General features: G+C 41.1%; 3 protein-coding genes and 4 long non-coding RNA genes across 8 annotated transcripts; 5 read left to right on the top strand and 2 right to left on the bottom strand.

The window, feature by feature from the left end:
• Positions 1–6,516: 6,516 nt before the first annotated feature.
• Positions 6,517–21,682, bottom strand: fam114a2 (family with sequence similarity 114 member A2). 2 transcript variants are annotated; one of them, XM_031308014.2, is made up of 14 exons: positions 21,415–21,682; positions 19,367–19,605; positions 18,061–18,160; positions 15,772–15,873; positions 14,755–14,861; positions 14,203–14,337; positions 12,357–12,521; positions 11,749–11,872; positions 11,532–11,617; positions 11,300–11,404; positions 10,489–10,616; positions 9,123–9,195; positions 8,362–8,415; positions 6,517–7,018 (listed from the first exon to the last, which is right to left on the bottom strand). In XM_031308014.2, the coding sequence occupies exons 2-14, from the start codon at positions 19,583–19,585 to the stop codon at positions 6,917–6,919; spliced, it is 1,500 nt and encodes a 499-aa protein (XP_031163874.1). In that variant the 5' UTR covers positions 19,586–19,605; positions 21,415–21,682; the 3' UTR covers positions 6,517–6,916. The 2 variants fall into 2 exon arrangements, with proteins under 2 accessions (XP_031163874.1, XP_031163875.1); XM_031308015.2 differs by having other exon boundaries at positions 14,755–14,858.
• A 4,032-nt stretch (positions 21,683–25,714) lies between these two features.
• On the top strand, positions 25,715–28,840 carry LOC116055944 (microfibrillar-associated protein 3-like). Its single transcript, XM_031308017.2, has 3 exons — positions 25,715–25,923; positions 26,675–26,990; positions 27,840–28,840. Exons 2-3 carry the CDS (start codon positions 26,720–26,722, stop codon positions 28,568–28,570), a joined length of 1,002 nt encoding a protein of 333 aa, XP_031163877.1. The 5' UTR covers positions 25,715–25,923; positions 26,675–26,719; the 3' UTR covers positions 28,571–28,840.
• A 218-nt stretch (positions 28,841–29,058) lies between these two features.
• LOC118493017 lies at positions 29,059–30,229 on the top strand. The gene is made up of 2 exons (XR_004894949.1): positions 29,059–29,122; positions 29,286–30,229. It is a non-coding gene; the product is annotated as an uncharacterized LOC118493017 (long non-coding RNA).
• A 61,027-nt stretch (positions 30,230–91,256) lies between these two features.
• LOC118493012 lies at positions 91,257–110,547 on the top strand. Its single transcript, XR_004894942.1, has 3 exons — positions 91,257–91,439; positions 108,370–108,375; positions 110,538–110,547. It is a non-coding gene; the product is annotated as an uncharacterized LOC118493012 (long non-coding RNA).
• Positions 110,548–139,254: 28,707 nt separating this feature from the next.
• Positions 139,255–232,782, top strand: LOC116056096 (polypeptide N-acetylgalactosaminyltransferase 10-like). Its single transcript, XM_031308222.2, has 14 exons — positions 139,255–139,413; positions 166,669–166,771; positions 170,649–170,787; positions 176,745–176,911; positions 206,017–206,202; positions 209,665–209,848; positions 215,544–215,661; positions 220,723–220,830; positions 225,778–225,999; positions 228,837–228,953; positions 229,973–230,122; positions 230,785–231,022; positions 232,140–232,291; positions 232,392–232,782. The coding sequence occupies exons 1-12, from the start codon at positions 139,255–139,257 to the stop codon at positions 230,950–230,952; spliced, it is 1,821 nt and encodes a 606-aa protein (XP_031164082.1). The 3' UTR covers positions 230,953–231,022; positions 232,140–232,291; positions 232,392–232,782.
• Positions 232,783–235,976: 3,194 nt separating this feature from the next.
• On the bottom strand, positions 235,977–255,767 carry LOC116056065. The gene is made up of 3 exons (XR_004106471.1): positions 255,754–255,767; positions 237,675–237,679; positions 235,977–236,072 (listed from the first exon to the last, which is right to left on the bottom strand). It is a non-coding gene; the product is annotated as an uncharacterized LOC116056065 (long non-coding RNA).
• Positions 255,768–256,977: 1,210 nt separating this feature from the next.
• On the top strand, positions 256,978–268,328 carry LOC118496547. Its single transcript, XR_004899123.1, has 3 exons — positions 256,978–257,262; positions 258,149–258,154; positions 268,315–268,328. It is a non-coding gene; the product is annotated as an uncharacterized LOC118496547 (long non-coding RNA).
• Positions 268,329–281,857: the final 13,529 nt, after the last annotated feature.

The raw sequence follows: 281,857 nt of genomic DNA, 5'->3' as shown, positions 1-281,857 counted from the left end.
ACACGCACCATAGCAAAAAGCCACACAACACATGCACGTCCACACTACAACAGCAACAGTGACTTCCAGATCTGATGACAGTCATAATACATAGCAGTTTTCATAGTTTTGTTTTCTTACTTAGACTGACTCAGTGGGAAACCTGACAGTCTTTTTTATCCACAATCCTTTTCAGGTCTTGCTAGAACTAGGTTGTGCCACTCGAAACGACTCTTTCACTCATTTGTCACTAGAGGGGCTTTCAAACAATCTGATTCAGCAGTGAAAGGCTTTTTTTTTTCCTCGGGTTGCAGAATTTGTCCTCAAAACTCTGCTGCATTATTTTTTATTTTAAAATAATTGGCAAATGTATTGGCAAGTGAATTCCATTTTTTTTTTGTACTTATCTGAAATGTTTCAAAAAGTAAAAAATAAATAAATAAATAAATCCACCAATAACACAGCCCCCAGCCACACAGTAAGAGCCTCAAAGCAGCAGGCAAAGAGCCGCATATGGCTCAAGAGCCACAGGTTCGCCACCCCTGGTTTAGTATGTCGAAAGAAAGTGATAAAAGTCATAGTGCTAACCACCGAGCCACCGTGCCTCCAAATAAAGTATATTGAAAAAAGCCATTAAAAAGTCTGTCAAAAACAAGTAAAAGTATAGAATGTTGAAAAAAGTCTTGAAAAGTCATAGTATTGTATGTTTCTAATATTTGTAATTGTAATACGTCTGATTCTCTGACCATCAAGGCTCCCCTCAAGGCTGCGTGCTTTCTCCTCTGCTCTTCTCCCTGTACACCAACAGCTGCACCTCCAGTCACCAGTCCGTCAAGCTCCTGACGACACCACCCTCGTTGGACTCATCTCTGGTGGGGATGACAAGGCCCCAGACCCCAACTGACACTGACTTTTAACCCGCCCCCCTATCCCTAGCCACTACACTTGCACTAACCTTCATCCTGGACTTTACATCTGCCCATTGCATACACTATATATTCGTTGCATATTTTGTACTCAACCCATTCAGCCTTTTTTTATTACTTGTATGTATATATTTGTTTTTCTGTTATTGTTTAATTTATATTAATGTTTAATATGTTTGTTTGTTTATGTATGCACCTTTCACCAAGGCAATGAAACCTTTTCTCATTCTGATTCTGATGTTGAAAAAAGTAATAGTATAGCATGTCAAAAAAGATATATAGTATGTAGAAAAAAAGTAATAAAAAGTCATAGTATAGTATGGTGAAAAAAAGTGATTAAAAAGTCATAGAATAGTACGTCGAAAAAAGTTGTAAAAAAGTCATAGTATAGTATGTCGAAAAAGTTATTAAATAAAGTCTTAGTATATTATATTGAAAAATGTGATAAAAAAGTCATGGTATAGTATGTTGTAAAAAGTAATTTAAAAAAAAGTCATAGTATGTCGAAAAAAAGTGATAAAAAAAAAAGTCATGGTATAGTATGTCGAAAAAGTTATTAAAGAAAGTCATAGTATAGCATGTTGAAAAAAGTGATAGAATAGTACGTCGAAAAAAGTCATAAAGAAGTCATAGTATAGTATGTCGAAAAAAGTCATAGCATATTATATTAAAAAAATGATGAATGAAGCCATAGTATAGTATGGTGAAAAAAGTGATAAAAAGTCATGGTATAGTATGTTGAAAAATGTGATTAAAAAAAAAAGTCATAGTATAGTATATCAAAAAAGTGATAAAAAAGTCTTAGAATAGTACGTCGAAAAAAGTGATAAAAAAAGTCATTGTATAGTATGTTGAAAAAAGTCATAGCATAGTTTGTCGAAAAAGTTATTAAAGAAAGTCATAGTATACTATGTCGAAAAAAGTCATAAAAAAGTCATAGTGTAGTATGTCGAAAAAAGTCATAAAAAAGTTATAGTATATTATATCAAAAAAGTGATGAATGAAGTCATGGTATAGTATGTCGAAAAAAGTGATAAAAAGCCATAGTATAGTATATCAAAAAAGTGATAAAAAAGTCTTAGAATAGTACGTCGAAAAAAGTGATAAAAAAGTCATTGTATAGCATGTTGAAAAAAGTCATAGCATAGTTTGTCGAAAAAAGTGATCAAAAGTCATAGTATAGTCTGTTAAAGAAAGTCTGGAAGAAGGTGCAAACCAGCCCGGTCTGGTAATCAAACCAAGAGTCTGGAGTGCCTACTTGCTGGTGCAAGCTGGAGCACTGCTAACCAGTGAGCCACCATGCCTCCGAATAAAGAATGTTAAAAACAATCATAACATAGTATGTTGAAAAAAGCCATAAAAAGTTATACTAGAGTATGTCGAAAAAAGTGATAAAAATGTCATAGCATAGTATGTTGAAAAAAGCCTTCAAAAAGACATAGTATAGTATTTCAAAAAAGTCATAGTGCAGGACGATGAAAAAAATCATTAAAAAGTCATAGTATGGTTTGTCAAAAAGTGAGAAAAAAGTCATAGTATGGTATGTAACAAAGTCAGTGCAGCCATTTGAAAAAAAAACAATGTATAGTATGTTGAAAAAAGTGATAGAAAAGTCATAGTATTTGGTATGTAAAAAAAAGTCATAATATAGTATGTTGAAAAAAAGTCATAAAGAAAGTCATAGTATAGCATTTCGAAAAAAAAGTGATTAAAAAGTCAAAGTACCGTATATCAAAAAAGTCATAGTGTACTATGTCTAAAAAAAGTCAAAAAAGTCATAGTTTAGCATGTCGAAAAAAGAAATTAAAAAGTTATAGTATGGTATGTCGAAAAAAGAAGTCTGTATGGCAAGATGGAAAAAAAAAATTATAATAAAAGTCATAGTATAGTATTGTAATATTGTATGTCAAAAAACTGGGGGGCCAGGGAATCTAGTATGTTTAAAAAAAGTGATAAAAAAGTCATAGTACGTACTGTACCCAACCAATTACAGCTTCTCATTTCCAACCGCCGCTTTGCCCCTGAGCGTCTCATACTGACTATTTCTCTGATTACAGCTAATACTACTAGTAATTTGGTTATTTCATATTATTGTTTAGTCTCCCAAGTAACCAAGGAAAATAAGTTTTTTCCTAATCATATTTTGTGATTCCATACCTATTTAGAGTTTAAATAAAAACATCCTACAATTTACACATTTCATTTTAATTTTAATTTTACAGCATGTCCACTGTAGTGGACATCAGGATCATTTGAGTACAAAAAGAGACAAAGTTGCTAGATACAAATTTTACCAGATTATAGAGTTTTGATTAACTAAGAATACAGACATTTATGGCTGTAGAGTGATTATTATCCAAGAATACAGACATTTTGATTTAAAAATAGACACATTTATCATTCTTGAATCCTTTTCCTTGCATTTTGCAAGGATATTTTTACTATTAAAGCTTAACACTTTGTTATGTCCGTATCCTTTGATTGGTCCCCTTGAATCCTTTCAGCGTTATTTGAACAATGAACATAGAACTAATGTGTAACAGATTTTTGGGGATTCTTATCCTTCTGTCAAACTAAATCCAATCTAGTTTTTTCCTTCACTCTTCATTTTGTTCTTAGTATTTTTTTTGTTAGTGGTGATAGTCCTGGAAGCAATTTCTCATTTTGGTAATGCAGAGGAACATCATACATTTGGTAGATCTCATGTACGTCTTGCTCTTGCAGCCCTTATTTCTAGGGATGTCCAGATCCGATCACGTGATCGGAAATCAGGCCCGATCACGTGGTTTCAGACTCGATCGGAATCGGACGTTACCTCCCGATCAGGACTCGGATATATATGTATATATATTCTCAATATTTTTTAACACATTTATAGTTATGCGGTGGCACAGAGTTAGACCCTTTTGACTCCACACAGAAACAGAAGCGCGTGTGGCATGACATCACTTTGTTGCAGAGACGCTATTGGTTAAATGCCGACAAAGTAGAACAGCAAGCAGCTTGAAGCGGAAAGCGCGAGTATGTCTGCGGTCTGGAGGTATTATAAAGTTGATGACAACAACATTGCCATAGCAAACTGTGAGATATGTAACAGAAGTGCTCTGTTTGTTAACAGAGTTGTTGAATGTTAAAATAAGGTGAATTAAATAAAAAATAAGGAACATCCTGGATCTGTTTTTTCGCTCTTCTTTATTCTTTTTTTTATATATTAAGTATCGGATCGGGACTCGGTATCGGTAGATACTCAAAATCAAATGACTCAGACTCGAGGGCAAAAAAACCTGATCGGGACATCCCTACTTATTTCTGCATCTTTCTGCATGCTTAGTATCCATCATCTCAGGCATGTGCATGGTTCCTAGTCTGCGCACAGATGGCTCTGGTTGTGGTATATGTTTTTTCATGTATGCACCATCAACCAAGGCAAATTTCTGGTAAGTGCTACTTACCTGGCAATAAATCTATTTCTTATTCCGATTCTGATAAAACAATCCAATCCAATTCGGCACTCCCTCTATTTATTCACTCTCTAGCTCGCTCGACCACCAAGCCGATACTCACTACATATTCCAATTTTTAAGAACATTTTGCAAATGATACTGACATATTAAAGCTAGGGTACAGAGTCAGATGCCAGAAACATTCAAGGCTGTAATTGACACAAGCACACACAGATCACAGATTGGGCATATAGCAAAGCCCGTTTATTTGAAAAACATCTCAAATACCTGATACACAGTACAGTGTATTGCTTTACACGCCCACAACACACAGCTGTTAGCAGTTCAATATCATACAACTGAAAGTCATGGGCTAAAAGACAATCACAATCTTTATGGCAGATAGAAGCTCCAGTCACACTTTACTTGAAGGTATCTACATAAGAGTGACATGACACTGTCATGAACACATGAACCCAAACCCTAACTCTAACCCTAACCTTTACCATAACTTATATATTCTTCTTCTATAGAAGTATGCTGAAGTTTCATGAATAATCAATTTGATGACAATAAAGAATGAGCTTAAAATGGGTGGAATTCACTACTGTATCTGTATGTTTGCATTTTTCCCTAACTGGACATTGGAAATTAAGTATTAAACCGAGAGATAACAGAGCTGTAAGTTGTGTCAGGGATTGTGAGGCAACTCATTCAGGCAGAAATTATTAAAAATAGAAGCTATGTGGCCAAACAAGTCCTGCCTGTTACACTTTTTTTTTGTGTTCTACAATTCCACCAGGGCAAAACGTGAGACTTGAATGTTTGGTTACACTTTACTCGAAGGTATCTACATAAGAGTGACATGACACTGTCATGAACGTGTCATAAACATTATAAACAAGTCATAACCGTTTATGACATAACGCTTCTTTTAGTAGGGGTCATTCGACTTTTGTCATGACGAGTTATGGTTAGGGTTCATGTGTCATGACACTGTCATGTCACTCTTATGTAGGTACCTTCAAGTAAAGTGTTACCCAGAATTATTAAAAATAGAAGCTATGTGGCCAAACAAGTCCTGCTAGATACACATTTTTTTTGTGTTCTACAATTCCACCGAATGTTTTTGCTTTCAATTATCAAGTCAGTAAACAGTTCAGCAGTAAAACAGTTATAGGTTTTATGATTGAAAGTCCAACTCAAGTCCGAGTCTTTAGTCCTTAATTCTGAGTCTAGTTTAAGAGAAACAAATCCAGCCAAGGGAAGTGATTTGAATATGGAGAGCCACGGAAATACACGAGGATGCCTATTATCGGTATGTAACAGGAAATACTAATTTAACGCTGATATTGTGGTTTAAAAGTGAAAAAGTGAATATACACAGTCAGAGGCAAAAGAAAGCTGAGTCAGGCAAACAGGCATCGCTAGATCTACAGTAGTGTAAACTATATATGACAGCCAGTCTGCTCATGATTTGAGGATGATACCAAGGTTGCCCAAAACTGAAAGAACAATAATCTGTGTTGGAGATTGAAAGAATAAATTCAAGGCTTCTTGAGATAGCTAGAACCCTGTTTGCGGATAAAAAGGTGGCCTGCCGGATACAGAGACTACCAAAAGTCCCAACACCGTCTGCTTGTTTAATACTCGTCAGTGTCCCCAAACTGCTCCAGGACCAGTATTTTAGAGTTGGCTCATTGTCTTTTTAAATGAATGTTAAGCACTTTGCAACTTGTTTTAAAAAAAAAAAAATCCCTTTATAAGTAAAAGGTATTATTATAATTACTAGAGAGATATGCATAGAAAACTAACTAACCTATTATTATCTGTGCAGTGAAGAGACAAATACATTATCAATATATCTTTCTATTTATTATGAGACACACTTTGTTTTTTACAAATTAACACTGGTGTTGGCATCCTGTATGTGTTTCTTTGGTTATACTTTACTTGACGGCATCTACATAAGAGTGACATGACACTGTCATGAACGTGTCATAAACATTATAAACAAGTCATAAACGTTTATGACATAACGCTTCTTTAAGTAAGTGTCATTCGGTTTTTGTCATGACAAGTTAGGGTTAGGGTTCATGTGTCATGACACTGTCATGTCACTGTCATGTCACTCTTATGTAGATACCTTCAAGTAAAGTGTAACCGTTTCTTTTAAGTGTTCTCGGAGGCAGAATTGAGATTTTGAAGTTAAGAGGACAAGTGCTGTCGGAAAGAAATAGTGTTCATGTTAGAGTAAAAAGAAAAACAATACGTTTAACAGAAATGCAATTGTTTCCCCCTTAGCTGGTAGAGCCAGACCTGCTCGACACGATGAGTCCATCGACTGACGAACAGTTATAACGAGCAACAAAGGTTAACACTGTTTCACAAAAACACACTTTTCCTCCCAGGTGTGAAGTTGATTTTTGTCCTGAGCTGAAAACTAGACATAGTAAAAGAGCCGCCGCAGACGATTAAACAGAGAAGGAAACAAGTTTTAAAGATGTGTCAGTTCTCTGCTGTGACAGAGTCCCCAGCGTCATGGCAGCGATATAGAGGGGGGGGGGGTCACTGCTCAGTGGATTCAGCTCTCCTCTGGATGTGGGAGATCTCCAGGATGGGCATCAGCAGCTGGAAAGCATCCTGGATGTAAGACGCACTGTTGGATGCCTGTGAGGAAAGAGGATTCATAATATGTCAACACGAGGCAGTATTTTAATATTATTCTGAAATGTTTGTCTTTGTGTAAAGCCCAAAAGAGCTCAACAGTGACCGCCCACTTTTTGAACTGCTCTGGTTCTGTAAGTATGGGTTTTTTCCCCCCATTCAATTGATCCATTGACTTTCCAAAAATTGCTTATATAAAAGAGTTTTAAAGACCCTGAACACCCACACAGGTGGTTATAGTTAATGTGGCTGATTGGACCTTTTCCAGGACTGTGTATGTGTGGATAGACTGAGTGATTGACATCTTCCTGAGTCCACTGTTAGTGTTGTTGCACTTGTTAAGGTGGGACAAATGACACCTTTGTCATCCTTATTGGTAAAAAGAATTTGTGACTAGCAAAACAACAGAAACATGCCTAAAATATGCTGTGTGGTGATATTATCTATCAACAATGTAAATAACCCAGAATTTAAAGGGTAACTACTGTTTTTTTTTTCAACCTGGACCCTATTTTCCTATGTTTTTGTGTCTAAGTGACTGAACAACTATCTTTGAAATTGGTCCAGTATTAAGCGAGATTGTCCAGCTTGTATTTACCTTCACAAAAGTGCTCGTTTTGCCTCTGACAGGCTCCGATTAATATTCTAAGTGTCTGACAACATTATGGAAAGGATTTCTAAGGAGGTCGACCTTTCTGTTAAAGAGTAAGATCCTTTTTTTAAACATAAAAACATCCGCGAAATTGCGTTCGCTAAACCCACCAGACTCCATGAAAATAAACAGTAATTTTAGCATCGTAAAATACACTTCATTCAAAATCGACAGAAACAAAATAAAATTGTGAAACGCCGTGTTGGGTTGTCTTTCCACTTTTCCAACCATCACAACTCTAGTTTTGGTTGAAATAAACACATAGTTTAACGATTTACATGTGAAAATATGTTGGCTCTAAACACGCTAAAAGTATTGCTTTTTTAAATGGAGTCTGGTGGGTTTAGCGCTAGCGACTTCAGAGCCTTTTCTAGTTAAACAGAAAGGTCTCAAAGAGGTTTTAAATGTCTATCTCTGGAGGGATATCAAATGAACTAAAAGTGAAATCACCCAAGAAAGTCCAAAAGGAACAACTACACATGCAATAAATAAAAAAATGACGGTGTGAAAATGACTGTAGTATTGTGTCTTTGCATTTTTCAGTAAATCAAAAGTCATTTTTAGAGACTTACTTACGCATTTCAGGGAGACACTGTTACCTGTTATACAGGCAATAAAATGGATAGAAATAAAACTGCAACAGTGCAATAGTGTGACTTAATTACAAAGTGTGTGATCGTGCTGTGACACAAACCTCTAAAAAGACTCCTGTTATCAGCGGGTTGAGGACATCCCCCTTCTCGTTTGACTGTAAAACAGAAGGTTTAGATCAAATTACACTCAGCTCTCAGGTGAACAAACAGCAGTAGTGATGATGTGTCAAAACGGAGAACAGCAGCGTGGATAATAATGGTACAAAAATGAAATAAAATTCCTTATTTTTCAATTAAAAAAACTTAACATTTAGGAGGACCCCTAAGCCCCTTTGCAAATTACGTGCACCTAAGTCTTCCACAAACCTAGGGAAAACACAGCTGGATCCTACACTTCCCATGATGATAATGATGCTGAAAATACTGAATACAGTATATAAAACTATATAATGATGCAGTGTTTCCTCTATGTTGATTGTGTAGTGGCGGCCCGCCACGGCAAAATTTCTGCCGCCACAGTATCAGAAATAGGGCAGACGCACAGTGTAGTCGCGGTTGCCTTTTAAATTCCCCTGCCGACAGAATGCACGGGGGGTGCATTCTGTAAAAGGCTGGCTGTCGCTCACATTGCAATTTAACAACAAGTAGAACTATTCAGAGGTTATTGGGCCCGTCCAGTTTAATTCCACATACTGATGATGATTTGATCTTCAGTAGATTCAGTAGTGTGGTTGGCAACAGTCTTAAAATAAGCAATGGCCTTCATGTTCATTTCCCATATCCAGTTCTACTTTCACATTAAAACGCAGTGAAATACCAGACTCTTTGATGGCCAGAGCTCCGTTAGAATCCTCACACTTACCCCTGTCGTCGTTAAGCAGGAGGTGAACTTCTTGGACAGGAGTGAGATTTCTTTACACAGGACAACAGTTAACCTGAGGACAAGACGACATGAAAAACGCAGACGTTTCATTCAAATGATCACGTATGTGCAATAATATTACAATAATCATACATCATGTGCAATATTTTCTGTCCCATCCTAAGTACTCATATTATGCTTTTGGGCTTTTTCCCTTTCCTTTATTGTGTTATATATCTTTTTTGTGCACGTTATAGGTTTAAAAAGTGAAAAAGCCCAAAGTCCTCCCCAAAGGGACTTACCATCTCCAACAGAAAACACTGTTCACAAACTGCTCCAAACAGCTCTATTGTAGTCCAGCCTTTACTTCAGAGACAAACGTGGTCACTTTGGAACACACGTTATAATGCTCACCTAGCTGCTAGCATGGCACGACCTCATACTCTGCTTCTGACTGGCTAGTAGTCCTTACCTAGGTACTGTCAGGGCACGCCCTCATACTCTGCTTCTGACTGGCTAGTAGTCCTTACCTAGGTACTGTCAGGGCACGCCCTCATACTCTGCTTCTGACTGGCTAGTAGTCCTTACCTAGGTACTGTCAGGACATGCCCTCAAACTCTGCTTCTGACTGGCTAGTAGTCCTTACCTAGGTACTGTCAGGACACGCCCTCATACTCTGCTTCTGACTGGCTAGTAGTCCTTACCTAGGTACTGTCAGGACACGCCCTCATACTCTGCTTCTGACTGGCTAGTAGTCCTTACCTAGGTACTGTCAGGACATGCCCTCAAACTCTGCTTCTGACTGGCTAGTAGTCCTTACCTAGGTACTGTCAGGACACGCCCTCATACTCTGCTTCTGACTGGCTAGTAGTCCTTACCTAGCTACTGAGCATGTGTGACTCCCAACAAAGATGGAACAGAAGTGAGAGGTCTCACTCTGTAGCTAAAACAGAGAGCTCAACACACAGGGTGAAAAGAGGAGCTGCAGCAATGTGCAGTACAACAAAAATATGGTGTTTTTTGAAAATTAAACCATGTAGACCTATTCTGATATAACCTCTAAATACAATTATGAACCTGAAAATGAGCATAATATGAGCACTTTAATTTCTTTTTTGTTTTTAGCTATTTATTTTAGCAATGTCTTCATTGATTTTTGTTGAAAAAAAACTTCTATTTAACAAGTCTTTTAGCTATTTATCTTGTTTTGATCTGTAATGCACCTTCAGTTGTGGCACTCAAAACTTCATTGTATGGGTCTCTGTGCAATGACAATGACGGTTTATCTGATCTTATCTTATATAAAGTATATAAAGTACAGATCAAACTGTGAATTTGTACAGCGTGGCTCCCACAGGCATCTTACTGGGAGAGGAGGCTGGCCTCTGTGCTGCCGTTGTTGGAGAAGAGGATCATCTCAGCCAGTTTGTGGAAAAGCTCGATGGATCGAGCCGTCAGCTCCGCCAGACTCCTGATGGCTGCGGCATGAACCTCCTGACAAAATTACAGACAGACAGACAGACACAAACAGACAGATGGACAGACAGACACACACACACACACACACACACACACACACACACACACAGACAGACAGACAGACAGACAAAAACACACACACACACACACACACACACACACACACACAGACAGACAAAAACACACACACACACACACACACACACACACACACACACACAGACAGATGGACAGACACAAACAGACAGATGGACAGACAGACACACACACACACACACATACACACACACACACACACAAACACAGACAGACGGACACACACACACACACACACAGACAGACAGACAGACAAAAACACACACACACACACACACACACACACACACACATATAGATGGACAGACAGACAGACACACACACACACACCTTGGACATTTAAAGGGATTCAATCGGTTTCAATGGCCATGTGTTCTGAATATACAAGTGCACGTTGAGTTTTTTTAACATTCTGTAATTGTTTCATGTGTGTACGGTGTATTGCAACTCTATATTACAGTATATATGAATTACTATGTTCAGTCCTTTTTATATGTATTGTCATTTTATATGGCATGTAATCAGGGCGTCATTGGAAATGAGAGCTTGCCCTCAATTGGCCCTCACTGAATAAATAAAGGTGACATTACAGATCAGCATACCTCTACAGAGAGGGTTTTCTTGACATTGTCTGCACTCTCTTCCTCTTCCTCTTCCTCCTGTGGTCGGCTCATGTCAGCGATCTGGCTGCAGGTGCTCCTACAGGCCTGTTGGGAGGTTAGAGACCACTAGGATTAGGCAATGGTTAGGGTTAGGGGTTAGGGTTAGGTGCCTTGAAGTCGACGGTGGGGGCTTAAAACACCATGGAGCATATTGTGCAGTCCTGATTGGTACCTTGCTGAGTTTGTCAGCTGTGGCGGTGACACTGAGACCCTCCAATGCCTCCGTCAACTCCCTCTCAAACTCTGAGCCGTCTTCGTCTGGAATCAGAAATATGCAATCACTCGTCTCTAGTGTTACATTAGTTCTGGTATATGTGTACAAGATGCTGTATTTCCCTTGGAGTGCTGGTATATATTTATTTTTTTTAACAGTTTTACGGAGCTGTTACCTTTCTTCTCATCCACGTCCTCATCATCAAACTCCACCAGGGAGAAAGAGTCCTTAATGAGATCCAGCTCTTCTCTGAGCTGAAGCAGCTCTTCTCCTGATAGAGTGGTCAGCACTGACTTCACCTACAGCACACACACACACACACACACACACACACACACACACACACACACACACCCTATATTGTCACATTATATTTGACATTTTGTGGCCATCAAAACCTCCTTCCTTTTTAACTAAAGTGTGTAAAATTAGTTTATTAAAATAAATAAAACATATATAGCCAAAATGTCAACACAAGACTGACATTCCTTTTTCATCAGCCATGAAAAGTTATTCAAACTATTTAGGTATAATGGTTTTATGGCATTAATGGCGTTCTTCAAGCATGCCTGACTTTGATGGAACATGCTATTTATCTTATTTTGTAAGATAATCTAAATATCATACAAACGTAAAAATGTAACAATTGTTTCAATGGAAGTCAGGCGAGTCTCACGTCCTCAAATTTGCGACTCGAGTCCAGTCGTGCGACTCGAAGCCCCCCACCTCTGATATTTAGCCCTCAGTAGGCATTGTGTTTCGGAATGAAAACTCCCAGCGTACCTTGGACTCACTGTCTCGAGACAGAATCTCCAGCGCTTCGAGGTGCGAAAGGCCCTGAAACTCATCGAACAGCATCCCGTAGTGAGCCTCCGCCTTCTTGTGGGAATCTGAAGACTCTTTTTCGGCGGTCTGCAGCTCTTCGCGCTCCTTAGCCTCCCGCAACACCTACGAGAGGGAGCGAGATGACAAGTCGAAAGAGAAGGTTTGTATTTCTCTATTTGCACAGTGATTTAAAAGGTGCTCTAAGTGATGTCGGGTGACGGCACTTGTTGACGTTCAAAGTATTTTCAAACAAAATGGAGGCTAGCTCGCCTCTCCCTCCTCCTCATCCCCTCTCCCTCCCTTCCGTGCTTCCGCGCACTAACCACCCACAACCCCCCACCCCCAAAATCCTTCTTGTCGGTTATTGGCTGGAACACTGTTTGTGTATGCTTTGTGGTGCAGGTTGGCACAGTTTGTTTTTGTTGGCGTTTGTGGACCCTGGGCTGTCTACAGAGACCGCGTTTTTTTACAGTGTGTTCAGGGGACAGGCAGCTAGCAGATAGTGAGGAGATGTTTTTTACAGTGTGTTCAGGGGACAGGCAGCTAGCGGATAGTGAGGAGATGTTTTTTTACAGTGTGTTCAGGAGACAGGCAGCTAGCAGATAGTGAGGAGATGTTTTTTACAGTGTGTTCAGGGGACAGGCAGCTAGCAGATAGTGAGGAGATGTTTTTTACAGTGTGTTCAGGGGACAGGCAGCTAGCTGATAGTGAGGAGATGTTTTTTACAGTGTGTTCAGGGGACAGGCAGCTAGCAGATAGTGAGGAGATGTTTTTTTTCAGTATGTTCAGGGGACAGGCAGCTAGCAGATAGTGAGGAGATGTTTTTTTACAGTGTGTTCAGGAGACAGGCAGCTAGCAGATAGTGAGGAGATGTTTTTTTACAGTGTGTTCAGGGGACAGGCAGCTAGCAGATAGTGAGGAGATGTTTTTTTTTACAGTGTGTTCAGGAGACAGGCAGCTAGCAGATAGTAAGGGGATGTTTTTTTTACAGTGTGTTCAGGGGACAGGCAGCTAGCTGATAGTGAGGAGATGTTTTTTACAGTGTGTTCAGGGGACAGGCAGCTAGCAGATAGTGAGGAGATGTTTTTTACAGTGTGTTCAGGGGACAGGCAGCTAGCAGATAGTGAGGAGATGTTTTTTTACAGTGTGTTCAGGGGACAGGCAGGTTTGCTGTATGTGACAAAAAAATGTTGTAGCCTAAAAAAACATGTGACATCGCTTAGAGCACCTTTAGCGCAAGAAATTTTAAATGTGCGTTTCTCTGGCTACTTAGGTCTTTGTTCGGTCTTATTTTTTTTGGGCTACAAACAGGTATAAAGAGGTAAACAGTATGTAGTCGCAGCTCATTTACATGTACGTCCATCTTGTCTTTGAGCTCCTCCTTTACATGTTTGCAGTTTTCCTTAGATTGGGGTGGCACCTAAATCATGGTTGCAGTTGCCGCCATGTGGTCCTGCTCTACGCGCTGCTACGCCCTGAACTGCTACAACTATTATTTCTAGTCTTAGTTCCCATTACCTGTATTGTTACTATAACTGCCACTGTTCATCATTCCAACTGCTATAATTATGAATCATATATCTGTATATCTGTATCAGTGTCTCTGTGTCCCAACCGGCAGCGGCAGATGCCTGCCCACCAAGAGCCTGGGTCGCTACTGTTGCACCAAATGCTTGCTCTTGGGGGAATTGTTGGGTCTTTGTAAATCATAGAGTGTGGTCTAGACCTACTCGGTCTGTAAAGTGTATTTGAGATAACTCTTGTTATGATTTAATACTATAAACGTTGACCCCAGTCTGCCTACCTGAGACAGAGTGGAGTTCCTGTTCATCAGTCCTTTGGTCTTCTTAAAGCCGGGATCGCCTTCGGCTATCACATCCATGGTCTTCTTCCCGATGAACTCCAGAGCATCCAGACCGCCTGTGATCATCGTTTTACCCTGAGAAGAGAAGGTCACATGAATTGTCTGAAAGGTTTTGGAAAAGGTTTTACAGACCAAACGAAACGAAAATATTCTCAACCCATTAAAGGAAAACTAAATGACGCGGTTTTCACCTGACAGCACAGAGTCGTGCTCAGATTTACTGTGTTGCAACATTTACACATAAAAGGGGGAATACAAAGTGAATTGTCTTGAAATAATGCAAAAATAGTGGAGAGTAACTGGAACAAATGGCACTGCAATGCTATTTCTCTCAAAGTTTTCAGTATCCATGCTCCACGTAAGGTGCTGTTCTACTCTTTTCAACCCGATCATGAAAAACTGGATGTTTGAGATGCATTTTAAGCATGTGAACTTCTCTTTTTCCTCCTTCCAAGGAAGAGAAAAAGAAACGCAGAGGATATTTCGGCTTACGGTGCTCTGGACGACGCTGGTGAGCGACGACAGCATGCCCATAGCACTTCCCGCTGCCGCCGATCCATCGCCTGGCGCTTTGTCCGTCTCACTGCTGGATTCACCTGCAGGAGGAGAAAAGAAACGCGACACGAGGTTACCACAATATGGAGGGGGAAAAAAAGCGTGATAAATTGACTCATATTCATTTATCTTTGTGTACATGAGGGGTAGATCCACATTAACCCACGCAACGTACTGTAACGCGTAAAGGCCAATCTATGCTTGTTGCGATTGTAATTGTTCTATGTTTGTTGCAAAAACCAATAAAAATATGTTAAAAAAAACAAACAAAAAAGGTTGCCGTGGGTACGTACATAGGTACATCCCTATGTTGGACCTCACGCCATAGCCTGATGTGCACCTGTCAATAAAATGTAACTACATGTCGTGGCGACACTGACCGCGGTCAGAAAGAACAGGGGAGACACTTTGTTTCTCTCACTATGACTCTAGAGTTGCTACTCGCTCCAAAGCTAATGGCCACACTTAACACTATTTAAAATCTGTTTTATGATATGACAATTATATGGGTAAGTCAATAAATCATCTTATGACTGGGCAGAGAAGATTCCGTTCTGTCTAGTTGAGCTTTACTGTGTCTTACCGTTGCACTCTAAAAAAGCAACAATGTGATAGTTGGTGACCTAGTTCCCCCTTTTCTGCAGAAAAATTGGTGGATATATTCATTTTATTCTACATTTACATCCATAGGACCATCCAGTATATACAACAGTGACCCACAGATGTAAGAAAACTACACACACACACACACACACACAAAACTAGGTCTAAGACCACATCTGAAAGCCTTTATCAGGTTTGTGCTGAAAGAAACACACACACACACACACACACACACACACACACACACACACACGCACGCACATGCACACGCACACGCACACGCACACACCGGCCCTGCTTTTCTCTTACGGCTGCGTGGAGCCTCCACGCGACCATAAATCGCGCTTTTACCTTGCTCTTTCTGCTCTTCCTCCACTTGGGCCGAGAGTTCGGTTGGACTGGGGATTCCCAGCGATGTCTCTGCCTTCTCTATCACCTGAGTGAGCCCTTGGCCTGGACGGACAGGAGAGACAGAGTTTCAGACATAATAATCAGAAAGACAGCAAGGTGAGACAGCGGATTAACCCAAATAATACACAATGTAGGGGAGGAGTGAAAAAATAAGACACTTTTTAGAGTTAATTCAAATGATTTCTTCACAGAAATGTATACACAGCTACATTTACCTAAAAAAAAATAAGATTATTTAAAAAAAATAGATATTATATTTGAGGTAGCATCTGGGATCTCACATATTTTCAAGTCTGCATTTGGAACTAAGTTGTGGGGGTGGAGTAAAGTATAAAGTATTTCTGATTTAAATGAACACTTTTAAATGTTACATGGCATGCTGCTCTGCTTCAAATTAGGATGCAGAACCAAGGCAAGACAAAGTTAAGCGTGGGATTAGATGACGAGTGGCTGTAGTTCTCCGAGTAGATAACTGAAAAAACACACCATACACTAGGGCTGCATGATAAGAGGAAAATATGCGACAACAATGTTGAATATTGCAATAACGATATTATTTGCAATAAATAAATACATATTAAAGTGGACTCAGTTCTGCCTTTTTGCTGCTTTCAGTATTTTGCTAAAATACAACAAATTGTGTGTGTGGGTGTGTATGTTTGTGTGTGTGTGTGTGTGTTTTTGTCAGGTGTGTGTCAGGGCTGTTGAAACGAATAACGTAAGTCGAATATAATTCAAATAGTAAAAAAAAAATCAATGCTATTCGAATGCTGAAATTACTATTCGAATGTGTTTTTTTTTCTTTTTTTTTTATAAATATGTTGGCTAATGTTAGCTAATCTCCCCCTTCTCGCCTAGCTAACGTTATGTACCGAGTAACGTTAGTACAACATCACGGAGCTAACGTTACGTACCGAGTAACGTTAGTACAACATCACGGAGCTAATGTTACATACCGAGCAATGTTAGTACAACATCACGGAGCTAACGTTACGTACCGAGTAACGTTAGTACAACATCACGGAGCTAACGTTACATACCGAGTAACGTTAGTACAACATCACGGAGCTAACGTTACATACCGAGTAATGTTAGTACAACATCACAGAGCTAACGTTACATACCGAGTAATGTTAGTACAACATCACAGAGCTAACGTTACATACCGAGTAACGTTAGTACAACATCACAGAGCTAACGTTACATACCGAGCAATGTTAGTACAACATCACGGAGCTAACGTTACGTACCGAGTAACGTTAGTACAACATCACGGAGCTAACGTTACATACCGAGTAACGTTAGTACAACATCACGGAGCTAACGTTACATACCGAGTAATGTTAGTACAACATCACAGAGCTAACGTTACATACCGAGTAACGTTAGTACAACATCACAGTGGGGCTAACGTTACGTACCGAGTAACGTTAGTACAACATCACGGAGCTAACGTTACGTACCGAGTAATGTTAGTACAACATCACAGTGGGGCTAACGTTACGTACCGAGTAACGTTAGTACAACATCACGGAGCTAACGTTACGTACCGAGTAACGATAGCACAGGGGGAAGTGACGGGCTGCGGCTGGAAATCGGAAGGACGGGAAATAGTTTTAACAAAATGAATGACAGTTCAATTGTAAAGTGCAGTTTGCTATAGATACTTTCTTTCAATTAACTCAAAAAATCTCAGTGTCTTTCGCGATATGTCGCAGCCTTTGGCGATAAGTTTATTGCGCCAGTTGATATCGCGATGACGATAAAAAAAAAAAAAACAATAGAATGTGCAGCCCCAGTGGTGTAATCTACGTGATAAGCAGGTATACGCAGTATACCCACTAAAGAAAGCTCCAGTATTTTCATATACCTACTTAAAATGTTCAATGACACGCAACAACATACTTTCCATTATATTTTTGATATATTTTGAATGTCATCGGTGTTCTTTTTCTTCGCATATAGGCTAAATAAAGGTGTATCCAAATGCAGAAAATGAAGTTGTTGACGCTCAAAACTTCCCTGGGGGAGGACACCCAGACCTCCCACTATGATATGCCCCCCCTTCCCCAAAGGCAGATTCTGGCCCATATATATAGGCCTATATATATATATATATATATATATATATATATATATATACACACAAACAAACATTAAACTACACCACTGTGCAGCCCTACCATACCATTGTATAGAACACAGTTACACCCGGTGATCTATACTCACCCACAGTGGCTACAGTAGCTGTTGCTGTGGATAGGATGGATTTGCCCCAGCTGCCCCAGTATCCCCAACCTCCCTGAGACACCGTGGACTCACTGGGGGTCTGAGAGAGAGGACGTGAGGATAGAGAGGATAAGGACGGAAGCAGAAGACAGAGAGAGAACAAGAAACCGACATGTGAACGAGTCAGAGAAATCAATTACTCGTGTACAGAAAAAGACGTGACCTTTGGTGTGTGACCACAGGGGTTTGTGGGGAATTTAACTGACACGAGACGAGGCTTATCGCAGCGTAAAACCTTTGCAACAAAACTACAGCTCACGCTCCCCATTAGAGCCAGATCGATATATCTCAGTTCTGAGAAAAGACTTTTCTTTTTGATGCAGCCTTTTTGAAGTAATTGTTCTTACACTGCACTGTAACTTATAGTCTTGTATTTCATACCGGTCTTATTATATTTTAGCAATTTTTTTGATATTCTCTTTAACACATTTTTTTACTACTCTTTGTACTTGAAGTGCGATGTTTTGGTGGAGAGTGGCCTGTGGCGCCTGCCAGGGGAAGCTGGGATATGTAGTGAGCAGGGTGAGAGACTTCAGATATGATTTTGCGAGCACTTTTGGTTAGTTTTATGTAGTACAATAGTATTTTTTGGCTGTACTTTAGGCCGTGTGACTGTCATGCTGTCTTCAATAAAATGAGATTACTTGCTAGCTTCTTAAAGCTGTTATCAAAAATGGTTGACATTTTCCGAAGCATTTCATCAGCGGAAGTGTACGTTGTTCTGACTAGGGCTGCACATATGAGGGTCTGAGGAACATATGCGATAACATTGTGGAATATGGCGCTAACGATATTACTTGCGATAAATAAACAGATAATAAATTGTACTCAGTTCTGCTGCTTTCAGTATTCTGCTAAAATACAACAACCTGCTTGTTGAATTTCAAACAAATCAAAGGAAATCATTTCCAACGTTCTTTTTTTTGGACAAACTGAACATTGTATTGAACGTATAAAGGCAGCACTGCAAAAAGAATGACAGTTACATTATAAAGTGCCGTTTTCTACTGATATTTTCTTTAAAGGTGCAGTAGGTAAGACTTATAAAACTAACTTTCTGTCATATTTGCTGAAACTGAACCTATGTTCCAGTAGAACTACAAGAAGCTGGTAATTTAAAAAAAATCCGGCTCCTCTGGCACCACCTACAGCTAGTTAAAGGCTTAATGCTCTCAAACAATTGGCAAGGCATGTCCGCAGAAGTTACGCTCCCATTTCTAACCAGTATAAACACTAATCCTCTCACCTGTGCCTTTGCTGGCTTCTCCTCTACTTTGGGTGTCTCCTCAGCTTCGGCTGCAGGCGTGACGTCCGGTCTCCTCCTGGCTTTCCTCGTCGGCGCCACGTCCGTCGAGATGTCCGGCGTGGTCGGCGAGGAGCTGTCGGGCGTCTCTGTAGGAGAGGCATCTTGACTCTCTGGTGCCACCTCTGGACCCTCCGCCGCTGTAGCTTCGCTGTCTGACATCTTGATGTCTTAGTACATGCCTTCAGAGTGAAAATATGACAAATAGGGGTGGGACATTAAAAAAAAAAATCTTTTTTTCCCAATGATTGACCTTAAAGGTGCTGTATTATTTCCAATCCATCAAAACGTTGCTAAAATATTTTGTTCCGATGCTTTCATGGACTCTCTATGGGCTTCTCCCTTGACTGTATGCCTCCACATCCACCCCGATTTCCTGAGAGCTTCTCCTGTACTATACGGTAATTCCTCTACTATGAGACAGTAAGTCCCGTGGTTACGACACAATCGTTAGCCTATTTTTATAAAAACGTCTGCTACGGAGCCATAACGTGAGGTACAAGGTAATGGAGCCTTTTATACATTGTCGTGTTTCTTTAGAAATAAACAATGGACAAATAGAGTCTTTAAACTCTTCAGATGTAAAGTTATTCTCTGTCAAAGTGACGTCAAAATGAATGGCAGTCAATGGGATGCTAACGGTGGCTCGTTAGCATCAAAATGGCGCCATGGGATCTACGGGTTGTTGATAAACGCTTACCCCCTTGGCTTTGTGGAGGCTGGCTTACCCCCTTGCTTGGGTATCATACATTTCCCAGAATGCATTTCAACAACACCCAGGGAACAGCGGTCAAGGCGGATAATTTCCAAGGGGGTAAGCTTCTCGTCAGACCGCGAACCTCCTATGGCGCCATTTTGATGCTAATAAGCCATCACCTCCCGTTAGCATCCCATTGACTGCCATTCATTTTGACGTCACTTTGACAGAGAATAACTTTACATCTGAAGAGTTTAAAGACTCTATTTGTCCATTGTTCAATTCTAAAGAAACAAGACAATGTATAAAAGGCTCCATTACCTTGTACCTCACGTTATGGCTCCGTAGCAGACGTTTTTATAAAAAATAGGCTGACGTTTGTGTCATAACCACGGGACTTACTGTCGCATAGTAGAGGAATTACCGTATAGTACAGGAGAAGCGCGCAGGCAGTTTCGTCTCACATTAGCTGTTTAAGTGTAATTACTAATGTTAACTAGCATTTTAGTGATCAATAATTAGCCTGTGTCTATGTTATCTCCTTACATATACCTACGCTCTCCGTCTCTGCTAGATTGGGAATGATTGAGATTTCTCTTGGCACAGCTACCAGAAGACTTCCAACTTTCAGACACGTTGCTCACGTCACATCTACGTCTTCAAGCTCAGTTGGAGGCTGCTCAGTAACGCTCAGCCATCACCGGGAAAGATCTTCTAAGATCCTTCACTGGTCTCCGTCCAGAGGGATCTGTTGGTCCATTCTTATATACAGTCTATGATAAATTTCGTGTGACCATGCCTTTAAGCTGTTGTTTATCTGTGCAGCTAAAGATAGTGTTAGTCTAAAGTCCTGTCTGGGTTTTCTAAGACTCATACTGCAACAAAAGGGGGGTTCAATTCACAAAAAGAACAGAGTATATTGTATGTATATCCACATAAAGTGCAGTAGCCAAACGTTATCTCTGTGCATGCAAGCATTTCCTCAAGCATACTATGAAAACACGTTACATAAACCTTACATTTGGATCTGTAACGTTAAGTCACATATTCCATTAGCAATTAGTATTCCTATTACTTACTTAACGTTAGTTTAATGGCTATGCATGCCTAACAAACTATGCGATGCTGCTATACGTTAGTTTGATGAGCTACTGCTAATGACTATTTGGCAATATGGCTAGGAGGAGCGTTAGTTGTTATTATCAATATGCTGTTATAATAATTACCAACGTACAACTTAGTCAGAAAAAAACAACAGTAACGTTATACTGTTATACTTTGGGTACAAACTCACCTTTTCTCCTGTCAAAGTCTTGATGCTAGCAGTTAACGTTAACGTCACCCCAGCCTGCTAACAGTTTCCTTCCCAAAATCAACAACACGAAAGGTTTATCTTCTTTATTTCGGTTTGCACGTATGTTTCTTCACGTTAAACGCCTTATCGTTTTCCACTAAACAGTTTAATGAGTCAGTTTTTCCTCCTTCTTTTTGTCCACCAGGATTAGCCACGTCACATTTTGTTTTCACTGAACAAGTGCAACAGCCAAACTGAGAACCATTAAGTTCCGGTTACTATCTTCAAAATAAAAGCATTAGTTTGGAACCTCGAGGTTTCAAACTAAATACTGTATAATGCGTTTAAGTGGGATTCTGTATCGCGATACTTATAATTTCAATTAATCTATAGATTATTTTTTTAAACGATTAGAGACTCCTAAAACGTTTGGTGTTACATTAAAAAGATATCATTTGACTTCTCCAAAGGTGAGAGGTGTTGCGGATACCAGTCTCTCGTCAGCCAACTTGACGCACGGATTAGTAGGTCAAGCAAGAGGGTAAGCGTCTCCTCACAACCCGAACTTCCTATGTCGCCATTTTGATGCTACCAAGCCATCACCTCCCGTTAGCATTCCATTGACTGCCATTCATTTTGGCGCCACTTTGACAGAGAATAACTTTACATCTGAAGCGTTTAAAGACTTTATTTGTCCACTGTTTATTTCTAAAGAAACAGGACAATGTATAAAGGGCTCCATTACCTCGTACCTCACGTTATGGCTCCGTAACAGACGTTTTTGTAAAAATAGGTTGTGTCAACGATTGTGTCATAACCACGGGACTTACTGTCGCATAGTAGAGGAATTACCGTATAGTACAGGAGAAGCTCGCAGGCAGTTTTGACTTAAATTAGCTGTTTAAGTTTAATTACTAATGTTAACTAGCATTTTAGTGATCAATAATTAGCCTGTGTCTATGTTATCTCCTTACATATACCTACGCTCTCCGTCTCTGCTAGATTGGGAATGATTGAGATTTCTCTTGGCACAGCTACCAGAAGACTTCCAACTTTCAGACATGTTGCTCACGGCACATTTACGTCGTCTCTCTCAGTTGGAGGCTGCGCAGTAACGCTCGGCGCTCACCGGAAAAGAGCTCCATATAATATATATATATATATATATTATATTATCATCAAATTTTTCCGCACTGATGAGTAGTGTGTCATACTAACAATGTAATTATCTTGGCAAACTGTTTTATACGTAACTCCTGTAGATCCTGTATAAGAAATATGTTTATGATTATTTATTTCTGTTTTATGATTTCTTGTATTTGAAAAAAATAGCACGTCATATTACACCATTTTTTATTTTTAAATTTTATTTATTGTACAATAGTCTGTAGTACTGCGGCAGAGGATTAGGGCCACACTTGATACTCAGAACTCATACACATTTTTTCACATGTGGCCCTAATCCTCTTCCGCAGTACTACAGAATATTGTACAATAAATAAAATTAAATAAAAAGTTTTAAAAAAAAGGAAACAAAAAAATGTTGGTGGAATATGATAACATGCTAATTTTTTATTTTTATTTTTCAAATACAAGAAATCATAAAAACAAGTCATAATTTGGAGATTAAAGTCAGAATTCAGACTTTTCTTAGAATTCTGACTTTGAACAAAAATTCACATTTGGCCCTAATCTTCTTCCATACTACAGACAATTGAGGCACATTGTGATTGTACAATTGTTGAAAAATGTTGACAGCTTTGCGGTGGATACAAGATATATAACAAAACATAACAAATAAAGAAAATAAAGGGGGTCTTTTTAGTCAAGTAGGGAATAAGTAAGTCCAACAAATAAAAGAGTCTCTTGGCGTTTTCCTTTGTCATGCATTGAAGAGATGTAGCAAAAAGCTTAAGCTCATTTTTCCAACCTTTTGATATGGGGTTTGACCTTTAAATACTTACACCTATGAATAAAATGTTTACAACGTTCAATCAAGTTATGTATCAAGAACTCTAAATCCTTATCCTTTAAACATATTCCAGCTTGAATTGACATTTCATTTAATGGGTGCAGCAGTATACCTTTAGATTGAAGCCAGCATTGAAAAAAAAAGTGCAATATGGAAGCTGATGGTGGAATAGATTCATGCAAATGACAGAAAGTATGCATGTCTGTAGATGTACAGTATGTTTATACTGTTTTGATGCAATGACTGGATGTGTATGACCATGTGTGTTCATGTATACTACTAATGCTGCTATATGTTTCTATTTTTCTATTTTTTTAAATAACATTAGGACTTACATTATATTTTTGAACAATGTCTTTATTGAGTTTTCATTTTAAACAAAGAACTAAATAATAATAATAATAATAATAATAATAACAATAATAAACATATGTATATAAAATATGATAATAAAAAATATATAAAATCTGTATTTATACATATATATGTATATACACCCATGAACAGGTGATGTACTAACATACACACCAACTTACATTATATGTATTAGGACTTACATTATATTTTTATAAGTCAATGAATTGATGCACTGACTGGAGAGCACATTAAATTTGGTTGTACCTGTGACAATGACAATTAAAGACCTATTCTATTGTTTTTTTAAATAAAAAAAAAAAAAAAAAGACAGCCAAAAGTCATTCATCGGTTCACACACTGAAAGAAATATATGTTTACCATCAGGTGGAACTGCACCTGCAGGGGAGAATAAAGAAGAAGCCACGCCCACCCACTCACACACTCACATGGTTCCTTTTTTTTTTTAAAAGAGCTTTATTAAGTTTTTACAAATGACAATTTATACATTTAAACATACAGTAGACTACATGACATAAATATAAACCATACAAGAATCACAAAAATATAACTAATAAAACAAAATGTGCAAACCAAGCTTAAGTGTAAAGTGCATAGAGCCTCTCATAAAGTGCATAGAGATATTTATAAAGTGCATGGAGTCTTTTTTTTTTTTTTATAAAGTGCATATAGAGTCTTGCTGTTCAAAATGTCCCAAGGAAGGAACTGTTTTCTATCCATAGTTCTTCTTCGCCTGATCTCAGCGAGCACTTGTTTACACACATCTTCACTGTTTATGACAGTCTGTTGTATAATCATACAGCATACAATACATATGATTATTTTTAACAGTTCCTTGTGTTTCTCTGATAGAGGTTCGTCAACAATACAGTACATCACAGACTTATATGAAAGATGAATATTTACACCATACACTCCTAATTTATCCCAGACCTCTTTAGCTCTATAGCAGTCCATCAATAGATGCTGCTGTGTCTCATCTTCTTGGCAATTAATCATGGGACATGTTTTTGTTTTTACATAACAACTCCAAGAAACAACAGCTCTAACAGCTAGTCTATTTACAGACATCAGCCATCTCATGTCTCGAATGCTCTCAGAGAGGTTCTTATTTTCCTTCGTTGTGCGTTAAATATTTATAATTTATATACCCACCATATTTATAATCATTAATTTTTTTTAAAATCATTTTACTCGGGAGGCCATTCCAGTCAATTTTAAGATTTTCATATTCATAAATAAAATCACCATAAATCAGGTTGTATTCTGGACCTTGTCTGGCTCTCCCTCTCCGTTTTCTCCACTTGGAGCGCTCACCGACCCAGAGAGCATTCCTCGAGATTGCTGCTGATAACGTTTTTAACAAAAGCTATATATAATTTTAAACTCATATCTACTGCCCCTAACCCCCCATATTCTTTACTTTTATACATGATTTCTCTTTTTGTTACTTCCCTGGTTGTACCCCAAACTAAGTTTACACACTGTTTATTTAATTTCATTATCATTTTGTGAGATGGAGGAAAGATGTTTGCTAAAAACAGGAGTTTGGATAAGATGAAAGTTTTAACAATATTCACTCTTGATTTATAATTGGTGTTTTAATTTTCCCATTTTTTAACTTCTTCTTTAACTTCACATAGTTTATTTTCCCAGTTTTTTTCACTACAGTCTTGATTACAAATGGTCAAACCTAAGATTTTAATTTCATTCATTCATTCATTTCAGAGCACATTAAATTTGGTTGTACCTGTGACAATGACAATTAAAGACCTATTCTATTGTTTTTTTAAATAAAAAAAATAAAACAAAGACAGCCAAAAGTCATTCATCGGTTCACACACTGAAAGAAATAATATGTTTACCATCAGGTGGAACTGCACCTGCAGGGGAGAATAACGAAGAAGCCACGCCCACCCACTCACACACTCACATGGTTCCTTGACCTGACATGAACCAGCAGTATCTGAACCAGGAAGTGACTCCTCGTGCTTGTTTTGCTTAAACTCTTGCGTGTTCGAGACATGGCTGTATGTTAAAGCGAAGTAAAATAGGACTTTAAAAAAAAAGGAATATCTTCACACTTACATCAAGCTACACGATTTGTTTGGACGTTGATGTCGGTCGAGGATCGCTTGTTTTGGTCGCTGTCCGAGCAGCAGGTGGGAACAACAGCTGACTGTTTGGGTTGATGGTCCTTTATGTGTTGGTTTCTTACTTTGTTTTTTTGTTTTTTAAATGTGCTCCATACACCATTATTATACCAGCGGTTCTTCCTAATCCTTGTCAGTGCCTAATAACGGTAACTATAGGTAACTATCGACTACTAATCATTTAAATCAACAATCTCTTACGGCCTATTTTATTATTATACTTTTTTTTAAATCTACAGTAGGCTACCCTATCACTAAATAGCCGCATATATAGGATAGCATATTACCCCCAAACAGTCACCGTTTGTAAATAGAATTGATGGATTACATAATTGTACTCTTATTTCTTCTACAGGGTTTTAGTTTAATGCAATTTAATTCGCATCTGTATGTGCTACCTGGACATGAAGTCTAATTCATTAACTATAATCAAAGTGACTTTATTTTTTAAGGGACATTAAAAACGCTGAGCCGCGATTTTATGAGGCATTGAAAAGTCAATTAAAAAATCAATAGGGGTAAAGAAGACAAAAAAAGGCCTATTTTATACCTGAGTTATGTCTTGTGTACGTACCATTAACTAAAAAAAAATGTTTTGTTTTTATCAGAGGTGTGTGTGTGTGTGTGTGTGTGTGTGATAGGCTAGATAGGCTAAAGCTTTATCAATAATGGACAGGACTATAGATTATGAAGACACTTAAGCGTCTACACTCGTGTGTTGCTGCATGAGATCTAACCGTTGCCTCTTCCTGTTTTGCAGGTTTGTCTCGTCTAAATGTGAGCCGAAGCTGGAACTCCTTTCGACATGTCACCACCTCAGAAATATCACCTCTCACACCTGCTGCTCCTTGCAGTCCTGCTGTCCGCCAGCTGGACAGCCGACGGGGCTAACAACGGGTCAGAGGCTGAAGCGGTGTCAGAGGCTGAAGCGGTGTCCTCCGCGCATCTGGCCGGGACTGTCGTCCCCTCCGGCGGGGTCGTTACGGTGAAGGAGGGATCCAGCGTGCTGATCGAATGTAACGTGACCGCAGGCTACGATGACATCAAGTGGTACAACTCTAAAGGGCCTCTGCTTGGTGAGGACATGGGGTGGGGGGGATGCTGGGCTGAGGAGATGCCCATGAACAACTTTTGAGTTCTGTTTGCTAGGGCTGGGACGGTATGCTTTTGTCCCGATTCGATTATTTCGCGATACATGGGTGCCGATTGGATTTGTATTGCGGTTTTATCATTAGTACAGTACTGCGATTCGATAGTTGCAGAAGCAGTTTGTTGTTTCAGCTTTCACTCAAAAACAATGATGACAATTTTACAATCTGCTCTTAAAGGAACACGCCGACTTATTTGGACTTTATTCACCGTATCCCCCAGAGTTAGATGAGTCCATACATTCCCTTCTCATCTCCGTGCGTGTCGTAACTCTGTCTGACGCCCCCACCGCTAGCCTAGCTTAGTACAGATCCTGGAGGTAACTGGCTCCCAATAAGTGACAAAATAACGTCAACATTTTCCTATTTGTATAGTCACAGTGTGTACAAATAACAAGGTCACATGAGATGCAGCCATCTTCTAACCGTATACAAACTGGGAACTATATTCTCAGAAGGCGAAGCATTACTACTTGGGCGGAGTGATTTGCTCGCAGCACCTGAGAAGCCCCGTGGTGAGGAGCAGAGAGCAACAACGGTGCTTTTCAGGTGTTGCGCTAATCACTCCGCCCAAGTAGCAGTGCAACGACACGCACGGAGATGAGAAGGGTATGTATGGACTTATCTAACTCTGGGGGATACGGGGAATAAGCTACAGTCTCAATAAGTCGGCGTGTTCCTTTAATGTTTTCCCTGTTTTCTTAATTCTCAACTCCCATCTCACAAGTTTTTGCTAAAACTAAAACTGTCCTATTGTCTTATGTGTTGTGACTTTAGGCGGGAAGTGGCAGATTCAGGAAGACGGAGCCCTGAACATCACCGAGGTCTCCTTCAAGGACCGCGGCCGCTACACCTGCGTCGCCTCTGGTGGTGCCGGCGCGACCAAAAACTACACCGTCACGCTCCGCGTGGCCCACAACACCAGCACCGGCCTGGGCCTGTACTATGTCATTGTCTGCCTGGTGACGTTCACCATCATCATGGCCCTCAACGTGACACGCCTCTGCATGGTCAGCAGCCACCTGAAGAAGACCGAGAGGGCCATCAACGAGTTCTTCCGCACAGAGGGCGCCGAGAAGCTGCAGAAGGCGTTCGAGGTCGCCAAGCGCATTCCCATCGTCACGTCGGCCAAGACGCTGGAGCTCGCCAAGCAGACGCAGTACAAGACCATGGAGTTTGCGCGCCACATGGAGGATCTGGCCCGGAGCGTCCCTCTGCCGCCGCTCATCCTGAACTGCCGCACAGCCGGGGAGGAGGGAAACCCGGGGCCGCACCCTGCGGAGCAGGCCGGGCCGTCGGCGTCTAGGAACAGGCAAGCTATAGGCCCTCCCTACGCCGACAGAAACGGAGAGGGAGCGGAGGTGTGTCAGGCGCTGCTGGCAAATGGAGGGAACAGCGATGTCATAGTTTCAGTCCACGCCGTTTCCGTGGAGGCGGACAGCGAGGATAGGATGGGCCTCCGCGTGCCAGGCTCACAAACAAGTGCGTCCTATGAGAGCAACGTATAAACCAGGGGTCAGCAACCTTAGGTGCGCGTTCCACCATTGGCACGTGGTAGCGCAACCAATGGCACACCATCAACAAGTGGGGTTTTGAAAGAGGTCATTTGGCATGCGAATTGTGTGAAATGGAACATTTCCAAAAATGGAAATGTTCCAATTCACACGCCAAATGACCTCTTTCAAAGCCATCAGCAGTTGGGCTGTGTACCAATACCGTGACTTCGATAATGGTTCCTAAACGATACTTTTTTCGATAACAATTTTATAAAACAAAAAGAAATTACAATATTTCAGCACAAATCTTTGTATTTATTTTTCAGCTCCTACTACATTTTTTTTTTTTTTTTTGGGGGGGGGGGGCATTTTTAGGCCTTTATTGACAGGACAGCTGAAGACATGAAAGGGGAGAGAGAGGGGGGAATGACATGCAGCAAAGGGCCACAGGTTGGAGTCGAACCCGGGCCCGCTGCGTCAAGGAGTAAACCTCTATATATGCTCCTACTACATGAGCCCTGTCTCTGTGCCTAACGTAGAGTTTTTCCTGCGTGTCTCTACGACGTGTAACGTTACAGCCAATCAGCAGCATTATTAGATCTTGGTAGAAGCATGCTGCATGCTTATTGGCTCACTGACGTTGATGAGATTAACTCCTTTAGGTTTTGAAATTGGGTATTGAATGACGAGGCATTTTTCCTTACTCGATACTAAGGAGGCAATTCAGTCGGTGCGTAAAAAGTATTGAATTGGGTACCCAGCCCTGGCCACCATTGGCACCCAGTAGCGCAACCAATGGCACACTAGCACTACGTGTGCAAGAGTTTTTTAGAAATGTTCCAATTCGCATGCCAAATGACATCTTTCAGAGCCATTAGCACTAGGGCTGGGTATCGTTCAAAAATATTCAATACCATTACCGTTACCAATACCGTGACTTCGATACCGGGTCCTAAATTATACTTTTTTCTTCCAATTCGAATGCCAAATGACCTCTTTCACAACAGTAGCACAGCTGGATATTTACAGTAGTTTGATTGGCTTCCCCCATTCCCCATCCTCATTTCATGAAGACTCGCCCTACTCTGCCTCTGATTGGCTAATACTCGTCGCCTTCTTCACAGAATGCAGCACGAAGGGGGGGAAAAAGAACACTGCCTGAGCAGGCTTGGTATATGATACGATATTAAAAAGGTTGCCGACCCCTGGTATAGACCATCACGACCTGAATCCCATCCGAAAGAAACGCACCTTCTGAAGTGTAAGGCGTCTAACTGCAAGTGTTAAAAAGAGATAAAAAAAACAAAGAATGTGGGGTTGGTTATTATTTAGAGTTGAGTTTATCTGGTTCTGCTTATCGGTTCTCGTTCTTATTGAATCCTGGCTCCAAATCTTGTCATGCTGTTTGAGTAAGAAAAGAAACCAAAACTTGTTGAAAACAAAAGCCAGCTATCTTGCCATGTACAAGTTTGATTGTAGCTATAATGAATATTTTCAATGTCGATTCATTTGTTGATCATTTCCTCAATCAATGGATTAGTTGTTTGGTAGGGCTGCACGGTATGAGGAAAATATCTAATTGCGACTATTTTGACTGATGTTGCAATTGCGATATAATTCACGATATTGGAGGGAATGATCATTTTTGTATCATTATTCTTATTTTCATTGTTAGTTAAAGTTAAAATGATTATAGTGTGATTTTTGCGAGGATCTGTACCAAAGAAAGATTTTTTTCTTACATCTGATGGATAGGATTTGTAGGCCGGGACGTCTCCGCAGCACCACAATACTTCATTCAGAATGGTTTGACACATATTTTGTCTTCAACTAATATTGCGCCCCCCCTGTGATTTGGAAATTGCACTAGTCCATATTGCGATTTCGATAAGATTGCGATTAATTGTGCAGCCCTATTGTTTGGTCTCTAAAAAATAGTAAAAAAAAAATTGTTGATCCATGTTTCCCAAAGAGGCCTAAGAGGACGTCCTCAAATGTCTTGTTTTGTCCACAACTCAAAGATATTCAGTCTACTGTCACAGAGGAGAGAAGAAATGAAGAAGCTGCAGTCAGATCATTTTGACAGGTTTTTTATTTCAATGAATCGATTCATCTTTGCGGCTCTAGATTAGGGCTGTTTATTTTCCACTTGTTTTTCCTGGAGATGGTTTGCTAGCTTTAGCTGATCTAGCACATTATGACTACATCTGTGGCGATCAGATTACTGCAAAAATACATGCTATTATGGAAAAAAATATAATCACAATTATTTCAGTCAATATTGAAATCATGATAATTTAACACGATTGCTCGTTGACTTCTGGAAAGATGTTGCAATTATTGAACTTAAAAAAACAGTGGAAAAAGTTGATTCAATAAATCAACAGTAAAAAAACACATACAGCTGTGAACTTTGCCTTAATACTTTTCCTATTTAAACTTTATTTTTTTCATTCAGAACACAATGAGCTTAGTAATGAGCTAAATAATTGTTTTTTTTTCTCGATTTATTCTGTTTTTGTGATCATTGGGAGCCAAAGTCATCATCACGATTACATTTTGATTAATTGCACAGCCCTAATACATGCTGAATCACGTTCCTCCTGCATGAAAGTATTTCCATGCACGGATTACATTTGACTAGTCTTTTGTCGAGCTTTTTTAGTCTCACTTCAGGAATCAAAAAGCAGTTTAGGAGCAATTTCTCAATTCTTATATAATTGCAACAAAATGCATCAACAGAGCTCCCAATTCTATTCTTCTATTTTTTGGGCTTTGTATGGCCTTTAATTGATGGGATAGAGGAGAGAGAGGAGGGACGACATGCAGCAAAGGGCCGCGGGTCGGATTCAAACCCGGGGCCGCTGCCAAGGACTCAGCCTACATGGGGCACACACTCTACTGGGTGAGCTAGAGGCCACGCCTATTTTCTCTTGTCTTAAATATATATTTATTTTTCATGTATGTGTGGTGGGTTATAAGAGCTAATTTTCATCCTTCAGAAGAGGAAGATTATGGCCGTTGATGGTTAGCTAGCTTGCCAAAATAAAACGCAAAATGCCAAAATGCATCCACAAAGCTCCGAATTCTATTTTCTCTTGTCTGCAATATATTTAATTTTTCACGTTTGTGTGGCGGGATTTCTGTGCGCCCACAGCTAGTTAGTGATGCAACAGATACTGTATACTTCAGAAGACACTGTTTGCTGCCTTTGCCGCCACTTTGACAGTCAGTCAGTTTCCACAGAACAAAATGTCATGAAATACCCTTGTTCCATTGTTTCCATTTTGTTTTCTTGTCAATCTATCTGACACTCAGGAAGAAATGGAAGACTTTGAAATAATGCCTCAAAACAACAAGTCACTCCACAGATGTGATTGCTGTCTCCATGTCTTTTTATTCGGGTCTTTGTTAGTCAGGAACAGCAGTTAATTACAGGTTAGGTTTTGCTTCCAGGTGACTGAAAGAAGTAAACATTTCAAAACAAAATGACAAAAATAAAATTTGCATAAGCAATGCAGGCGGTTTGAGAGAATCTTTAAAAGTATGTTGGACAGTAAATACCAAGCTCCCAGCTACTTCTTTCTCTCAGAGGCAGCAGAGGAAGTGGAATATATAATCATGATTATTTTTGCATTGGAGCTCTAATGTCCAATGTGATGGAATTGTGCTTAAACTATGCAGGTGTAATTTATCATATTTCGATGTCCATGTCTGAAAAAAGTCAAGGACTTTTTTATGATGAAGGTGATGCAGCGTTTTCTCTCTGTTTTTATTTCTAGTGACGTTTGGCGAGTGTGGTAGTGTGGTAGGTAAGGAGTGACTCATTTCGGGCGAGTTTGTAATTTGTTTTGTGTAGATATGAACACACAGATTGTCCATATCCTGTGTGTCTAATACTAGAAGTGTGTCTAAATGGTATCGCAAGGCTTAAAAACAACTCAATGTGTTTGTTATATTCCAATAAAAATGAAATAAAGATGTTTAAAATGATTGATCTGCGTTGAACCTTTTTTTTCAGAGCCCATTTCAAGCTTTTAAATGAAAAGACAAGACAACTTTTTTCGTATAGCACATCATATAACAAGTGCTTTACATAAAACATTAAAGAGCAGTTATAAACTATTAAAAACATCCGTCAAAGAGGAAATAAAAACAGCTGAAATAGAATGAGACGGGTATGAAATGAACAGTTATTTAAAGAAAGGCAGCATCAAAAAGTAAAGTCTTCGGCCTTGATTTAACCCTTGTGTTGTCCTCCTCCTGTTTTGTCTGTAAAGTATAAATGATCACCCCATTCTGTGTTACATCTTCTTAGCCAACGTCATTCCAACCTATTACCACTGGTGTTACACTCATTTCAATCAGGAGAGACTTCGTCGCAGATATGCAAAGATTTATTGTACATAAGCATAATATGAAATGTACAGAGTCTTTGGGGGAAAATATTTTAAAGGGGTATAGAAGCCAGACACATTCCCCCCGATGGAGCTTAGACACTGGTGATGGTGGAGAGGGAACCCGGAGACCGAACGAAAGACCTGTCTGCCGGAAAGGGACTCAGGTTGCCGTGGTTGACGATGCCCGGAGGTGGAAGGGGAGGAGGAGGGTTGCACGCTTACCTGAAGAGACAGCTGATAGCAAGGAGAGAAGACATTTAAAGCAGGATGTCATGCTGTGATTGGATCATGAATTTGGCCAATTCTGGTTGGTTTACTGAAGAGGGAACGCCTCTTAAAGCGTAACTCTCGCCAAAATGCAACCTAGGGTCTTTTTGTGAATGGACCCGAGTCAAACCTTCGTGTAAAAGCATATTTAAGACGGAATCGTCATTTTTAAGATTTACCGTATTTTCGTTTTTTGGTCAAATAGCCTTTTGAATGGGAGTGCTAGGGGCACTTTTATGCTAGCCTCAAAACAGCTATTTTTAAAACACTAAGAAGGCTTGACACAACATTAAACTTTGCTTGAAGTATCGCCAGGGGCTCTACACCTTAACAAAAGCATTGACAACATTATTTGTGTACCCAGAGTTTACTAAAAAGAAAGATTTTGAGCAACTCACGTTAGCAGTTGTTGTCTACACTATCCGCCATTTTCCCAGTCAAAAATAGGCGATCTCCGAATGCGAATGAACGGACTCCATAGGAGGAAATGTCATTCCTATATGAGGCTCCTTTTTCAACTACAAGGTCAATATTGTGTGTCACTAACAACAAAACAACAAATTATCCGTGCATTTATATGGAACTAAGCTTTTGGAGCTTTCCATCTTTACTCTCCTCCCTCGACTATTTTTGACTGGCTCGATAGACGGCGACCGGAAGAACAACAGCTACAGTGAGTTGCTCAAAATCTTTCTTTTTAGTAAACTCTGGGTACACAAACAATGTTGTCAATGCTTTCGTTAAGGTGTAGAGCCCCTGGTGATACTTGGAGCAAAGTCTCATGTTGTGTCGAGCCTTCTTAGTGTTTTAAAAATGTTGATTTTGAGGCTAGCATAGTAGTGCCCCTAAGCACTCCCATTCAAAAGGCCATTTGACCGAAAATACGGTAAATCTTAAAAGTGGCGATTCCGGTCAGGGTATGGTCCGTGTACTTTTTCGTTCATTCGATTTTCATTTCATAAACAGGTATTAAAAAACAAAAAACGAATGCTTATTTGATTATCGTTTTAAAATACAAAATTTGAAATTGAAATACAAGGCATTTTTTCCTTTTCATGGTCAAAAGGGGATGGGAGAAATTTAAAATATACTTTCATTTTCATTTTCTATTTCATATAACAAAAAATAAAATCACTCGAAAATAGAAACGAAAAAAGCCTTGTTTTTTCATATTCAGAGACCGGATGTTGTCATTTCCACAGCAACAGCGCCAGTGTAGCCTACCAGTGGTGGTGCTTTCAGCCCAGGCTAAAATTACTTTGGAAACCCTAATGCATATGTTTATATGTATTGCCTCATTTATGTATTTCATGAAATGAAAATCGAATGACCAAAACATACACTACCATATTTGCTTTAACTCAGGCTGCAGGGGACATTCTAAAACGCTTAACATGAAAAAAATAAACACTCACCATATTTCTCATGGCCATATCTTGTCATGAACACTAGCCTGTCAAAAAAACTAAACTGAAATTAAACGATTATAGAAGTTCTCTCACATTAACGTTTTCTTCTTCTATGGCGAGGAAGAAGCTTAACGTGGTTTAATGTACCTAAACAACGATCAATGATTACCAAATTTCTATCTCATATTGCTCCTCATAACCACTGAAAACTGTCAAAAAATCTAACCCAAAGTCCAATTATTATGGACGTTATCTGACTGATAACTGATTGATCATTGTTTAGGTAGATTAAACCATGTTAAGCTTTTTCACGTTAAGCGTTTTAGAATGTCCCGGCTGCAGTTGAGGGAAACTGTAGCCTATAACTTCCTGAGCGACTGATCATCCATTTTTTGCCCCCCTTTACATAAATATACATAAATATGGCTATGAAATAGATCATGAAATACATAAATGAGGCAATACATATGAACATACGCATTAGTCATTATAGTTCAATAGCCCAAATACATATGTTTTACTTTTATTTATTTCAGGGGACTTTTATTTATTCCGTCTATTTATATGCACGTTATATTCAAAGGACGTTTTGTTATCTCACAGACTTCGACTAAAAGCAACTAGCAAGCCTGCCTGACATCAGTGCATCATAGCATATCACTATCTGCAAACAAAAGAAAATATGACTAAAACACGAGCGCGGCAGATTCCCAGCTCAGCTAGAGCGGGTAACGCCAGCTCTGCAGATGGATCAGAGTCAATCAGCACCGGGCAGCGAACCACAGGGACCGAGGTCACAGGGCTGGAGGCTAGCTGCTAGCTAGCTGCAGCAGCTAATATTAGAATATTAGACCCAGCACCGGAGGTCTGATCCCCATGATCTGATCCCGAACCCCCGGTGACTCTCTGCCAGATCAGCAAGCAACAGAAAGTTTGCTGGGATTGGTAACGGTGGCGTAACGGTAACGTTATAGCTGTGAACTGAAATTGTATTTCCTCAGCTGGTTCGACTCTCTTGGGGCGAAGTTGTCTGCTGCGGGTAGAGACAGAGAGTCAGAGGGAGGCAGGGAGAGAGGGTAATAAATAAATGTGACATTATGAAATAAAAGTTCCCCCAAGCATTATCAAGAGTATGTTTCCAGAGTAATTTTAGCCTGGGCTGAAAGCAACACTGGTAGGCTACACTGGCGCTGTTGCCTTGGAAATGACAACATTTTTTCCCCATCAAATGACAAGGAAAAAATGCCTTGTATTTCAATTTCAGATTTTGTATTTTAAAACAAAAATCAAATAAGCATTTGTTTTTTGTTTTTTAATACTGTTTATGAAATGAAAATCGAATGAACGAAAAAGTACACGGACCGTGATATCACAGATTGGTATATGTCAACGTTTAGTCAGGAAACTGTTTTGGAAACCATTTCAGTTTCTTTTCAAATGCTATGAAGTTGAATAAAACCCCCACAATTCAATGAGAGTAATGATCCGATCCTTCATTTTACTTGCAAAAAGCGTTGTATGGAACCATCCATGTTATTTTTGAGGCAATTTGGTTTTAAGGAACCTATATTTCTGATACAGAAACTTTGAAAACAGGTCAAATTTGATCCGAGGACAACAGGAGGGTTAAAAGAACTGAGAGTTGCAGCAGATACGGAGGGTTCTTTCTGGGGGTTTGTTCTAGATATGTGGAGCATCAAAACTGAACGCTGCTTCTCCATGTTTAGCTCTGACTCTGGGGACAGAAAGCAGACGTGTCCCAGACGACCTGAGAGGTCTGGATGGTCATAATTAGGGCTTTGAATTCACTTTTTTGATCAGCAACCAACATAGCTAGCAGATTTCTAAAGTTACAAGCCAATCAGATTCTCCACAGGCCATATGGTTTGTTTGTTTGTTTAGTCCTAACTAACTTTACTTTGGCAGGCGCTACAGATCCCTGCGCACAAAAACAACCAGACATAAGAACAGCTTCTTTCCCACTGCTATCTCTACTGAACTGCTGATAAGTGGGCTCATCCCCACTTTGGCCACTCACCCACTTCTCTACACATTACATACTTATCATTCCAATATGCATCTTGCACACTACTTTACACTATTACTTTGCACTATTGACTTTTTGCACCTTACATCCCATTCCATGTGTACTTGTCTTTATATTATGTCTTATTTGTATATTTGTATATTATGTTGATACGTGCCTATATCTATATTGTTGTCTCTATTGTACAGTATGTGTCTATATTACTATTTGTCTACTACTACTACATGTCTATTTGTTGAATGTATAGAGAGTTAACACCTACCGAAGTCAAATTTCTTGTGTATGTAAGTATACTTGGGCAATAAAACTGATTCTGATTTACCGTAGTTCTTCTCCGTTTCAGCGTAGCTCGTAATCGATACCACACACTATAGGCACGTAGCCGACGGTTGTATGACATGTCACCACATGGTGTTCACTGGGAAATGTAGGATTAAAACTACAAGCAGTGTTGCCAGATAAAGATTGTTTCCAAGCCAAACACACACCAAAACCGCTCAAATTTCTTGGCGGAAAACAGACAGATTCGGCAATCTGTCGCATCGTTTTTGCAGCCGGCCGATTCAAACAAACACAGAGTTATTGGCTTCTTTCATCACCGGCCATATTGGTTAGTAACTTAACAGGGTTACCAAAGTAAATTTCACCCGCATTTGGAATTACTGGAATTGTTGGGTCTTTGTATATTATAGAGTGTGGTCTATACCTACTCTATCTGTAAAGTGTCTTGAGATAACTCTTGTTATGATTTGATACTATAAATAAAATTGAATTGAACTGAATTTGACGGGTTGGCGGATGTCAATTTAAAGCCCTGGTCATAATGTAGCAATAGATCAGAAATAAACCATTCAGTGTAAGGACCTCAGAACTGGAGTGATGTGATCCAAGACAAAGGAGTCATTCTCAAAATCACATGGTACTTGTATCTGTGGCTGAGAGGAGCTTTTAAGAACAAGTCATAGGCCAAAACATGATGAGGAACACGGATATACAGCTTCTTTACTCTGTCTCAGGGGCCAAAAGCAACGGTTTACATCCTATCATTGACAATACTTCAATGAATAAAATCAAAAACCTGCAAATGTTTGTCCGGTGGTTATTTCTGCCCTGTCAGGTAATGCTGCTAATGAGCCACTAGGTGGAGCTGTTGGTTCAAACACCACATCTGTATATCAGCTCTGACATTGGTGCATTCACAGCCTAAATTTTTGCACATTGACTGCTGTCGATAAACAATTCATTGTTAAAAAAAAACAAACAGTTGGGAGCGGAACTGTCGCTTTACCCACATTTCTGGGACTTGCTTTATTAACCCTCTAAGGGCATTTTTTCACCTTTTAAAGGTATTTGCATTGCATCCCCATGTATTTTATATCAAAATGTTAAGAACAAACTCAGCTTTCCTTACGGCGATGCTCAATTTTTTTCTAGAACAATGTATAAAGGGCTTTAGAGAAACTTGTATATTGCCAGTCTTTGCTGCATCCCAGAAATATGGATTTCTTTTCAACTACCTAATTTTATTTACCCAAAAATAACACAGATGGATGATTCCTTACAGCGCCCTTCGCAAGTACAACAAGACAATTTTTTAGCATTTGAAAAAGAAATTGAAATGTTTTCGAAACTATCCTCTCTGAACTTTTATATAAATTAGGTTTATTGACCATGAATTCCAAAAATAGTGTAATAGTGTTGTTTATACATGGTAGTCTAGTGAAAAAAAAGCGTTCAATGGCAAAAAGCTCCAAAAACATTGAAAAAAGTGCCAAAAGTGTCAACAACACAAGGGTTAAAACAAGATAATAATATATACACTTAAGTTAGAGTTTTTTTGGGGGGGCTTTTTCGCCTTTAATTTGACAGGGCAGCTAGGTGAGAAATGGGAGAGAGAGGAGGAAGACCTTGGCCTCTGAGTCGAGGCATAAACCCCTCAGTATATGTGCGCCTGCTCTACCCACTGAACCAACCCGGCCGCAGAAATTTACATTTTGAAATCATTTTTAAAACTACAAAAAACATATTTGGACTTTTCCCTCTTACTGGGCCCCCTAATGGCAAATGGGCCCTAGACACGGGCCTAGAATGCCTATGCCTAGATCCAGGCCTGCCTACGCTGTCATTTACTTGCAGTAACACCCAACCAACACACGTTCTTGCATGTTCCACCTTGTGAGTAAATGACGCACCGAGGCCTTGTTAAGCTCACACTGCTTCTGTCCTTTCCCAGACATTAATCTCAGAGAAGACAGAGTTACCGTCCGTACTACCCGAGAAATAGCAGGTTGGAGAGCAGCCCAAATAACAACAACCTTGGGCCTCTGTGTTGAATAACTCAACGAATTCCATCCTTCTTCCTTTTCCATGTCCTCTCTGGAGGCAAGCTCATCTAAATAGAATCGATTGGTCCGGGCGATCATTCATCATGCCGAGCCAAAGCAGACGTTTAAGGAGAGGGGGAAAGAAGACTTTACGGATAGGATATTTCTAGCGGGCCCACTGTGTCATCGAGGTAAACTAAACAAATTGATCAGGCTAAAAAGGACAAATGCTACGTGTGTGTGTGTGTGTGTGAGAGGGACTATAGATATATAGGCAAAGTATACACATATGAGAGATTGATTACTTTAAAGGACACATTTATGTGTGTATGTTCCCTGAAATACACTCCCAGAAGTTGTTTGTACAAGCAGCAATTACGAACTATATTTATGTTTATAGTGACGTGTCCTCTAGTGGCAGTAATAATTATGACGGGAGCAAAGCAGGAAGTAAGGTGACGAATTTAAGAGCGCCAAAATTCTGCGTGGGAGATTAGGAGGCAGGCTGGGGTTGGGTTTGGGTTAAAAGAGGGGCAGGGATACAAGGGGACCACTGGTGTGAATAAAACACTTAAAAACCTCCTTAAAAAAACAAGTTTGGTTATATAAAAGCCGTTTAAAAGAAAGCCAGATATTAAAAGCAGGTTAAGGGATAGTAAAGGCTGATAAAAATGAAAATGGTTGAAATGTAAAAATTAAAACAGTGAGTCGGTCCCCAAGGCACTGGCAGGGTTACGTTTGGGTTTGGGGTTGGGGTTGGGTAAAAAAAACAGAGGACTTTCACCTGGGAGATTGGGGTTAGAGTAGCCTGGAAATCTAGACGCACCCTAGCGGCAGCAAATTTAATTTGCAGCCAGGGGGGAAAAACCAAACTTCCAGGGTTAGGCCAATCACATCGTGTATAGAGTCGGTGGGCGGGCTTATGGCTGCTGCTGCTAGGAACAGCGGTCTTCTGGAAGACTTGGAGTTAAGCTTTTCTTTGAGAAAAGAACAAAGAATGGCACTGAAATCATTCTTAAAAAAGGAAGATGTGTTTGGAGTTTTGCCGACCGGATATGGCAAGAGTTTTATCTAACAACTAGCTCCACTACCTTCTTTGTTGCTCTGGTTGGTTGTAGCGCTATCCTATTGCGTGCAGAGGGAATTTGAAAGACAACTGTTTATCCCGCTCATCGGATTGAGCCCTGCCAATGGTGAGTTCCCAGACCCAACATCTTGATGTGGGTCTGGCTTGTCAGGCTAGGGTTAGAGTCCTGAAACCAAAAATAAACAGTGAGTTTATTTTAACTTAACAGAAGTCATGTCCAGCGTCATGTGCGTAACCTTCAGGAAGTGAAGTAACATCTGGTTTTAACCCAAACCACCATCTTTTTCTAAAGTTAACTAAGTAGTTTTGTTGCCTAAACATAACCAAACTGTGACAATTTTTTTTTTTTTACCTTACGAATGACACATTCAGCATCACGTGCCTAACCGAAAGTTAAGCAATGTCTGATTTTAGCCCAAACCACTATCTTTCTCTAAACTTAACTAAGTAACCAAACTGCGGTCATTTCACAACGTTAAAGACGTGTTTAAAATCACAAACTAAACGTATAAACCACAACCAGCGTGCTCTGGTTTAGATATGAGAACAAATGACCCATATCATCGTATGGTTTAGAGGACTGGTTGTTTACATGTCTGACAAAGCCTTCCACAGACTGGCATGTGTGTGTGTGTGTGTGTGTGTGCGTGTGTGCGTGTGTTAAAGTTTATTTATTTGGCACTTATCACAGACAGACTCACACAGTGCTTCACAGGCCAAAAGAATAAATACATTAAAACAAATCAATAATCATAAAAAACATAATAAACCATAGTAACATGTGGCAAAGTGTGTGTGTGTGTGTGTTTGTGTGTGTGTGTGTTTGTGTCGGTGTGTGTGTCTGATTATGCCTACCTTAATAAATAAAGAAGCCTGTGCATGCAGTAAATTTGAGCCTCATGTATTGAAATTGCTCATAAAACCGTGTTAAAAAAAAACAGTTGCAGATTGCATTTTATTTCCAATCAGCCTGGAGGAACAAGAGGGGGGGGTGGGGTGGGGGGAGAAGCCAAGGACAATAGATAATGAATGAAATGACATGATGAGAGAAGTGCTCGTCATATCTGTTCATTAGACGAGAGGACCCGGTGCAGATGCAGCAATCGTGTTTAGCTCTGCTGTTCTGAGTGTGTGTACGAGTGTGTTCCGGAGGTGTGTGTACGGGTGTTCCGGCGGGGTGTGTACAAGTGTTCCGGTGTACGAGTGTTCCGGAGGTGTGTGTACGAGTGTTCCGGCAGTGCGCGCACGAGTGTTCCGGTGTACGAGTGTTCCGGAGGTGTGTGTAAGAGTGTTCCGGCGGTGTGTGTACGAGTGTTCCGGTGTACGAGTGTTCCGGAGGTGTGTGTAAGAGTGTTCCGGCGGTGTGTGTACGAGATTTTTTTCCAAAATTAGGCCCTATGTTCACCTAACCTCTAACCCACCCTAACCCTAAACCTTGAAGGGAAATGTAGGAACACAAGGCCTAATTTTGAAAATGTCCTAGAAATGTGGGAACATAGGGCCTCATTTTAAGAAAAATCTTAGAAATGTGGGAACATGGGGCTGTGGGAACATAGCGCTGTGGGACCATTGGGGTGTGCGAACATAGGACTGACCCCCGAAGGACAGACAAGCACTCTTTTTATTCTGCAAAGGTTTCAGATTAAGAGCTTTACTTTTATTACAGCCGTTTTGGAGGGGATTTGTGCATCCAAATCGTATTTCTTCCAAACCGGCAAAAGAACAACTTCACACTAACCATATAGACAGACTCACTTAGCCATAGCCAAACCTTAAAAAAAAATCACTTACAGTATATTCCAGGGTCATTGGAGAAAACCAAACTTTGCTAGCTTTATTCACACAGTTCCAACTCCTTTAAATACAATTTAACCTTACAAGGAATTAAAAACAAAAGCATATGTACATATGAAAGTAAAGAGGGAATGGTGTATTGTGTATACACACAAGTCTGGTGTTTAAAAAGAAAGAAAATAATAGTTATTCTCACCAAAAACATCAAAACAATAACTCTCAGATACAGATACTGTATATACAGTAACACTTGATAGCTGTAGCCAAATGTATATGAACACCCAACACAGCTATCTGACATCTTTAGTTACTTAAACAAAATTAAGCTGTCAGATGAATGGAGTGGAATAAAAAGTATAATTGTTTCTCTCTGAAATGTAGCGGAGTAGAAGTACCTCAACAGTTGTACTTCTCTATAGTATCTGCATTTAGTCAAAGCAACCTATTTGCAGTTTCAAGCTTATTTGTCCTTACTCTCAGATAACCTCCAACAAAAGTATGGATGCGCGACCGGTCCATGTGAGGTAGAACAGCACATGTGCCAACAAAGGGACGGGTGGAGGGGCGGGGGGGGGGTGTACACTGTGGCTGACCTGATTCTCTGCAGGGTCTTGCTGCTACAAACCGCCCGCTGTCAAGCACTAATGGGAAATAATGGCTGCATCCCAGCGGCGGGCTGGGCTCGCTGGGGGACTGGGGTGAAGGTATTGGGGTCACATCTTCCGGTGGCTTCTTGTATCCTTGGACAGATACACAGAGAGAAAACATACTGTCTCTAGGGAACGTGGCGGGCGATGATGTCGGCCAAATGAGGTCGTATTGAAAGGTTGTGGGTAGGAGGAGGTCAGTAGGGCTGATTGTGTCTCTGTGACGCTTAGAAGGAAGTTGTAGGTCGGTATCCAAGTGGGGGGGATTTAGACCACTGCACCATTAGATTGTTTTTCTGGGAAACAAAGCGGAAGGTGACGGACATCCGGCCAAAAAATTTGAGACATCCGGCGGAACTTTGGGCGCCACAGAACAATCCTGTAACATCGTCGATATAGACTAAACATCAACTAAGATAAGTAAGATAAAATGTTTTCTATATATGTCAGAACAAGAACCTTAACCCTTGTGTTGTATTCACCGTCAACCATGAACTTGTCATTCCGGGTCAGAATTGAAAAATGCGGTTTATTTGGAACTTTTTTGATGCTTTTTTATGCTTTTGGCTCTTTTTTTTTTTTTTTTTTTACATTTTTGTCCCTCTTTTCAATGCTTCTTTTTATTCATGGTCAATAAACCTAATAAAATGACATTATACATAATTTCTGAGTTTGAAAAAAAAGCAGATATTATGAATTATTTTGACTAATAGAATAGTTAAGATCAGAGGATGTTGAGTGAATCACAGACTGGTTTATGTCAAAGTTTGGTCAGGATGCTGTTTTGAAAGCATTTAAACTTTTTTTTTCAAATGCCGTGAAATTAAATAAAACAACCAAAGTTCAATGGAAGTAATCATTAATCTTACCTGCGAAGAACATGGATTCATGGATGTATATGTTGTATGGGTTCCATACAATGTACATGCATGCATCCAAATCATTTTGGGGCAATTTGGTTGTTAAGAAACCCATATTTCTGATATAAAAAAGTTTGAAAACGGGTCAAATTTGACCCGAGGACAACACAAGGGTTAAAATGAATCCTGAACGTGATAGGAAGCCAATGTAAAGAGGATAAGATGGGAGTGATGGGAGTTGTCCTGCTGTACCTGGTCAACAGCCTTGCAACAGCGTTCTTGACCAACTATTGTTAGGGCTGGGTAACAAATTCAATACTTTTTAGGCACAGACAGAATTGGTATCGAAGTCATGGTGTTAGTATCGGCACAGGTATCGAACATTTTTGAACGATACCCAGCCCTAGTTGTAGACGTTCCAGGGACAACATGCTGAGGCAGGCGAGAAGGGAATTCAGTGGTGTAGTCTACGTGATACGCTGGTATACGCAGTATACCCACTAGGAGAGCTCCAGGATTTCCATATACCCACTTAAAAATGCCCAAAGACACGCAACAACATACCATTTCCATTATATTTTTGATATATTTTGAATTGTCATCTGTTATTTTCTTCTTCGCATAGGCTAAATAAATGTATTTCCACTGTAAATCGGTGCATAAAAGTGTATCTGAATACAGGAAATACAGGAATACAGGAAGTCGTTGATGCTCAAAACTTCCCTGGGGGAGGACACCCAGACCCCCCACTATGATATGGCTCCCCCACCCCCAAAGGCAGATTCTGGCAAATATATACTGTATATACAGTACAGTATACCCACTACAATACATTAGACTACACCACTGAGGGAATTCATTAGGGGAACACAAGTTCATTCCCCACATTTGCTGTGGCTTGTTTTCTCTCTGTTGGACATTTTGTGTCAAAGACAAACTTCACAGCGCAGTAGATATCAGCTATCAAGATCCCGCCCTTGTTGTCATTTCGCTGGCGGTATAGCAGCTCTGCAAGCTTCACTTGGCAGGGCCGTTAAATCAGATGCCTCGGCCTCGCCTGCACTGCAAGGCTCGACTTTGTGGCTGTTGGGTTAAAGATTGTCTAACGGCACAGACTCAGACAGATTTACTGAGTGGCAGACACACTATAAATATGCAGTAATGAAAGTCATGAAATATTTATTGACCAGCTTCGTCCTCCATCTTTTCACAGACAGGTGGGATGCGCTCCTCTGTGAAATAAGACTGGAAGTCCCTGGATGATATTACTGTAAAACGACAGCAAGTTACTATTCAGCTAGAGGATTTTGGATCTGATTATATTTGCATAAATCAGTCTGAGACAAGCTGTCAAAGGCAGTCCCAGGCTACAGAGCATTATTTCAGTACTCCATCCAACATGGGCTCCATATGAGCTGCATGGCAATTACCATTCTGTCATATGTAGGTCATGGCAACTGGCAGGTCAATTATACAGCCTGTGCTCAATCTTCAAATACACAACACACTGCAAACAAGTTGTGTGCATGTGTACGTTGGCATCACAGAAATATACAACTCGTTCTTTGCATTTACACTGTTGTTCCAGGATTTAAGGAGGCTCCAGTGCAGTAAAGTCAGTCAAGTTTTAGGACTGCCATAGATTTTCTTGTTTCGTCTCTGTATTTCAGTGAGTTGGATTTAAAATGAGTATGTAAAGCATATTCTGTGTAGATATTCAGAATAAGGCCTGTCCGAATATAGCATTTTTCTAATTAAGAAGTGTGGGATACGCAGTGGTGTAGTCTACTTGATATGCAGGTATACGCAGTATACCCACTAAGAAAGCTCCTGGATTTCCATATACCCACTTAAAAATGCCCAATGACCCACAACAACATACTTTCCATTATATTTTTGATATATTTTGAATTGTCATCTGTATTTTTCTTCTTCACATAGGCTAAATGAAGGTATTTCCACCGTAAATTGGTGCATAAAAGTGTATCAGAATACACACAGATAAACACACCACTGGCGATACAATGGTATTCAGGTTTAAGAAGCATTCTTTGGACATGTATTCGTGTCATTGGGGCACCTGGGTAGCTCACCTGATAGAGTGTGCACCTATATATAGAGGGTAACTCCTCAACGCAGTGGCCACGGGTTCGACTCTGACTTGCGGCCCTTTGCTGCATGTCGTTCCCCATCTTTCTCCCCTTTCATGTCTTCAGCTGTCCTATAAAACTAAAGTCCTAAAAATGGCCAAAAGAAATCTTAAAAAAAAAAAAATGCCTTGCTGCATGTAAACGGGAATATTCACTTTTATTAGCCATGTAAACAGCTTAGTTGTAATATTGTCTTTTTCAGAATAAGGGCAGAAAATGGAATATTAAATGCATGTAAACGTTGTCATTGACTATAGGTTGAAAGCATTTTGTACCCATTTTTCACAGTGTTCTCCACCATCATCATCAAAATACACGAGGGAATATCTTTTGGAAGAATGGTGTTCATCCATTCAGAGTTCTGACACTTTTTCCATCTACGCCAAGAAGCATTGAAGCGGTTGTTGAGGCTCGTGGTGGCCCAACAACTTACAAGACATAAAAACTGATGGTTTTGCTTTGGAAAATTGTTGGCAGCGACGTGTAGGTGATTTGTAGCTAATGACCTTTAACATGTACTAGCGGGGTCAGCCCTATGTTCCCACAGCCCAATGGTCCCACAGCCCTATGTTCCCACAGCCCAATGGTCCCACAGCCCTATGGTCCCACAGCCCAATGGTCCCACAGCCCTATGGTCCCACATTTCTAAGAATTGTTTTCCACTGAAAATGAGGCCCTATGTTCCCACAGCCCTATGTTCCCACATTTCTAGGACATTTTCAAAATGAGGTCTTGTGTTCCTACATTTCCCTTCAATTTAAGCCCTATCCTCCCACATTTTTTAGGGTTAGGGTAAGGGGGATCAAATCTGATAAAATTTTATGAAAAAGGAAATGTGGGAACATAGGGCCTAATTTTGGAAAAGAATCTTAGAAATGCTGGAACTGTGGGAACATAGGGCCTAATTTTCAGTGAAAAAAATAATTCTTAGAAATGTGGGAACATAGGGCTGTGGGAACATAGGCACACTCCCATTTAAAAGACCTGAGAGTTGCAGCAAACCTGCTGTTTTTCTGGGACCAAATCATATCGAATGGGGGTCTACTCTGTGTCAGTTTAGGGGTCCTTGACATTAAAAAGTTTCGGGAATGCCCGTACTAGCTCTGTGAAACAGAGTAGTCGACCTTTAAGTTCTGTTAAAGTTTGTTCTAAAGAAAATTCTAAAACTTTGAGAGAAGAAAAATAAGAAAAAGAGCTGGCTGCCCTTTCCAACATGGCAGGACTATTGAGGATGACTCATGCAGGGAAGGTGGCCGCAGATGAGAAGGAAATGAAACTTGGGTTTTAAGATTAAAAGGAGAATGTCCTTGTTTTACTCGGAGAGCTGAAAGAAAGTTGCCTTCCTCTCCGCGCACCCGCGAGACGTCCTACAATTTTGATGCTTCATTTCTCCACCATCTACAGCCTTGGGTTCATTTCTCTGATGTTCTCATTAAGCTCCCCTGAGTGGCTGCTCTTGTATGACATCGGCAACGTCTTATTTCATGTCAAACTGTACTGAAAACCTGGGAGGCCTCTCTCTGTTTGTGTCAATTAATTTACGTGGCAATAGCCCGCACTTGAAAGGACCAAAACCATTAGCTTGTGTAGAGAAACATCAGTCCATTCATCTTCCAGATTAGATGTTGGATTTTAAACCGTTGAGACATTATTTGTACTCAAAAGGTTTTCATCGGCCTCTGAGCCTAGGTGACTCCCCGAATGAGGAAAATCACAGCCTCAAAACTCAAAAGGATCTGGGTGAGGATGAGGCGCCCAATCTCGTCTGCCGTAGCGGCTTTGTTTTTTATCGCTTTGGATCCTGCGGCGGCAGATAAACTAATGTCAGTGTGCGTTTGCTCATTTGGCAGCACTTTTAACGCATCCAAGGTTTTCAGAAAAGCTTTTTACACGAGGTGAAACGCCACATGGAAGCAACAGCTTGTGTAAACACAATCTTAAGCGAAACCACCCATCTGTAAGCAGCAGACAGCCTTGCACCCCCATTCACACGATCACACACACACACACACACACACACACACACGCACACACACACACACACACACACACACAAACCCAAAGACATTTCCGTTACCCTCCACCACCTCCGGTGCATTACAAGAACAGCGATTTTCTTCATAAAGACACTCGTATGCCAGGAGTTCTCTGATGTCTTCACACTTCAGGTTTAGGATGTTATTAACGGACTAATGAGCTGCTGAGATAGTAAAATCAATTAGGAGTCTGAACATGCTTTTCTTATGGAGAGACGAGACTATTGCAATATTCTGCGATATATTGCAATTTATTACATTTTTTCCAACTTCAAAGTTTTCCCAATTTCAAATGTTCCCAAAAGGAAACTTTATCAACATCGGTTTTATCTAAAAAGATACATTTCTCTGTTTGTTCATCTCACTTCAATTATATTGCTGCAAAATGGGATTCTCGAGCAGACAAACTGACCAACACATATATTATAAAAGATGGATACTTGGCGTCTGTGTATCAAACTTGTTTTGGTGGAACGTGTATGTTAGGGGTGGGGGGGGGAAAATCGATACAGCATAGTATTGGAATATTTTCCGTGGCAATACTATGCTGTATCAATTTTTCCCTCCCCACCCCTAACATACACGTTCCACCAAAACAAGTTCCTTCCGGAGGCTACTTTCCAGAGGCACCGGGGCTCCGTCCGGCGCTAAGAGCCACCCAAGACGATTGTGATTGGTTTAAAGAAATGCCAATGTTTTTCTCCCATCCCCGAATGCTGTGCGGACAAGCCAGACCCTCCCCTGCAGCGCTGTGGAGGAAGGTCTGGCAATGAGACGGTCTCTCTCTATCACAAAGTAAAGGAAATAAAGTAAACACTGCGATTGCACAGCAGCAGGTTCTTATTCAGAAATGACACAAGGAGACATAAACGTTAATTGGGTGTCGCATCCACTGTCACTGTCGCTCTATATCACAAAGTAAAAGACATAATATACACACAAGTTACTGTGAGGAATGATGCTTAGCGGAATGAATATTCCTGTACTAACCATGGCATCACTACCCCCCTAACTATGTCTACGTCACGATAGGGTGTAATCGCCCAGACACTCTTCACAATTCAACTTTATTATGCACAATGTAATACATGTATTCGTTCACTCTAAATAAAGGTCCCTCATGATGGAAATGTAATTAGCACAACACCACCCGATCACGTGTGATACACGTATCCACTACTGTAACTTCCTGGATTTCTGTAAGCTAAATTTGGAGACAAATTTAAATTGTTGGACCATTAGTTTTAGCCCTCTAACATTACTAAACAAACACCTACTCATACTTGTTTTTGCAGGTATATGTCTTTTATTACTGTTTTGTATTCGTAATATAACAGAAATGTTTGCTGCAAGATTTGAATGAAAGTGCAGAGCCTCCAAATCATAGAAAACTACAGTACATTGAAAGGTTTGTACTGTACTGATAGAAATGTACGTATCAAATCTCGCAGTTTGTTCACCTGCAGTCTGGGAGGCACTGTTGTCTTTGCACTTTGTGTCAGCAGCATGCGCAGTAAAACTTGTTTAGGACAAGCATCTACAAGATCATTCCTGCGTGTTTATTGCACTGTGTTTAAAGTGATCCTGATATGGCAAACATCATCCTCCCCCTCTCACTGACTTACATACTGATGTGCTTTATATTGATTTTCTGACCGCACGGCCTTCCTTCTCTTCCCAGTCCGTGAGCATCCTGAGGAGTCAGTTAATGGTGCGTTACTAACTCCTACCCAGTCATCCTTTACATGCTGCTCTCACAAGGGCCCTTTCACCCTGAATATCCATTACTGCCGGACAGTATAGTAACGGCAGGCTGGGCTCATAACATATTTATGAATGCTGCCTGAGGGAGGCTCGCGCGCTGAATGCTGATGTGATGTTCAGGCTATCACTTTTTCCTCCTCTGCTTTATTAGCCACAGCTGTAGTCTCACATTGCCAGACCTATCTCCACAGCACTGTGGAGGAAGGTCTGGCTACACCATAGGTGCATTCTGGGATAGGAGAAAAAAAAAAAAAAATCTCTGGGTTGTTTGCATTTATTTAAACCAATCAAAATCATCTTGGGCGGTGCTAAGCTCCGGATGCAGCGACAGTGGCTCTTCTAAATAGTCTCGGGAAGGAATTTGTTTTGGTGAAACATTTGCACCCCGCAAATGAGAAACGCCACATACAATATTAAATGAAGTTAACTGTTCACACAATACAGTAACGTGAGCTATTTAAATTAGCTGATACACGGTTAAACCTCATTGGCTCTTACCAGTGTATCTCCGTGTGTACTTCGTCCACAACAATCCCACCAATCAGTCCCAAAATGTCCCAGTTAGAGAGGAAATGCTGTAAACATATTCTTTGTAAATCTTTACAATAATTCCCCGAAAGAACCAACCAAATTTTCTTCAAAAGTTGCCATTTTCGCTAGCTCGAAGATTGTTGTTGTTTCCCGAAGCGAACAGAGTTTCAGAACGGCAACACACAGAGCGGAAGGCGAGGGGCATCCGATGCGTGGCAGGCAATTATCCTGAAAATGTACTTCTGTTAATCCAGACTACCACAGGGGTTACACTGTTGGGTTGAAATATCAGTCGCAACATCCTGAAACTAAACTACTGGGAATTTTTGCAATGACATTTCTTAGCAAGTTGTAAGCTAAACAAGTCTACATGTTGCCTGAAAAAGCTGGCCTCAGGAGCAGAGCACAAGCAAAAATGTGACGAAAGTCTGATCAGGAACATCCCATCGGTAAGATCCAGTCCGTTAAGTTTTTGGTTAAATGGACCTGTCGGTGTTAGGCTGTATTTCAACCCGGTCTCACGGCAGTTCGTGAAATGGTCACGTTCTTTTGATCCATTGATTCGTCAACAGGAACACAATTTTTCCGTTTATTTCGTGGTGGTCACCACAAAATGGGAACGTGACCATTTCACGATGCAACAACGGGGAAATGAAACGCCACACGCGGTAGACAGTGACAACGGCCGCCGGGACATGCGGTCTGTGGGGGACGCAACAACGGGGAAATGAAACGTCACACGCCGGCGACAACTGCCATGGCACTGGGCTGCTCTGGGGGACGCACCAACGGAGAAATGAAACGCCACACGCGGTAGACGGTGACAACAACGACTGCCAGGACACGATCTGCGGTCTCTGGGGGACGCAACAACTGGGAAATGAAACGCCCCACGCCGGCGACAACAACATGCGCTACAACAACATGCGCTACAACAACGTGACGGTTGTGTTTAGGAGAAGAAGAACGCGGAAAGGAACTGCCACACATGGGACGCTATCCCCGGTCTCCGGTGAAAGTCCTGTGTTGTTTGACCCATCCACCACCCCAACCAACCTCCTTACACGGATTTTCGGCTTTTCAATACTACTCGCTATCGTAATCGTGCTGTTATCACGAAAGATGCTTCCCATTGAAATACATTACTTTAAAATTCATGGTCACCACCACGATAAAAATGAGAAAATCGTGTCCCTGTACACAAATCAATAGATTAAATAACGTCACCATTTCACCAACTGCCATGAGACTGGGCTGTGTATTTTGTTGCTTTTTGCTGTTTGCTTGAGTGCAGCTGCAAAGAGACCCTTTACAATCTATTTCAGCAAATACTATTACTCACTGTACAGTAGTTCTCTTTGGTACAGAGGGGTTTGCTTTTGTTTAGAACACGGATCTTCAACAGGGGGACCCCTAGGGAGGGTCCTCAGAGTCAATGCAGGGGGGCATCATTAGCTAATATAAATCCCCACTGATGGTACGCACAGATACAGTATATCCTAAGGATTCACCGTGACACATGTATGTTGATCATTAAAACATGATTTATAAAATCATGCCAACAATTATTGGGCTATTTGAATAGCTTAACATTCTATCCAAAAACGGTATGTATATAGGCTTTAGGCCGCCCTACATTTTATTGTAGGCCCAGTTTAATATGCAACTTAATTTTATACAATATATATAGTAGGGTGTCCCTGCTTTGTCTCTCTTTCAGTTAAGGGGTCCTTGGCTTAAAAAAAACGTTGAAGACCCCTGGTTCAGATCATACGTGAACAGTAGGAGTGACTCTCATTATGCTCAAAGTTAGTCTATATCCACTTCCGGGATTCCTCCGGTAATGCCGGAAATTCTGCCGGATCACGCTCTTTTCACTCAGATTTCCGTCACCTTCCTCTTTCTTTGTGTTGGCATTCTAAACTCCTGTGGATTTATGAGGACTTTGGTTAACTGCTTCTCAGATCTCTGCAGGGTAAATCCAGACAGCTAGTTAGATTATCTGTCCAATCTGAGTTTTCTGTTGCACGACTAAAACTACTTTTGAACAATCACCTGTTCCACCAAAACAAGTTCCTTCCCGAGGCTATTTTCAAGCGGCACCGATGACTCCGTCCGGCACTTAGCGCCGCCCAAGATGATTGTGATTGGTTTAAAGAAATGCCAATAAACCAGAGCACGTTTTTCTCCCATCCTGGAATGCTGTGTGGACTAGCCAGACCCTCCTCCGCAGCGCTGTGGAGGAAGGTCTTGCGATGCGAGACTTGCTCAAAGTGTAACAGAACTGACATTAACTCTTAAAACTTTGTGAGAAATTTTCTAATAGCTCCCAAGTTCACAAATTGTGATGTAATAGTTGCTATTTTTGTTTTCATTTCAAATCAAAAAGGTTTTACTTTTTCCACTGTATTACTTTTGTTCCTTGTATACTTTTTATTAAGAAAATGCAGAAAACACAAAGTTAAGGTTGTTTTTGGACAGGAAACAAGGCAATGTCTGTTTTTTTCATAATCAGTCACCAAGCAACAGTGTTCTCATGCCCTGAAGAACTCCAACACCAAGCACACTGTGCACCTGTCTTCCCATGTCATAAATACAACCTCTTGAATCATAATTAAAGGAATCCATCAATGATAGGACTTTGTTGGTAGATCACGTCCAGTTTTGTGTTGTTTATTATTCTTATTATTCTGTATTATTATTCTTCATGAAAGTGGATTACATCAATGTTATGTTGAAATGAAATGCTTCCTCAATGAGCCCTTAACCTTTTACAGTGTTACACAGCTGTCAACACTTATAAAAACGGCAGTAATGAAGTTCTTTGACTTAAATACATTTTACTTAATTGCAAGATAAGTTAACTGAAGTTCTTCATAAATCAAGGACAAAGTCCCCAACACAGCTTGTGTTTCAAAAGGCTGTCACTAACCCACTGATGCTTATTATTAGGCTCTGACTTAATCAAAGGGTGTGGATTCTCCTTTGATCAGAGCATGTGGCTTTTCTTTGGAGATCCATACCAGATGTGTTCATTTAAACAGCATTCAGGCAGTAATGAACAGAGCCGCACTCTGAACAAGGACAGAACGTTTTGATGTTACAAATTGCCTTTTTTTTTTTAAACCTTTGCACGTGCAAAACTCCCTTTGACGGACCTTCTGACAAGTCTACCTCTTCTTGAACAGGCAAAACACGTTATGTCAAAGTAGCCATTATCCTCCTAGAAATGTTTAATTAGATATGAGCTGCAATGCACCCTGAGCCTTACATTGAATACGTGTGTGCGTGGTTTGGCAACTCCACAGCTCAGCAGAGAAAGCAGCTTGACAAAATTGTACGCACTGCCTCAAGAATCATTAATTGTGAACTCACTTCTATATCAGAAATTTATGTAAACTGCAACCAGCGGAAATGACTGAAAATCCTCCAAGACCCCACACACCGTGTTAACCCCTTACTAGTGACTCTTACCTTTTGAGAAAAGACTAAAATCTATTAAATCCAAAACATCCCACTTTCTAAACAGCACTTACTGCAGAACCATTCAGCTACCCAACAGCATACAATGCACTGACACTTTATAACTCTAGACTGCACTGACTTCTTGAGTGCCCATCAGCACGGTCACTTTACGTTTTGCACGTGTAAAAAATTGTGGCAACTGATTGCTTGTTAATAGAGGGTGCTAGGGCGCCGCCCCCATCAAAATTCCAGAAATATAAATGTGTACAAAAATGATATAAAAATGAAATAAAAATTAAAAATAAAATAAAATAGTTTACTCATACAATGCATTTAATAAAAACTGTCTTTAATCGGTTAACAACTTTCTATGTTTCAATATGTTTCATGCGGTTTCATGGGCAGGGACGCAGGACAAATGGATGTCTTTACACTTTTTACACTTTTGGCCAGCATGTGACCTGAAGCTGGTCTATACTTGGTTTCTTAAAGATTCTCCTCTGGGCGCACCTCGCTGGCGAGTCAGAATTGGATACGTGTTATTTTATCCAATTTGATTGATTTTCAACACCTGTCATTCAACGTTACGCTCTTGTCACTCCGCCAAAACCTTGCTAGCTGGCAATCACACAGTGACACAGGTCACTTTTGTAGAGATAATGGCAGCAGTTAAACCAAATTCTGTCACCGATTTACAAAAAACCCTATCACATATCCAAGGTGAGAATTTCTTTTTCTAGCATTGGTGGATTTGCCAGCTTTTTTTCCAAGTCACCCAAGCGGACATGTTTTCTGGATAAAGTGGTTGCCCATAGACTGCCAAGATCCAGCAACGTCAGATGGAACTTTCATAGCCGTGCCATCAATACTGTTTTTGAGCACAGAGAGGATCTCATTCACTGTTTTGAGAGCATACAAGACTCAGGTGACTTTGACCCCAATACTGTCAGAGAAGCAGGAGCCTCTTCTTTTTGGTAGTGGGTGGGAGGATATAGTGTCTGTGTCTTTATGTGTTTTTAACGGGAATTGACTGTCCTGCTATGAATGCTTTCTGTTTCCTAGCAACTTAAAACAACAAAGTATTGAATCTGAATCTTAACCTTGTACTCACACAAGTGACTTGATGTGTGTGACACTCTGATGACTGAGAAATTATTGGTCTATGTATCAAAATTGTAATTGAGTAACTGTCTAATGCCTGAAAGGCTGACAAGTGGCTAAACAAGTACAACGTTTTGGCATAGTTTGCTCCTTTGTGGAGGACGGCAGCTGCCTGTGACTTGCATTCACAGCAATTACTGTTCCGTGGATTGAATTCATGGTGAGAACATCCAGTTCTCACAATACATCCAAAGAAATCAAAATGGACCTGTGGAAAAGCCATTCGAGGCTGACGCACATAAATGCTTTTATTTTAAAGAGAATCGATCCGAAAAGAAACCAAAGGATAGCATCCAGTAATATGGACACAGGATTATTAGACCTGATCGAAAGCCGTGCATGTAGTACATGTATGTTCCCTGAACCTCACAGTTCACGCACTCTTTCTGCCTCAAAAACACATTGTTCTCCTGTAATGATGCCATGTTATCAGAGTGGAGGTAGGTAGGTCTTCAGGTGATTTTTGAAGAAAGAAAGGTATTCTGCTGACTGAATGGTGTTAGTTAACTCGTTCCACCACTGAGGGAGCACACATAAGATGAGTTTGGATTGAGATTCCCCGCCTAGCAGTGATGGTAGGACTAGTCGTTGTTCTTGGCTGAATCGTAGCGCATGAGCACATATTGGCCCTCATTTACGAAATGAGCGTACGGCAGAAAACAAGCGTAAAACATAGTCATAGTTTTAGCCTGTGGGGTTCTGCACAGCATCGCGCAGGAAATCAGGGTGCCATAAATGTAGTGATGGAGCCAGATGAGCCGATGCCCAGAGAGCAGTGTCCAGCACAGCCCCAACTGGGGTTATACAAAGGAGACAGGATATTATTCCTCGCATTTAAAAAGGTATAGTGTTATGTTTGGCAATGATACTCAATACAGGAAACATGACGATGCACAACATTTTCATTTATTCTTCAGGCATATTTCGGCTTGTTTTTCCAGCCCCTTTGCTGTCAGGATACAGGGTTGGGGTGGTGGTCCAGCATGGGGGGGCGGAGGACACACACTCTCCCTCACAGCTCACAGTTGCCTGGCTCTGAAACATGAAAAAAACACACTGCATAAAAGACACTGCATAAACTCCACTACTGTGTGTTTATTTGTATGCCTACGATATTGCAATATAAGCCTGTATATTATTATTAGGACTATAGCATACGTCAAGGAGGTATAAATTAAATAAACTTCAGCTGGAGTCCGATTTACTACGGCAACACCGTTGACTGCATCAGTGGTCTCTTTCCATTCCCCATTCTTTCTACAGCCTTTAATACCAGTTTTCAGGTTGGCAAATAGTACACACGTTAGTGCAAATGAACCTAAGATATCAGCGTTTCAATCTCCACCTCTGAAAAGTGCTGCTTCTTAGCCGGATTACGTCTCGCCATGCCGTAAATTGTAGGGACGAGGCCTCAAAACCCAGAATATATTTGGGCGTGATATTTAAATTATGATTGTTTCCAGCCACTGCATTTATCAATGTACGACCATTCATATGCTCTGATTGGTGTGATACAAACGTTTCATGAATCACACGTGAATCATAAGATGATTTCTGCTCTCATATCTGCGCTGGTTTACGTTAGGTTGATAAAAGAGAGCCAATGCGAGCAGCGACATGGAGCCAGTGAAAGGGAAGTGAAAAGCAAAATGAAGAGTTGTGATATTGATGCTCAGATTTCTAAACAGAGGGACAGCCTGGAATCACCAGGAGTTTGGAGTAGATGTAGCGTTTCATCATCCGTTTTGAAATATCAGTCAGGCAGGCTGACAACTGTTGCAAGGCAGTAGGATCGCCTGGCAGACAGAGCTGGGTATCATCAGCATAGCGATGGAGGTGTACTTGCCATGCCACTTAAAGCAATCACCCTGTGAGATAGGACTCAAAGCAATGGTGCACTGTACCCAGGGTTCGATTTGTGAAAAAAAATGTTTTGATCATGCATAACAAAACAAAACATGCAATAATTACAACCCCCTTTCAATAACACGGTTAACTCGGCCAGCCATGCCAAAACACTTATTTATGAACTTCAATATTCAATGGAGAATAATTTCAAAATGAAATAGCACAATGTGGTGTCAACATAAAACAAAGTGTTTTCAAGCCGGGGAGCGGAGTTCACTTCGGGGCGAAAACTAAATATTTTCACCCAGGAAACGCTCGTTTGTTCCTCGTGAGTGTTTAAACCATGATTTTTTTCCTAAACTTAAGTAGTCGTTCTGTTGCCTAAACTTAACTGTCATCGCCGCATGACGCTCACTTTTTCTGGCTAAACTCCACTACCATGGCCCCTGAAAGGACTGCATCTGGCGGTGCCTGTAGCCAGCTCGCGGTCACCTATTGGCAGCTAAACAACTGCCGCTGGTAGCCGGCTTTCCGGAGCTCTGTAGTGGCTAAATACAACCAGCAACTGCTGCTTGGATTTTATCATTCTATGGCACAATAGACTGTTCACGTTACAGTGTTTTACTTAGTTTAAAATAATTCTATTTTAGGGATTTATAACATATGGTCTATTATTATTTTATATCTCTCTATTGGTGAAGTAGATCGCATTGATCACTTTTAAAGGGGGATCTGCAGAGGCAGGGATATGTAGACCAGGAAGGGGGAGATCCCATGCATCCCCCCTTGGCAAATCCCACTGGCTTTACCACAGATGCCCAGTTAGGACAGGGTGGATAGAAGCATTTGATTGTCAGGGTAGTGCAGGTTTGGACCCAAAGTGCAGAGAAGGAAACAGGGAGATAATGGAGAGTAGAATGATTTTGATGTACAGAACAACCTTATAATTCAAGTAGCAGGCCACAAATCCATAAATCAGAGGAAACCAGGTACACTAAGGAAACAGCACAAGAAAGATCGACAAAAAGCGAGACAACGAACTGACACCAGACAAAGAAACCACACAGACTAAATACACAGGGCAACGAGGGTTGGAACCAGAGACAGGTGACATGCAGGCAGATGAACAGGTGAAACACATAAGGGACTAATCAGACTCAACAGGAAACAAAACTAGAGAAAGACACATGAAACCGAACACTACAAAATAGTACAGGAAGTAAAGCATGAAAACATACATAAGGATGGAACTTAAAGGAAAAGGAACTTAGGAAAACAAAACTGAACACAGAAAGAACACAGGCAAAACATAACCATGAACACGGAAGGAGAACAATACAGCAAGAGAAGAAAATGGTGAACAAATAACAGTGGAACAGCAAGCAAACATTGACACACAGGGAACGAATTACCAAAATAAAACAGGAAATATCAAAACTGAAAACCATAACCGTGCCATTTTATGTTTTACCATGTCAAAGGCTGCCGACAGGTCAAGTAAGATGAGAACGGATCACTCTTCTGCTTGGTAAAGGTGAGTTCTGGTTCAGGTGCTTGAGGAGAGGCAACACAAATTAAAACTTAAAAAGTACCCCATCCTAGGTGCTTCCACTTTGTCTCCCAGAGTTAAACTTGAAACCAATCAAAGAGAGACAGTTGAGAATACATATCAGCTGAACTAGAATGACATCTGGAGGATTTCAGGCACTGAGCGGCACCTGCAGGAAAGACATATGGCCTGCTGGCTTTTGTTTACTTCAGCGCCATATGTGCTGAGAAGTGCATGCAGCTCTAAGCATTCGTATTCACACACACATATGCATGTGTGTGGATGCACACAGTCACCTTTCCCCAATGCACAAACACAACTAACTACACCCACTCGTAAACACAATCATATGCATCAGATCACACGCTTTATGACATTAAAAAACAAAACCAAAGGAGGACAGTTATGTTTTCATCATCAAAACCCAAATCAACAGGAGGGGAAAACCAAGCCAGATGAACACATGGTGCAAAGAGCAGCGATGGATTGCAAAGAGTGGGGCACGAGATCTAGGCAAAAAGAAACTCCAGGGATCAAGATGACAAGGCTGCAGGTTTTTTTTTTCCTCACTGTTTCCTCCAGATGCTGTATGGTAGACAACCCCTGCCTTCTACAGAGATGCCTTTCGTCATTAATTAAACATTAAGAACCTCAGCTCCCGAACGTCTGACAGGAAGTCTTGAAAGTTTCTTATGACAGATGCCATTGTTTGTGATGTGCCACAGAGCCAGAAGGAAGAGCACCAGGTGCAGCTGCATTCAAAGATAAATCAGATTTCTGTGGAATTTTTCATTTGAAGTTCCAGATATAGAGGCAAAGGATGGAGCAGCTGACTAATCCATTCATTCCCTACATAGCTGAGGAACCGGAAAAAATCCGATAATTATTGGGTCAACAAGTTTGTCAGCTGATTTTTTTTGGTCTAATTTAGCATCCAACCATGAGATTCATCCACGTTCTTTGCATTCATCCACGTTCTTTGTAAAATGAAGTAAAAAGAGCGACAACGGAAGCTAGTAGTTTGAAAGCCCGTAAATCCATGTAAGGAGGCTGGTTGGGTTGGTGGATGGGTCAAACAACACAGGACTTTCAACCAGGAGACCGGGGTTTATGTCCCGTGTGTCACTGAAATGTACATTTTGTAACTCCACCCACGATCTTTTCATGAATCAAACTTGTGCCGCATGTCAGTTAAACGTACATTTTTTAAATGACATCAAATTGGTCTCTACCCAGAGCGTCAAAAAGTGACGCCAAGAGTCCCGACCAAGCGCGAATTGCTTGAAAGCAAATTGCGTGAAAGACATTTATCTACTTTCTTTGCAAAATGAGGATAAGGCTTATCTTTGCTTTTATTCAACTACCGGAATAAACGTTTTAAAAAATGTTGCTAGAAACTTAAGACTACAATGTAAATGCAAATAAAGCATCTTGCAATGCCAATGATCAATCAGAACAGCAGTGTAGGAAACACAAGTCATATCTACCCCATACATTAATGCCTGTAAAAGAGTTCTGTTTTGTCTCTGGGAAGCTTGGATAAAAGCAGAATTAAGACACTGGGCAGAATAGGAGGGAGATGTGCCAAGAGCTGAACAGGTACCTTTTGTACCTTTGCCTTTTTTGCTGTTTTCAAAATGGTGTTTTGCACTGGATTAAATATTTTATGGTCACAATTCATTTTGTAGCTGGTTGGCTTGGTTCAAGGCTTAAAACTCCTTATATAAGGATTTAGTCTTCATCCACGACGTTCTACTTCCAGGATTGCTCCGATGCCGTCGGAAATTCCGCTGGATGTCCTTTTCGACCGGATGTGTTGATTCTTTGTGTTGTAATTTTAAACTCCGGTGGATTTCTGAGAACTATGGTTAACTGCTCCTCAGATCTCTGCAGGATAAATCCAGACAGCTAGCTAGACTATCTGTCCAATCTGAGTTTTCTGTTGCACGACTAAAACAACTTTTGAACGTACACATGTTCCACCAAAACAAGTTCCTTCCCGAGGCTATTTTGCAGCGGCACAGGGGCACCGTTCGGCGCTTAGCGCTGACCAAGACGATTGTGATTGGTTTAAAGAAATGCCAATAAACCAGAGCATGTTTTTCTCCCATCCAGGAATGCTATGTGGACTAGTCAGACCCTCCTCCGCAGCGCTGTAGAGGAGAGTCTGGCAATGCGAGACTAATAAGCATTTAATGAAACGTCAATAGAAATAATGAATGAGAAAAATCACCAGAGCCGTTCAAAATTGGGCGGTCACTGTTGAGCTCTATGGATTAACACTGGCGGTGGTGAAGAGGGTATAATAAGTCGAGTTAGAAACGTAAGAAATGTAAGTAGGGCTACAACTACTGATTTTCATTGATTATTCACTAGTTTGATTGTTTCGTCTATGAAATGCCAAACATACCCATACCCATCCATTAATCTAAACTGCTGGAAGATTGTCAGGCTGTGATTACAGCCAACAAACTGGAGGCCAAGGCCGATGTGTGCTAACAAGTTGATATCAGGAATCTGTTGTGTCAGACCCGAGGCTCCAGTAAGGGGATTCAGTTCAGGTCAGGTCACTTTAGATTCAGATCTCATCAAATGCACATAGAGAGAGAAACTTTGTCCTGCAGAGGTCAAGACTTAGAAAAGTGAGCTTACCCAGTGTGTGAAGTGAAGAGCAAACTGCTCTGACTTCATAATAAAACATGCCAGATTCAATCCGCTCAGCTCCTCCGCAACAGGGGGGCACTTTGTTTTACTTGACTGCCTGTGATTGATCTCCCACCGCGCGCGCACACACACACACACACACACACACACACCCTTTGCGATGCTCACCCATGAATACAGTGAGACACTCATAGACACCTCCCACAACCACCAGCTTCTGCCACTATAGAACAGAAGAAAGGAGTGAGAGTAAATTACAAGCTGCAGTAAAGCTTGTTGTATAAAACTTGGAATCATGACAAGAGAACATCAAACTATAGAGTTGTGAAGTAAAATGTAAAATCCCATTAGAAAAGTTTTCTTTTAATGGAATCCTCAGTGTTCTTCGGCACAGAACCACATGCAGTCTCCTGGATAATTGCTCAATACTATATTGTTATGGCCATCAGTTTTAATTATTTCATATCTTCTTTGTCTGACAAGTTATGTTTTTTCACCAGTTTGGTAGAAGGGCCCAAAACAATACAACACCCATGAGCCTCTGCTGCCGTTGTTATGGAGAAGAAGCCAGTCAGGTGCATATGCATCAGTGCAAATTGCTGAAATTCTGCAAAATTATCCCAGAATGTGTAAGAGATCTGATTTACACTGCTGAATGTTTTATTCGGTTTATACAAATTGTAATCTTTAGCCTTAGCCCGCAGTAAGTATGGTTTGTAACACGGACCCATCAGAGAAGCCATCAATGGAAACTGTTTGGAAAAGGGCAGACACTTTCAAAAGATACCTGGCAGGTGATTGGATGAACCATCTGTCTATCAAACTCCTGCCAAAGCCAGTCGGGAGAAGTGCTAATTCATCTTTTCCATCGATAAAAGCCTTCAGTGCCGTTCTTAATAAAGAAATACTCCCCTGTTGTGATATAACTGATGCTGTTGCAGCATCTACTCCAACCTCTTTAGGAGCCGCCATTGTTGTTTTGAACAAACAGTTGCCTATATGTGTTGTCACACACATCTAAACCACACTTGTAGCTGCCTGTAGCCATAGACTGTATAATATTAATGGACAGAGCATGTGTGACGTCACCCATTGGTTTGTGGAGATCTGCTATGAGTCGTTGAGTTTGGCGTTACGGGCGCAGCCATCCTGGTTGCGGATATGACGAGTTTAGATGAGAGGGAGGAGTGAGGGAGGAGTGAGGGAGGAGCCATAGACTGTTACACACTTTCACTGTCAATCACATCATAGCCACGCCCTAAAACACCCCCTGCTTTATCGCCGATTTTAAAATCAACGAGACCATAATTAAAAAAATGAACATCATTCTGTGTTGCAAAAGACTTAAAACTAGCGATTGAGACCATAAACTCATTATGGAAATGTTTACTGAGGTAATAAATCAAGTGAGAAGTGGATCACTTTCTCATAGACTTCTACAGAAACAGATCTCTTTTTGCAACCGCATGTGTCGCCCCCTGCTGGAATTCAGATAGAATACAGGTTTAAGGCACTTCCGCATTTGCAGCAAAGGCGGCTCAGGTTCTGGTTCAAGCTCTTGTCATCTCAAGTCTAGACTACTGCAACTCCCTCCTTGCTGGCCTGCCTGCAAATGCCATCCGATCTTTGCAGCTCCAACCTGTTTTTACTCCGACCTCGTAAAATACGGACGTTTGGACAGTGGCTGTCAGCATCTGAAGCGACGCAAAAAGCGCCCTACAGCACCAGGGAGAGCAGGAGCTTCACAGGGTTTGAAGATGACGTAGCACTAAAAGCGACTATGGTAGCGAGTAGTATGAAAACCCGAAAATCTGCAGAGGGAGGTTGGTTGGGGTGGTGGATGGGTCACACAACACAGGACTTTCACCCAGGAGACCGGGGATCGTGTCCCGCGTCACGTTTGCTAAACCCAACCGTCGCTTTCTTCTTTTCCTAAACCCAACCATCCCATTCTTCCCACGTGTCATGGAAACGTAAGCCCACCCACAACCTTGACACTAAAGGAGACTTTTCATTGTCAATAACAATGCCAAAGGCACCTGACCAAGCGTCCGTATTTTACCCGATGGGAGTGAGAAAGTGTTGGCAGCTCATTCAGAATGCAGCAGCTTGACTGGTCTTTAACCTCTCCAAGTTATATAACACTACACCGCTCCTGCGCTCCCTTCCCTGGTTACCAGTTGCTGCCCGCATCCACTTCTAGACACTAGTACTAGTGCAGTCACAGTATTGTTATCCGATTCTTCCGTACGATTTTCGGTTGCCTACTACTTTTGCATACTTTCAGCTACAAAAACCATTAAAATATCAAAATGTTCAGCTCTTTTTGACATTCGTGCTTGTATTCAACTTTTATCTACCATTTATACTTTTTAAAATATTAAGCTTTTTTCATTTAACATTAGAAGTCAATGGAGCAATCTTCAAATCCTCTTCAGGCTTCTTCAAATTCTAAATGCTACTCCTCCTACATACTTTCACCTACAGACGCCATTCAAACTTTAAACTATTCACGAAACCTTTAGCTATTAGAAAATCATTCAGGTTTTTGATATCTTTTATCGTGTTTGTAGTACCACTTTTAACATTTAGTGCTTCTTTAGGCTGTTTTTTTTTTTTTGCGTTTTTAAGGGTTGCATAGTGGGGGTGATGTTTTAGCATTTAAAAAGCATTTTCTGCAGGAAATGCATTTTCTAGTTTAAATTGTAGTTAAATTAAATTGCACTTTTGCATTTGTCTCTGCATGTCAGAACTTTCATTGAAATTGTAGCATACCCACAACAGTCTGGTTATTATCACTGAACTTGGACTTTCCTGGCTCTTTCCAGCACACACACACACACACACACACACACACACACACACACACACACACACACATACACATACATACATACACATACACATACATACATACACACACACATACACATACATACATACATACATACATACACACATACACACACACACACACACACACACACACACACACACACACACACACACACACACACACACACACACGCTCTAGTGGTGCGTTGGTGCCGTCTCTAATCCTCCTCTCCCTTGCTGTTGGGGAAAACCATCATGTAGAACATCTGCTTCAGGCTCCGACTGATCAAATTATATCCTCCCTGATCCGACCTGCCTGCTGCTTTGTAGTTTTCCAACCTGAGGTAAACAAATCCCTGGAAAACAACCTCTACACCCGCAGCTCTGACGTGAGTTTCACATTTATGTCCTTTGAAATAATTGCATGATGAAAACACTTATTTTGTGAACAAGAATAATTTTAAAAACCACTGTCAGGAAAGGAAATACCAACCAGCCAAATTTGTGTCTGGTGACTCTTAGTTTGGTCTACCCTACAAGTGACTTTGGCAGGAAAACAGATTTCTGTATCTCCTTTTATGTATCATCAAATGACCCCATCCACATGCTCACAATGTGACTTCTACACTGCAAGCAAGGTATTTAAATATTCAAATTTAAAAGGTGCTACCAGTCAAATATGACACTTCTAGCGGCAGCTGAGGGAAACTACAACATAATTGGCAAATTCCCTAATGTTATACAAGTTCTGTATTGATATTAACTGGAAAAAATCCCAAGCTTACCTGTTCACTAATCAACACAGTACTCTAAAGATCATAAAGGTGCCACATTGCTAGAGCTAGCAACCAAAAGCTAAATTTAGCATGCCTCACATGCCAAGTTTTGTCTTTTTTGAGCTATCTGCGTGTATGTCTACGGGTTGCAGACTGATCTCAATAAGTGGCGTATGTATGACACGCGAATTCATATACCATTTTGGCGTGTTATAAGACGCATAATCGCTTTTTGGACGGTTGGGTTTAGGAAAACAATAACGGGGTTGAGTTTAAGAAAAGAAGAACGGGACGTGCGAACGGGCGTTCCAACAATGATTGCGATTCTGACAAAAGCAGTGACGAATGTGTTGTCACCAAGTCCAACTTACGAGGCACTGTAATTTTGATTAGGCTGCTATTCTGCTTTCGTTATTTTATTTTGAATCAAAAATAAAAATAAAATATGAAAATACAATCAATACAATTGTGTTGCAACATATAAAAGAAAAAAAAAAACTATCTATAGTGTTATAAACAAACAATTTGTGCAATATGTTCAAAAAGGAGCAGGACTAAGCAGAAGCTTGTTATTTTTCCCACCTTATTCAACTCTTTATATATCCTGTGTATATATATATATATATATATATATATATATATATATATATATAAATAAATATATATAAACTTCAATATTGCGCACATTGATAGCTGTGTTGTAATTCTGATTGAACATTAGGCTCTAAATCACACCATCATTATACATTATACATTCATAGCAAGATAAAAAATAGTCATTTTAAACACCTACCAATTGGTTTTTACATTTTGCACCTTGCAACCTGATTCTGATTATTAATGGAAAAAAAGGTTTAACATCTAATCTGTTGAACAAATTATTCACAACTAGCAGTTATAACCAGAGTAAAAAAAGATAGATAGATCACTAGACCTCATAGATAGAAAAACTAGTTTAAAGTTCAGCGATTTAACAGATGTTGTATGAAGAATTGTTTGCCTCCCTCTCCGGCAGCGATGCTGAATACAGTGAGCGGTGAGCCTGCCGATACAACTCATTTAATAGCACACTCTTTGCTTTCATGGTCCCATTTAGGTGATTGATTCTGGGCATCTCAACCAGCTCAGCTTTGCATTAGTGATGAGTGCTGCTGTGATTTAATGATCCCTTGTGGAGGCACTTGGCAATCAGCTAATTTTGTAAACAACACATCACCTGTATTCTGCTGTCAATGTCAGTGTCTTCCATCAAGGGAAAAGAACACTGAATGTCACAATAAACATGATTTCATGGAGTAAATAGGCCGGGGATGTTTAAAATATTGCCTCTACATGAATGCATTTTTGTTGTGGGCATTTATCTGGCCTTGTTGTTGAGATATGCCTCCTACTTACTTTGGTATTTCTCTTACAGCATGAAGCACAGTATATCACCACTTACCGTTATGTTATGCAACATGACATTACATCTGGAATGCCATGTATGTCATGGCTGGCTGTCACATGAAATATCTTTCATAAAGTACCTCTTCATGTGGGGTATTTGTGGGTTAAATGGCTGCATGCTTAAAGAAGATTTATATAATCTCCTTTGATAAAAGTCTGATGCAGGATGAACAACAAAAGCCTGAGGGTACAGTGACATAAATCCTCGGTCACAGTGCACCGTTGTGTGATTTGTAGCTAAACCAATCATGGAAGACATTGTGTTGCACCTACTGTCAACATTATTATTTGTACCAAAGACAAATTCCTACAAGACAAAATAATGTTTTCTCCATTTCCAGCACAGGCAGATAGATGAAACCCAAGAGCAGAAATTCGGATGAAAACTTGAGTGTCTGGCAGTGCTGCTGAGAGCTTAACACAGTGTTTGAAATTAACTTTTTAGCTCAGCTGCCAAGGTCTGGCTGGAAAAATCAAAACATCTCAATTGGTGCTGATTGTACAGAGCATCGGCAGGTGTAATTGAGAGAGAAAGAAAATTATATTTGATAACGCTTCGTTCTCATCTGTACCTGACCAGAGTAACCAGCCAGTAGTGCTTGATAGCTGCAGATTTATTTTAACATACACTCTAAATAATTGTTGTTAATTTACAGCAGGATTTCAACATCCATCCCCATCTTACTTAATGACTTAATAAAAGTCTATCAGTGATGTTTACAGTTTGTTCGCATACTAAATACATATGTGCATGTCATGATAGAAGGATTCAGCAGCTAGCGAGAATTTCGGAGATGATTGCCTAATAGGTCAACACAAGGAGCTCAGTTTAATTTTTATCTAAGTTATTCATGAAGCAGTCTTGACAGTGCAAACCTTTTACAGTCTGTGGAAGTCTGTGTTATTTGTGTTCTGTTTTGGAAAATGTACAATTGTTTGGATGTTCCAGGCTAACTGTGATTAATTTGGCTGGCTGAGGGGTTGGTTCAGGGCTTGGGATATATCTTTTTATATTTTTATGGTCCACATTCATTGTGATAAAGGGAAACATATGCATATTTTGTATTTGAGAAGTTGCAATGTATTTTGAAACTCATATCTCTCTGTCTGACTGGATTGAGAGAACATGGTGTCTTCCGGTGGGCCATCAGTCATCCACTAATTCACCACCTTGCCATCTTCCAATACTTGGACTTCTGTACTTTTTGGCATTTTGAGAGAGAAGGCTCTGTCTCAGGTTATTTTTTAGCAATTGTTTAAAATGCATTTGTTCTACATGTGAAGTTACCAACTTTATATATCAAAATAAAAAGTCAAGTGCAATAAAAAGCTCTCTTTTGATCTCACATTGTATTTATATGATTGAAAAATCAGTAATAGCTCTGTTCTTCACTCACAACATTTAGTAATGGTTTGCATTATGAGCTTGTAGCCTAGCCTGGCTCCGCCCTCCTACGTACTTCCGCTCAATTTTCATTTTCCTTAAGTACTACGTCTGGGTTTGCGGTATATTCTTGGGTTTTCTCCAACCAAATATTTGGCGGTCTAATCAGCGAACAGAGGGAGTGGCTAAGAACGATGACGTTGAGGTAGTGACGTGCACTAGTTTGAGTTATAGCTTCATATTGGTGGCGGAGAAAGATGCGAGCGAAGCCATTCGGTCCGTTGTGGCAATGCTGCCGAATATCCAGAAGTTAAAGCCCGAGCAAGAACAATCTTTGCTGAGTCTTGTTGGTGGCCATGATGTTGTGGCCCTCCTCCCCACGGGGTTCGGGAACAGTTTGATTTTCCAGCTCGCTCCGTTAGTGGTGAAGGAGTTGGCTAAGGCTAACGCTAGCGATGCTAAGCCAATAGTTGTTGTCATCTCCCCTCTTGTTAGCCTGGTCCTACCAGACAGCACGTAGGAGGGCGGAGCCAGGTTACCAGAGTGGCTCTGGGCAGATCCAATAGTTTTAAACGTCAACAGAGTACCCACCTTCAAGGAAGTTAACACTTGTCAATGGAGAGTGGCCAGACTCTCTGTACAAATGAAATGAGTATGGTAGGACCAGGCTACTTGTAGCCAGCTTTGGACAAAGAATTTGGAAAGAGTAAAGTCTTTTATAGGCTTTCTCTTAACAAAAGTTTCTTTAATCATATGTTGTGTGACTAATTCTGTGTATTATCTGCTAAGTCAGTATTAATTTAGGTTAAAATATGTTTACTAGGCAAAAAGATAAAGAGATCAGTCAACTGTAAGATACTGTAAAATAAAAATGAAAAAAGCTGCTATATAATGTTTTAACTTTAGTTAACTGTAGAATACTCTGAAAGTAATCAAAAGAACAGTTCATACTGTTTTTTTTGCATTAACAGTCAAAATTGTAAATGTTAGTGACAGTAAGAGAATGTTAATTTTACAGTAACATAATGGCAACCCTGCTGCCAGTTCTTAACTGTGTTCTTTTTACAGGAAAATTATTTACAGTGTATTCAAGCAATTGACAATCATACATAATCTGCCTGGATTTAACAGGGTTTTGTTTTAATTTTTTAACTGAGATATGTAGGCTAGATATGTCAGATTTTTCCTGTTTAATATAGTGCAGTGCCTTTGTCTATAAGCGCGCTTCAATCAGGCATTGCTTGGCTGCAGCTCATCTAGAGATTCGCCGTGTTTTATTTGTCTAGCCCTCGCACATGCAGATAGCGATGTGGCCCGGACGGGGGAAGCAGAGAGCTCAGCTCAGCCTGCTGGGGAAGAGGCTACAGCGTGCAGAACGGCCAGAGAAATGTGCGCAACCGGCGACAACAAAACAACGTGCTGGAGAACCCAAGAGCCTGGGCGTTCATCTATTAGGGCCCTATCTTGCACCCGGCGCAGTGCAAAGCCCAACTTTTGTGTGTCGTTGCTAGTTTAAGACCGACGCAGTTGTCAATTTCCCGTCCAGCGCCCACGTCGTATAAATAGCAAATGCACCTGCACCCATTTTTGCGCCGATGGGCGTGCTGGTCTTACAGGGAGGTGTGTTCAGGTGCATTCTGGGCGTATTGCTATCCTGAGGCAGCGGGAAGTGATCGTGCGATTGACCAACAAAAAACTTGTCTAAAGTCAATAGCGCAGCATTTCATTGTTATTTTAACAGCAAATTAGTAAAATGCTCCTAGGCTTATGCACACCGCGCGCACACTATGTTTGTTACACACACAGAAACACGCAGCAGCACACACACATGCAAAAGAAATAAAAATATTACGGTGCAAATCCGCCATGGTAATAGCAATGCGCCAAGGTACAAACACACCTGGCTTTTAAAGGGAATGGAAGATAATCTCTGATTGGTTTATTGCATGTTACGCCCAAAACACACCTATGAATTAATGAAGACACTAAGTACAACCCTTTTGAACCATGCGCCTGACGCACGGACCCTTTTTTCCACCGTCAAACTAGCAAAAGTGGATTTGTACACGCCCTAAATACACCTGTGCCATGCACTTCACGCTCTGCGCTTAGATCGTTAAAATAGAGCCATTAGTGTTTGTGTACGATTCATTTTATCATTTGCATGTAGGGTAGACAGCAATCAGTTTTTGGTGGATGATCACTTTTTGGCGCAACGCCGGTAGCCCACTGCGAAGACATGCTTGGGCTCTCCGTCAGTAGCAGAGAAGAACTGGTGAACAGCGATCAATGAGCCGCCGTCTAGGGATGTAGCCCTCGCCACCCCACGCTGCTGTACTGCGCATGCGGGAGACACACATACGCACAGAGGTTCCTCGATTTATAGTTAGATGTTTTTTGGGCCTTTATTTCCATAGGACAGATGAAGACATAAAAGGGGAGAGAGAGGGGGAATGACAAGCAGCAAAGGGCCGCAGGCTAACCTGGCCACAGTTAGATGTAATCTTTGATATCGCTTAAAAATGTATTTGTGCGCACAAGATATTGTATTTAGGACATTTCCTTTGAAGGGTTAAAGTAGATTTCCACTTCTTTTCACCAATATCTTGAATGTCTGCAATGGAAACACAAGTACCCTGTTGACCAAAACTGTACTTTTCTGCCTTATTATAAACTCATGACAAACATTTTTTATTAAACACCTCAGGCCTTCACCTGTTTTGACTTAATAAATCAGGTATTTCCCGACAAAATTACTCTGGCGTTAATGGAATTATTTAAAATATATATTCTGATCCTGTAATGCCTGAGGTGGTACAATATTATTTCCCAAATATCACTGATCCTTGAAGACAAAAGACGTGTTGTGCAAGGTCATTATCAAAGTTATGATGCAAATTTACTGCTGGTAATTAATGCGACTTTTCAAGCGATCTCTGGCAAGAACACACAAGGGCTCAATTTATTATCCCAGGGCATTCTGGGAATATATCAGCATATTAAGTGGTTGACATTACAATTTATTATCAACACTGATTAGCATCTGTATCTCACTATACATTTGGAAGTCATGAGAGATGTCATTAAACTACAATTTGAAGAAGTTAATAGAGAGGCAAGGTATAAAAAGTAGCAGGGAGGACGCAACATTAACATTGACCTCTCCCAACAAATGGCCACTTATTTCCTCTGAAGGCCTCATTTATCACATCGGAACTTCAAGTAAGAGATTGTCTGTACCTCTGTAGAATAAAATATGACCCTTGTGCTGGATTTTGGTTTACTTGGAAATATGTTGTAGGCATACAAAAAAGCAAGGCTGTTGCTAACAAGCTTCCCTTTTCAATAATTTGGTTTGATGCGACCATCAGGGTAACAAATAACTGTTGAGATTAACCTGTGCGCTAACCTGTATGTTCAAAGACAACAGCTGAAAGTGACGGTGCTTTTACCTGTTCTTTGCTCAATAAAGCCACTCGTTCCCACAGCCCTATGTTCCCACATTACTAAGATTTTTTTTTTCACTGAAAATTAGGCCCTATGTTCCCACATTGCTAAGATTTTTCTTAAAATTAGGCCCTATGTTAGGTTTGGGTTAAGGTTAGGGTTACATTCCATTTGTAGTCCATTGCTACTGGATAATAGGTTGGGTGTAATTGGCTACCAAATTGGGAGAAAGGGGAGATACAATTTGATACAAATTTATAAAAAAGGAAATGTGGGAACGTAGGGCCTAATTTTGGAAAAACATCTTAGAAATGTGGAAACTGTGGGAACATAGGGCCTAATTTTGAAAATAATCTTAGAAATGTGGGAACATAGGGCTGTGGGAAAAGGGTGGGGACATGGGCTATTTTCAGTGAAAAAACAATTCTTAGAAATGTGGGAACATAGGGCTGTGGGAACATAGGGTTGTGGGAACATAGGGCCTAATTTTCAGTGAAAAAACAATTCTTAGAAATATGGGAACATAGGGCTGTGGGAACATAGGCACGCTCCCGTTGGAGCGATTCATAATTAGCAGTGCTACAGCTCGAGCTGAAATCTGTCATGTTACTATCCATTAAGGTTACAAGCAGTGTTGTAGTCAAGACCACCAAGTCATCACCAAGACCAGAGTGTATCAATTCAATTCAACTCAATTTTATTTATAGTATCAAGTCATAACAAGAGTTATCTCAAGACACTTTACAGATAGAGTAGGTCTAGACCACAACCCAACAATTCCAGGAATTCCCATTGGGTATCGAGACCGAGACAAGACCGAGACTTTGAGGGGATTGAGACCAAGGGGCCTTTCACACCTACCTTGCTTGGTCTGGATTTTCGGACTTTTCAGTTTGAGCCGAAGCAAAATTACAAATGTGAAACCTCCCTCTGACCACGGTCTGGACCAAACAGCCGAAATTTGGTCCGACCAAAAGAGGTAGTCTCAGTCCAGATCAAACTGAACTATGGTCTAGTTCGTTTCTGGTCCGTGTACATAACTAGGTTGCCAATAAACCATAAACACCAAGTACCAAATGAAATGAACATCATTAAATAGCCTACATCTGTATCAACCTGGATAGTTGTTAGCATATCTAACAGTCAACATAAAACACAATTCTACACGCTCTGCTTTTATTTTGAAATATTTTTACTTCCGCGTCACTTCATCCTCCTCTCGTAATGTCATTCTTAGTTTGTTTTTCTCGTTTTTGAAATCAGAAACCAAAAATGGAAATACGGCTCTGCATTTTCGTTTATTCGTTTTTTTAATTGAAAGATAATCGAAAAAACATGCTATTTCTGTTTGTTCGTTTCATGTGTAAAAGAAAACAACAAAAAACTATCAGAACGTACACGGACCGTTTCTCGGCTCAGGTATTTGAGGATGACAGGAGGTACATATGTCAAGAAGGGCCCTATTTTAATGATCTAAGCGCACGGCGTGAAGCGCATGGCGCAGGTGCATTTAGGGCGTGTCCATATCCACTTTTGCTAGTTTGACGGTGGAAAAAAGCAATAAACCAATCAGAGATCATCTCCCATTCCCTTTAAAAGCCAGGCGCATTTATACCTTGGAGCATTGCTATTATGATGGCGGATTTGCACCGTAATATTTTTATTTGTAATCTTTTGCATGTTTGTGTGCTGCTGCGCTTCCTCGTGTCTGTAACAGGCATAGTGTGCGCGCGCTTTGCACAAGCCTAGGCGCATTTTACTAATTTGCTGTTAAATAACAATGAAATGCTGCGTTATTGACTTTAAACCAGGTTTTTGTTTGAATTCACCTGAACACACCTCCCTGTAAGACCAGCACGCCCATGGCCGCACAGATGGGCGCAGGTGCATTTGCTATTTAAACGACGTAGGCGCTGGACGGGAAATTGACAACTGCGTCGGTCTTAAACTACGCCGGGTGCAAGATAGGGCCCACAGAGTTCTTTAGTACGCTTGCACAACTGCAGTGTGAAACCAAAGCTTATCAGATCAAATGTATTCAATGTAATAAAAATATGAATCTTGGTTCAGACTTTCAGGTGTGAAAAAGGCGCCAAGTCAAGACCAAGACCAAGGCAGGGTGAGACCGAATCAAGACCAAGCCCAGACCAGTGGGAGTCCCACACTGCATGACACGAGAACACTGTGAAACTGCTAACCATAGGCACTCCTCAAATTGATCTAAGAGATCCACATTAAATACAATATCTACACAACTAGCTAATATGCAGTGTTGTAATGTAACAAAGTACAAATACTTCGTTACAGTACTCAAGTAGAATTTTCACGTATCTGTACTTTACTTTGTTATTTATATTTCTGGAAACTTTAACTGTTACTCCACTATATAACCTGTATAAAATGTATACTTTCACTCCAATACATTTCCTCTAAGCATCTTCATTACTCAATACTTGCAAGAAATGATTTGTACGTTCACAAAAAAATTTAAATTATGTTTCTGTTTTTCTCTTTGTTGATGTCAGATGTTGAATTTGATGTTTAAGAGGTTGTGGAAACCCTGAATATTAGCTTCACTATAAGGAAGCAATGATGGTAACACATTAATCAGACAATACACAGGACATTTAACGATACCCCTGCAGTTGTGGTCTTGAAATAACAAGTCCTCTTTATCCGAGGCTGAGACAAGACCGAATACAAATGTGGTCGATTCCGGGACGAGACTACAACACTGGTTACAAGATGCGTATCTGTGCTTTCTGGCATTTCATTGGTTGGTTGGTTGGTTGGTAGGTTGGTAGGTACGTAGGTAGGTAGGTAGGTACTTTATTCATCCTGAGAAAAATTTTAGGCATCCAGCAGCTTAGACAACCATAACAGAACAAACACACATCAACACATATATCTCACGTACATACAAAAAAAAAAAATCTCTCAGGGAAATTTAAAGAGTTAACAATTTGTGAAGTGATTACAAAGGTCTGGTATGGACTGACCATGTGATGCAATGACCATGATAAGGTGCTATGGTAGAGTGTGTGCAATGGTGGTAGTGCATAAGTGAACAGTGCAATAGCTTATTATTAAATATTAACTATGACTATGAAGAGACAAGAATGTAAACATAATTTAATTGCTTGACAAACAAGAAAATAAATAATATACTTTAAGAACAATATATAACAGGGAATAAGTTATAAGATCTAGATGTTATGACCACAGTCCAGATGCCCACATGCATAATCCTTCCTAAAAAGCTCTGATGGGCTCGGCTGTTTATTCAACTGTGTACAGTAATCTGCTGTCAATAAGATCATCACTAGACCAACAGTATACAGTGTTGGGAGTAACGCGTTACAAAAGTAACGCAATTACAGTAATGTATTCCTTTTTGCTGTAACGCAGTAATATAACGCATTACTAATTAAATTTCGGTAATATTATACTCGTTACAGTCTCAGTAACGCGAGTTACAACGCATTTTAACGCAACATTTAGTGGTGCGTTTTTTTTAAGAATTCACCAACACCACGACACATTTCTTCACAGGAAAAAAAAAGCCGTATTATTTTCCTGTCGCTGTATTCGATGGTTGAGATGACTGCAGAGACAGATACATTTGCGAGATGGATATTATTTTCAGGAGTTATTACGCGTTGAAGTGAGCTGTCCTGTTTCTGTTCCCGTGGTCAGAACCAGAACCAGAGACGGTACGGACAGCATGTATGTCCCAACAGGTGACGGTACGGACAGCATGTATGTCCCAACAGGTGACGGTACGGACAGCATGTATGTCCCAACAGGTGACGGTACGTCAGCGGCTGACAGATATAAACATGTCGGGAATTAATGTTGAGGCTTGCTACACGTAAATATCATTGCATTTTATCAGCCGTGGAGAGTAACTATGCCTGTAGTGGAATGGCTTCGAATGACGACCAAAAGCGCTTGTCTTTTACTGTGACCATTTACTGTTCAATATGTTGCAGTTTTACAAAGAAGAAAGTGAACAACTTGAGCCTGACGGACATGTTGCATCCATAGACTGCATCTCAGTAAGCTAGCAAGAGTAGGCTACACAACAGACATCTTCCGTGTAGCTTACTTCAAAATAAAAGCACTTCCTGTGACGGTTCGCAGTAATACTAAATTACTGTTAAATAAGGTTGTGTAGGCTACCTTTTCACAAATCAGCTGTAAATCAAGTACTGTAAATAATGTAGTGAGTTTTAATCACACTATAATTGAACATTTCCTTTAGAGTGTTTTAAACTAAACAACATGAATTTCTTATTCAAGTGCTATAAACAAACATTTTACAACAATGCCGTACTTTTAATTGAGTATTTTAATTTTCTCCTACTTGCCTATTATACGTTTTACTTATCTATTTTTATAGCTTTAGTTACTTTGCATATTTATATTAATTATACAAATCTATGATGTATTAAAGTGGATTCACAAGCTAGCTGCCAAATCAAACTTCCCCTGTTATTTTGGTAAAAGTAACTCAAAAGTAATGCAAAAGTAGTGTAATGCATTACAATTCAGAGACAGTAATATTGTAATATAACTAATTACTCTCAAATGACAGTAACTAGTAATCTATAATGTATTACATTTTGGAAGTAACTTGCCCAACACTGACAGTATATATCACTGCATGTATAGATGTACTGTAGCTGTATGCGTGGTCTCATGTATATTTATATATGGAAATATATGGATGTCCATGAATATATACGTGCATATGTGACCACATGTGTATTGCATAATATGTATACATGGGCAAGCTGCCCAGTTAGCTTGAATCGCTGAAAGACTCTGTGATGAGCTGGAAGCCGGCTGAATTGATACTGCAGCTGGCTGGTGAAGTCCTTTTATCTGCAAATTTTCAACTTTTCAGGAACCAAGAATAACAGCCCATGTTTGTGCATTTTTAGTCCTTATCCAACTTCTTCAGTTATGCTATTTTCTACGTGTAAAAATCTCTACGTTGAAGATTTTAAACCCCTTAAAGGGAAACTACAGTCTGAAGTCTTTAAAGCTTTAGCGCTGTACAGTGATTGAAAAACAGCAGAAAAAAACAGAGATAAAAAATTGGATTAAGAGACTAATGCGCACTAAGACAAATAAATATTGATGAAATATGGATAGTTAAAGCTACAGTATATTGCGCGACTGTTTTTTTATTAATGAACGTCCGTTATATTCAACCCATTGCCAAATGAGTTGATACAAAGCTAACTAAGCCTATCAACTCCACAAAACTCTCTCTGTATTTCTCAGTATGGCCATGTTAACAAAATGGTGTAGTCTGGCGACACAGCAGCTCGAGTGATGCGTTTAACTACACCGCTGAGAAAAGGAGAACAGCAGTGTTCAGCTTTGGAGATGAAGAGGACCGTTGCAACAGGTGAAGGCATGGCTGAAAACACGAAGAAGCACCCATGAAGTGTTAGAGTCAGCGAATGTACTGCTAAGAAAAGACCTTCACGTTCAGCAGAAGGACTAAAATCCCAAACCGACGGCGAAGACAAACACGGATAAAGATTGGTGTGGCTTTTCCTAGTTGGAGAGCACTGAAAAAGAATGGACTGAGGTCAGACACGGATGTGGCCTTGCTGCTCTTTAACACGTTAGTAATGGGTTTTGTAACGTATTAGGAGTAGGAATTATTGCTTTATGACCGAAGGCTTGCGTCATGTGGATGCGCCGACAGTGGTGTCATCACTTCCTCATAGGGCGACCGAAACTACGCACTATAGCTTTAAGGATCTGGACAGTTACATATTTCATGGTTGACTCTAAAACGTGTTTACAGACCGATGGGAATCACTGGATAACCTTTGTATTAAACTTCCTTTTTTTAAGATTAACATTTTTTATTTCGTTTTGAACACAAAACATAAAACTAACGACATGGACACATCACCTCTCCATTTGAACCCCCCACTCACCATCACCCCCTCCCAATACAAAATTTAAGACAAGGTGAAATAATAGCCATAATATTCAATACAATAAAATAACGACAAAACAAACAACAAACTGTGAACCAATTAAACATATGTATATATGCTAACACCGTAAGCACATTCCATACGTCTATACCCAGTACATGACATACTAGGAGCCCTCCAAAGAGTTTACTTTTTTACTTTTTTACAAAGAGGTACTTTCCCCATTTTTTTTACACTTAATCTTGCAAACTGTTTGTATGACATTTTTCCGAATGTTGCTACTTTCGCCATCTCACAAGCCCATTCTTGGATTGAAGGTACCCCTTTGTCAGTGGTGTAGTCTAATGTATTGTAGTGGGTATACTGCACTGTATATGTATGGGCCTGTACTGTATATATGGGCCAGAATGGGCCTTTTGGGGGGCGGCATTTCATAGTGGGGGGTTTGGGTGTCCTTCCCCAGAGAAGTTTTGAGCATCAATGACTTAATTTCCTGCATTCTGACACACTTTTATACACCAATTTCCAGTGGAAATACCTTTATTTGGCCTATGTGAAGACCCAGATGACAATTCAAAATATATCAAAATTACAATGCAAAGTATGTTGTTACGTGCCATTGGGCATTTTTAAGTGGTTATATGGAAATCCTGGAGCTTTCTTAGTGGGTACACTGTGTATACCTGCTATTCACGTAGATTACACCACTGCCCTTTGTTTCTCCAACCTCTCAGAAGAATCCGAAATGTCCGTCTATCATTAAACTGGTTCGGACCCAACTTCTTGTGTGTGTAAAATTGACCCATCTCCCAGAACAAATAATCTTGGGCTGAATGGAACCCGAGTCCCTGCAATACGACATAGGTTATCATGTATCCTTGTCCAATGTGTTTTGTGATGTAAGAGCTGTGTTAAAGATCACGTCCTTTAGATGCTCTGTTGTAAAAGGATACAAGAAGAATGCATAAATCAGAGTCTTGAAGAGCACCGACTAGAGTCCGTGTCAATAACAAGCAGCAGAAGTAAGCACACGATGAGCGAGATCATGGCTAAGGAGATAGTGGAGGGAAGAGGGGGACGCACTGGAAATATCATTATGGCCAAGACAAAGGTTTACTTTAGAGTCGCATCTAGAAAACAAATGGACCTTCCAAGCCTGCACGGCTGAGGAAATTGTGTACACAATTTGTTTACCCGTGGCTAATGTAATAACTTACAGCAAATACGCAGCCTGAATCAACACTATCGTTTTTCACATGTGCAGAATCTGCTGAGATTAAAGCCCTTTTCAGTGACAAATGATCCCTGTTCTGAATTATACAGAATCAATAACCTGCGAGACAGAAGCTAATTTTGTTGCTTTTTGATCTGTATTATCAACAAGTTAGCCATCTGCGTTTCATTAGGGCTCCATAAAGCCTTTGATTGCAATATGTTAAAGATGAAAGAAAGTTAAATCAAAACATGGTCATGTGATTGTGAGACTGTGAGATTTAGAAAGCAGCTGTGTTCTCTGTGCCTTCTTGTTCACGGAGGCGTGGATATTGATTGGATTTGCCTTGCAACGTGTTGTTGAAACAAAGCTGTTAGTTGCCTGGGGACACACTGCGCTTTCCAACATAAATCAGTGACAAACATGCAGATATGCTTTAATCTAGTGAACTGTAGCAATGATTGAAACCAGGCTACAGTTCAGACTGTGTTTCAAAAATAAAACCAATGTAATAGATGTGTGCAGCTGGAAGCTACTGGGAGATGGAGGTCCTTACGTGACCTGCACATATATTAAGTAAAGCTCATGAATCTATTACCAAATTGTCCAGGGGCCCAAAGGATCAGAGGTCCTAAAGCCAAAGCTTTAAAAGGCTCAGTCACAAGTCCTTCTGAATAAACATGTTCAAGATGTCACAACAAAGAGAAACATCACAAAACTTTCAAAGTGTGTCGGTATCATCAGGATGTTTAAGCCTTGTTGAGTTTTGTGGAGTCGTCCCTTGAAAAACAACCACATGAGTTGTTTATTCAAGCAGCAATTACGACTCACATTTACGTTTATATTAGCGGTGCCCCCTAGCAGAGATGGGGACTCAAGTTTGTGACTTGGACTTGAGTCGCACTTAAGTTGCACAAACAGTGACTTCAGACATGACTTGAGACTTGTCCTCAAAAGACTTTAGACTTGACTTGGACTCGAGACGTGGGACTCGTGAACAATCTTTATTTTTAGGAAACATTCGTTGAGCAGAATGTTATTCCCCTCCCTGCGTAACCTCTAACCTACCTACGTAACCTGTAGGGTATCTGCTGCGCGCGGCCACCGGCCACACATGAGAGAGGACAATAAACATGTTGACCGCACCGGCAGCTGCTGTGCCTTCATCAGAAGCTTTAAAAACTTCAGACAACAAGGCCCAAACAAAAGAAACGCTGAACGCAAAATATATCGTATCAAGATAAATGATTGGGGCTCAACCGCATCTGATTCTATCAGGAACCTGAAAACGCACACTGATAGGTTAGCTAACATGTTAGCTTGCTTCTTGCTTTAGAAACGACCTACCGGAGGTTAACTCTGACTGTCGTTCCCTAGATCTTATGAAAAGATGAATGAGTGTTTGTGTTTGCCAAACTTCTGGTAGTAGATTTACGTAGTTATTAACGTACGCTGGCTGCAATGCTTTGAATTCCTTATATATAGCTATGCAGTGTTCTAAGCCAGTGTTTTTCAACCTTTTTTGAGCCACGGCACATTTTTTCCATTAAAAAAATCCTGTGGCACACCACCAACCAAAAATGTTACAAAATGACACATTGTAGCCTAATAAGATCAGAATCTGCATTTTTACTTTTTAAAAATGTATCCATCGCTGTTGCAGGCTTACATCGATGATCTCGGCCCTACTGCTTACATCCTGTCACTGCCACCTTTCGCGCATATGGTGGCAGTAATTCTATTGTCTTAAATCAACAAGGTCATTATTGCGCTATACTGCAACCTACTGACACAGAATAGTATTTAATTTCTCTGCCAGTCATCACATTGCAGGCACAGATGCGCAACAATGGCAAATTATTTGCAGTAACTCAATAAAAAAAATTTGTTGGACCAATTAAGTAAAATCGGACAATTTCCCACGGCACAGTGGTTGAAAATCACTGTTCTAAGCAGCCTGGATGATACGCAGCATGTGATACAACACACTCCTTATAACCACGAGAGACTTGAGACTTGACTTGGACTCTAGCTCAGAGACAAACGAACACAGGCAACGCATTGTACGACGTAGTACGAAAATGTATGCACACCAATTTGTATGACATCCTCAAAACTAAGCGACCACCGGCTGGTCCCGTGACGCCGGGCTACAGTGCTCCGTGAGATGACTGTTATTTCAGGGGCCGTGGCAGTTGAGTTTAGCCGAGAAAAAGTGAGCGTCATGCGGCAACGACAGTTAAGTTTAGGCACCAGAACAACTAGTTAAGTTTAGGGAAAAGATTGAACAAACACACGTTTCCTGTATGTAATGCTGGCTAGACTTTATCCTTGCACTATTGGACTTATTTGCACTACCACCATGACACACACTCTCATAGAGCACCTTACCATGCATACTGAATCACAGGGTCAGTCCCTGCCCTGTGACTGCAAGCCTCTCATGCTTATACATCCCTTAGTACATTCGTGGATTTTTTTATTTAGTATATTTTCTTTTATTGTCCATATTATTCATGTGGATTTGTTATTTTATCTTCCTGTTTATGATGTATGTGTATGTTATGTGTGATGTCTTTAAGCTACTGGGACCTTGAATTTCCCCTTGTGATCAATAAAGTATCTATCTATCTATCTATCTATCTATCTATCTATTGCCAATTGGAAGGTTGGGAGTTCGATCCCTGGCGCTGCAGTCCCATGTCGAAGTGTCCTTGGGCAAGACACTGAACCCCGGGTTGCCCCCGATGCTGCGTATAAAAACAGTCAATTTACATCTATCTATGTCTTGTTTTACCCAGGAAGCAATCTCCTCTTCCCGGCTTGATAGCCTTGTGTTTTAGTACCCTTCCATCCACACCGTCCTGCTCACTATGCGGTCCACAGCCTTCTTATACAGCAGCAGTCAATGTGGTGGATACAGCATATACCTTGAATACAAGCAAATTACATTGCTTTACTTTCCGTAGCTAAAGAGAGGTTCGTGAGAACAGCCTGACCCAGGATTTTCCCCCAGGAGACCGGAGTTTGTGCCCTGCGCCCCAGCTGCCGGAATAATACAGTTTTTTTTTAGTCTCTTATTTTATCAGTGAATGGTGATATTCCCTTCAAATGACATCGAAAGCAATCCTCACTAACTGTACTGTAATACTACACTTTATTTCAAAGTATTCATGTCTTTGCTGTTAAATAAAACCTACAAAAATCACATATGAAGTCCGATTTCTAGCACCTGCACTCATACAGTCAGAGGTCAGACTCCACTACAATCACAGCTCAAATCTCTGCCAATTTTCACTTTCCTCCCCCTCATGAACTGTCTGTCCGTCCGTTTGTCTGTCTGAGAGCAGCTTCATCGCAAGCTCTGGCTTACCCCAAATCCGTTGTGATGGTGCACTTTATCATCATCCCACACACGCTAATGGAGGGAGAGAGAAAGAGATAGACAGGGACCAATTAGCTTCTCTGTGCCAGACTGAAACCCCAGAGAGTCTTGAGTCGTCTCAGAGATTTCATTATGCAGAAGATCTCGTTCTTTTCATGGAACTTCAATTAAAGAAAACTCAAAACTTCCCCAAAGAAAAGAAAAATACTGGAAAACTGTAATTTCATACTTTTTTCAGGAGGGGAATAGCTTCACCTGTCAATCAATGTGAAGTGCCTGCACAGGAACTTCACATTGACAGATTCACACTCATTTACACTCCAATGGCACAGCATCGGGAGCAATTCGGGGTTCAGTGTCTTGCCCAAGAACACTTTGACATGGAACTGCAGGGCCAGGGATCGAACCACCAACCTTCCAATTGTTTATAATGGAAGAAATCTCCAAAAACACATTATTTGTTCTCACACTGTCCACGTTTACTTGCTTATCTTTAAGGGTCAAATTTCTGACAATATAAGTGCAATGCTTTTCCGAAGCACACTCCTCATTATTAGATGTTGCAGTTTCCTAGAATGCACCGCCAAGGACAGTTTAGCAAGAGCACGTTCAATCTCAAAACGGTGTGCACCGTCTTGGTACGGCTTCCTGGTTGAGCGGCATGTCTTTTTGAGTTATGTTTTCTCTCGCTTGGTGGGTGCGTCTCTCGTTGATTGGCTGTGTCCCAGGTGATACCCAATCAGCTGAGACGTGTCTGTAAACCCATGGTAATAAAAAGGCAGAGCGCTTGCGAACACAACAGAGTGTTTAACGCACCAACGTGTTGCTACGTTTTGTCAGGGTTGAACGTGGCTCAGGTTTCAAGTATTTTCTGTTTTCTCTCACTTGTGTATCCGTACATGTTTGTCTGTTTGTGGGCGGCACTTTGGTTCTGGGTTCTGGGGACGGTCATTGCCATTCAAACATCCTGCTTAAACCTTGTGTTGTCTTTAGGTCAAATTTGACCCGTTTTCTAAATTTCTATATCACAAATATGGGTTTCTTTTAACTACCTAGTTTTGACCAAAAATAATATGGATGATTCCATACAACGCGCTTTGCAAGTACAACAAAAGATCGGATATATACTTTCATTCAAAATTTTGGGTGTTTTGTTCAATTTTTTAACAACAAACAACAAAACCCTAACCCTAACACCACAGCCAATAAACGAGAGAAAACGCACCACACCGGTAGACACCGTTCCGAGGAAACGTCGTTCAACCCCGTGTTGCATCGAGCTCTGTTAACCCTAACCCTAACCCTACTTAAACCTGAACCAAACCCTAACCCTAGTGGTCGCCTACCAATTGAAAGGTTGGTGGTTTCGATCCCTGTCCCTGCAATCCTATGTCGAAGTGTCCTTGGGCAAGACACTGTACTATGTAAAAGCGCTTTGCATAGTCGTTATATAAATACAGTTAATTTACGTTGCTACGTTGATTTTTCATAGAAATTAACTGAAACAAACTCCCTCCTGAAAAAAATAATATAAAAATGTATATCATTCATTGAAAACAGTTACAGCAATGATTACATATGCAGGGGATAAAATGATATGGTAAGATTGAAGTTCCTCAGCTCTTTGGCAATATAATTCTAACCATACAACATGGCAGTCTCAAAGGAATTTATTCCACATTCATTTCCATGTAAGGAACTGATCATTTATCCATCGATAAAGGATAAAGATGCAATGTGATTGATCAGGTTAAGTCTTTGTATGAGAGATATGTAATACATTATGGAAAAAAAAGCTTTACTTAAGTGTTATATCTACATACAGTTAAAATATCTACAGTGCTAACACTAAAAGTCCTAGTGTATCCAGTTAGTTGTTTTCCACATGATGAGAATATTTTCATTTAAAAATACAAAGCACGCAGCTGAATCACAGCTGCTGACGCTCTTCAGATAGAATTGTCGAAAAGATTACAGGGTTGTTTATCAGACCCCCACTGACTGAAAAATAATAACCAATCTTTTTTTTTCTCTGTTTGTCGAGAAGGGAGACTCAAAACTCACATGTTGGTAATATCTCCCCCAGGGATCATGCAGAATGATGGTCCATGTGTTTGTTTTTAACATCACGCAACTAAACTTTACTAAATTAAATTGGAGTATGATCAGCGGTGGAAGTTGGTGATGTTTTGTGTGCAAAAATCTTAATTTGTAAAGTAACTAGTAACTAAAGCTGTAACAGATGAATGTAGTGGAGTAAAAAGTACAATATTTCTCTCTGAAATGTAGCGTAGTAGAGGTAGAAAGTGGCATGAAATGAAAAGACTCAAGTAAAGTACAAATGCCTCAAATATCTACTTGAGTACATGTAATTAGTTACATGCCACCACTGAGTATGATATTGTGTTTTCAATAAGTTACCATGATTTAAAACGTAATGAAATGAAAACCAGCAGGCCAGATTCAGGCCTTCGTCAGTTTTTTAAGTTGATTGCAGGAAGTCAGAATAAGCTCTGCTGGCAGACAAATGAAAACAACTGTACAGAAAACCTGTTGAGCTGCTTAACTGCACACAAATAATTGACAGGTTGCATCTGTAACAACATCCGACATCCATCAAAAAGAATAACCCCACGCTGGCTGCAAACACAGCCCTGAAGCATGTCATTATCCTCTGACTCTGTCTCTAGCTGTGAACACACAATATTTGAATTAATAAAAATGAAAAACACATCAGAGCTAAAAATGGAACATGACTGACGCTGCGCACACTTATAGAAAGACAGGATTTAACCTTCACAATGACGTAAACCGGAATCTCAAAATGAAATGTTCATGTGGATCTGATCTTTTTCACTTTTAGGCTGTGTTCACACTTGGTGTCTTTTTTTTTAAGCTGCCAGCGTCTGTTTTTACATTATAATCGTATGGAGTAAACCGTGTTTTATATAAATTATATAAATGAAAGTATGCGCTCCAAAACATGGGAACAATATGTCTCTTGTGCACTCAACTCAACCTAATAAAAAAAAGAGCAAAAGTTATCTCTACACACACGACACCATCTCGTATAATAAATCATAGCTTTGAAATATTTATGACTTGGAAGGGACCATCCATTCATTTAGCACTTTTGGACTATTTTTATGGCAGCATCTCTGCTCCTGTTGCAGTTCATTTTCTTGTGTAACACCTCTCTCTTTCATTGGATTTTTGTTTTTATAGTACAGGAATGTAAAGAAAGATGTCAGTAAAGTATGAAAGGGCTGACTTGATATAGTGCTTTACTTCCATTACATTCATTTTTTTAATGTATTTTTACTACGTAGTCCATTTAACTGTTTTCAGTGTTAGTTACTTTTTATTTAAAAAAAAAAAAACATAGGGAGACTAAACCAAACAGTAAATGTGCTGTAAAACAAAAAACCACAAACTAAAACAGGCTGAAAACAAAAGTAGAGCTCCAGAAATGTGATAATTCTCTGTTTGGTCAACACTGAAATATGATTGATTAGATTAGTTAAACAAAAGTTTACACCGCGAGACACCTACATTTCCAAAATGAACACCGTCAGCACCTTTCAACGATTCTTAAACCTTTGTCTTCAAAAATGGTCTCAGAACTGAAACAAGTCAACTGACATAGCGACACATTCTCCACAAAACTCTATTGAAAACACTCCACACACTCCGCGCACAACACGTTCTCACTCCCATTGCGTAAAATACGCTTGGTCAGGTGCCTTTGGCGTTGTTATTGACGCTAAAAGTCTCCTTTAGCGTCCTATCTAAACCTGCTTTATCTAAACACACTTGATCGGGACTATTTGCGTCACTTTTCACGCAGTTAGGTTATGGAAAAGGTTATGGGTGGGCTGACACGCGGGACAAGAACGGGATGGTTGGGTTTAGGAAAAGAAGAAAGGGACAGTTGGGTTTAGGAAAAGAAGAACGGGACGGTTGGATTTAGGAAAAGAAGAACGGGACGATTGGGTTTAGGAAAAGAAGAATGGGACGGTTGAGTTTAGGAAAAGAAGAAAGCGACAGTTGAGTTTAGGAAACGTGACACGCGGGACACGATCCCCGGTCTCCTGGTTGAAAGTCCTGTGTTGTTTGACCCATCCACCACCCCTACCAACCTCCCTATGCGGATATTCGGGCTTTCATACTACTCGCTACCGTTGTCGCTCTTAGTGCTACGTCATCTTCAAACGCCGTGTAACTGCTGCTCTCCCCGGTGCATTCTACACACACGCTGTAGGGCGTTTTTTTTCGTCGTATCTGACATTGATATCCACTGCCCAAACGTCCGTATTTTACGAGTCCGGAGTGAGAACGGGTTGCCATGCATGATGATGAGGACTTCTAAGAGAGCTTTTCACATTGGGACTCTCTCTGGAATGCTGAAGTCTTTCCTCCTTGAATAGAACTGTCCTCCCACAGAGAGGAACAGAAAGGAAGCAGGTTGGGGTATATATTTGTTTCTGTATTCATTGTTTATTTTTATATTAATGTTTAATACTGTGTTTGTGTTTGTTTATGTATGCACCAATCACCAAATTCCTGGCTATGAACCTTTTTCTGATTCTGATTCTGAATTGTCAAACAAACACAGGACTTTCCCCTGAGAGAGCAGTGTTCGATTCCGTTTCAAAATAAAAGTCAACAGCAAGTTTTTTTTTCTTAACGAACGTCCAGCGTCACGTGCGTAGCCTTCAGGAAGTGAAGTGATGTCTGATTTTAACCTAAAACACCATGTTTTTCTAAACTTAACTAAGTAGTTTTGGTGCCAAACTGCGACCCTTTCACAACGTTAAAGACGTCTTTAAAATCGCAAAATTTACGTTTAAAACAAAATGCGACCAACATTCTCTGGTTTAGATACGAGGTCGTATATCCGCCAGCGCTAGGGGTGCTTATTAATGAAACGCGCCGGTGGGTCGTATTAGAGAGTCAGAACAAACGGCTAATATCTATATGTATGGTTTGAAGGATTTATTGCAATTAATTGTATGCATACTTGAAGCTGACAGTGGCGGTCGCACTGTATTTCAATGGTAGAAATAGTCTATATCGATGACGCTTCATTTATGGGATTGTTCAGGTGCTGCCAGAAATTCCGCCGGAAGTCCCTCATTTTCGGCTGGATGTCCCTCACATTTTTCTTTCTTTGGGTAGTAATTTTAAACTCCGGTGGATTTATGAGGACTATGGTTAACTGCTCCTCAGATCTCTGCAGGGTAAATCCAGACAGCTAGCTAGACTATCTGTCCAATCTGAGTTTTCTGTTGCACGACTAAAACTACTTTTGAACGTACCCATGTTCCACCAAAACAAGTTCCTTCCTGAGGCTATTTTGCAGCAGCAATGTTGCTCTGTCCGGTGCTTAGCGCCGCCCAAGACGATTGTGATTGGTTTAAAGAAATTCCAATAAACCAGAGCACGTTTTTTTCCCATCCCTGAATGCTGTGTGGACTAGCCAGACCCTCCTCGGCAGCGCTGTGGAGGAAGGTCTGGCAATGCGAGACTATATATATATATATATATACATACATATATACATATATATATATACATATATATATATATATATATATATATATATATATATATATATATATGTATATATAACCTGCTTCTCTTGCCTCGTAACCATACATTTTTCTACCTTTTAAAAGAGTCGTATATACACATTTGGGAAGCGGAGGGGACACATAAGGATGTTCTATAACTCTTTCACCTGTCGACTCCGTTGATTGCATTTCCCCTTCAGTGAACGTATATCCACACGGTGTTGAGCAGAACCCAATGCCCCGTTCACTCCCACTCTGTAACCGACCCTTTGCTGTTGAGTATGATGCATGCTGGATTAGCTCCAGTGCCCTCTATTTCTATTCTTTCCACCCCCCAATCCTCCTCTCTCTCTCTCTCTCTCTCGTTCCCTCTCTCTGCCCTCTCCATCTGTTATTCAGATGAAAAATTGGAGAAACATTGTTCTCACCATTTCCCATAACCCAAAATAGACCTGGCCTACTAAAATGGCCCCTTCTTCACCTTCCCATCGGAATCGAGACAAGAATATCTCCTTGAAAAAAGTAAATCTCCTTATAAAATCTTATAACTAAATTACTTTTACTAACTGGAAAATGTTTAAGGTTACTTCATGGTGTATCTGCAGGCATACTTTTTCCACATTTGTTGCACAAACTCATTCTACCATTAGATTGATGCCACTACACGGCTTTAGCCTGTGGGGTTCTGGAGCCAGATGACCCGATGCCCAGAGAGCAGTGTCCAGCACAGCCCCAACTGGGGCTATACGAAGGAGACAGGATATTATTCCTCGCTTTTAAAAGGTATATTGTTATGTTTGGCAATGATATTCAACTACAGGAAACATGACGATGCACAACATTTATTTCTGCCATTGACCGATATATTTCGGCTTGTTTTTCCAGCCCCTCTGCTGTCAGGAGACAGGGTCGAGGTGGGGGTCCAGCACGGGGGGCGGAGGACACGCACTCTCCCTCACAGTTCTGACTCATGAAAAAAACAGTAAAATAAAAGACACTGCATAAACTCCGCTACTGTGTGTTTATTTAAATATACGTAAACCATGTAGGCCTAACAGATTGCAATATAAGCCTGTATATTACTATGGGGACTATAGCATACATATGTCAAAGATTTATAAATTAAATAAACTTCAGCTGGAGTCCGATTTACCACGGCAACACTGTTGACTGCATCAGTGATCTCTTTCCATTCCCCATTCTTTCTACAGCCTTTAATTTAAACAGTTTTCAGGCTGACAAATCTACATACGTTAGTGCAAATGAATGTGAGATATCAGGGTTTCAATCTCCACCTCTGAAAAGTGCCGGTTCTCAGCCGGATTACGTCTCGCCATGTCATAAATTGTAGGGGCGAGGCCTCAAAACCGAGAATATATAGGGGCGTGATATTTAAATTACGATCGTTTCCAGCCGCTGCATTTATCAATGTACGACCATTCTTACGCTCTGATTGGTGTGATACGAACGTTTCATGAATCACACGTGAAGCCTGTCGTAAGAGGATTTCTGCGCTCATATCTGCGCTGGTTTCTACGTTAGGTTGATAAATGAGGGACACTGAGTGTAGGTATGTTTTCACAAGAGATTTGAGAAATATTTCCGCTTTAGGGCCAAATTATCTCTTTATACATTGCTCCTGAACAATTTTCTGTGAAACATCACAGTTTGGGTTAGTTTAGTTAGGAAAAAAACATTGTGGTTTGGGTTAAAATCAGACGTTTCTTCACTCCCGGTTACGCAGGGCATACAGAACGTGACGTACCCGTCAAGTAAAAATGTACATGAATTTAAATATTTTCAAACGGAACACAAACCCCAGTCTCCTGGGTGAAAGTCCTGTGTTTGTTTGACCCCCTCCACCACTCTGACCTACCTCTTAAAGAGGAATTTTGCACTCTTACACTTTATCACCTGCTTTGCTCCCGTAATAATTACTACCGCCACAATCAACGTAAATATACAGTAAGTCCTAATTGCTGCTTGAACAAATTACTTATGTGAGTGCTTTTTTGGCGGAGGACAGTCTTGCTGTATTGTGTAGTAAAAAATAAAATCTGAAAAAGCAATTATGTTGGGAATTCGTAGGTGCACAGATCCAATTATTGGCAAATTATCAAAGATGTTTTATCAATATTAACAAAGTTATGAATATGGTTATTAATAACTTTATCAAATCAAAAAACAAAACACCGATCTGAATTAATTTGATTAATTATCTGGTATTTTGTAAAGGAACAACGGGAAGGGTGAATTCAACCAACGACCTGTTTAACCAGCTTATTACAATAAGTACACAAATAATCACAGACGACTACTATTTACGGTATAACAGAATTTATTTAACTTCAAAATCATCAATGGCCAATCAATAATCCTTTGATCGATTAAAACCAATATACCCTTTTTAAACTACAACAAAGCAAAAACAAACCAGCATGTGATGTGATCTGGGTGTGTGCGTGTGTGAGAGCGAGAGTGCGAGGAGGAAGGGTGGTTGACGAAACCCGAGGGTTGCTCGGTCCCGCCCAAATTAGCCGTTAGCTCATTGAAGCTAGGCTATGTGTTAGCTGCACAAAAGTTTTTTAGCCTTAAGAGGGCGGTGGTGGGCTGTGTTTCAGCTCCACGTGGCTAAGCTAGCCAGTTAGCTAGTTAGCTCTCCACCCAATGTGTTGCTGACACAAAGACGCTCCAAAGAGCGCAGTTGTTCGTACGTGTGTGTGTGTGTTTGAGCGGTTAGTGAAAGAGGAAAGAACAGAAAGAGACACACTTAGATCTTAGTTATCGATAATGATCAGTCACTCAGGTCTGGACCAACGTGAAATTAGGGCAGACTCTGAAGATTTCGTCTGACTGAGGGGACGTTCATTATAACCACTCCGGTGTGCTAAACAGCTGATTCTCTGCTGAGATAACACGGCTCCGCCGGTCTACACAGACCGCGGGGTGGCGTTCTCGTCGCATCGCGGTTGTGAACAGACGGGCCGACGGAGATTATTATCTCACCAAACAGTAACTAAACTCCTCAGCAGTGGGAGAAGCACAAATAGCATTTACAGTCTGAACAAGCTACATATTCAACACAACATATCAACAAATGCACCGTGATCAGAGTACATTCACAGAAATAGATTTGACTCAGCGGTCACAATCATAGATTAATAAATCAAACGCGCACCAGTAGCGCTTATCAATCGATCACATTAATGGTAAACAATGGCAACATTAGCCTTTACACATTAATAAACATACTATGTTCTATCTCTGCCCAGAACACTAAGCCTTACTGTATGTAGTCCATCAGTCCGCTAGTCAACGGGCGCGGACAAGCTGGGTGCTCCTCAGGGCAGCGGGGCACAAGCTAGGTCAACGTGATGATAGGAAAAGAAAAGCGGTGTCCACTGTTATCCGATTTTCTGGTAGAGAAACGTTTTCTCTTCTGCAGTTTTGGAAACACGAGGTGCGTGTTTTACAGGATCCAGTATTCTTCAGAACACCGAGAAATAAATCCACTTTGTCCAGATGTGGAAGTATTTTGCACAAGCGCTTGCGCGCTCCCTGCAGCAATGTGGTTGCAACGGAAGACAAGAGTTTTTGGGTGCTCAGGCTATTTATGGCTCAGGTCCCCTGACCTGGCTCCATGCTGTTTTATGGTCCCAGGAGCCAATGGGAGATCAGAGTTCTCGGACCTGTGGCCATTTTGTGCAGTAATGCTTACATGTGACTTGCAGGCTGTTGCTGGAAAATGGGTGGTGAACCCTCTTTTCTGAGGAGACATGGATTGGAATTTTCCATGTAGGCCTCCTCCATTTCCCACGGTCCCGGCTTAAGCAAAAAGGTGACAGAGCCTTTTCTGTTGCTGGCCCTCAACTGTGGAACCGACTGCCACCTGACATCAGACGTGCCCCTTCAATTGTGATATTCAAAGCTAGGCTCAAAACTCACCTTTTTACATTGGCCTTCCCGGCATCTTAATTGTCTTATCCTGCTATGCCTGTAATTAAGTGTTTGTCTTTTGATGCTGTTTTACCTAAATCACTGATTTGTAGGTGTATTTTATTTTATTTTATTACCCTGTGGCTAATGCGCTATGTACAGCACTTTGGTCAGCGCAAGCTGTTTTTTAAATGTATATCTTCTTTTTATCTATAGAAATAAACTTTACTTACTTACTTTGTCTCAGGCCCATTGTCTCTGAGCACGTTAGCCGGAAATCCTTTGTGTGAAAAAGATTGTTTAACCCACTACTGGATGGTTTCAACAACGGATATATTTTGAAAAAATTTAAAATCTGGTAGAATGCCATCAGAATAGAAACCAAAATAGCAAATCGTGCCTGCTGACAATATTCAGAAAACTTAGTCTTAAATTCTCAAAGAGTAACATGTTGACACCATAATAATACCAGCAGCAGAGCAAAACACCAACCTTGTACTAACCACCGCATCAACAAAATCTGTGTGAAAGAAGTGTGTAATCAAAATAATATCTTAGGCCATGTTCACACTTGGCATCTTTTTTTACAAGAAAACGTTGACTAGGGCGCTTTTGTAGTAGAAAAAAGAAAAGCTGGCAGCGTTTTGGTTCCAAAAAGCAGCCGAGAGCATCTTTTGTTGCTATAACAACAGCTACTGCTACCATATGCTAGAGCGGTGCTAACGTTAGATAAAACAAAGTGGTGGAGTGAGCTAGAGAAAGAACAGAGAGAGAGAGAGCGGTGCTAACGTTACATAAAACAAAGTGAGTTCCCTGTACAGGGAGCAACCGGTCATATCTTATAACTCGCTGTGCTTCGACTCCATTTTTTCTTGTTGTTATGGAAACGACAGGTCTGGCAAGTCCGCTTGTCATTGGTCAGCTGTCAGAAAAGTACTCAACGTAGGGCGTTTTTTTTCAGAATAGTTTAACTTTTTTCAACTTCAAAAAGGCGCCCTGAGCTGCAAAAAAGAAGTCGGCGGTGGCGTTTAAAAAAGCGCTCACGACTTTTTGGAAAACACGGTTTACTCCATAGGATTATAATTATAAACAGATGCTGGCATCTTAAAAAAAGACACCAAGTGTGAACAAAGCCTTAGTGATTATTTTCAAATGTTCAATAAAAAGTTCCATGAAATTATTCAATAAACAAGAAGGCAAAATGCCCTCTTCAAAAGCTAATTCCTTACTCTGACACACACAAATACACGCTCACTCTGGCACACACTCATTTTCATATTCACCACCTGCAGTCTTTGTATAGAAGCGGCGGACCTAATCTCTGCCACATACTGTTGGGTGTAACACGGCATGAAAGATGCATGCACGACATTTTGAAGAGGTTACTCCCCACGAGGGAATGACTTTCACTCTGTGTAGTTCGGATTGTCCCGTGGTTCTTTTTTAAAAAGTAGTAGAATTCTCTCTGCAGGGCTGCAGACAGTGAATGTGAAGCGAAGGTTGTTCTGGTCCTGAGTGCTGTTTTAAAAAGAAGTGAGTTCTATCAGCCAAGCTCTGCTTTTACCGTAGGGGGAAGGTTATTTTGTGGTTTCAACTATAGGTTTTTGCTGAGTAATGAAGGTCATTCTGTATCTTCTCTGGGAAACGGCACAGAGCTTTATCTCTGAATTGCAAATGGGGAATGACTGCGGAATTAAGGTCACCCTGTGGGTCCATAATAATGTGCTGTAATGTTAAAATGAATTGAGTACTTTCCCCCAATGAGCTAATCTGCTTGGTGGTTGAATTGAAACTAGAAAATATCTAAATCAGTCCAAATATATCTCTATGCCAGTGACGACAGCTGACAGGAAGAGAACTTGGGTTTTGAACAGTTTTTAGCTGTGTCTTTAGCATCACAGCACAAGACTGTAGAAATACATGATGGGAATCACCAGAGCCCGTCTACGGAGAGCCTGTTCACTCCCTATTAAGCTCCATTGTACCGAATTTGGTTGCAGTTCCACTGGGGGTGATCGCGGGCGAGTGCAAAATGAATGGGAGTCTATGGAGCCAAACGGCTAAATTTGTCTCTTTGGCCTGATTGTCGTTTGTGTCCTGATAGAAATTTCAGACTTGATTGTAGTTTTTTCAAGTTCAACGTGGATTATAGGTCGAAAGTTGAATGAACGAGTACTTATGTCCTTTCGATTTCTTACAGGTTCAGTCGTTGTTGCCCATAACACGCTAGCATTCTGCTAATGAATGCTGATTGGTCAATGAAGGACTGATTATGACCATAGATCCCGCTTGATGGCATCCGAAGCAGAACCAGAATAGACGGGCTCTGCCAAAACTCTTTCTAGCACGTGTATTAACAGGGAGAGCCTAGCCTGTCAGCTGTGCTGTCGATGCCTCGAGAGAAAAAAGGAAGTGACTCAGAGCTCGCCGTAAAGCAGAATCTCTAGCCATACGATGTGTATGACGTCATTGACATTTTAAAAGGCTTTTAGAACAAAAAAGCGACTTTAAAAAAATCGAACAGTGTGTATTTTCTTAGCCTCCCCTTTCGAATGCAACATTCAAATTACTAGACAAAAAATTATATTCTGAGAAAAGTGGATTTTGAGGGGTATAGCTCCATAGACCTCCATTCATTCTGCACTTGCCCGTGAGAGCCCTCATATGGAACCAGAGTGGAACTTATTAGACTTCTCTGGAATCACTTACAGCACTGGGGCCTGCTTTACAAATGCAAATAATTGGTACTCACAAATTGACACGTTTGCATGCCCTACAGTGTTTATGAAAGGTCATGCATGGGTTACAAGTATGGCAATCGTTTTGATTTGAAATGTTTTAGTTTCAAATGGCAGCTTGCAAACTTGATGCAATGATTGGTGTCACATGGTTCACTCTGATGAATATTAACAAAGTCGTTAGGACATGAAGACCCAGTCATAAACTGGACAAACTGCAACAATAAGGCATCACTGTTGTTTCATTGTGGACTTTGATTACCTGAGATATTTTAAGACCATTGGAATTACAGATGAGCGTGTCACAGAGGGCTGCAAAAGTTGGGAGTATCTATATTTTACTGTGTGTGTTGGCATAGCTACCCCGCCGCCTGCTATTATATGTTGATTGCATTGTCATCTTGTTGTTGTGCCGTTTTATCTTGTAGCGTGATAAGTGTTTACAAGATGTCTACAATGGAAATAAGCCTTTGGGCTTTATTGCGTTTAATGCTGATGTACTGCAGGGTTTCCCCCATTTTATCAGAATACAGCATAGAAACTCTGCTTAGAAATATAGGAGATATTGGATAAGATAGAACAACACGATATAATTCTGCTAAATAAAACATCACAAAATATCACATCACATAAAAAAATCACATTCATTATAAATGTCATTTGTGTTAACATTAAACAAATAGTATATCCAAATACAATACACATTTTGCTCAGTCTGGCACTTTAAAAAACAACAATTCCAGTGCTAATTCCATGGTATCAGAATTCAGATAGTCACCATAGATACATGAATTGGTCATGTGACAAGGGCTGGGGAGATTGGGAGAACAGGCAGCCAAGTGACAGTACTCTGAGAATGGAATGGAAATCACAATTGTCAAATTGAAGGCACTCTAGACAATGGATCTGTATAAGACAGATTTCATAGGGCTCCTTAAGTCAGTGCTAAAAGCTAACTGGAGATTTGAAAATATGACTATACCTCTAAGTTTCCAACCGAGCCGCCCCAATGTAACTAGTTCTACAACGTCTTAAAAATACACCCAAAAATTTAAAAAGTTAAAAAATTAAAAGTTACAGTGCAGTGCAAGAAATGAACAATTGCTTAATATGAGATAATATAAGAAAAGTGTTCAGCCTTGATTTAAAAGAACTGAGATTTGCAGCGGACCGGCTGCAGGAGAGATCCCTTCTCCGCTGACAACTTTCCCTGTTCTGTGCCAAACTGCAGTCTAAAAGGTCAGCCGAAGGTAATTTGAGGTTCCAGCAGTTTGAGTCGGACAAATCATGATTCTGCATTCAGATTTAGTATTGTAGAGAGACAGACTTGAAACAATCAGAGCTCACCCTTTAGGGCAACCCATTTTTCTCTAAAGCATAAAGGTTTCAATATGCAAATGTTGAAACGTGCGTTAAAAGTACTTTGTGTAGAATAGACACAATCACTGTGACGTCGCGCTAACGCAAAAATCACTTCCAGGTAGACAACTGGCCATTGATTTGAATTGCGGAGATACGTGAAATCAGCAAACTTGTTTATTTCCAGCCGCAACTGTAACTTTTAAAAGGGAGCGTGCCTATGTTCCCACAGCCCTATGTTCCCACATTTCTAAGACATTTTCTTTCACTGAAAATTAGGCCCTATGTTCCCACAGCCCTATGTTATTCTATGTTCCCACATTTCCTTTTTCATAAATTTGTATCAGATTTTATTCCCCTTTCTCCCAATTTGGTAGCCAATTACACCCAACATATTATCCAGTAGCAATGGACTACAGATGGAATCTAACCCTAACCCTAACATAGGGCTTAATTTTAAGAAAAATCTTAGAAATGTGGGAACATAGAGCTGTGGGAACATAGGCTCTAATTTTCAGTGAAAAAACTTTTCGTAGAAATGTGGGAACATAGGGCTGTGGGAACATAGGGCTAACCCCCTTTTGAAGATATGGAGGTCCGTCCTATCTTACTATGTTTCTGCTGTGCTTATTTTCTGTGCTGTGTTGCTTTGCTAGAGTCTTTGATACATCAGTAAATAGCGTTACTAACAGCGACATCTCACCGCCGGTCGGACTGAATGTTAGGCCGGTTACACAATGCCTGCGTGGCGTGAGCGTGGCGTTTCTGTTGCGTGTCAGCTGCGTGGCGGCTGCGTGGATTTTTCTATGTCTTTACACACCAGAAATGTGTCTGACGCGGTGCTGCTGCTGCTAGCCTTGTCTGTACACATATATGTTTCCCATTGATAAAATGAAATACCATGTTAAACATAAATATATACTGATTTGACAGCAAAGACACCGTCGGCAGTATTGACGGCAAAATAGGTTATAGAATATTTCGTTCTGTATTGACAGGTGCAATATTACCGGCAATTTCCACTGGATGCGGAACATCTGCGGAACGTCTCCGGAACATCGACGGAGTCATTAGGTTTCCATTAAAGTCAATGTGTGTATTTCCACTGACTACGAAACGTCTGCGTCCCTACTCCGTCCCAGTTCTGTCAGTCCGCAGCCCTCCGGAGCAGATACGCAGAGCTTCTATTTTTAACGGACGACGGAGAGCTCCGCAGCAATTCAGCACAATTCAGATTGTGCGGGACAGGAAGTCAAGCACAGAAACAAAATAAAACATCCGGTTACTTTTCAAAATAAAATACACCGTGCTCACGGCGGGTCATATTTTCCTGCACTACACCTTGAAAACACAGCACAGAGTTGTTTCCCCTCTACTCCTCTGGATGGAAACAAATGTTGTTGGTTTTGTGGTTCTGTTTATAGAAACTACATTGTGTTATATCGCGCGAACATACGTGAACTCGCGAGATCTCGTGGTCGGCTGACCGCAGCCGTTACGCAACAAATCCGGACCTGGTGGGTATTGACGGACGGCGGAGCACGTAGCCGTTCCGCAGCGGAGCCGGTCCGCAGACGTTCCGCATCCTGTGGAAATCCAGGGTTAGCGTGTCGCGTGTAAAATAGACGTCGGTCCTATTTCTAGCATTTCGGCGCGGCTCAAGCCAGTGCTAATACCACTGAGCCAAACTCAGTGGTATTAACTAAAAAGACACTGTGGCAGACAGCAGTGTTAGTCTGAATTGGGTCTGCACCAATTTCCTCTGGGGTTGTTCAATTATGTTACAATGATGACGGAAATTAATCTCAAAAAGAGTTTCAGTTATGAAAAACACACTAAAAAGGCTGATACGGGCAGGTTACTGTGGATCCACCAATCACAGGAAATGAGGAAACTGAATGCTCAGCAGTACATTGCTTTGTTAAATGAAAGTTAAATGAGCCTTTTTACATGGTAGCTAACATCAGCCAGAATTTAGCAGCCACTTAAATCCTGCAATCAGGTGACCTTGAAAAGATGCGTCCATTCCATTATAGCAATGACCAACAGACATACACTCTCACTCATAGATCTCTCTATGATGGTTCAATTAAAGTAATGCTCTCTGGCGTAATGTTCTGCCTCTACTATATTGCAAAAATGAAACAATAAAACAAGAATAATGTTTTTTTTTGCGGCAGACAAGCAAATCTTTTGCTTGGCTGTAAACCGCCTCAGCTCGGCCAAGTACTTGACAGCGAATCTGTAGCTTGAAAGCCAAAGTAAACATAAAACTCTAAAAACAGATCCCACTGGCTTGTTGAAGGACGGTACCCTTGCTCCACATTTTTTGCCAAAGTCCCACATTTTTAATGCAAGCCTGCAGAACTGCAGCTGAACTTCCGCTTAACCCTCAGATGCGATTAGGAAAATCAAGACCGGACTTCTTTAAGATGCCATAAAGTTTATGGTCACGACTGAGCTGGGAAAGATTTGTTTACTCTCTGTTCAATTGTACTGTATATATTGATCAACTGAAGGTAAAGGTTACGCCGCCTTCACATTGGCACAGTAAAATACGGCTGCGAAACGACCGGAAGTCATCGATTTCCTATGGAGATTCGCAGGCCGCATGCGAATGGGTCCGAACCGATGCGAACGAGTGCGGTGCGAAAAAAATGGTGTCTGTTGGTCATCCGGATGCGTTAAAAAAGTTGAACTCGTATGACAGGCAATGGACGGTTCCTATCCGACAATTCGAGCAGAAGTTAGCATTGTTATGGTACTGATAAACTAATCTGAATTCTTAACTTTTAATAAAATAAATAATCCTTTCATAACGATATGTTGTCATGTAATCGATTAATTTTGGAGTATGAGAAAAGTTCTTCCGTGCAGAAACAGTGCATAGGATACCTGCTATGGCTAAGTTGGTTAGCAACAGACATTGAACTATTGACATTATACCACTATATCTAATTTAACCGACCTGGCATATCAACACCCCGGTTCAACTTTTCTCCACGCAGCTGCCTTTCTGTTTATATCTCTATAGCCCTCAGATGAGAACAGCGGTGACACTCAGGTGACGGTTCATTTGTTTGACATTGAAAATCAGACCAGTCATTAAAACAATACAAACTATTTGGTGTATAAAAAAAGTTTAGGTAAGAAAAGGAAAAACAGGAAATATATATAAGAGAGAGACATGAAGCACATGATGGAAATATGTTGAAGAACTCTGCTCCATGTACTTCAACACCATTGAGTCTGTTAGTGAGTCAGTATGTCCAGGGCCTCTTTTTACAATTGCAGACTGAAGGACACATTGTTGAAGTGCCATGGAGTACTAATACAAGGGACATCTTTTCAATAAAAAGGAGTAGAACATCACTCTTTCCTTCTGTATTGTCACGGCAGAGCTTTGTTTGCCTGTACATATGAAACTCCAGACACTAGCGCTAGCCCGACAGGCTAAAGGAGAAGTGGAACGCCTACCTGTCACCTGTCTCCGTTGCCTCTTCGTCTTCCGACCAGCTCCTTCCTTGGACCGGTGTCAATTAGCCTCAATGCCCCGGTGACAGTTCATTTGTAGGCTTTTAGGGGTCAGCCCTATGTTCTCACAGCCCAATGGTCCCACAGCCCTATGTTCCCACATTTCTAATAATTTGTTTTTCACTGAAAATTAGGCCCTATGTTCCCACAGCCCTATGTTCCCACATTTCTAAGATTTTTCTTAAAATTAGGCTCTATGTTCCCACAGCCCTATGTTCCCATATTTCTAGGACATTTTCAAAATTAGGTCTTGTGTTCCTACATTTCCCTTCAAGGGTTAGGGTTAGGGTGGTTTAGGCGAACATAGGGCCTAATTTTGGAAAAAAAAATCTTAGAAATGTGGGAACATAGGGCTGGGGGAACATAGGCACGCTCCCGACTTTTAAGACACGGACATAACATTAACACAACTTGGTGGGGAAATATCACAACTAATCAGAAACATATCCTCTTTCCCTTACTCTCTGTCTGGGTCTGTTGGTCAAAAGTCTGACCGTTCCGCTCCTTCTGCTTCACGTCCGCTTTTTCAGCTACACACCCACCCCAGCCTGGCGGCCAATCAAAACCAATAATTGGAAGTTGCCGTGTGGTATCAATTACAAAATAAGAAGAAATCCTCTATTTGATTGTTTTCTTTGTTCAAAGGTATTCTGTTATGTGTTTTGTCTTATTGTTTTCTCATGTACTTGATCGCTAGTTTTATATAAATGTACATTTGTGATCATACTTTATTAGCGATCCATCAGCGTATAACCTTACCTTTTATAATGTATATCAATAAAAATTGTAGAAGGAGAAGAAATCCACACATGGTGTGACAATTGTTTCTGTATGTCATCCATAGCCCTGTAGCTCCTGGCTTTATAAAGCTCGTACATTCACTATTATCACTGTGACTGGCTGTTCATCATTTGTACAGTACAGCCGTGTAAAGACCTCACAGACTTGCATGGGGCTAATAATGTGAACAGTATCCATAGCAACAAGCATCATGATGTTCTAATGACTTATCTATAGTACCAGTATATAATATCCGACTGTATGGATATTCGTTTGTTGGTTATGTGTTCGATTTTCAATTTTGGGATTCGAATATTACATTTTTGTTTCGTTTTTCCTTCAATGCTGTGATAAAGTTGAGACAGATTCAACTTTTGGAGAAACACAACCCTAAGAAGCAGCCCTAAGAAGGATACTTACATGTTTTGAGCCTCCTGAATGGTTATTTTGACCTCTTTTTTGGGGAGTGGGTTTGTCTTTCATACTTTGTGAGGGGGACAAATCTACCTCTTCTAAATATTGGGGGGGGTGGGGGGGGGGGGAACATAATCCCTGTGTCCATCCCCGAAATCTAGTCCAGTCACATATTCTCTGGTAAATGTAACTGTAAAGGCTGCTAAACTTAACTGTCACATGACTGGCCGGCGGTCGCTGTAATTTTGTAGGATATCACACAAATTGTTTTCTCAATTTCACGTACAATATCATATCCGTTCATGAGAATGTGGACCTGGTGGGTTTGTTGGTCTGTCATACAAGACAACCTCTACCTGAAGTCAAACCACTGCTGAATTGGCTAATTAGCATGCATTAGTTAGTGCTACATCCGTAGCATTAGCTGGTTCCTTTACTGCTGACAAAAGAATTGCCACGGAAGATTGCAAATGTTCATGTCGAGGTAATTTGAATATGTCCTCAACTTGATTAAAATGTGTTCTTATTTGACCTTAATGGTGTCAATTGCCTGAACATATTAATTGTGCAGGCTAATGCAGTTTAAGTTTGTCAGCACATGAAAATGTTAGCTTCTGTGAACATTAGCTATTGCATCAGTCGCTCTTTCTAAAATCTAGTTGATGGTTGCATTTGTCCTCACAAAGGCTTTACTTCAGCCATTTTAAAACATATTAAAACTGTTTATTTAGACATCTCGAACAGTTTACCTTCAGGGATCCATTAACATGAACACATAAACGCATAAACACATGAAATTAACTCATTTTCTTGGCAATTTGGTCTAAATCTGTGTGTATTTTTGTGTATTATTCTATCAAAATTAATTAGACTGTTTTGTTTTGACATGTTGCAGTTTTAGATGCGTCATATAGGCATTTGCATAAATCAACCCAGTCTCACGGCAGTTCGTGAAATGGTCACATTATTTAATCTATTGATTGATCTATTGATAAACGGGACGTTTTTCTCGTTTTTTTTTCGTGGTAGCCAGCACGAAAATGTAAAGTAATGTATTTCAATGGGAAGCATATTTCGTGATCACAGCACGAATATGGTAGGGAGTAGTATGAAAAGCCGAAAATCCGCGTAGGGAGATTGGTCGGGGGGGTGGATGGGTCAAACAATACAGGACTTTCACCCAAGAGACCAGGGATTGCGTCCCGCGTGTGGCGTTTTGTTTCCCCGTTGTTTTCCTAATCAGAACCGTCCCGTTATTGTCGCGCGGCTGCCTCCCGGCATGCCGGCGTGTGAGGCGTCCTTTCATGGTTCCCATTTCGTGCTGGGCACCACGAAAAAAACAAGATAAACGTGTTGTTGTACACAAATCAATAGATTAAAAATAATGTGACAATTACACAAACTGCCGTGAGACCGGGTTGCAATGAAATCTAGGACTCTGGAGAGAAGCTTGTTGTTTACAGCTTCCATATCAATGCATAATGGTAGACACACAACGCAGTTTTGCTGATGCAATGCAGACCCAATCGCTGTCTGTTAATCACCTCTCCACTTTTACTTATTTCTCTCTTTAGTGGCTGGAGGTTGTGATTTGTCTCTCTGCTCAGGGTCTGCCTGGCTTATAGTTATCAGTCATTTATTCTCTAATCTCTCTGTCCAGGAGCAGCCTTGGTTTGGCTCCATATGGCAGAGGGCTGAGGTGGCAGCTGGCCCTTTATCACAGCACAGAACCTGGCCAGGTTAGACACTCTCACACACCAGGAAAACACACACACACACACACACAGCTTTAGCACCTGCACTCCTGCACGCCCTGGCCAGATTACACACTGTGTGACAAACACACACATTCAGGATAAAATGTACAAGAGACTAACATGCAGTGGGACATAAAACGCAGGTTGTGCAGGGCAAACAAGCATTAGTGCACAACATATTGGCATGAACACCCGTGGGGGAAGGTAGACACATGTACACGACACAGGCAGGCAAAAAGGAATTAGAAAACAATATTTCATGTTATATAAACACAATTTTGTGACAAATGTGTTAATTACTGAAAAATAAGCCAAGGGAGCACAAAATATAAGTGTGATCGAGAAAAGCCAGTATGAGAGAGCACACAGGGACAGAGTCGTACATTTTGACCACAGCATTCAGATTTTTACGCTCAGTTCAAAATCTGCCTTCACATTTTTCTGCATCTCTGTCATACTCCCCCTCCAACTCCAACAAAGGTTGCTTTCTGAAGAATGTACGGCTGTTGGAAGTCGAGTGTCTTCTGTGGTTGCTCCTTCTGTCATTTTGAGCAGCTCTGCATTGTTCATTCAGAGTTATGCCCTGCTCCCATTGTCTTGGTTAGAAGTCACATCCTTTGTCAGTTCTGTTTGCTGGAAATCCCACAAGGGAAACATATTTGGGCCACGGAATCTTTTTGAGACTTGAGTCTTCACCACAGAAATACAGCTTCTGTTGTTCATTATGCTTAAAATAGTGCGTTGCCAGACCCTCCTCCAAAGCGCGCTGAAGGAGAGTCTGGCTACTCCACACAGCATTCGGGGATGGGAGGTAATCGTGCTCTGGTTTAATGACATTTCTTTAGACCAATCAGAATCGTCATGGACGGTGCTAAACTCCGCACAGAGCTGCTGCAAAATAGTCATGCGAGAAAAAACTCAGATTGGTCAGATAGTCTAGCTAGCTGTCTCAATTTACCATGCAGATATCTGAGGAGCAGTTAACCATAGTCCTCATAAATCCACCAAATTTAAAATTACAACACAAAGAAAGCAGAAGGAAACGGAAAATACATGCAACCGGTGGAATTTCCTGCAGCACCGGAGGAATCCCGGAAGTGGAACGCGAAGGATATAGACTATGCGTATAATGACTTAATAACAAAATCTGCCTAAGAAGCACCTCACAAGCTCACTAAATATCATGTCATGTCTCATTTCTTTAATCTTTATACAAACTGAAGGGTAAAAAACGACAATTCGCCATGTTAAGGGGAGTTTTGTGCCCAACTATTTCTTGGCTGGAAGCAGTTGCCAGTTTCCCCACGTTTAAAACATTTGGGTTTCTAAACAGTTAACCCATGCTCTCTGGCACACATCAAGGTAGTTTAGCAGTTACAATGAGATAATTTCATATCGAACATTTAATATCTTTCTCACTTTTGGTGATTTTGACATTTTCAGAAAGAATTCCATGCTCCTTTTTGGGGTCTTTCAGCAACTTTGTGAAAGCCCACACAGGGTAATGGACTTACATATGCACGACTCGTTCACTGGTGACAAAAGTCCAACAGCTTATACACAAACTATCAAAAAACACAGGTGAAAGTACCGAAACACAGAAGCAGGGATTAAAAAGCAGAAGACAAAGAAGGGTCATGACACTCACTAGAAGTACACAGAGAAAAACTGTCTGGAACGGTGACACAAACGGTACAAGACGAACTGGCACAGGACTGAGGAAAGGGGCAGGTATATATACACAGACACAGGGGAGACGATTGGACACAGGTGCAGCACATTAGGGGAGGGGCAGTAATAATCACACATGACAGGAAGGCAGACAAAGACCAGGAAGTGAAGAGACTGGATATGAGACAAGACATTGAGTATTACAGGTTACGTCCCACGACGTTAAATTGCATCCACATTTCCTTCACTTGCTTCCCTTCCTTGTGTCTTAGTCTGTCCCACCGAGGAAGCATGGGAGAGACGAGAGGTAATCATGCAAGGAGAGAGGAAACACGGATATGTGTTTATAGAGGAATGAGACGTCCTTTCCTCTGAAGCGTCACGTGAATTCGTCAGCTGTTTTGGCGGAGTTAGCAACGGCTTTCAGCCGCACGGCTTCAGGGAAGGTTGCTCTCTGTATCCTCGCTCATAGCTCCTCAGAGATCCATCCTTGCTCCTCGGATCAGGAATAAGAGCTCAAAGGAGGGACAGAACGACTTCTGGTTCAAGCGAGGAGTTGTCAAATAAGAGACTTGGGAAGTAACCAAAATAAAACAGGAAGTGGCAAAAACATACAGAAATAAACATGAAACAAAAACATGACTTGATGAGCGGGAGGTAGACATGACACTTTGAAGCTTTCGTAGAAGGAGAACTGCACCTGATATTCATGCTTTTCATTGATCCATCTGACTGCTTTTAGAGGGGGATATAACTTTTATAGCCTAAGGGAAAGGCAAAGATGTGCAGATGCCTAAGCCTTCGGTATTTATGGAATGGACCACCGGAGGAAAATAGGGGAGGGTCATCTCTTTTATTCTTTGTTGAGGGGAGGGTCACCCAAAATTTTTTAGTCTAGGGGGGGGGTCACACAACTTTTGTATTCATGAAACAGCAAAATTTCAAAGTGGCTTGTTTGGTGCATATTTTTCCATGTAGCTCTCAGTCTCGGCCCCCTCTACCAGATGGGTCTGACCCATGAGTTTGCTGGGGGGGGCAGAGGGAGCACTGCTCCCCTGGTGGCTGAAACGGGTAATTGCATTGTTTAAAAAATGAGTGGAATAATTATGTTTGGCATGACAAGACATTTTATAATTATTTTAAATAACACAAAACAACTAAATGGTGGTAGGTAATACATCAGATTTCATATACTGCTTTAGTAACAAAAATATTACCTGGCTGACGATGGGAGCAGCAGGACACAAAAAACGAAACTTTCTGTTGCACTAGTCTGGACATCTTGCCGTGCCAACGTTGCAATAAAAGTTTCCTAAATGCCATGTATATAAATGTGATGTCAGCTTACTAATTGATTGCGGGTTTTGTGTAGATTTGGACTTTTATACGTCTATTCCACTTTGTTTAAACGGTGAAGTGGAGAGGCCTCGTTCACCTGTTTGGAGCTGGCTGGTGAATGTGACGCTTGTATCGGCCTTGCTGGATACACCGTGACCATTTTTGTGGATCTACTGGTCGCTGTGGATTACTTTTTTTTCGTGTCATTGGATTATGGCAAAATACGGATTTTTTCTTAACGTTTTATGGTGTGATTGCACTTCGTTTCTGCATTTGGATAGGCATCTCAACAGACTGTAGGTCGAACACTGATTGTTCACCGTTACATTTTAGTTGAATTTAAGTGTCGGGGCATTCCGCCACCGTCTGTCTATTGTGTTCCAAGACAGTCGTGCCGCAATTGGATTTCATAAGGGCGAATTGTTAAATTGTTACAATGTCATTTAAAATCTGCTTTAAAAAATAAACATATATGTTTTGGATAATGTTCAGCTTCGGCAGCATTACCTATATAGCTAAAATATACAATGACCGAGGAAGCCTAGTGACGAGTCCATAGCAACCAGTTTGTGTGTTGAATTAATTACCCAGTGTGCTTTGCTGAATGGTCTCAATGTTTTATTGTTTTATTTCAGGTGAATACTAGTTTACTAGAGGAGTAACTTAGTATTTGAAGTAATGCAGGAAGTGTGCATTTAGTTTCCATGCTTATTGTGTTTCCACAACAATGTTAGTGAGTAAATCTACTGAAATGGCCACCACACCATAACAGAGGAGTGGGATGTGTAAGATGAGAAGGCAGAGGTTAAATCATGTAAGTCATAGTGGTAAAAAAATAAAGGGCATCTGCACATCTTTGCAAAGTGCTAACCAGTACAGAAGGCATCCCTAAATTGATGGGGAGGGTCATGCCTCTATTCACAATCATTTTGGAGGGTCAAGTCTAATTTTACTAAAGTTCCCAAAACTCCTCCGGTGGCACTTTATATGAATAACGAACAGACCCTAATAATAAAAAATTTGTATGGCCGTGAACGTTTTAACACCCATGTAGACACACGCGAAAGCTCATGACAGCAGGTGAAAGACATGCATATCCTCCTTCAGAGGCTGACATGAATATTTCCTCCAAGGCGTCGGCTAGTATTTATAATCAATCGAGCGTGGTCCAGTCTTGTCACGCTGACTGCTCTGTGTAATGGATGGGGCAGATGCTGAATCATCCAGCGGTCTAATGTATTATCAATTACTTGATTTCTGCCCACTCTTGGCCGGATGCATTGATATAGTGTGGGTCGACAGTGAAAGCTCCATTGTCCAAACTGTCAATAGAGCTCAGCTAGAAGCCAAACTGGCATTGCTAATCCATGAAATGTTTGGGATGAGTTAGGACTGAAGACACACTGTGTAAGGGCAGCTCATTAATCAGTCCCAATAATCTACTGTATTATCAATAACTTGATTGCTGACTGGCCTGAGCCAAATCTATTAATACAGCAGTGAGTTTCTTATCTGATGTGTAATGATGTGTGTGTGTGTGTGTGTGTGTGTGTGTGTGTGTGTGTGTGTGTGTGTGTGTGTGTGAAGTAACATGTAACATGAGTAGTCCATAACCCCAAAATTCCATCAGGCGCGGATGTGCTGCGCTCCGGTTTTTGTCCTGTTGTCCGCTGTGCATCATACCCCACCGTGAGTGTCTCACAAGTCGAGAGTTCAGCTCGGCCGATTCTCAGATTTTGTTGTTTTGGTCATTTTTTCCTGGATATTTGTCCTTCTACCATAAAAGTACGTAAGTAGTCCATTGATATGGTGCAATGATATAGTGTGGGTTGACAGTGAAAGCTCCATTGTCCAAACTGTCAATAGAGCTCAGCTAGAGGCCAAACTGGCATTGCTAATCCATGAAATGTTTGGGATGAGTTAGGACTGAAAACACACTGTGTAAGGGCAGCTCATTAATCAGTCCCAATAATCTACTGTATTATCAATAACTTGATTGCTGACTGGCCTGAGCCAAATCTATTAATACAGCAGTGAGTGTCTTATCTAATGTGTAATGATGTGTGTGTATGTGTGTGTGTGTGTGTGTGTGTGTGTGTGTGTTAAAGGGTGTACACAGGGCGTGTGTGATGCGTCAGTGCAGTAGTACTGGGATAGTAGTGCCTGTAGTTTAGCAGTTTAGTAGTTATTGCATGCTGCATGCTGCTTCTGCTTGCTACATTCTGCTTACAGCTACTGTCACCGACTAGCCCTTGTGCAAGGGTCAAAAAGAGGAGCCGAGTGCGTAAGTCTCCTCCTGTCGGTACACAGCCTCTCCACCGCCAAGACTCCTACAGTGCCTCCTCGCGGCCACACACGGTAACTGGGCCCTAGCGGACCCAGGCTGAACTGTAGGGGATCTTGGAGCAGCAGTGGGCCCCAGAGGCGTGGTGTGCAGGCCCACCAAGCAGTGGACACGCCCTGGCACCCGCCAACCACTGCCCCAACTATGGGTAAATAGTCCCACTGCCTTGTGGGGTAGCCTATAGAGGCAAAGGCTAAGGGAGCACACCCTGAAAAAAAAAGACAAAAGACCTCAACGGCGGAACAGGCGGAGGATGATGGCTGACTTAGGTGGAGCATCACAACGGCTGGGAAGGTGGATGAAGGCTGCAGCAGGGATGGGTCTCCAGTCGTACTGGACTCCATGCTACTGGACCCTGACCCAGACCTGCCAAGGATTGTGTGGTGGCTGTCTGTGCACCAGCCTCCCCACGTTAAACAACGGCACGTACAGGCGTCCTCCACAAGGGAAATCCACCCTACCACCCCGGATAAAGTCCTATGGCGACCAGCAAGTGGCAACGGGGGCAGGTTTGTGTAGTCTGGAAGTCCCTAGTCATGAGCTGGCACATTTAGGCGATGGGTGTCAGAGTCAGTCGCTGGGCTCTTGGAACGAGGCAGAAGAGCTCTTCGGCAGCTACACCCATGACTAAGCAGCCCTATTTAGGATCTGCTCTGCTTACCCCACATGGGGAAGGGGCTAGAAAAGGTGCCTTGAAAATAGCCTGCCTCATACCTCTCGACTGGATTACCGCGTCCAGAGGGAACACCTCATTTGCGGTCAGAAACAAAAGAAATTTAAATTTAAATTTAATTTTGGAGCCTGGAATGTGTGCACTCTGATGGACAGCACCTCCAGTGACAGACCTGAGAGACGAACCGCCATCATTGCCAGAGAACTGCAGAGATGCCGGATTGATATAGCTGCTCTCTCTGAAACCCGACGGGCAGGTGAAGGGCAGCTGAAGGAGGAGAAAGGTGGCTACACTTTCTTCTGGAAAGGAAAGCCAGCCGATGAGGCTAGAAACCATGGAGTTGGACTTGCCATCAAAAACCAGCTTGTCAACCACGTCTCCGAACTTCCTGTGGGGATCAGTGAGCGCCTCATGACCATCCGTCTGGTGTTGGCCAACAACCAGACAGCGACAGTAATCAGCGCCTATGCCCCTACCCTAGACTCCGACGTGGAGGAAAAAGAAGCCTTCTACGCCTGCCTGGAAGAAACCCTGTCAAAAATCCCCAGGGAGGACAAGATCATACTCCTTGGAGACTTCAATGCTAGGGTAGGCCGGGACCAACACCTCTGGAAGGGCACTATTGGCAAGGAGGGCATCGGTAACATCAACTCCAATGGAGTGCTGCTTTTGAGTAAGTGCGCTCAGCACAACCTCGTCATCACCAACACTCTCTATCGACAGAAAAATAAATTCAAGGTATCTTGGAGGCACCCTCGCTCCAAGCAATGGCACCTCATTGACTATGTAATTGTAAGAGCAAGGGACCGCTGTGATGTGAACATCACAAGGGCCATGATAGACTCTGACAACTGCTGGACAGACCACCGCCTCATCCGATCCACAATGGCCATCAAACTTAAAAAGAGGAGGAGGATTCAGAAGAAGCAGACCCGGCGAAGACTGAACCTAGACAGCCTGAATGAAACTGCCACCCAGCAGTTACTTCAGGACTCTCTCGAGGAAAGTCTTCAGCAAGAATATCCTGATAACATCGAAGAGCACTGGGGCCTTCTCAAATCCACCATCTATGACTCATGCGAATCCACCCTTGGGTATCAGTCCAGGAAACATCAGGACTGGTTTGATGAAAATGACACCGAGATAGAACAACTTATCTCTAGAAAACGAAAAGCCTTCAGAGTGTGGCAAAATGATATAACATGTGAAGCCAAAAGGGCAGCACACTCCAGAGCCAAGGCTGACGTTCAGAGATTGATGAGGGAGCTCAAGAACAACTGGTGGACAGAAAAGTCTTTAAAACTCCAGAAACTGGCAGATTCAGGTGACACCAGAGGTTTTTTCAATGCCACTAAGGCTGTCTATGGCCCTAGCCACCGCGGCTTAAATCCCCTGCGCTCAAAAGATGGACAGACTCTTCATAAAGACAATGACTCCATCAACCCACGTTGGAAGGAGCACTTTCAGGAACTTCTGAACCGTGACAACTCAGCTGAACCAAACATCGCCGACCATATCCCGCAGAGTCCAATCAAAGGAGACATGGGGGAACCTCCTACCCTAACTGAGGTTCACAATGCCATCAGGAATCTCAGGAACAACAAGGCCGCTGGTCCTGATGGGATCCCCACGGAGATCTTAAATGAAGGAGGACCAAGGCTCTGGCACCATATTCACAATCTACTCATCAAGGTCTGGGAAAGGGAAGAGCTCCCCTCAGAGCTCCGGGATGCCCAAATTGTTACCATATTCAAGAAAGGGGACAAGGCTGAGTGTGGAAACTACAGGGGCATCTCGCTCTTGTCAACAACAGGCAAAATCCTTGCTCGTGTCCTCGCCAACCACCTGCTACCACTATCTGAGGAGGTACTCCCTGAATCACAGTGCGGCTTCCGCCCATCTAGGGGAACAACTGACATGATCTTTTCTGCTCGCCAACTACAACAAAAGTGTCGGGAACAAGGACTGCCTCTGTACATGGCCTTTATAGACTTGACAAAGGCCTTTGACTCCGTGGATCGTCAGGCACTGTGGAGCATACTATCAAAGTATGGGTGTCATGACAAATACATCCGTGTACTGAGGCTACTGCATGACGGCATGTGCTCAACAGCCACAGTGCTCAACAGTGGCTTTGAATCTGAGCCCTTTATTGTAGAAACTGGGGTCAAACAGGGATGTATCATTGCTCCCACCCTATTTGCCATCTTCATTGCAGCCATACTCCACCTTACTGGTCAAGAGTTGCCACAGGGGATCCCAATCCTTTACAGGACTGACGGCAGGCTATTCAACCTTAACAGGTTCAAAGCCAAGAGCAAGGTCAGAAATACCACCATCATGGAGCTGCAATACGCCGATGATAACGCAATTGTAGCACGCTCCCCTGAAGACCTCCAGGGCATCCTAAATGCCTTTGCCAAGGCATACAGAGCCCTGGGTTTGGCCTTGAACATCAAGAAAATGCAGGTTCTGTATCAACCACCACCCAACCAGCCATCACTCCAGCCCATCATCAGAGTGGATAACACCACTCTGGAAAGCGTGGAACACTTCCCCTACCTTGGCAGCATTCTCTCTTCCAAGGCCGATATAGACTCTGAGGTTAACCATCCCAACCCTGCTGTATGGAGCAGAATCCTGGACCATCTACAGCAGACACCTAAGAGCCCTGGAACTATTCCATCAAAGAGCCTTAAGAAAAATCTTGAGGATCAACTGGGAAGATAGACGTACAAACTCCAGCATTCTGGAGGAAACGAATATGCCCAGCATCACTACCATCATAATGCAGTACCAGCTCCGATGGACAGGACATGTCATCCGCATGCCCAACAACCGTCTCCCAAAGCAGATCCTGTACTCCCAGCTAATAGAAGGACAGCGAGCCCCTGGTGGGCCAAAGAAACGCTTTAAGGACAATATTAAGACCAGATGTCCGGCGACTGAGAGAATCTAGCGTTGAACAGGGACCACTGGAAAAAAGCTGTGCAGGAAGGTGCAGCACACCACAAAATAGTACTCTGCCGTGCCGCAGAGGCAAAGCGGCAACACCGCAAGGACAAACAGAGACAGGCTCCACCACCACACACCACCTCAACTTTCCAATGCCCACATTGTAGCAGAATCTGTGGATCACGGATCGGCCTTTACAGCCACCTGAGGATCCACAAATAAGACAACCCGACAGAGAGGACAGTCATACTCGTTTCGAGTGACCGCCGAAGGAGTGTGTGTGTGTGTGTGTGAAGTAACATGTAACATGAGTATAGTCCATAACCCCAAAATTCCATCAGGTGCGGATGTGCCATACTCTTGTTTTTGTCCTGTTGTCTGATTCTCAGATTTTGTTGTTTTGGTCATTTTTTCTGGATATTTGTCCTTCTACCATAAAAGTGTGTAAGTAGTCCACATAGGCAAATGGTTTATTCCATTTAGTTTCCAAAAAGTTTTGTGGCTTCAGTTAAAAAAGTTATTTTATTAAAATAGTGTAGTGATTGGAAGATGATTCTCCACTCGCATATGAAGGTCACTGGAAGAACTAGTTAAGGCAGCAAACTGTATATCTTTTTCTGCCATTTCATATGGAAACGATTTCTTTGCTTAGCTTTCATGATGAAAAATCACAAAGGCAAAAGAAAAAAAGATGGAATGGATAAAAATAAAAACATTTATGAATTAATTTTGAACATATCTATCTGCGCCTATCAATGTGATTTCATGCAGATGAGGATCTGAAGCTGTTAAATGCAAAAAAAAACTGCAGATACCGTGAGTTATTCAAAGCTTCAATCAGGAGGAGAAATTGGACTTAAAGTGCTCATATTATGCTTTTTGGCTTTTCCCCTTTCCTTTATTGTGTTATATATCTTTTTTGTGCATGTACTAGGCTTCCAAAGTGAAAAAGCCCAAACTCCACCCCAAAGGGACTTACCATCTCCAACAGAAAACACTGTTCACAAACTGCTCCAAACAGCTCTATTGTAGTCCAGCCTTTACTTCAGAGACAAACGTGGTCACTTTGTAACACCCGTTATAATGCTCACCTAGCTGCCTCACTCTGTAGCTAAAACAGAGAGCTCAACACACAGGGTGAAAAGAGGAGCTGCAGCAATTTGCAGTACATGAGCACTTTAACTTTAGTCGGCATTTGGAGGAAAAAAGGAAGAACAAATGGCGTGAAATGTTACCAAAGTGAGCTAATACACATCTGAGGAATTGAATGGCTGACCAACTAAAATCACCATCCTTTAGGCCTGCCATAACTATTAATGTAAATGGTATTGATCAATTTCAAATGCACCAGTTTTTGATTCAATCAGCTAGACTGTAGCTGCATTTCTCACAACTGAACCTCATAGATTATATATGACATATTATATATTAGTTTTACTCTCTATAAATGTCATCTTTTTCTCTCCGAGCCTGTGAGCTCATCGCTGTCAGTTTCATCCACGCACCGAGGGGTCCGCATCATGTGCACTGCCGCCTATCATTTACAAGCTGTTGTCCAATGTCCCAGTCGTTTTGTCAAAACTTTCGACAGCTGGAGAGCAAACGGCCTCACACCAAACACCTGCAATGGAAATCGAAAATCACTTTGGGTTTTAAAATCAAGTTGGAAATGTGTGACAATGAGAAGAACTTCCTGAGCAGCAGTAGAAGTAGAGGCACCCATGTTTTATGCATAATATAGATTGCAGACTGAAAGACTCTATTGGACCTTTTTTTATTCACAGTGGGTTCCCTGCTTCCCCCTGCAGCCACAGATTAAGATTAAGGGTTTAATGATGTTCTTCCATTCACCAACAGCTTTGCGCCTCCAAGATCTGTCTCTGAAGTAAAAGAGCATGCTGTGTAAACTGAGGAATGAGGTGTCATTCATTAGTGAAAAAGATTATTATGAGCAATGAATTAAAATTGAAATTGAAAGGCCTATATAAAAAGGGGCTCTCCATCATCACTCAGCCTGTGGAAACACAAGGGGTCCTATCTTGCACCCGGCGTAGTGCAGCGCAAAGCCCGACGCAAGTGTCTTTGCTAGTTTAAGACCGACGCAGTTGTCAATTTCCCGTCCAGCGCCCACGTCGTTTAAATAGCAAATGCACCTGCGCCCATCTTTGCGCCCATGGGTGTACTGATCTTACAGGGAGGTGTGTTCAGGTGCATTCTGGGCGTATTGCTATCTTGAGGCAGAGGGAAGTAATTGCGCCATTGACCAACCAAAACCTTGTCTAAAGTCAATAGCGCAGCATTTCATTGTTATTTTAGCAGCAAATTAGTAAAATGTGCCTAGGCTTGTGCACAGCGCGCGCACACTATGCTTGTTACACACACACACACACACACACACACACACACAGGGACGCGCAGCAGCACACACACACATGCAAAATATTACAAAGAAAAATATTATGGTGCAAATCCGCTATCATAATAGCAATGCGTCAAGGTCCAAACGCACCTGGCTTTTAAAGGGAATGGGAGATGACATCTGATTGGTTTATTGCATGTTATACCCAAAACACACCTATGACTTAATGATGACACTAAGTACAACCCTTTTGAACCATGCGCACGGCGCACGGACCCTTTTTTCCGCCGTCAAACTAGCAAAAGTGGATTTGGACACACCCTAAACGCACCTGCGCCATGCGCTTCACGCCGTGCGCTTAGATCGTTAAAATAGGGCCCATTGTCTCCTTTGGGTGTCCGGAGGGAGCTTTTTAAAATCTGAAAATAACATGATGACGTCCTAATGATGTCATATGGGTTATCTCAGATTAGACTGATTTACCAGGTAGGGTCGGGTACAACAGAAGACACTATCAAGTTGCAATTGTTTCGGCATCTCCTCTATTTCTTCCGAAAGTGCAGCGTATCATTCGCTCTGCTGAGAAGGTGATTGGCTGCAACTGTACGCCTCCAGGACCCTAAAGCGGGCAGGAAAGATTGTAGCCGATCCCTCTCACCATGGACACAAACGGTTTGTACCCCTCCCCACCAGCAGGGGGGCTGCGTCCATCAAGACCAAAACCTCACGCCACAAAAATATTTTTTTTCCCTCAGCAGTAAGGCTCACCAACAAGGCTCTGGACCCCCACTGACACTGACTCTTAATCCCCCCCCTCCCATTCCCACTTGCACTCACCTGCACTAACCATCCTGGACTTTACATCTGACCATTGCATATACTTTGTATTCTTTGCAATTTTGCACTCATTCAGCCTTTTTTCTTATGCAACAGTTACTTTGTATGTATATTTGTTTTTTTTTCCGTTTACTTTATATTAACATTTAATATGTTTGTTTGTTTGTTTGTTTGTTTGTTTATGTATGTACCTATCACCAAGGCAAATTCCACGTGTGTAAAGCTCGATAACAAAGCAGCAAACTTTTTTCTTCTTCAAGAAATGCACTTAAATTTATTTCAGATAAGCTCGCATTCTCGTTCAGTTTGTTTTACAACTTTGGTTCAGAATTTACTAGTTGGATGAAAGCTGTTGCCCCCACATTTGGCCGCGTGGACATGCTGAGTGTTTTTTGACTTTAATGAATAATATATTTGGAAGCTCAAGCTGATAACACTCCATTCTCTTTGACTTGAAATATCTAGTATTTCTTTTCAATTACAAAGACAAGGCACTTGTTGGAAGACTGGACCATGAAGGCACTGAAGTGTAGCTGTATGATCTTATTCCTCATCTTTTTATTCCCTGTCTGCTCTCTCTCTCTTACATTCAAACTTTCTAACTCAGCACACTCTCATTTTCTAACTTTGCCTCTTGTCTTGTCATACAAACGCACCAAGTAGTCCTCGTCCTTTTTTTGAAAGTGAAATGTACTGTTTGAAAATATGAACAATGAAGCATAAATCTAACCTCTGTCCTGCTTATTCAAGTATTTAAGCTATGCAGTCAAACGGGTTATGTAAAAACTAAATATTCCGACCTGATCTCATAGAAATATGTGAAATGACCACGACCTCTTAACACTGCTTACATGGTGGTAGCATGTAAATGTGTAAAAACGACATGCCGGCACCATGGAAAAAATGTATGTTTAGGCAACAAAACGACTTGGTCAGGTTTAGGATGGTTTTGGTATAAAGTATGTTGACTTTCAAGCAGCAATTACGACTCATATTTACGTTGGCGTCCTCTGAGGGCCTTCTTTAATTATTACTGGGGCAAAGCAGGAAGTAGGTAGCCTGGATGCCAGCCGAACTTAGCCCCGCCCACCACATTTGAGGTCGGGAAGTTCGGTCTGGATTTGATCCATTGTGGAGCAACTATGCTTGAACCAGAGTAGTTTGGACCAATCAAATTGTCAGGGCGGGCTTTATACAATGATGGACAGATGATCAACAGTAACGTAATCAACCACGTCACCAAAGAGCGATTGGTGTCGTTGATGGCTGCCGCTGGAGAATTGAGATGTGTAGATTCCGCCATCGCGTTTACACTCATCTTCTTCTTCTACTTCTTCCAGCTTGCGTGCAGTTGAGTTCTGTTGACAACTATGCGTCGCTCAACATACGTCACATACTCCGTTGCTCTGATTGGTTGTAGGTCTATCCAATTGAGTGCAGAGGCATTTTCTTTCCTGGTTGGGTTGAAACACGCCCCATAATCACAGCCCAATGGAGCGGTATCAGACTTATATTCTGACTAGAATCTGAGTATGATGACATCAGGCTAGGAAGTAGGGTGATGAAGTATAAATTCTGTGTAAGGAGGAAGGTTGGGATGGTGGATAGGATTAGGCATCGAGAACCGGTTCCAACTTGGAATCGTTTCAAAAATGACGATTCCAGTGGAATCGTTTCTTTATTGGAATAATTTGAAAAATTTGGTTTCAAATCCGATCATCGGTTCCATATTTAACATGCTCAAGTTTTGGTTTCCGCAGCGGCCAGGGGCTTGTTGTGTTGTAGCTGCGGAGCACAGTAAGCTGCGCTCTAGTTTGGCTTTATTTTACGTTGAAAAAGCTGGCTGCAGGTTCAATTCCGACCTGCGGCAATTTGCTGCATGTCATTCCCCCCCTCTCTCCCCTTTCATGTCTAAGCTGTCCTTTCAATAAAGGCCTAAAATGCCACAAAAAAAGGACTGCACATGTGCAATGCAAAAATGCAAGCTTGACAGGTGTAGCTCCAGTAACTAAGGGGAAGGTTGGCACATATACAATTAACCCTCCTGTTGTCCTTGGGTCAAATTTGGCCCCTTTTAAAAATGTCTATATAAAAAATTTGGGGTTCTTTTTAACCAAATTACCACAAAAAAGGATGGACAACACTCTTTACAAATATAATTGATCACTTTCATTGAATTTCGGGTGAAAATTGAAATGGTTTCAAATCAGTATCCTGACTAAACTCATCCACTCAACATATGTTCCTCTGATCTTAAGTATTAGTCAAAATAATTCATAATTTCAGCTTTTTTAACTCAAATATTAGATACAATTCTATATAAATGAGGTTTATTGACCATGAATTCCAAAAAGTAGTGTAAAACTAGTGGTAGTAAGTTGGTGTTAGTGTACGTCGGAAAAAGCGATGAAAACGTCAAAAAAAAGAGGGTGAATCTTTTTGACCCGGGAGGACAACACAAGGTTTAACCTACTCATTTCTGCTTAGAAAATGGTTGGCAGATGTAACGGCACAATTGTTCCAATGGTTCCATTAGTTGCCAGGCTGAGGTAGGTGTGGCTTGCCTTCGTTGCCACAGCTGCGGATTTGTCAAAAGTTCTGCAGACTGGTAGACAGCGATGCTTAAGAACCTAGACGCCCTAACTCAGAGTAGTTTCCTGTCTCTGTGTCCCGTGGGTTTGCGGCCACGCCTCTTTAGGAGACTAGCAGCAGGTTCTGAATGTGTTGATTCCAACGGGAGAGGTGAACGGGAACACAGTTTATGAGTGCTTCTTTTGCCCCGTAGTCACCAAAACAAATATTGGACCCATTCGTTACAAGCCACATATCTCCAGAACATTCTGACACTAACATTTTCAGACGGACACATTAGGAGAAAATTAGTTTGAGACCTGTTTCTGTCTCAAGAACAAACTCTCACAAGATCTGGCAACACAGGGAAGCTAACGTCAGCTAACATTTACCAACGCCCGACAAGAAACAAGAAACAAGAAATGATGCTATTAAGTTTTCCTAAAGCTATGGTTATGCCGTGACACGATATAAAATGGTTGGCACAGTCTCTAGTTAATTGGATAAAATGTGCAATACCACCAGTTTGGTCCTTTAAATGCCATATCGCTGGAAACTATTATTCCTACTTTCATTGCACAATCTTGGGGAAATTCACTGACCTTAAGTAGATACATTGGCAGCACCATCTGCCCAACTCATTAGGGCTGCTGTTAGAGGCTGATGAAGGTATCAAGGCAGCAGAGGGAAGAAAATAAATTAATAAGAATGGACATGTGGATGGGCTGGCTATGTTGATGAAGCTGCTTGGATTGCAGGGAAATGAATACATTTGGTTGGCTCAGAGTGGTTGATGAAACATCAGGAAGAGAAAATCGGTGACGGAGAGGGAGAGAAAACCAGACAAACAGAAAAAGATCAAAGTTGCAGCATTTCAAATACTGTATTTTCTTTCTGGATGGTTATAATTTTGAAGATGGAGCTGGATGACTGAAGGCGGGGCAGCATTTAGAGACCACCAGACACAAGAGAGAAACTCAGCTTCAAAAACACTGAAGAGCCACATTGTTGGATGCAGATACTTTCACTTTTGTTCCTAATATATGTGATGTATGTATGAGTTAAAAGCAGAAACAGCTTTCAGTGTTACTGAACATGCAATTGCAATGACATGTCAGAGAAAAGTTATATGACATCACTGTAACAGAAGCAATTGTTTGATGGTTGGCGCATTGGTGCTCTTATCTCCCTTCTCATATATTACCGTGAGGTAGAGATAGAGCACATCTTACACATAATTCAAACACTACGAAGGACGATTGATTTTCAACAGTGGCTGTGGATACTGATACGTTTTAGCCCATTATTTTGAGATCAAAAGACATTAAGATTGTCATCCCAAACAAAATGCAAGAAGGTAGTGAGCAAGCTTACAAAGCATAACTAACAAGTACAGTATGACTGGATATTTTGTAATAAACGAAAACAGCAGCACAAAAATGCTTGCCAAAAGAGATAAATTGGGGTGGTGGGGAATGTATCAGATGCTGTTTTAAATTATAAAATGTGAATTATATCAAACCACGGGGCATAAATGCAGGCTGAGAAGGAAAGAGCTCCTCTTTCAGTCGGCCTGTTCAGATTAGTCCCTTGTTGTAGATAAGAGAGCAATTTTCCTACTATTTTCTACTCCTCAATATAATTTCTGAATTTCTTGGTAAACAAATCAACAAAAATCTACACAGACCAGAACCACAGTGAAATACAACATCACCTTGTATATCCTAAGGACAGATGTCAGAAGAAAACTTGTGCAATAAAACATGCATCTGGGAGACAGTCTGAGCCTTTGGTGCACATAAAAAAGAACATTAAATAGAGCAAAGGGCGACTTCTGACACATACACACACTTATGCAAGCAAACAAAAAGTCTTCCAAAAAACCCTGAGGTTGGCAATTTCACATTAATGCAAGAGAAAGAGGCACATTATGAACTGCTTGCAGGCCAGAATTGACACATCGGAGAGCAATGAAAACCAACAAGAGGCAACAGAAGTCTGAAAATGAGCACAAGTGGGATGATGGGGCCCATCTATTGTCCCACAACTGTGATTTTGTCCTACAAGCTTCAAGGCAATGACAGACATTACATTGTGAAAGATGTGACCACCTGACAGTGCTTATAATATTTCTAAGAAAGGTAGCAAAACTACAACCAAAGGTGTCAGGGTAAATCATGCTGTTTTAATGAACCATTTCGTACAAAAAGCTACGTAAAGTAATGCACTGTAACTCGTATGCATTCCAAATATTTGTTGCCGTATGCACCACATTGACTGCTGCTGTATAAGAACACTGTGGACCGCGTAAGGAGGAGGTCGGGGTGGATTGCTGGGTCATAAAATACAGTGCTTTCAAGCCGGGGAGCCAAGTTTGCATCACGGGGAAAACAAGACTTTTACCCAGAAAATGTGTGTTCCTTGGGAGTGTTTTCATCCAAACCATGATCTTTCTCCAATTCGTAACTAGTCCTTTTAGTGCCTAAACTTATGTCGTCGCCGCATGAAGCTCACTTTTTGTAGGCTAAACTTAAAGGACAAATCCGGCGCAAAATGAACCTAGTTGTTAATAACACATGTGTACCGAGTCGACCGTTCTCTGGGATCTGTTTTCATGCTAATCGAATGTGACCAGTTTTAGCGCAAACCGCTAATTAGCTTATAATGCTAGTCGTCGGGGCACGGGTAAAGTAAAATTAAATCGCTATTTCTATACCACAAACAAGGCTCAAAATAGCACCACACTTCCACGGTAGCATAATGAGGGTCTCTACATGTAAACCGAAGCATTTAGAACTTTGTCAGTGTACAGACAGTTTATAAAGACTGTACCGTTCACATATACAGGCAGGCGCCATCTTGGGAAAACGACGTGATGACCAGTCGAACGCCGTGCTTGAGCTATGTTACTGGTTACTGGTTGCACAGTATTCGTCGTTCAACTGGTCGTGACTGTCTTCCCATTATGCTACCGTGGAAGTGTGGTGCTATTTTGAGCCTTGTTAGTGGTATAGAAATATTGTGCCCAGACGACTAGCGTTATAAGCTAATTAGCGGTTTGCACATTTGATTAGCATGAAAACAAATCCCAGAGAACGGTCGACTCGGTACACGTCTTATTAACCCCTAGGTTCATTTTGCGCCGGATTTGTCCAGTAATGTCTGCTGAAACGACTCATCTCGCGATGCCCTGTACCTGGCTCACAGTCACCTTTTAGGGTAAACTGAACTAGCAACTGCCCCTGATTAGGAGACATCTCACAGAGCTCTGTAGCCGGCGTCACGTGACTAGTCGGCGGCCACCTATTTTTCTAAAATAAACGCATTGGTGTGAAAAGAATTTCGTACAAAATCGTACGAACCCGTTAATGAGAATGCGTTGCAGGCTGTGTTGGGTAAATACACAAATACAGAGTTAATGTAATGTAAGGGGTGTAGAGAGTACTGTGGGACCAGAGCAGACAGATTTACAGAAGGCCCTGGTCCAGGAACAGCTCTGGGAATGTAACAGCCTAATATTTCTTTCTCTGCCAGTTACACCATGAGTCTGAGGGAATACTGATGCCACATAATTCATTTGTACACAAAGAGAGCAGACTCTATTATTGTCAACACAGAGGGATCCTTGCATGGACAACGTTGATTTGGCTGGCACACACCACAAAACAGAGTGATGATTTCAATAATAATGTCAAGCTGGAAGACTTTTAGCTCATAAAATGAATGAATTCAAGTGGCAAATGTGATTTTAATCTGTGACATTCAGTGCATTCCAGGAGTTATAAAAATTAACCAATGTTGTACTTGACACGGTTTTATTTTCCCTCAACCTGCCTGGTGATTTCCTACACTTCCCACAATGCCTACTGACAAACCCAATAGACGAGAAGTGACCTTTCTATTTGTTTAACTGGTAACACATGCTTCATAGGAGAAGTTATAATTGTTGGCAAATTGATACTTAAAACTGTCCATAGCTGTTTACAGCTACATTTTAGTGTCTTATGAACAATTTAACGCGTTAGTTTATTGTCTTTAAATTCTGAATAGAGGACATAAAACCAACAAGTCCTCCAACACATAGGACCACATAGGCCGTTTGTTCCTAACCCCTGACAGTGGCAGTAGATCAACACGTCGTCATACCCAAACGTAACAGTCGCAATTTCAAACACGTGGTTACGTACGTACGCACGCACATTTTTAGAAGTCAACATTGAATTTTAAATTTCACACAGGACAGTCCTGTGGTTTTTCAACGCATTCTCATTGTCAAGGATTAGAGAAATGGAGGACCCAAAAATGCAGAGATGACAGGGCAGTGTTGAGTTTGAAGATTTAATGAATAAAAAGGATTACAACAAAAAGAGTCCTGACGTAAGCAGGCAAAAATATTTTCAAAAGAACGTTGAGGAAGCCAAAGGACCAGGAATAACAAAACTGGAACAACAAGATAAACGGGGTAGAAATGCACACGCGCACACACACACACACACACACACACACACACACACACAATCTGGGTAGAACGCAACAGACAAAACAAGAGACAGTAAACAAGGAAACGGGGAATAATTTAACAAAATAAAACAGGAAAAACTATAACAGAAAATCGCAACCATGACACTCATGAACGGCTTGATATTGTACGAAAACTTACGCACAACAATTCATATGATGTCGGTGGCCGATCATGTGACGACCCGTGATGACAGTTATGTTTAGCGGTCTTTACAGTTAAATTTAGTCGAGAGCACCACGGAGCACCGTGAGGGTTGTGGTCGTTTCAGCGGCGACAGCATTTAAGTTTAGTCAAAACAACTAGCTGACTAAAAAAGATTGTGGTTTTTGGTAAAACAGCAGTCCCCTTAAGTAGTACTCCCGGGACACAAACACCCATGTCCTGGGTGAAAGTCTTGTGTTTTCTCCTCAACTCCCCTGGGATACGAACTCCGCTCCTCCACTTGAAAGTTCATGACACAACCCTTACGAGGATCTATGGCTGTTATACAGCAGCAGTCAGTTTGTTTATTTGTTGTTTATTTCTTTATTTGATCAGGGACAATGCACAAAAAAACAGTTTAAAAAAGAAGAGATGTCATGTGCCAGGTTATAGCAAAAAATGCTAATTTCCACCCGCAGTCCCTGGACAGGTTGATGTTATACTTACAAAAGTTCATAAAATATATACAAAATAATACATGAAAGCATTACTTCACTCACATTATAAAAAACACTCTGCACTTCAGGAATCTATCACTCACTCACTCATAGTTTACATCATTCATATCACAGTCATTCATGCATACATCTGGTGCATACAATAATGAATACGTGGAATACATACGAATTACAGTGCTTTACTTCTCGTAGCTAAATGTATGAATGGTTCATGGGAACAGCCTGGTTTGTTTGACCCATCCATCCACCTCGACCTCCTCCCTTATGTAGACTTTGTCGCTCTTTATTAAATTAAATTGATGTTTAACTTTTGGGGCATGTCTTTTCTCGTGTCAAAAACCAATATGATCCCTGTTTAAAGCATGTATTAGTTTGTTCCCTTGTTTGAATCAATTCCAAAATTAATACTGGAAGCATGATGTTTGGGCTGACTTTCAATTTTAGCTAGTTTAAAATAGGTATGAACAGACAGCCAGTTTCACAGTAAGTAGTCTGTTAATAGCATGCACTGCAGAGGTTTTATAGCTTCCTCTTTGGGACGAGTGACAGATTGCTCTGTTACAGATTTAGCCAGAAAATATGAGCAATTATATAGAAAGCATCAGATGATGAAGATGAAAAGCAAAGTGAAACCATCAAACAAAATCAGTTCCAGTCTTCCACTCAGCGTAGCAGCCATGCCTGATATTATTTTGCTCAGTCTTTGCATGTGCAACTGTAGTTTATCTGGTGAATTAGCACTTCTTGACCTTTCATGGCATTAAGAAAGGGCATTTTCGTACGTAAATTGTGTAGTGTTCCTCCAGGCTCTTTTTCACCAACAGAAAGAAATGCAGTAGTTGCATTATGGGACGTTTTTCCAGCCATAGGCTATATAAGTGATTAAATGCAATTTTTTCAGATGCATATAACATATGTTCTTGACTTGACTGCACATATTTCCAACTTTGCCATCTTACATAGGATTTGAAAATGAGGTTTTATTGGCCAGAAATATCAAATGTTTTGATATATATTTAAAAAACATTAATTATCATTCACACGTCAAAAAAAGTTGAATTTAGAAATGCAATTTACATTTTTCAGACGAATCAGATGAATTATTCCATGAAAAATGTCTTTCCTGGGTAACGGGAATGGATTTAAAAATTATTTCAATACCTTTTTAGCATATACATGTTTATGCATATCCATAGTTAAAGCTAACCAAACACGTACAGCTCAAAAAAACTAAATTTTTAACACAATTAATATGATATATTTGGGTATATTTAATGAAATGGGCTCATCGTTTGCTTTTGGTCACACAATATTCCATGCCAAAAACAGAAATATTATGTCTTAAAATGCTTTACAGTAAAGGGAATCAGGTTTTAATTGTATACTCATCTCGGGAAAACTATAAAAAAGGATTGTTTAATATACCATGAAAATCTGAGTTAAATTACTTGACTGTGTCATTGTTGCTCCAGGAATGATGTACTTCAAGTATTTCGCTAAAGGCTAAAAGCAAACAACCCTTGCAGGGTCACATAAGAAATCGGAGAAACTACAAAAACGTCTCAAAAAGGCCAACAAAACCAAATTTGTCAGTGATAACCACTGTGTCAATTCTTAGTGTGCATGTTTTGTGTTGCATGAGAGTATGTGTTGAGAGATGCTTATTTTCTGTATCTTGTGTTGTCTTTGTAAAGCTGCAGAATGGACAGAGTCTGGAAGAACAGATGTGACCATGAAACTTGAAAAACCTTTAAAAAAAAGCAGGCAGACACTCATGCCTGCACACACACACACACACACACACACACACACACACACACACACACACACTTATTATTATTATTATTATTATTATATGATCAACTAACAATTAAATATTAGATTATATATCTATAATATTAGATTATTTATTATCTGGACAATGATAATGACCTGTGTTGCAATAATGAAATCAAAATAAAGAAGAAAAAAATGCCATAAAAGATCTTCGTTTTCCAGGAAGGACAAAAACATGATTTTCCAACCAGAACTCTGTCGAACATGGCCTACTCAGCTAAAATATATCTTAGCCTTTATTAAAACATGAATGCCATATTTCACATGAAATGGGCAGTTTTTACATATCAAAACATCAAACATGTTTTATTAGCGTTATCAAGAGAGACACAAGATATTTGGACATAGTGCACCAGTGACCGAAAGAGCTAGATATCCATTTTTTAAGAAAGAATTACTAAACTCTCCAGATGCTTTGGGGTCCTCCACAATCTTCTTTGTGATGTAATATCCTGTTACATGACATGCGTTTGAATGTCTTTTACCCAGGAAGGACATTGTGGAAATCCAAAAGTGTGGACAAAAGTATTTCTTGTGTAAAATAGTAAATGAGCCCAGTATTGGTATTATATTTGTAGGTATAATTGCAAACATCCACACAATTATGCCCATGTAGAAAAATAATGCATTTATTAATTGTTTTGACATTTTTTTTGTCACATTTCTATACTTAGATTTTAAGTCGGGACGTTACCCAGGATGGACAGTTTGGTACTTTGGAGCTCAATGGCTCTTTAAATTTTCATTTCTTGCAATAAATACTTATACAAGCGAGTAAAGAGGGGAGAGTCAAGCAATATAATGTACTGTTTTAAAATGTATATTTATTTTTAACATTATGAATATGCTTTGGACACCAGAATTGACATGCCACATCTTTGACCCTGCAGGCATCCAACTAATAGCCTGGTCCGACCAGACTCTGGTCCATTAGCCTGGTCCTACCAGACTCTGATACATTTCATTTGTACAGAGAGTCTGGCCACTCTCCATTGACAAGTGTTAACTTCCTTGAAGGCGGGTACTCTGTTGAAGTTTAAAACTATTGGATCTGCCCAGAGCCACTCTGGTAGCCTGGCTCCACCCTCCTATATACTGTCTGGTAGGACCAGGCTAACAAGAGGGGAGACAACAACAACTATCGGCTTAACATCGCTAGCGTTAGCCTTAGCTAACTCCTTCACCGCTAACGGAGCGAGCTGGAAAATCAAACTGTTTCCGAACCCCGTGGGAAGAAGGACCACAACATCATGGCCACCAACAAAACTCAGCAAAGATTGTTCTTGCTCGGGCTTTAACTTCTGGATATTCGGCAGCGCTGCCACAACGGACCGAATGGCTTCACTCGCATCTTTCTCCGCCGCCATTACGAAACTATAACTCAAACTAGCGCACGACCTCAACGTCATCGTTCTCAGCCACTCCCTCTGCTCAATGATTGGACCACCAAATATTTGGTCAGAGAAAACCCAAGACTATACCGCAAGCCCAGACGTAGTACTGAAGGAAAATGAAAATTGTGCGGAAGTACGTAGGAGGGCGGAGCCAGGCTATCCAACTAACACGTCTAATGAATAATATCACTGTTTGAAGAGTTGCAACGATTATTTTCACTGATTAATTGACGGATTACTTTTTCAAATAGTTGGTCTTAGAAATAGTGGGGAAACAATGTCCTTCAGAATACCTGAAGCCCAAAGTACTGTCTTGTTTTGTCCAACTAACAGTCCAAATTCTGTTTACCATCACATAAGACAAAGACATATAGCAACTCTTCCCAAATTAAAAGCTTGAACTGAGGAATGCTTTTCATTTCTGATTGAAAATGACTTAATTAATTGATTATCATAATAGTTCAAAGTTTCACATTTCAAACTAAATTACCGGTCTCGTAACGACTGGTCACATAATAATTAAGTTTAGCGGTCTTCATGGTAAAATTTAGCCCAGAAAAAGGTGACTGTGAGCCGGGTACAGAGCACATGGAGGTTACGTCGTTCCAGCGGCCGTTGCAGTTGAGTTTAGCCGACAAAAGGTGATAGTCATGCTGTGACGACAGTTAAGTTTGGGCACCAAAACAAGTAGTTAAGGGTTCAGGGTTAGGGTCGAGTAAGGGTTTGGGTTACGGCACACGAACACCTGTTTTCTGGGTGAAAGTTCTGTGTTTTCCTCTTATCGTCTTCCGGGACATGAACTCCGCTCCCCAGCTTGAAAAGTGTTGTGTCTTAGGGTTAGGTTTGGGTTATGGTGACCAGACACAAACACCCGTTTCCTGGATGAAAGTTGTGTTTTTCCATTTTCTTCTTCCGGGACACGAACTCTGCTCCCCCGCTCGAAAAGTGCTGTGTTTCAGGACCCAAACATCCACCCCGACCTCCTCCCTTTGTGGATCTTTGCACTCTTATGCAGCAGCAGTCATTGTGATGCCTACAGTAATAAATAAGTATAACACATACAAATTACAGTGCGCTACTGCCTAAATGCATTCTGAACAGCTGACAATGGGACAGTGTTTGCAGGCTGAGCAGTGAGGCTGGAAAGCAACTGACATATCACCTGGAGTTTTTAGAGTCACTGGTATTGATCAACACCCTTATCAAATCCCCACAGATAGTATATCTTATATCTTATCTCATTTTATGCCACAGGGCAGACAGAATCTTGCTTAATTCTCCACAGGGGGAATTTCAGTTTCGCACTTACAGAAAGGTGAGATAGTCTGGCTAAAGATGCTGGGGCAGAAATAATTGCTCACATTTATCTGTTTTGTTTCCAGGAAAACAGTGCCAGCAGTAATGCTCAGCTACTCACAGCTTAACGCAATTAAAAACACATTGTCAGGAACAGAAATAGTAAGTACATGGCGCAGGGTAAGGGCCATATCATATACCGTTAATTAGGTTTTTAGAATGATATCACACACACACACACACACACACACACACACACACACACACACACACACACACACACACACACAGCTATTATAGAAAACTGTGTTTGTGGGCTTGTACTAATGATGTAAACAGCATCTAAATCTATTTTTGTGTTTTACATTTTTGCTGCAACTCTGCCAGTAAACACGTCTGAGTGTTTGTAGTGATGCAAATACCAAAAGGAGCTTCTTCTTCACTCTCTAAGTACATGCCAGCTTTTCACTCACAGACCTTCACTCACACCGAGCAAACAGAATGAAAGAACACTAAAGTGTATATATAGACACTCCAGTGATTAGCCCCAATGCAAAACATCTGTGCATCCCTGAATGGTTACAACGAGCACGGCAAAGACACCAGAACCACACTTCCAAATATGGAGACAATTGCAATACACAGTTAACTAAAAGGCCAGACAATATTTGAGGGGATTTGATATTGTATCCTTATTTTATGTTCTAATAATTCCCATCCCAATTCACACATCCAGACTCTAGATAATGGAAATGAAACAGGATGCCACTGATTGCGAATTGATCCTTGAAAACATGCTGGTGCCACCCGCCAACACTAGCTATGTTTCCATCCACACGTTTTTATCCGAATTAAGTGATATCGAATGAAAAATGTCTTATGGAAACAATAAAATTCAATTGAATTTCATGAATATCGACTCAAAGGAAATACGTTCGGTCTCATCGGATTTTATCTTGATCTATATATATATACGGCTGATGCAATAAACGCTGATGGCAACGTTATTTGCCGAATAAATAATGAATTGCAATTAAGTTTTAGATCATTTTATGGTTGCAACCCGCCACAAAACGAAGAAGAAGTTTTAGGTCATTTCCGCCCAGTATTTCCGCTCTGTTTGCACACATGGCGGGGTTTTTGAATTTAATTTACGAGCAAAATATAATGCATTTACGTGCATCTGCATCTGCATCATCACAGCAATGTGTTGATAGCGTCGTCGTTTTCTTATTATAGCTTGATATGTCGCTATCAGCTGGCACATAAGCACTATTACAACTTGTACAATATTGATCATTTGTTGGTAGATGGCATGATCCATTTTGTCTAGCAAAACTTTGTTCGCAAATGTTAGCTTGAATGTTGTGCGATTCAGTGCGAAAATGAATGGAAACACCTTAAGATGTCTCAAATCAATTCGATATACCAATTTGACCGCAAAACAGCATGTGACGTCATTACGCACAGGTTTTTATTCGCTTTAAAGCCGTTGGATGGAAACACACTTTCACCAGCTTTATTCGCCGGAGTTTTTTTTACCGAACTTCAGATAATTCGATTGACAAGTGGATGGAAACTTAGCTATTGTCATAAGACTCAAATGTCATCCAGCTGCGTGATCAACAATTCATACAACGGTATAGGTTGTTTATTCCTAACCTCTAATACCACCCACGGGATCATTTTCAGTCCCCATATCTAAATCAGAGAAGGTAACAGTCACAGTTTTAAACAGATTGTGTTGGCACCAAAACTACTTAGTTAAGAAAAAGATTAAAATTTCAAATCAGACGTTACTTTACTTCCAGTAATGCACGTCACACGGACCGTGACATAGCTCTGTTTGTTCTGTAAAGTAATAAAGTAAAAAATAAATAAATAAATAAGAAACTCGGCGTCTACTTTTGTTTTCAAGCAGGATAAAAACTCCAGTCTCTTGGCTGAAAGTCATGAGTTTGTTTGACCCATCCACTGCTCCAACTTGCTTCCATACACAGAATTAGGCGCTCTTATACCTTGTTGCCTTACTTATAACACCTGGGAGTACTACTTAAGGGGCCTGGTGTTTTAACCCAAACCATGCTCTTTTTTCTAATTTTAGCTAGTTGTTTAAAGTGCCTAAATTTAACTGTCGTCGCCGCATAATCACTTATCGTCGTCGCCTTTTGTCGGCAAAATTTTGCTGTAAAGACCGCTTAACTTAACTGTCATGTGAAGGGTTGTACCATAGTCTCACATTGCCATACCTTCCTCCACTGCTCTGTGGAGGAGGGTCTGGCTAGTCCACACAGCATTCCTGGATGGGGAGAAAAACGTGCTCTGGTTTATTGGCATTTCTTTAAACCAATCAAAATCATCTTGGGCGGTGCTAAGCGCCGGATGGAGCCAAGGTGCCTCTGCAAATAGCTTCGGGAAGGACCATGTTTTGGTGGAACATATGTACGTTCAAAAGTTGTTTTAGTCGTGCAACAGAAAACTCAGATTGGACAGATAGTCTAGCTAGCTGTCTGGATTTACACTGCAGAGATCTGAGGAGCAGTTAACCATAGTCCTCAGAAATCCACCGGAGGTTAGAACGCCAACACAAAGAAAGCGGAAGGTGACGGACATCCGGCTGAAAATGAAGGACATTCAGCTGAATTTCCGGCGGCACCTGAACAATCCCGGAAGTGGAACACTGTCGATATAGACTAGCTGTACCATGATCGGACGGCGGTCCTGTCGGCGGTGTCATACAAACCCGTTCATGAGAATGCGTTACCCCAAATATAATTTGGTTTTGATCGCTGAGTTCATTTTTTACTTTTCAATTGGGATTTGTAAACGTCATTTTCACTCACTTCACAGCTGTCGCTGAGCATTAATGCTGACCTCATCTTCTTGACTTCAAACTGCCCCGTGACTCGCTATTGTTTCAAGTGGCAGACGAGTTGCCTCTTCCCTGTAACCTTTGACACACAAGATGACCAAATCCTCATTTCTAAACCAGTCAAGCATCTCCCTAATCCCTTCTAACCCTTGTATCTGACAGGCTTGCACATACACAGTGGAAAGAATGAGTGTGGGGTCGAATGAAGATTAGCATCATTGTTTAACAGTGTGGACTTGAACCCGGGATGTGTTGGGAGTCTCTCACTCTGCTAATCCTGCTCTTTCTGTTCCTGATCTGGACACTCGGAGAGAGAGAGAGAACAGCTCATTCCTCTCTCCTTTTCTCGGTCTGTACCAGCCTGAGTTGTGACAATTCAATCTGTTCGCCGTCTTCCTCGCATGAATTATGCATGAACCCTGCAACCTCTGAATGTGACGGGGATTTACGCTTTACAGCCCCTCCTGCTCGTGTCGCAGGCTCAGTGTGGATGTGAAAGAGGTTGGGGAAGAAAAGAAAATTCCAGGTAATTCTGAGAGCATCAAAGCAGAGCAATCGGCAGTATTAATATCCTCTGATGGCAGATTTCTTGATTGACTCTTATGCGTTTGAAAGCCATTAGCAGAGCCCATTCCAAAGCGGCCGTGCCGTGACTCCGCTGATAAGCAATTACTGAAGCATCATTCTGTCTGAATGAAAAACTCTGCTCACACAGGTCAAATAAACAGACTTGTTAGAGGAACACCATGAAATACTGACATGAAAAAATAAATATGACACATTTTGTAAGGTACATTACAATTTATGTGTGTGTGTGTGTGTGTGTGTGTGTGTGTGTGTGTGTGTGTGTGTGTGTGTGTGTGTGAGTGAGTGTGTGTGTGAGAGTTTGCCCACGAGTGAATGAAAGGCTCTTTTTTAAGGCGCCAAAATGAAGCTTATTAAGCAAATACATTACACACTTTTGCATGATTCATCATAAAGCAGAATGTGACCTCATTTCAATACATTTAGAATTATGTGAAGTAATAAATAGTTTTTTTTCTTAATAAATTGCAAGATCTATCCTTTGGAAATATGTCTGTTTATGATGAATAACATAACGAAGCGAACCACTGCTACACACTGTAGTCGGGTAGGTGGCGGTAGTGCACTTGTGTTGCTGGTTTACAAGAGAATAAAATTTACAATTTTTTTTTTTTTATTATTTTTATAGCCCCTCAGTTGTGGATTGACCTGCCGGAGGAGATCAGGGAAGCCAGCACACTGTCTTCTTTTAACCCTTGTGTTGGACTTCGGTCAAATTTCATCCGTTTTCAAAGTCTTTTATATCAGAAATATAGGCTTCTTTCAACTAAATGTCATGGTTGCGATTTTCTGTTATAGTCTTTCCTGTTTTATTTTGTTAAATCATTCCCCGTTTCCTTGTGTTCTCTGTTGCGTTTAACCCTGTTTTCATCCTTGTGTATGTTTTATGCTTCAGTTTCCTGTTTTATTTTGTAGTCTGTTTTCTCCCATGTCATGACTTGTTTTACTTCCTGCCTTGTGTTTTCCCTCCTGTCTGATTGTCTGTCCCACTCTGATGTGTTTCACCTGTTCCTGAGCCCTTCGGGGTCCGTTTCAGGAAGGTTTAACAAACTCTGAGTCTAACCCTGATCTCTGAGTTGATTTACCCTGAGATGGGAAACTCAAGAGTTTTCGGTTCCAGAACAGCTGATTTGAGTTTGTTCAATCAACTCGGAGTAGGTTCACTCAGGGTTACGCTCGTGCACCACCACAATAAAAAGGCAGCATGAATGGAGCCATGATACTACGATTCACCATGGCAACAAGCAACAAAACTCGGTCGGCATACTTTACGCCTCTGGAACTGGAAATACTCATGCAGGCGTACAGCAAGTATGAACCTGTCAGAGCCATATCTTTCTCTATCACTCTGCAACCTGTATTTCGCAAAAAGAGCTACACAGCTGCTGCAGCAAAAGAGAGAGAAACGGCGTGGGAGAAAATTGCTGCTCGGGTCAACGCGTTTACACAATCATTTTAATTTATACTTTTTATTAATTCCCAGTAGGGAAATTACATTGTTTACACTGTTTGTTAGAACACATACTACACACAGGCCTGAAATACACACCCATGCTCATATTTAATCACAAATATAACATTATTGGTAAAAACTGATGGAATGGTATTGAACCTATAATCTATTTCATTTAGGTACAATCCTGGGGGTGAAAAACGCTCGTGGAAGTAGCTGAAAATGAAGTATAAGAACATAGTTCAAACAGGTAAGACTTAAGTGTAGTAGGATCATGGCTGTACCTCATTTTAATCACATTTTAAATATGAGAGTAACTATTCATTGGCAGTTTGAATGTGCTGTAGTTTATCCCCAACTAACGTTCACATACATAGATGTCCTCTCGCCCATCCTCCTTTGTTAATTAAAAGGGCCCATTTAAATTAACATTTGACTTCTACTAAGCCAACAGAAAGAAGGCAGAGGCCCGCAAAACTGGTGGAGGACCAGCACCACCACCTCTGACAGAGGCAGAGGAGCTGGCCCTGAGCCAAAATGCAGGAAGGCCAGTGGCAGAAGGAATCCCTGGAGGGAGCTCTTCCTCTGAGCCAGCCACAGCACAGGACACAAGTGCCTTCATAAGATGTAATAGGCTTATATTTATCTTCTTTTATGCCTATTTATATTTTAGAGATATATTATTCCCCCTTCATGGGTTTGTCATTTGTCCCAACAGATTCTCATGGTGTTCTCACACTTGTGGACCCTCATACTACAGCAGAACTCCTTGAAGCTGTAAGTAGACAACTAAATACTCCAGACATGATGCAAGTAGTTTAATGATGCAAGTAGTTTAAAGTCTAACGAAACAATGCTCATCTTCACAGGAGGAAACAGATGAAGAGGACACATTGTCTGCTGCCACAGAAAGGGATCCAGAGAGGCCTACAGAAATAGGATATCACCACTATGTTACTGATAGTCATCTCTACATTCACAATTCTTAACACTGCTGTGTGGTATCAACCCAGTATCACGTGTGACATGTATGACTGGATATTCTACTTTTTTAACAGAACATGGCTGGGCAACAGGAGGAGGGTCCATCACCTTCAACAGCACAGAGAGATGTGCATGGTCACAGGTGACTTGTGTTAGTTATTGGAACAATATAAAAAAAACCTATATATATATGTAGGGCAACACATGCCACAATAATGTCACAGGCCCTCTCAGGGGTTACGCTGAGGTGGTGTAGGCACTGGAAACTTGGCCTATGGTCATCTCCACCCGGGCTCTAGTCCTGCAGTGGGCCACACTGAAGTTGCGTTGGGGGCCTGGCTCCGGGTCAGGGTAAGGGGTGAGCAGAATGGGCTGGCATGGGTAACCCCTGTCACCCAGCAGAAGGCCTTCAAACTCTCCTGTAATGTATAGTGTATACATTTGAGTGTATTTAAGGAGGGAGACAGGTGAATAATACTGTACAAAGCATTAGGCTGCTTACCATGTTCCAGTCTGTTGCTCAGGGCAGACTCAGGATATATCCGTGAGTCATACACAGACCCAGGCCATTTGGCCTCCACGTTGGTTATAAGATATGCAGCATCACATATGATCTTGACAGTGCAGATAATGACAGATGTTACTTGCAGTATTGTGATACAGTTTTTGACATTTTGTGACAGTGGTCAATTTACCTCCACATTAATGCTGTGAATGAACTTCCTAGTCACATAGTCAGCTTCATTTTCTGAAGGAGCAGTGATTGGAATGTGTGTGCCATCAATGCAGCCAATCACATTGGAAAATCCTAAAAGAAATTCAAATGACATATACCATTCCGATCTTGCAGCACCATGTCATTATCCAAATTATAATTAATAATTATTCATTGTAAGGGTTTTACATTATTCACCTGCAATCCTGTGGAACTCTTCTTTAATGGCTCTCACTGGTTTGTGTCCAGGGAACACTACAAACACGTTTAAAAAACGTTTCAGAGCGAGGCACACTTTTCTGACGGCTCTGCATACAGTAGCTTTACTAATATGCTCCGCATCACCAATGTTGTAAAGAAAACTGCTGTTTGCAAAAAAAAACGTAATGCAACACAAATAATATGCTCGGATGTAAGAGCCTGACTAAACTTTGACTGTGATCCAGTCAGCATCCTCTGATCTTAACTAGTAGTCCCTCAAAATTACATATGTCATATAAATTAGGTTTGTTGACTGCACATTTTAGCGTTGAAAAAATACAAAAACGTCGGAAAAAGCTAATTTTGACCCACAGGTATAAGGTCGACGGGAAACACAAGGGTTAAGTCTCTTTTAAAAACACATTTTTTATCAGGATTGGGGGGGTGCTGGGTCCGAAGATGGCTAGGCTGGCAGAGGATTCCAAAGGTGGGTTATTTCTAGGACACAGAGCAGACAGGTCAGTACGAGGACAGGAAACTAGACTAGGAACAAATAACAGAGGCTGGTGAAATAGCATACTCGGTGGTAAGCAACAATCCAGGAGGGAGAGGGAAGGCAGACTGGTATTTGAAGGCAGATGATGGAGCTGGATGAGTAACAGGTGCGCTGATAGGAATTGGTGCCAGGTGTGGGGAGAATCAACAGGGGAGGGGGGGCGGCGCGTGTCCACACTCTGTGGAACATGAAGTGGAGACAGGAACACAGACAGAAAACCAAAACACACCAAACACATGGCAGGCATAACAAAAATGAAGAAATAAAACAAAACATACACACGCACACACACCAGGCTGTCACTGTTGGTGTTTAGTTTTTGATTCAGTTATTGGTGCATGTGGGAGAATGTATATACTGGTAGTAGGGCACTGGCCCACTGAGACCATGAGCGGTGTGTTGCTCAAGGGCACCGCAGCTGGGCAGACACGTGCAGGTGTTGAAGTCGATGATGACGTTATTTGGTGAAAAAAAAACATCTCTGTTGGGCTCCCGCTTTGCTCCTTCTGCACGGCTTTCAGCTGGAATAACATTTAGCAAAAGCTCGGATTCAGAGTCTAGAGTCAAGCATGACTGGTGTTAATTATGTAAGAAGAGTGGAGCACAGTGACAATGCACTTAATTGCAGTAATTGTATTCACTGTCTCCATCTGCAAGTGTAGCCTTGAGAGTAATTGCAGAAGAGAAGGGAAGCGGTGGAGGAGGGTCGAGAAAAATTCAACAAAATGATCTAGTCTGCATGGAAGCGTGAACAGTTATCTGAGAAAGTGTTCAGATGCGTTTCGGCTTTCTATTGAGACACAAAAAGGAAAGGAGTGAACACATGCACAACGAGACGGTGGGACGCAGGCAGCGACGCACACTGGAAAGCAGCACGATGGACAGTAACACAGTGAGAAACATCAACTGATATCCAAGGCAGTTTTTTTAATTCCTGCATAGTCTCGCATTGCCAGACCTTCCTCCACAGCGCTGCGGAGGAGGGTCTGGCTAGCCCACACAGCATTCCGGGATGCTCTGGTTTGTTGGCATTTCTTTAAACCAATCGCAATCGTCTTGGGCAGCCCTAAGCGCCGGACAGAGCCACGGTGCCGCTGCAAAATAGCCTCGGGAAGGAAGTTGTTTTGGTGGAACGTGTAAGTTTAAAGGTTGTTTTAGTCGTGCAACAGAAAACTCAGATTGGACAGATAGTCTACGCGGAAGGTAACGGACATCCAGCCGAGAAGAGGGACATCCGGCGGAATTTCCGGCGGCACCAGAGCAATCCTGGATGTGGAACGTCGTGGCTATAGTCTAATTCCTGCATGATACAGGACTGTACGTAAGGGCAGTATACTGTACGCTTAGCAGCGTCTACACTGCCGGAATCCTTCAAGAAAAAGAAGAAGGCAAACCTGAGCCAGCCCTAACTGTAAGCTTTAACAAAGAGGAGAGTTTTAAGCTGACTCTTGAATGTAAAGACTGTGTCTGCCTCCTGAATTGCTGCATTGACAATTCATATTCACGGATCATTCTTCCTTTTTGTTGCCAAATGATGTTGATCAGCCGTATTTTGTATGAGTCTAGAGCCCGAATATATATATATATATATATATATATATATATATATTTTTTTTTTTTTGGGCATTTTTAGGCCTTTATTGACAGGACAGCTGAAGAAATGAAAGGGGAGAGAGAGGGAGGAATGACATGCACGCCCGCTCTACCAACCGAGCCATCCAGGCGCCCTTCTTAGGCCTACCTTTAGCTAACTGGTATATAAAGATGTTAACACAGCGGGATATACAATACGTGAAAGTTTTTCGGGGTTAAGCAAACAATAAGAAATAAGAATAAATTCAGAGAACATAGATTGTCAAACACAAGTCTTCTTTCAAAATGATGAACTGCATCAAGCTTGATAGAGAGATTCAGAAAACCACAGGAAGTTAGGTGATTCAACCTTCAAAACAAAAGCATCAATTGCGTTATTTGCAAGAGAGGGGGAACAGGGAATGTGTGTGCAGCAGGGGCGATTCTAGGATCAGCCCTTTAGGGGGGCTCAGCCCCTAATGAGAATGTGACACGAATACAGTGCCTTGTTAGTGTTAACCCCCCCGCTAAATCAATAATTTCATTAGCCGATAATCTCTGAGCTAGCTACTGAACAACAACGTCAGCTAATGTTTTTTCACACTATGATGGAACTAAACCTGACACTTTATAAGTCTCAGTAATAACATGTTCTAACATTCAGCAATTTTAGTTGCTTACATTTCAATTTGGGTTCTAATCTGTGCTATAAAATGACCAACTTCTTCTCTGGGGACTACCAACGTTAAACTTCACAACCGTCTCCTGCTCTCCCTCTGACAGATCAGATAGAGTCTCAGCCAAAGGCGGGAGTCTGGCACCATAACCTCCTCCGATTGGCCAACACTACGTTTCTGTTAATGGTAATTGTTTGTCCTCTGTCACTAACAGACAAGTTCACAAAATCTCACTTAAGCTCTAAAATTGATTAAACCTTGTGTTGTCCTCCCGGGTCAAAATTAACATTTTTTTAAATTTTATTTTAATAACATTGTTTCTTTCGCTTTTTTCTAGGTTTTGCTAGTTTTTTTGAAAATGATTTTGGCACTTTTTTCCATTACCACCAGTATATTCACCACTAGCACAAACTCATTAACAATAGTTTTACTCTTATTTACTTATTTTTAGAATTCATGGTCAATAAATCTCATTTATAAGAAATTATATACATTTCTTTTGGTAGAAAAAAGCAAAAATGATAAATGATTTTGACTAATAGTTAAGATCAGAGGAATGAAGGTAATGGATAATCACAGATATGTCAACCTTTAGTCAGGATAATGCTATTAAATTGAATAAAACACCCAAAATTCCACGATAGTAGAGATCTCATCCTTAATTTCACTTGTGAAGATCGTTTTATGGAACCATCCACGTTATTTTGTGGCAGTTTGGTTTAAAGAAACCCAAATGTCTGATACAGAAACTTTGAAAACGGGTCAAATTTGACCCGAGGACAACAGGAGGGTTAAAAAAATAAAAAAATAAAGTTTTTTATTATTATAATTTTTAGGGGGGCTGAGATGAAATTTAGATACAATATGTATAATAAAATCTCAGTCCTGCCTTCAGAGGAGTGCCACAATTGAAATAGGATGGGAGCTGTGCAGAAACTGAAATAATTGCATCAACCCTTCCAAATTGTAAGAGAGAAAGACTTCCCGCAGCCTAATTACACACATAATTATGCACAGGAGTGTGTTCGCACTGTATAATTTGGCAGTATTGTCTGTCACAGCATCAAGCCACAGTTTTAGGTTCAATCCGACATTTTGGTCGTAGCCGTGCTCACAAGCTGCTGGCTGTGTTGTTCGTTCTTTCATTGTGTAGTTGTGCATCTATGACGTCCAGAAGTCTACCTGAATTTAGCTTGTAACTTTACTACAGATTTACTTTGATTTACATCAGTGGTTGTGGTGAGTAATGTATCCTCAAAGTAAGCTAGCTATTAGCTGTGCACACTGTGAGTATTGACATGCATTGATTTGTATCTTTTTTTTTTTTTTTTAAAGATTGTTTTTATTGACGTTTCTTGACAACATATGGAAAAAAATATCTAAAAATCAACACCCAAAATACAGACGAAACAAACAAGCATACACACATACACGCGTGCATTCGCACGCACGCACGCACGCACACACACACACACACACACACACACACACACACACACGGGGGGGGGGAAGGTACAAGTATGCCCATTTCATCTCAAACCACAACCTAAAGATGTCCAGTAGTATGCATACAAAAAACAAACAAAGTCCGTGCATAAATGAAAGTAGAATCAAATTGGGTCCAGATATTGCAAAAATGGGCCCTGGGATTCTTCCCATTCATGCTGATGTTTTCAATACTAAGTTGGCAGTTTTCTCCAGGTTGATCAGCCAGTTTCTGAAACATGGTGGATTTGATGTTTTCCAGTCCTTAAGAATTAGTTTTTTTTTGTTTTTTTTGCCAGAACCACATGCATTTCTTTGCATCTTTGATCTTATATTTCAGGATTTCTTCTTTTGTTTTATGACCGCCTGCTTCTTATAAACCCGATGAACACTGGTGGACTGTGAAAACACCAAGACTATTTGCTTTGCATTCAGGCGACAACATACAAAAAGACTGAAATTGATTTGATTTCAAAATGTGGAATTAACTTTAATGTGATATTATGAACGCAAAGAAAGAAAAACTAACTGTTGGGGACATTATATATGCACATGTGTATGCATAAGCATGTTGTGAATTGTTAATGTCTCTTTAATTGTGGAATTGGACTTGGCAAACTTTAAAAAAAAATGTTATTTCTTCCTGGTGTTTTACAATTTACCACAGATGCTGTTTTACAGGGAACATAAAAACTCAAAACATGTTTATTTAAAGTGGCTTTGAATACATAGTAGCGGTGTGACAGTTTCCCTCTCCTGCACCTGTTTTCATGTAACCTTTTCTGATTTGACTGTATTCTATGTTTTATTCTTTTTATGGTATGTTATGTTATTTAATTATTGTCCTTGATGTAAAGCACTTTGGATACCTGCTTGCTGCTGTAAAGCTCTGTATAAATCAATGTTCAATGATTGATTGAGAAGGATTGGTTTTTGAATTGCTTTAACCTCGTCCCCTCTGGCAGGCGCTACACATCCCTGAGCACAAAAACAACCAGACATAAGAACAGCTTCTTTCCCACTGCTATCTCTACTGAACTGCTGATAAGTGGGCTCATCCCCACTTTGGCCACTCACCCACTTCTCTACACATTACATACTTCATCATTCCAATATGCATCTTGCACACTACTTTGCACTATTACATTTTGCACTTTACATCCCTGTGACAAAGGCCCTGTCACTTTTGGATGGCACATGGTAAATCTACTCAGGTCACCAAGAACTCGGACAATTAATTTGCAGTCACACTTTTATACATATCATTCAATAAATCTGTTAACAAAAATACCACATTGCATTGGTTTAGTTTAGTCAGTTCAGTTTATTCATTTCAGTCATTTCTATTTTTCAACAAACTTACTTAACCATTATTTCAACTTCTTTCTCCTCTCCAGTCCCTGGGTCTGAACCAGAGCTGAGGCAAAGTGCTGCTTCATATAGGGCCTACAGCAATCACACACAGGTGCGCTGATGGTGGAAGATACCATGTATCTGGGTCATAGGTGAGGGTAGATTTTCTAGTTGAAAATGTGTGCAAGTTTCTGTGTTTTCTAAAGTAAGATGAGTGGAAAATGATTTTTTCAAGAGTCTGTTTGTTTATTGTAGAAACTAGCAGTGAAATTCTAAATCTGTAAATGGTAACATAGGTGAGAGATAATTTAAACAATTAAGAGTTGGTTGGTCTAGTAGGAGGGGCTTAACGTATATAAGCCTCTGGCCACCAAAGCATGGGGGCTCAGTCGGAGGGTGACAACAATCCAGACAGGTGATGTGAATTTTGCTAGTGGAACCCTTGTGTAAAAAGATAGTTTTTTTTGTTTATGTTTTTTTTTTTTTGCTATGGACGTCCTGCGCTGTTTCACCACTGTTTTTTTTGTAAATAAAAGCACCTTCATGTTTTGCAACTTAAGCCATCGTGTTAGCGACTTTTTTGTCCAGATTCCCAACGCTCTCTGTTACAATCCCACTCCATATGTACGTCTCTTGAAATTATGTCTTATTTGTATAATTTTATTTTTGTATATTACGTTGATATGTGCCTATATCTATATTGTTGTCTCTATTGTAGGCTACAGCATGTGTCTATATTCTATCTGTCTACCGAATGTTTACTACCACATGTCTATTTGTTAAATTTATAGAGAGTTAACTCCTACCGAAGTCAAATTCCTTGTGTATGTAAGTATACTTGGCCAATAAATCTGATTCTGATTTTGAAAAGTCAGAGCAACGGTCTATTGTCTATATTGTTACTATTTTGTAGAATGTTCTGGGTGGGTGCTGGTGACGGCGGGAGAGGGGGGGTGTTCATGTCGCGAGTTGTATGTTTTGTATGTTGTCAAAAATATATATAATGATTTGTTAATCACAAAAAAAAAAAGAAAAGTCAGAGGAACTTAGGAGTGTGAGGGCTTTTATTGTGAAAGTCATGACCGGACGTGGCGTCCGTTGGGGGTATTTCAACTAGCTTGAAAGCAGTCCGCCCCCCCTTGCCAGTCTGTCAGAGTGAAAGTTGTCTCCGCTCGGAAAAGCTGGGAGTCGGGGGTTTCCTAGTTTCCACCGCCGCTGCTTCACACGCTTTCTCCCGGAGAGATGAGGCGGAAGGAGAAGAGGCTGCTGCAGTTCGCCGGGCTGCTCATAGCGGCTCTTCTTTTCCTCCCCAACGTCGGGCTGTGGTCTTTGTACCGGGACCGAGTGTTCGACAACTCGCCCGACACAGTGGACGGACCGGGCGGCATCCTCCGGACACAGGTCAGGAAAAGCTTGGTTATAATACACACATCACGGAGTGTTTTCTCTGCTATCTTCAGTGGAGCTTTTGAGTGTTTTTTGTTTCTTTACTTGTCTCCTCGTTTTCTACTCAATTCAAAAAACTGCTCTGCCAACGACTATCTGGAACAAGTGTGTGCGACTTCAGAAGTGACAGTCATTTAAGATGTATTTATTGTATTAGGACAATATCGCTAATTAACATTTCTGTAAATGCGCTAGTGTTAGCAAGACGGCTAATTGTTCAACGGTAGCCCTAGTTTACCTACAATGCGTGTCTTTATGGTGTGAGAATACCGGAGCACCCCCGGAGGAAACCCACACGAAACACAGTGAGAACACGCAAACTCCACTGGTAAAGACCCGGCCCGGACTAGGGGAATCGAACTCTGCTGTGCCAACTTGCTGTGGGGGCAGAAGTGCTAACCGCTGAGCCCACCGTGCCCCGCCGCCTAAATCAGAACAGAAATCCGTTCAGAAATAACAGTGAATGTCGCCGACTATATCAACGTTGACTGTGCAGAGTCAGGACCATGGAGAGCGCCTGGGCACTTCCATCGCTGCTCGGGTTCAGCACCGTGGAGAGCGCCGAGACTTTAGGTTGAACCTGGGGAAAAAAGGGGCTTCTTGGTTCTATAAAACTGCGGTATAAAACTGCTGTGATAAAGCTTGGAAAATATCCAATCATCCAGTCATAGGCGTCATTTACAGGGGGGGATGGGGGGGGTTACAACCCCGCAATTATAAAAAACTGTCCAGCGCAACCCCCAAAAACGCTATTATAATTTCCTTTACATGAATAAAGACATTTGGACCATAGCTTGATGCAGAAAAGGCAAACAAATGTTGCAGAAAAATTCACCAGAATGCAGGAAATTAAGTGTTTGTTATGCCCAAAATTTCAATTTTGCTCAAAAGTGGAGATCTCAAACACACACACACACACACACACACCCTTGTGTGGACACATTTTGAGGTTGTATTGGTTGTCCTGTGATGTCATTCTGGGCTGAATCTTATGAGATTTCCAGGAGCTCCTTAAAGACATCTACAGAGGCAGAGAATGAGGCAGAGAGGTTAGGCGCTCTCCTCCTGTAAAGTCAGTTGTGCTGTTAGTTGCTAGTTGTAAATATTCTCTGCTCCAAACATGCTGAATTGATTTGCTTTCGGAGCATTTTAGCAATGGCATCTTTTCCCCTTTATGGGGATGGGGGGCGGGGGTTACAAACTGTCCAACACAACCCACAAAAACCCTATTATAGTTTCCTTTAAATAAATAGAGACAATTTGCACCATAGCTTAATGCAGAAAAGGCAAATAAATGTTGCAGAACAATTCACCAGAATGCAGGAAATTTAAGTTTTTGTTATGCCTAAAATTTCAATTTTGCTCCAAAGTGGAGATCTCTTTTTCCCCTTTGTGATAAGCAACTGTGGAAGGTTTCATTCAGTGATCATGTGTCTAATAGATGTCACTGCCCTTCAACATCACCGTCTGTAGCTGTTGCCATGGGAAACAACTAAGCTTGCCGTTGGTTGTTTGCACTATTTATCAGGAATAATGAGAAACAGTGTGATGGAAGTTTGTCGGGTAACCAATATTTAGAAGAGGTGGATATGTCCCCCTCGTCTAAATGTATAAGACAACCACAAAAAGGGTAAAAAATAACCGCTCAGGCAGCTCAAAACATGTATATATCCTTCTTACCTGTAAATATGTTTCCCAACGATTTCAGACACCCCAGCAGTGGACCGTACCATCTAAACTTTGCAGCGCACATCTCTGTTCTTTCTCACGCTCTCTCAAAAAATGCAGAAAGTGTATCTATACAAGAGAATAATTATAATAAATAATACTTATTAAAGACATTGCACCATTAATGAATGCTGGAAAGGCACAAATGTTTGCATAATAATTCACCAGAATGCAGGATGTTTGACGCTTAAAATTTTCTGGGGGGAGGATCCCCAGTTCCCCCCAGTTACAATGTGCCCCCCCATGTTGAAATATTTTTTATTTTTTTTTATTTTATTGGTTTATTTGATAGGGACCATGCATATTTATGAACATTGTTGTATAAAAACACCATGTAAATATGCCAGAATTAGTAAAAATAACTACTTTTCATCTGCAGTCCCTATAGGCAGGTAACATAGCACTAACATAGAGACAGCCAGCAGTCATACAGCACTCATTCACTATACATTAAAAAGGTACACATAATGGTGACATATACATTGACAAAACAAACAAACCAACCAAAAAAAAAACAAATACATGATGACAAAGAAATTATTCATCCACCTCTATACTGCATTCGGTTTAACAGTGAAAGTGTGTGAGTACAGGGGTGTAATAATACCTACGCCCTTGTTATAAGGTGTTCAGTCCTCACTGTCGATGTGAATATCAGTAACGCAATTTTGTTTTACCCTTTCTATTGATTTATATTTAATTTTCCAGTATGAGAGTCCTCAGTCATTTATCCCTGAGAATGTCTTTGCTGTTATATAATGTAAATGGTTTATGTTTAGTTTTTTTTTTAAACTTACTCTGGGGGTGCTCTGAGATGTGGAACAAATCTCATTTGATATCATCCTGAGAGGACATTTAGCACAGATTGCCGTTATTATCCCTCCTGATTTCAACAACGTAAAGACTAATTATATAATACATCTTCATTTTGGAGTTGTTTCGGAACAGTGTTTTTCACGTGGTGGCTCACTGTCCCCGGTGTCTGAATGGGACGAATAAGAGGCACATTGTGAATTGCTTGGGATGAAAGCTTGTGTCTGAACCGTTTTATAGCAAGGATTTGTGACGATTTTGGAAAGCGGTGACAAAAGATCTCGTCCTGCCACTAGGGGGCCTCAGATCTGACAAATATATGCCGTTGTGGAGGGTAATTACAAGATCGCATTTTGGCGTTTTATTCCGAGAGCTTGTGTCATAATTAGTTTTCAGAGGACTTGTTTAAAAAACGTAGTAAATACGTGTGTGTATTCCACGTATGTATTGCCGTCCGTAACACATTGGCTGCTGCTGTATAGGACAGCGAAGATCCGCGTAGGGAGGAAGTCAGGATGGATGTTTGGGTCGTAAAACACAGCACTTTCAAGCGGGGGAGCGGAGTTCGTGTCCCGGGTTAAGCACAAGACTTTCATCCAGGAAATGGGTGTTCTTGTCCCAGGAGTACTACTTAAAGGTGCCATAGGATTTTGCGAAGGATTGTGAAGATCCAGGACTTAGCCAAAAAATGTGAACATCGACAACTTCTCAGTCCCTTCCCCCGTTCCACTTCTAAGGAGGACGCTATAAAATGCCTGTGATTGACACGCAGTTAGACACCCCCCCCTGGCCCTGATTGGTGCATCTGAACAGGGAGCGGTGGATTTTTGCAAATCGCACAACAGGCTGTAGGTGGTGCTAGAGGGGCCGAATTTTTTTTTAAATGACCTGCTTCATGTAGTTCTACTGGAACATAGGGTCAGTTTCAACAAATATGACAGAAAGTTAGTTTTATAAGACTTACCTACTGCATCTTTAAGGCGACTGGTCTTTCAACCCAAACCATGATCTTTTTTCTAATCGTAACTAGTTGTTTTGGTGCCTAAACTTAACTGTCATCGCAGCACGATGCTCTCCTTTCCTCGGTTAAACTCGACTGCAACAGCCGCTGAAACGACCATCCCCTCGTGGAGCTCTCTACCCGGCGCTCAGTCACCTTTTCTCGGCTGAATTTAACTGTGAAGACCAGTAATTTTATAGGATTTCGTACAAATTGTTGTGCATAACTTTTCGTACAATATCATAAGAACCAGTTCATGAGAATGTGTCACACAGGGCTGCGTTGCAAAGTAGGCTGGTGAGTAAAACAAGATCATTCGTTCATTCAGTCAGTCATTCATTCATTCATTCAACCTTTATTCATCCTCAAGAAATAATCGAGGGGTGAGCCTCATTTTCAATGTCATCGAGTCAGATTACAAACAACAACAACACCACAGAAATATAGAAAGACATTAAAACATTCTGAATTGGAAAATTATTTGATAAATAAATTAGGATAATAAGGATGCAAAAGAAAGCACAACAACGACAAGTAGAACTTTGCAGGTTTAAAACCAGATTTCTAAATCGTCCAAGAGGCAGGAGTTTAAGAAAGTGCTGTAATTTGTTCCAGGAGTCAGGGGCACTGAAACTAACAGCAGTTATTCCAAGTTCAGAGCGAGCTAGTGGGACATAGAGTTTAGATTCTCTGCCCGAGCCCGAACTTGAGCCGCGGGCCGGGTCGGGCCGATATTTCCCGACACCATCTTCAGTCGGACCAGGCCCTTGATCAAGCATTTTGCATTTTTTTTAAATCATTACTTTATTAGCCTATATGGGTGGGGAGAAAGCTATGCCATAATCAGAAATATTATTTTAGGCCTAAGTAACAAATGTGTACAAAGTTGCACTAGATAGAAAATGCAACACGTGTCATGCGCAGCGTCTCCTCCACTCGCACGCATCACACCGTCCCTGCTGGGTTGTATGGTGGAGCATCACACCGTCCCTGCTGGGTTGTATGGTGGAGCATCACACCGTCCCTGCTGGGTTGTATGGTGGAGCATCACACCGTCCCTGCTGGGTTGTATGGTGGAGCATCACACCGGCCCTGCTGGGTTGTATGGTGGAGCATCACACCGGGCCTGCTGGGTTGTATGGTGGAGCATCACACCGGGCCTGCTGGGTTGTATGGTGGAGCATCACACCGGGCCTGCTGTGCTATATAGTGTAGTTTCAGTGCAACATGGAACTTGAAGATGTAAATAAAAAAATAAAAACAGGAGAATTAACTTTGAGCAAGTTTGGACGAAAGTCGGAGGTATGGAACCATTTTAAACAAGTCGTGGGCAGTGACATGTGTCGGCTTTGTCGAGTGCATTAAGTGCAGCGCGCTGCTCGCCTATGACAGCAAAAAAACATGAAGCAGGCTTGCCATGGCAGAAAAGATGACAGTCAGCCTTCAGTGTCCTCTTTTGTCACGTCCCCAAACATACCCCTGAGGGCGAGGCAAGCGCTCACAGAGAAATGCGTTGAGTTTTTTTTTTCTTACGTTTCTTCCTTCGGATCCATTTGCGATCCATTTAATTCTGAATAAACAAACAATGCAATTTACATGCTTCAGCCTTGTTTCTGCAGTTCAAACAACTCTGAATTGTAGTTGAGAACGTCAGTTATAACGGCCCACGTATTAAAAAATTGTCGGGTTTAAATCTGGCTCTGGCTCATAATTACAGTTAATGTTCCAGGCCGGGCGGGGACACAACGTGCAGAGACATTTCTACATATTGGCGTTGTCATAGGACTTTGTCTGATTTTAGCTTCTAAATTAAACAAGGAGTACTACAGGGAGATGCAAAATGACAAAAAAATAGACCCAAAAATAGGCAAAATGACAAAACATAATGCAGAAAGACTACAAGGAGACGCAAAATCACCTTAAAGAGACCCTAAGTTACTACAAAGAGACTACATTTTTTTTTTATATATATACACAAATCAACTCCTGTATTTCTTAGTTAAAAGTTTGGGAGTTTATGCATATATTGTATGTGTATGTATAGATGTATGATTAGAAGTGTATAGGGGTGTAGATGTATGTGTATATGATTATACATAGATATATTTCCTTACTTTTCTTTTGTTTTCAGCTATGAGGGTTGTTTTTGTTATTATTATTATTATTATTATTATTAGCACTGGGTGGACTACATAGATATATGTACATACATATCCAAAAAAAGGATATGATAATGGTACTGCTTTGTACGGTAATGGATTGTTAATTAAGTGAAGGAATTGCAATAAAACAATTTGATGCAAAATGATTACAAGTAGACCCAAAACGACCACAAAGGAAAGTAAAAACGACTAAAAATGTATACACAGGAAACTCTTTTTACACCGCTGGAAAACTGGCTGCAAGCATTCATCTTTCTGTCCTGTTTATATTTTTTTCTCGCAAACTTTTAATACCCCAAAGTGAATGGAACAAGGGACAAATGAGGAAAAGGGAAGGAACAATATGTGTGTTTTGTGTTCTGTGTTTGAGTGCTCCCTGTGGGTTGTTACGGCTCCATTGAAGTAGATAAAAATCAATACCCTTATCCCATTCAGCCTTTTCACACATACGTCTTGTTAGAGACATTTGTAGTGGATATTTCATTCCCCTTGTTGGTTTCTGTCTGCTTCAATTGTAGGCGACACAGTGCTTAAACCAAATATAAACCCAGTGAGCTGCAGTCTCATTCATGCACTCCCCATGTATTAGATAAAATAGAATATTAATGAACAACATTCATACGTATTTTTTTTTTTTAAAAGGCTTATTAACCCAGAGAGGAGGAGGAGACAGCTTTTCTTCAGCGGCGTCCTCGTTTATTCGGGTGCAACTAGTTTCAGTCTGCTGTTTTCCCTGGAGCATTTGAGTTCGAGGAAGTTGGATTTTGTGATTATTTCTCGCTCCTTCGAGAAAAAAAGTACCGCTTGGATTCACGGCAGGTGCAATGGATCGCAACGGCGACACCCAGTCATGCCGAACAGGTGTCAAAAAGTATCCAGACATCTAGGAATCTTAATCCACTTTGACCCACAACCCATATACTCCTAGTTTAGTAGACTTAATACGCTTTGTCAACTCATTTGGCAATGGCTTAAATGTAATGGACATTCATTAATAGAAAATAGTCGCGCACTTACCGAATTCAATACTTTTTAGGCACCATCCGAATTGCCTCTACAGTATCGAGTATCAAAAAATGCCTCGTCATTCAATACCCAATATCAGTACCCAAGGAGTAAATCTCATCAGCGTCAGTGAGCCAATCAGCACGCAGCATGCTTCTACCAAGATCTAATAATGTCTGTGATTGGCTGTCTAACGTTACACGTCGTAGAGGCAGGCAAGAAAGACTCTACGTTACGCAGAGACGGGGCTCACGTGGTAGGAGCTGAAAAAGAATTAAAAAGATTTGTGCCGTAATGTGTACAGTTTCTTTTTCTCTATTTCTTTTTGTTTTATAAAATTGGTATCTAAAAAAGTAGAATTTAGGAACCGGTATTGAAGTCGCGGTATCGGTACCGGTACCAGTATTGAAAGTTTATGAACGATACCCAGCCCTACGGCGGACTATAACTCAAAGTGAGATATTATTTTGGATGAACTGGCCCTTTTAAAGAGTACTTCCACACTGACTTACACAAGGCAGTAGATTGCTGCTATTATGTTTCTCTACACTTAAAAAATAGGTGCTGCTTTCCTAACGTGGCTCCTTGCTCCTTCATGCACGTCTCTTCCTCATGTCCTGACTCCTCCTAACAGGGATAATAGGTATTGAATAAAGTAAAGTATTTACTTGAACGAGGCATCCTCGCTCAGTCCAGCCTCATTTTAAGCAGACTGGAGTTAACCAGGAGGTACAGCATCTCTACTGACCTATAATGTGTAGGAATAATTAAGTACTGGCTGTCTCTCGAGTATTGATTAGAGATCTAGTCACTGTTCTGGAACAGTCAGCAGTATTCCTTTTACTGTCCCATCAGCTCAGACCAATGACTAAACAGATTCACTTTTAAGGGTTGCTGCCATCCGGTTAGTCTCGCATAGCCAACTCTATCTCCACAGCGCTGTGGAGTAGGGCTGCGCGATGTGGGGAAAATATCTAATTGCGATTATTTTGACTGATATTGCGATTGCGATATGATGCACGATATTGGAGGGAATGATCATCTGGTGATTTTTGCGAAAGAAGATTTTTTCTTTAGTCTGTAGGATACAATTTCTAGGCCGGGACGTCTCTGCAGCACTACAATACTTAATTGAGAGTGGTTTGACACATATTTTGCCTTTAATAAATATTGCGCCCCCGTGCGATTTGGATATTGCACAAGTCCATATTGCGATTCCGATGAAATTGCGATTCATTGTGCAACCCTACTGCGGAGTAAGGTCTGGCTACACCACAGATACATTCTGGAATAGGAGAAAAACAAGGTTCTGGGTTGTTTGCATTTCTTTAAACCAATCACAATGGTCTTGGGCTGCGCTAAGCTCCAGACGCAGCGACGGTGGCTCTGCTAAATAGTCTCGGGAAGGAACTTGTTTTGGTGGAACATTTCTCCCCCAGCAAAAGAAAACGCCACATACAATATTAAATGAAGTTAAATGTTCACACAATACATTAACGTGATCTATTTAAATTAGCTGATACATGGTTAAACCTAATTTGCTCTTACTATAGTAATAGCCGTAAACATATTCTTTGTAAATCTTTACAATGATTTCCTGAAATAACAAAGCAAGCCTGTCTTGTTGCACGATCCAAATTGTCTTCAAAACTTGCTAGCTCGAAGTTTTTTGTCGTTCTTCCGAAGCGAACAGAGTTTGAGAACGGCAACGCAAAGAGAGCGGAAGGTGAGGGGCAAAGCCTGCGGCATGTCAGGCTTTATCCTGGAAATGTACTTCCGTTGATCACGACTACCATCCGGTAACCAATGACTCTCTCCAAGCTCCTCCAAAGCGTCTCCCTCCCTCCTGTGATCATCAAATTTGGAACATCCTGGATGATATTGAACCTCAATTGACGTGCGGGGCAGGCTGGAGGACCAAGCAGCGAGGATGGAAGGACGAATAATTAGCTGAATGAAAAGCACTCATTGTAGAGCATGTTGAACACAAACTGTGTGTGATTAAGTTCTGGCAAGAAGCGTGAAATGGTTGAATGTTTCAGCCCAAACAAAGCTGAGCAGCGGCACTTTGGGTATTCTGTGTTTTGAAGTTTGAGTTTCCATTTAATGATTGGATTGTAGTTGTTTGATTTTTCCAAATCTTAGGGAAAAAGACTTGCCTACAGTGTAAACAGCAGTGTGGCTAAACCTTTCAGCAGCACGCTGACAGCTCTTTGTGTTAAACCGATTGATTCGTGCCTCTTAACCATACTGAGCATTGATCGCTGGAGAGGAAAGGAGCGACATGTCTCCTCGGCCCAGGACCGCACAGGGTGACTCCCGCCCAGCGGAGCTGAGTGAGTCGGCTTTAGATGAGGAGATGCTGGGAGGAGGGTTTAGGCGAGTCGATGTAAGCCATATCTGTGCTTTAGTAGCCCCATGTTGAAGAGAGTCCAGCTCAGAAGCAACAAGCAGAGACGAGTCACTCATCTGTAGTCTGAATTTTGCTGACAGAGAGCATTCACACAGAGGGAGAGAGGAGACTGCATGGCTGCCACTGCTACCGCCTATCTTGTGAGCTTCAATTATAGCTCTAAAAACATGTCGCTGACGAAGCGATACGGATTGTTGCGGCCTTCATCACAACAAGCAGATTCTGCTGTGTAACCGGGCTGCTATTTCATTTTCTGCCACTTGTCGTATGAACTTCAGTTTCCCTGGTCATGCGCTTTGTTGACCCAACCATCCACCCCAAACTCTTTTAGACATTTTTCACAACGCTAACGTGTTTAAAACTGCGACCGTTACGTTCTCAGGACGGGAAATGCTCCTGTGGGTCGTATTTCCTGCCACCACTAGGGGTGCTATTTTATGATACGCTTCTGTGGGTCTATTTAGAGGGTAGGAATAAACAATATATATCGTCGTATGGTTTGTAGGACTTGTTGTGATTTCAGTGTTTCCTACACTGCTACCTCACCTTCACACTTGATGGCCACCGTACAGTATTTCTGTGCTGTTGTTCCCCTGCCTTCCTCTCTCTCAGACATGACAACAAGGAGCTTATTTGAACAGCTCAGATGGGTTTGGACTGGAGCCAGCAGAACCAACACAGCTGCAACTTACCCCTGAACCCCCCCAGCAGGTTTATCACACCATGCTTATGGCTCCGCATGTGTTTTTATCTGTTCCTTTGGTGGCAAGTCAAAATCCTTTGCAAGTTCGCTTAAAATGCTTCCCCCCCCCCTCTCCCTTCTTAAGGGTCCCAACAATTCTACCCCAAATAGTGTCTGGCAACACAGATATTTTTAGTTTCGTGTGCCAAGGTTTTAAAATATGCATCTATGAAACATCTCTGAAACATCAGTAGGCATCCCAGTACAATGGAGGAGAATGTGTGTCCCACTTAAAGTATTGGAAAATGACTTCTAAAAAAACTCCACAGTAATGTGTATTTACGCTGATAACATCTTGGGTTTTTGTGCATAATCCACAGATATCACTCTCAGCAGTTTTTAATAGAAAGTAGTCACAATGAAAACTGTTCACTCAAATGTGGCAGCAAGCTGGCAGTACAACAAACAAATGAAATCATTTGGATATGGTTGCAAGCATTCGCTACTCATGCAACTATTCCAAGTTCATTTCCTCTTGCCCCTTCCTAAAATACAAAAGACTCCTGTAGCATTGAGTTTGATCAGCCAGTTCAGCCTTAATATATGTACCTTAAAACAGAGTTTTATTACTTTAAACGATGCGTTCAAATTCAGATATCTGCATGTTTCCCAGCTGTATCCCCCAACCGTTTTTATTAATATCCTTTAAGCTGTTTTGGGAGACTCTCTGCAGCCGGCTGTTGGCAGGTGATAGCAGGACTGCTTTGAGCTGGTGCTGTTTGTGTGCAGTTGTACAGTTAACCCCCCATAGTGTGTTAGTGAGGTCCTTTCTTTGTATTTGTGCACATACACAACTGACTGTATATCTCTTCTCTTGGTGTGTGTTCTTATGTGTGTTTGTTCACTGTGTGTGTGTGTGTGTGTACGTGCACATATGCACAGATACTGCAAGCTGAAAAGAGAAGCAGAGTACTGCTGAGTGAGAAAGTCCATTATATGGTCAGATATATGTAGACACCCTAACATTACACCCACAACATTACACCCATATGGGCGTCAATGGGCTGCTACATCAGCCTCCTCTCCTAGTTTCAGGCTTTCCGCAATATGTTAAAACCAGGCTGCTGGATTTTCTCCCATTTATTTTCATCTTTGACTAAAACTAAAATGTAGAAATTGTCCAAATTATTTTATAACCTTTTTGCCTTTTCGAGTAAAAACCAACAAACAATCCACCTTTTCATTTGTCATGACTGGACTGAGAGAAAGGTGCTTGATGTGACATCTTCTCCCTGAACAGACCTGTTTGCAGAATGCCGTGTTCTGTTTCTGTCGTCATCCTTTGCTTGATCTTTACCTTGATTTAGGAGCGAGAGCCCACAGCCTACATCTGGATTTATGCCAATGGAAACAGGCGGTGGTCCAGACATTTTGAAAGAAAAGTGTTCACATCAAGTGAAGTCAATTTCATTAATGTAGCGCCAAATCGCAACACAAATTATCTCATGACCAATTCATGTAGAGCAGGTCTAGACAACACTCTTTAACTTACAGAGAGCCAACATTCCCCCATGATCAAGCATTGGCAACAGCTGCGAGGACAAAAAACTCCACTCTGCACTACATACTCAACATGTATACTATCGTTCAACATACTTTTGGGTAAATAAACAGCAGTGTGTATCTTTTCGAACGCACTAAGCTGTCATTTTCAACGCCACTTCCTGAGAGCTTCCTTGCCGTCAAAGACGCATAACCACGGTAACCCCTGCCGACCTCCGCTTTAGCGGCATTGCGAGATAATACTTTAAAATGACTATAAGAGGTGAATAACTAGACCAAGAGTCGTTTAAATATATAGAAATGTAAATAAGAGCTCCTTGGTTTCTGTCCGTTTGTCCTTTATGAACGTTGTCATTACTACCGCATTGCATTGTCGGATATTTATGCCGGTGTAGTTTCCAGTATTACATATTGTAATATTATACCGGAAATAGCATACAATTTGCGCACTGTTAGTTTCAAACTAAGGTTTCGGACATACTGAAAAATCTCACATACTGTTTTTGCTACTAAATAGCATGTTAGTATAGAATTTCGGATGCAGCCAAGAACTCTGGGGATGAAGCTAAGTTAGTAACATGCATTAATGGGACATGAATGCATACCGATGGAGAGAGAAGAGGGGAGCTCAGTGTTTCATAGGCAGTCCCCCGGCAGCCGATCACACGGATCACACCCGGGACAAGGAAACGTCACACGCTGTCACACCTGGGACGCGATCCCCGGTCTCCTGGGTGAAAGTTCTGTGTTTTACCACCCGACCAACCTCCCTACGCGGATTTTCGCCCTTTCATACTACTTGCTACGGCGTAAATTCACACGCAATCGCAAGGTAATGTTAGTCAATGGAGGCCAAACGGCGTTGATAAACACTCTAACAAGCGAGTATGCGTCTTTATAACACGCCAATAATGGCATACGAATTGGCGGGTCATACATACGCCACTTCATGAGATCAGTCTGCAGGGAGCCAGTGCAGAGAAGCATATACAGTGGGGAATGTGATCTTTTATTGTTGTACACGTTGTACACGTGCCGCAGCATTCTGGATTAACTGGAGAGTCTTAAGGGACTTGTTGGGGCAGTCAGATAATAAGTAATTACAATATTTCATCCTAGAAGTAACAAATGCATGGACTAGTTTCTCTGCGTCTTTTCATCACAATCCATCAATATCTGAGCAGAAAGTCTGAGGCGGCAGGAGGCAGAGGACCCCAGGAGTCCTGGCCTCTCTCTGGTCCTCTTCGTGCTCTCTCCCTCACTGCGAGGCTCTGGATAATGACTCCTTTTGGGAGATAATGGACTGTGCAGTGGCCTCGCTGAGCCGCTCTTTGAGAGGGTTTGGAGTGCCTCGCTGCAGGGGCCTCCGCCTGGAGGTCCTCTGCCTCCAGCAGATGTCTGGGTCAGGCAGCACACAGAGTAGACGCCCAGAGGCATTTGCATGTGTATCCAAACAGGGCTGACACCTTATCTCATTTTTTAATGGTGTCTCTCACGACTCAAGTGGGAATAATAAAATGTATTTCTATAGCACTCAACTTTTCTTAACAAGGTTATAAAAGTGCTTTCCAGAAAACACAGCAGATAAAAACCAAGAACACAACCAACAACAATGAAGTAAAATACAAAAACAAAAAAAACAGACGTATCACAAACTATAAAACACCGGAGAAAATAAAGAAATAAAAATATTCAAAAATATACACCCTAAGAAATATCTGTGTATTAACAGTTGTATGACTGTATATTTGAATAGAAATCGTCCATGGAACGTGATTCACAGTTGTATTTTAGTTTTTATACATTTCAAATGGCTTAATTTGTGCTCAAACAACTTTTTGAAAGTTTTTGTTGCTTTTTTTTAATTTGGGGTGTTTTTCTGATGTTCTTGTCGCTTATTTTGACCTTTGTGACACGTTTCTCGACATTATTAAAGTTTTTTGGAACTAATTTAATAAAGGCCTAACAGAAAATATTCTGCACTTTTACTTTAGCTACACACTCTCTTTTTATTAACGGGGCAAAGTCTGGGGAATGAGCTGCCAGTACCTTTTCTGTTATTTCACAGATTTATTTCTTAGAGGGTTTATATACATACATATATACTAGGGGTGTAACGATATTGATTCAATCCGTAACGATCCAATATTAGCGATACAAAGTAAAAACATTCATACATGTCGTCTTCTTTATTTTGTAATTCCCACTTTGTATTTGTTGTTTTTATTAAAAAGAGTAGTTTGTTTTTAATTTAAATGTCTGGAAGAGCTTAGTAATGAAAATGTCAAATCAGATTTGAGTTGCTTTATGTAAATATATATAAAAATGTAACTGATTTTGTTAAATGGGCTTATGTATCGTCTCGTATCGACCGCAGGCCTTTTGATTGAATCAAATCGAAATTGTGTCGTGGAGGACTGTGATATCAGTAAATATTGTATGGTGGTCCAAAGAATCAATATAATAACGTATCGTGATAAAACACATTATTTACACCCATAAAATAAACTGTACATACATACATACCTACATACATACATACATACATACATACATACATACATACATACATACATACATACAAGTACATGCACATAACACATATGCACAAAATATAATGTTGCTGTCTGCTGCAACATTTTCTGCCAGTGTTATCATGTGAATGGACAGATCAAGGGCTTATTCATCTCTCTAGCCTTTCCTGTCATGTAACCGAAGCAGGAGTAGGTCAGTTAATGCATGCAGAAGTTTGATGTTTCTTGGAAGAGGTAACAGGGGGGGGGGAGAACAGAAAAGCTTCCTCTTCTCACGCCGGGCTTCTGTTAGCTCACAGCAGGAGGAGAGGAAGCGAGAAGTATTGACCCGAAGGTGTTCTGATTCGCCCTCCAAGGAGAATGAATGGGAAACTCTGTTCTTATCAGCCTCAGTGCTGGTAATACCAGGTTTCCCCCTATGCCAAACAAAGGCAGTCCAATACTACGCCTCTATCTCTCCTTGTTCAATCCTCGGCTTTGTTCAGCAGACCTGAAAGCAGCGGAAAACAAGCGAAGCGTTGTCTGTTCAAAAGTGGGAGCTGGAAATAAGAAAGGAACGTCGTCCTGAGAACAACTTTTGGGGATGATATTGGATTTGAGCAATCAGCTGCTATTAATGAAGGTAGTCTATATCCTCGACGTTCCACTTCTGGGATTGGTCAGTTGCCGCCGGAAGTTCCTATTGTGAAATTCACTCTTTTCGGCCGGATGTCCGTTACCTTCCTCTTTCTTGTGTTGGCGTTCTAAACTCCGGTGGATTTGTGAGGACTATGGTTAACTGCTCCTCAGATCTCTGCAGGGTAAATCCAGACAGCTAGCTAGACTACCTGTCCAATCTGACTTTTCTGTTGCACGACTAAAACTATTTTTGAACGTACACATGTTCCACCAAAACCACCACCACGTGTGTTAAAACCCCGTCATTCTAACCTCTTGGGTGTATCTTTTCCTCTGAAAACATTTCCACTGTGCTTCAAGAGAAAGTTTACAAGGTACGAGTGAGACCTCACAGGTCACTGGCATTTTCTTCTGATTTAGCTGTCACTTATTTCTCAGGAGAAAAAGATTTTCCTTTGTGCCTTGATACAATCACGAAGAACAAAGCCGCTGCCACAAAGCATGATGAGGTAACTCTTTGCAGAGACGCTGATGCCTCAGAGGTTAGCTTGGCATTTTCGTTCATTGTGGTGCCACTTTCACTTTGCTTTTTAAGGTGTTGAAGACCTTTTCAAGTCTGGTCAGGTGCGACGTGTAAGCCATTTTTACAGAAACCAGTGGGAGATGGCACAATAAAGTCAGCAGATACTGTATGTCAAGAATATGAATAATGTAGAAAAATAAAGGGTACAAAAGAATTATAAAATGTAATGCAGTACAGAGTATCAAAGGGTTGTTTCAAATGAGCGACAGCAAACATCACATAAAGGGTAACTACCGTTTCTTTCAACCTGGATCTATTTTCCTATGTTTTTGTGTCTAAGTGACTGATGGGAACAGCAATCTTTGACTTTGGTCCAGTATTAAGCGAGATTGCTGCAGTTGGCAGCGGAGAAACAAGCTAAAATGTAAGTTAATAGGGACATAGACCAGCTTGTATTTACCTTCACAAAAGTGCTCATTTTGCCGCTGACAGGCTCAGATTAATATTATAAGTGTCTGACAACATTATGGAAAGGATTTCTAAGCAGGTCGACCTTTCTGTTAAAGAGTAAGATCCTTTTTTTAAGCATGAAAAACATCCGCGAAATTGCGTTCGCTATGTAAATAAACAGTAATTTTAGCATTGTAAAATACACTTCATTCAAAGTAGACAGAAAATAAAATAGAAGCCGTTTTGGGTTGTCTTTCCACTTTTCCAACCATCACAACTCGAGTTTGGGTTGAAATAAACACATAGTTTACTGACTTACATGTGAAAATATGTTGGCTCTATACACGCTAAAAGTATTGCTTTTTTAAATGGAGTCTGGTGGGTTTAGCGCTAGCGACTTCAGAGCTGTTTCTGGTTAAACAGAAAGATCTCAAAGAGGTTTTAAAGGTCTATCTCTGAAGGGATCCTTTCTATAATGGTGTCAGACACTTAGAATAACAATCTGAGCCTGTCAGCGGCAAATAAAGCACTTTTAGTGGACCAAATTGATGATGCACATTTGCCTCATAGGGTTACATTGCAGCCCGGTCTGTGGCTGCCTGTTACATTGTTAATGCTTAATACTGGACCATTTTCAACGATTGTTGTTGTTGTCAGTCACTTACGCACAAACACAAAGGAAAAAAAAAGAGTTCAGGTTGAAAAAGTGTTGATTTTCAAGACGACAAGTACATGGTCGAATGGCAGACAACACGAGGGTTAACACACAAATCCATGAACTATCCTTCAAAGTGGAACTCATAATTTTTATCCCCAACCTGGGGCAGATTTTTTGTAAGCAGCAAACATGAGATGAATAGACCATTAAAAGGCTACATTAATTAGTTAATTAGTGATTACTCATGCGGCTGAAATAGCCCACTTCTCTCTCTCTCTCTCTCTCTGCTGTACGCTGAATGTTTTGCTTGATGAAGTATGCGTTTCCATTGCGGCCTGTCACTAATCGGACACAGTGCTTTGTAATTAATGATTGAATAGTTGATGGAGCTCAAACATGGGCTGCGTGGTTTCTGGGGTAGCTCCTGTAAAGCCCTATTAGCGAGTTTACACCGCACCTTGAATATTAATAGATTAGAAAAGCAGTGGTGGGAGAAGTATTCAGATCCTTTACTTAAGTTAAAGTACTAATTCCACACTGTAAAAATACTCAGTTACAAGTGAAAGCCCTGCATTAAACATACATACATACATATATATATATATATATATATATATATCTATATATGTATATATATATATTTTTTGGGGCATTTTTAGGCCTTTATTCAAATAGGACACCTTAGACTTGAAAGGGGAGATAGAGGGGGAATGACATGCAGCAAAGGGCCTCAGGGCGGAGTTGAACCCGTGGGTGCTGCGTCGAAGAGGAAACCTCTATATATGGGCGCCCTCTCTACCAGGTGAGCTAACCAGGCGCCCTGCATTAAACATTTTACTTGACTAAAAGTACATAAGTATCATCAGGAAAATGTACTTAAAGTATTTAAAGTACTCAATGCAGAAACATCCTCACATTGTAGAGAGTGTAAAGGATCCAACCAGTTGTGTGTTTAATGGTCTAATCATCTCAGCTGGACTTGTAGGCCGTTATATTGTTAGTTAGTTTCATTTATAATAAAACATCAGATTTTATAAACTACATGTGTTTTGTGTGCAGGAATCTTAATGTGTAAAGTAACTAGTAACTAAAGCTGTCAGATGAATGTAGTGGAGTAAAAAGTACAATATTTCTCTCTGAAATGTAGCAGAGTAGAAGTAGAAAGTGGCACGAAAAGAAAAGACTCAGTAAAGTACAAGTAACTCAACATTTGTACTCAAGTACAGTACTTGAGTAAATGTACTTAGTTACATTCCACCACTACTTAGTACTTAGTTACATTCCACATTTACACATGGTCGGCTATTTTCATAAACGGACATTTCACCCTCTCCGTTTTCAAAAATAACATCGTGCACACCTGTCAGTTTTCAGAAAAATGTTCATTTACACGTACCCGTGTATATATGCCGTCAAGAGCATGCCAAACCTGTAGGTGGCAGTGTAACGAGAAGCTCAAGCCCACAGTAGCCAATCAGAATCCCGAAAATAGCAACAACAGTAACAAATCACATCCTCTTCCTCTTTTGAACAAAGATCGGCTGCCTAAACCTCCGTCTGTCTCAGTTTACATGCAAACGTGCAAACAGTTTTCCAAAATCTCCACTCTGGCCGGAGGTTTTAGAAAGAATCGTTTTCAGGGGCGAATTCTCCGTTTGCGTGTTAACTTCAGGGCACAAACGAAGGGAAATGTCTGTTTTTCAAAATAACCATGTACGTGTAAACGGAGTATGAGAGATGAAAAACACACTGTGACACGTTTGCAGATCCAGTTTCAAGGATTTATTCCTCCACACGTAAAATACTACTAGTACTGCAGTTACCAAATGTAAAGTTACTATGTGAGGCGAATAAGTGCGTGAGTGCGGTCAACAGAAAGTGTTTGCTCCCAGCATAACCCCCTCTCTGTCGAAGCCCAAAAACCAGGTGAAGAAAACAAATATACTGTTATCACTTCCACCTAAACCACCTATAATATCAGTGCATAATATAATAAATCAATGAATAATAGAAATGAGACCCTAAAGAAAAATTCAAGAGAAATATGTGGCTCCTACAGGCAGCATGAAGCCTCGCTCCTGTGATGACAGCCATTAGGAAGGTTACAGCAGAGAGCTCAGCAGGGAGGCAGAGAGAAGCAACACAAAGAGTAGAGTAATGATTACCATCTTCGCTGTTTCTTTCTTTCGTTTTTGTACAATGAGTCACTTACAGCGGCTTTATGAGCCGGGTGTTGGTGATGTGGCTGATACTTCACAATATGCACAGCGGTGTAGATTCACTCCTTGATTTTGAGTCCTGCCTCCTGCCTCGCCAGTTGAATTGGATCTTTTTCAAGTGCTGGAGTGGATGATAAAGGGTCAGGCCACCCTGGGGGGTTTTGTTTAGTGAGGGAGCTGCAGGTGAGGCACCCACAGTGGAGATAGAAGAAATGATGGTTAGGTTTGCTGAAAATGTTTGCTAAGTATCTTTTTGAACAATAGATCGAAACCCTGATTTCTGAACGGCAGGGGTCTTCCACCTTGTTTTGGTCAAGGACCCCTTAGCTGAAAGAGAGTTGGAGTGCCTCCCTCCCCCACTACATACAGTATATGGTGTATGGGCTCAGCTTTAGTGATATGGTGACAAGCTCAGACATCCAGAGGGAGCTCGGAGTAGAGTCATGGCTCCTTCGCGTCAAAGGGGGCCAGTAAAGATGATTAGGGCATCTTATCAGGATGCCTCCTGAGAGCCTCCCATTACAAGTTTTCCAGGCATGTTTAACTGGTAAGAGGCCCCCGGCTGGACCCATAACACGCTGGAGAGATAACGTATATGTCTTGTCGGGTGTGGGAACGCCTCTGGAAAACCTTGCCGGTGCAAAAACGGCTCTGAAAAGAAAAGCTCAATGGTGTTTTAAGCCCCCAACATCTCCTTCCAGGCAGCGCGTGACCGTTGTCTTCAAGGCACCTAACCTTAACCCTAACCCTAACCATTGCCTAATCCTAGTGCCTTCCAGGCAGCGCTGCCTGGAAGGAGACGTTGGGGGCTTAAAACACCAATAAACGGGAAAAAAAAAAAAAAAAAAAAAAAAACTCCAGTGTTTGTTATTCTTCAACTCTAGTTTGGTTTCGGCTGTAACCTTAGGAGATCATGTCCTCTCTTTAGCTGTGCAACTGGTGTGATGCAGCAAATTCAAACTGCACTGAACTGAATTCAGTTGAACTGAAAAGAGTTGAATGAAAATGGCGGGGAGGTAATGTGATGTTCCACTAGAATGCCGGTTTAATGCTGTGTCCTGTTTCATTTTCTGCATGTTAGTGTTGAGTGATTAAGACAGCTTTTCTTACAGTCAGATTCTTCTGGTTGTTTGTTCTGTGCAAAGTCCTCTACATCTGCTGGCACAGTCGCTTCCTTTTTGTAGGAAACACACACGCATGGACTCTCGCTACACATCAGCTCGGTTGTGGCTAGAAGCAGTACAGCTACAGCGTTTAGCCGAGAAAACGTGGCGATGGCAGTTGAGTTTAAGCACCAAAAACGACTAGTTAACGTTTAGGACAGTCTCGCATTGCCAGACCTTCCTCCACAAGGCTGCGGAGGAGGGTCTGGCTAGTCCACACAGCATTCCTGGATGGGAGAAAAACATGCTCTGGTTTATCGGCATTTCTTCAAACCAATCACAATCGTCTTGGGTGGTGCTAAGCGCCGGATGGAGCAACGGCTCCTCTGCAAAATAGCCCTGGGAAGGGAACTTTTTTTGGTGGAACGTGTACGTTCAAAAGTAGTTTTAGTTGTTCAACAGAAAACTCAGATTGGACAGATAGTTTAGCTAGCTGTCTGAATTTACCCTGCAGAGATCTGAGGAGCAGTTAACCATAGTCCTCAGAAATCCACCGGAGTTTAGAACGTCAACACGAAGAAAGAGGAAGGAAACGGGACACCTGGCCGAAAATGAGGGACATTCGGCGGATCTTCCAGCGGCACCGGAGCAATCCCCTAAATGAATCGACATCGATATAAACTATGTTCAGGAATAAGATTGTGGTTTGGATTAAAACACTACCGAGGAACGATAATGAAATTATTATTAGATTAGATTTTGCGAGAACTTCCGGCCATAGCTGTAGCCCTTCTAGCTACAACCTCTCAGCTCCTGGTGTGACACACACAGGAAGTGTGATGCATTGCTGAATCCTCCTCTATGATAATCTCTATCCTTCCTTTCAGCTCGTCTAATGGGCTATGTGGCTGCTTCAGTTCAATGACCTCCTCATACAAATCATTACACCATCAATTATAATAATTAGCCACTAATTATTCTCAAAAGGGGTGGCAGTGAACAATAGAAATGCTGATTTTCTACAATTAATTATACTAAATGGCTGCGGTGTTAAAGTTCTGTTGTTCAAAAGGCTGCTCTGGTGCGTTCATTCCAGCCAGTCCGTCAGTCAAAACTGTCTGTCAAACCACTCGCTTGCTGCCTGCCGCTTAAACTCAGCTGTAGCTAAAGAGCATTTTCATATGTTTTGCATGTAATTACATTTTCATCACACTTAAAGGCAGGGTTGTTTATGTAAACACACATGCACGAGTTTCTGATATAGGCGGACCAGAGGCGAGCTAAACAGATGACAACAATTTAATCTACCAGTTAGCTCTGCTGGTAGCTAAGAGTTTAATCTACCAGTTAGCTCTGCTGGTAGCTAAGAGTTTAATCTACCGGTTAGCTCCGCTGGTAGCTAAGAGTTTAATCTACCGGTTAGCTCCGCTGGTAGCTAAGAGTTTAATCTACCAGTTAGCTCCGCTGGTAGCTAAGAGTTTAATCTACCGGTTAGCTCCGCTGGTAGCTAAGAGTTTAATCTACCAGTTAGCTCCGCTGGTAGCTAAGAGTTTAATCTACCGGTTAGCTCCGCTGGTAGCTAAGAGTTTAATCTACCAGTTAGCTCTGCTGGTAGCTAAGAGTTTAATCTACCAGTTAGCTCTGCTGGTAGCTAAGCGTATGGGGCTCTGGATACGTCACCCCGTGTATTGTTGTGATTGGTCGTAGTGTTATCCAATTGCGTGCAGTGAGATTTTCAAATGCATGCTTGGTGCCGCCCCTCGAGTTGGGCCATTTTCATTACTCAATGCCAGACCCTTAATCTTTCGGATTTGGGTCTGGATTTCCAGGCTATAATTCTCCATTGCATCGTGGTACATTCTCACTTGCACTGTCAAATTTATTTAATATTTGTTAAATGCTCTTTTGCACTACTTAATCTGCACAAACTGTATATACTCTGTACTACACTCTTTACTTTACTTACTTTACTTGGGCTATTGTATTGTATTGCGTTACTGCCATATTACTTAGACATCACATTGCACAAACTGTAAAAATTAAAAAATAATCCATTCAAATGTGTTTTTGCATATTGATGACCTTAGAACCACATGTTTGGTTTATTGGCATGCTCCACCTCTGTTTGGCCAGTTAAAATGTTGGCAGGTCTCCCATAGGGCAAGGTGCGGCAGTAAAATGGTATAGAACGGTTTATGGGAATGTTGGTGTTTCCAACAATCATAAATTAAAATGTAGGCTACTTGGAATCCGTGATTTGGAGAGACAAATGGTAGAGGATATTTTCAATGAAAATCCTCCTGAACAAGCTGTCCCCCTCACCCTGGCTGTCGGGTTATAAAGACCATTTCAAACTAAATATAAAAAAAGTGTATATTGGAAATATAGTTATCAACCTGACCTTTTAATAAATTGTATTCAGGTGGTTGCGTTATGTGGGTCTTATTCTCATTACTGAGTCCAGTATATTTTAATACATATATTTGAATACATATATACTTCCATCGGGTCAAAAGCGACGCTTAGTCAGGTGCCTTTGGCGTTTGTTATTGATGCAAAAAGTCTCCTTAAGCGTCATATCTCGGTCGGGACTCTTGGCGTCACTTTTTGACGCTCTTGGGACCTGCGAGTAGCCCTTTGGCATCATATTTAAACGCGCTTGATTGGGACTCTTGGCGCCACTTTTTGACGCTCTTGGGACCTGCGAGTAGCCCTTTGGCATCATATTTAAACGCGCTTGATTGGGACTCTTGGCGCCACTCTTTGACGCTCTGGGTCTAGTCCTTTGCCGTCATATTTAGACGCGCTTGGTTGGGACTTTTAGCGTCACTTTTTGACGCTCTGGGACGGGACAATTCATTTTGAACGCTGACAGTAGGGACTGTATACAATAAGAACTTAGTATGGAATACTGACTCAGGTTTTTATTTGTGTATCCACCACATTGGCTGACTTTGAAATGCAAACTGGAAGCAGCTGCTGTCGGCACTTTTCACTCACATAAACACATGCTCCCATTGCACACACAGTGGCTGATTGACTGTACTGTGGTATCAGCTAGCAGTCGGGTTAATAGTGTTCCATGCAGTCAGACGTGTCATTTGTAATAACAACATTTCACTAATTGCATCCTCCCATGGAGCCAATTGATTCATCATTGTGCTGTGATCCTAATATATCTCGAGTCACTGAAAGTAATTTGTGTAGCAGAGAGAATTTCATAAATGGCTGCTTTTCCATTTTAATGCCGAGTAGAGAGTAATAGCTTATGGTGATGAGGATGTGTACTGTACGTGTGTAGCAGCAGTGAAACGGAATATCATTTTCTAGGTGTGATACAAATAAAGAACAGATTTTTTTTTTTGTAGCTTTGTGTAAACCCCCAGCTGTCAGCAGCACACTTAGGAAGAAAAATAAAACGTGTGCAGATTTTGGCTGACGGTCCGGAGGAAGATAACATCTGTTTCTCTACAGAAGTGTGTGTTTGTCACACAAAAGGAGCTGTATATACTGCACCAATTCATTTTTTTTTTTTTTAGAACATGACAGTAACTACAGTAGGTGCAAATAGGAAAATAGGATAAGCACAGGTAGCTACAGTACACAATGCATATAGATACAGCCTGACATAGACAATTAGAGAGGAATAGAATAAAGAGTCTTAGGCCCTAATTTAACGATCTAATCGCACAGCGTGAAGCGCATGACGCAGGTGCATTTAGGGTGTGTCCAAATCACTTTTGCTAGTTTGACGGTGGAAAAAAGGGTCCGTGCGCCTGGTGCATGGTTCAAAAGGGTTGTACTTAGCGTCTTCATTAATTCATAGGTGTGTTTTGGGCGTAACATGCAATAAACCAATCAGAGTGTCATCTCACACTCTCGCACAGTGGCCGGTTAGCTCAGTTGGTAGAGCAGGCACATATGCAGAGGTTTATTCCTCAACGCAGAATGTCCAGGGTTCGAGTCTGACCTGTAACAGTTTTCCTGCATGTCTTCCCCCCCTCTCTCTCCCCTTTCATATCTCAGATTTCCTATTTCATAAAGGCAGAAATGCCCCCCCCCCCAAATTTTTTTTTTAAATTAAAATCCAGGCACGTTTGTACCTTGGCGCATTACTATTATGATGGCGGATTTGCACTGTAATATTTAGGGCCCGAGCACCGACAGCGGCGAAGGCCCTATTGAAACTGAAGGAATTACTATTCTTTTTCCCGGCAAATGAATTGCCTTTTTGAGGGGCTTAACCAGGGCCGGATTGGGACTCATTTTCAACCATGGAGTTTCATGCCTTAGACCGGCCCACTTTAGTTCACGACTGACTATATTAAAATAATGTAATTAAAACCTCAGAATATAAGTCTGCAATAGGCGCACTGTTCTCTACAGCCTTGTAATTCATTGTATTTTTGAAAAATAAATCTTTTTTTGCTTAAAACAAGCTACATTATCTGCCAATGGGGTAAGAGAAATAATTGTTTTAGATTTAGCTTGTTTTAAGCAACAACAAAAAAAACAAAATCACTTAATTTTTAGGTTTTTTTTTTTTCAGAAAACAAGACATAATTTCTTATGCCATTTCACTTGTCTAGTAAATGTATCTTGAATTAAGAATATTTAGATATTTGAACTGGAAACAAGTAAGATACTAAGTAAGAAAAGCATTTTTTTCAGTGATAATGTTTGCTTATTCACACACTATGGTACAACTGCAGCTTACCTGTGTTTTTCACAGTGAGAGCATTAGTCTCTTCACAACTGGGTCCTGGCTCTGTTTCTGACACTAAATGAAATTGTTTACATTTATTTCTCACCACAAATATCCCCTTTTTACAAAGCTTTCAAATCAAGTCAAGTCAGTTTCATTAATGTATTGCTGAATCATCAGGTATCATTAATTATTTCAGGGCATTTGTCATTGAGCAGGGCTCTTCATTACTATTAGTTCAGACAACGTTGTCTTGCACGGTCGCTAGCATCTTGCACTGCTCCTAACTACCTTAACGTTAGCTTACTTACCGGCCTGGTCGTCTTCATTTGTTTGTTTTTTTAGGAAAAATGTGCTCAGTTTAGAACATTTGGCCGCGTCAGTTTCCAAAGCATTCTTCTTTTTTATTCTGGCCTTTTCAGCGCCGCCTTTGCGCTTCCTGTTATCCATTTTTTATCTGACTTTTTTTATTTTGAGCAACTTGCAAGGTGCCGTGTCGGGGGCGGGGCCAGGGAGTCAAAAGATAATCACGTCATCATTAACCTGCAGGCTGCACTCTGCGAGAAAATATTAAATAAAAAAGAGTGGGACTGCGGTAAAATAATAAATAAAAAAGTGGGGCTGCTGTGAGTGCAGGCAGCCTAGGGACAGCATCCATATTTCAACCCAGTGCCATGACAACAACGGCCCTAGCGGCCAAAAAAACAGACCGGCCCACCGGGAATTTTCCCGGTGCTCCCGATTAGCCAATCCGGGCCTGGGCTTAACATATTCAAAAACTCACCAAATTTGGCAGTCACATCAAGTCTGGTGAAAATGTACGTATTTTAAGGGTTTCAGGAATAGACGCGCAAAAATGGCTCACTAGCGCCCCTACAAAGTTAAAAAAATTGAGCCCCTGCAGTACGTTTAACGTAGACTCACGAAACTTGGTACACATATGTATCACGTCAAGACGCACAGAAAACGTCATTGGAGCCATACCCTAAACTCAACAGGAAGTCCGCCATTTTTTATTGAAAGTTCCAAATTAGTGTGATTTTGGCCATTTCCACATGTCGTACTTTAAGAAACTCCTCCTAGAGATTTCATCCGATCAACTTCAAATTTGGTCTGTGCCATCTTAAGACATTAAAGATGAAAAGTTGTTAAAAGAAAAAAAAAAATCGTCATAGGGCATGGCTGTGGCGGAGCAGCCATTTTGTGCGTTTCGCCACCGAAACAGGAAGTGGGTGTAACTTGAGTGTACATTGTCCAACTGGCTCGAAACTTTTCAGGATTCATAAGAGTCCAACCCTGCGGACAAATAAAGGCCGATATTTACTTAAAGTCATAGCGCCCCCTAGTGGCAACAGGAAGTAGGCCTAAAAGTCAAGGTGCTATACTTTAACGAACTCCTCCTAGAGATTTCATCCGATGGACTTCAGATTTGGTCTGTACCATCCCAACACCTTAAAGATGAAAAGTTATTAAAAGAAAAACTTTCCGTCAGACGGTGTGGGTGTGGCGTGGTGGCCATTTTGAGTGTTTAGCGATGGACAAAGAAGTTGTTGTAACTTGAGTGTATGTTGTTGTATTTGCCCAAAATTTTTCACGATTGACAAGGGTCTAGGTCTGAGGACATCTATAGGCCAATATTTACTTTTGGTCATAGCGCCACCTGCTGGCAACAGGAAATGCGCCTTATATGACAAACATCATCCGATTTACATGAAACTTATAATGTGTGGTCTATATGTGATACTGAGCTGCCCCCTATACTTTAACCACACCCACTTACTCAGGCCACGCCCCCTTTCATAACATTTGAACCGTTTAAGGTAGAGTCTTGTGTGAGGTGTCAATGAACTCAGCAGAGACTTCCTTATTCATTGGTCATAGTTTGGCCCGGCCCTTATGCTTAAGCCACGCCCCCTTTCATAACTGGTGACCGGTTTAAGGTAGAGTCTTATGTGAGTGTATGTGTGTCGAAGTTGCAGCATTAAAGTAAATTTCTCCATTTCGCCGATAGAGTTTATAATGTTTATTAAGAGTCTCATGGCGGGAGGATTTCTCCAAAGCCAGCATTTGGTAGTTGCATTTTTACTTGCAACCATGAAAATCTTCAGGAGATACTGTATGTGTCTCTTTTACTGAGTTTTCCAAGATGGAAAAGGGCAAAAGAGAAGTCAACTGTTGTATCCACAGTCTCTGTAATTAACTGTCTCACTTATCTCCAAAAAGGACCAACTCATTTCTTTAAACAGATTCTTATGGATCCATCAAAATTATATTTAGTCACACAATATTCTTCCTGTGTTTCTTTATTGTTTAATATCAAAGACAGTACATTTTCTTCCTTCTTTACAGTGGTGGAATGTAACTAAGTACATTTACTCCAGTACTGTACTTAAGTTCAAATTTGAGGTACTTGTACTTTACCTTTTATTTTCATGCCACTTTCTACTTCTACTCCGCTACATTTCAGAGAGAAATATTGTACTTTTTACTCCACTACATTCATCTGACAGCTTTAGTTACTAGTTACTTTACGAATTAAGATTTCTGCACACAAAACACATGTAGTTTATAAAATCTGATGTTTTATTATAAAGTAAACTAGCCAACAATATAACAGCCTACAAGTCCAGCTGAAATGATTAGACCATTAAACACACAACTGGTTGGATCCTTTACTCTTTCTACAATGGATGGGTTTTTCTGCATTGAGTACTTTAACTACATTTTCCTGATGATACCTACTTTTACTGAAGTAGTATTTTCAATGCAGGACTTTACTTGCTACAGTGTGGTATTAGTACTTTTACTAAAGTAAAGGATCTGAATACTTCTTCCGCCACTGCTCCTTTACCACCACTTGAAATCATTCATAAATGGTGCCCACTCGCTTTTGGAATTTTCAGATAACAAGATGAAGAGCTCTTATGTGATTCGACTACATGTTGCGGTTGATACATTTCCCATACACTGACAGTCTCAGCAGCTGAAAATACGTAATGGCAGTTTCAATGCTTTGTATTTGTTCTCCTTGCAGGGGTTGAACCAGAGGAGGAAAGTCGCTCAGGTGGGACTGGACGGTGTGCGGCGGACAGACTGGCACGACTATGAAGCAATGCGGAGAGATGCTGCTCGCTCAGGTGGGTCCCAACACACACACACACACACACACACACACACACACACACACACACACACACTTTTTTGGACCAGTTAGTCAATTCTTTTCAAGTTTTTTTTGGATGTTTTTGACGTTTTTAGCTAGCAAGCAAGGTGACGTATATTGTGCGAGACAAGAGATGTAGTTTACTGACACACACACACACACACACACACACACACACACACACACACACACGTCAACAATCTATTTAAGTCCACTTGAAGGGAATAATTTACAGGGACATAAATATTATAGATGTAGTTGAATATATATACAAAATCATGGGCCATTGGCATACAGCCGGTCTTCATAACATTAAGCATATTGCTTCATTCTTAGGGGTATAAGTAACAGCGTCTTTGCCATATATGGGGACTGCCTATGATAGCAGACAGAGCACAGTACTTTGCTAGCCGTTAAGCCCTTACACACACACACACACACACACACACACACACACACACACACACACACACACTGCATAATATTTTTTCTTCTTTTTTTGTAATTCCTACCAAGAGGATTTCTCTCTCTCAGAAGCAGTGCGAATCAATGCTGCGAGTGTAGTTCCGAGTTCATAATTAAACACAGTTAATCTTCTACAATAAGCATTGATTCAGCCTTAGGCCTTGAGTGGGAAACACACCTCTGTCTTTTTATTACAAATATAACTGATTTAACTGGCTTCTGTATGGTATTAAGTGGTACTTAAAAGCAAATGAGCTGATTTTCTGAGAGAGTACCATGTGGTTTAAGACTCTGAAAGATTGTGCAGTAGATTCCGAGGACAAAAAAAACATACAGGATGAGGACAAAACATATATATGAGCACCATGGAGAGAGGCACATTGAGAGTCTATAGAGTTGCAGATTGAGAGGAGCTATTTCGGGCTCCCCTGATTCCGTAAGTAAATGTCCCATTCATTTTCTCTATATGATAGGTGACTCACAGTTTAAGCATTTCCGCAGCTTCTATGGGCATGGACCCCTGGTTGAGTCATCAGTTGAAAAGATAAACAACCGTACAGCTGTAAACAACTGTCTCTGATTAAAAATAACAAAGGTCCTGGCCTGTTCTCAAGATTATCTAGAGCCATCTCACCACCTACCTATCATTTATTGTGCCTTTAGACCTTGTGTTGTCTTCCCGTTGCCTGGTTCAAAATTGAAAATTAGCTTCTTTTGGCGCGTTTTCTGACATTTTTAGCCCTTTTTTCTATGCTTTGGGTGCTTTCTAAATGTTTTTTTTTTATCACTTTTTGTCAATGCTGTTTTTTATTCATGGTCAATAAACCTAATTAATATGACATTATAGCTCAATTTTTGAGTTAATGATACATTTTTGTTGACTTATAGTTATATATAAGATCAGAGGATGTTGAGTGGATCACAGATGGGTGTCTGTCAAAGTTTAGTCAGGATACTGTTTTGAAGCCATTTAAAATATGTTTTTAAATGCAATAACAATTGAATAAAACACTCAAAATTATATGAAAGTAATCATTAATTTTACCTGCGAAGAATGTTGTGGTTTCAGTCAACGTATATCCATGCATCCATGTTATTTTTGGGCAATATGGTTGAAAGAAACACATATTTCTTTCTCTTTTTATTGATTTCCTTTGTGGCATTTTAGGCCTTAATTTGGAGGGGTTTATACCACAAGGGGTAGGTAGAGCCTTTGTTTCCTTTGTGCAATGCACTGAGGGACAATGTTGCCCATGCAGGACACTCAAAAGTTAACAGACACACGTCATACCCCGAACCTGCTAAGAAATATGTTGGATGAATTTGGGACATAGGTTATGTTCAAATATTTCAGACGTGCACCTCTCAAAAAATGAAACTACACGTCGCGGCGACACAGACCGCAACAACTGATTGGTCCGCTTGGCCGTGGCTTGGTAGCGTTGCATTTCCTCCTCATTATTTCCTGGTTCTCCTTCTCCATAAACAACATGAAATCAAGGAGAGTGGGTTAACTTTTCCCACTACAGATTTCCCATCGTGGTCAGAACTCAAAGGGGAGACACTTTGTTTCTCTCTCTCTCTATGCTTTGAGAGTCGGTACTCACTGCGAAGCTAATCCCCGTCACTCTCTTACTCGCTCTGCTACATACTCCGCACGCACACACACAAGCACACATGCCGGCCCTGCTATTCTCTTAAATAGATCGACGCAGATACCAACAAGTATAAACTTGCCACTTACGTAGGCTAAAGTAAAAGCTTTGCATGGAGCCTCTGCAGTAAGTCTAGTCTGCAAGTATAAATCACACTTTAGTTAGCGCACACTCACCAGGGCGGCCTGGTTTCCACAGGCACAGAAGTGCTCAACATTATCTGTCTTGACTGAGACACCAAAGCCGAGACGGGCAGCATGGAAGTTTTTTTTCTGCCCGTCGGCCGCCATGTGTGTATACTCTAAAATCCTGTTTGGTTGCGCGACATTTCTGGTTTTAAGATTCACGACTCTGGTTGTTTGTGAATGGAATCTGTGAGTGTGTGTGTTATATATATCATTACATGCCGTAATGTGTGGGGACTCACCTGTAACTCAGTCCAAACAAACTGTATACAGCAAGATAATTTATGTATTTATGTATTATGTAGCAATGTATTTCTTATGGTTCAGATTTGCCCGAGGAGGACTAGAAAACATAATTTAAGTGATCTATGTAACAAGTTTATTATGGAAGGGAAAGCACCCGTTAATCTCCCGAAAGTCAGCCATTAATGTGAGGAGTTATTTTCCAGTTATTATCTTCAGGACCACAGACACATCATTTCTGCCTAATGAAACAAGGCAGCTTGCTATAATTTGATGCTCTTCTCTGACTGTAGATCAGCCTCAATGCATGCATCCTTGTGTGTGTGTGTGTGTGGAGTGCATTGATGAGTGGCTAATGAAACATGTGGCACTCCTGAAACAAGCTCAGGTATCATGTTAGCGTGTGGAAAAGGGTTGTTGGAGAGTGTTTACATGTCTTACGGCTAAGCGGAGTGCAGTACAGTAAATGTCCAGAATGTACATAGAGTAGGTAGAGCTGTAACAATTCCAAATGTTGCTGTACAATTCATTGTCTCAGAAATAATTGGGATTAATTGTCCCTTTCAGTCAAATTCAAAAAGTATTTATTAATGTATTTGATGCGTTTAACTTTACAACAACATTTTCTTCCGGGGGACCATACCCCCGGTCCCCCCTACAGCAGGGGTGGGGAACCTTTTTGACATCAAGGGCCATATCAGTTTTTATTACTCTTTTATTTGCACACCTGCACACAGGTGCAGCTCATCAGCTCCTGAGGCCTCCTGACACACCTGTAGACAAGACAGACAGAAAACGAGCAGAAGGCCGTCACACTATAGACCTTTTTCACGGCAGACACGTTGACATGTCATAGTAGGAAAAGCACAGGTGTATTCCAAACCATTAATGATGGCTGCATTCCACTTAGGAGAGGCCCTGGTATTGTGCATGCTGACTCACTGTAATAGCTTACTGGGACACTTGATGGAATTGAGCCATCGTTAAGGTTATCAATTTCAGCTGTGCTTTTCCTACTATGACAAGTCAAAATGTCTGCCGTGAAAAAGGTCAATTGTTATGGTTATACTTAATGTGTTTTTTTATTAATGCCTCTAATGCTGACGTTTAAAATAAAGCACTAATTTAACTTGATCTTCTGTAGCCTAGCTGCATCTCACGCACTAAAGCTTTAAAAAACATTGTCTGTGCCTGAGGGAGGGTTAGGTTTCTTCACTGACCTGTAGGTGTGTGTGTGTGTGTGTGTGTGTGTGTGTGTGTGTGTGTGTGTGTGTGTGTGTGTGTGTGTGTGTGTGTTTTGCAGGTAACGGTGAACAGGGGAAAGCGTTTCCTCTGACAGAAACTGACCGAGTGGACCAGGCCTACAGGGAGAACGGCTTCAACATTTACATCAGTGACCAGATCTCCCTCAACCGCTCCCTCCCAGACATCCGCCATGCCAAGTGAGTCGTGTGTGTGTGTGTGTGTGTGTGTGTGTGTGTGTGTGTGTGTGTGTGTGTGTGCGCGCTTCAATTAAATCTTGCACGCACCTCCCAGTGAATGTATTAAAGCACTCCTTAATGCTGAAATTATCACAATCATGGCTATAGCCCTATTCACACTGGACTACTGTAACCCGGGGACCTCTACTAATTTGCATTAATTGCGGATGTCGTATGTGATCTTAATCCCGTGTGAATCGGCCATGTCTCTAATTTGTCCAGTAAAATTTCCACTGCAAATGACCTGCCATGTCGTCAAACGTGGAGCTTGTGTGATAATATAAGTCCCGTGTAAATCCGCATCGCTGTTGAATAGAACTTACAGTGTTTTCCCTAGCTTTGTGGAGGACTTAGGTGCGCATATTTGGCAGGAGGTTTAGGGGTCATCCCTCAAGAAAATGTGCGTTTTTCAATTTAAAAAAAGCAATTTCCCCATCCATTTTGTTGTTTTTGGGGTTGTTTTGGGTCTCTGTGGTCATTTGGCGTCTCTTTGTAGTCGGTTAGTGTCCCTTTGCGTCTCTTTCTCACATCGTTTTGGACCTTTTATTATCACCGTGTCTTTGTCTAAAACGTCGTAAAAGCTTGAGCAGATTATAAATAAATAGCACTCAGAAAGCTTAAAGACAAAATTTGCTAAAGAAGTCCACTGGGGACAAACTGCAGTTGTTATTATTATTATTATTATTATTATTATTATTATTATTATTATTAGATCTTAAAAAAATGAATTTAGTCACATTCATTTGGCTTAGGTGCCGCCCAAAACGGCACGGGTGCTGCACCTAATATACTGTAGATGTGTTGTGTTTGCACTGCTTGATATAGAGCATACAGCAAAAATGTGGAAGTTTATTGAAGTCTCTGACATCCAACTGTGTATTCATCTCCATGGGAACAGCATGTCTTGAAGTAGTATTGGTCATAAATTACAGCTGGGGAAGTGAAAAAAAATGTAAAATATGTTTTGAAAGTCAGACTCCCACGAACCTTGTTCTCCCTTTCAATCCCAGAATGGCACCGCGGAAGGCCTTTAATCACATTGCTTCTTTTATCCTGACAAGGGCTATCGTCTGACTCTTGACCCTTACTTTTCTTTCATGTGGAAAGCTGCTTTGAACTCTTACTTTCTGCCAGTTTCCCCACAAAGACTTATTTTTTATTGGCGTTTATAAAAGCAGGTCTTCCTTGACCTTTCACGTCTCTTTCCGTGACTCGTCTGTGTTGATGAGTACTCTAAAATAAATGCAACACCTCAAATCAACCACGCATTTCAGTTCTTTGTACAGGCCTTCAATTTACTTGTAAAGCAGCTGAAAGCATGAACAAATGTGTATCCTGGTTTTACAACATGGTATGCAGTTTAAGATTCTCATCAAATCCACTTATACTCATTTTGAATAATCCATACATGCAGAATACACAGCTGTTCTGAAGGCTTTTTATTAAGGCAAGTACAAGTCCTTTGGGTCAAGTCAAATTGCAAGTCTTTCAGGCCTTCAAATGGTGTCCGCTGTTGTCCCGGCGGGTAGTGAAGCAGAGGGACCGTAGGCTCCATTCGGTTCTGCCTCTGTTGTTTGTATCCGGTTTCCCTTTTAGAATGACAAATAGATTACTGCCGCCTGCCTGGTATGGAGAGATATTTCCTCTCACGCAGGCACAGAACGTACGTGGTACTTGGCCATCGGCTGTAGTCTCTGCGGTGTGCTAATTTTTGGCCCAGACAAAAAGGTGATGTGGGCCCTAGTTCCTTGCCGTCTGCTTGGTGTGTCAGGGCCTTAAGTGGTTGTAATTGAAATATTAGCATGGAAATTGTTTTAAGGACTGATGTAGCCCCCCTGTGGCTCCAGACTCACACTCTCTCTCCTGTGACCAATCACACCCTTCCTTCACCCAGTCTGCCCTTCTTGGTGATTGGCATGTTGTCGGTGCCTCGCAGGCAGCCAGTCCCAGACCTGCGACTGACACATTCGATTTCTGCACGCTGACAAGATTTAATTGAAGCATACACACACACACACACACACACACACACACACCCCTACCTCCATCCCCTGTGGAATTGGACAGGGTTTGTTAAGAGTCACCAGCCTGCTGCCTGCCTATCACTTCGCCTGCCTGTCTCCCGGTGTTCATATTTGAATGAATAACACGCAGGCTGATGTTCAACACAGACATTGATCGAGGGACTCGCTGAGTTTGCTGCACACTCTCTCTCTCCATCAGCAAGGGGCCATAACTCTTTTTCCCATGATTAGCTCCTATGCAGGGGTAAAGTTAAAGCTGTCTCAGATGCAGGAGGAACATATCAGTGGCATCGCTACAGAGCCTACACTGAGCTCTATTCAGGATTCATTATTAAAAGTTGCTTTTATGTAGCTTTTATTTTTATTATATTATGGGTCTTGTCATTCTCCCCTTGCATGGCTGCTGGATTGCCGCGATATCACGAAATACTGCAAGAATCGCGGGATCACATATCACACAAAAATCCATCTTGTCAGGCTTAAAGTAATGCGTTTATGTCCGAACAGCAGCGGACCGAACCAATCAATGTCCTGCGAGGAGTAGTCTGGATCAACTAAAGTTGATTTTCAGGATAAAGCCTGACATTGCACGCCAGATGTCAGGCTTTGCCCCTCTCCTTCCACTCTCTGTGTTTTGCGGTTCTCAAAATCCTTTCGATGTGGGACTAACTTCAAAAACAACAACAAACTTCGAGCTAGCAAGCTGCACGCTGAAAGTTTTAAATTTTTGAATAAAATTTAAATCATACAACAAGGCAGGCCTGCTTGGTTCTTTCAGGGAATGATTGTAAAGATTAACAAAGAATATGTTTACAGCATTTTCTTTCTAACTGGGACGTTTTGGGGCCGATTGGTGGGATTGCTGTGGACGAAGTACACACGGAGATACAATGGTAAGCGCAAATGAGGTTTAACCATGTGTCCAGTAATTTAAAGAGCTCACGTTACCTTATTGTGTGAACAGTTACCTTCATTTATTTAGTATGTGGCGTTTTCTTTTGCGAGGTGCAAATGTTCCACCAAAACAAGTTCCTTCCCGAGACTATGTTGCAGAGCCACCGTCGCTGCGTCCAGAGCTTAGCCCCGCCCAAGACGATTTTGATTGGTTTAAAGAAATGCAAACAACCCAGAGCATTTTTTTTTTCTCCTATCCCAGAATGCATCTGTGGTGTAGCCAGACCTTACTCCACACCACTGTGGAGATAGTGCTGGCAATGGGAGACTAGGTGAGCAGCTACTGGAAGCTTCAGGCGTGGTATAGGTGTGTGTAGCGGCTGCGACTGTTCGTTCAAAACAACAAAGGCGAACATGATCAACTGCCAGGTTGTTTTTTTTTTTAAAGTGCCTGCCCTTTTCTAAACAGTTTCCATTAGAGATGGTCCAATACCATTTTTTTGCTTCCCGATACCGATTCCAATACCTGAACTTCTTGCGCATCTGCTGATACCGAGTACCGATCCGATACCAGTGTGTTATATATTTTATTATGTTTTAACAGCTGTATACTACTATCCCTGTATGGATGTGATATGATTGCTATCATTGTTGTCGGCCTGGCTCGGGTTAAACCTTTTGTGAAACATGAACAAACAAGAAACAATGAACGCTATAGAACTTTCTTTTATTATCCAGTTTGACAGTCAGTCATAACACAAAAAAGAACACAAATAAATAGATTTTCCTCGGGGCTAAATTACGAGGTATCTACAACTTACAACTAGAGATGTTCCAATACTGATACCAGTATCTGCCAAAAATGCTGGTGGAACATCTCTAGTTTCCAATGACGGCTTCTCAGATGGTTGTGTTAACAAACCATCTGGTTATTGTCATTCAGGAGCAAAGGTACAAGTAGTGTGATGTTGTTATAGTGCCTCAATGTCAACATAGGAAGGACAAAGTGCCAGAATTTCTTTCTCTCTCTCTGTCTCTCTCTGAGAGGTGAGCAAATACAATTTTCACTGTAATAGTAAATGCTAGGAAATAGATTGAATGGTGGATTTCAGCGAGCTGAGTATAGAACTGCTATCTTCGAGTGTTGTCAAACACGTTCTTTTGATCACTGAATCTATATGTCACCTGTGTGACCCGAGATCTGATGAGGAGGCGAGTGTGTAACCAGAGGAACGATTGCTGGATGAGGGATGTGAATGAGATACGTTTGTGCCTTCCCACAATTATTCGGAAGAAGGAACAACAAGGACAGAGTTCTAAAATGGCCACCGTACAAGTATTAAGTGTTATTTTTCTGTTAGGGCTGCACGATATGAGGACAATATGCGATAACATTGTTAAATATCGCGATAATGATATTACTTGCGATAAATAATCAGATATTAAAGTCTACTCAGTTCTGAATTTCTGCTGCTTTCAGTATTCTGCTAAACTACAACAAATTGCTTGTTCAATTTAAAACAAATGAAAGGGAAATCATTTCCAACGTTGAACAATTTGAACATCAAATTGACCATAAAATGCACCACTAAAAAAAGAATCACAGTTACATTTTAAAGTGCAGTATTCAAATTATATTTTCTTTCAAGTAAACACAAAAAATCTCCATCGCGATGTGTCGCAGCCAGATGTTTATTGCGCCAGTTGATAGATAGATGGACTTTATTATTCCCAAACTGGGACATCTGTTAAAGCAGCAGGTTACAGGGACATACACACATACTCACTCTTGCACATACAGAAAATACAAGAAATATTTTAGAAATAGTAAATAAGATATAAAATCATTAAGATCAAATAAGTAAGGGATAATATAGAATTAGGCGGTTGTTATAGTGACTACAAACCCGACAGGGTGATCAGGTATTGAATCAGCCTGAAGGGGTTGTATTCGCTATAACAACTGCCTCGCTCTACATTATCCCACTTATTACACGGCTACTTACCAAATAAATCAATAATTTGACACAAAGTATTGATTTTAAAAGGAGTTTATTGATTTAAATACGATTGTATTGCTTCCGCTAAAGAAAATAGTCCGTTCCGTCTCTACGGTTGGAATCCTGTGTCCATAGCAACATAAACTCTGTAGCTGTTTAATGCAACCCTCCGTCTGTCACTCAACACCACAGTATCTTCCCCTCATGCACCAGTCCAGGCACGCATTTTATCCCTGTTACGGGCTGCGGTAGTAGCTGTATATTTTATGAGTCGGGCTGTGGCTGGGTGCCACCGTGCTATCGCTAGCTATAGGTGGACAAATTCCTTCACCCAGCTGCTATGTTAATCACTGCAGGAAGTGACACAACATTAGCTGAAGCGTTGTAGTGAGCTAGCGGGCTATCGGCTGCTCTAATTCACATTGAACTGAACATTTCTGTTGACGATGAAGTGAGACACGGTGAATGGGACTTCTTTGGGAATATTTATGTTGATGTTTCTGTCCTCATTCATTTTGTTTCCTTTTTGCACAGCCCCTGCATTTGACACACCTGTAACGTTAAACATGTTGCAAAGTAACTAATTAACGTTGTTGTCCCTACGGCTGAAGTTATTGCGTAGCGATCATAGACTTTATATGAAGATGCAGCGATAGGCGCTCACCAGATCTGCTGTCATTGCTTGAATTGGAGGACAGAAGTTGATCCACGTTTCCCCACTTTTTGCCACAGCTGATAAATTATCCAGACTTCTTTCAGCAGATTGCTGAACGCTCTGCTATGCATGGCAACGGTGTGTTACACTTAGCAACGGTCTGTTATCAAGAAATAACTAATGCCTTAGAATTCAACCAATCCATGTAATAAAATAAGATAACAAAAGATCAAAACACCAGAACACCTACTGAAATAATTATACCCAGAGGATTGAAAAGAATATTGCGATGACGATAAGAAAGCGATATATCGCGCAGCCCTAATTTCTGTAATTATTTTGTAGCTGCAAACAGAAGCTGTACGCGGAGAAGCTGCCCAACACCAGCATCATCATCCCGTTCCACAACGAGGGCTGGTCGTCGCTGCTGAGGACCGTCCACAGCGTGCTCAACCGCTCCCCCCCACAGCTCATCGCCGAGGTCATCCTGGTCGACGACTTCAGCGACAAAGGTACAGACGACACACACACACACACACACACACACACACACACTCATCACTGCTCAGAACTAGGGCTGGGCAATATATCGACATTATATCGACATCGATATATGAGGCTAGATATCGTCTTCAATTGTATATCATAATATTATTTGATTATTAGATTAGATTTTTTCCATATTGCCCAGCTCTACTCAGAACACACACCTGCACAGATAACACACCTCCTCCATGTGCAAGAAAATACCACTTCGTTCAAATTCTACGTCGTGTGCTGGAGTTTTGAACGGTCATGTCATAGTTGATTGCCTGGTTATAGCTGAATCTTTCAATACTACATGTGGTGAGTCTTGGGGCGGCTTGTGGCTCGGAGGGAGAGTTGTCTCTTGCTGTTTAACCGCAAGGTTAGCGGTTCAATCCCAGGCTCCCCCGGCCACATGTCAAAGTGTCCCTGAGCAAGACACTGAACCCCAAGTTGCTGCCCAGATGCTTTTAGTTGTCCACTGCTCCTAATGCTTAGGATGGGTTAAAATGCAGAAATAGAATTTCACTAAATTGTACTGTGTGTGTGACGATTAAGAATAATGTTTGTTTTTGTTTATAGTTAGTTTGATGCCATACCTGTGCCTGAATATTGCATGTCGCATTTTCTTTTGCGGGGTGCAAAAGTTCCACCAAAACAAGTTCTGTCCAGAGGCTATTTTGCAGATCCACCAAATGTTTCATGTTGTGTAGTATTTTAGTAAGGTTTTCTATGAGGCACATGATTAAAATTAGTTTAAAAAAATTGCCTATGAGATGCTAAAACCTTAAAGCACAATGAGGCCAATAAATACGCTGACAGACTGAAGAAAAGTAGTATCTTATAGTTAACTGAGTGGACCTACTGGACCCAGAAGCCTCCATGTGTAGTACTGGCTTGCTTGTCTAGTTTCTAGTCCGTATTTTTTTTCTGGAAAGGGAGGAACTATGTATATGATAGTGCTGACAGGTTAGCATATTTTCCCTCCATCAGAGTTAAAAATTCAAGGGATCGCAAGGAAGAATCTTCCAGCCAAATAGCCGAAAAACAGAGTTATTGATCAGCACTAAAGACACAATAACTACTTGGCCAGGGGCTGAGAAATCTGGCTTTTGTAGCTTTATACACTTCTGAAACTCGTCCAAGAGGGTTTCAAAAAATTCTCAGTCTGTCTCTGACCTCTCCGCACAAAGCCAACCTACATTGTTCAAGCTCCATTTCTGAGATATGAGCATAGGCAACATCCACAAAGACCAAACTAAACCCGGCAGCTAGAAACCAGACTAATCAGTGGACTTTTGGGGATTTCTTAGATGACAACTGAATAAAACTGAATTTGTTTGTGTTTCTCTACAGCTCTTTGCATTAAACATCTCCTTTCCATTGTTGCATAGCTTTGTGTGTATGTGTGTGTGTGTGTGTGTGTGTGTGTGTGTGTGTTATTTTTTCTTTTTCACTCTCCCTTCCCCAGCCCTCTCTTAAGAAAGTGTTTAATTCCTTGTTAATTAGCGCTCTCTGTCACGGTTCCTCGCCGAAGGATGTGTTTACCTCTCGTCTCCATGGTAATGAGATGTTTTTCCGCTGCCTCAGACTCATTTAGAGGTTAACACCCATCAGAGCTCAGCGACCAAACCCTCTGGCAGTGGAAACCAAAATTGCAAAAGTAGTGCTACTATAGTATTGCATTCTTTGAACAAATTTGAGAAAGAGTTATACAGCAAAAAATATATTACTCAAACAATATAACAATGCAAGTAATCCCACTCTATCTCATAAATAAGATACTCATCCATGTGACTTTACCTTATAAGACGTTAGAGCAGTTGTATGACCGTCAAAAAACCTCAGTGGCAAAGGGGCTGGATACAAAAACAAACAGAAAGGCACGAGCCACAAAACACTATTCCAGCCAATCGGCAACAGGCAGTGACAGTTGATTGTAGGGGGGGAGGCAGCATGTGAATGTGCCGGCTGGCCAGTAGTTATCTGTCTGTGAATCTGAGGGGCGGAGCTTCTAAAGGAGAGGGGGGGGGGGGTGTATTTGTCAGGCAGTTGAGTTCAAATATCAACAGTCTTTGCGTAGCATCGCGTACTGTACATTTTTAAGTAATGCATTTGTGTCCGAACAGCAGCGAACCGAACCATTCAGCATCCGGAGAGGCCATGGTTAAGGTGTGTGTTACGGCCGCGATTGTACATTCAAGAATGCCGGACGTAATAGACAGATGGTTCATCCAATCACTTGCCTGCCCTTTCCCAAACAGTTTCCAATGACGGCTTCTCAGATGGTTCTGTGTTAACAAACCATCCGGCATGTCCAGTTAATTCTTTAGCACTTTTAATCAAAATTAATCTTGACAATCATCCAATAAAGTAAACCTTTACATTAGGATTCAGACAAAGACAATAGGAAACCTTTTCCTTCTACATTGTCCCTTCCCCCTCTGCCCTCACACGTCCCCGTGGGTGGGAAGCAAAAGAACAACTTAGTTGTGTGAAAATAGCCTGGAACCTGGGACGGGTTTGGGCCCTCTGTCGTCAGGATGGATGGGAGAACATTACACAGCTGCAAGGAAGGGATTTAACCTCTGCAGGCCGTCTGCTCCAACACTCCCTCTCGCTCTCACTGCCACAGTCCGTTGATAAGAAATGACTCGGGCTGTAATGAAGGCTTTGAAGACACAAGGACGAAGTGAACTTCAATCAGTTCTGGTCTCTGGCTGAATGGCTGCTGTTACAATGTAGGCGAGAACAATCTTGGGCAGTTTCTGTGCAGAGTACCACAAATCAATGCTCAGCATTGAATAATAAATTCGGGTGCAAGTGCATTATGGACGAGGGAAGAAAAAGTGATTAATTATAAAGTGTGGTTTTAGACTTCCAGTGTGGTGCTTAATTTGGGGTTCACACATTCATTTAAAGAGAAGTCATTTTCTGTAAGAATTTGGGAAAAGCAGGAAGATAAGTCACAGTTTTTCCTACCTGTTATAAGGTTTGGGTGCAGCACCCGAGCCCTTTTGGGCACCACCTAAGCCGAATTTTCTCAGATCTAATGACTTTAATCGTTCCCCAGTGGACTTCTTTAGCCACTTTGAGTGTTATTTATTATCTGCTCTAGCTTTTCCAATGTTTTAGACAGATATGGTAATAATAATGGTCCAAAATGATGTGAAATTGCATTTTTTTTTAATTGAAAAATGTAACATTTTCTTGAGGGATGACCCCTAAACCCCCGTCAAATATGTGCACCTAAGTCTTCCACAAACCTAGGGAAAACACTGTAGGTGTGTCTGTGTGTTTGCATTTGTGTGTCTCGCTGTGGTTTACTTAACCTAGAATTCAGTCCTTAAAGCTGTTTTGCCAATTTGAAAGTGTTAGCGTCAGAGTGGAAACACAACCAATAATACAAATTAAAAAATGGATCTTAGTCAAAATATCTAAAAAAGAAATTTATGATGAATCCCTGAAAGACAAATCACTTTAAGCTCCTTGCTTAAAACATGAGAAATTCCGTGTCAACAAAAGGCTACGCAAACTACATGTACCAGAGCAATGTGTTTGTGAAACAGTAAATAATTTAGACATAGAACAGCATGTTGACTTGTTCGAAATGGAAAGAGGAGAGCATGCAGCAACTATGGTACATCCACACAGGTGATTTGACTTATTGTGTCGGATTAGACCTCATCTCACGTCTGTTTGGGCGTGTACAGACTGTGTTTGATTGACATCTCTGTGACTCTCTTGTTAGCTTTTTGGCACCAGTTAGGGTGGGACAAATTACTCCTTTTCTCATTCAAAATGAGTTCAAGGAATCCGGTGACCTTACATCCCAGCATAATTTTGCCCCACTTTCAAACTGAGCAGAATTGAAATGGCAAGTCTAAGTGGAGCAATTGATACAATTCAACAAATGTCCAGCTGGTTTTGGACAACAAGCACAAAATGTTGGTAATCAGACAAAGTTAAAGCCAAGACAAATGTGGCAGAAATAAATGTATCTGGGCTGGGACAAAATATTGATACGGCAAGTTGTCGTTGTCCTTCTTCGTGCCATACAACAACGATACGCCGGCACCAAAATATCGATATTTGAATGAATAAAATAAGGCGCCCTAAATAGATTTCCCTGCTCCCAGCGTGGCTACTTCATGGCTCCTCGAGGTGACGCTCAACACATGAAGGAGGGAAACTTGAACATAAGTGAACTAGCCAAAGTGGAAGAGGTTTTCAACGGGATGGCGGACAGCAGTTTGAGGAAAATAACAGATGCACCAGCCACGTTCAAGTCGCTCGCTTAACTCGCTTAAGTTGCTCTATAGTTGTGTAATTTTAGTTTACAGACTGAAAAACTTGTGGTGCAGAACTCACAGACTCACAGACCTGCAGTGAATAAAGAGAGAAAACTTGCACTTAACCTTTTGAAGGGCATTTTGTATTAATAGGTAGACCAACACTGTGATCATTATATGATTGTCTAGCAATACATCGATTATCGCAGAATTGCTGTATCGTGATATTATCTGTATCATGAGCCATGTGCTCTTGCGAGAACTCTGGATTTCCAGAGTTCTCGCGAGAGCACAATTTGAATTTGCTCAGCGAGTCACTCTGGCATTGAGTAATGATTCTCATTAACTATGCCCCTTGTAGCCGAGCTGCACCAATCACATCGGTGTATCTGATATAGGCGGGCCAGAGGCGAGCTAAACAGATGACGACAGCGCTGCGACGTCAAAGTCATTAGTAAACATTGCAAGATGGCTACGGATGAACACCAGTTGTTTGAAACGGCTTTGGCCGCTACAATGAATGAGTTAAACTTGGCACAAGGAACAGAAGACGGCGCTCGAATCGTTCCTTTGCAAGAAGGACATTTTTGCTGTTTTGCCGACCGGATACAGCAAGAGTTTAATCTACCAGTTAGCTCCGCTGCTAGCTAAGTGTATGGGGCTCTGGATACGTCACCCCGTGTATTGTTGTGATTGGTCGTAGTGTTATCCAATTGCAATGCATGCTTGGTACCGCCCTTCGAAGAGGGCAATTTTCATTACTCATTGCCAGACCCTTAATCTTTCGAATTTGGGTCTGGATTTCCAGGCTACATGTATAGTGTATAGTGTATTGTGTATCGTATTGTGAGGTACCCTGTGATTCCCACCCACTAGTCTTAACATTTAACTTAACATAACTTTTGGTCCTGTTGTATCATGCTGTAGAGAGACTCCCTCTTTACTGAGAGTTGAAATAAAAGGTGATCATTCTCCCGCGGTTCGAGATCTAATTCTCATTCACAAAACGGAATGAATCTGTGTGAGTCATTAACGTCCCGGCCCACCCTGACAAAGGCACTTCTCTTTTCATAACACACACAGACAGGAAGAAACCCTCCCAATCATTTCTGCTGACACTGAGTTACCTCGCTCTGCTTCACAGCTTCTACAGGGCCTACAGTCATACTAATGCATCGTTATATTTATAACTTCATTAAGCGCATGAACTGCTTGTAACAGTTATCCTGCGGCAAATTAACTCATGCTGAGGCGGTTTTTACATTGTGAAGTTTGCCTGTAAGGTGAGTAAGATTACCCATGTTGTAATTATAGAAATGACCCCCAGTTTTATTAATGTGGTCGTTCAAAGATCCCTGCAGTGTTGCTGAAAGTTAGCACATTTTCCATATCAGCCCTACTCTCTCCCTTATCAACCTGCTGCTTTGCAGGCTGTTCTCATGAACCATCCGTACGTATAGCTATGAAAAGTAAAGCACTGTAATTCGTAAGCATTCCACATATTTTTTTGCTGTATGCCCCACATTTACTGCTGCTGGAAAAGAACACTGTGGGCCGCGTAGGGAGGTGAATAGGGTAGATCCAAAACTTATCTGACGTCACCGCATGACACTCACTTTTTGTTGCCTAAACTTAACCGCAATGTCCTTAGAAACAACGGGCAGCTTGCCGTGCTCTGTACCCGGATCACAGTTACCTTTTATCGGGTAAACTTAATAACCGACAGCCGCTAATGCGGCAACATCTTACGGAGCTCTAAGGTATCATATTTACAAAATTGGTGTGCATACATTACGTATGATATCGTACAGACCCATTAATGAGAATGTGTTGATGTTTGAAGCTGTTTTACATAGTTAGCTAAAATAAAACAGACGTTCTTCTCAGTCCCATTCATGTAACTCCTCATTCAGTCACATCTATGATGTTTTAACCCTAAACCTCAGATTTGTTCATATAGCGCTCAGTTAGTCAACAGATAAAGTAATAATGAAAATAATTGTGTTGTGGCTTGACAATGTCGAGAAAAATACTTTAAAGAAAGATCTTGAGGGACAGAAAGGGGCTATGAAACGTCTTGATTTAAACAAAAGTGATGAGACATTTCTCTGCAGAAAAATACCTCCCCACTCCAGTGTTGTAATGTAACAAAGTACAAATACTTTGTTACTGTACTTAAAGGTGTTGTAGGTAGGATTGTGAAGATCCAGGACTTAGCCAAAAAAATTGAACAGTCCCTCCCCCTTTCCGCTTCTCCTAAGCCCCTCCCCCCACAAGGGAGAATGAATGCATGTACATGAGCAGTGATTGACACACAGTTAGACACCCCCCCTGGCCCTGATTGGTGCATCTGAACAGGGAGCGGTGGATTTTTGCAAATCACACTACAGGCTGTAGGTGGTGCTAGAGGAGCCGGATTTTATTTTTAAATGACCTGCTTCATGTGGTTCTACTGGCACATAGGGTCAGTTTCAGCAAATATCACAGAAAGTTAGTTTTATAAGTCTTACCTTCTGCACCTTTTAAGTAGAATTTTCACATCTGTACATTACTTTGTTATTTATATTTCAGGAAACTTTTACTCTTACTCCACGACATATCCTGAATAAAATGTATACATTTACTCCGATACATTTCCTCTAAGCATCGTCATTACTCGTTACTTGCAAGAAATGTTTTCGTACGTTGGAGTGAAAGAATCTTTCTCACAACAAAACTAAAATTCTGTTTCTGTTTTTCTCTTTGTTTATGTCAGACTTTGAATTTGATGTTTAAGAAGTGTGTGGAAACCCTGCATATTATGCTTCACTATAAGGAAGCCACAATAAAGTTCATAATCAAGGTTTTTCTTTTACTTATAGCAAATAGTTAAGTACATTTAATATCATAAAGTTACTTTTGATACAGTAAATATCAAATACTTTAAGACTTTCACTCAAGTAATATTCTAGAACGTGACTTTAACTTCTACCAAAGTCATTTTATGACTTTTAAGATACTTGTACTTTTACTCAAGCATTGCTTTCAAGTACTTTGTACAAGACTGCCCCACTCTACTCAGCAGCTGCTTATTATACCCTCATCTCACATGTTCTACACCTGCTATTCCCACACAAAGTTACAAAAAAGTTTTACATTTCAAGTACTTTCACCTGTTTCTGAGTTCTAAGAAATAAACACCAATAACGATCAAAAATCTTATTTCTATTTTTTTTTTTTTACCTTTTATAATTGAATTTCCTTGTTTTCTCACAAAAAACGAAAATCATTATAAATGTGATCTCACAGAGGTAAATGGCAAATATGAACCATACATGATGTACACTCACCTTGAAGATTATTAGGAACACCCTACTAATAGCGTGTTTGACCCCCTTTCGCCTTCAGAACTGCCTTAATTCTTCGTGGCATTGATTCAACAAGGTGCTGGAAGCATTCTCTAGAAATGTTGGCCCATATTGATAGGATAGCATCTTGCAGTTGATGGAGACTTGTGGGATGCACATCCAGGGCACAAAGCTCCCGTTCCACCACATCCCAAAGATGTTCTATTGGGTTGATATCTGGTGACTGTGGGGGCCATTTTAGTACGGTGAACTCATTGTCATGTTCAAGAAACCAATTTGAAATGATTTGAGCTTTGTGACATGGTGCATTATCCTGCTGGAAGTAGCCATCAGAGGATGGGTACATGGTGGTCATAAAGGGATGGACATGGTCAGAAGCAATACTCAGGTAGGCTGTGGCATTTAAACGATGCCCAATTGGTACTAAGGGGCCTAAAGTGTGCCAAGAAAACATCTCCCACACCATTACACCACCACCACCAGCCTGCCCAGTGGTAAGAAGGCATGACGGATCCATGTTCTCATTCTGTTTACGCCAAATTCTGACTCTACCATCTGAATGTCTCAACAGAAATCGAGACTCATCAGACCAGGCAACATTTTTCCAGTCTTGAAAGGTCCAATCTTGGTGAGCTTGTGCAAATTGTAGCCTCATCTTCCTATTTTTAGTGGAGATGAGTGGTACCCGGTGGGGTCTTCTGCTGGTGTAGCCCATCCGCCTCAAGGTTGTGTGTGTTGTGGCTTCACAAATGCTTTGCTGCATACCTTGGTTGTAACAAGTGGTTATTTGAGTCAAAGTTGATCTTCTATCAGCTGGAATTAGTCAGCCCATTCTCCTCTGACCTCTAACATCAACAAGGCGTTTTCGCCCACAGGACTGCCGCATACTGGAAGGTTTTCCTTTTTCAGACCATTCTTTGTAAAAATGGTTGTGCATGAAAATCCCAGTAACTGAGCAGATTGGAAAATACTCAAACCAGCCCGTCTGGCACCAACAACCATGCCACGCTCAAAGTTGCTTAGATCACCTTTCTTTCCCATTCTGACATTCAGTTTGGAGTTCAGGAGATTGTCTAGACCTGGACAACACCCCTAAATGCATTGAAGCAGCTTCCAAGTGATTGGTTGATTAGATAATTGCATTAACCAAAAATTTAACAGGTGTTCCTAATAACTCAAGGTGAGTGTATATAGCATTGGTAATTGAGCTAAAGTATACATCTGTTAAGTATTTTTACATAAATGCATGGGGTTGTTACATCCACATGACACAAGCCTTCCATAATCGCGCGCACGCCTCCACCCCTCTTCCACACAGTTGCTAGTAGCCACAGAGGACACGGAGAATAATCAAAAACATGATGGACTCTTCAGAAGAGGTAATTATCTTCACTCGATTTTCTGCGTATGAAAGTTGCCGGACGACACCATGTTCTAAATACAGCCATACTAAGAAATACAGAGAGAGTTGTGTGGAGCTGATAGTCTTAATTACCTTTGTATTACTCATCTGGCAATGGCTTGAATGAGTAACGGACGTTCACTAATATAAAAAAGTTACACACTAAAGCTTTAAACGTACGTCCCGACCCAAAACGTCAAATAATGACGCCACGAGTCCTGACCAAGCGTGTCTAAATATGACGCTAAAGGAGACGATTTGCGCCAATAACAAACGCCAAAAGCACCTGACCAGGCATCGCTTTTTGACGCGATGGGAGTGAGAATGTGTTGCCCTGGTATAGTCACTCAGCCACTTGCCAACGTTTTCCGATCAACAGATTTCTAAAGAATTAAACCAAACGTCCAAGCAGCTCTCAGGAGACATACACTCCATGTTTAGCTGATGTCTGTTTCACAGCAAGCCGCAGATGTCAAATTCTATTTGTCAGGTGGCAGTGATTCTGGAGAGGTAGGTACTATAGCAACAAGAGCCCCGGAGGTATGCTGGGAAAACTAGCTGTGGAAGTAACCTCTTGTCCTTTCATTCATGAAACCATGTCAGTAACCTCTTGTCCTTTCACTAATGAAACCATGCCTCTTTCTATTAACACCTGTGGCTCCTTTTTTGAATGAATGAATGGTTTGATTTCGAACAACATACAAAGAAAATAAACAAAAAAACTTAAAATACAAGACAAAGTATTTCACTTTAAGAAAAAGCAAGAATAAGCAAAATAATCAAATACGCTTGTTCGAACAGGAGTAGGAAAAGCAAAATGCTTTTCGGGTTCTAAACCCTTTTTGAAATGTCCATACCCTTATTAAAGTGTTTTCAATCTATTGTCTTTCAATAAACAACATCGTCAAAATCCAAAAAACATTTGCCGATCAATCATACAAGTTCCTATTCCCCAATTTTCTTAATTAAATCATTTGTTCATGTACCATCCTTAAGCTACTGTCCATCCATTATATTTTCCAAGCACAATTAGCTTCTAAATAGATCAGAACAAAACTGAAACAAGTTAATACATAATTATAGTTTTTCTAGTTTAGCCACCGAGGACACGGCTAAGTTTCACAGTTTACCCCCCCTAGGCAATTCTTTAGTGTAGGTGATGGCCGATGCTGCCACAAATGTATGATGTAATCGAACAATTAATTACCTACTGGACTGAATCAGACTCATTATTACTTCAACAATCGTTAATTTCACTCAAAGCTTAATAATATGTTTCCAGTGCATTTGTTTCTTTTGACGTTTCATCTATTTATTTATTTATTACAACGTGCATTAATCAACATTTCTGTGTTAGCCAGCTGGCTAATTGTCGACTGCATTTCTTTGGTGAGATGTTTTTAGTGGTGGAAGAAATATTCAGATCCTTTAATTAAGTAAAAACACTAATACTACACTGTAAAAAATACTCTATTACAAGTAAAAGCCTTGCATTGAAAATGTTACTAAAGTGTAAGTGTAAGTATCATCAGGAAAATGTACTTAAAGTATTAAAGTACTCAATGCAGAAAAATCCTCCCATTTTAGAAACTGGAAAAGATCCAAACTGTTCTGTGTTTATTCGGCTAATCATTTCAGCAGGACTTGTAGGCCGTTATATTGTTGGCTAGTTTCATTTATAATAAAACATCAGATTTTATAAAGTAACGTAAAGTAACTAGTAACTAAAGCTGTCAGATGAATGTAGTGGAGTAAAAAAGTACAATATTTCTCTCTGATGTGTAGTGATGAGTAGAAGTAGAAAGTGGCATTAAAAGTACCTCAACATCTGGACTTAAGTACAGTACTTGAGTAAATGTACAAGTACCTCAAATGTGCAAGTACCCTGGACTTAGTTACATTCCACCATTGCAGTTCTTTGGTCAGTCCTTCCAGAAAAATGCGTTGTTTTGTGATTGTTGCGGGCAAAAATCCTTGATTATGCGGCACGTTTTCTTAAAAAATGCAATGGAATGTGCGGGATATTTATGCAATTTTATGCAAAGAAATTGCATAAAATTGCAAAAACTACGGTTTCATCATGGCTTCATCGTGGGGTTTGCAGCTTTTCGATGATGTTCACGTCGCATAATTACGTCACGTCATAACGTTCCCATGGCAACAGGGGAAAATGGCTGCTCTTGTGTGAAGTAAACACAACATTTTTCAACTTTCTGCTAAGATATATGTGACTTTTTTGCAACGAAAATGTGGGGATTATGAAATCATGCAAGGCCTGCATATTTTGCGCGGAAATCGGAAATTTATGCGGCGAAAGTGCGGCATAAATATGCGGACTTTGGCTGATTATGCATTGCATTATGCGAATGCATAATCACGTTTTTCTGGAGGGACTGTTTGGTGAGATGTTTTGAACCCAATGAGGTCATGTTGCTGTGCTCCGCACTTCAGATGATTGTTGATTGTGTATCATTTTTGTTACCGATGGTATAACTGGATTCCCCTGTTTATTTACAGTTACTTTACAAAAGTGTGAAGGAAGCCGCATTTTAAAATAGTTTGGAATTAAAACTCCTGTGTTAAAGATCTGTCATGGGGTGGCAGTAGCTCCATCTGAAGGGTGTTGGGTTGGGAACCTGAAGGTCGCTGGTTCAAGTCCCCATACGACATAGACGAAAGCATGGTGGTAGACTGCACTGGACAGCACTCTTGAGGACTCTTGAGCAAGGCACAGAACCCTCAACTGCTCTGGGCGCCTGTCCATTGACAGCTACAGCTCCCCCTCACTCTGACATCTCTCCATTAGTGCATGTATGGTTACTGAGCATGTGTGTGTAATTCAGGCCTGCGTGTAATGTGTATAATAACAGATTTAAAACATTGTAATTAAAGTATAAATTAATTATTACAAATCTAACTTTAGTTAAGCATGATGGACTTTTACAAACTCTTTGCCTTTTTTCTCGTGTAACAGTTCCATTTAGTTTAGAGCAGATAAGTCTTATTCCAGAAAATGGTTTGCTTATGCTTTATATTTTTTCTCACTCAACTTATCAAGGAGAATGTACGGGGGGGAATAAAGTTCCATGATTATCGTTTATCTTGCATCAATTCCATTTCCTGATTCCATATCCTGTCCTTGTTTATGATTAGATTCTCAAACCAGTTTCTTTTATAGTTACTTGAGGACTAGAGATTGTGTAATTAAGCTTATTCGGTGCTATAAAGAGTTGGAATAGGGCTTTTCTCGCCTTTTCAAATTATCAAAATGTAGGCCTAACTGTTTTCCACTTAGAAGAAGATTTCCATGAAATTACCCCCTGCAAATAATAAAACCCCCTTCACTACACTATCTCCCTACGTCTAGGGATTATTTTTATACACTTTCTTCACATTTCCTTTGATTAGAGGTTTCAGTTGAGGCCAGTTCACCATGACAAATCCATCACCAAATCTGCCTTTTTTTCACCTTAAAAACATCTCCAGAGTCTGGTCATCACTCTCTGACTCCATGGCAGAATCCCCCATTCATGCTTTTATTACCACCCCTTTGGACTACTGCAATGGAGTCTTGTCTGGGATCCCCAGCAAATCCCTAGACATGCTCCAGTATGTCCAAACAGTGGCACTGGCAGCCGTAGTCCTGTACGCATTTAATGATAATAATATGTAAATGCGCACAGGAGCAGCAGCCGACAGCAGCTCTGTTGTGCTCTCTGATCTGTTCACAGTAATACTTTTCCAATTAATTATATGTTATTTCACCAACAATCCATCCGCTATTAATCACAATGTCCATTTTTATAACTCAATCCTTAGATAAACTGGTTGCTATGGACGCTGAGTATCGCTAAACCCACGGAGGGAGCTAGCATCTAGTTTGAATCATGTGTTAACATTGACATCAATATTTCGGTTATGTGGCTTATCCCATTTTTGGTCATATTTGGGATATAATGTTTACATGGCACACAGAAAAATCATGTTATACATATAGCTGTACAGCCTCGCTGACAGATGTCAGCTCTGAGCGCATCCCCCTCTCTCTCTCTCTCTCTCTCTCTCTCTCTCTCTCTCTCTCTCTCTCTCTCTCTCTCTCTCTCTTACAAAACGCTTAAGTCAAATATTTGATCATGATCTTGTTTACTTTTACTTTTGTTTACTTGATTACATTATGATATGATAAAAGTACGCTAGGAGCACACTCTCATACACATTAAATATGATAAGAACAGCTGATTTCTGGCGCAGTAAACCACTTCAGTGGGCGGGCGGTTTGGTCCGCCTTATATGTGCGATGTGTCGCCATTCGTTTCTCTTGAATGCCCAAGGCAAATTTCTCCTATAGGAGACAATAAAGGCTTATCTTAAATTATCTTATCTTATTGTGCTTTATTCCGCCTCTAATTGGCTTACCCTGGTATTCTTACCCTAACCCTAACCCTAACCACTCCCCACTCCCCATACCTACACCTTACTACGTCAGGGGAGAGTGACCACCACCGTTCAGTCTCGGCCTCTGTGTTTATCCCTGGCTCTGCCTCTCTCTGTTACCACATCTGACCAGCAGACAGCTCTGATTTACAGTCAGCAGCTCGAGCGTGACACTGAGCTACAGACAGTGAGCGAGTCTTGCTATTAGAGTTGACAACAGCTCTTTCATATCTCATTTCTTCGCCCCTCCACTGTATACAAAACAAAATGAAGCCCTAGAAATGGTAAAATATTTTAATTTAAACCCCATACCGAAACCTATTGATAAAGATTTTCCTTAACATGCCATTTTCAGATTTGATATCACAGTATGAGTATAGTGTGCTGCCAAGACTGAAATAGCACCTTTCTCTATTTCATCCACTTTGGAAACTGGGGGATAACCTGACCTCGAAGTCAGAGATAAACCTCACATGCAAAGTACTTTATTTAAAGTCAGAGATAAACCTTTGCCATTGGCTTCATAAACGCTATACACTGGATCGGTCCATCTGTCATTTAGTAATTTCCTCCAAAAGAGCAGCAAAAAAGTATGGCTAGAATCGCATTTGATTTGTCAATATTTTACTTAAGTTATATGCACTCTTCTCATTGAAATTATCTTTACAGTACTCTTGAAAGCTATTACACTACTAATTTAACAGGGTTTTGGTCAGACTCTAAAAATGAAAGGAACCTCTTGGGCATGCAGATACTGAATGCACTCTCCAGATTTGATCATATAGAGTTAATAAACAACCAATGTGTCATGGTTGTGTATGTTTCTGTTTCCTGTTTTATTTTGTAGTCTCTGTTTTCTCCCTTGTCTTGTTTTACTTCCTGCCTTGTGTTTTCCCTCCTGTCTGATTGTCTGCCCCGCCCTGATGTGTTTCACCTGTTACTGAGTCCTTGTGTCTCCTGTCCCTTGTTCTACCTCGTTACCCTGTGTATTTAGTCTCTGTGCTGTCTTTGTCGCTTGTTGGATCATTGTCGGTGTATGGTATTGTAGGTATTTGTCTTGGATTCAGTTTCTAGCGTTTTGTCGTGTCTTTTCTTGCCTGTGGATGTATTCGTCCTTGGTTCTGTCTTACTCTTGTGGTTTTGCTTCCTGGCCTGCTTGCCTTGTGGATTACTTTTGTTGTAAGTTTTTGCCTGCCAACCTCTGGACACTTTTTGTTGTTGATTTTGTTAAATAAATTCTTAACTCTGCATTTGGGTCCAAGCCTCGCTTTTTCCATGTCACAATGCTTTTCTTCTACTTCTTTTTTAAATTAATATCATATGAAGTGTTAGCCCTGTAAAGCGGATTAACACTTAACCCTAATATAATCAAATTAGCAAATAAGTAAAGGTATTGAGTCAAAATGATTGCCATATATGATTATGTCGCCTAACTCTACTAATGTCATTATAATAATACAGTAATAACCCATTGCTTTCCTGCTGTGTAAAGACAGACACACTGGGTAAATGGCCGTGCGTTTGCGTGCCTGTGTGTCTGACAGCTTAGCATTGGTGGATGAGCATGAGCAATGAATTCTGCTGGTGGAGTCTAAGTCATTTCACGGATTTATGGCCACACAGGGCAGGGAAAGTAACTGTAACTTATCACATACAGAAACAGAAAAAAATAGAAAGCTGCCTCCCTCCTCTCCACATCAAGGAAGAGAAAGTTGTGCGTGGAATTTGAGGAGAAGGAACGCCGTATGTAAGAGTGCGTGCATTAGAGTATGTGCCTGCATGCTGGAGCATCATACGTTCCATCATATCAGCTTTTCTTGGGATCAGATCAACAAGGCTCCTAAATCTGACTCATCGATCCGCTAGACAGATCAGTCACCGCAGTACTCATACTGTCAAATATGGCTGGGCAATATATATCGATATTATATCGACATTGATATATAAGACTAAATATAGTATTGAATTTTGGATAGGTAATATCGTGAAATGACACAAGCGTTTCCTTTTCATGGTTTTAAAGGCTGCATTACAGTAAAGCGATGTCATTATCTAATTTCACCAAGTTTTATTATTTGCCTTTAACCACTTAGTCATTATATCTACATTATTTATGATTTTTCATCTAAAATCCCATTGTGTACATTTTTTGTGAAAGCACCAAAAGTCAACCAGTCAAAGTCAATACTCCACCAAAAACCAGTGACTACGTATCAAATAATCACCCACTCTTGAAATGGGGCAGCAGCTGTAGTCAGCTTGGTTTTCCAGCAGTTACAATATCTTCCAATTGGGACCCATTTTTAAAGGGAAAGAGTACCAAAACATCCATAGAAACGTGTCACTCCCTTTGTTCAGTAAGTTGCAAATGGCCATTGTTTTCCCTTGGTAATTAGCTAGACTCTGTCCAATCTGAGTTTTCTGTTGCACGACTAAAACAGCCTTTGAATGTACACATGTTCCACCAAAACAAGTTCCTTCCAGAGGATATTTTGCAGAGGCACAGTTTCTCCGTCCAGCACTTAGCAATACTGATATCCCTGCAGTTGTGGTCTTGACCGATCTTGAAATAAAATCAAGACTTCTCTTCATCTGAGACCAAGACAAGACTGAATAAAAATGTGGTCGATTCCGAGACAAGACCTCCGATCTCGAGTACTACAACACTGACTGTTACTACATAGCCATATGTTCTATTTAGTGAAAAGGCCAAATACTCAGCTCCCATTTGCCGCTATAATGCAGTTTGATGTCTAAATGTGTTGTTTGCAACCAAATGTAGAAAACATAGTTGCGTGTAGGTAAACAGTTTACCATGCTAGTGACAAGCTGTTTACAGTATAGCCATATTCATACTGCCATATACACATACTGAGTATACGAATAGAAAGGAGACGTGAATTTTGTTGCAGAGGTAGTTCACAAGTTTCCCTGCTTTCACATTGAAACCGGGTTGCTGTTGGAATCAACTGTTAGGAATACAGCTGCCGTTCTCCGAGAAGGATAACACATTGCCACCAAAATTCTCATTTTTATAATCATGTTAAAACATTTTCATACTGAAAATATCTGCAAATTATGTTACACTAAATTCAGCTGCATTTGTTGTATGCTGTTGTTAATTAGTTTTCCTTCAGACACACCACCACCACATTATCACATTTTTTTTATAGCACATAAGCACTTACTTTGGGACTGTTTGTAGTTTATTAATGAAGTCAAGTTGATGAAAACAATATTTTTTACAGCTATAGGTGCTAGAGAGCATTGTACATATTCACACCTTGACACCTGGGAACTGGCCAGTACCACCACAGCCTGAGTCTACTGGCACAGCTTTGTTCACGAGGCTGACAGGACTTAATGATGCAGGGAAAGGTGTTAGTCATTAATTTCCCTTGGCCATGTCACAGTGGGGTTTCAAGGTTGTGAAGTGAGTTTGTTTGTGTGAGCAATAGCAGTTGGTATTGGTCCCTGGTAGTGTTGTAGTCGAGTCACCAACTGTGGAGTGCAAGTCAAGGCTCGAGTCCCCAGTGTTTGAGTCCGAGTCGAGTCACCATGCCGAAGAGTCTAAATCCAAGTCTGGGACACTAAAGACTGACAGATGTCTGTTGAAGTTTGATGTTTGCTTAGACTTCTCCTCAATTGTGCGTTCACAAATGGAACATTTAGCGGTGCTCTTTCCAATTTTTTTATGTATTGTTAAGGCATTTTTTAAACTACAGTTTAAAAGGCAGCTTGGTTGGAAACTTAGATGTAGTCATATTTTCAAATGTATTTATTTATTATTTTCAAATCTCCAACAGTACTGTACACTGATCAAACAGTTGCTTAAGTGGAAAGCACCACAGTTAAAACAATAACTGTGTCGAATGTTTAATCTTTTTTGACTATGGTGTTAGATTTAGGTGAAAACTCTTAATTCAGAGGCCGTAAAAGGACACTTCATTCCATTATTTTGTTGCATTTGTCAGTAACATTGAATGTTATTCAGAATGAAAAATACTTGTGTCTTTTAATCACAGCCAGTAACAGAGCCTGTACTTACTCAGTGGGGCCATGGTGGCACACTGCGTAGCTACCCTATGATGGAAACCTGCCATTGGCAGATTGATCACCCAATTACTTTACTATTTTCCACTCTCCGATGGGATCAGTTGAGCAAATGGCTGCGATACTTCAAATCAAATAAGTAGTTGCCTGTACGCTGCTCTTATGCAGAGTGACTTTTGATATATTTCCAGTCAGATGTGGAAGCGGTTTGGCGGTCAGACAGCACGGCTCCCAGCAGGCATCAACACAGCCTCCAACCTGGAGCCACCATGGGGTCTACTGCTAATTGTGCAGAAATATGTCTCACATTGTGGAGGCAAAAAGATTAGCGTTATATTCAGAAGGAAAATGATTGTAACCTCTGCCAGTGCTGCCAACCACAGCTACTTGTGGATTGAATCCAGAGACATTTCTGCACCTGCTCTTATTTGCTCTTATGATGAGACTAAAGTAGTGAAAAGGCAAGAGCCATTTATACAATGAAAAATTTAAAATGAAACTGCTACAACAATGCTACTGTCTCTGTCAGAATGACCATGAGATCAAGGAGACAGTAATGTTGCTGTTTACTGCCATGCATTTACTCTCTGAGTGCTGAGATGTGTTTGTCAGATGTCTGCAATGCCTCAGACAATTTTTCCTGAGTGTCTGTATTGATCTTAGTTTAAGAGGCTTCAAAGTAACATTTCTTGTGTTGTATCCATGTGGGTTTAGCTTTTAAAAAGTCCTTCATGAGCTCGTTCTTTTATGTACTGGTTCACTACGTTTTTTTTTTAATTTATTTTTTCTGTTAGTGCATTTCTTTCTGTATTGATAGCTACTAACATTACACAGAATAACAAACAAGTCCTACCTAAGATATAAACATGACAGGATTATTTCCATAAACCTGTTGGCTTCATTTTATGATCGTTGCATTCCAAACTGTTCATCTTGAGAGTGAAGAGGATCATCCTCAAAGTAACCAGACTGAAATAATCAACAACATAGTGATTATTTAGATATTCTTATAGACTTAGTTTGGCTAAAATGATCATATTACTGATGGTGTTACTAAAGCTTATTTGAACCAAAGGATTCATTCTGTGTTTTAAGTGAATTTCAATGCATAATGTTTATTAGATTATCAGATATGCCATGTGCCCAGTTGAAAGTTTGGTCTGAGTTGGGCTCTAGAGAAAAGCTCAAGGAGTGTCTAAAATGTCAACCCGGTCTCACGGCAGTTCGTGAAATGGTCACGTTATTTTGAGCTATTGATTCGTGTACAGGAAAAAGATTTTCTGCATTATTTCGTGGTGGTCACCACGAAATTGGAACGTTACCATTTCACGAACTGCCATGCGACTGGGCTGCAGCTGGGGAAGATGGTGAAAACATGATCCGCGGTCTCTGGGGGACACAACAACGGGGAAATTAAACGCTGCACGCCGGCGACAACTGCCATGACACTGGCCTGCTCTGGGGGATGCAAAAACGGGGACGCAAAAACGGAGACACCACACGCGGTAGACGGTGACTACAACGGCCGCCGGGACACGATCCGCGGTCTCTGGGGGGCAACAACGGGGAAATTAAATGCCGTTGACAACAATGGCGACAACAACGGCGACAACAACGGTGACAACAACGGCGACAGCAACGGAACGCGCTACAACAACAGGACGGTTGTGGTTAGGAAAAGAAAGACGGGGAAAGGTTGTGGTTAGGAGAACAAGAATGCGGAAAGGAACTACCACACGCAGTCCCCGGTCTCCGGGGTGAAAGTCCTGTATTGTTTGATCCATCCACCAACCCAACCAACCTCCTTACGTGGATTTTCGGCTTTTCAATACTACTCGCTACCATAATCGTGCTGTTATCACGTAATATGCTTCCCACTCACTAACACGAAAAAAACAGAAAAACGTGTCCCTGTACACGAATCAATAGATTAAATAACATCACCATTTCACGAACTGCCATGTGACTGGGCTGAAAATGTAAAGGGTTCATGTTCTGGGGACAAACATTACATTGTGAAATTTTGTAGGTGCAATTGGAACTTTTGGCTTGATGGTGGCCCTCAAGGAAAGGTAATGAAATCACCAAAACCATTGGGATACATCCTCTGGAGACCAAGAATATCTGCGGAAAGTTTCATGTACAATTTTGATGATATTTAGTCAAAGACCAACATTTTTGATAAAGGAGAAATGTTGACCTGGTGGTTGTGGTAGATGAAAGGTAGGCAGTTGCCTCATCATGAATATTCACGGGAAGTTCCATGACAATCCGACCAAGATTAGAGCTGGGCGATATGGATAAAATATATTTTTTATATTAAATAAAAAATAATATATTAAATAAAATATATTTTTTATATTAAATAAATATATTTTTTTTTACCAAATACATCGATAAGGATATTGCAACTATATTGTAGAGTTGACTATTGGTGCTTTCACAAAAAATGTACACATTGATATTTCTGATAAACAATCATCAGTTATGTGGATGTAATAACACAGCTCGAATAGTCTGGTAAGTTCAGATAATTACATCACTTTACAGTAATGTAGCCTTTAAAACCAGGAAAAGACAAAACTTGTGTCATATTACGATATCCAAAATGTAAGACAATATCTAGTCTCATATATCGATATCGATATAATATCGATATATTGCCCACCCCTAACCAAGATACAGAAACTCGCATGGAGTAAAGTGTTTGTGATTGTTGGATGAACTGACCTATTGCCCAACTGACATCACTATCCTTTAGCCAATCCCATTAACAGGCGTACACTGTAGGATCTGCTAGGGGCTTGCGTTAAAATAAACAAACGCAGTTTCTGATGTGTCCTTAATGGACTGATTTCATTTTATTAATGACTAAGTTACATTGGCTGCCAGAGAAAGCTACTGTCAGCAGTGTAGATCTACTTCAAAGAGTCTTATCAACACCAGCAGCCTAACCATCTGCATGATGGAAGGGTGGAGAGAGGATGGAGGGGTGGAGAGAGGATCCGGCGTTGATGAGGAGATAGACGACGATTTGTTCAATGAGGGACAGGAAGCGACGGAGGCGAATACGAAGGGAGAGAGAGGTAGCAATGCAGAAAGACTGAACAAATTTTGGCTTGTTTATTCATTCATGTCAGTGTGTGTGTGTATCTGTGTGTGTGTGTGTGTATGTGTGTGATTATGGCTGTAGGGAGATAATGAGGTAATGCTGCTCAGTGAAGTGTAACAGAGAGACGAGGGAGAGAGTGATATGAAGAGGCTGAGAGGGAGACAAGACAACAGAGGACAAAGAAGCTAATTAAGTGTTGCCATTTCGAGATGTTGAGCCATTGGGGGGAGCTGATCAATTCATCATTCTTTCTAAAGAGGAGAGGACCAGATGAGTCACGTTTACTCTGTGAGGACAAAGTAAACATCTTATGTAGCTTCAACGATGTATTTCTTGGCCTCTGCATTTTAGATACACTTCTACACTAACAGTTCTCAGTGAACAAAGTCATACAAAGACGTCTTTATCAGTGAATTAGGCTTGAATGAAAACACTCAAGTTGCAGGTTCAACTCCTCACTCCAACAGTAGTAGGAAGTAGGTATAACCCGATCGCAAGTATAGGATCAAAACCGATATGGGCATTTTTTAAGTGATTCGGGGATCGGCAGTCACCTTACTCTGATCATTTATGTCAGCTGAGCACAATTTGCAGCATTTTATAAGTGAGTTTTACAAGAATGCTAGCTACACAAGTTAAAGTAACACTAGATAACTTTTCCCGCTCCGGTCCCCCTACAGGTTGGAAGTGGAATTGTCCAGTACATTACAAAGGGAAAAGTTACCTAGTGTTGCTTTAAATATATTAAGCTGGAGACATCTTTTAGTTACTTTGTTTACTCAGTTATTTTTTGTAAACAAAAACAGAGTGCAGCTCTATTATCTAGGCAAATGCAAGTATCGGTAAAAGCAGATATTTAATGTTTTAAAAAACAGATCGGGATCGGTGGCCAAAAAAGCTCATCGGGACATCCCTAGTCGGAAGTAAACTGTAAAAAAAAATATTTCTTCCTCTACAGTTCATTGTTTTTGCTCTGTTTTGCTCATGCATATTTATTTGATGTACAGTTTTAGAAAGAGTTTATATTTAGAAAACCGCAAACAATAGGGATTTAATCATCTTTTACGGTCTGAACTCTGGAGTATGATGTGCACTAAGACTTAGCATAGCTAAAATCTCTCAGTGAAACTGTAATAGAGCTAATATTATGAGATATTCAGGGTCAGCGTGGTTTTAGGTCTGATGTTTGATACTTTCCAGGTAGGTGGCACAACTCGTGCGTTCAGCACACATCAGATCAGCTCAGTAGAAACCTTGAGAACCCTTTTTTTAATGATGGAAGCAAAAATTCAAACTAGGGCAGGAAGAAAATTGAAGAGTGGGATGGAGTTCACAAGGGCATTGGAATATTTTGCTGAGAAGATAAAGGAGCAGCTCCAGGCTTCAGTCCTTGGTGGCGTGCCAGAGCATTTTGGGATTAATCCACCACCCTGGAAACAGAGCTCAGAGCCATACTGGATCCACAGTGTCTCAACGCTAATTCAATTTCTTAAAAATGCATTAGGAGGGGTTTTGCTGGTGGTATTTGTGGTGGAAATGTATGTGTGGGCACCTATGTCCTTGTGTTCATTTCATGCAGGAAGCCCACAGTGCCTCATAGATTTGGAATAAGGATTTAACACTGACACATCTGCAAGTCCCCCCTCTCTCTAAAGTAAAAAAAAACAAAAAACAAGGCTTTTATAAATAATTTTAGCATGATTTAAAGCATGACCAACAGGGGATCTCCAAAATGTCCCCTGTTGGCCAGAAGTCCCCTTTTGGTTAGACAGACACAGACACACACACACACACACACACACACTTAAGAACCTAATCACACATTTTTTGCAACTGGAAACCAAAAGAGTGTTGTATTGGTAATAAAAGAAGTCATATTCGCTAATTTAAAAAAAATCTATTTATTCATTTTGTATTCACGTTAAGAAGGACATTACGAGTCCACACAAGTATAACATGCTAAAAGGGGCATTTTGCATAGACATGATTTAAGCATGATTTAAAGCATGACCAACAGGGGACTTCCAAAATGTCCTCTGTTGGCGAGAAGACCCCTGTTGGTTAATGTGTAACGATGGCGTCTACAGTCTACTGTTGGATAGGTTGGTAAGAGGTACACACACACACACACACACACACACACACACACACACACACACACACACACACACACACACACACACACACACAAAAACTGAAGAACATCATTCACACTTTAAGTATTGCATTTAAATTTTATTTTTTTAACTGGAAACCAAAAGAGAGTGTTTCCTACACAAAATGAAGTTGCATTGGAAAGAAATTAAGTCACATTAGCTCACTAGCTGATTTTTTATTTACACTAAGAATGATATATTACGAGTCCACACAAGTAGAACATGCTAAGAGGGGCATTTTGAAGTTAAGTTGTTTGTGTTGTAGTGAAAGTCCAGAATTGACTATCTACTCTTTACTTTAAACACTCCGGGCACCGGGTGTGATTTCAGTTCACGGGACATGCATCAAAGTGAGACAGGCCCAAGCTAAAAAAAACACATTTTATCAATGACATTTTAAATGCACACAGACACTTTGACAAGTGCCTGAGGCGCTAATTCATGTTTGAGTACGGCCCCATGCGAGCAGATGAAAGAAGGCTGGGCAGCTACAGCACCGTCCACAGGAGGTAGCAAAACAGAAAGAGATGGATGGCATGCTGGGAGTTCAGGTTTGTGCTGAATAAATGCCCTGGATTCTTATTGCCAAGCCGGTGTGAGATGAGCGATTCATCCCTCCGCTCTGCACTATGAAATGACCCCGACATCCACAACGCCTCAGCCCTCCAATCTCCTCCGCTTCACATTTTAATAAAGACTAATGTGTTTGCCGACATCAGCTTGCGCTCATTAGCGTGATTAATTGCCTCCTTGCTTTTGGTAAACAGTATGAGCAGTATTCCAAGTAATTCAGCCAAAATTAACCAATCATAATTAAATGCTCCGATCTTTCTCCCTCACCTCTCCCCGCACAAGCTGTCCTCACACGCGGGGCGAATGTTTGTTGATTAATTTTGCCTCGCTTCCTGTCATTTACAGGATGATGTAAGCGTCACTTTGTGTAGGGTGAGCGTTTATAAAGAGCCAGAGTCAGGCTCGTAATGGTTAGTTTTTAATGGGTATATTGCACGAGCATACAGGGAGGACGGCTTGCCTTTTCGGTGCAGCTTGGCGCCGACCTCACAGACCCCTTTCCCCCTTGTTGCAATGTCACTCTTTACAGCATGTAGGTCAGCTGCTGTGTAACACAATAAACAAAGCAACAACAAATAAAGATGGCTGACCTTCACAGGATGCAGAGAATATGTAGAGGAGAGACAAAGCATCACATACATCTGAAAACTGGGGGATGAAAAGATGGAGGGATTGGATTTGGGATTTGTTTCTGATGGGGCGACATAGAGGAAGATGGTAAGAGATAAAATCAAAAAGAGAATAATGGCATTAAACAGCATCACAAACATTAAACCTAAAAGTTGAGGTTGGATTGGTTATTTCAAGAACTGATTGCTGCTGTGAGGCCTTGTGTAGTGTCCAACGCTAAACCTGCTACATTTACATTGCTAGGTTTTGGTTTAAAAATGAATATCTTTTGCTACGTTTACACCTCGAATTCACACTGCTCTGGCATTTCCGAACCCCTAAACTGGAGACATTTGAAAACACTTCTGACCCATTTTGGTTTGGAACCTGTGGGGTTGTGTTGCAGTCTCAACAGCCGCAAACGGAGACCTTTGGCAACACCGACACTGAAACCAATGTTTTGCCAGCTGATTGGGTCATGATGTCTCGTTCTCTGAGATTAAGCTACTAACGCTACCATGGCAAACCACCAGCAACGGGCGGAGTATACACGCTGCCTCCTGTTTACCCCGGCACGCGCATGCCCAGTATACGAGAATGTTGATAAGATATTTGGTTTGGGCGTGGTAGTTTGAAGGGAGATTAGTTCTTCTACTGGAGCTAAAAGCACTCGTGTGCACAACGTTCTTTTTTGGCTCAAAACTCTAACTCTAAATGTGTGATTACCAGACGGAATCTGCAGACGCAGAAGACTGCATTATTCGCAGATTTTCGGCAGATTTTAAACAAATAAAAAAAACTGATGCTCAAAAAAGCAGATATAATAATAACGTTTAATAATAAAAGGAGATAACGGCTCAGAGTCTGATGTTACAAGACAAAAACTCTGAAACAGTGAAACAGAGTTTCTAAAAGTCTTCACCCTGGCTTGAGTTTACCAAAAGCTCAATTTACAGTGAACTAAAACTCTGTTTATGTGTGGACAAAAGGCCAAAAAGCTACAATTAAAAAAATGACCATGTTTGTGTGGACTGAGCCTTGGATCTCAGTTTTCCCAGTTTACAACAACACAAAAAAACAAAGTTTCTGAAAATCTTTCACTAGTTTGCACCATGAAAATGTATGCTGTATTAGCTAGTAACATTTCCAGTTTGCACTGAAACCCCGGAGGCACAGAAAACTTCATCATCTGGATTACTTTGGCTGAAGAAAAAGTCTTAATTTTATTAATTGGTGAAAAAAAAGCAAGATCTGAAGGAGCGCCTTTTTAAGTGATGTCCAAACAGATTTACAGATTTTTATCCTAGACGCACGTCAAATATGCACTGCTAGCTCAATAGTAGGTTGCACTGATTCCAGCATTATTCCTATGATATCTGTGCATGCTGGTTTGACCGAGTTATGACTCTAGGGAAGAACAGATGTGATTTTTGAAGCATAATGCGTTAGTTGAGTTCTGAAAGCTAATGCATGATTATTGGCGGAGTTACATATATAGCTGCTGTATTTCTTTCTCACTCAGTTCAGATGCTACACACCCACTGTTTGTAATCACCAGACCCAAACGGAATCTGTAGATTTATTAACAGTGATGCAGAATGAAAAAAGTCTGCGGAATTTAGCCAACTTTTTTTTGTGCTGTAAACACGAAAGATACTTCCAATTGAAATACATTCCTTTAAAAAAACGTGCTGAGTGTCACGAAAAAAAGAGATAATCGTGTCCGTGTACACGAATCAATTTTACCTGACTATTTCATGAACTGCCGTGAGACTGGGTTGTGGATTTTGTAGCAGTGACATCTGTAGCATTCTGTCACCTCCATTCCACAATACAATGTTAGAGTAGCTATACATTAATAAGTGAATATTTAAAAAGTCCTGCTAGCGCCATCACAGGGTCAGCCCTATGTCCCCACAGCCCAATTGTCCCACAGCCCTATGTTCCCACATTTCTAAAAAATTTTTTTTTTCACTGAAAATTAGGCCCTATGTTCCGACAACCCTATGTTCCCACATTTCTAAGATTTTTCTTAAAATTAGGCCCCCAATTAGGATTAGGGTTAGGGTTAGGGTTAGGGGGATACAATCTGATACAAATTTATGAAAAAGGAAATGTGGGAACATAGGGCCTAATTTTGAAAAACATCTTAGAAATGCAAGAAATGTCGTCTCACACTCTGACATTACAACCCGAACAAATCAACACACACCAAAAAGCATAGAAAAGCTAATGTTTTTTTTTTTTTAAATACCCGTGTTCGTGTGGTCTAGGTCTAAGATCAGTTTCCAACGGATGAAGTTAAAGGTCAACTTTTCATCTTCTCAGGGTCTCGCTCTCTTCTTGTCTTGTCGACAGGCAGCACTGTGACTTTTTGTAAAGAATCTGTCAAAGTTATATTTCATGTTTTCACTGCTTCAGAAATGATTTCTATTCAACCCACTGGGAGCAGGCAGGGCTCATACTGTCATCCTCAAAAATGAGATTTTAGTGTAAGAAAATCAAACTTTTACGTGTGCTTGAAAATGTCAAAATCCCACAGGCTTCAGAAAACTGAAGAAAAGTCATTTCCCATTAATCTGTGTGAGAGAGGTTTCTTATGTAAAGGCATTGAGGGACCTGTACAACTTTTGTTGAAAGTTTAAAAAGTTTCCCATCCCAAATGTGTCCTTCACTGCTACTGCAATAAGCATCCATCTATTTTCTAAACCGCTTATCTTGTGCAGGGTTGCAGAGGGCTGGAGCCTATCCCAAACTGCCAGCATGCAGTGGGGAAGAGGCAAGTTAAACCCTGGACAGGTTTCCTGTCCATCACAGGGTACTGCTGTTACCACTGCACTGCAACCTATGCTGTAAATACAACTAAACACACACACACACACACACACACACACACACACACACACACACACACACTCACACACACGTTAAAGGGAAGTAATTTTAACACAGTAATATACAGAAGCAGAAAAAAAGAGTTTCAGCTTTTTAAAATGTCAAAGATCAGACCTGGTCAGGCTGTTCTCATAAACCATTCATGCACATAGCTACCAAAAGTAAAGCACTGTAATTTGTATGTATTTCATGTATTTTTTGCTGTATGCACCACATTGACTGCTGCTGTATAAAAAAAGCTGTGGACCGCATAGGGAGGAGGTCAGGGTGGATGTTTGGGTCATAAAACACAGATCTTTCAAGCCGGGGGAGTGGAGTTTGCTTGCTTTCAATAACTTGGTAAACAGTGCCAGTAAGCGAACAGCTACATGCAAGGTGTGTGGCACCAAGATAAATGATGCCGGATCAACAACATCAAACTTCATCAGGTATCTCAAAACGCACCCAGATGGGTCAGTCACTTGCTAATGTAAAGGGACATTACATTTAACATATATCGTCACATTTAACAAGCTAACCATCGCAAAGTGTTGTGCTAATGCTGGGAACAGGCAAATTGTATCTTTATAGTTTTATCCATATGATGTGACAGACTTAGGTTAAGATTTCACCAGGTCCGAGGGCTAGAGGGATGTGTTAAGTAGACCCCATAAAGTTATCTTACAACTGATTTTGATACTGTACTGTACGGATGGTAGCTACAGGACATGCTGTGAATTCATAAGATTTAACAATACAGTGTTAGGGACAGATCAGATGGCCAGAGACTTGAGACTTGACTTGGACTCGTGGCAAAAGACTTGAGACTTGACTTGAACTTGCCCCTCAAAGACTTGAGACTTGACTTGAACTTTCCCCTCAAATACTTGAGACTTGACTTGGACTTCCAATAAATGACTTCTGAACATCTCTGCATGACGCTCACTTTTTGTCAGGTAAACTCAACTGTAATGTCCGAAACAACCTGCAGCTGACCGTGCTCTGTAGCCGTCGGCTAAACCCAACTACCAACTGCCGCTGATACGACCAACATCTCGCAGAGCTCTGTTGCCGGCGTAACATGACCGGCCGTCGGTCACCTAATTTCAATTCTTACAAAACCGTTCATAAGAATGCAAAGATTGCAGTGCACTGCGAATAAATTATCATTTGGCTTTGGTCCTTCGACATGGAAATAGTTGCATGCTATGACTCCCAAGTGTTTTTGTTTAATTAATTAATCAATTAAGGTGCTTGCAAGTTATGGTGGATGCATATACTGTACACCTCACACATTCCTTAAAACTACAAAAAGTACTGATTTTATCAAAGTAAAATTATTCCAGATTGAGTTTTTTTTTAAATATGCTGCTATTCTTAGTACCAGCTTTTGGAAGCACATTCTTTTCTTTACACGTTGTGCTGTAGTTAAACAATCATACAAAACCAAGTCCATCATGAAGAGACAAATTTTGGACAAACACAAAGTGCACAAAGATACATTGTTTAGTGTCTTTGCCGGCCATGTTAATGTCCATGTGGTTGATTGGAAGTCTCTTCTCTGTTGGTTGTTTAAGGGCATTCTGGGAAACCAAGAAAAGTATTGAGGTAAATGTGTCAGGCTGAGAGAAAAGGAATGCTAGGACAAAGCAAATGATGAGACCTCAATCAATCAATTCTTGACAGCGCTGAACATGGCAGGGGCGGGGCTAGGAGGGGGGGCATGAGGCGGCACCGCCCCCCCCCGAAATATTATTGCCCCCCACCCTCTCAATCCATTGGGCTAGAGTGCTGTCAATCTAGCAGATTGTGATTTCAGATTCTGTCACTTGACTGCATTGGCTGCCAATTTTCCCAGCCCTTGTCACATGACCAATCAATGTTTCCATGATGACTATCCAAAATTCTGATATCATGGAACCAGCACTGGAATTGTTTTTTTTTTTAAAGTGGCAAGCTGAGCCTATTGAAAAATGTGTATTGTCTTTGGATATACAATTTGTTTAAAATGAAAACAAGGGAAATTAATAATGAATGGGATATGTGTAGCAGCATTGTGTTGTTCTATCCTATCCAATATTTCTAAATAGTTTTCTATATTTGTAAGCAGTCACCACCCGGGGCCACCCCTGACTGTTTATTGGTCGCCCTGTGCCACCCAACTTAATCGCCCCTGGAAATTGTGACTGATGATTCCCCCCTCTTCCTATCCCCTCCTTCCTCCGCTGCTCTCTGTACAGAGCACCTAAAGGCGTCGCTGGAGGAGTACATGATGCGGATGCCGAAGGTTCGCATCCTGAGGACCAAAAAGAGGGAGGGGCTGATCAGGACTCGTCTGCTGGGAGCCGGATCCGCTAAAGGAGAAGTCATCACCTTTCTGGACTCCCACTGTGAGGCCAACGTCAACTGGCTGCCTCCACTGCTGGGTGAGCAACACAAACGCTTGTCATGTAAATTATTAGCTACATCAAAACTCCTGTTCAGACACATAACAATGTAAAGCTCAACCCAGCTGAACTGCATATTTCACTGGCTAGTATCTATGTATTCACAGCAGTTTGAAAAAGAAGATATCATTTGGGGCCTTTTATGATTTGCTAAATTCTTTATTCTTTATTCCTTAAACAGCGAGACTCACATCAGCATGGCTTGTACAGATTTGAACCGGCTGAAGCCTTCGCAGGTCTCTGTCAGGTCTCTGGTACACTGTCTAATGAAAACATAGAGAAACAGGGGCAGTTTGACTTACATGTTACAGCCTCAGATAAAGGAATGACTCAAATTCATTACCCACAACCACAGACTGTATAATATTAATGGACAGAGCATGTGTGACGTCACCCATTGGTTTGTGGAGATCTGCTATGAGTCGTTGAGTTTGGCGTTACGGACGCAGCCATCCTGGTTGAGGATGTGATGAGTTTAGACGAGAGGGAGGAGTGAGGGAGGAGCCACGTTACGTTACACACTTTCACTGGCAATCACATCATAGCCACGCCCTAAAACACCCCCTGCTTTATCGCCGATTTTAAAATCACCAAGACCATAATACAAAAAATGAACATCATTCTGTACTGCAGAAGACTTAAAACTAGCAATTGAGACCATAAACTTATTATGAAAATGTTTACTGAGGTAATAAATCAAGTGAGAAGTGTTTCACTTTCTCATAGACTTCTACAGAAACCGACCTCCTTTTGCAACTACACATGTCTCCCCCTGCTGGAATTCAGATAGAAAGCAGGTTTAAGGCACTTCCGCATTTGCAGCACTTCGCCGAACCGGATGCTTTGTCCATTAATATTAACAGTCTATGCCCACAATGTTACAGTTAGCGATAGCTACATTATTGGTAAATACATTGGCTGTAGCTAGCAAATAGCTGCTAAGGCTTGAGCCTTTCTTAAGCTAACTTATGCTACATTGTCACACAGGGTATTAAATAGTTTGATTCATGGAAATGAACAAAGCGACAGAGAATGGCAGTTTTAAAACCTAGTTTCAGTTAATAAAAGTTGAACCTAAGCCTAATGTCTTCTTCTTTGTGCGCCTCTTACATACCAACACATTCTCACTCCCAGCACGTCAACAAGAGACGCTTGGTCGGGTGCCTTTGGTGTTTGTTACTGACGCAAAAAGTTTCCTTTAGCGTCCAGCCCTTTGGCATTATTTTTCGACTCACTTGGTTGGGACTCTTTACATCACTTTTTGACGCTCTGCGTCAGGACGTACTTTTAACTGACATGCGGGACAATACTGGAAAGTTAGGTTTTAGGAAAAGATCGTGGGTGGGGTTACAAAATGTACGTTTCAGTGACAAGAACAGGACATGAACACCGGTCTCCTGGGTGAAAGTCTTGTGTTGTTTGACCCATCCAACATCCCAACCAACCTTCTTACGCGGATTTTCAGTCTTTCATACTACTCGCTACCGTTGACGCTCATAATACTACGTCATCTTACATTGCTGCAGTCGAGCTGCTGCTCTGCCCCGTGCGTTCCATACAGACGCTTAAGGGTAATTTATGCGTCGGTATCTGACACTGAGGACCATTGACCAAGCGTCAGTATTTTACGAGTTGGGAGTGAGAAAGGGTTGTAACATACAGTACATTGCCTAACAAAAACCACAAAGAGTAACCACTTCCACCTGCAACTGAATTTCCTGTATACAGATGACCATCATGGTTGTCCCATACGCCATCTTTTCTGCTGTCAGTTTCTTCTCAAAATATCCTCACTTTTCCAAAGAATATGCATATTAAAAATCTTTCAAAATTTTCTTTTTTTTTACTTTCCTAAAATGTTCTTACTTTTGCAAAAAGCATTAATTTTACCATATGTCCCTTTTCTTTAAAATAATGTCTTCAATCTAAAGGTCCTCTCACAGATTGAAGTAATAGAGAGCACACACACTCTACTACGAGACTAAGCGCTTCCTCTCCTGGATGATGGACTTGCTCACAAACGGCCTCACTTTCTCAATTACCCCGTTTCCATTAAGGACCCTTGTTCGGCTCTGTTTTCCCAGCATGGCGTCTTCCCAGATGGAACCATTTTAACACTAAACTTTATGACCCACGTTACCTCTCTGTCAAGCTCTCCACACAATATTTGGGAATTGAATGCGTGTCTGCCAGTGTGTAACATACGCAGGCAGTCATGTTGTTTTTACAGTGCAATGTGACACTTAACTTGTGTTAATTGAGAGAAGGTAAGGAAGCTGTGACCAAATAATGAATACAATTTTGTTTTACATGCATGTTTGCATCATCTTAATGAGCAATATAATAATCTGTAATGATCTATAATTTCCATTTTAAAAGAGGAATTGGGAAAAAGACAAACATACGAGGACATAGGCCATTTATTTCTACCCTCTAAAATGACCCACAGGACCATTTCATAAATTAACGTTCCTAGAGGTGGCAGGAAATGTGTTTTCGTCCTTATATCTTAACCAGAGAACGTAAAGGTCACAGTTTTAAGCACATCTTTAAGGTTTTAAAACATTTGTGAGGCCCAAGTTGCCCTTCCAGGATTTCCATGGTACAGGAAGGTTAATGGTACAGTATGTGTTATTTAACAGTTTTTGTATTCCTTTCTCAGTTGTAGCCTCTTGTTATACTCATGTACAGTATATGATATAATTCCCTTCGTAAGCCAGGTGGTAGCTATAGCATTTGTTTGACCCAGTTACATTTGCTTAAAAAGTAAATCCTATAGCCGTTATTTTAGTGTCTGTTAGACGTCTATATGTAGTGGTTCAACAGTCATCTAATTGATGACAAGGCTTTATTTGGGCTACGGTTAGACGTCTACTAAACTTTCACTGACAGCCCAAATTTAGCCATGTTTTAGTCTAGACGTCAGGTTTAGGTATAAACGGCTATCAAATGTCTTTTAAACGCAATTGCTTGCTGGTCAGTTCTGGTTACACTGTGGTTGTTATACTGTATATGTGGTGTTGAGGCAGCAATCAGTGCCACACATCAATACATATTTTCATTTTCAACCCCTACAGAAAAACCAGAGTGGAAATGTTTTTGGCTATGAGCAGTAGAGAGTTGCCCCTCCCTCGTCAAACCTTATTTCTCTGAGCCAACACACTGGCAACTCTTTCTCAGAGACGGTCGATCTGTGTCTGACGTGTCGAGAGCTCAGTGGGAAAAGAGGCATAGTGCATGCACACACATACGCACACTTTCTTTCTTCCTGGGCACCCACTGACTTCCTCTTTTACCACTGTAGACGAAGAAACACAAAACACACACACCAATAGACAAACTCAACTCTTAAGTCTGTAACAATAAAGCCTTGTTTGTGTTTGAAAAGCAGTGGATTTGAACTGATCAAACATCACCCATCTGTCTGCCTGTGTCTCTCAGACCGAATCGCCCAGAACAGGAAGACCATTGTGTGTCCAATGATCGACGTGATCGACCACGACAACTTTGGCTATGACACGCAGGCGGGGGGCGCCATGCGAGGGGCGTTTGACTGGGAGATGTACTACAAACGGATACCCATCCCTCCGGAGCTGCAGGGCGACGATCCCAGTGAGCCCTTTGAGTGAGTGACAACACACCCTACTTAGATTAAATCATATTGTCTATCAGTGATCGGTCTCTGTGATTGCATTATTCTCCGATAGCTTTATTCATCGTCTCCACTAAGTAAGGACAAACAAGCTTGAAACTGTAAATGTGTTGCTTTGAAAGAATGCAAAGACTAGAGAGTACATTGTAAGCCATCTTAGGCTACATCTATGCTACTGTAACGCTAGTTGTTGTTAGCTTTTAACTATTAACTATTAATGTTTACGTAATTGAATCTATTGATTTGTGAACAGGACACGATTATGTCGTTTTTTACGTGTGGTGATTACGAATTTTAATGTAATTTATTTAAATGGAGAGCATATTTCGTGATCACAACACGACAACGGTAGGAAGTAGTATGAAAAGCAGAAAATCCACATAGGGAGGTTGGTCGGGGTGGTGGATGGGTCAAACAATACAGGACTTTCACCCCGGAGAGCGGGGATCATGTCCGGCGTGTTGCAGTTCCTTTCCGCGTTATTCTCTTCCTTACCACAACCGTCCCGTTGTTGTCGGTGTGTCCTGCGTGTGACGGTTCTTTTCCCAGTTCTTTTCTGTTCTTCTGTGGCGGTCCGTCCCGTTGTAGTCGCCGGCGTGTGGCATTTTATTTCCCCGTTGTGGCTGCGTGTGACGGTCCGTCTTGTTGTTGTCGCCGGCGTGTGGCGTTTAATTTCCTCGTTGTGGCGTTTTATTTCCCTGTTGTTGCGTCCCCCAGAGCAGCCCAGTGTCGTGGCAGTTTGTCAAATGGTAACGTTCGAAAATCGTGGCCTGTACACGAAATAAATGAGAAAATCGTGACCTGTACACAAATCAATAAATAAAAATAACTATTTACAAACTGGCATGAGACCGGGTTGTACATATAAGTACTTTTGGGACGTGGATAGAGTAAGAGCTTGGAGACAGCTTCGACTGTGTAACTTGGTCCATGTTTAATGACACTCTTTAAGCGTAAGACAACTCAAGACTCATAACAAAATGTGCTTCATCATCTCAACATCATATCCCTCCGCCAACCTAACTGTTACTGAATGACAGGCAGGGTACAACATGTTAGATAGCTCCCTTGTTAACTCAAGGAAGAGAATACACTATGAACCTACAAATCACGGAAATATGTGACTTATTTCAGGAATCCTAAAAAGTTCATCTGTTACTAAATATTCACAAAATGAATGTCATCTTACACTACTATGTTTTCATCTTTAATTGGCATTTTGGGACAAAAACGATCTCCGTCCACACAAGAGTTTTAGCTCCAGTAGCAGAACTAATCTCCGTCCACATTAACACGTCTGACAACACATCACATGGCTATTCACACACACACTGGGCATGAGTGTGTATAAGTTTAAAATACAGAAAATACTTTGGAGAAAGAACAACAATGGTGAAAAGTACAGTAAGAGCAGGGATTTATTAGCTTGAAGCGATGACGAGGTGGAACTGTTACTGTTAGGTATGTAAGCCTACCTAACGAATAAGACTGACTGACATGCGTCCTCGTTTTCAAAGGTCTCCGTTTGTGTCCGTCCAGACTACAAAGCAACCCCAGAGTTTTCAAACCAAAACGGGGGCACGGGTGTTTCCAAACGTCTCCGTTTTAGGTACTGTAACTATAGCAAAAGATATTTGTTTTTAAACCAAAAGGTAGTAGTGTAGATGTAGCCTTGGAGCGAACCAACTGGAGGTTACTGAGCTTATAGTCTATATCCACAATGTTCCACTTCCAGGATTGCTCTGGTGCCGCCGGAAATTCCGCGGATGCACCTCTTTTCAGCCGGATGTCTCTTTCCTTTAGCTTTCTTTGTGTTGGCGTTCTAACCTCCGGTGGATTTCTGAGGACTATGGTTAACTGCTCCTCAGATCTCTGCAGGGTAAATCCAGACAGCTAGCTAGACTATCTGTCCAATCTGAGTTTTCTGTTGCATGACTAAAACAACTTTTGAACGTACACATGTTCCACCAAAACAAGTTCCTTCCCGAGGCTATTTTGCAGAGGCACCATTGCTCTGTGCGGCGCTTAGTGCACATGACGATTGTGATTGGTTTAAAGAAAGGGTGAGGCTATTTGCACCCCTGGTACAATAAGCAGTGTATGCTATTCGTACCCTGGTGCAATTAGAAGAGCTATTCGTACCCTGGTGCAATTAGAAATGAATGCTATTCGTACCCCGCCGGTGCACACAGCAATGTGTTCTATTAATACCCCGTCTGGTACAAATATCAATGTATGCTATTTGCACCCCTGTGCATTTACAGTACCTTGGCATATATTTGCACAGTTATCCATACTACTCATGTATTACACCTTTTTGGAATATTATCGCCCTGACATTCTTACCCTAACCATAACCAATCCCACTCCTCTTGCCTAACCAAACCAACCCAACCAGAGCAGACATATTCATGAGTCATCCCCTACCACCCTGCAAAAAATTTTTCGCGTTTGCGGGCCCTGACTTGCGCAATTGCATGCAAATTATCCAATCCAAAATGAAAAAAAACATAATTGCTTCCCCGGGGAATCGAACTCCAGGCTCCCAGACCAAAATAGCAGGGTTCTAACCACTCACCTAGCAGCTCTTACAGAATGTTATACAACTGTTTACCACTTGGTGTCTTCAAGCCTCGGTTGCTAGGTAACCATACTGTATACACAAAATACGTACTAACTAACAAACTAACGGTTGTATGCTTTCACTGAAGACAGAAAGCGCAACTGTAGTATCCATTTTCTGCTAGAAATTCAATTGTTATAAACTTTAGAGACAAAACATTCCTAATATGCCAGTTTCTGCTGTCATGGAAGATGAACGTCCGCCATGATTTCGGTGCACGCGAGCAACGTGTTTTTGTTGTTACGTCACAGGGTGTGAATAGCTCAGCTGTGTGGCCGAGGCTATTCGTACCTGGGGTGCAAATAGACACTCCGTAAAAGAAATGCCAATAAACCAGAGCATGTTTTTCTCCCATCCAGGAATGCTGTGTGGACAGTGGGGGGAAATCTATGTGCTCGTACAGCAGGCAGTACAGTGGAAGTCAAACACAGCCACTTCACCGGTGCACTGCAGTATCTGTGGACACTGTGTCAACACATGAATTAAACATTGCGCTCAGTGGTTTTCCTACTTACAGCCACACTGTTGTACCACAGCACACAGGTGCTGAATGCCCATTTGTGAATATTTTTTCCTTTATCCATATGTCTAATCTGCATTGCTTCATCGGCAACAGCAGAACATCTTTATGCTGCAGACTGCGGGTGGGAATCACAGGGTACCTCACAATTACTGAGACATGGCTCACGATACCACTAAATGCCACTTTCTACTTCTTCTCCACTACATTTCAGAGAGAAATATTGTACTTTTTACTCCACAACATTCATCTGACAGCTTTAGTTACTAGTTACTTTACGAATTAAGATTTTTGCACACAAAAACACATGTAGTTTATAAAATCTGATGTTTAATTATAAACCAAACTACCCTACAGGTGAAATGATTAGACCATTAAACACTTAGTTTATTGACAGAACTATTTTGATCGTTTGAGGTTTGTAAAAGAAATTCTGCTAATTTCTGCTAAATTTCTTTGTCATTTGTTTTCTAAGATTTTTTTCTGTATTGAGTACTTTTGCTTTTAATACTTTAACTACATTTTCCTCATGATACATACCTAAACTACTAATACTACTAAAGTAAAAAAATAAATAAAATGAATGCAGGACTTTTTACAGTGTGGTATTAGTACTTTTTGTAAGTAAAGGATCTGAATACTTCTTCCACTGCTGCAGGGGTGTTTGTAATCACTGCGAAATTCAGTTCAGCCATTTCACCCTCGGAGGAGGAAAAACTGCAGAAACCCGACTGTTATCACCACGGGACTCGTATCTGTGCTCAGTGCTCACGAGGCATGGGAAACCCCGGTGTGTTTCTCGCCGCTGACAGCAGCTACAGTCGCTGCCCTGCTTAGCTTTAATTGATCCTCCTCAGGGACGCCTTTGGCGAGAGCAGACTACCTGCTGGCTGCCTGCCTCCGACTTCTACCTGATGAAAAAGCTTGTAACTATGACAGTCTGGTGTCAGCGTGTATTACGATAATAATACAGTTCTCTATCAAATTACTCAATTATTTTGTGGAAGGAAAATGTACATTTAATGGATTCCTCTATGTCATTTTCTATGTATAAAAATAGACTTAGAAATGCCCTGCTGTGAATGATTTTGGGGGGAAAAGATGACTCTTAGAAAACAGTTTTAGTGCCGTCAGACACTGCCTACCAAGAGTTTGGGTCTGTCCGAGGTTTCTTCCTAACAAAAAAGGGAGTTTTTCCTCGCCACTGTCGCAATAGCTACTGCTAATGCTTGCTCTTGAGGCAACCACTGTAATAGTTGGGGCTTCGTAAACTACAGAGTGTGGTCTAGACCTACTCTATCTGTAAAGTGTCTCGAGATAACTCTTGTTATGATTTGATACTATAAATAAAATTGAATTGAATTTTACTGTAATTAAATGGTAATTATTTCTGTTCCTCTATATGTATTTCTTATTACTACATTTTTTACTTAACAGTCTTGGTTTTAAACACGTTGTTAGTGCTGTGAAACGGTTGCGGTTTGGTTATGTTTAGGCACCAAAACTACTTAGTTAAGTTAAGAAAAACATCGTGGTTTGGGTTCAAATCTGAAGTAACTTCACCTCCGATTGTTACCGTGATGCTGAACGTGACGTACGAACGGAAAGACCTGCGTTTTTCCCGGACTGTGCAACTGAACACGGCCTAACTGCCAAGTGATCGATGTCACACAGGTTAAAGTCAGGCATATGGTAAAGAGAGCTGGGTCCCTTACAAGAAATCAAGCTAATTAAGACTATCAGCTCCACACAACTCTCTTTGTATTTCTCAGTATGGCTATGTTCAGAAGATTGTGTCGTCTGGCGACTTTCGCACGCAGAAACTCAAGTGAAGATAATTACTTCTTCTGAAGAGTCTGTCATGTTTTCTTAATACTTTCTTGTCCTCCTTGGCTACTAGCAACTGCATGGAGGGGGGGGGGGGGGGACAGTGCGCGGTCTCGGAAGGCTTGTATCATGTGGAATCACCCACAGTTTTGTTCTCATTACTTAGAATTCCTCATGGGGGCGGCAGAAACTACACACTATAGCTTCCGGTTACGCAAGTGACGCAGAACGTTTAAGTAGTTCCATTTGTTCAGAAACGTCAAACAATAAATAACTTATTTTCAGATCCCCCGGTCTCCCGGGTGAAAGTCCTGTTTGTTTGACCCACCCCAACCCTGTTGGGATGCAACACATATTGGAACATTCAAGGATAAAGTTTATTAGGTGCCTCACAAACCGATATGCATCTGTTTCAATTTCTCTCCTGAGAAGTTCCTACTGTAGACATTTTGACAATTGATGATTTCAAGTATTGATTTCTCAAAAGCATTCTCTCTCCATCTTCGTTTCTTTGACTCTGATAAAGAGCTTAAGGATCTTGTTTGGTGTTGCAGTTGTTAGTCAGTAAATCTTACTTTTAATTTAGATGTTTTCTTTGCCAGTGATGCTGCCACTCTGCATGTAAATGTAAAGTGTTTAGGGTTATAAAAAATGTGCTGCAAATACTGAGTGTGTATTGTATTGTGTGTGTCCTGCAGGTCTCCAGTGATGGCAGGTGGACTGTTTGCCGTGGACAGGAAGTGGTTCTGGGAGCTGGGAGGATATGACACGGGTCTGGAGATCTGGGGAGGAGAGCAGTACGAGATCTCTTTCAAGGTAAAACCGATCAAATCGCAAATTCACCAGGTGCAGTGCAAAGTTTTCACTTTTCCTCATCAAGCAATGCCATTGTCCTCTTTTCGTTTCAATAAGTTTTTAGTGCGGCCCAAACTTAACCAAGCCTTAGCCATAGCAGAATCGTTGGAGGACACTGACAAGCAATGTTATGGCATCCAATGACCAAAAAGCACCAGGAAAGTTAAAGAAAGGCCCAGTTAACTTCCAACACAATTCTTTCAGGATATATAATTAAATAATTAAAGAACTACAGAGCCTCTGTCTGCCTAGTGTTGGTGGTTTCAACAGTCGGAAGTCTAACGCTGAACTATAAATTAAAGGTACTATATGTAACTTTTTAATGTTTCTGAAACTGTGTAATGTTCCATCTAATGATCATAAGTGATCTGTAACAGCAAACGAGACTAACAATGAAAAGAACGCTATTTTTATACAGTTTTTATTAATGCCTTTGCCCGGGTCCGATTGTTCACACCAAGTCACAGAATCATTTGCGGCAGGTAGAACGGTTCTACAGTAACACATTCTGACGGGTCACAGATTTCATTGTAACACCGGAAAAAGCCTGTGTTAGTGAATCCAGCCAGGTAAAAGGTAGCAGGAGATTTCTTTAAATAGGCCTACTTGTAATCTCATTTTAGAAGTTATCTGTTGTAGTTATGGCTGATACTGGGACAGAACCATTACAGCAAAGGACATTGAATGAAGAACAACTAAAAGCTAACTGGGAACGTGACAGACGACGGGCAAGAATCCGAGTCAATCTTCGTAAAGAAAAGATCTTTGCGACAGCAGGTGTGGTAAAAACACCACCGCTTTTGTGGTGGTGATGGCGCAGTGGATTTGACACATGCCTGTGGTGTGGGAGATCTGTGTTCGATTCCCACTGTGGTACATCAACCAATGTGTCCCTAAGCAAGACACTTAAACCATAGTTGCTCTAGAGGCGTGCAACCTCTGATACACGGCAATCTATAGCAATTGTAAGTCGCTTTGGACAAAAAATGGCCGCTAGAATCAACACAAACTGAAAGTAACTTTAATCCCTGAACCTGAAGCTCCCACAGCTTGACCACTACACGCTGTGAGGCAGAAGTATAATCCACCATAACCCTGAAATGTAAAGGAAAATTCAGCGCTTGCATGTTTTTTAAACCCTGAGCAAAAGGTGAAGATTTCTAACATTTAGCGCTGCGAGTATGAAACTAACACCAGCCGTGACCCAGGGCTCAGCCTGTTGTGAAAAGCTCTTATGTTTTTAATACAGTTTTGAAGCTTATTTAAGTAATTACTGAGATAATATCCCATACCAAGGTTATTATTTGGCCCAAGATTATACTATTAAGTTTTGCTCTCGGCACATGCCTAGCTGTGCCTCTACTTTGTGCCCACAGATATTCAATTTGGTTTCCTTTTTTAGTAAGATCCCTATTAGCTGATACCGAGTGGACAGCCTAGTCTCCTGAGGTGAGAAGATTAACAAGCTCTCATACTAATCCTTCCAACCAAACTGCTGCTCCCACAGACAGCCACTTTCATTCACTTGCTACAGTTAATCTAAAGCACCATCCTGGTCACACTGGTATGGGAACATCAAGCATTTCCAGCTCACACAGTGAAAAAAATGTCGGCACATATAGCCACACAGAGCACGGAGGCGATATAACCTCGCATGCCGAACGACGGAGCGAGAGCTTCAAACTGACGATGGATGTTTTTTTTTATATCGCTCCGGCAGATTGGAGTTTCAGTTATGCAAACATTTCTCCGAGACAGAGCTGCTCTGGGGGCAGAAATAATTAAACCTCTGTGGATGGAGCCAAGAAAACTGGTTATACAGAGTGAAAGTTAGTTAACTGGCAAACAAGTTGGCAGAGGAAAACTTTTTCTGAAAGCATACGTTAAAAATTAAAATGACATGATGTTTTTTAGGTTCATTCCATTCAGATTGGTGTTGGGAGCCAGTACTAACCTTGAAATATTACATTTCTGTTTCATATTGTCTTTACATGTATTGCTGCCACTGACACCCACTGTATATACGGAACGGTACTGTGTGCATTTATTGTTTTTGGTAGACACCAGTAGAGACACACGTTTTTAGTTGCACTTTTAGGCAATGCTGGATTTTGTCTTGCAGCAATATGTTTTATCCATGCAACTGAAAGTGAATGTTGTTGTTCTATAGTTTCCATCAGCTGAGCTGTGTACACTCGTGTGATCTGAGTGGGTTCACTGGTGGTGGAACTTCAACCCATTCTCACTCCCAAACCCTAAGTGGTTTTACCCTGAACGTTAAAAACAAAAGTGACGCCAAATTGGTCCTGACGGAGAGCGTCAAAAAGTGACAAAGACATCAATCCAAGCATCGTTTTTGTTACGTGCTGGGAGTGAGAATTTGTTTTTAAAACACCTGTATATTCACTGAAGTCAACCTGAAGTCGGGTCATGGCAGGTGGACCGGAAAGTGACCACTGCCTCTACAACCACATTGGACTTTACGTTGTCCATGTCTACACCTGGAAATCATTCTATATGTAAAAAATCATGTAGATTTCATGTTCCATTATTCCTGTCCATGTTCTTGAACTCCCAGCAGCTCCGGTCTGCCCCTAACCTTCAAATAGCATACATCTTATTTACATATTAAAGGATTTTACTCCTGAGAAACAATTTGGAAGCCATTCACCTTGTCCTTCTCATACCTAACTGGTTTGTTTCCATGTTTAAATCTAGCCTTTCATTTCCCTACTTCACATTTTGCTATTGTCCTAAAATCACCTCTTTTTCCATCTCGCCGGCTGTCTCTTAAGTCTTTCTTTCATCGCCATCCTCTTCATTGCCTCCCTTTCTTTCTCAAGGTTTATTTTCAGCATTGCAAGCCAAGAGGGAGAATCATCACTGTTGTCTTCATTATAGTCTTAGGATTAAAACGAGGAGCCACTGTTGGATGTGTCTCTTATGTGAGATAGACAAGGGAAAGGAAAAGAAACAAGATAAAATTACTGTCAAAGAAGATTTTTCTTTTGTTTTTTTTACTTGAGCCAATCACATTAGCTGCATTAAAAGATATTAAAATATCATTGTATGATTTCAATATTTCAAAAAGACAGCACGCATTGTTTTCCTGAACAGCATTAGCGGTTAATTTTTTCTGCATTTGCCATTGTTTCTCCTATACAAGCTGAATTACTGGTTACTAAACACTGTCATAAGATACTATACAAAAGACTCATCCCAGCGACTTAGTCTTTCTTTAGTCTCACATTGACAGCTCTATCTCCACAGCGCTGTGGAGTAAGGTCTGTCTACACCACAGATACATTCCAGGATAGGAGAAATTTCTTGCATTTCTTTAAACCAATCTCAATTTCCTACGTCCATGTAACGCTACATCTAAGGCTCATTGAAATGTCTTTTTATTTATTCCGTGGTGTTGTAGTTCTTTCTTTCGCTCGTCCAAATATAATTTGCTGTATATGTACAGATTATTATTACTCCATGTCACTTTTATTCAATTGGAATACATTTATTTACTTTGCAAGTACGTTATGATGTTATATAGGTCTTAAATGTCATTCATAAAGGTCTTATAAAGTCTTGAATTTGACTTGGTAAAACCTGCAGAAACCCCGTCTCTAATCTGGCCCTGCTGCCCAGGTGAAGTCAGGTCACCGTCATATCATAATTTGTTTTTTTGCGCTGTGTTCTCTTTGCTCTCCTGCCATTTCATCTTTATTACCTCTCCCTCTGAATTCACTTGTCTCTCTCCTCTTGGTCTCAGAGGATTTATAAGCCTGTTAAAACCACTGTACTGCCTCTTTCTTCTTAGCCAGTCAGTCTCCTGCGCTTCTCCTTGATCGTCTCCTTCCTTCACCTCCCTTCTACCTCTCCACAACTTTCTAAAAACTTTCTTTTCTTTCTTTTACTTGACAATATTCTGCACTATGCATACTTATTTATATTTTTAACTGTCACTTCCTACTGTGCAATATACCCAAGGGCATAGCGGACACGGGGTAGTGGGGCGGACATGTACTCCGCACTTTCCATGTCGGTGCCCTCTGTCCCATACACTTCCAACTAGGGGTGTTGAAATTAATTATTGCATCGATGCATTACGATGCTGACCTAGACGATTCTGCATCGATGCAGTGACAGACAATAATGGATTATTGCCTACCTGTTTTCCGGTCGCTGCTTTTTTAGTTTTTGCCTTTTGTCTTCTGTGTTCAGGAAGTGTCTTTTTATAAGCAGATGCAATAAAAAAGGGAGTTCACATATATGCGACAGCTTGAATTTGTTGATGAAAACCATGTGTTGAATCAATAGACCAGTGAAGATTCACACCCCTACTTACAGCACGAGTTGATTTGAATGCAATATAAGTAGACGAGTGTTCACGTTACTCAGGTCGTGTCAGTTGATTTAGAGACTCATAGATATAGGCAATAATAAAGTAATATATGATAAAAAAATATATATACAAAAAATATAAGGAGGAAAATTCATTAAATGTAATATTTAAGATCAATGTATATGATGGAATAGTGGCATTAGAATGTACCAGATGCCACCAAATTTGGGCTGTTACGGCCAAACATTTCTCCGGTGGAGGACAATTTGGTCAGATAAATGGGAGAGGATCTTTTCAATAAAAATAATTCTCCTGAACAATCTGTCCCCCTCACTTCTGAAATTACGGCTGCGCCCCTGAAAATACCATTTCTTATTCATCTGCACCTTATCTCATCTGTATTTCTGTATTTTTTTCCCCTGTCTGTATATATTAGAGTTGTTTATAGTACATATTACTATTGTTACTCTTATTTTTCTATTTATCATAATATTTTATATATTTTTATATTTTTTATTCAGTTGTGTTTGAATTGTTGAGCTGCGGGATCAAAAAAGTCTATCTTATCTTTTCTTATCTTTCTGTCTTTGAATGCTAAGATGGACAAAGCTTCTTTATACGATGTAGCTCCGCCTGATGAAAGAGCTCTCTCTCTCTCTCTCTCTCTCTCTGTGTCTCTGCAGGTGTGGATGTGTGGTGGTCGGATGGAGGACATCCCTTGCTCCAGGGTGGGACACATCTACAGGAAGTACGTCCCCTACAAAGTCCCTGGTGGAATCAGCTTGGCCAAGGTAATTCTTCGCACTGTACTGTATGCCTCCACGGGTCACGACAACATCCAACACAGCAGATCAGTCACAGATTTTCTGCGGTCTCATACATGGCTTCAGTGGCAGTACAATGCTGTTAGATCACCTCTATACATCTGAGTCACAACACAACAACAGATTACATTACAGAGGAAGTAAGTAGGACTAATCTTTAAGATTGACAGCAGAGATAATTAAAGCCTAATGGCAAACAGATCCTATGCTTTATAATCATGTGAGCTCAGGTAGGAATAGCCACAGGGTACACCTGCTGTCTCTGTCCACTGAGCTCAGGCTGTTTTCATGAACCTGTCATGGTTGTTGGTTTTTCTTGTTTTATTTTGTGAATTCATTCCCTGTGTGTTACTGTTTCCCTGTAATTTGTTCATGGTTATGTGTAAACCGTGTTCTTTCTGTGTTCCCTGTTTTGTTTTCCTAGTTCCATCCTTCTGTATGTTTTCATGCTTCAGTTTCCTGTTTTATTTTGTAGTGTCTGTTTCTCCTGTGCCATGTCTTGTTTGACTTCCTGCCTTGTGTGTTTTCCCGCCTTTGTGATTGTCTGTTCCGCCCTGATGTGTTCCAGCTGTTCCTCAGCCCTCATGTCACCTGTACCATTCTGACTGGTATTCTCATGAACATGAGATACTCTTGCATGCTCATGAGAAAAGTATCTCGTGCCCATGTCTCTTTAGCGGTTCCATACTTACAGGACTTAAAAGTGATTTTAAGTCGTCAGGATATCCTGACTTTTAGTGCCTTGTATTGGCCAAGCTCCAAAAAACATTGGATCTGACACTTCTACTAATCTACATTTTTCAATCTCAATGCCCCAAGTTTGTTAAGCAGTTCTGTTAAAGAAACTGTAGTGTCCAACTCCAAGCCTGATGGCATTCAACAGTTTCACAGGCTGACTGGTAGTCGTAATAACACGGTTTCTTCTAAGCTGGAAGACTGGTTAATTTGAATATTTCCTATTCATCACGTCTGAATGTTACAATTCCATTGTCAGGTTTTCTGTGGCTTTTGAATGGCACGGACTGCAAAGCTCATTCACAGCAACAATACAGTATCTTGCGTGTTTATAATAGTCCAATTATATTAGCAGTTCCTCTTTATTGCATCTCTTTTTATTTGTTCGTGTGTCTCTTTAAAAAGCTCTTATCAGGAAGATTAAACAAACAATAAATGAAGCAAAATCCAATTATGCTCTTGCAATATTAAAAAGGCCATCTTATCACCCCCACACACACACACAACACACACACACACACACACACACACACACTGTAAAAAGTACTTATGTCCTTTAAGTGCAGCAAACAGTGAAACTAAAGCAAGGTCTAACTGAATACATTTAGTCTAATTATCACATGTGTCTAATTAAAATTAAGTGCACAAATAAACAGACACATAAACACTACACATATGCAAACACATACTAGGGGTGGGAATCAAAGGGTACCTCATGATACTGATAAAAACGCCTGTGAAAAGGTTAAGTGCAGGTTTTTTCTCTTTGTTCACTGCAAGTCCAAACTGTTAGGAAACAGCACATTTCTGCAGCACACGTTTTTCAGCCTAGAAATTAAAATGACACAACTATAAAGCAACTATGGGTCCAGTTTTTGGACTTAAACGTGGCTGGGGCATCTGTTATTTTCCTCAAACTGCTGTCCGCCATCCTGTTGAAAACCTCTTCCTCTTCAGCAAGTTTATCTCATTCATGTGTTGAGCACTACCTCAAGAAGCCATAAAGTAGCTACGCTGGGAGCAGGGAAATCTATTTAGAGCGCCTTATTTTATTTATTGAAATATTGATATTTGGCACCAATTCTTGTATCGCACAAAGAAAGACAACGATATATTGCCGTATTGATATTTTGTCCCACCCCTACTGCAGACAGACAAACGGCCCAATTGGCCTTCAGCTGGCCCTCGTGTCTCTTGTCTATTGTGGGAAAACAAAAGTGACAAAAACTTTAGAAAAAGTGACAAAACGTTTGAAAAAGCGTCAAAAACTTTGAAAGAAATCCAACCAAAACTTTGAAAAAAGCAACAAAAACATTGAATAAGGCGATTAAAACTTTGAAAAAAGCTCCACCCCAAGGAACCATGAAGTAGTGACACTGGGAGCAGGGAAATCTATTTAGAGCGCCTTATTTTATTCATTAAAATATGGATATTTGTCACCAGCGTTTCGATTATTGGATTGCACGAAGGACAACTATATATTGCCGTATCGATATTTTGTCCCACCCCTAACACATACTGTACACGCAAAGACCTCGCCCTAGTGTGAGCTCGTCTTTAACTGGTGCAGTATAACAAATGGCAGCGTTTTCCGTTTGAACGTCTTCTACTAAGTACTTTCCTCTTTGTCCTCGAAACGAACTTTTCAGTCGGCTCAGCATCTACTGACACAAGACCACCAGAGACGAGAGGCAGCAGTGTGCAGTGTATCCACTGTCTCCAAGGCCATTGCAGGTGTAAGTGTGAAGAATGAGCTTGAGTTCAGTGCTCAAATTATCTTTTTGTCTTTAAGGGGGTCTCTCTATCTCATAAAAAAATGTTGGCACACCCCACACATAGCCTAACAAGGCTATACAATTAAATGTAAAAAGCCTATAGGCACGAGTGGCGCTTTTGTGCAGTATATGCACACGGTAGGCCTATGCTATAACCTGACACACGCACACAACAGAAATGGATTCCTTTTAATTAATTTCAACATATTATTGATTGTAATAGTCCATATTTCATTTCAATTTCGCAATACAAAGAAATAGACTAAACTATTTAGTCTGAGTGTCATTCTTAATTTCACAATGATGAAATAAAACGTAACTCATTTGAACCAGACCACCATCTCAGATATCCTCGGTGTCAAACACAATAATGCATGTAGTCTTTAACTTCTACACAGGGAAAATGCACTAACTGGCAGAACGTAATAAAGCCATTGCACAGCCAAACTATGTTTTAGTCTTATAATGTGTACACGTAGTGATAACAACACCTGGGTGTTCAGTCGTCTCGTGTGTTGAACCGTGGAAATAAATAGACGAACAATTTTGAAATTTGCACTGAGATGTTGTCGGTTCGGGTAGTCTATTCACTGAATATTCCGCCATCAGAGATTGCATTGTATTGCTGACAAGTGTTTCAAAATATCTGGGAACTTTTCCGGAGCTCTGAATGGCAGAGGATAGTTACAGATTTATTTTTATTTAAGATGTATTGGTGGTATTTACCTCAAAAGCAAGGTGACTTCTTCGGACTTGCGAGTGCTGTCAAATCGTCAATGGTTTGCTCACATAGCCTAGTGGTGTGGTGGTGAAATGCATGCTGAGTTCATGAGCGTAGGGTAGGCTCAGGTCTACGTCCCGTAGTAGCCTATATTTTATATTTTAATTTAACGTCGTTAATGGTAAGAGGCTGCACAGGGATGGATAATGAGTCATTATTTAAGATTAAATAATGCCACATATGGCAGACACCTTCAGATATGAGAGACCCCCTCAGATTTTGGACTTTGTTGCTTTCATGGGAGCCAGTCCTCACTCTATGGGAGCTCGGCTCCCACGTAATTCGAGCATTGCTTGAGTTTATTTGTCCTTTGTATGCTTCAAAGTACCTACACACATAGAAAGAGAAATTGTCTAAAAGTGCTTTCTGGGCTGTAGCCTAACATCATTCATTATGTATGCCTCGCTCTGCCACAGCCTGGAACTTGGCTCAGTATGCAAGCGAAAGGCACTCACCTTTGTTTTGAATTTTTATTCTGACCAACTGTCTTTAAACTGGACCTCAGTGGAATGCTGATGGTCCTGAATCCGCCTGACCCTGCAGATAAAAGAAGAACATTTATATAAAGGTACTAAAGAAGAACTTGAACAAATTTGAAATTGCTGATACATTATCAGGGTCATCCCTGTTTGTTTAGGCTTAGTGTTTATCGTTCTTCAAACATTTTGTTTAGACTTATTGCTAATCGTTTGATTGAAGAGCTTTGATACTCCAACTGAAACTACATTCATGGAAACCTACAGTTAAGGTTGGCTTGAAATCAGTTGGCTCAAAATGAATTTCAATGGTAAAAAAGGTTTTAAAAGCTGCAGCACAGTAGCAAAATGATGATCTTATTCCAAGGCTAGTCTCGGATTGCCAGACCTTACTCCACAGATGCATTCTGGGATAGGAGGAAAAAAAAACGCTCACAATCGTCGCTAAGCTCCGGACACAGCGACGGTGGCTCTGCTAAATAGTCTCAGGAAGGAACTTGTTTTGGTGGAACGTTGGTACCCTGCAAAAGAAAACGCCACATACAATATTAGATGACGTTAAAGATGAGCTATTTAAAATAGCTGGATACATGATTAAATGTAATTTGCTCTTACCGGTGTATCTCCGTGTGTACTTCAGGAATCCCACCAATCGGTCCCAAAACATCCAAGTTAGAGAGGAAATGTCGTAAACATATTCTTTGTAAATCTTTATAATCATTCCCTGAAAGAACCAAGCAGGCCTGCCTTGTTGAACAATCCAAATTTTCTTCAAATCATTTTCAGCATGTAGCTTGCTAGCATCGAAGGGATTTTGAGAACTGCAGCACACAGAGAGCGGAAGGTTAGGGACAAAGCCTTCCGTTGATCCAGACTATTCCAAGGCAATAAATGGATGCCATTGTTGGAGCAGACTCCCTGAGAACAATCTACAGTACTAACAGCAGACTGTGTAAACATTTCTGTTCACAAAACAGTCCAATGTGGTTCCACAAGATCATCCTCACTGCCAGGGTCTGTGGGATTTGGTGTTTATTTATGGGAGGCTCTGAGACATTCTGGCAGAGTTTAGATGCCTGCTTAGAAATGTGGGCTGTTCAATGAATGAATTTAAATTCATCCGGCTCACTCTCTCCTTTGAATTCAGAACCTAAAGCGTGTGGCGGAGGTGTGGATGGATGAATACGCCGAATATGTCTACCAGCGTCGGCCTGAGTACCGCCACCTGTCAGCAGGTGACATGACGGCCCAGAAGGAGCTGAGGAACCGCCTCAACTGCAAGAACTTCAAGTGGTTCATGAGGGAGGTGGCCTGGGATCTGCCCAAACACTACCCAATGGTGGAGCCTCCTGCTGCCGCGTGGGGAGAGGTAAAGATTAGTTTATGAAACTGCTTTGATAAGTGTGGTCCAAGATAGAAAACATACAGAGCAATGTACTCAGAGCTGGAAATGTATATGTGCACCCATGCTTGCACGCACAACTCTAAACCAACAAAGCACAAAGGTAGTATCTTAAAGGTCCCATGGCATGAACATTTTTTAACATTAATATGAGATCCCCCAGCCTGCCTATGGTCCCTTTATGACGTCATAAGGAGCAAGGTTACCTCCCCTTTCTCTGCTTTGCCCACCCAGAGAATTTGGCCCGCCCATGAGAAAGAGAGAGACATCATGGCAAACAAGCAAAGTGGCAGTTGGTCAAGGCCACACCCTCACCCTCCACCTTGCCCCCCCTCTCTCCTCCTCAACAGCATTTAAAGCTACAGACACAGAAATGGCACATCCTAAGGAAAGCTCATTGTGGGACTGGCTCTAGTGGCTGTAATTCTGCACCAAGGCTGAATTTCGGGAAAGAGACTTCAGATACAGTATTAGGAGACCACTAAGGCCTATATAAACATAAACATCCAAAAAGCAGCATGCCATGGGACCTTTAACTTAGTGTCTAAACATACTCTTACATGGATGGATGGATGGATGGATGGATGGATGGATGGATGGATGGGACCTTAAAAAGTTGCCCATCTCTAGATCTTGAACAGGTCAGTAAATCAAACTTAATTTGCACAGCATATTTAATCATATATGCTCTAATGCACAGCTGACTGACAGGTGCATGGGAGAATGAAGTCATCTGATAATGAGGCAATGGACTCACCCACCATCAGCACTAACACTGCTATTTAAAGTCTGTTTATTAATTCATAAATTAAAAAGAAAATCTGCTCAGACAAAGTAAGGCGAATAACAATATCAAAGGAAGTAGGAAATGAGTATAAACCGCTGAAAACAGAGTTTTCATCCAGACTTAATCCAGTTTCTACCTTTTCTAACGCCTAAAGGCTCCTTCCCCAACTCTGGTTCTCGGAACAACCAAACAGTTTGAAATTAGTATATCTACCATGCCCATGCTTTGTGAGCTTATCATTGATTTATTCAGAATCAAGGCATGGATCTACTGTATTTACAAATCTATAAACCACTTCCTTCAGTATACCTTTATGTGTATACACAGGGGCGTGGTTTCTGGGGCTCCTGCCCTGGATGTTTTTTCGAAAGCCCAGAATCCTTTATGCTGACTTTACTGTCTTTTAAAAGCTACAGCGGGTTCCCTTTTAAAGATAAATATATTGGTATCATCCATGTCATGCTAGCTTGTGGGTAATGGGGCTAAATAGCGCTCCAAAGTTGGGCTTAAATTTGTCGAGGCAAACACTGACATGGCCATTTTCAAAGGGGTCACTTGACCTCTGACCTCCACATATCTAAATGAAAACGGGTTCTCTGGGTACCCACGATTTCCCCCTTTACAGACATGCTCAGTTTTTCCTTGGCAACAATCATGTGTTTTCGAAATGATGTACAGATTTTAAGGCATTCTCTTATCAAAGGGCTTGAAAAATAGTACAAATAGCTGCCATAAATGGGAAAACATTCTTCCCGGGAAGCCATGCCCCCGGACCCGCCTTAGGTCTGAGCTGAGCCACGAATGTTTACAACATGTAGCTCCGCCCCTTTATACACATTGTTAAAATGATTGTATTGTTCATACAAGAGTCAGACTCTGCAGATCTACTAGTCCTACCAAGGTGGGTGGAGGCAGGAAAACAATCTCTACCGATGATTCTGCAGCATGTATTGCTGTGAATGAAGATTGGATTGGGCTGTAGAGTGATCTGTATGTAGCACACACACTTTATTGTGCTATAAAGTGTTATGACGTACCAAAAATGAAATAGTAGGTGGATTTTTTCAAACTCAAATGAGGGGTGTGCATCGAACTGGAGATAGCAAAATTCCCACTGTTAACAGTGATGAAACATTTTTGCAATAACACAGGATGTTTTCCTTCTCCTCCTGCATGCTGAAACTATCATCAGAGCATCTTGGGTGCACACCCAGCAGCCAAACATGCCTTTGGGCCCTTCCAAGTGTAAAAAAAACAAATGGCAAACCAGCAGCAAAGAGTCCTCTGGAATGTAGGTCCATGTTCAGTTGTGTATTAAAAAAGGAGGTGTGATCAAATCCTTTTTACACAAGGACATTGGTAAGAGTGGATATATACTGAAATATGATTATTATACGCCGATCCAAGGTCAGTATTACCCACATGTCATTTTATAAGAAACATCTGATGAAATACAGTGGCAAGCAGGGCAACAGTACACATAAATCAAAAGGCAGGGTTAGTAATGTTGAAAAGCTAGCAAGATTTGGAAGAAGCATCTCCTCTGTCTAACCCCTCCCCATGCTCTCGGGGCTCCGCCTACACACAGACGTGCACTAGCATCGCTGGTTCGCGGCTTCAGAGCAGAGCGGAGAAAGGAGCGCAATTTTACTTCATGTCTCATTCCCAGATAAGGGGACGACGCGCATTGGCATCAGGCTCGTACATGGGAGGGGTAGAGTACGCACAGTGGGCAACAAGGCATTTCATTGGTTCTTTCCAAGCAGACCGCAAAGCAATGATTGGCGGGCGTTTTTACAGGATTACAGCAGCTACAGGTGACGGATTTTTTTCGCTCATTTTTCAGAGCCCACAAGTTATTTATTGCAGTCGGGATGTAAAGACCATTTCAAACAATATATAAAGTGCATATTGGAAATAGTTACCAACCCTGCCCTTAAATTAAAAACACAGGGTCCCTGCAGTAGTCCCTGTTTTTGTGACTCCATCTCAATGTCTTCTTGTGTGTGTTTTGCAGATACGGAACGTGGGCAGCGGGATGTGTATGGAGATCAAACACTTTGTGTCAGGGAGCCCCATCCGCCTGGAGAGCTGTGTGAAAGGGCGGGGCGAGGTGGCCTGGAGTCATGGACAGGTGAGGGGCATTCAACACTTTCAAATGTCTCATGAGGTCTCAGTTTCCTGACCTGGGAGGTTTTTGTACAACAGTTCCTTTATGCTGCATGAAGTGCTAAAAATTGTTGCACAATGCAAATTTTCTTCAAAACTTGACATTTTCAGCATGTAGCTTGCTAGCTCAAAGTTTGCGAACGGAAACACACAGAGAGCGGAAGGTGAGGGACATCATAGTCTATATCGACGACAATTAATTTAGGGGATTGCTCCCATGCCGCCTGAAGATCCGCCGGAGTTCCCTTATTTTCGGCCGGATGTCACTCACCTTCCTCTTTCTTTGTGTTGGCATTCTAAACTCGTGTGGATTTCTGAGGACTATGGTTAACTGCTCCTCAGATCTCTGCAGGGTAAATCCAGACAGCTAGCTAGACTGTTGAATCTGAGTTTTCTCTTGCACGACTAAAAAAACTTTTGAAATAGCACATGTTCTGCCAAAACAAGTTCCTTCCCGAGGCTATTATGCAGAGGTAACGTTATTGCGTCTGGCGCTTAGCGCCGCCCAAGACGATTGTGATTGGTTTAAAGAAATGCCAATAAACCAGAGCACATTTTTCTCCCATCCAGGAATGCTGTGTGGACTAGCCAGACCCTCCTCCACAGCGCCGTGGAGGAAGGTCTGGCAATGCAACACTTTTGTTAGCATGCCAATATGCAAACAGGCTAGCATGCTAAACATTACTGTACATGCGCGATATAACATTGTTAACATGGTAATATTTGCATAGTTGCTGTCAATGACGTGTATGTCATGCAAACTCGGCTTGTGTACGCTAAGCAAATAAACATATGATTGAGTCAAAATTCTTGCTTAACAACCTTTACAACATATGACACACACACTCTCATACATTCATCTCAGAGAAGAAAAACTGCACAAAGTTCACTGTAGTAGGGGAAAAAATGCTAGAAACCTCAGGAAGAGCAATGGAGGATGAAAGCGGTGGGATGTTTGTTACAGCTGAGTTGTGTTCCCTGCAGGTGTTAACATTTGGTTGGAGGGAGGATATTCGGGTGGGTGACCCCGTGCACACAAGGAAGGTCTGCTTCGACGCCGTGTCACACAGCAGCCCCGTCACCCTGTATGACTGTCACGGCATGAAGGGGAACCAGCTGTGGCGCTACAGAGAGGTATGGCAGAAAATTGCCCCTGTTCCTGTTTCTTGAAAGCAACTATGCGATGTGATTCTTTCAGTTTATTCTTCTGGCTCCTTTTGTTTGTAGAACAGTGGGACAATCCTGGGAGTCTGTTGCTCTCAGCACGTTCATGTCAGCGCCCTCTGCTCAGATCTGTGGGACAGATTTGTGTCTTTTTTTATACTACCAATGGGCGTGCAAAAGTCAGACATTTTCAAAACACCCAGTGGCTTTAAAGCTACTCTAGTCAATATTTGTGAACATAGTGAAACATTTAAAGAATGTTTTAAAGAGTCAACTGTTTCCCTAAGGGAGTTGGTTGAGATCAAACCAGAGCTAAAAGGAAGGGGGAATGTCAGGAGTTAAGTTTTTTTGATGGATGTTTTGCACAGACTTAAACATTTTAGCTAAATCTTGGCCCTATGTCATTGCCTCTGGGGCATTCTTGTCAAATTCAAGTGTTGGAACAGTGGCATAACGTTTTAAGATAACAAATTACTGTGGAACTAGTTGTAATTATTTGCAGGAATGTAATGCAAAGTACGTTATTTAATAGGTCACTAAAATTCCCCCCAAAGTCACATCAAGGAGGACATAAATACATTCTGAAAAGGACTTAATAGAGCTGTTCTTTAAAACTCATCTCTTTCCTGCAGGATAAGAGTTTGTACCACCCCGTCAGTAACAGCTGCATCGACAGCAGCCCGAGCGAGCGGCGAGTCTTCATGAACATGTGCGACGCGTCTTCGGCCAGCCAGCAGTGGCTGTTTGAGAGAACCAACGCCACCGTGCTGGAGCACTTTAACCGGGGGGGCGCCAACTGAGGCGCCGCGGCGCTGAGATGAGGCGTCTTTTAAAGGAAAAGACCATGAAGCAACGATCAACTTTGATCAGGTGATTGATGGTTGTTTTACAACATTATGCTTTTTTGAATATAAAAAGCACCACTAAATGAAGAATGACAGTTACATCTTAATGACCAGTTTTCTACTGATAATTTCCTTTAACTAACACAGAAAATCTTGCAGCCTTTTGCAATGTGTTTATCTATTTATTTATAACACTCAAATTAGCTGTGCATTGTGGGTATTTTATAGTGGACTATATAGTGAATGAAATTAACCGCAGAGAATTCGAACACCACTACAAAATGGCTAACACACTAAATAGGGCTGGGTAACGTTCAAAGAATTTCTATACCGGTTCCTGAACGATACTTTTTTGATACCAATTTTATAAAATCCATTTTAACAAAAAGAAATCACAACATTACAAATTACGGCACAGATCTTTTTTTTCAGCTCCTTCTACGTAAGCCCCGTGTCTGTGCGTAATGAAGAGTTTGTCCTGCGTGTCTCTACAACATGTAATGTTAATTGAATTGAATTGAATTTATAGTATCAAATCATAACATGAGTTATCTCAGGACACTTTACAGAGAGTAGGTCTAGACCCCATTCTATAATTTACAAAAACCCAACAATTCCACCAAGAGCAAGCATTTAGTTCAACAGTAGTGAGGAAAGAAAGTTCGGACAGACCCAGGCTCTTGGTGGGGGGGCATCTCCTGAGCTGGTTGGGACACAGACACAGACACAGATACAGATATAGAGAAATACGATTTATAATAATTGTAGCAGTTGGTATGAGGAACAGTGGCATTTATAGTAACAATAAAGATAATGGAACTATGACTAGAAATAATAGTTGTAGCCATTCAGGGCGTAGCAGGGCGTAGAGCAGGACCACAGTGGCAGAAAGCAGAGAAGAGAATGGGTTCCGTGTCTGCAGGTATACACCCTCCCCTGCCAATCAGCAGCATTATAAGATCTTGGTAGAAGCATGCTGCGTGTTTATAGGCTTACTGTCGCTGTTGAGATTTACTCCTTAGGTTTTGAAATTTGGTATTGAATGACAAGGCATTTTTCGGTACCCAGCCCAGCTCACTATTTCTGTGATAGAGAACGGTTTCGAACACAGCTAATCGTGCGTCTGTTTCACTTTTTTTCAGATAAGAATGGAAGCTTCAAGTGAGTAATGTGCTGCTTCAGAAACATTCCCCGTGGTACAGCAGTGATCCGGTGTGCCGGTTGAGAGCAGAAGAGCTGGTTGGACCACACGCACAACATCACCACCTCGGACAAGCTTAGGATGAGCAAGAAGGTAAAAGAAAGACACGTGAGGCACAGTTAAAAATACTGAAAAAATCTGATTTTGAAAAATATATATTTCATTCATTATCTCTATTCTGTCCTTCCTACAGGGTGGGAAAAACAACGGAGAAACCTGATTGTCCCCTGGAATTACAGGAAACACGGAGCTCTTACAGACTTTCCAAGAGACAAAAACACAAACTCAAACTCTGCTGGAGAATTTGATTGTTGTCTATTCGTTTGCCTCTTTAATTATTGCCTTAACGATTCCAACAATGGGAAATACCTGCTGCCTATGTTTTCACCCAATGAACCAAAACAGCATATGGTGACATATGTGGGACTTTTGTAAGTAAAAAACAAAACAAAAACAGATGAATTGCAAGAATGTTTTTTTATAGAAGCAACACAATCTTGTACAGACTCATCTTTAAAGTGCAATTCTTTTTTTTCTACTGAGCAATGAAGCAACAAAATTACATTATGTCCATTCTATCGCAAGATGATTTTTGTTTTCATTTCAAGCTTATTTTTTAATATCTATACAATTTGCAGGTACCGTACTGCTCACACAGGTTCATGAAACAGATTCCTTAGAGGCCTGAGAGAAAAATATACCTGGAGAACACACTTTATATCAAATCAACATCTCTTCAGCTGGGATATATTTCATTTGGGAGAGACTTCATTTAAGATTGAGAAGTTTGATTAACATGGTGCACAATAAGTTGAAATGTCTTTGGCGATTAGACTCCATGGCAACTTTAAAGGTGCAATATGTAATACTGACAACTAGTGTTTAAAATAGTTACTGCAGTACAAATTCAAAATACTGGAGAGAGTCGTCTCCCCAGCCCCCTCCTCCCCAGACTCGAAGTTTGTGTGTTTTAGTTTTCACTTAAGAAGGTTGGGTAATAGTGGGGTGGCATAGCTCAATAAATTGTAACATTTTTTTTCATTTTGTGATAAAAGCACCAAAATTGGCAAATGTGTTAATAGATACATTGGGAACAATATGATCAAGTAAAATGACTCTAAAGTCTTGAATTCAGGGCGCCTGGGTAGCTCACCTGGTAGAGCGGGCGCCCATATATAGAGGTTTACTCCTCGATGCAGCGGCCGCAGGTTCGACCCCGCCCTGCGGCCCTTTGCTGCATTCATTCCTCCTCTCTCTCCCCTTTCATGTCTTCAGCTGTCTTATATAAATAAAGGTCGAAAATGCCCAAAAAGTAATCTTTAATGAAAAAAGTCTTGACTCATAGTAAGAATAATTTGCTAAAAGAAAACCCTGAAACATCTAATTGAAATGAAAAGGTCATCAGAGCATGATACATGATAATTAAATCAATATTGCTAATACATGTTCTTATCTTACACGCTTCAAACACACAGTGTACCCACTCTCGAGCACCGTGCACTTGGATCGCTCAGGTCCTTGACTCAGCACCTGTATATGAGCAAAGACGTTTTACTGGAAATCTGATAAAACCCGAGGTCACACAAACTCATCATCTGTGCTCCGTCCGGGGAGGAAATCTGCACGGCACGCTCTCATTTCCCAGAAAAGAACAGCAGCAGCTCATGCCCGAAGATCATTTTCCACTTTCACTTATTTTTACTGACAGAGTGAGTCATCCACCTGACTGGCAATTTCCACAATGCCAGTATCTTATTGCTCTAACCATTGTCTTCTTTGCACACTATTGCGCTCTAATCACCAGATGTTCCATATAAGTCCTCTGGTAGTCAGAAAATGTAATTTCACCAAAGATTTTTGCCTTAACGTGAAAGAGAACATAATTTCGAGAATACACATGCATGCAGCTTCAGACTTCCATACATAGTACAAATGCTCAATAGAAAAGCTTTCAAACTCAAACTCTCGTGGCTGTAGTAATTATTGTGAGAGCAATTAAGTTGGTTTATTTTTCTTTTAAAATATAACAGATCTCATGTGACTAGGGCTGCAGCTGCCAGATATTTTCATTTTTAATGCAACTGCCTAATATTTTCCCATTTGACCTCCAAATATCCATTATTTCCAAATATCTAATTTTGGCCAAAATGTAAACATATTTAAAAAGATAAAACAACTAAAATGAACTAGGGCAACTAGGTAGCTCACCTGGTTGAGGGTGCGCCCCATGTACAGAGGCTCAGACCTTGCCACAGCAGTCGGGGATTCGATTCTAAGGCTGAGGCCCTTTGCTGCATGTCATTCCCCCTCTCTGTACCCTTTCATATCTTCAACTGTCCTATTAAAAAAAATGGCCTAAAGTGCCCAAAATATACCCTTTAAAAAAAAAAAAAAAAAAGACTTATTTTTATGCTTCAGCACAAGTCTTACTGCTGCTTTAATCATTGTGCCTTCTGCCTGGCCTGGAATTGAATCCCATCAGATCCCATTCTGCCTCGGCTTTTGGAATCTGCAGCTCAAAAAGTCAAATAAAAAATCAGAGATTGTGTTGACTTCTCACTTCTGAAAGAATGAAGACAAACACAAAGGAAACTGTCATCTGCCGTCCGTGTGTTTTGACGATCACTACGTTGGCCCTCTCACACAATTCATTTCCGCTTAGTGAGAAGTCAACATAATCTCGGATATTTATTTGACTTTTTGAGCTGCTAATTCCAACAGCTGAGGTGGGATGGGATCTAATGGGATTCAATTCGAGGCCAGGCAGAAGGCACAATGATTAAAGGAGCAGTAAGACTTGTGCTAAAGCATAAAAATGAAGCTCAGCGTAAATTCTTTCAGGAAGACGTCATTAACCCTATCACTACTCTTTCTTCTTAAATCAAATCAGCTGTTTAGAAGCGATACTTTCAGTTAAACCAATCAGACATGGCCACGAAATTTAAGGACCAATCACAGCATTACAGCTCTGCTTTAAATCTGTTCTCCCTGTGCTGTCAGCTGTCGTTTCAGGCAAAGCGCTCAACCCTCCACCTCCCCTGCCGCCTCCAGTCATCGTGTTTCTTTGAATTTAAAATCCTTCTCCTGACCTACAAAAGCTCTAAATGGTCTAGCACCATCATATCTAGAAGAGCTCTTAGTACCTTATTGTCCCACTAGAGCACTACGCTCTCAAAATTCTGAGTTACTCGTGGTTCCTAGAGTCTCTAAAGTGGGATGGGAGCCAGAGCCTTCAGCTATCAGGCTCCTCTCCTGTGGAACCAGCTCCCAATCTGGGTTCGGGGGGCAGACACTGTCACCACATTTAAGAAAAAACTGAAAACCCTCCTCTTTGATAAAGCATATAGTTAGGGAGTGAGGAGATCCAGAAATGCTTGTTACTAACCTAGCTCTGGCGAGTTTACTCCCCGCAGTCCTTATGTTTCTTTTTCCCAGCATATTTCGTTGGATTAGGATGGCAACAAGATCTCGGTTGCAGCTGTCGCCGTGGTCCTGCTTCACTACACCCTGCTACGCTCTACGGTGCCCTGCTGTGCCACGCTACATACTGTAACGCCTCCAGTGCCCTGCTATGACATGAACTACTATGACTACCATTTTCTAGTCATAGTTCCATTATCTTTATTGTGACTATTATTGCCACTGTTCATCACACCCCAACCAGCACCGTCAGACACCGCCTACCAAGAGCCTGGGTCTGGCCGAGATTTCTCCTTAAAAGGGAGTTTTTCGCTAAATGCTTGCTCTTGGGGGAACTACTAGAATTGTTGGGACTTTATAAATTATAAAGTGTGGTCTACACCTACTCTATCTATAAAGTGTCTTGATATAACTCTTGTTATGATTTGATACTATAAATAAATTGAATTGAATTCTCTCGGCTAACCGCTGCGTTGCCTCGTCGGTCTGGCCTCCGGTCTCCTTCTCCGCCGCCACCAGTGTCTAGACTCCATCGGGGGGTTATGTTCCTGTTCTCTACCCCTTTAAAAATATCATTAATTCGATGGAGTCTAATCTCCAAAAGACATTGTACATTTTATCATGCAGTTATACAATAAATATTTTTGCATATCTGCAAACGAAGTCTCTCCTGATTGAAATTGAAACAAAGTAGTTGAAAGAATAAAGACAAACATAAAGGGAACTGTCATCTGCAGTGCATGTGTTTTGATGATCACTGAAATCCTGAGTGGGCTTTTCCAAACAATTAATTCAAGCTTAATGATGGTAGACAGACTCTCATTGGTCGTGTTGCTCTCAAGTGAAGTATTTAAAGTCACACACTTTTTGATTATATCGAATATTTGTATCCACTTTCTGCAACATCACTGTGAGCGCTGTTTGAAAAACAAGTGTGACTGAAACTTTGACATCTCAAGCTCTCAACAAATGCAGAGACAATCAGAAGTGGATGGCAGGCACTCTTGACAATTACTGACTCTGGAGCTGTATGCTTAATGCACTGTGTCGAGTCAATTTTACAAAAGCGGGAGAGACCCACTGTCACTTAAATTCCATTTCTAACACAGAGCTGATAACTCATATCATGACCCGGTAAATTGCTTTTGATGATGTGCAATATGAACATCTGGCAGCATGAAATGGAAAGATGGATGTGAGCCGGGGCTGCATGATATGAGGAAAATATGCGATCAATATCGCGATATTACTTGCGTTGAATGAACAGATATTAAAAAGTGTACTCAGTTCTGCATTTCAGCTGCTGTCAGTATTCTGCAAACAAATGGCATGTTGAATTTAAAACAAGTGAAAGGAAATCATTTCCAACATTCTTTCATTGAACAAATTCGATGAAACATTGAATTGAACGTAAAAGGTAGCATTAAAAAAAGTGACAATTACATTTTCAAGTGCAGTTACTACAGTTACTCTCTTTCTATTAAATCTCTGAGTGTCTTTCGCGATATCTCGCAGCCTTTTGCGATGTGTATATTACGCCAGTTGATATTGTGATGGCGATAATAAAAGGATATATTGTTGTGACGGCCCAGAGCCGGTTGTCCTGTTCCTGTATACTAGCGCACGTTCAATCTTAAAAACGATATGGACCGCTTTGCTACAGATTCCTGGTTGAACGGCATATTTCCCCAGAACAGTGTGAAACATTGTGCAACGGCTTTGGGATATGTTTTCTCTCCTTTGGTGGGTGTGTCTCTCGTTGATTGGCTGTGTCACAGGTGATACCCAATCAGCAGAGACGTGTCTGTAAACCAGTAGTAATAAAAAGGCAGAGTGCTTGCGAACACAAAAGGGCATTCAACACACCCGTTTTGTCGTGACTGAACGTGGCCCTGTTGTCTGTCTTGTGCACTTGCAGGTCTGTGGCTGAGATGCTAACGACATGACTGGCAGCACCTGGCCAGTCCTCCCAGTCTATATAACCCCGCCCGCCCAGAGACCAGTGTGCAGCATTCTTTTCCCCTTATCCCTTTATCATACAGCTGTCTAGATTTACTGAATCTGTAGAGAGAGATGAACATAATTATACATGAACAGTTTTGGTTATCAGAGACAGGCCGAATTTTCTCATCTCCTGACTTGTGACCTGATGTGTCTAAGTTTTCCCTTTAGGCTACATTTACATTGCTACATTTTGGTTTAAAAACGAATATCTTTTGCTACGTTTCCCCCTCTCATTCCCACATATCTGGCATTTCCGAGCCCCTAAACCAGAGACATTTGGAAACACTTCTGACCCGTTTTGGTTTGGAATCTGCGGGGTTGTGTTGCAGTCTCGACAGCCGCAAACGGAGACCTTTGGCAACACTGACACTGACGCCAATGTTTTGCCGCCTGATTGGGTCACGACGTCTCGTTCTCTGAGACTAGGCTACTAACGTTACCATGGCAACTACCGGTAGCGGGCGGAGTATACACTCTGCCTCCTGTTTATGCCCAGTATACGAGAAAGTTGATGAGATATTTTGGCTTGGGCATGTTAATTCAAACTAGAGTTTAGATTCTCTGCCCGAGCCCAAACCGGACCTGACCCTCGGGCCAGGCCGATATTTTCCGCCGCTATCTACGGGCCGGGCCGGGCTGGGCCCTTGATCAAGCATTTGTGTTTTTTTAATCATTACTTTATTAGCGTTATTCGGTGGCCAGCAAGCTATGCCTCTCGTAGCTCTGGGTGTATGTCCTGCACTGACTTGAGTGTGAGGTAAACTGTGCTATAAATTGTCAGGATCATAATTACAGTTAATGTGTCGGGCCGGACCGGGCTCAGACGCAACGTGCACGGGCTTGGGTAGGGTCGGGCTTGATTTTTTTGGGTCCGATCTAAGCTCTAATTCAAACGGAGCTTAGTTCTTCTGCTGGACCTAAAAATGTGTGCACGGAGATTGCTTTTGGCTCAAAACTCAGCTTGAAAGCTTGTAGCAATGTAAATGTAGCCTTAGTCTCATCATACCACAAAATGGTGTTTCCGTAAATTCCACCACACCCTCCACCCAGCACCGGCATGAGTTCATCTTTGTTTAGTTGCCTTTGTTAGCCACTGACAACATGCACCACACATTGTTCACTGCATCCACACCCCCCCATACACCGCTGATCCAGACAACCACACCTCATCGTCTTTTTGTTTGCACTTTCATTTTTAATAAATAGCATGTTATTAATAGTATATTTGCTGTGGATCTCCCTCTCTTGTTGTGTCCTGTGAGCCGCTCGGAACAATTGTGCAGCCCTAATGTGAGCTGGAGAGAAAAACACTAATTGAATCCTGACCTGACGGAAAAATGAAAACAATTTTCCTTCTTTAATGTCAACAAGTATATTTGCAGAAATAGGTCAGTATGAAAAGTACCGTTAATAGCATGAGCCGGTTACCGGTTTCAAGGTTTACCGCGGTTTGAAAAATTCACTGTTTCAAAACCACAACATTTTCCTATCATACCGTTACGGCGGTTTTTAATGAGTCGTCAAGGACAGAAAGTGCAGTTTAGAAATCCCTCTTCCTGCTAGTGTGAAGTGTGTTTAAAGCCCCTGACACACCAACCCGACGGGCGACCGTCGGCAGAAAAGGCAGTCGGACTGATCAGTCGGCTCCCCGAGGTCCAAAAAAGTGCCTCAGAACACACCGAAGTGACGCCAACTTGAGCGTGTAATACGTCTCCATAACAGCAGGCGGCGCTGCTAATCTGTATTGTCGCTGTTGTATTGGGTCTGGCTGCTCCCGGATTTTTCAACGGGGCATAATGGCGGCTTGTTCAGAATACGATCTCATATTTTACGAAGACCGTTCACCGAAACGTGTTTCTGAAAACATTTTAAGAGAGAAATAGGCCGTGCAGTTGCTGAATCTGTCTTCGTTTCAGATCGACAAAGGTCAGTTTAAAAGATTTTCGTCAGATTTTGAGAGGCTTAGTCATGCTCATCCCGCTCGTCATTTCCGGGTTAGCACTCCACCAATCAGATTGGTCATGGAGTCCGACTGCCCGCCCTCCGACGCAACATGTCAGGTCGGCCAAAATAAAGGCCGACGGCTCCTCAGACGGACGACGGCACGGAGCACACCGAACAGACTCGAGTCACTGACCTCGCCAGACCGTACGACGGCTGATTAACGGGTCGATGTGTCACTGAATCAACAATAAAATACATTGTGTTCAATGGAAAAAAAAATGTTTTTTACCCAAATATTTCAAAATAATACAAAATGAAATGCTGCATTTGCAATATGGTGAAACTGTGATATTTTTGCTGAAGGTTATCATACCTTCATAATCTTATACTGGCCCATGCCTAGTATTAACCAGGCTAATAGTAGTATTAGTCACATGTAGGAGATAAGACTGCAAGAGTCCTTTTTTAAATGAAATATGAAACAACTACTAGTGAAAGTGCAGTTTCTCTCTCCGGGGGAAACGCTGGCTGCTAGTCTGACTAATAACCAAACGCTGCTCCTGCCTTCTGATTGGCTCAGTCCGGGGAGCCAGGAGAGGTGTGACAGGCCCACTTTGCTCATGACCTATCAGCTGAATAATTACAGCTAACCTCCTTCTCCAAAGGGCTTTGGTGCTATAAACGGCCCCGCTGTCACACACTAATGGGAAATCATGGCCCTGGCAGTGTCGCAGTGGCAGGCTCGAGTCGCCGGGGACCTGGGTGGACGTATTGGGGTCAAATCCTTTAACATGCCTCGCTGTTACAAGAAAAAATCAGATCGGAGCTGTTGTACAAAGGTGTCTGATGACGTAGCTCCATGTTTGTGCAGATTCAAGTCGGGATGTTATTGTTTTTTTTCTCTCTACATTGACAAATAACTTCTATTCATTCGATATCAATATCCTACGAACCCGTTCATGACACTGCAACGCAATGTCATGAATGGGTTCGTAGGATATCGTACGGAAATTTATGCACACCAATTTGTACAATATCTTACGAAAATAGGCGGTCACGTGACGCCGGCTACAGCGCTCTGTGAGATGTCGCTCGCATCAGCGGCAGTTTCTAGTTGAGTTAAGTTTAGGAAAAAGATCGGATTTGGATTAAAAACTAAAAAAGTATTTTGTTTTCGCCACTAAGGCCGGCTACACACTGGCTGCGTGGCGTGTCCGTTTATATTTCGGCTCCCATGTTAACAGGTTAGAGCTTACACACTGCCTGCGTGACACGCACGTCTCAGGCGCGGCTCGAGCCGTGCCGAAAACGCGTGCATGCTAGAAATAGAACAACGCCTCTTTTTCACGCGACACGCGAGCGCGTTGGAAGCGTTTCCAGGCAAAATAGAATAGGAAAAGATGTTTGTCATTTTGACACGAATACATATTAATAAATGACATATATAATGATAGAAATGTAATTTAAAAAAAAAAAAAAAAAAAAAAAAAAAAATCGATTTTCTAATATTGCACCTGTCAATACAGAACGAAATATTCTGTAGCCTATTTTGCCGTCAATACTGCCGACGGTGTCTTTGCTGTAATCAAATCAGTATTTATATTCAAGTTTAACATGGTATTTCATTTTATCCATGGGAAACATACATGTATACAGACAAGGCTAGCATTTCTGGTGTGTAAAGATCCACGCAGCCGCCACACAGCTGACACGCAACAGAAACGCCACGCTCACGCCACACAGCCAGTGTGTAGCAAGCCTTAGCGAACTTCGCTCCCCAGCTTGAAAGCACTGTGTTTTATGTTGACACAACGTTGTGCTTTTTCATTTTGAGATTATTTTCTATTGGATATTGAAGTGCATAAATAAGTGTTTGGGCATGGCTGGCCAAGTGGCACTATATCCATGGTGGTATTGAAAGGGGGATTTAATTATTGCATGTTTTGTTGTGCATGATCAACCCCCCCCCCCCCTGCTTTTATCACAAATCGCACCCTGCGTACAAATAAACTTTACTTACTTATCGTGTCCTCTTACAGTCTGATTTTGATATGATATTGTCAAAATCCTACCCCAAGTTTTAAGTGTACAAAGTTTCCTCCTCTTCAACATAACAGCTTGTCCCTCACGCTGCATATTTTTTATCATCGTCCTTCTGGCTGTGAAGCGACTATTGTTTTTCCACTCTGAAGTCTGTCTGAGGCTCAGTCACTTAGTGAAATACCTGTTGTTACATTTACATAAACTCATTCAGCCTGGGTGAGTAAATAACTGACTGGAACTGCAAAATAACAACAGCGTCGAGCACAAACTGCAGCTCATTGTGCTGCAGTCAGTAACTCGCTGTTGTTGGGCGAGACACACATGGCGCGGCTGTCACCTCCGTCTTTGAGCAGATTTATACAGCATGCTATATATTCTGTTCAGGTTGCCTCCACCAGGCACAACTCCAAAAGCAGCTCTTCACCGGCGCTTCAGCTGGGAGAAAGTCATAAAGAATGTCAGTCGGAAATTACAGTTCAGAGTTTACATTACATATCAAAGTCCCTTGGCGTTTCTGTTGTTTCAGTCCATTTACTAAAATGGGAGCGTGCCTATGTTCCCACAGCCCTATGTTCCCACATTTCTAAGATTTTTTTCAAAATTAAGCCCTATGTTCCCACAGTTCCCACATTTCTAAGATTTGTTTCCAAAATTAAGCCCTATGTTCCCACATTTCCTTTTTCATAAATTTGTATCAGATTTTATCTAACCCTAACTCTCTAAATCTTGTGGGAGGATAGGGATTACATTGAAGGGAAATGTAGGAACACAAGACCTAATTTTGAAAATGTCCTAGAAATGTGGGAACATGGCGCCTAATTTTAAGAAAAATCTTAGAAATGTGGGAACATAGGGCTGTGGGAACATAGGGCCTAATTTTCAGTGAAAAAAAGAATTCTTAGAAATGTGGGAACATAGGGCCTAATTTTCAGTGAAAAAAAGAATTTCTTAGAAATGTGGGAACATAGGGCTGTGGGAACATAGGGCCTAATTTTCAGTGAAAAAAAGAATTCTTAGAAATGTGGGAACATATGGCTGTGGGAACATAGGGCCTAATTTTCAGTGAAAAAAACTATTTCTTAGAAATGTGGGAACATATGGCTGTGGGACCATTGGGCTGTGGGAACATAGGGCTGACCCCACTAAAATCAGCTATTTACTGCTGTAATTTAGTTTTTAGTGTTATTTCCACAATCCAGGCAGTCAATATTTTCTATTTATTTTACTACTCACAGAGACTTGAAACTGAGTTCAGTAACAGTCAACATTGGTGAAGTTACGTTCTGTGCCGAGGCTTCGAAGCGTGTGTCGAGAAATCCCGGAAGTTTTCCGTGTATCGAGGCTTGTATCGTTTTAGACTAATTACATCATTGATGACATCCGAAGCCTTGCTGACCGTCCGAACCACGTGACGGGTTTATGAAGTGGTTTGAGTCTACACAGGTTTTATTACACATCCACGATCTACACGAGCACAGTCACGGCCCTCTGCCCAGTTAAACCATTGCCATGTTCCAGTTTTAGAATAGCTTACTAATATTGCCCCTCCTGCTATTATATTAGGACCAAAATGATTTGTGACACTTGTTGCGACTACATTTCTCTCAAGGAAATCCATTTATTATACAGTTATCTTGATTATATTATACCAAAAGAAAATACACATTATATTCATATAAATGGATTAGGTAGAAATTGCCTAATCCTAGTGCGTTGGGGGCTTAAAACACAAATAAACGCACAAAATACAGTCAAAAACCGTCTACAGTGTATCCCAGATCACATAGATCATCTGTAATATATCTGGCTGTTTTACACTCTTTGACCAACAGGTGGTGTTGTGAGCAAATGAAGCCTCGAGAAATTAACCCTTTTGCGAAATACTTGGCTGGAAAAGCTTCAATGCTTTGGTCACTAGTGAACATAATTTCTGCAAGAGAAATAACCAGGAGCACATTCTTTAGGGAGCTCCAGTATACTACTTGTTACTTGTCATTCAGGCAGGCTTCCAGACTGGCAGGCTGTGTTCCAGGCCCCCCCAGGAAGTGCACCAGGCTTTGAAGCCAATTTGACATAGTAGGCCAAATGGTGGAATATACTTCTCAGACTTACATAGAGAAGAGACGTCTGTAAATCAGTGCCTAAAGGTTTTCTAGCGTTGCAATCCCCGCGAAATGACAGCATTTGATCCATTCGGTCTGATAACATTTTGGAAAGTCTAGAAGACCCGCACGATTAAATCATTTAATCCCCATGCAAATAAGCAGAGCACTAAATCCGAAATTAGCCGGCTCGGCCGGCGCAGGTCTCTAGTGCACCTTGCTCCATGGGCTGCACAGTGTGGAAGCAGCGTCAATCATCCGGGTCATTTTATATGAGGAAGTTGAACTTTTTTGGCTTCATGCGCCACTGCGCAACTCTCATAGGAGTGAACAGGGCTCCGCCTTAAACGCTGTGTCCAGGTTTTATTAAACATCCATGATATGTCCACACTAAATCGGCGAAATCTGAAAGCAGAGTTTGTGTGTAAATGCATGAAAGTGCATCCACACTTGTTTTCCATGTTGTTTGTAAGGATCTTATCATATTCATCATAGGTTATCATAAGTCTCTTAACACGTTTACGCTTCATTCTGGCCCCTCCTGCTCTCTGTGATCACCTCTGCTGTGTTTAAATACAGCCACACTGACAATGTAGTTCTCATTTCAGTACTAAACAAGCATAAATCAGGTTTTGATACATTAAAAAACATAGGCTCGTCAAAGAAGTGAGCAGGTGTCGCCATGACAATGTTCTCTTTTATTTTTATCAAAATTATGTTATCATTGGATGCTGATGTAGTTGGAAAGTGATGATAGATTTGCTCTCATAACCAACTCATGACAAAAATAGAAGCTGACAGGATGTCCCTGTGATGGATTACCTATCTCAATTAAGTTTGACTCTCTGCAAGTTGATTTTCTTGGTGTACAGAAATTAACATAAACATAAACATTGCAGACTGCATAGAGGGAAGGAAACTCATGTTTCGGAAATATAAAGCAACTATGTTTTATATGGACAATATTGACGTAAGTAATACATGGTTTGTGAAGAAGTCCTCCAAACCACACGATGAAATACTTAAAATCCCCCTCTCTCATACGACGGAGCGTTTTCCATCCTCATATCTAAACCAGAGAACGTAACGGTCTCGGTTTCAAACACGTCGCTAACATTGTGAAAGGGTCGCAATTTGGTTAAGTATACAATCAAAATTTACTTAGTAAGGTTTAGGCAGCAAAAATCTAGCAGTGTTGCCACAGTTACTTTGAAAAAGTAACTTAGTTACTTTACAGATTACTTGATTTTAAAAGTAACTAAGTTAGATTACAAGTTACTTTATTAGTTACATTCAGCAGCTGCTGACAACACCCCCACAGCCTCAACATAAAAATGACAACCGGTTTACTGTGAGGCAGCTCGGCATTGCCAGTAGTAGGGATCTTGTTTATTATCACACGAAACGAAGGCGAGTCAACCGTGTTTAAGGGCAGCATTTCCTCTACAACATACTGCCCGACCAACTTCTTCAACTCTCCCCCACTTACTGGTTTTGCACCAAAGTCCAGTTTTTGTTGTTTGGGTGGTGGGGGACCTCCTGCTCTCTGCTTCGCACCACCTGGTGGGACTTGCTCTGTAAGTTTGACTGCAGTGCTGCGACTCCAAATGTTTCTTCAAATTTGACGTAGCGTTTTTGTAGCTAGATAGCACTTTGTCGCCACCAGCACAGTGTACAACGAACCTTAATATTTCCATCTTTAGCTGACACAAGCTCAAAATAGTGACTGTATTTCCAGCTAGAAAACGCGCATCTCTCTCCTCCCTCCATCGTTGTTTACGTTTGTGTCGCTGCGTGGTGCACGTGACCTGTCCTCATGCTGAAAACGTGACCTGTCCACATGCTGAAAACGTGACTTGTCGTCGCATACGTGACTTCACTCCCCGAGATGCAAGAAGAAAGTAAAAACAATATATATTTTTACTAAGGAAAATGACAAAAATAGTAACCCACAGTGACTTGGATAAGTAACTTTAATCTGATTACTGGTTTGGAAATAGTAACGCGTTAGATTACTCGTTACTGAAAAAAGTGGTCAGATTAGAGTAACGCGTTACAAGTACCCGGCATTACTGAAATCTAGTTATTTTAAGAAAAATATTGTGGTTTGGGTTAAAAACAGTCCATCCGTTATGTTACTTCGCTTCCCGTTACTAACATTACTACTAACGTGGAACGTGACATAGTTTCATTTGTAAATAAATAACCAGATTTGTATTATGACAAAACATCAATTAATCACAGAAACGCTGCAGTGTAACACTGTGACCATCAAAGGAATAATGCCGATGTATTTTACCTTTCTGGTAGTGTGCAATAGAGCTGTAATCGAGCCTTAAAAGTTCGGCCCGACAAGGCCCGAGCCAGACAGAATTTGGCCCGAGCCCGATAAGTATATTTTGATTGACATCTTTTTAAAAGCCCGAACCCGTTTACAGATCGACATTATTCAAATGTGCGCACACACACAGCTCTTTTGCCTTTTGTCAAGAATGAGTCATTTCTCATTATGCACATGGTCAAAGGTTTTCACACCTCAGACTTTGCTTTCTTTGCCGGTGCAACCAAAATGTAATCGCCAGAGGCTCAGGCCAGCCTCCGTTTCACCTCCTCAGCATCCATTTTCACCTTATTTCGAAACGCATCACCTGACCGCTCATTTACCGAGCAACCCGGAGCGCAAGCCCGAGCCCGGCCAGAGCCCGTGTGAAATGATAGAAATTAAGACCGAACCCGTCGAGTCCCGTTGGGTCCCGTCGGGTTCAGGCAAAGATCTTCAGCTCTAGTGTGCAATAGAAGTAGGAAAACGTAGCAGCAGTAATTTAAGAAGCACTTTTATGATCCCTAGAGGATGAACCGCTAACATTTTCAGCACTGCAGGAGCTTACATCAAGCACTAAACATGTCAACACATTCTCACTCCCATCTCATAAAATATGGACGCTTGGTCAGGTGCCTTTGTCATTGTTATTGACGCTAAATGTCTCCTTTAGCGTCATATAACGCGCTTGGTCGGGACTATCGGCGTCCCTTTTGACGCAGTTAGGTTTAGGAAAAGGTCGTGGGTGAGCTTACGTTTCCGTGAACGGGCCAGTTAAAGACACACGCGGGACGCAAACCCCGGTCTCCTGGGTGAAAGTCCTGTGTTGTTTGACCCATCCACCACCCCAACCAACCTCCCTGCGTGGAATTTCCCCCTTACATACTACTCGCTAAACCCTGTGTAGCCGCTGCTCTCCCCGGTACGTTCTACAAACACGCTGAAGGGCGCTTTTTTCGTCACTTCAGACGCTGACGGCCACTGTCCAAACGTCCGTATTTTAAAAGTTCGGAGTGAAAATGGGTTGAACATGTCCCGCTCTAAACACGTGTACATCATAATCCAAAAGGCAGTTTGTCATGATCTTTGCTGAGCAAATGCATGCTACCCAGAGGATGAACCCTGTTGATTTGAATGCCCAAACAGCCTTTTCCTAAAGCACCACCATCCAGACACACATTTCAGGTTTACCTTCACTATCGGTAAGGCTTTTATTTCACGAAATGTCAGTATATTGGTCTTTCTGTCCAATACTTTTATATTGTTGGGTGTAAAGGGACATTGCAGTCTCATAGAGGTTTTAGACGTTTGCTTCATATAATCTTGTCATTCCTTTAAGTATCATGCTGGAGACATTAAACTCCTCAAAAGGGTAAATCATTTACATGAGTGGGAGATTGAGACTCTTACTTTTGATTGGTGGGCTCTGAATCCTCTAAGCACATTGTGGAATGACATCTGCAAAATCAGGCCAATCCACAGGAAAAAAAAGCAACACCATTTCTCACCTAACTGACAGATTTGTACAAGCAGGGCGGAGCTGAGATGGATGTGAACCCTGGGTTTCTAAGATCGCACAGAAGTGCTCACTTGAAAGTCATGAAGCTGAAAAGAAAATACTTTTCTTCCTGCTCTGCACCCCTGATGGCCTATCATTTTAATTCCATTTCATCTTGTTTTAAGTCTCCGATCCCATGGCACGCAGTGTGCTCAATCCTACATTTAAAGCATTCATTAATGCTTAAGGGTTTTTTTTTTCTGCATGGATGAAGACAAAAAGAAATTCCACCTGCTCACCTCGGTCTATATCACTGCTCTGTAAAGTTCACTGCACTTCAGAAGGTATTTTTGTGATTAAGTGGTGTAATTTATCACATTCAAATCCTGCCTGGTCGACTTCAGTTGTTTTTTTCCTACATTCCTCAGAGTGCCTTTCAGCAGTCCCCATAAAATTGGCACGCTTCCAGCAACGCACATATTGGCACCGAAATCAGTGGTGACAGGAGAAGGGGAGATAATTCTAGTCTATTTTCCAAGATTGTGGTAAAATTATTGTTATTACATCTATGTGCTTTTTCTACAATAGATTTCTAATGATGGTTGAACATTTGTACGACATGAAAACTCTATAAAGGACTCAATAATTATAACTTTCACTTTTGATTTAGCTTCCTTATATTTCCTCCCAGTCTTTTTTTTTAAATTCATTTTTATGTTATTTTATAATAGTCCACTGGGTGACTTTTTTCATTTCCTGTAACCCAGGCAACACCAAAGCAATTCTGATCAATCCATCGTCAAACGCTCTCATGCCCACATCCTCATTTCCGTCCTCTCATCCATCCACAATGGGGTTTATTCCCCACACAATGAAATCAATCACAGGTAGGAAAAAAAGTAAGAATGAGGTAAAATATGTAGATTCATTTTTTGACAAAAAGCCATCACAGATAATCTATAAGAAATAGTCAGAGAAATACCTGACAGACCACAGAACAGAAAGAAAGCATAGTGTGTTCATTTTATTTCACTATATGCTTGGGTTAGGCTCTTCTAATGAACCATTCAAATATCTACAAAAAGTATTGCACTGTAATTTGTATATAGTCCACGTATTGATTAGTGTATGTACCTGTGATGCCCCTTTGGTGTCATTTTGAGTATTTTTGCTCTCTACATTGAGTATGTTTACATGCACACCAATATTCCACTATTATTCCAATTATGACAATATTCCGAATTTGATTCAGGTCATGTAAACAGCATATTCTGGTTGGATATTCTAAATAAGGCCTTTTTCCGAATATAGCATTTTCTGATTAAGACGTGGAATATTCCGGTATTATTCTTATTCTTATTATTAGGTTTTAGTTGCAATCTTTGGACATGATTACAAGAAACATGTAACATGTCGGAATATGGGTCTCAATCAGGGTTTTACCGCAGTTTACGGCCTCTTGCCTGTTTACGGCTTACAGTCAGCCCTGTGCGTTGCTATGGTTGCTACACAAACCAACCAGCCAACAGTTTTGTAATGCTGCAGACCAAATAAAAAGGAGAAACACAGCTACTTTTACACATTATAAAAGACTTGGATATCATTTTTGGATATGCGCACCCATCGCTACGCCGACCTCTTCAAGAAGCTGGTTGGAGGACCAGGAGGTTGCAAGAAATGAAAGAGGGAGGCAATGTTCGCACGCTCCAACAAGTCTGCCACCGCTGGTAAACTTTGATAAAATTGTATTTAGCACGGCTACATGTAAACAGGAATATTAGTGGAATATTCTCTTTCATTAGCCATGTAAACAGTTTAGTCGGAATATTGTCTTTTTTGGAATAAGGGCAAAAACCGGAATATTATGTTCATGTAAACGTAAATTCTCTCTCTTTGTTATGACCATTTGAGCCAGGTCATGACTGCGCCACACTGACTGCTGCTGTATAAGAGCGTGAAAAGGATGCATAGGATGGGTTTGAAAACATAGGGCTTGTGGTGGAGTTTGTGTCTCAGAAAAGGGTCAGGGGAAAACAAGACTTTCACCCAGGAAACGGATGCACTACTTAAGCGGTCCGCTGTTTGTTTTAGTGCCTAAACTAAACTGTTGCATCGCGGCATGACAGTCAACTTTTTGTGGCTAAACTAACCCTAACCCTAATATCATCTCACGGTGCTCTGTTTCCGTCTCACAGTCACTGTTTCTCGTCTACACATAACTGTAACGACGGCTAAAGTTAACGGACCATTTTCCGTTATGTGACCAGTTGGTGGTCACAGTAATTTTGTAAAACGCAAATTGTTGTGCATAGGTTTTCGTAGGATATCAACGTGTTCATGAGAATGTGTTGCTTGGGTACATGATGAATGAGTTTTGCTGTAGAAGAAAGAAAGTTTGCTGAACAAATTTAAGTAATTTTAGTTGGAACTTTGGACAGGGCACTGGAAGCTAAATGTCAGGCAATCATAGCAATGTATTTCAGTAAACACCAGCAATCTGGAAAGGAAGTAGAAACAAAGCTAAAGACTAAAGCCCAGCTATATACTGCAATGCAATGGTCCTTTGTCCATTTGGGAACAATAGTTTGCTGAGTAAATTTAATTGCACGTCGTCCTAATGGTGTAGAATTGCATACATTTTAATCAAACAAATGGGAAACAGAAAGTTTTTAGCTTCAATTCAGCAGACGTTAGTTAGACATTAGTCATCATCATTCAGTGCTTTTGACACCAACAGTAAGAGCCGTGCAAAGATCTGAGGATGAGGGTATAGTGTGACTATACTCAGTATATGTCTTGCAGGGCTTTCCATTAGATTTTAATGATTATTTTGTACAATGGGGGAAAGGTCAAATAAATTAACATTTTTCTGCTGGCGTCCATGAATATTAAAAGCAAATTGTATGGAAATCTGGCCAAAGTTTTGATCAACAGGAAATTCTGGTCAGATAGTGGCACTAGATCAGGGCAACCTGCTGCTCCCTCTGGCATTGACAAAACATTATATGGAAATGAATAAGGGTTATTTTTAAACATTTTAATTTTAGTTTATTATTGTTGAAGGCCTAAAGTGATTCTTTCATTCTCCATTTATGCTGCATGACATTTCAGCCAACTAAAATGTTCATTGCAGCCTACGTAGGCTACGTCTATGGCCCTGCAGAACCTCAATAGCGGTCTTGAGTTTCTTTAGACTAGCTATGCATTCCAAATCCCAATAAAGAAGTGCCAGAGGAAAATGGAGAATTTAATTGTGTGGACAGATTAATTTACTTTCCCCGTCAATGCTGTTAGCATACCGTTACTGCTTGATCTGAGGCGAGAAGTTAGAATTACCCCTAATTATAGAATATGTTTTATGGCTCCAGACAGATTTCTTTTCATTTTTTTGGGCCAAACATGGCTGTTTTGACAGTAAAGGTTGCCGACACTTGCACTAGATTACAGGCCAAGGGGTCTTTAAAATCATTCATATTCATCTTCTGGGGAACACAAATGGCCAAAGCAAATGTAATAGCAATCAGGTTTCTGAATTACAGTTGGTTGGATGATAGCTAGAAATACATTACAGACACATCCAGATTAAATTTAGATAAACATCTGATGCAAAAACCAGCCAAGCGCACACATAAACATTATCCTTGTGCAGAGTGGATGGTAGATATTCTATACGAATTCTTCATAGCACCAGTTACTGCTGAACAAGGAGGATTGAGAGAGGAAACAATCACACCCTGCAATTTCAAAAGGGTTTTGGCAAGGATGAACTGACCGTTTCATCTGCCATAATGACTTTGTTGTATTGTTTTCTCCTTAAATTAAACGCAGCTGCAGGAAAGAAAAAACACATTAACTACATTGGTTTATTCAAAAACCCATTCACAGCAGGCGCTGAGCACAGGGTTTTCAGAAAACTCATCGTCTGGGCTCTTATCCAAAGGAAATCTCCTAAATGGAGAACCAGCGTTTGTAAACTAAAGCTTCCCTCAAACCCACACCCGTCTCACAAAGACCAACCATATCAGATTCATGATGATGAATTGTTATGTGACCTTTGTCACTAAAGGAAAAAAGTACTAGGATTAGTATTGTATTAGTATATAGTCTACGTCATCAAATTAAAGGGGAAGTCCACCCATTTTATAAAGCCCAGCATGGAAGCATTTTTTCAGACTGACAGTGTTATAGGAGTGCAATGCTAAATCACTGGAGTGCTCTTTTTAAAACTGAGCAAATTACTCTAAATTCTGTGATAAAATAAGCCTTTTTGTTTTCATTAAATTGCATCAGGCGTTTATGGACACATTTTAAATGGGCTCCATTTCAGTTGTCGACACAAAATTGACCTGTGAAATAAACATGTGAAGGGTTGATGTTTAAATACACTTAAAAGAAATATTTTAACTGTTCCACTTGACCATGCTTGATGTGTTGTTGGACAACTGAGGTGTTTGGGGAAATCCTCACTCCGTCTACTATTGGAGTTGTTGATGTTGAATTGTCACAGCCTTGGCCATGTAAAGTTATGTTAAAGTGCTCATATTATGCTTTTCGGCTTTATCCCTTTCCTTTATTGTGATACATATCTTTTTGTGCACGTTATGTTTACAAAGTGAAAAAGCTCAAAGTCCACCCCAAAGGGACTTACCATCTCCAACAGAAAACACTGTTCACAAACTGCTCCAAACAGCTCTATTGTAGTCCAGCCTTTACTTCAGAGACAAACGTGGTCACTTTGTAACACACGTTATAATGCTCGCCTAGCTGCTAGCATCGCACGCCCTCATACTCTGCTTCTGACTGGCTAGTAGTCCTTACCTAGCTACTGCAGCATGTGCGACTCCCAACAAAGATGGAACAGAAGTGAGAGGCCTCACTCTGTAGCTAAAACAGAGAGCTCAACATACAGGGTGAAAAGAGGAGCTGCAGCAATGTGCAGTACAACAAAAATATGGTGTTTTTTTAAACTGAAACCTATTCTGGTACAACCTCTAAATACAATTATGAAAATTAGCATAATATGAGCACTTTAAGTAATGTGTTAAGGGGCCAGTTTGTTTCTTCAACACTCCCTCCCCTTACACCTTTCAGACGTTGGACTTGGGGCTGTGTCCAACCATTCCTGTAACTTTCCGAAACAGACAATCTGACATTACCACAAGCTTCACGCTGAGATTGGCCTTTGAACATCTTTTCACCCCGCCGTCAAATCTTGTCTTTAGGAACAGGTATAAACACTTTTGATTTCCAACATGGTCGGTCCAACACTTCGTACAAACTACTTATTTTTTCGTATAATCCGGCCCATTGCATACTTTTCCTTAACAAGACAACCAGCAAACACAATGCATTGTTATGCTTAATTTGAACATTCACTCTCCTTTAAGCTCTAATTTGGTCTCCACCAACTCCTGCAAACATATGTGGCTTTTTTGTACTGCTAAATGTTCTACTTTATTCACCAGCTAGTTTCTAACTTTGTCTCTTGTCATTTGGTGCTGGGCAGGTAGAACACTGTGAGTTTATCAGAGCTTGTATGTTGGAAAAATTGGCCTGCTATAGCTGGGAATGAGGTTGTCAAAATACTGACGCTTGGTCAGTGGCTCTCAGCATCAGATACAGAAAAAAACAGCAAAGAAACACCCTTTGACACTGCAAGATTAAGATAGTATTAAGAGCGACAACGGTAGTGAGTAGTATGAAAAACTGAAAATCGGCATAAGGAGACTGAGTTGGGTGGTGGATGGGTCAAACAACACAGGACTTTCACCCAGGAAACTGGGATTCATGTCCCGTTTTTTACTGAAACGTAAATTTTGTAACTCCACACTTGATCTTTTCCTAAACATAACTGTCCCGGTCTTATGCCGCATGTCAAACGTAATTTTTTTAAATGACGCCAAATTGGTTTCCGACCTAGAGTGTCAAACAGTGACGCAAAGAGTCCCAACCAAGCAAATTAGTTGAAAGCCCCACTGCGTCCGACTGAGATCATATCATCATTTCATATTACAGATTGACTTGATTCCATATTAATCTCAACCTATTGATACATGCAGGTTTAAGTTTCCAATACTGAGCCAAATTCTTTCCCATCACAAATGCGTTGGAAATGTTGGCTGTGTGTTAATCTTCAGACTTTTATATTGTAAACATGACCTACTTAGTTCAGTTCCATCCAGCCCATAAAATTCATTAATCCTTCATGGAGCAATTTTCATTGCTGACATTAACTCAAATACTAAACACACACACAAACACACACACACACAGAACAACCTTCAGAAACTTGCTCCGTGTTCAGCAGCATGAATCTGTCACATAAAGAAGCGTGAAGAGTGAAGAGCCTCTCTAATGTGGCTGCCTCGCCTCCATTCAGTGTCCCACCCCCCCCCCCCCCGACTTGTCAAAGTAATTTTCTTCTCTCGAAATTAGCTGCTTCTAATAAAATTTTAATTCAGTTATTACATGCACAGTAACGCCTGGAGTGCTGCCCCTAAGCCCTGTCTGGTTTATGGAAATGTATCCGCCAGATGCACTTAAGCCTCATGCAAATGAATTTTAATTTGGTTGAAATTGTTTCTATTCATTAACGCGACATTACGCGAGCTAGGAACGGAATGTGACCATTTGTCTCCACACATTGACATCAGTTTGATTTGGCTGAAAAAGAGTGTTCTGAAGGATCAATACTCACAGGGCCCTATGAAGTCAATAACTTCATTTACACCAAATGACTTTCTGCAAAAACTTGGTGCAATTTCCTCTGTTCCAGCTGCTCCAGTAATGGCCTGAAATCTATTTCAGGAAGGAGAGAAACTGTGACTGATAAAAAGTTAAATTTCCCAGGAGAAAACCACGATTAGACATGAACTTGTATCGGGATGCATCTAATGCACTGTTGTAAAGAAAAGAGTGCATTTTAGAGTGTTTTGGTGATCCTCTCTGGGATGAAAAAGGGATGCCAAATAGGTGCAAGGAGAAGTATCTCATGACAGCCTGACAGCTTTTTAATAATCTGTCTCATCCAGGCTTTTCTTTCCATAAACTGTGTTTACAAATTTACAAACCGCTCGCAGCACAAGCTGTCTTCTGTTTTTACACTCTGAAAGATTAAATATTAGCAGTGGTCCTCATGAATTTAAGATGGGTTCTCACATCAGTGTTGCTTTTGCAAAAGCTGTCAGCATGTTTTAGTGAGGAAGGGACTCAGCGTCCCAGTGTGAGATCATTACTGTAACCTGATTCAGTCGATGTGCGTGTCCTGTTCAAGGGTACTCGAGCAAGCCACTAACCCCGCGACATTATTCATTGTCGCTATGCAAATCGAGGAGTAGCAGCATGTTTCTGAAATACATTCTTAAACCTCATCTCTGCACAAGCGTCCGCCATGGCGCATCTTAGAATCACTCCCTAAAATCCTAGAGTAATAAAAAATTCTTTCAGGAAGACGTCAAATAACCCAATCACTACTCTTTCTTCTGTTTAGAGGCGTCACTTTAGTTAAACCAATCAGACTTGGTCATGAAATTCAAGGACCAATCACAGCATTACAACTCTGCTTTAAATCTGTTCTCTCCCACTGTCAGCTGTCGTTTCAGGCAAAGCGCTCAACCCTCCACCTCCCCTGCCGCCTCCGGTCATCGTTTTTCCTCCGGCTGACTGCTACGTTGCCTCCTCCATCGGAGGTATGTCCTGTTTCTCTACCCCTTCAAAACATTTTATTACAACGATGGAGTCTAATCTCAAAAGACTCTGTACTTTTTTTTATGCATTTGTACAATAAATCTTTTGCATATCTGCAAACGAAGTCTCTCCTGACTGAAATAATCTTAAGTAATGTCAAAGCGTTTAAAATATTCTGATCTCAAGAGTATGAATTACAAGTTATTTATTTATATTATTTGTTACAAGTGTCCTACACGTTCTCTTAAAAAGTTATATTCTACATTTGTTTCCTTGTAATATGTTTGTTTTTTTATGTATGCACCATGCACCAAGGCAAATTTCTTGTAAGTGTTACTTACTTACTTCCTTGAAGGAAGTTTAGTATTGTAATTATTTTAAACTCACACAAAACAATTTACACTACACTGACACTAAGAGAGTTGCAATCACTTGCACAGCAGCTGTGAGGACGTGCGTTGGTGGGAGATGATACAGACTCAACACTCTTTTATTTTCAGTCCCCTGTCTCCGAGGCATCGTGGCCGTGTCAGCCAACTGAATTGAATAAATCTCTTTTGCAAACTTGAATATTTATCTGTGTAACACAAGAAAATCTGTGCATTCCAAGCCTCCCTCGTAAGCTGAAACAATACCACACAATGACTTTTGTCTCAGAACAGGTTTATGCCCCCCCTGTAGCACTGTCACTGTGTGTACTTATTACACACTTATTTTTATTTTTTTATTTAACCTTTATTTAACCAGGTAGGCCGTTGAGAACAGGTTTTCATTTGCAACGGCGACATGGCCAAGCGTAGGCGTGCAAGACAACAAATAGTTTCACATTCAATACAGTAAAAGAATACAGAATACAATATGCTACATAAAGTGCAGAATAAGTGGGCATTATTATGGGCACGTATTGAGGTGTAAGTAAGTCGATGGATGTGCAATATACATAAACAGAGTCTATATCACTGCTGAGATGGTGTAAAAAGTTGATGGTGTAAAGAGTCAATAAACAGTCTAGTGGTCTAGTTAGTGAAGTAGATCAGTTATAACACAATGTATATGAATAGACAGTCTAGATAAATGCTGAAGTGTAGTGAAGAGTCAATATACAGTTAGTGTAGGTTGCGCTCTATTAAGTGATGTAGATCAGTAATAACACAGTAAGCAATAATCAGTCTATATAAATGTTGAGATGTAGTAAAGAGTCAGAGTACAGTTAGTGCAAAGTGTGGTCTAGGTAGTTATGAAGATCAGTAATAACAGTATACAAGAATAGACAGACCATATAAATGCTGAAATGTAGTAAAGAGTCAATATAGTCAATATTAGGGGTGGAACGGTACATGTATTTGTATTGAACTGAAACGGTACGGGCGTCTCGGTTCGGTACATGAACTTACACGGAGAATACATGGTATAAAAAAAAATGAAACTCGCGTGCAAATTAATGAATGTAATGCGGAACTACTGTTAGGTACGCGTTTCTTCAGGGACACCTAATCTGTAGCCCCCCCCCCGCTCTGAAGTTCCGGAGCTCTGCCTACATGTCGACGGTCCAGTGAGGGAGTCAAAGCTAGCAGCAATAAGGACGAGTAGCCTAGCCTATAGTGAGTGGTGGCGACCCACAAGAGTCAGAAGACCCACCGGCCTCTTTAAGATCGCAAGTTTGGGAAAACTTTTCGTTTCCCAGTCAGTTCCAGTAGTACAGGCGAGAGAGTGGTGGATAAGACGAGGACTGTGTGTCGCTGTTGTTGGGTATGTGAGTGGAAATACATCTAACATGCTAACGCATATCCGACGGCATCACCCAGATGTGCCAATCACTGGAACAAGACAAAAAAAACTGTCCAACTTCTCCTCCCTACAATGCTTAACCAGCCTTTAGATACAAATACAAATAGGGCCAAAAAAGTCACTGAAGCAATCGGAATTTACATGTCATCTTCAATGCGCCCATATTCACTCGTAGAGGAACCTGGCTTCAAGTATTTGCTGTATGTACTCGAACCTCGTTACAACATGCCATCCCGTCCACACATGAGGCTTAACTGTAGTCCCTTCCACATACAACCAAACACAGACGTTGATGGAGCACGAGTTGTCAGCTGCACCCTCCGTTTCAATAACGACTGGACTTTGCGTACTACGGAAAGCTATCTCACGGTGACTGCTCATTTTATTGACTGAGTGGGAAATTAAAGCGTCAGTTCTACAGACGCAGACCCTGTATGAGCAGCACACAAGCACTCACCTAGCTGAGAAGCTACAGGAGGTCGTGGCAGAGTGGAAACTAGAAAGGTATGCCTGTCGCACGTAATAGCAAGAATACTTTCTATTATCTTTTGTGGGGGAAGGTCTCGCCTAAGTAGAATTTTATTTTGCTATTATTCTATGTAATTTGCACTTTCATAAATAAGAGATGCTGTATTGTCTGGATATGATGTGGATTTATTGTTTACTGTTTACAGCTTACTTTACACACTTCAGGCTGTTGCAGCTAGCTCAGGGGAGAGACTGTATGACACTAGGTGGTACAGCCTGAGACATGCACAATAAAAAAAAATTGCCTTCTGCCTTTTTGTATTGCTTTCCCTCCATTGTACCGAACCGTGATGTCTGAACCGAGGTATGAACCGAACCGTGACTTCTGTGTACCGTTCCACCCCTAGTCAATATACAGTTAGTGCAGATTGTGGACTAGATAGCGAAGTAGAAAAATTGTGTGGCAACAAAGGTGGGAAGAAATAACAGTTGAGCATACTAGGGCAGGTGAATAGTGCAAATTAGCGTAAACAAATATGATAGCAATGCAGGTGTAGATGTGCATCTGTGCAACTATGCAATGGGGCATGACAGAGATAATGGAGCAAGGGTGTGCAAAAACAGTATGTAAAAGACGGGGAACAGTTAGCACGTACAGTGATCGGACATGAGCACAGACAGACGTGCTTTGAAGGCAGTTAGTGGGATAAGGGTTTTGAGTTTCAGGGTTTTTTGTAGTTCATTCCATTCATTTGCAGCTGAGAACTGGAAGGAGTGGCGGCCAAAGGAGGTGTAGGCTTTTGGAGTGACCAAGGAGATGTAACTGCTTGAGTGAAGGCTGCGGGTGGGTAAAGCTATAGTGACCAGTGAGCGTAGGTACAGCGGGGCTTTGCCTAGCACGGACTTGTAAATGAGTTGGTACCAGTGGGTTAGGCTGTGATGTGCTTCTTCGTATCGCTCTTGTAGTCCCAGAACTTCTTTTCCTCATGTTACATGTTGCCATTCAATATCTTTTCATTGTGTCGATGACGTGTGAACTACGGCGACTAAATAAAGCATTTTTCATCACTTCCTCATCAATAAGCTTTTCACAGAGCACAGGGGAATTTCACAACACTGTGCCTTAAAGTAGTTGTAATAGAAGGCCAGCCTTTTCAACAGAAACAAGCAAGTTGCTCATGCAGAACAGTGATGACATGAGTCATAATAAAATCTAACGGGGGAATATTCAGAGGATTATTTCTCTGCCTGAAGCCAGTCATGTCTACACATTCAATCTGAGTGTTGGCTCAGACCTAATAATTCAAATGTAAAAGCTCTGACTCTGTTGCTTTATGTCTCTCTTTTGTAAAAGTGTCATTCCTAACTCAGTCTCAAAAAAAATCAAACACTGAAACACTGTCTTGCTCTAAAGTAAGAGAAATTAAACTATTGTATTAACGTTTAGAAAAACATCGGTAGAAATCTTAGTTATGGATAGAAATGGGGCTATATTTATTCCTTGTACAAGCTTTGATTGAGAAGTTTATTAGTAATAATAATGCATTTTACTTTAGGGTGCCTTTCTTTACAGTGCATTAAAAAAGAAAAACATACAGATAAAGTATACAGGTAAAAACGGCCCACTTCTCCAAAGACCCCGCCACGCTACCATAATACATTGCACAGCTGCTCCCAAATAAATACCGCTTGACAGTGGACAACTATAACTATAACAAGGCACACGGATGGATGACTGTATTTTTCAACTAGATTATTAACATCAAATCCTGGGATTACTGAGGTAAATTTGATTTCTGTGTAATGGCTGATGGATTTCAATGTTGAACTGAGTGTAAGTCACTCCAGTCAGGACTGTATTAGAGTGGCCTTCATTTGGACTGCACTGCCAGACAGCAGACAGTGGCCTTGAGTTGTGTCAGAGTCGACCTCGGGGGATGTGCTGCTGACAAACCTCATCAAGATAAAACGCCTTCCATGTTTGCCTCTGGGTAATAACTACTCCACCTGCAGAAAACAACACATGGCTGAAATGTCAGATGGCTTTTAGTGCTTGAACACAGATTAAATCATCATAGTAGTATAGAACAATGTAGTAGTAGTAGTAGTACTACAGAATGGAGCAGAGAATCAGTGGTGGTGAGTACAGCAACAGTACATTTAATGCTACTGACTTATTTGATGCATCCGTATTAACAATCTAATATTGTCTTAAATAATAATAAATCTTTGTTTTATTGGAACTAGTATTACACAGTAAATAGCCTATATGTACAATTTACTTAGAATACTTCTGCACATTTTGAACGCAGGACTTTTACTTGTAGTGGAGTATTTCTATATATTTATACAGTTTGACTTTCTATATACCCCAGCAAAACACTCTATTCTTAGACTACAGGCGTTTTCACACCTGCCTTGTTTAGTTCGGTTGAATCGAATCCTAGAGCATTAACCCTTTTGGTGCGGTTCGTTTGGGCAGGTGTGAACACAGCAATCACATTCGGGTGCGGACCAAAACAACCAAACCATAGTCTCGCTTTGCCAGACCCTTCTCCACCGCAGCGCGGAAGAAGAGGAAGGTCTGGCTACTCCACACAGCACTCCGGGAAGGGAGAAAAACGTGCTCTGGTTTATTGGCATTTTTTTAAACCAATTACAATCGTCTTGGGCGGTGCTAAGCGCCGGACGGCGCAACAGTGCCTCTGCAAAACAACCTCAGGAAGGAACTTGTTTTGGTGGAACATGTGTACGTTCAAAAGTTGTTTTAGTCATGTAACAAAAAACTCAGATTGGACAGATAGTCTAGCTAGCTGTCTGGATTTACCCTGCAGAGATCTGAGGAGCAGTTAACCATAGTCCTCATAAACCCACCGGAGTTTAAAAATGCCAACAGAAAGGAAGCCCAAGGCAACGGATATACTGCCTATAAGAGTGAAATCCCGGAAGTGGAACATCAAGGATATAGAGACTTACTGAACCGAGACCACCTACTCAAGATCTCGGTCCGGGTACAACAAACTTTGCTACGCTTCGGTACATTACATTTGTGGTGAGAACATGATCCGACCAAGCTACCAGGTGTACACTGCAAGTTGGAGCTAAATGGGAGTGAACGTTCTTCACTTTGGTTCACTTGGATTTTTCTCTGTGTGAAAGGAAACCAAACCAAGGGGGAAACGCTCCAAGTTTACAAACTCATCAACTGATTGGGACCAGAGCAGACAAACTATAGGTGTAAAAAATGGCCGAAGACTCTGTTGAAAGTTATGTTTGTGGTTGAGTGGTATATATATATATATATATATATATATATATATATATATATATATATTTATACACACACACACACACACACACACACACACACACTCATACACACTGACAATTATCTTGCATAAATAATACACTGGAGCTGAACGTAAGCACAGCCTGCCAGTTTTGCTAAACTTGAAAAGAAGCTGCGAGCGAGCAGAGAGTGAATAAATAATAAATGAGGAAAGGATTCTTGTTTTCCAGCTTGAGTTATATTGCTGCTTCACATTCCAGCGAATCTGCATCCAGGAATATGAGATTAGGGCTGAGAAAGACATGATGCTCCGTATCACGCAGGTCAACATTATGAAAGAAAATATCACACATTGAAGATGGTTTTGGTCCTATTTTGAAGCACTGTGCGACAAACAGTTCACCCTCAAAGACCTCTTGAAATAAAAGTGAATGATTTATACTTGCAGAATGACAAGAGGGCAACCCTACATCAATTTCAGAGTCAAACATTTGTTGGCTGAGAAATCCTGTCAAACAGCCCTTTATACAATTGTTCAAATGGATCAAAAACTTTATTTTCACAGAAAACAATATTGACGTTGAACTTACAGATGTAAATAGTTCTAGAAGGTGCAGACCTCCCCACTTGCCTTTCCGTCAGCTCCACAAAATGTATGTTGAATTGTCTTTCTTACAAATATTAGTTGTGCTGTATGTGGTTGATGTTGGACAGTGATGGCATGTGGCTACGGGTCGCTCATCAGGATCAGGAAATCAACTAACCAGTCCCCTGCTGACTCTGCTAGCCTGGCCAATAGAGGTTTTCAAATGTAAACATCAGAGATGAAGGTGGCTACGATCCAGACTACCTGGACAAGCAAGACCATCTGCGTCCATCTCCATCTTTACATCAGAGGGGGCACAGAGGCAAACGTGGAGGAATTGAACATGACTGCCACTTCTCACTCCTCTTATGCGCTGGATGTCCCTCACCTTCCACTCTTTGTGTGTTGCCGTTCACAAACTTTGAGCTAGCAAGAACATTTCAATGATGCAACAAGGCAGGTCTGCTTGGTTCTTTCGGGGAATGATTGTAAAGATTGACAAAGAATATGTTTACGGCATTTCCTCTCTAACTAGGACGTTTTGGGACTGATTGGTGAGGTTGCTGTGGACCAAGTACACATTGAGATACACTGGTAAAGCCAATGAGGTTTAACCATGTATCAGCTAATTTAAATAGATCACGTTACTGTATTGACCCCAAGTGAAGGAGTTCAAATACCTTGGGGTCTTGTTCGCGAGTGAGGGGACAATGGAGCGGGAGATTGGTCAGAGAATTGGCGCAGCGGGTGCGGTATTACATTCAATTTATCGCACCGTTGTGACGAAAAGAGAGCTGAGCCAGAAGGCAAAGCTCTCAATCTACTGGTCAGTTTTCGTTCCTACCCTCACCTATGGTCATGAAGGATGGGTCAGGACCGAAAGAACGAGATCCAGGGTACAAGCGGCCGAAATGGGTTTCCTCAGGAGAGTGGCTGGCGTCTCCCTTAGAGATAGGGTGAGAAGCTCAGTCATCCGTGAGGAGCTCGGAGTAGAGCCGCTGCTCCTTCGCGTCGAAAGGAGCCAGTTGAGGTGGTTCGGGCATCTGGTAAGGATGCCCCCTGGGTGCCTCCCTAGGGAGGTGTTCCAGGCACGTCCAGCTGGGAGGAGGCCTCGGGGAAGACCCAGGACTAGGTGGAGGGATTATATCTCCAACCTGGCCTGGGACCGCCTCGGGATCCCCCAGTCGGATCTGGTTAATGTGGCTCGGGAAAGGGAAGTTTGGGGTCCCCTGCTGGAGCTGCTCCCCCCACGACCCGACACCAGATAAGCGGACGAAGATGGATGGATGGATGGACGTTACTGTATTGTGTCAACAGTTAACTTCATTTAATATTGTATGTGGCGTTTTTTCTTTTGTGGGGTGCAAATGTTCCACCAAAACAAGGTCCTTACCAATACTATTTAGCAGAGCCACCGTCGCTGCATCCGGAGCCTAGCGCCGTCCAAGATGATTGTGATTGGTTTAAAGAAATGCAAACAACCCAGAGCGTTTTTTTTCTCCTATCCCAGAATGCATCTGTTGTGTAGCCAGACCCTACTCCACAGTGCTGTGAAGATAGGTTTGACAATGCAAGGCTACCATGCGAGATGCGAGACTACCCAAAACCAAATGCTGAGTATCAAACACTAACTTCCTGTAGCTTGGAAGGCGGCTCTGTTTGTAGCTTAGATATGCAGCAATTGCAAAGGATTCAAAGGGCGAACCAAATAACTATTTAATCACACCTGCAGCAAAGTCCATTGATCCTCTGTCTGTCGGAATCCTGTAAGTTCTCATAGAGTAACAGCCACACCAGGGAAATGGTGTGATGAAAGAACAAAAGCACTCAAACTAAAATTCGTTTGAGATCAAAAGGTTGTTGTTTTGCTTTCTTGAGCAAAGAAGAGGGTAAAGAAGAAACTAGAAGAACTACTTTTTTCTTCTTCTTACATGACAGAAGAAAGACTTGCAGCAGTAGATTATAAAGCCTGAAGACTCCGCAGCAGAATGTGCCTTCAGGGATAATTATGCAGCCTCACGTCATCATGCTCCAGTTAAACTATATTAAGATATGTTTTGGGGGATTTGGGGCCTATATTTTGTACAGGACAGCTGAAGACATGAAAGGGGAGACATGCAGCAAAGGGCCGCAGGTCGGAGTTCATACCTGCCACCGCTGCGTCAAGGAGTAAACCTCTATGTATGGGTGTGTGCTCTACCAGGTGAGCTACCCAGCCGCCCCTACATACAGGTTTTTATCATTATCCTCAGTGACATTAGCCTGGATGCCAGCTGAACTTAGCCCCGCCCACAACATTTGAGGTCGGGAAGTTCGGTCTGGACTTGATCCGTTGTGGAGCAACTATGCTCGAACCAGAGCCGTTTGGACCAATGAAATTGTCAGGGCGGGCTTTATACGATGATGGACAGATGATCAACAGCAACGTAATCAACCACATCACCAAAGAGCGCTTGGGTTGAATGTGTTTACAACAAAGATGGCTGCCGCTGGAGAATTGAGATGTGTAGATGCCATCGCGTCTGTTATAGCAGATATTGACAGCGCATTCATTTTAAAAGAGGAACAGAGAACCGCGATCAAGGCATTTGTCGATCAGAAAGATGTTTTTGCTGTCCTTCCTACAGGATTGGTTGTAGGTCTATCCAATTGAGTGCAGAAGCATTTTCTTTCCTGGTTCGGTTGAAACATGCCCGATAAACCCAATGGAGCAGTATCAGATTTATATTCTGACTAGAATCTGAGTATGATGATGTCAGGCTACATTGACATACTGTACGTTTCATACGGAAAGTCTTTCAAACCATACGACGATATGTGCTTTTTGTTCCTACCCTCTAATACAACCCAAAGGAGCATTTCATAAAATTTAGCCCCTAGCGGTGGCCTAAATACAACCGCGATTTTAAACACTTTAGAATGTGAAATGGTCGCAATTTGGTAAAGTTTAGGCACCTAAAGTACTTAATTAATTATAAAAAGATGATGGTTTGGGTTAAAATCAGACTTCACTTCCTGAAGGTTACGCACGTGACGGAGAACATGACATTCGTTAAGTTAAAAAGAACTTGCCGTTTACTTTCATTGTCAAACGGAGTCAAACCCTCGTCTCCTGTTTAAAAGTCCTGTTTCTTTTACCCATCCACACCTCAACCCCAACCTGCCACCTTACACAGAAATTTGGCACTCTTATATTTAGTGGGTGCATGCCTATGGTCCCACAGTCCTATGTTCCCATGTATGTTTCCTTTTTCATAAATTAGTATCAGATTTTATCCCCCTTTCTCCCAATTTGGTAGCCAATTACACCCAACCTATTATCCAGTAGCAATGGACTACAGATGGAATGTAACCCTAACCCTAACCTAGGGCTTAATTTTAAGAAAAATCTTAGAAATGTGAGGACATAGGGATGTGGGAACATAGGGCTGTGGGAACATAGGGCCTAATTTTCAGTGAAAAAAAAATCTTAGAAATGTGGGGACATAGGGATGTGGGACCATTGGGCTGCGGAAACATAGGGCTGACCCCTATTTAGTCACCTTATTTATTTATCACCTCTACTTTTATTTTTTGTATGTACGGCAGAGTAAGTGATATCGGATGCAATCATAGACTCAACCCGGGCTTGTTGTTTCAGAAATTCTTAACGCATGAGATTTCAATGTTTGGTCCGTGAACATGACCCAGTGACCTGTTGCAGACAGAGATGGATGCACGATTCTTCCACATGGCTTCTCTTCTTGTCACTGCTTATCTGGCTCATTACATCAACTCAGCTCTCCGCCTACACATCATCACAGATGGCCGCCGCCTTGACTCTGTCAGAGCTGGACAGCCGCGAAAGTCCTAAAGTAAGGTCACGGTATACACTTTCACACTTTCATGGCCTCAATAATAATGACTCATCAACCCAAGTTTGATTGAAACCCTACAAAATCAAAACTGTTTGTATGGCATGAAAAATTATGATTTTCTTCATAACAATCAATTACAGCTACGTTTGTTAGTCTGTCAAAAGCATGATTAGGCTTTAGTATTTTTGTTGAAGGAGAGGGTAATTTAGGTGTCGAAGGTTTTGGTCAGGATTTCGTGCCTTTAAACCGCAATTGTTGTGTAATTACAGCATATTATGAATCATTCCTTAAAATGTTTTGTTGCCATTACATTTAACCCTAAAACGAATTGCAAAGTATAGCATAGACATAATTTCTAGGCTCTAGGAAATTACACCAAACAGCAACAGTACTAGAGCATTGGGTCTTCATCATATTAATACAACATTGCAATGACAATTTCAGTTTTTGCTTAATTCAATAAAAAAAAATAAAAAAATCCTTGTTGACTCCATCACCAACAGTCTATTTCTTACATCTCCTATAAACAACAGAGATATTTTCCTGTGAGGTGAAATTATTGTGAGCATGATGAGATCGGTTTTCCTTTCTAGTGCGAGAGGCAGCGTATGTATTTCACCCGCTCCATCAGCCTGCCTCATTTCACAAGCCCTGATTGAGTGCATCAGGAATTGAAACTACTCCCACTCTCCACATCTATTTGGTACTAGGAGCCATTTATAGCCGTTTTTCCCAGGTGCACAGGGAACTTTCATTAAACTTTGATCAATTAACTTTGGTTTATTGAAAAACAGATTAATGGATAGAGTAATTTAATTGGGCGAGAATCTATCAACACACATATACACACACACACACACACACACACACACACACACACACACATACACGCAGTACCCAACCAAATTCTGATGTACTAAATGCACGTCAAACAAGTTTGAAATTCTAAAACTTGCATCAAAGGTTGTATTCAGCAGTGGCTGCAAAACTACACTTATCAGTCATAAAGCAACTGGAATCGACATTTAATTAATCAAATTGTCAGAAGCTCGTCTGCTGATTAACTTCCTCAGTCACTCCCTTTTAAAGCTGCTGGGGTTTACTAAAATGGCACAAAGCTGACGCCTCACCATGCAGAATGTCTAATAAAGCCGTTTCCTGGTGGTTTTTGTTTTATGTGACAGTAATGGATGAGGGGACACGCAGTACGTGTGGGCAAATACGTGAGCAACTTTGAACATGATAACAATGCCGTGTGCCCGCTCCAGTCTTGCAGAAACCTCAGTACATCCTGAAGTTTTGGAACCCCAGATTTGAGAATGTGAATGAAACACATCTAAGCTGAAAGAAAAATGTCAAGATAGTGGGTTCCACTCATTCCCCGGAACAATAATGCTAAGACCATTGAAATAGAATCAGAGCAGAACGGACATTCCCATTCAAATGAACAGAGCAGTATGCAGATTTCCGTTTCCTAGGATGGCGAAGGAATCGGTTTGTATGATACAGAGATGTTCACAAGTCTCTGAGCTTGAGTCCAAGTCAAGTTTGTTGTCCTCTCTCACGTGTGACCGCCCGCAGCAGATATGTTATGTGTTACGTAGGTAGATTAGAGGTTATATATATATATAGGAAAAGTCTCAAGTCACTGTGTGTGCGCCTTAAATGCGACTCGAGTCTGAGTCTCAAACTCGAGTCCCCATCTCTGGTATGATATCGTATGAAAACATAACAATTCGTATGATATCCTGCGAAATTACGGTAGCCATCACTGATGACCGGTAACATAATGCAGCATTGCAATTTAGTCGACAAAAGGGGACTGTCCTGCTGTCGGTTTTATTGTACGTGTGAAATGGATAAGGCCAGAGGTGACCTGATATGTAAAGTACTGGTATTTTCTGGAGGTGTATATCAGAAACTACAGTAATGTATAAAAGCTTAAAGTTATTTATTTTTAGTGGGTTCGGCATTAACAAGTGACCCTTTCACATTACACGTTCACGTTATTCTGTGCCATCTAAAAATCACTTACCTTTTAGTAACATCAAGAAACATAACAGGGAAAGTAACTTTAAGTCTTCAACTTCATTATATTTGTAGTAGAGCTGCGCTTGCAAAACTTCCATGATCTTGTTAAAACTTGATCTCTAATGTATTCAATTTTCTCAAAATGCAGCACGCAATCCATCATTAAAACAATAGGCCCCAATGAAAAGTGCGTTCATTCATTGTGCTGCGGGAATAATGTTACAGTGGAAATCTGATTGTCTCATCAGAATTCCTGGTGATTACCCAATCTGAAAAGAAGGGCCTCATTAATCAAGTAGCAGAGCCCAAATGAGATGTACGAAGCCCTCGGCCTTCCACCCCTCTCATCTCTCCGCACGAGTCCTCCTCATTCAGCCTCCCTTTCAGCATGAATCTGAATAGGGCTACGACATTTGTTAACCATAAATCCCACCTGACCAGTTCAACAGAGCATACGAAACTCATTTGATCCATTTATATAATATCAGATTCCTAATTAAGGTAGCATCAGAGCAGGCAGAGGTAATCACTTGTTGATTTCTCCAGCAGTCCCTTCCCTCACTGTAGCTCCTCCACGTAGATTTGCGGGGAAATATAAATTCCCCACTGTGTTTGGATTCAGGGTTTTCTTGCTTTGATTGTCAGCCTGAACCTAATAATACCTTACCCAAAACAGGCTGTTTGTATTGTAATTTCCACAGTTATATAGTTGGATTTATTTTATTTTACATTTTCTTACCTTTAAATCAGCTAATGCCCAATATCTGTGTCGAATGAAAACTAAAGGGCTTAAAGCAGGGGTGTCAAACTCAATTTTGCTAAGGGCCACACTGGAAAAAGAGAATCACATCAAGGGCCAGACATGTATAGTTTATTGACCTGCTTTTATTTAATCGAAAAAGTAAAATATCTTTGACTTAATTATTGCATGTCTCATATAGTCTTCTCACTTACAGTTTGGTCCACATAGCCTGAAAAAGTGAGCAAAAAAGTTCCAAAGCCATCCTAGAATTTAGCAAATCAAGCAAAACAATGATTACATTTTCTAAGTAGGCTACCACACAGCTGACTCACAACAAGCTCTTTCACAGCCGGAATATGCAAACTCTCTGGTTCTGTGGGAATTTCTGAGTCTCAAAGTCGGCAAATTTGCCAAATTCTGCTTTGAGTGTCACGTTATTGCAAGTTGAAAAACAGTTTCCCATGTTTTTGGTTTGGCGCACAACTAGGTGGGCCAAAATTGATTGTGAACCTAAACTGATATGCGGGCCAGATCAGAATTTGCGAGGAGCCGGATTTGGCCCGCGGGCCTTAAGTTTGACACATGTGGCTTAAAGGGTCAGGCTGTTTGTACGAACCATTTGTACATATAGCTGTGAAAAGTAGTAATTCGTATGTATTCCACTTATTTATTACTGTGTGCAACACTTTGACTGTCGCTGCAGGGGAGCGAAGTCTGTGTCCCAAAAGAAGTTAAGGGGAAAACACAAGACTTTCACCCAGGAAACTGTTGTTTTTGTCCCAGGAGTACTAATTAAGGGGACCGGTGTTTTAACCCAAACCACAATCTTTTTTCTAATATTAACTAGTCGTTTTGTTACCTAAACTTAACTGCCATGACAGTCATTTTTTGTCAGCTAAACTTAACTATAAAGACCACTATCATCAAGACGATATCCTATTAACTAGCTAACTAACTAGGGTTAGGGTTAGTGAGAATTCTCACTTTAAACTCAGAACTCAAATACATTTTTCAGATATGGCCCTAATCCTCTTCCACATATCTACACATTTTGGGCGGTACTCAAAAAGTATTGGTGGTTTTGTTCTGTTCCCTAGCTGTGAGAGGGTGAAAAATTAGTCAACTGTTATGTCTTTTGGCCACGACATGGCATCAAGGTATGGATCATGGTAATCATCTTCATGTTAGTGTTGAGGAACCAGAGACATGAGTCTTATGAAGACACAGTCAGTTATTGATTGACCTTTGGTGTATCCTACTAGTATTCAAACATGGTATGTGTTCAATCCAAGGCTCACACGCAAGTCCAGGACCAGTGCGTATACTTCAGAACCAGCTGCTGCTGCTCTCGATTTGAAACTATTAATTGAATTAGATGCACCATTGGGTGACTCCTGCCTCTCTCTGTTTCTGAACCATGGTGAAAATCTGTGGTGAAATCTGGAGAGTACTATGAGGTGCAAGGAAGCAAGCAGACGGACAGACAGCCAATGAACAGTTTTATTTTTGGATTTGTTGAGTGTGAACGTGGACCGAGCTGACAGGAAGATTGTCATCTAACAATAACTGCTTCAATCCCAGTTTGTCGTCTGTTTTACTGAGTATTTTTCACTGTCTCAGAAACATACACACACACACACACACACACACACACACACACCCACACAGATTCTGGCTCTGAGTGTATAAATCTGTGAGTCCATCTGTCCAAAAGCATGGAGAAGAGGAGACATTGTTGAAATTAGCAGCAATCATTTATAGAACACATGTCAAAGAATGAGCCGCAAGAGCAGCAGAGGCCTGTTACATTCTCCATCATCATCACACAGAAACATTAATGGCACTGAGTCTACGATTCGTAATGCAACTTTTTCAGCTGACACCTAGAGTTTACCTAGTCCCAACGAGTTAGCAAGCTAACTTGCTAAACTGTAAAGTAGATCAGGCTGTTCTCATGAACCATTTGTACATGTAGCAACAAAAACTAAGGCACTGTAATTCGTGTATGCTGCAGAAATGTTTCCAGATTGGTCTGTTTTCTGCCAAGAAATTTGTCTTTGTGTGTTTTTGGCTTGGAAAATTTAATAAATCTTCATCTGGCAACACTGCTTGTAGCACTACTCCTACATTTCCCATAAACACTTATGCTGTAACGTTTTGTACAACCGTCGGCTACGTGCATAACGTTTGGTATAGATTTTGAGCTACGGTAAAACGGAGAAGACAAACGGAATGGCGTGAAACAAACCACAAGGGCTAAAGTTAGTTAGGAAAATCTAAATTTGGCTATGGGAAAATCTGATTGGCTGGTAACTTTAAGATTCTACTAGTCGTGTTGGCTGGGGATCAAAAAACGTATGATCAGTTTGTTGGCTGCCGGCTGTGTGTGATGATGACAATGAGTCAGGTTACCGCGGAGACTGTTGATAGCGGCAAGAACGGCAGTAGTGGATTGTGTGAAAGGAAGAGAGTAGAGGACATCGACAAAACAAACGACAAACATGGATAAAAAACGGTGGAGTAGTGGAGCCACAAAATGGAAGGCTAAAAGGGAGAAGGATAGCAGAGAAAAAATATTAAAAATATTGCAACTATCTTCACACATGGACACGCTCCATGTGTAGAGGCAAGAGGACTGGAGTTGCACCAACAATAACAGAAAAAAAGGAATAAAGCTACATAATGACAGAGACCCCCGGCTGCACAGAGTCCACCAGTGGCATGTAGTTGTGCTGTCGCTGGGATACTCCATGGTGTGACCGGATCGATGCGAAGCCGGCGATTTCACAAAGAGAGAACAGCACGCTCAGCAAACTTTCTCTGAATGGGTTATTCTTCCACAGCCGGCTGCAAAACTCTATGACAGATTCCTTTATGATTCAGAGCATCACAGCGGGAAGTTGAGGCAGAGACGGAGCAGGAGTCTCGCTGATGGAGGTTTGTGCAGAGTGCAGAGCTGTGAGACCCAGTGCTTATTATTTTTTCCAGGCAATAAAGAGACATTTCAGCTCTGAGCTGAGCTGCAAAACAAAAGTACACGGTACTAAAAAAATAAATAAATAAAATCATTCCACAAAGTTCCACTGGGTTTTTCACATTTAGGGCCCTATCTTGCACCCGGCGCAGTGCAGCGCAAAGCCTGACGCAAGTGTCTTTGCTTGTTTAAGACCGATGCAGTTGTCAGTTTCCCGGTGTGTTCAGGTGCATTCTTGGCGTATTGCTATCTTGAGGCAGCGGGAAGCGAACGCACCATTGACCAACAAAAACCTGGTCTAAAGTCAATAGCACAGCATTTCATTGTTATTTTAGCAGCAAATTAGTAAAATGCAGCACACAAACACGCAAAAGATTTTAAAGGGAATGGGAGATTACACTCTGATTGGTTTATTGCATGTTTCGCCCAAAACACCAAAAACGCCCAAAACACACCTATGAATTAATGAAGACACTAAGTACAACCCTTTTGAACCATGCGCCCAGCGCACGGACCCTTTTTTCCGCCGTCAAACTAGCAAAAGTGGATTTGTAAACGCCCTTAACACACCTGCGCCATGCGCTTCACGCCGTGCGCTTAGATCGTTAAAATAGGGGCCTTAAATTGTTTCTTTTTTAACAAGCTGTGAAATTAGCAGGAGGAAAAGAAGAACATATTAATGTATTAATTCATTAATGGCCCAATCAGTATTTTTCCTGAGCACAGGAAACCCTGTCTCCTGAGTTTATTAACAGAATGAGGAAAATGTTGGTAAGTTGGAAAATGTTAATACTTTACGTATCAGCAAAATAGTTCCTGACAATGTATTTTATTTGTTTTCCTACTGAAGCATGATTTAAACATTTGTATGTTAAAGCACTCAAAGCACTTACTGTAGGCTAAGGTTTGGGAGAGATTGTAGCCTTGATTAGATATTGAAATAGCAGTAAGTTGAAGTATGAGAGAGGGCATGTTTGGTAAGATAAACAAGACTAAAACTGCATCATAAAGCATGGATGAATTAGAAAGTTACTTAATATTAGTGGCTGTAACAAAAAAACTGGCAATCAATTTGGTTTCAAGACAAAAGGTACTTGAAGTTTGGTGTTCCATTTTGTTTTTATCTCAACAATGTGTTATCTGCCTGTCCATCACAGAAAGAAATTAATATGAAGGTGTGCAGATACATGAAAGAGCTTTTGTTCTTACACAATGTAAGCAGAATTCAGCAAAATCACCTACTTTCATACGCACAATATTCAGAGAAATTTGATGATTCCCAAGGGGCCTTCTCTCCAGTCTACCTCTACTTTACTTTCCTGTTTTAAAATTATAAATATATAAAAAATGTCAAATGTCAGGAAACTGCAAATTTCCTTCCCGTTGTTTTTTTTTCTCTACTCATTTATAGGACGTGCATTTTTACAGTCTTTATTGACAAAGCCAAAACTAAATATGGAGGCATTACGATAAGTAAGTTACTTGGCTGTTGAGTGATACTTCCAGTCAATTGAAGACAGACATGAAAAATCAGAAAAACGAAACCAGACGGATGTCCCGTTCACAACAAAGAGAAAGTTTGTGATTTCCATGAATTGAATGACTGCTGTTGTGCTTCACCTTCCTTTACTTGATGGGCATTTACATGTATGTCTATCAGAGTCAGTGTGGATTAATACATTTGTAGAAATAGAAGCATATCTGTTCTCTGAGACAGACGGGTGACTACAACAATGCATTCTTGTGAATGGGTTCGTATGATATCGTATGAAAATGTATGCACACTGATTCGTATGATATCCTATGAACAGGGCTTAATTTCAGATCCAACGTCGGAGATGCCGGAACATGTTCTGGCATGTTCCGGCATCTCCGACGTTGGATCCAGAACCTTTTTTATTGGATCCGGCACCTCCTGTGTCACCATGAAAAATGAATCGCCTAAGTGAAAAAAAAAAAAAATGAATGTTTGTGTAGTGTTCAATGTTGTTATCTGTCTTGTTAGTCTTTATTCCCCATTGAAGTTCAACAAAAATCTCGTGTTTGCATTTTCGATGCGTTTTGAGGTGAATTTTTAGGGTAAGACGGAGGGGGGAGAGGGACGGAGGGAGGGGGAGGCACTTCAACAGCGCGCCGCTGCACTTCAAGTGCTTGTGCTGGTTGAGATTGCTGATAGCCTCATTTCACTCAGGGGAAAAATGTCAAAAAGACAACAAAGTTTGCTTAACTTTTGTCAAAAACGCTCCACCTCCCACTTTACAAATTAAGTACTGCCTATGAAGATAGGCGACCACAGTCTGGTCGCGTGACACAAGAGTGACTTTTAGCTGACGGTCGTTTCGGCGCACGTTACAGTTGAGTTTAGTCTAAAAAAAGTGTGCCTCATGCGGCGGCAACTAGTTAAAGGTGCTCTAAGCGATGTTGGGTGACATTACTTCTTGTTGACGTTCAAAGTATTGTCAAACAAAATGGAGGTTAGCTTGCCCCTCCCTCATCCTCATCCCGTCCCCTCCCCCTCAATTTCGTGCTTCCTGAAACAGTCATGAACGCGCATTGTGGAAGTAGCCTACGTGCCAACGCTGTTGCAGTGATGGCTCAACCAACTCCTTCTTGTCGGTTATTGGCTGGAACACTGTTTGTTATGTTTGGTGGTGCAGGTTGGCGCAGTTTGTTTTTGTTGGCGTTTGTGGACCCTGGGCTGTCTACAGAGACCGTGTTTTTTTACAGTGTGTTCAGGGGACAGGCAGCTAGCGGATAGTGAGAAGATGTTTGCTGTATGTGACAAAAAATGTTGTAGCCTCAAACACGCGTGACATCGTTTAGAGCACTTTTAAGTTTAGGCACCAAAACGACTAGGTAGGATTAGGAAAAAGATTGTGGTTTGGATTGAAACACTCCCGAGGAATGAACATGCGTTTCCTGGGTGAAAGTCTTTTGTTTTCCCCAAGGACGGAACTCCCCTCCCTGGCATGAAAGCGCTGTGTTTTATGACCCAACCCCTAACCCTAACCCCAACCCCCAACCTTACTTGGTCCACAGTGTTCTTATATAGCAGCAGTCAATGTAGTGCATATAGCAAAAACTACGTGGAATACATACAAATTGCAGTGCTCTACTGTAGTTATTTGTACGAATGGTTCATGAGAACAGCCTGAAAACAATCCAGAAAGGCTTTCAAAATGCTGGCGGTGTGGACTGCCCTTAGGTCTGATGTAATGACAGAGACAGGAAGATAACAGGGTAATGATCACTGGAGTCTGACGCCTGCACAGACAAGCTCCTGTTTTCAGATGCGGGTCACGCCATCGATCAGTGTGTACACATGCATCGTGTTCATCTTGCAGAGGTGGGAGGGCAAGAGGGCTGGTGGCCTTAATTGGTGGTAAACTACACAGCAGCATGCCAGGACTTTTAATAAAACACGTCGGATTCAATCAGCTCAGTTGCACCACAGCTGGAGGACACCTTGTTTTGTCTTGAAAGCCTTCTATCAGATTATCGATTCAACCTCCCTGCTCCGGCAGCTCCCCGCAGCGTTATTAACCCTGCGGATTTAACCACACTGAAACAAGTGGATCTCACGTCCTAGGCACAAAACGCTTTGCTGCTATCTGTCAGAGCAGAGGGAGGGAGGAGGGAGGAGGGAAGAGGAGAGCAGGGGGTGAGCAGTTTAAATATTCAGTATATATTCTTTCTTTTGTGTGTGAAAAGAAAAGAAAAATGAATGGGCGTGCTGACCGGTTTCTGGAACACAAAAGAATCTCTACACATTTTTTCCCCGATCGCTCTCATCTTTTTATCGTGCAGAGACTTGTTAGAATTAGAGCTGCACAATATGAGGAATGTATGCGATAACAATGTTGAATATTGCGATGACGAGTTTTGTTGCAATAAAACAACAGATATTAAAGTGTACTCACTTCTGCATCTTGGCTGCTTTCAGTATTCTGCTAAGATACAACAAATTGCTTTGAATTTAAAACAAACAAAAGGAAATCATTTCCAACTGTCTTTTACTGAACATACTGAACTTTTAATTGAATATAAAAGACACCACTAAAAAAACATGGAAGTGCAGATTTCTACTGATATTTTCTATCAACTAACACAATCTGTCTCTCGTGATATGTTGCAGCCTTTTGCGATGTTTTTGTCGCGCCAGTTGATATCGCAATGACAATAAAAAAAAAAAAAAAAAGATACAACACAATTAGTACAACAATAAATCCAGGCAAAAATTGCATTTCAAAAATACTATTTGCAGCACAAACTCTGCAGTTTAACCCTGCCTGCTGGCAGTCACACAGCATGTCTCCATAAAGTGAGGCTCTCCATGATGCCTCTTTGATCCTCGATCACACCGATTTATTCTTCGCCATGAGAGGCATCTTGTTGTTGCTAAGCAACGCAGCACAGCTGTTTGTGTCAGTGAGCTATACATACCTATCAACAGCAGCTATGTTCAGGATTTTAACATCACAGACAAACATAGCTGAAAATCAATTTTATTTATATAGCACGTTTAAAAACAACCATAGTTGACCAAAGTGCTTAACAAAGTTCAAAATCAATGAGATAATATACACAAACAATACACAGTATATAATACAAAATAACCAACAGCACAACAACAAGGTCAAGATATCAAAGCTCAACTTGATTTGAAAGCCAAAGCATAGTAATGGGTCTTAAGCAAGGACTTGAATGTTTCAATGGTCTGAGCTGTTCTTACATTAATAGGTAGACCATTCCAGAGGTTTGGAGCAGCCACTGCAAAGGCTCGGTCACCTTTATTTTTTAACCTGGATCTGGGCACATCGAGGAGCATCTGATTGGAAGACCTCAGTGCTCTGACAGGTGTGTGGACATGTAAAAGCTCTGATAAATAAGAAGGCGACAACCCATTTAAGATCTTGAAAACAATTAATACAATTATAAATTTGATCCTGAAACAAACAGGAAGCCAGTGGAGCGTGGCCAAAACCGGTGTGATGTGGTCGCACTTTTTTGTCCCAGTTAAAAGTCGAGCTGCTGCGTTCTGGACTAACTGTAACCGACGAAGGGATGACTGATCCAATCCAACATACAAAGAGTTACAGTAATCTAAACGGGACGTAATAAATGCATGTATGACTCTTTCAAAGTCTTTGCGTAGCAGGTAAGGCTTAACCTTAGCCAATAGTCTCAGCTGAAAGAAACTGGTTTTAACAACAGAGCTTATCTGTTTATCAAATTTGAAAGCACTGTCAAAAATCACACCCAGTGACCGCTTATTTACAGCGCAACCCGGACCGCAAGCCCGAGCCCGGCCCGAGCCCTTGTAAAATGATAGAAATTAAGACCAAACCCGGGGCAAAGATCTTCAGCTCTAATATACGTTCACCAAGAGTCAAGGTCTGTCAGAGTTTTCTGCCTGTAAAAGGACGATTTTCCTCGCCACTGTAGCACCAAATGCTTTCTCTTGGGGGAGTTGTTGGATCTTCAAATCAGCGTGTCAAACTCATTTTCACAAAGGGCCACACTGGAAAAGAGAATCCCATCAAGGGCCAGACATGTATAGTTTATTGACATGGTTTTAAATACATATAGTCAAATATCTTCGACTGTATTATTGCATGTCGCTTTTTTCGTCATTTTTGTTGATTTTTCCAACTTTTTTATGGCTTTCTCAGATGTTTTATGTCACTTTTTTTTTTAAACGTTTGTCGGTTTTTACAACGTTTTGTTGCATTTTGACTTCTGTCGAACTTCAGTCGACATAAAGTCCTACAAAAGTCAGCAAAAAGTTCTTTAGCCATCATAGAGTTTAGCAAATCAAGCCAAACAAGGATTACATTTTTGTACAACAACCTGTTTAACAGCCTAAATATGAAAACTCTCTGCTTCTGTGGGAGTTTGGGAGTCTCAAAGTCGGCAAATCTGCCAAATTCTGCTTTGAGTGTCGCTCTGGCTCCTTCTCTCCTGGCTGATTATCACCTGCAGCGTCTCACACCTGTGGCTCAATTCAGTAATCAATCCCACCCAGTGAAATACACCAGCTCTATAGCCACTAGTCGCCAGTTCGTCAATTCATCCTCAGTGGCAATGGCGATGCTATGACCAGGTCCTAGTGAACGGTTTTTTGCCAAGTGTTTTTGACCTGTGGCTAACATTTCTGTGTCTCTGCCTTGCTCTAGTCCACCACCTGTGTTCAAGACGCTACCTGCCTGCTCAGAGCCGTGTTCTTGAACATGCTGCACTCCAGCTCTCCATTGTGTACAGGGAACTTCTCACCGGTCCCACCGTGACTCCTCAGTTCTCCTGCTTACTTACTTTGGTGTTTTTTTTGAATAAATATACCTGAATTAACTGTCCATCTGCCTAGTGTCTGCTTCTGGATCCATTCTACAGAACCTGAACAGACATGCTTTAAAATCAAACAAACAAGACATGGAAATCTCACTTTTTACAATATTGGACCTTTTAAACAAGGGCTATGGTATGGCTTTTTAATTGCAGAATGGTGAAGTCAAACACAGTTTAAAGCTGTATTTTAAAATGGTTTCACGGTGGGCTGTATCAACATGCTCATCAGCGATACACTTCATCGCAAGCTTTCTTGACTATTGATTCATGCATAGTGAGTGAAAACACATTCCCATAAGTAATGCAAAGTGAATGAGCGGAAGTATCTTCAAAGGCCTCGTGAGCGTCTCCTGAGGATCTCCACCTGAGCTCACTCCAAATGAACCTGCTCCTCTCCAACATCTTACACACTCACACACACCCACACAGTATATCTATATTAGGACCCAGTGAAACTTGTGTAGAGGAATGTACTTGTATATTCTAGTTATAGGACAGGGCTGCTATACAGTGGGAAAATCTATCATCTACTGCTGTAGCTTCAGACCCTGGTTCATCAAATTAAATTCCTTCTGCATTGTCTCCTTCTTTGTAGTTTTCCAATACCTTCCAGAAAAAATGTAATCCCTAGAAAACTGAACTGAACAGAGTTTCACTCATGTCCTTTGAGATTATTACAATGTACCAAATAAGAGAAGAAAAACTTCAGCGTGTCTGTGCGCTGAACACGAATGGCGCACTGAAGTAAACAGTTTCTTTCTGACTAGAACGTTTCATTTTCACAAGAATTGAAATTGTGCAAATGTTTCTTGCTCCACTACAGCGCAGTAAGTGATGTATGCTGGGAAATCTATTTTAGGGAGCCATTTAATCTATGATCTGGAAATGTTTTCTAGTGTAAAAAAGTTTTCTCGTTTCTAAGACAATCCAATACACGGTTGTTGCCTCCACTAACAGCTGTTGGATGACAAATTAGGAATGCTTTTATTGTGTCATTAAAGTGCATTACCGTACCATGCAACAAGTCCTCCAAACCATATGTCGATATTGGTCGTTTATTCCTCCCCTCTAATACCACCAAGGAGTGTTTTCCATCCTCATATCCAACCCGTTCTCACTTCCAACTCATAATACTGACGCTTGGTCAGTGGCTCTCCGCGGCGCAAAGGATCCCCTTCATTGTCTGTATGGAACGCATCAGGCAGAGCAGCAGCTTGACCGCGGCGCTGTAAGATAACGTAGTATTAAGAGCGACTACGGTAGCAGGTAGTATGAAAGACCAAAAATCTGCGTAAGAAGGTTGGTTGATGGGTCAAAAAACACCGGACTTTCACCCAGGAGACCGGGGGTTCATGTCCCATTCTTGTCCCGTGTGTCACTGAAACGTACATTTTGTAACTCCACCCACTATCATTTACTAAACCTAACTGTCCTGTTCTTGTGCCGCATGTCAGTTAAACGTACGTCCCGACCCAGAGCTTCAAAAAGTGAGGCCAAGAGTCCTGACCAAGCTTGTCTAAATATAACGCTAAAGGAGACTTTTTTTCGTCAATAAAAAAACGCCTATGGCACCTGACCGAGCGTCATTTTTCTGACGCTATGAGAGTGAGAATGCGTTGTCGTATCTAAACCAGGGAACGTAACTTTCGCAGTTTTAAACATGTGTTTAACTTTGTGAAATGGTCACAGTTTGGGTAGGTTTAGACACAAAAACTACAACTTCTTTTTGGGTGTAATGCAGTTTTACCCTGTACTGACATCTGGAGTTGAAGGCACATGGGATTCTAAACTGGAGGTAAAAACCAGTCTGCAGAAAGCAGATGTGTTTTTCTTGACTGAGTGGAGCTGACAGAAGTGAATAGCTAAGCCACATTCACTGATGGTAATTTCACAGTCTGGGGATTTCTGAGAGCTTGTCCTATTTGCTCCGGGCACGTTGGACATGTTCAGGATCCATTGGCCAGCAGCTGCCAGCTTTACTGTTCTTTTAACCTTTATCTACCCAGGAAGAGTATTATAAGGGTATCATGTATGCTATATTTCAGCAACAGCCTGCTCGACACAGCTACGCTCACACCTGGGACTTGCTTATTATTGCTCCAATCAGAATTTTCTCTCCCTATAATGATTCTAAAACCTTGAGTGTGAGTGTTGGCTAATACCGATCACACACCAATCCTCTTTTCCCCAAATGTAAAGCCCATGTATGTCACCGCAGCCATTGGAATCATTTTTATTTACGGTAACATGAGACCATTGAGTTCTTAAAGTTGCATTCAGGGGGGGAGTGAATGAGGCTTCATAGATGATAATCATAGAGCAAGCTGACAATTTCTTTTAGTGCTCCAGGTTCATGGAATGCCCTGCAAAACAATTGGTATATTTAAAACTATAAATGTCTTGCTCTTTTAGTATTTTACCCCATTTTATCGTATTTTTTCCACATATCCATAATGTAGAGAGGTTACTAATGAGTGTCTATTTAAGTCCTCTGAACCATTGGCAATATCGGTCGTTTGGTCTTCCCCTCTAAAACGACCCACAGGAGTGTTTTCCATCCTCATGTCTAAACCAGAGCGGCCGTTAAACACATTGTTAACGTTGTGAAACGGTCACAGTTTGGTTACTTGCAGGCACAAAAACTACTTAAATAAGTTGAGAAAAAGAGTTTGGTTTGGATTTGGTAAAGTTATCTCAATGACTCTCCCCCACCTTGTCCGACGTCTGGGCAGTTGAATGGGAAGCCAAAGGCAAAGCACTGTCCGGTGCACGTCATCTGCAGCTCTACATTCCCGTATATCCCATACTCCTTTGAATTTTGAACTTGTGACTTAAGGTTGTAGTGAAAATCCTTAAACCTATAGTGCGTAGTTTCTGTCGCCCCTATGAGGAATTCTAAGCAATGACAACAAAACTGTCGGTGTGTCCACATGATACAAGCCTTCCATGATCGCACACCATCCCCACCCCTCCTCCACGCAGATGTTAGTAACCACGGAGGACACGGAGGATTAAAAAAACATGATGGACTCTTCAGAAAAGATTATCTTCACTCGAGTTTCTGCGCACGAAAGTCGCCGGACGACCTTCTGAACACAGTCATACTGAGAAATACAGAGTTTTGTGGAGCTGATGGTCTTAATTAGCTTTGTAGCAACTCATTTGGCAACGGCTTGAATGAAACGAACATTCATCAATATAAAAAAAGTTAGCACTAAAGCTTTAATTTCAATATGTTTTATTTTATTTGATAAATTATCGTTTGATCTGTGTGAATTGACATAGGCCTGGTTGGTTTATGGGGACATAGTATTTTGCCCTGGTTCTGCCTGTGACGTGATCAGCTGCTCATCAGCGCAATTAAGAAGAGTGCCTACAGGTTTGCGTGATTATGTCCTTCTAGCAGGGAGGGGCTGGGCACTCCTAAGGTGTCCCACAATGGGTAAAATAGGTTTGCAGCAATTGACATTTTTATATTATGTGGGGTGCTTGTTGTTGTGGGTGCCAGCAATGAATAATTTATCTACATGTCATGGTGTTTTCCAGATCTAAGTGTTTTGTTGTTTTACCAGTTTGGCTCACTGGTACAGGTGGTAGGTGCCAATTAGGTGAGGCTGAGTTATAACTTCAGGAGAAGGGGAGAGGGAAGAAGGATTCGGCAGCTTGCTGAGAGGTTGTTGTTTTGTTTGTTTTTATGTTATTTATCCTTAGTTGTATTTAGTTTTTGTATTTGTCTGGGTTCAGTTTGTGCCCTTTGTATCCTCAAAATCCCCAACCCGTTCTCACTCCCAACTCTTCAACTACTGACACTTGGTCAATGGCTCTTAGTGTCAGATACCGACGCACAAATCACCCTTCAGCGTCTGTATGGAACGTACCGGGCAGAGCAGCAGCTTGACCGCAGCAATGTAAGATGACGTAGTATTTAGAGCGCCAACAGTAGCCAGTAGTATGAAAGACCAAAAAATCTAAGTAAGGAGGTTGGTTGGGGTGGTGGATGGTCAAGCAATACAGGACTTTCACCCAGGAGACCAGGGTCCGTGTTCTTTTCCCGTTCGTGTCACTGAAACAGGACTCTCGCTTTGCCAGACCTTCCTCCACCGCAGCGCTGCGGGGGAGGGTCTGGCGAGTCGACACAGCATTCCGGGATGGGAGAAAAAACGAACTTGTTTTGGTGGAACATGTGTACGTTCAAAGGTTGTTTTAGTCGTGCGAGAGAAAACTCAGATTGGACAGATAGTCTAGCTAGCTGTCTGGATTTACCCTGCAGAGATCTGAGAAAAGGTTAACCATAGTCCTCAGAAATCGGCCAGAGTTTAAAATGCCAACACAAAGGAAGACCAAGGCAACAGATATCTGGCCTAAATGAGTGAAATCCGGCGGAATTTCTGTCGGCAACGGAGCAATCCCGGATGTGGAATGTCAAGGATATAGACTACTGAAACGTACATTTTGTAACCCTACCCACCATATTTTCCTAAACCTAACTGTCCCGTTCTTGTGCCGCATGTCAGTTAAACGTACGTCCTGACTCAGAGCGTCAGAAAGTGACGTCAAGAGTC

Source organism: Sander lucioperca, chromosome 13, assembly GCF_008315115.2.
Source record: "Sander lucioperca isolate FBNREF2018 chromosome 13, SLUC_FBN_1.2, whole genome shotgun sequence".
Lineage (NCBI taxonomy): Eukaryota > Metazoa > Chordata > Actinopteri > Perciformes > Percidae > Sander > Sander lucioperca.
The sequence above is the reverse complement of the archived record's forward strand: the minus strand, read 5'-3'. Positions and strand labels throughout refer to the sequence as shown.

Bases quoted from the DNA above. Each gene is read 5' to 3' on its own strand.
- fam114a2 (XM_031308014.2), bottom strand. From the start codon at position 19,585: ATGTCAGACAGCGAAGCTACAGCGGCGGAGGGTCCAGAGGTGGCACCA. The intron at 14,338-14,754 runs GTAAGCCGAAAT...TTCTCTTCTCAG, and splicing joins CCAGCGTCGTCCAGAGCACC to GGTAAAACGATGATCACAGG. The intron at 7,019-8,361 runs GTTTGTGTCACA...CTTTCCTCACAG, and splicing joins TAACAGGAGTCTTTTTAGAG to GCATCCAACAGTGCGTCTTA.
- LOC116055944 (XM_031308017.2), top strand. From the start codon at position 26,720: ATGTCACCACCTCAGAAATATCACCTCTCACACCTGCTGCTCCTTGCA. The intron at 26,991-27,839 runs GTGAGGACATGG...TTGTGACTTTAG, and splicing joins CTCTAAAGGGCCTCTGCTTG to GCGGGAAGTGGCAGATTCAG.
- LOC116056096 (XM_031308222.2), top strand. From the start codon at position 139,255: ATGAGGCGGAAGGAGAAGAGGCTGCTGCAGTTCGCCGGGCTGCTCATA. The intron at 166,772-170,648 runs GTGGGTCCCAAC...TGTGTTTTGCAG, and splicing joins GAGAGATGCTGCTCGCTCAG to GTAACGGTGAACAGGGGAAA. The intron at 209,849-215,543 runs GTGAGTGACAAC...TGTGTCCTGCAG, and splicing joins GATCCCAGTGAGCCCTTTGA to GTCTCCAGTGATGGCAGGTG.